Source organism: Balaenoptera ricei, chromosome 3 (genome assembly GCF_028023285.1).
Source record: "Balaenoptera ricei isolate mBalRic1 chromosome 3, mBalRic1.hap2, whole genome shotgun sequence".
In the NCBI taxonomy this organism is placed as follows: domain Eukaryota; kingdom Metazoa; phylum Chordata; class Mammalia; order Artiodactyla; family Balaenopteridae; genus Balaenoptera; species Balaenoptera ricei.
Genome location: NC_082641.1, coordinates 16,975,494 through 17,263,851, shown reverse-complemented (window position 1 = coordinate 17,263,851; position 288,358 = coordinate 16,975,494). Strand labels below are relative to the sequence as shown.

At 35.8% G+C, this 288,358-nt stretch overlaps 2 protein-coding genes, 1 long non-coding RNA gene and 1 pseudogene across 10 annotated transcripts; 1 reads left to right on the top strand and 3 right to left on the bottom strand.

The window, feature by feature from the left end:
- Nucleotides 1-15,513: 15,513 nt before the first annotated feature.
- Nucleotides 15,514-40,294, bottom strand: LOC132362140 (uncharacterized). Its single transcript, XR_009502232.1, has 3 exons — nt 40,199-40,294; nt 37,746-37,826; nt 15,514-15,897 (listed from the first exon to the last, which is right to left on the bottom strand). It is a non-coding gene; the product is annotated as an uncharacterized LOC132362140 (long non-coding RNA).
- Nucleotides 40,295-65,346: 25,052 nt separating this feature from the next.
- On the top strand, nt 65,347-68,251 carry LOC132362492 (FXYD domain-containing ion transport regulator 4-like; annotated as a pseudogene).
- Nucleotides 68,252-114,465: 46,214 nt separating this feature from the next.
- LOC132362139 (serine/threonine-protein kinase MARK2-like) lies at nt 114,466-253,456 on the bottom strand. Of its 8 annotated transcripts, none has more exons than XR_009502227.1 (5): nt 253,288-253,456; nt 210,102-210,172; nt 204,127-204,185; nt 197,992-198,054; nt 183,327-183,416 (listed from the first exon to the last, which is right to left on the bottom strand). XR_009502227.1 is itself a non-coding variant. In XM_059916145.1 (4 exons), exon 4 carries the CDS (start codon nt 117,438-117,440, stop codon nt 116,634-116,636), a length of 807 nt encoding a protein of 268 aa, XP_059772128.1. In that variant the 5' UTR covers nt 117,441-118,836; nt 149,280-149,434; nt 155,237-155,334; nt 253,288-253,456; the 3' UTR covers nt 114,466-116,633. The 8 variants fall into 8 exon arrangements, 3 of the variants coding, with proteins under 3 accessions (XP_059772128.1, XP_059772126.1, XP_059772127.1); XR_009502228.1 differs by lacking the exon at nt 183,327-183,416 and adding an exon at nt 196,582-197,090; XM_059916145.1 differs by lacking the exons at nt 183,327-183,416; nt 197,992-198,054; nt 204,127-204,185; nt 210,102-210,172 and adding exons at nt 114,466-118,836; nt 149,280-149,434; nt 155,237-155,334.
- LOC132363541 (serine/threonine-protein kinase MARK2-like) lies at nt 140,827-144,276 on the bottom strand. Its single transcript, XM_059919222.1, has one exon. It carries the CDS (start codon nt 144,080-144,082, stop codon nt 142,646-142,648), a length of 1,437 nt encoding a protein of 478 aa, XP_059775205.1. The 5' UTR covers nt 144,083-144,276; the 3' UTR covers nt 140,827-142,645.
- Nucleotides 253,457-288,358: the final 34,902 nt, after the last annotated feature.

Below are 288,358 nucleotides of genomic sequence, written 5' to 3'. Positions count from 1 at the left end.
TAATCATTAGGGAAATGCAAATCAAAACCACAATGAAGTATCATCTCACACCAGTCAGAATGGCTGTCATCAAAAAGAACACAAATAACAAATGCTGGTGAGGATGTTGTGCACTGTTGGTGGGGATATAAATTGGTGCGGGTACTGTGGAAAACAGTAAGGAGGTTTCTCAAAACACTAAATGTGAATTTTACCAGATTTTTACTCTTGGGAGTTCTCTAAGATGCCAGAGTCACTACTGATCTCTCCAGCCATCTGAAACAAAGAGGGATAGTTCCATGCTGTGGAAGAATAAAAAGAAAGGTAACTTCATTTAAATTTTTCACCCATCTATAGATAATGCTACATATACAAAGTGAAAACTTACCAAATGTGTGGCATCCGAAAATACAATCATCAAATTCTGGATCACTGCAGAGATTAATGAAAGCCATATCTTTAAAGTCAGTCTGATCAGTCACAAAAAACACAAATGTCAAGTCAGAAAATTTATGTTACGTTCAGCTGATCATATGTTGAACCATGGAAGTCTCAAATAACCACCAAGCGTCACTTCCTCCTTCTCCTACAACAAGAAAATTAGCTCTGGAGCCAGTGTTCTTTTGAGAAATGCAGTTATACAAAGGAAGGAACCAAATGCCAATTCTAGAGTAATCAATCCACACACAAAACAAAACAAAACAAAGCTCACAACACATGTTATATAGACATAGGTTAGGTACAGGTAGGGGGTAATGGATATTTCGTTTTTATTAGAACAATGGTCCTTTCTTTATAAAATCAGTTTGGAGATCTCCAGGCTTACAAATGAAGCTTTCACTCTTCATCTGCAGAAATCAGTGTTGCATGCATTCATTAGTTCCTGTGCTCAATTGCTAGATAACAATTTATTTTTGAAAGGTTTGAAAAATTATATAATCTTCATGTAGTGTGAAATAATGACAATGTAGGGAAACATGATAAAAAGAACAATGACTTAAGATTTAGGCAGTCCAGGGCTTGGTCACTTAACTATCTTTTTGAATGTGATATTTAACTTAGAGTCTTCTGTCCATTTCTTCACCTGTTCAGTGGACGTATGTGTATTTACCCTGAGGGACTATGTTAATATTAACTCTATAACATGTAAGATTTCTGGCACACTCTCCTTCAGCATAGGCATTTAACACATGAGAGCACATATTGCTATTAATGAACTCTCTAGCAAACCAACACATAAAAATGATTTGTCAAAGTTTGAAAACATAAGGGCATTCAGATGCCTAGCTATGAAAATTGATAGCCACTCTTAAGTAATTGTAAATGATTATTTCAAGTGTGATTTTTTTAATTCAGGGGAAAATATAATTTGAGAAATGCAACTTAATTTTTTTTAAATATAGAAAAAGGCTTCTTAGTAAAGATAGGACTATTAAGCAACATTTCAAAGTAAAATTTAAACCCGAGGATGCACCCCAAGTTCTCCAAAGCCACCATTCTCCACCTCCCTGTGTTACTCAATCCCCTCTCTTAATCCTCCCAATTTATTAGCCACTTTATGGATCAAGCACCCTTTAACTTGCTATTTGTTTTCCTTATCCAGCATCCTATTTTGCATTTAATTTAAAAACTAGGTCAGTGAAATGGCTTATTTTGATCTATCTTAAAAGAAAAGAAGAAGAATTTCTCAGGTCATCACTTACCCTAGATAAATAAAAGAAAAAAAGAAGATAATCTTGGATGTTATCTCTAACATTTACATGAACTGAATCTGTGGTGGTGAAGAGAGATATTAGTGCTTCTACTGCTCCTTATTTTTATCTTAAGAACTTGGAGAAATTAGAACTGAATTTGTTGAGATTACCATTGGTGCCCCCCTTGCGCCTGTAGCTCCCGTGGTCACACTTTCTGAACACTACTTCAGGATTCTAGAAAAGGAGGGGGCTCCACCAAGAGTGGTTTGCAGATCCCCCTTCTCGTTCATTTCCCTGCAACATACTGGGTGAAATAAAGCTGTATATTCTATGGTATGTGGATTTATGATGATTTTGTCCAGATTGATTAAGCTAATGTAAATGTTATAAAATTAATAGCAGCTTTAAAGGATTCTTGCAAAGAAACTTTAAAGATATAATAAGGCAAGAAAGAAAAGTAAAAACAGACAACTTTCCTTTTATTACAAGCTTTTAATCAGCTACATTATAATATGTTAAAAAATCTGACAAGGACCAGTCCCATACACACACACACACACACACACACACACACACACACACACACACACATATGTATATTTATGTATATATATATATACACTTCAGTGAAGTTAAATAGGATATTCTGTATGAGCCAGAATAACATTGCTTATGATCAAATTTTCTCAACTTCATTGGACAGATAAGAAAAGCTCATTTCACATAGGTGGAATATAGTAATAATTCATAAAACTTTAATACAAAGAAGATGAATTCCCAAGTAAAACTATATAAATTTACCTCAGCTTAGCCTGTTTGGACAAACAAATGTTACTTCTCTTCATCATTCCCTCCCTCCCTTCCTTCCTCTGTCTCTCTCATGTACATGCACACACAGCTTTTTTTTAAGTATAGAAATATCCAGTATTTGAATTATGTACCTGTGTATATTTCCATTATAATATTCTGTGATATGAAAAAATATTTTGTACAAATTAATTACCCTGTTTAGTTTACATTTAATAGTAAACTGTGGTTCCATTGATCACTATAATAATTATGATGTAAAGGATCCAAACATGGATTCAGCTAAATTCAGACTTGTAGAGGGTCAGCACGCAGCCTGTTACCAGAAGGACAGAAGTGCTTGAGAACATGTTTATTTCTCAGCCAGCATTCTTCCCAGATTTACAAACCGATCAAAATGTCAGTTCAGCTGATGGCAAAGAATAAGACATTTGCAAAAGGAATGCATGAGCAAAACTGCTTTCAGCAAAAATTTTTTTGACATTAGTAAAAATTAAAGTTTTTAGCAACATACCACTTGCAAAGTGATTGAAATGAGGTTGCAAAGGCAGTGACTATCTTGCACAAAGAGGCACAGTGTTAAGTAACTGCAGATAAATGAACTTCAGTGTATTAAAATGAAGAATTTTAAGAATGTTCTCAGTTAAGTTCCTGCATCTTGCGGTTCCATGGCTAGCACGGAAATAAGGCAAATTGTCACTTCCAAGAAGGTAAAACTCAAGAACTTTGATTCATTGGTTGCATATTAATCACTATTCAGTTAGAAGTCATACTCAACAGAATTACTGATATGGCTCTGAGTGATTTAATTTTTATTCCTCAACATGCTTTGTAGAAGAGTTACAGGTGTGCACACATAAATTAGAAATAAGATTCTTTTAAAACTTGAATCATGTCTGTAATGAAAAACACTTCATGAAAAGTTGTAGACTTATCTGAGAACATCTGTTCAGAGATTTTTTTTTCAGTATAAATTTATTGGTCCTGAAATGTTCTGGAAATAGCAAATAAGGTGCACTCTTGCCTTTAGGGAAGGATATAACATTTCAGATTCACCTTATGCTGCCTCAAATTAATATTATTCGACTTTCAAATGAAAAGAAATTCCATGTGGTTCCCTTTGGATAATCCATGTATTATCCTCACTAACATAAATATGGAAGTGCATTGTTGCTCAAGAAATATATTCAGGAGCAGTGAACTAAAATTAAAGACAATGCACATAAACTGTAGTTTTAACCAGTCATTTTTATCTGTATCACTTAAATCATATCAGCAAATATTTATTGAGTTCCTTTGATAGTAGTTGCTGAGCAAACTGAAAAGGAGCATAACACCTGGTTGTTGAAGTCAAATGGCTTCTATCCTTTACTACTTTGCTAGGGCTGCTATAACAAAACACTGCAGACTGGCTGGCTTACGAAACAGAAATTTATTTTCTCACAGTTCTGGAGGATGGAAGTTTTTTTTTTTAATTAATTAATTTGTTATTTATTTATTTAACATCTTTATTGGAGTATAATTTCTTTACAATGCTGTGTTAGTTTCTGCTTTATAACAAAGTGAATCAGCTATACATATACATATATCCCCATATCTCCTCCCTTTTGCGTCTCCCTCCCACCCTCCCTATCCCACCCCTCTAGGTGGTCACAAAGCACCAAGCTGATCTCCCTGTGCTATGCAGCTGCTTCCCACTAGCTATCTATTTTACAATTGGTAGTATATATAAGTCCATGCCACTCTCTCACTTTGTCCCAGCTTACCCTTCCACCTCCCTGTGTCCTCAAGTCCATTCTCTACGTCTGCATCTTTATTCCTGTCCTGCCCCTAGGTTCTTCAGAAACTTTTTTTTTTTTTAGATTCCATAATATGTGTTAGCATACGGTGTTTGTTTTTCTCTTTCTGACTTACTTCACTCTGTATGACAGACTCTAGGTCCATCCACCTGACTACAAATAACTCAATTTCACTTCTTTTTGTGGCTGAGTAGTATTCCATTGTAAATATCTGCCACATCTTCTTTATCCATTCATCTGTCGATGGACATTTAGGTTGGTTCCATGTCCTGGCTATTGTAAATAGTGCTGCAATGAACATTGAGGTATATGTTTCCTTTGAATTATGGTTTTCTCAGGGTATATGCCCAGTAGTGGGATTGCTGGATCATATGGTAGTTCTAGTTTTAGTTTTTTAAGAAACCTCCATACTGTTATCCATAGTGGCTGTATCAATTTACATTCCCACCAACAGTACAAAAGGGTTCCCTTTTCTCCACACCCTCTCCAGCATTTATTGTTCGTAGATTTTTGGATGATGTCCATTCTGACCGGTGTGAGATGATACTTCATTGTGGTTTTGATTTGCATTTCTCTAATGATTAGTGATGTTGAACGTTCTTTCATGTGTTTGTCGGCAATCTATATATCTTTGGAGAAATGTCTATTTAGGTCTTCTGCCCATTTTTGGATTGGGTTGTTTGTTTTTTTGATATTGAGCTGCATGAGCTAATTGTAAATTTTGGAGATTAATCCTTTGTCAGTTGCTTCATTTGCAAATATTTACTCCCATTCTGAGGGTTGTCTTTTCATCTTGTTTAAGGTTTCCTTTGCTGTGCAAAAGCTTTTAAGTTTCATTAGGTCCCATTTGTTTATTTTTGTTTTTATTTCCATTTCTCTAGGAGCTGGGTCAAAAAGGATCTTGCTGTGATTTATGTCATGGAGTGTTCTGCCTATGTTTTCCTCTAAGAGTTTAATAGTGTCTGGTCTTACATTTAGGTCTTTAATCCATTTTGAGTTTATTTTTGCGTATGGTGTTAGGGAGTGTTCTAATTTCATTCTTTTACATGTAGCTGGCCAGTTTTCCCAGCACCACTTATTGAAGAGGCTGTCTTTGCTCCACTGTATATTCTTGCCTCCTCTATCAAAGATAAGGTGACCATATGTGCTTGGATTTATCTCTGGGCTTTCTATCCTGTTCCACTGATCTGTATTTCTGTTTTTGTGCCAGTACCATACTGTCTTCATTACTGTAGCTTTGTAGTATAGTCTGAACTCCGGAGCCTGATTGCTCCAGCTCCGTTTTTCTTTCTCAAGATTGCTTTGGCAATTCAGGGTCTTTTGTGTTTCCATACAAATTGTGAAATTTTTTGTTCTAGTTCTGTGAAAAATGCCAGTGGTAGTTTGATAGGGATTGCATTGAATCTGTAGATTGCTTTAGGTAGTAGAGTCATTTTCACAATGTTGATTCCTCCAATCCAAGAACATGGTATATCTCTCCATCTATTTGTATCATCTTTAATTTCTTTCAACAGTGTCTTATAATTTTCTGCATACAGGTCTTTTGTCTCCTCAGGTAGGTTTATTCCTAGATATTTTATTCTTTTTGTTGCAGTGGTAAATGGGAGTGTTTTCTTAATTTCACTTTCAGATTTTTCATCATTAGTGTATAGGAATGCAAGAGATGTCTGTTCATTAATTTTGTATCCTGCTACTTTACCAAATTCATTGATTAGCTCTAGTAGTTTTCTGGTAGCCTCTTTAGGATTCTCTATGTACAGTATCATGTCATCTGCAAACAGTGACAGTTTTACTTCTTCTCTTCCGACTTGGATTCCTTTTATTTCTTTTACTTTTCTCATTGCTGTGGCTAAAACTTCCAAAACTATGTTGAATAATACTGGTGAGAGTGGACAACCTTGTCCTGTTCCTGATCTTAGAGGAAATGTTTTCAGTTTTTCACCATTGAGAGTGATATTGGCTGTGGGTTTGTAATATATGGCCTTTATTGTGTTGAGGTAAGTTCTCTCTATGCCTACTTTCTGGAGGGTTTTTATCATAAATGGATGTTGAATTTTGTCAAAAGCTTTCTCTGCATCTATTGAGTTGATCATATGGTTTTTCTCCTTCAGTTTGTTAATATGGTGTATCACATTGTTTGATTTCCATATACTGAAGAATCCTTGCATTCCTTGGATAAACCCCTCTTGATCATGGTGTAGGATCCTTTTAATGTGCTGTTGGATCCTGTTTGCTAGTATTTTGTTGAGGATTTTGAATCTATGTTCATCAGTGATATTGGCCTGTAGTTTGCATTTTTTGTGACGTCTTTGTCTGGTTTTGGTATTAGGGTGATGGTGGCCTCGTAGAATGAGTTTGGGTATGTTCTTCCCTCTGCTATATTTTGGAAGAGTTTGAGAAGGATAGGCGTTGGCTCTTCTCTAAATGTTTGATAGAATTCGCTTGTGAAGCCAGCTGGTCCTGGACTTTGGTGTGTTGGAAGATTTTTAATCACAGTTTCAAATTCAGTGCTTGTGATTGGTCTGTTCATATTCTCTATTTCTTCCTGGTTCAGTCTCGGAGGGTTGTGCATTTCTAAGAATCTGTCCATTTCTTCCAGGTTGTCCATTTTATTGGCATATAGTTGTTTGTAGTAATCTCTCATGATCCTTTGTATGTCTGCAGTGTCAGTTGTTACTTCTCCTTTTTCATTTCTAATTCCATTGATTTGAGTCTTCTCCCCTTTTTTCTTGATGAGCCTGGCTAATGGTTTATCAATTTTGTTTATCTTCTGAAAGAACCAGCTTTTAGTTTTATTGATCTTTGCTATGGTTTCCTTCATTTCTTTTTCATTTATTTCTGATCTGATCTTTATGATTTCTTTCCTTCTGCTAACTTTGGGGTTTTTTTGTTCTGCTTTCCTAATTGCTTTAGGTGTAAGGTTAGGTTGTTTATTTGAGGTGTTTCTTGTTTCTTGAGGTAGGACTGTATTGCTATAAACTTACCTCTTAGAACTGCTTTTGTTGCATCCCGTAGGTTTTGGGTTGTCGTGTTTTCATTGTCATTTGTTTCTAGGTATTTTTTGATTTCCTCTTTGATTTCTTCAGTGATCTCTTGGTTATTAACTAGTGTATTGTTTAGCCTCCATGTGTTTGTATTTTTTACAGATTTTTTTCCTGTAATTGATATCTAGTCTCATAACGTTGTGGTCAGAAAAGATACTTGATACGATTTCAATTTTCTTAAATTTACCAAGGTTTCATTTGTGACCCAAGATATGATCTATCCTGGAGAATGTTCCATGAGCAGTTGAGAAGAAAGTGTGTTCTGTTGTTTCTGGGTGGCATGTCCTATAAATATCAATTAAGTCCATCTTGTTTAATGTGTCATTTAAAGCTTGTGTTTCCTTATTTATTTTCATTTTGGATTATCTGTCCTTTGGTGAAAGTGGGGTGTTAAAGTACCCTATCATGTTTATCTTACTGTCGATTTCCCCTTTTATGGGTGTTAGTATTTGCCTTATGTATTGAGGTGCTCCTATGTTGGGTGTGTAAATATTTACAATTGTTGTATCTTCTTCTTGGTTCGATCCCTTGATCATTATGTAGTGTCCTTCTTTGTCTCTTATAATAGTCTTTGTTTTAAAGTCTATTTTGTCTGATAGGAGCATTGCTACTCCAGCTTTCTTTTGATTTCCATTTGCATGGAATATCTTTTTCCATCCCCTCACTTTCAGTCTGTATGTGTCCCTAGGTCTGAAGTGGGTCTCTGGTAGACAGCATATATATGGGTCTTGTTTTTGTATCCATTCAGCCAGTCTGTGTCTTTTGGTTGGAGCATTTAATCCACTTACATTTTAGGTAATTATCGATATGTATGTTCCTATTACCATTTTCTTAATTGTTTTGGGTTTGTTATTGTAGGTCTTTTCCTTCTCTTGTGTTTCCTGCCTAGAGAAGTTCCTTTAGCATGTGTTGTAAAGCTGGTTTGGTGGCACTGAATTCTCTTAGCTTTTGCTTGTCTGTAAAGCTTTTAATTTATCTGTCAAATTTGAATGAGATCCTTGCTGGGTAGAGTAATCTTGGTTGTAGGTTTTTCTGTTTCATCACTTTAAATATGTCCTGACACTCCCTTCTGGCTTGCAGAGTTTCTGCTGAAAGATCAGCTGTTAACCTTGTGGGGATTCCCTTATGTGTTACTTGTTGTTTTTCCCTTGCTGCTTTTAATATTTTTTCTTTGTATTTAATTTTTGATAGTTTGATTAATATGTGTCTTGGCGTGTTTCTCCTTAGATTTATCCTGTATGGGACTCTCTGTGCTTCCTGGACTTGATTAACTATTTCCTTTGCCATATTAGGGAAGTTTTCAACTATAATCTCTTCAAATATTTTCTGAGTCCCTTTCTTTTTCTCTTCATCTTCTGGGGCCCCTATAATTCGAATGTTGGTATGTTTAATGTTGTCCCAGAGTTCTCTGAGACTGTCCTCAAGTCTTTTCATTTTTTTTTTTTTTTCTGTGTTCTGCTCTGCAGTAGTTATTTCCACTATTTATCTTCCAGGTCACTTATCCGTTCTTCTGCCTCAATTATTCTGCTATTGATCCCTTCTAGAGAATTTTTAATTTCATTTATTATGTTGTTCATCACTGTTTGTTTGCTCTTTAGTTCTTCTAGGTCCTTGGGAAACGTTTCTTGTATTTTCTCCATTCTATTTCCAAGATTTTGGATCATGTTTACTATCATTATTCTGAATTCTTTTTCAGGTAAACTGCCTATTTCGTCTTCATTTGTTAGGTCTCGTGGGTTTTTACCTTGCTCCTTCATCTGCTATGTGTTTCTCTGTCTTCTCATTTTTCTTAACTTACTGTGTTTGGGGTCTCCTTTTCCCAGGCTGCAGGTTCGTAGTTCCCATTGTTTTTGGTATCTGCCCCCAGTGGCTAAGGTTGGTTCAGTGGGTTGTGTAGGCTTCCTGGTGGAGGGGACTAGTGCCTGTGTTCTGGTGGATGAGGCTGTATCTTGTCTTTCTGGTGGGCAGGTCCACGTCTGGTGGTGTGCTTTTGGTTGTCTGTGGCCTTGTTATGATTTTAGGCAGCCTCTCTGCTAGTGGGTGGGGTTGTGTTCCTGTCTTGCTAGTTGTTTGGCATGGGGTGTCCTGCACTCCAGCTTGCTGATCGTTGAGTGGAGCTGCGTCTTGGCGTTGAGAGGGAGATCTGTGGGAGATTTTTGCCGTTTGATATTATGTGGAGCTGGGAGGTCTCTTGTGGACCAATGTCCTGAACTTGGCTCTCTCACCTCAGAGGCACAGCCCTGACACCTGGCTGGAGTACCTGCAGCCTGTCATTCACGCGGCTCAGAATGAGAGGGAGAGAAAAAAGAAGGAAAGAAAGAAGAAGATAAAATAAAATAAAGTAAAATAAAGTTATTAAAAGAAAAAATAAAAAAATAATTATTAAAAAATTTTTTTTCAATAAAAAAAATAAAAGAAGGAAGAGACCAACCAATAAACAATCCAACAATGATAACAAGTGCTAAAAACTATACTAAAAAAGAAGAAGAAAAAAAAGGACAGACAGAACTGTAGGACAAATGGTAAAAGCAAAGCTGTACAGACAAAATCACACACAGAAGTATACACGTACACATTCACATAAAGAGAAAAAGGGAAAAAAAAAAAAAATATCGTTGCTCCCAATGTCCACCTCCTCAATTTGGGATGATTCGTTGTCTGTTCAGGTATTCCACAGATGTAGGTACATCAAGTTGTTTGTGGAGCTTTAATCCGCTGCTTCTGAGGCTGCTGGGAGAGATTTCTCTTTCTCTTCTTTGTTTGCACAGCTCCCGGGGTTCAGCTTTGGATTTGGACCCACCTCTGCGTGTAGGTTGCCTGAGGGCATCTGTTCTTCGCTCACACAGGACGGGGTTAAAGGAGCAGCTGATTCGGGGTCTCTGCCTCACTCAGGCCGGGGGGAGGGAGGGGTATGGATGCGGGGCGAGCCTGCGGCGGCAGAGGCCGGCGTGACTTTGCAGCAGCCTGAGACGCGCCACGCGTTCTCCTGGGGAAGTTGTCCCTGGATCACAGGACCCTGGCAGTGGCGGGCTGCACAGGCTTCCGGGAGGGGAGGTGTGGATAGTGACCTGGGCTCGCACACAGGCTTCTTGGTGGCCGCAGCAGCAGCCTTAGCGTCCCATGCCCGTCTATGGGGTCCACGCTGATAGCCGCGGCTCGCGCCCGTCTCTGGAGCTCGTTTAGGCGGCACTCTGAATCCCCTCTCCTCGCGCACCAGGAAACAAAGAGGCAAAAAAAAGTCTCTTGCCTCCTCGGCAGCTCCAGACCTTTTCCCGGACTCCCTCCCGGCTAGCTGTGGCACACTAGCCCCCTTCAGGCTGTGTTCACGCCGCCAACCCCAGTCCTCTCCCTGCGATCCGACCAAAGCCCGAGCCTCAGCTCCCAGCCCCCGCCCGCCCCAGCGGGTGAGCAGACAAGCCTCTCAGGCTGGTGAGTGCTGCTCGGCGTCAAGCCTCTGTGCGGGAATCTCTCCGCTTTGCCCTCCGAACCCCTGTGGCTGCGCTCTCCTCCGTGGCTCCAAAGCTTCCCCCCTCCGCCACCCGCAGTCTCCGCCCACGAAGGGGCTCCTAGTGTGTGGAGACCTTTCCTCCTTCACGGCTCCCTCCCACTGGTGCAGGTCCCGTCCCTATTCTTTTGTCTCTGTTTTTTCTTTTTTCTTTTGCCCTACCCAGGTACGTGGGGGAGTTTCTTGCCTTTTGGGAAGTCTGAGGTCTTCTGCCAGCGTTCAGTAGGTGTTCTTTAGGAGGTGTTCCACAGGTAGATGTATTTCTGATGTATTTGTTGGGAGGAAGGTGATCTCCACGTCTTACTCTTCCGCCATCTTGAAGGTCTCTCCCTGGAGGATGGAAGTTTAAGATCAGGGTTTTGGCGGGTTTGGTTTCTCCTGAGGCCTGTCTTCTTATTGTGCAGATGGATGGCTGCCTTTTCTCTGTGTCCTCATATGGTCATCCCTCAGTCCGTGCATGTTTCTGGTGTCTCTCTTTACCTGTACAAATGTCCTCCTCTTATAAGAACACTAGTCATACTGGATTGGGACTCACCATAAAGACCTCATTTAACTTAGTCACTTCTTTAAAAGACCTTGTCTCCAAAAATGGTCAAATATTGATATACTTGGGGGTCAGGAATTCAACATAGGAATTTCAAGGGGGACATAGTTCATCCCATAACACACCTTAATTGTTCATAGTAAGATTCGACCACATTGAATACAGTTGTTTATACAAAAAATGTTTCTTTCCAGCTTTTCTTAATTAGTATCATTGTCCAAAAATTCAATTTTATTAAAATTAAAAAGAAATGAGCATGGTGTGTCTGTGTATGTCAGTAACTTATACTAAATCCTGTCCACACTTGCCAACACAAGGACCTTGCTCCAGAAATGATCTTCTCTCAGATTCCCTAGATGTTTTTTTAAACAAGATTTTTTTTTTTTTAATTTATTTATTTTTGGCTGTGTTGGGTCTTTGTCTCTGTGCGAGGGCCTTCTCTAGCTGCGGCAAGCGGGGGCCGCTCTTCATCGCGGTGCGCAGGCCTCTCACCGTCGTGGCCTCTCTTGTTGTGGAGCACAGGCTCCAGATGCGCAGGCTCAACAATCGTGGCTCACGGGCCCAGGTGCTCCGCGGCATGTGGGATCCTCCCAGACCAGGGCTCGAACCCGTGTGCCCTGCATTGGCAGGCAGATTCTCAACCATTGTGCCACCAGGGAAGCCCTAAACAAGTTTTTAACTTTTTAGCTCTTACTTTTACAGATCTGAGATATTTATATTTTTGTACATGCAGTACCTTCCTAAAAAGTGCAAGAACCTTATAAGAACATTATCAGCAGGCATTATACTTTAACTATTTATATAACCTCAGCATGAATGCAAGGTTAGTTAAATGAAAGGAACCAACATTTATTGAACAATATTCAGGTTGTCAGATTTGAATTATTTGCCTGCTTTGCACTTCAAATCACTTGCTAATAATAATCATTGGTCAAGGAAGTTAAGTGAAGTTTTGATTGAAAATCAGCTTATTTGTTTTATGTAGAATATTAATATACTCACTGTAAATGTCCATTAAGTAAATTTATTCCATCTATTATAACATATGACTTTAGGAATAATATTAATTGGTTTATTCTGCTTGATTATTCACTGTACCCATTTTTATCTGATGCCATCATGACCTTTTACAGAAAGGAAAGTATATATAAACAAATACATAATTTTAAAAATTTTATGAAGGGAGTGACAGGATTAAGGAGGGGTGCAACATGTATTAAAGAAAAAGAACTAAAGTAAATGTGGAAGATATTTACTAGAACTGAGTTGTTGATGCAAACCTCTTTGTTATATAATTGTAAATATATTTGAATATTTTCTAATAAAAATATTTTTTCAATAATTTTTACCAGAAAACGCCAAAGGAAAGCTAATTGACTAAAAGTCAGTTGGTTTGAAGAAAGCAGAACTCTTAAATTCACAAATAGTAGCAATAAAAATGGCTAAGACTTTCGGGCCGTGTCATTTTTTAAATAAAAATAAATAAAATTTTGTAATAAAAAAAAATTTATGCTTCCTCTCTATATTCATGACTTAAAACTTAGTAGTTTTATAACAAACTGTTATTAATAAGTGAAATATATATTAGAATATAGATGCTAGTTAGTTCAGAAGCATGTAACAATCATCAATGAGTAAACAATAATCCTAATTAGGATTATTAGACATCATTAGGATTAGACATTGTTCCTAGAATTACACTGAAATATACATAATTCTCCTTTCTTACCTCAAGAATACAAAATGTGCTTTAAGTTTCATTCATTTTTGTTAAATTTCTACTCTGTGCAAGATTATCTGCTACGCATTGTACTGTACTCTAGTTGATTAACTTTCTAGAGAAAGAATAATCACACTTAAACAGTTTTTATCATTTAAAGTTTGCTTATTATATAAGCAAATAATTCCTCAGCACCTTTTGGAATGAACAAAGTTGTAAACTCTGTTTTCTGTCTCTACAGAGTTAAGAAGTCCTTATGGGAAACTGAAAAGGAAGCAAGATATTACCTCAACACATACAAATTATTATAAGTATTCCTATAAGCCACAGTGTTATACATTCCATATCAGTTCATGATTTCATAGCAAGCTAATGAGAGACAAACAAACAAGTTAGAGAAAATATAACCTATAATCGGTTCTTAATATAAGGTTTCTCAGCATTGGCTAATTTCTCCATCCTCTCCATGCTGCCTTCTTTGCCTAGGTGCTACGCACAAAACCCTGATGTTTTTCATCACTTTCTATTTCCCAGTGAATGACAACGGTCTAATTCAAAAAGTGAGCCCAAAGTTACTTTTATTAAAATAATTTTTCTTAGTACCTCTCTTCTACCCTGTTGATGATTTTGTTTACATTCCCTCAGAAACGTGTATATTGTTTTCAGGAAACTATCTCACTGTATTTTCCACTTGATTTTTAGCTGTGTTTTATGTGTTCCTTATAAGATTATAAAACCTTTTCCCAACTACTTTCTCAACACTTCAGGGTTTCTTGAAGCCTGTTGCACTTCTGTGCATATAGAAGGTCATTAAGAGATGAATTAATGTGTTAATGAAAAGTTGCCAACAGTGAATTTCTCCACAGCTAATCCTACATTTCATTAATGTTCTACTAAATGAAAGAATTTCAATATAACACAGCCACCATTATGATTATTGCAAACCTCTTAAAATTATCATTCGCTGTTAAATATGTAATTTTATGGTGATATTAATAATGATATCTCATATGTCAAAATTTTTGATACTAATAACTTTGTGTTCTGTTGAGCCCCTCATGTTAAAGGCCTAATGACAAATTAACTGAAACGAACATGCTAGTCGTTAAAGTCACTCGGTGGCTATCAATCTGGATCTTAATATGTTTAATTACGTTAATGTTTAATTACGTTAATGCCAGTCAATTAGTCAAGCAACTTAGCTTCATCTATTTCCTGGCTCTGCTGATTATAGAACTGTAAACGTTTATACATGAGGAAGTGAGAAGTCTGCCAACACCCATCAAAGGAAAACATGGAATTATCATTAGTTTCTAAGACAGAATTCCCATATACTTTGGGGAAATTGCAAACTTTGCTGTTAAGTCAATTAGCTAGTTGTTGTTTCTAAACTATATGTGAAAAGACGTTCCAAGGTGAATATTCTGTAATACACTGTCAGCCAACATTTAAGATGGGTTTCATTAGCTACGTAAGTCTAGTGTAAGGCATTGAATTTGTTTTGATTGAAAAACTGCCAAATGGAAATTGTTGGATCTTATTCAGGAGAATGGAACATATCAGTAGCAGACAAAAATGGCTGTCTAGCTGGAATTTAAATTGTATGTGTCTAATGCAAAGACAAATGGAAATGAAATCTTGGGCAACAGCACTTAGTGGACAGATGACCAACCGACGTGGTAAGCATGCTTCCTTGGCACGAGACTAATAAACTACTTAAACATTCATTCTCAGTAGCCCATAGGAAGAAGTGGTCATGACTTTCGTTTTCTTTTCTTTTTTTTTTTTAATTTGTCACTCTCACTCTCTTTCCCCTTCATCCCCTATCAAACATTGCCGCTGTTAAGATTTAGATTCTAGTTCATACCGAATACTATTGCACATTTGACTAATTCATTCATTCCCCTTTTCAAACAAGTATCTATTCAGTTTACCATTTTGTCTTATTAATATTCAGTCAAAAAGTATATATTGGACACATACGTATGCCACACGATATGTTAGACTCAGAGCTTACCTACCTTTCCACTGCTGTCTCTTTCATCTTTTATGTTGGTATTTTCTTAGTGTGTGTTTTTTTTGTGTGTAATTTTTCACTCCCCACAATTAATATTATTGCTTCACTGGCATGTAGTCATCTTTAAGAAGATTGTTTAGGAGGAAGTATCCATGAAGTATGAGCTAGTGCAGGAGGACAATGTACAGTTAATCCCAAATTGCCAGTGAGAAACTTTACAGTACAGGATAGCCAAAGAATTTTAGTGAAAAGACACCAGAAAACACAATTTAAATAACCGAAATATTTTATTCTTTTCACTTGTCACTTTCAAGTTGCTTAATGTTTATTAATTCCCTGCTTTATTGAGCAGTGTATCATCTTACCATCTCAGCATCAATCCAATGATGTTATGTGGTGGGGCCTAAGAGGTAGTACAATAAACTTGTGTTAATTATACACAGATACATACAAAGAGCTTGTGCTCATGCAGTCAGCTCACAGATATGTCATTTGCCACCAAAATCACCCTAGTCAACTATCATCAAAACAAAGGCCTGAAGTCCTGCTCTCTAAACGTCTTCTTACTGAAGACGGGGTAAGATTTTGACATAAAGAAGAAATCATGATGACTGTGCTTGATATTGGTATGATAACAATGAAAGGATATAAACTAGCAACCTGATCCAGGACGCTAGTACTTCCTCTATGCTGAGTCATTATAACAAAGGTTCTGTTACTCACTTGTCATATGATTCCAGGTGTACCATTCCCTCTGTCAGACTCAGTTTGCTAATGTTTAAGGCAGCCTGTCAAGAAATATTTATGGAAAGAAATACCTTGGTCAAACATTTTGGAAATGGAAAGGATGAGATATATAGGAAAGTAGCTAGAAAATACAGTGGGGTAAGGGAAGAAATTTGTTTTAACATTGGAGAGGTTTGGACATGTATAAAGGAGAATAATTTTAACTGCAAAGTGAATATAATAGCCATTCTACCTACCTTATGGTATTGAAAGAAGTTTTACATTAACATTTGTGAAAGTGCATCCTGAAGGGTGAAGCAGTATAATAAATGCTATGTAAATTTAATCATTATCATCATCATGAATGCCTCCTATATATAATTGTATACTGAATGGCTAGATGTAAAGTATTCTTTAATTAGAAACTGCATAGATTTTTAAAAATTTCTTTCTTTGCTGCAGACATTTTTTTTAGAAGATTAAAATGGTCAGGCCAATTTGCTGTACAATTTTTAGAAGAGATACATAACATCCAAATTAACTCTCCAAATTCTTCTAAATATCTTAAAGGAAAAAAAAAAGAGGACATTTGTGTGCTGAGCTAATGGATGTTTGTAATGATATCTCTATGAGCATTAGGACAGAAAAGTTATAAGGAAGCATTTTATATATCTGTATATACATTCCTAGTATTTTTGAGACCTTTATTTGATCAATGTGGACATTTCTGCCTACTCATAAGATTTGAAACATGCATTTACACTGTAATATTAAAACAGTTACTTGAATATCTGTGCTTATGATGCATTGTTTATCATTCCTACAATTGATTTGATGCAAAACTTTGGCCACTGGTCAAAACTCCAAGCTACAATTTTCCTCATGGGAAAATATAAATGGGTTTAGGAGAGAATTTACCATGGTGAGTCTTAGAAGAGCATTTCTACAGAAAGTGGAACTCCCTTGCATCATAATTATGAAACTAACTGTTCCTCTTAAGATTTTATTTATTTTTTTGTCCTTTCCATTTTATTAGCATTTACAGAGAGACGACTTATTTCTGAGCTTACTTCTTAATGGCAACATGTATATTTTTTGCTGTCTATGATATTCATTTATTTACTAACTCTATCAAACATTTGAGAAAATCTACATGGAATTATTGTGCCCAGTTCAAGAAAGAAAATAAAGAATCCAATAAAGTTTCAACAGCTCTGGGTCTTTTTAGAAGGAGAAATCATTTGTGACTGAAGAGCAGATGTAGAAAAAAATCTAGACCGAGACTTCTTAGAGGAGAAACATCCACGTTAGGTCACTTTTTAAGCTTTTAGAACACCTTAGTTTGCAAGTTATATGAGGATGGAAGGAGAAAATACAAAGATGAATAGAAATACACCATGGGTTTTACTTTCACATAACTTACAGTCATATGGACTATGTCACGTTAATACATGATTATAACATCAATTATCCATTTTTTAACATGCAAAATTAAAAAACGATCAAATTCAATCATGAATATAGATACAAAAATATTTTTAAAATGTAAACAAATGTAAGGCAACAACAAATTGCATGAAAATTATAAGTGTGAAAATTATTTTAAGAAATTTAATATAAATCATCAAAAAATTAGAGATTAAAATAGGCTGACAAAATAATTGATAATTTCTTTAATATATAAAAATTCTTAACCATCAAAAGATGATAATTAGTATCCAATAATCAAAATAAAATAAACTCATCAGCAAACAAAATAAAAAGTTTAAAACAAAACACCTTATAGAAATGAGCACATTTAATAGTGAAATGGTAAATGCATGCTCATTAAATCACAAATGAGACAAGAAGTCCACAATCATCAGTTCTATTCAATGTTGTGTGAGAAATCCTGAGTGGATAGACTGCACGTATGAAGCTTGAGTGTGAGAAAATTAAAAAAAAAACTTATTTGCAAGTGATGTGATTATATTAAATTTAACAAGAAATTTTAGCAAGATTGGCAATTATGAATATAATTTTATTCACCACTCAGAGGGCTGATACCATTTTAAAGTACATCAAATGTAAATGTGAAAAAAAAAAATGTCAATGTGCGTGTGCCTCCTATAGTTTCGACAGTGGACTATATTGTCAACATTTTTTTCCAGTGTTGTAGGTAAAAAAAAAAAAAAAGAAAGAAAAAAAAGCCTTATCTGGTAGCTTTTATTAACATTGCCTTTATTATGAGAAAAGCTAACTCTCTTATATGTAAGGACAGTTTGCATTTATTTCCTCGTAACTATCTGGCCATACATTTGTCCCATTATGGATTGTCAGTATTGTCTCTACTTTTGGAAGCTTTATCTAATTCATGTTGATCCTTTGCTGTAACTTAATATAAAATGAAAGTATTCTTTTCCTTTTTGTCATTTATTACAACTTGATTATGGTATTTTCCTTGCATACTCCCTATATTACAACTACATAGTCTAATCTTTTCTTCTGGATTGTGAGTCATACCTGGAATTCACCATAGTCTGCCCCACCTCCCCTTTAAATTTAGATTGGATTCATTTAGAATTTATACTGACGTAAGGATATATTCGCCATATCTTTGTTCATGTGGCTATCCAATTATCCCATTACAACTTATTAAATAATTTTAGTGCTACTAATTTCAGATACCATTTTTAAATCTCATATTTAATTTCGCCATGCACTTGTGTATACTTTTAGATTTTCTATTTTGTTTTATTGGATTATCTGTCTATTCTAACGACATACTACACGGTTTTAACATCTTCAATTACTAGCCATCACCTTTACATGCCTTTTTTCCCCCTCAAGTTTCTTAGCTATTCTTGCTTGTCTAACCTTCTAGAAGAGAGGAAGTTTTTAGTCAACTTTGTATAGCTCCAATAAATAAATCCTGGTGGTGCTTTTATTAAAATTGCATTCAGTTTATAAATTAACTTAGGGAGAAATGCCACTGTTATAATTTTGAGTCTTCCTATCTGAGAACATGGTGTAACCCAGCAGTTGTTCAAGACAAAACTTTTGTGCAGCAGGTAGAATTAGATAAGTAAATATTATGGGAATTAGAATTTCCATCACTGTGAAGAAGAGATTCAAACAATTAGAATCACTTAGGGAGAATGTGTGACATTTTTTTTTTTTTACATCTTTATTAGAGTATAATTACTTTACAGTGTTGTGCTAGTTTCTGCTGTACAACAAAGTGAATCAGATATATGTATACATATATCCCCATACCCCTTCCCTCTTGAGCCTCTCTCCCATCCTCCCTATCCCACCCCTCTAGGTCATCATAAAGCATCGAGCTGATCTCCCTGTGCTATGCAGCAGCTTCCCACTAGTTACCTATTTTACCTTTGGTAGTGTATACTTGGCAATGCTACTCTTTCACTCCGTCCCACCTTCCCCTTCCCCCTGTGTCCTCAAGTCTGTTCTCTATGTCTGTGTCTTTATTCTTGCCCTGCCGCTAGGTTCATCAGTACCATTTTTTTTAGATTCCATTTATATGAGATAGCATACAGTATTTGTTTTCCTCTTTCTGACTTACTTGACTCTGTATGAGAGACTCTAGGTCCATCCACCTCACTACAAATAACTCAATAGTGTTCCTTTTTATAGCTGAGTAATATTCCATCGTATATATGTGCCACACGTTCTTTATCCATTCATCTGTTGATGAACACCTAGGTTGCTTCCATGTCCTGCCTATTGTAAATAGTGTTACAATGAACATTGTGGTACATGACTATTTTTGAATTATGGTTTTCTCAGGGTATATGCCCAGTAGTGGGATTGCTGGATCATATGGTAGTTCTATTTTTAGTTTTTTAAGAAACCTCCATACTGTTATCCATAGTGGCTGTATCAATTTACATTCCCGCCAACAGTGCAAGAGGGTTCCCTTTTCTCCACACCATCTCCAGCATTTACTGTTTGTAGTTTTTTTTCATGATGGCCATTCTGACCGGTGTGAGGTAATACCTCATTGTGGTTTTGATTTGCATTTCTCTAATGATTAGTGATGTTGAGCATGTGTTTGCTGGCAATCTGTATATCTTCTTTGGAGAAATGTCTATTTAGGTCTTCCGCCCATTTTTTGATTGGGTTGTTTGTTTTTTTATCTTGAGCTACATGAGCTGCTTGTATATTTTGGAGATTAATCCTTCATCAGTTGCTTTGTTTGCAAATATTTTCTCCCATTCTGATGGTTGTCTTTTCGTCTTGTTTATGGTTTCTGTTGCTGTGCAAAAGCTTTTTTTTTTTTTTTTTTTTTTTTTGTGCAAAAGCTTTTAAGTTTCATTAGGTCCCATTTGTTTATTTTTGTTTTTATTTCCATTTCTCTAGGAGGTGGGTCAAAAAGGATCTTGCTGTGATTTATGTCATAGAGTGTTCTGCCTATGTTTTCCTCTAAGAGTTTTAGTGTCTGGCCTTACATTTAGGTCTTTAATCCATTTTGAGTTTATTTTTGTGTATGGTGTTAGGAAGTATTCTAATTTCATTCTTTTACATGTAGCTGTCCAGTTTTCCCAGCATCACTTATTGAAGAGGTTGTCTTTTCTCCATTGTATATCCTTGACTCCTTTGTCAAAGATAAGGTGACCATATGTATGTGGGTTTATCTATGGGCTTTCTATCGTATTCCACTGATCTGTTTCTGTTTTTGTGCCAGTACCATACTGTCTTGATTACTGTAGCTTTGTAGTGTAGCCTGAAGTCAGGGATCCTGATTCCTCCAGCTCCATTTTTCTATCTCAAGATTGCTTTGGCTATTTGGGGTCTTTTATGTTTCCATACAACTTGTGAAATTCTTTGCTCTAGTTCTGTGAAAAATGCCATTGGTAGTTTGATAGGAATTGCATTGCATCTGTAGATTGCTTTGGGTAGTATAGTCATTTTCACAATGTTGATTCCTTCAATCAAAGAATGTGGTATATCTCTCCATCTGATTGTATCATCTTTAATTTCTTTCATTAGTGTCTTATAGCTTTCTGCATACAGGTCTTTTGCCTACTTAGGTAGGTTTATTCCAAGGTATATTATTCTTGTTGCAATGGTAAATGGGAGTGTTTCTTAAATTTCACTTTCAGATTTTTCATCATTAGTGTATAGGAATGCAAGAGATTTCTGTGCATTAACTTTGTATCCTGCTACTTTACCAAATTCATTGATTAGCTCTAGTAGTTTTCTGGTGGCATCTTTAGGATTCTCTATGTATAGTATCATGTCATCTTCAAACAGTGACAGTTTTACTTCTTCATCTCCGATTTGGATTCTTCTATTTCTTTGTCTTCTCTGATTGCTGTGGCTAAAACTTCCAAAACTATGTTGAATAATAGTAGTGAGAGTGGGCACCCTTGTCTTATTCCTGATCTTAGAGGAAATACTTTCAGTTTTTCACCATTGAGAATGATGTTGGCTGTAGGTTTGTCATATATGGCCTTTATTAAGTTGAGGTAGGTTCCCCCTATGCCTACTTTCTGGAGAGTTTTGATCATAAATGGGTTTGGAATTTTGTTGAAAGCTTTTCCTGCATCTATTGAGACTATCATATGGTTTTTATCTTTCAGTTTGTTAATATGGTGTATCACGTTGATTGATTTGCGTATATTGAAGAATCCTTGCATTTCTGGGGTAAACCCCACTTGATCATGGTGTATGATCCTTTAAATGTGCTGTTGGATTCTGTTTGCTAGTATTGTGTTGAGGATTTTTGCATCTATGTTCATCAGTGATATTGGCCTGTAATTTTTTTTGTGATATCTTTGTCTGGTTTTGGAATCAGGGTGATGGTAGCCTCATAGAATGAGTTTGGGAGTGTTCCTCCCTCTGCTATATTTTGGAAGAGTTTGAGAAGGATAGGTGTTAGCTCTTCTCTAAATGTTTGATAGAATTCACCTGTGAAGCCATCTGGTCCTCGACTTCTGTTTGTTGGAAGTTTTTTAATTACAGTTTCAATTTTGGTGCTTGTTGTAAGTCTGTTCATGTTTTCTATTTCTTCCTGGTTCAGTCCTGGGAGGTTGTACTTTTCTAGGAATTTGTCCTTTTCTTCCAGGTTGTCCATTTTATTGGCATGTAGTTGCTCTTAGCTTTTGCTTGTCTGTAAAGGTTTTAATTTCCCCATCAAGTATGAATGAGATCCTTGCTGGGTAGAGTAATCTTGGTTGTAGGTTTTTCCCTTTCATCACTTTAAATATATCCTCCCACTCCCTTCTGGTCTGCAGAGTTTCTGCTGAAAGTTCAGCTGTTAACCTTATGGGGATTCCCCTGTATGTTATTTGTTGCTTTTCCCTTGCTGCTTTTAATCTTTTTTCTTTCTATTTAAATTTTGTTAATTTGATTAATATGTGTCTTGGCGTGTTTCTCCTTGGGTTTAGCCTGTATGGGATTCTCTGTGCTTCCTGGGCTTGACTGACTATTTCCTTTCCCATGCTGGGAAAGTTTTTGACTATAATCTCTTCAGATATTTTCTCAGACTCTTTCTTTTTTTCTTCTTCTTCTGGGACACCTATAATTCAAATGTTGGTGCACTTAATGTTGCTGCAGAGGTCTCTGAGACTGTCCTCAATTCTTTTCATTCTTTTTTCTTTATTCTACTCTGTGGCTGTTATTTCCACCATTCTGTCTTCCAGCTCACTTATCTGTTTTTCTGCCTCAGTTATTCTGCTATGAATCCTTCTAGATTATTTTTAATTTCAGTTATCGTGTTGTTCATTACTGTTTGTTTGCTCTTTAGTTCTTCAAGGTCCTTGTTAAACGTTTCTTGTATTTTCTCCATTCTATTTCTGAGATTTTGGACATCTTTACTATCATTACTCTGAATTCTTCTTCAGGTAGTTTGCTGGTTTCCTCTTCATGTATTTGGTCTGGTGGGTTTTTTATCTTGCTCCTTTGTGTGCAAGATATTTCTCTGTCTTCTCATTTTGTCTAATTTACAGTATTTGAGGTCTCCTTTCCCTAGACTGCAGGGTCTTAGTTCTTCTTGCTTCTGATCTCTGCCTCCAGTGGTGAGGTTGGTCCAGTGGCTTGTGTAGGCTTCCTGATGGGAGGGACTGGTGCCTGCATTCTGTTGGGTAGAGCTGAGTCTTTTCCCTCTGATGAGCAGAGCAGTGCCAGGTGGTGTGTTTTGGGGTGTCTGTGATCTTAGTATGACTTTAGGTAGTCTGTGTGCTGATGGGTGGTTTTGTGTTCCTGTCTTGCTTGTTCTGCTTTTCTTAACAGTGCCTAACTTGCTTGAAAAACCTAGTGGGAAACCACGGACTTGGTGCCCATATGAACCGCTACCTCTTATTTATTAGGGCAGCAGAAAGAGCCAGCCAGAGCTTCTGCCTCCAACCCTTAGATAAGGCAGGAAATCGCTTCACCTCAGCCGACATTTTTTACATAGTTATATTTCTGTTATTCAGGCAGAGATTGTATGATGTGATAACTGAGATGATACTTATGAAAATTCATATACTGTGTTTTAGTTCATAAAAAAATTTCTTTAGGATTATCTTTTTGAATTGTCAAAGTAATATGATCTTACTAACAAAGGATCTGGAGCTTCTAGAAACTAACAGTTTCCCCTAGGATCACAATAGATGAGTTTTATATAAAACTAGCTTTTTTATACAGTCATCCCTCAGTATCCATGGGGGATTGGTTCCAGGACCCCCATGGACACCAAAATCCTATGCTCAAGTTCCTTGGATAAAATGGCTTAGTATTTTCATACCACCTATGTGCATCCTCCCATATAGTCTAAATCATCTCCAAGTTACTTATTTTTTCAATTTATTTTATTGAAGTATAGTTGATTTACAATGTTGTGTTAATTTCTGCTGCACAGCAAAGTGATTCAGTTATATATATACATACATTCTTTTAATGCTATGTAAAGAATTACAGTTTTGCTTTTTGAAATGTTCTGAATTTTTTTTGTTGTTTTAATTTGTGATCAGTGGTTGGTTGAATCTGTGGATGTGGGAACCTGAGACCATGGAGGGCCAGCTGTACCTACAAACCTCACTTCCTTCCCAGAGGATCATGCCAATCAATTCATTTTGAATTTTGAAGTCCCTCGTACCTAAAATATTATTTCCCAAAGTGGTATCATAGATCATTATTTCCTTGTGTGATTAATGTGCCCTTCCATTAAAATAAAGTCAACTGTAGTGAAATATATTTGAGACATGCTGGATTAAGCCAGTTTTATTACCACAGGACTTCCCCAAAGATATATTATACTAATATAATTTAATAGCAAAACTTCCCCAGATAAAGTAAATATAATCGTATTCCTAAAACTTTATAAGGTTTAGATACCAAATTTAGAGAAAGACCCCATGTATCAAGCTAATTAGCATGTGTTGAATTTCTGAGCCTTGGATTCTAAAGTGGTAGAGTGTTTCGGAACAGTTTTATTATCTTCACAGAGATGGAGATATATGTAAGTGGACTACATAACCACTTTTGCAGAGGAGTTTTACAAAATTTTGTGATACCCTCTATTTCTCTCCTATCTCCCCACTATTCACTAAACCTAAGGATGCTCATCATAGTGACATTATTTCATTTAATGCTTTATTCTTTGATAAATCAAAAGCATTTAAACATTAAGACACATGGCAAGAGGAAGTTTCCTAGTACAGTAAGTCCCCTACATACGAATGAGTTCCATTCCAAGAGTGATTTCATAAGTCCAATTTGTAAGTCCAACACAGTTAGCCTAGGTACCCAGCTAACACAGTTGGCTATATAGTACTGTGCTGTAATAGGTTTATAACACTTTTCACACAAATAATACATTAAAAAAAAAATAAAACATTTTAAATCTTATAGTATAGTACCTTGAAAAGTACAGTAGTACAGTACAATAGCTGGTATGCAGGGGCTGGCATTGAGCAACCAGGCAAGAAGAGTTACTGACTGGAGGAGGGAGAGGAGGTGGGAGATGGTAGAGCTGAATGATCATCAGGAAGAGGAGACGGAGGGCAAGCTGTAATTTCACTCACGCCTGACATTGATGGCACAGCTTCTGATTCCTTGCTGGATTCAATTCTATCTACCCTCTTGAAAAAACGATCCAGTGATGTCTGTACTGTACTCTATACAGAACTATACAGTAAAGTACACAAAAGCACAACCACTTGTAGAGGATGCACGCACGTGACAATGTACGCCAGACACGTGAACTGACTTACATGATTGGACATGTGAATGCACGTTAGCTTCTTCGAAAGTTCACAACTTGAAGGTTCGTACGTAGGGAACTTACTGTAAATAATGAGGCTGTATACTATTGTCAGATGTGAGTAACAAAAATACCTACATGTCTAGGTATTGTCTAAAGAGAGAAATAAAATGTTTAGGTTTACTAATTATTTAAAATTATATAGTTGAGGAGAGTTACGTAAACGAGTATGCTCAAATGCCTTTATAAAGAAATAACATTAATGTACTAGGTGAGTAATATGTTTTTCCTTTCCAAAGAATGTTATATCTTTCTCAGTTAGAGACTGAAAGTACAGTAATAAAAACATGTCCTTTAAAAATAAAGATAAACCTAAGATATAGAATTATCTTTGCCTTTCTGCCAACACCAGTTATCTTGTTTAGCCTCTTTTTTTTGCTATTTTCTTTTACTTTGGTGATATCTAAGCTTCCCACAATTTAAATTTTTTCCTCTTTGCAGATCTGCATCTCCAAATCCAGATATTTTCTCATGAAAATCTTTATCTAAAAATACATCTCCATTCCAAAGTGTTTTTAATAAATTTCAGATCCTCATATTAAATTGCTTTTTGTAAATCTCCTTTAAGAGACTTAATATAACATTAATCCCTGCCAAAAAGATAGAGCTTCTGTATGCCAATTACACTTTTAGCACTGAGAATGTACACATTGTTCCTGATATTTTGATTGTCTGTTGCTGTGTAATCAACACCACAAGATGTAGAGGCTTAACTCAGCAAAGGTATGCTTGTTTATGAGTTTCCTATCTGGTTGTAGCTGTTTAGATAGCTCATCTCTGTTCTATGCATTGTCATCTATCTCAACATTGGGTTGGAGGAGCCATTCTCAAGACTTCTCTTTTACTTGGCTGGCAAAACTCTTGCTGGCTCAGCTAAAGCTGTTGTCGTGGTTCACATTTTTCCCTATAAGAGACACTTCACAAAGCGGCCTGGGCTTCCTTACAGCAAGACAGAGGGACTATCAAAGGGAGGAATCAAAAGATAGCAATCTGTTCAGAGCTGGGTCTGTCTTCATACTGTATCACTTCAGTCCTATTCTATTAGTTTAAGCAGTCTCAGGCCCAGCCAGATTCCAGGCAATGGGAAAACAAAAAACAAAGAAAAAAAATCCAAAACAAAACTTAATTGTTGGTGGCAGAAGTAACAAAAATTTTGTGATACCTTTAATCCATCATTCCTGGTATGTGGAAGAGGTAGGGATCTGGCCAATAATTACAAGAAGATTCAAGTAAATAATTATAAATAGTGATAAACAGATCCTTACAAGTTTGCAGGTTTCTGTAAATAAGGAACATTGGTATCTTTGTAAATATTAACTAGGGGGACCCTAACAGTTTTAGAGATATGGGAAGGCATCTCTGAGTAATTATTTTTTAAAGTAAGAAATGAAAATTTGTATTGCATTAGTTATTGATCGCTGTGTAAGAATATTACCACAAACTTAGCAGCTTACAGCAATATACATTTAGTAGCTCACGGCTTTCATAGGTCCAGAGTTTGAGCATGGCTTTCCTAGGTCCTTTTTTTTAGGGTCTCACAAGGTAACCATCCAGTTGTTGGTCAGGATTGGGTTCTCATCTGGTAGATTTGCATCCCCACTCATGGGCTGTTGGCAGGATTCAATTTCTTGTGGTTGTAGGACTGAGGGCTCCAGTTCCTTGCTGTCTGTCAGTTACAAGTTTGTCTTCAGCTTCTACAGGCCACCTGCAGTTCTTAGCCAGGCAGGGTTCCATAGCATAGCTATTTGCATTCTTAGACCAGGAAGGCAAGTGGGCCCTAAGCTCTTATGTAACTTAACCACATAATTATGGACACATGATCACATATATCCCACCACCTTTTTTGTATCCTGTAGCTTAAAGTCAAGTCAGAGTTCTCACACACACTCAGCATGAGAGTTCCCACAAGGGAATGAATACCACGTACAGGGATCATGAGGGTCACTTTAAGAGTATGTCCACAGCAAGTAGGATTTAGGTGAGAATCCCAGTGCCTCAGTAAGCTCTTTAATTTGGTGACCCTATTTGTGCCAAACTAAATTAAAATCATATTTTTTGGACTCCTTTATCACCTTTTCACTCTCCTTGTCTAGTCAGTTGCGATGTCCTGATGATTATTTCTCTAAATCACAGGTTGCAATTCAAAGGCCAACAGGGGACATATGTCAGGCAGGGGACATACGTGAGTGCAGTGGCCTACATGTTAGGTCTCCAGGAACGGTGGGGACATGCCAATGGAAGAGTGTATTCCCAGTGTGGAGAGAGAGTACAATCTATCTGCAGATTCGCTGACTGCCTCCTTTCAGAAGTTGGGGCTTGGTGTTCCAGATAACCTGTTGTTTTTAAAGAGAAGCTGAACTTGTTTAGTTTCATGGGAAATTTTGAAATGTTACTGCAACACTGTACAGAAAATGCATCTCTAAGTCACATCTACGTTACAGTCCACCAGTTTTTGACCTCAAATCAAAAATATCTCTCAGACTTACTCCTTTGTATATCTTTATATGGTACCTTAGTAAAATATATATATGAAAGAAAATTATTAGTTTTAAATAACTTGTGAATATAACATATAAGATGGCGGGCACTACACCAAACGGATGAAAATGTGTTAGTAGTTTTGTATGTGAAAATTTGAAATTATGAAATATTTGTAATTCAGTATACCATTATACTATCTTAGAAAAATAATGCCACAAAACGAATGAGGTTACTTTCTCACCTTTACTGAAATATGTATCATCTTAGTCTGATGTATAGAAAATGTTAAATTGGACAATATAGTGATCTCTAACTCTCTCATGAATATTCTTCATATAAATCTCTCTAGTATTTTTTCAGTCTGTCCTAAAGGGCACTTTCAAAAACAAGTCTAATCATGTCACTTTTCTGTTTAAAATCTTCATATTATATTCTCTACTTTATGTTTCTCTTTATTCTACTATTCTTTACCTACGTGTACCTTTTCCTTAGGCAGTCTGATAGTCCTCCCATATTCTGGATTTATATTTTTACTGGTATCTTTGCTTAAAATCCCCTTTCCTGTCCATTTTTCCTAAGTCTCTGTCTTTCAAATTTAATGTCCCTGTTCATCTTTTCCATTAAAGTTTCTTGCTTTCCCTAAAATCATTTTGATCTCTGCTTCTGGTAGAGCTTCCTTTCACTGTAAAGTATTAGTCTCATAATAGTTGCATCAATCTTTCTTGTATTATGTTGTGTATATATGATATAGTTTCTATATTTCCAGATCATAAGCTGCTTATGAGAGAAAAAAATTGATTTCAATGTAGTATTTTGCAAAACTCTTATTCTAGATAAATACTCAAAATATTTGTATAATTTCATTTATTTATCACAGAGTTTTTTGTTAACTGTGTTATTCAATATTATTTTATACACACACATATGACTTTATGAAATGTGACTTAAACATTATAATATCTATATGAGTTTCATATGACAGGTCTTTAGCTGTCAAAAAAAATCACAGAAATGAACAAGAAATAAAAAGCTGAAATTATTTTGTGGAAATTCCAGGAAATAAATTGAATCTGGTTTTTGCTTCTTGTTATCTGAGTGAACCAGTATATTGACTAAGCACATCTCCTGTATATAAAATGAAATAATCATATTACACATCCAGGAGTATTGCTGTAAGGATTTAAAGTTTATTACATAGTTGGAGCTCAATAAATGTTAGCCTTTATTATTTTGAAAGTCAATGAATAATGGAGTAAACTTTGAAATAAACATGTAAGAGCCTCAATCACTTAGTTTTGGGCTTGGTTTTCACTTATATATAATTTCAAAGTTTTAAAAATTTCATTGTGCCATTGGTGGGGAATATGTGCAAAAAATGATATGAAGAGAAGGTTATTACATGTTTAGAATCCTGAAGTTCCTTGGAGTTCCTTGTGGCTTGTCTATGAGATTACAGATATTATTAAACTGTATTTTCTCATAACACAAATTTGAATTAATATGAAAGTAATAGTTGAGAAAGCTGATAAAAACCTCTCTCTTTGCAGCACTATATTAACTTTAGTTCTCTAAATTGGCTTTCTTCATGTGTGTGTGAACTCCTTTTTCTTTTTTGTCCAAGATCAGGCTAGCATTGACCTTTCTCTCATAAAAGGAGAATTTATTCTCATTAAGTTTAATTGTATAGTTAATGTTTTCTTTGAGGTGCCTATTAAGCTCCTCTCTGACATTTCTAAGATCACTTAAGGTTCTGAACTTGTCAAGGAAAAATGTCAACCCATCAAAATGCCCAATTCCAGTTTATAGATGTACTAGACCCGACTGATTCTCCTGTTTCTTTTAGGTAGTTGTGAAACCTGTTTCACAGATCTGCTTTGGTCATTTCCCAAGATTGTTCCAAGGACCTCCTCACCTTATCATATCCCTTGTCTGTCCTCAGGTCAAACTCAGGACCATATGTATCATTGAAATTCAAACACATCACCATTATTTGTTTTTTAAGCCAGTACTTGAATGAATACATTTACGAAGCAGGTTCATCTACACTTTAAAAAAAAAAAGATGTCCATAGGAGGCAAACACTTCTACCAATCCCCCAGCTGGTTATTCCTTGCCCACTTCATTAATCTGCCCATTGTCACTAACTGCTTGAAGAATCATGGACAACGATTGCAGCTCTGTCATCCTTGACAGCACAGGGTTTCTTTAGGCGTTAAGTAATGGACAAATAAGTCAAACTTTGAGGTGGTTTTGAGTTGCTGCTAATATACCTTGACCTCTACCAGTGTGTTATACTTTCCCTTACTTGTGTTTACAGTTTGAGTGTGTCATGCACATTCACCTAAAGCATCCATCTTCTGGATTTAGAAAACAGTCCACGGACAATGAAACTAGTCATCCTTGGAATAGTGCTAAGAAGGATGACGTGAAATATAGAAAGCAAAACGTCATTGTTTAAACATTCTGTTTTTGCCAGATAAGCGGTCTACTCTAAAACTACATTTAGTAATATCTGGGATAGCCCGACAGGTTCATTTCTGAACAACAGTGTCAAAGAGGCTTTTCCTTTGGGGGATATACCTTCTGTTTTCTTTTTTTACGATACGTTTGTATGACTTTCTAACGGCAAACTATTATTTGTTATTTAACATTATGATTTAATCCAGTCTTTTTGTTGTTTAAAATAATAAGACATGGTATCTGTATGTTTAGAGATGCATTTTTAAAAGAAGTTCAACTTCATAATGGACTAACAAGAAATATTCAACTTGTGTTTGTACTCCTTTGTAAATAGGCACAAGTGCTTCTAGCCTCTTATTTAATCTCTAAGGAGTTATATATATGTATATAAATTGTTAAATTTGTAGGTTTTGGTAACACTTCAGGATAAGTTATAGAAATAACTGATTGTTTAGTGATATAGGTCAAAAGCTTCAGAGCGCTGTTTGTACAGTATCACAGTTTTCCATTGATCTATCAGGCAGTATAAATACATGTGATTATTTGCTTTCAACAGTCTCTCGATTATTTACATTTAAGAATTATACTTGTCTGTAATGCTGGAGAGTATTTTGAGATATTTAATTCTATATTTAAGATATAAAGAAACATATTAGAGGAATGACTCAAGGTCACTTAGCTAGGTATTGGCAGAGTTGACATTTCAGTTTCCTCTATAATGTCATACTCACATTTGAGAAAGAATGACTAAAATTGCCCAAAGCCTTTAGAATTTCTGTGTCCTTGCAGTTGAGTTATTACTCCAGGGCCAATTTGAGTTTAGTGATATTAGATTTGGACTGCAGAATCCTTCTTCTTAAGTTAAAACAAAAAGATTAAAAATATAAACTATATCTTAGCCTAGATCTAACTGATTAAATACCAAATATTCCTTTGTAATGTCAGCATTAATATTTAAATTGTACTCGGTGAAACTCCATAATGATAATTTGGGTTTACGTTTCAGGCACCTGTCTTATGAATGCCACTGGAATTATGTGTCCGCACTTCATCTGTAGCCTCAGCCGTGCCCATATTTTGACACTGCACCGCAGTGTGCTTTCCCACCTCATGGCAGTTGTTGCTGTGCAGTCAGTTTTCCTACCTGTGCTAAAGTAGGTACCTAATGATGCTTTAAACCCATTTACATTGTGCCTTCTGAAGGGGCCGCACATGTTCAAAACACATGTAAACCTCTCCGTTCCTTTGATAATGAATCACAAGTTTCCTCTACAGACCAGCTGCAGGCCATTATATTTTTCCCCAGGTGTTCAAGGTAATTTAGAGGTGAGATGAGTTGCCCAATTCCCCAGCTGCCCCTAGCCCATTCACTCCAATAATTACTGTTTGAGCCCAGGAGTGTTGGTATATTGACATTTAGAATTTGTTTCCTTGAAACGCAGCATTTGTTAGGAGAACGAGCAAGTAGAAGAGCTGGGCCGTTGTTAGCCAACCATTTGCACGTGAGCATCAAAAATCTATTTCTATTTTCTGAAAACTCATACCATAATCTACTTAATGGAGGCTACCACATTTCTAAGATTCCAAAGCAGTTCAATAAGAATAATGATACATGAACTGTATTTTAAAAAAGTTATTTAAATGTATTTTAAAAATATCGTCTGAAATTTAATTGTTTAAGAGTGAATATAACACTGTATAAAATATTTATAGGCATTTTCTAGCCTTTGATATTAAGATGTTTATATTCTGCATAACAAAGTCACAGGAATTATTTTTTAAATTTTTTATAAAAAGTATACGATGACACATGGGCAGAAGGCAGGTATAAGTCTCAAAACATACATATCAATTTATATCTATAAGTGTGTGTGACAACTTGAAAATCTACATATCCTCACAGGAGTGACAGTTGAAATAATTTATGACATTATTTTTGGTGAGCACAAGGGGAATAGGCATGCTCATATATTATTCGAATTAGGCATGGCTCGTATTAAGTATAAATTTATATATTCTGAGATGGCAATTTGTTAATGTACAGAAAATTTAAATTATTCATTTGCTACATGTGTAAGATACCTCATGCATTCATTTACCAAACTGTCTTCGCATTTGGTGGCTATTGACATCTAGAAGCCCACTATAAAACCTGTTGATCAGGCAAAGCTAATTTCTTAGATTTACTCTGTAAGGAAGAATGTCAGACACTGTGACAGAGTCTGAGTACTGCTTCAAATGAGGCATTAAGGCAGTAAAGTTTTTTTTTTTTTTAATTATTTAATTTATTTTTGGCTGCGTTGGGTCTTTGTTGCTGCTCAGGGGCTTTCTCTAGCTGCGGTGAGCGGGGGCTACTCTTCTCTTCGGTGCGCGGGCTTCTCACTGCGGTGGCTTCTCTTGTTGCGGAGCACCGGCTCTAGGCACATGGGCTTCAGTTGTTGTGGCTCACGGGCTCAGTTGCTCCGCGGCATGTGGGATCTTCCCGGCCCAGGCCTCGAACCCGTGTCCCCTGCATTGGCAGGCGGATTCTTAACCACTGCGCCACCAGGGAAGTCCCGGCAGTATAGTTTTATAGTTTTAGGGTCTGCAGAATTCGAAGGTGAATCCTTTAAGTCAGGGGGCAGGTTGGGATTGGGTAGATGTTACAATGTAGTAACTGTATTAGCGGGAACTATGAGATGAGGTCCCTAAAGCAAGTCCTGATGAGCAAACGGTTAGTTTTTATAAATATATTGTTTAGTTTGTTCATAAACTTACCTTTGAGGAGCTGCTATTTCTTGAAGCAAGCAGAATAAGGGGATTATGAGGAGTTTGAAATGCACTTCTAAACCAGAACCTAGAATATGCAATTAAACCCAGAAACTCATGCTGAGTACAAAAGCCCGCAGAACCAGACATTTAAAAACATGTGTAAGTCCCACCAAGCTATGGACATTTTATACATAACAATGAGAAACAGAGAATTTAATTTAAAACTATGTTCAATGACCATTGTTTTTATCATTTTACTTCGAAAGTGTCCAGGTATCCAAATTATTTATTTATTTATTTATTTATTTATTTATTTATTTCCAGATTTTATGTTTTTGGTTTTGTTTTAAACTTTTTAATTTATTATTTATTTATTATTTTTATTTTTGGCTGTGTTGGGTCTTCGTTTCTGTGCGAGGGCTTTCTCCAGTTGCGGCAAGTGGGGGCCACTCTTCATCGCGGTGCGCGGGCCTCTCACTATCGCGGCCTCTCTTGTTGCGGAGCAGAGGCTCCAGACGCTCAGGCTCAGTAGTTGTGGCTCACGGGCCCAGTTGCTCCGCGGCATGTGGGATCTTCCCAGACCAGGGCTCGAACCCGTGTCCCCTGCATTGGCAGGCAGATTCTCAACCACTGCGCCACCAGGGAAGCCCTGGACTATTGTTTCTAATATGCCTTATTTTTATTGTATTTTCCCATTATTTTATTTTCTAAGTTCTGCAAGCTCAATTTTTAAATTGCATCTGTCTCATAATCTTTCTTTTAGACACTTCAGTATATTTTTTCTGCAATCTCCTTCATTAAATGGAAATGATATCAATCGTGATTTGTGCTCACTCTGATGCACTATTAGTGTAAATATTTTCTTTGTTTCCTGGATAATTTTTTCTGCGTTATTACTTCTTCCTGTTTCTATGGGTAGGTGTTATGAGCAGGAGGTCCTCGCAGTTAAACATTGTACAATCAGAGAGAAATGGGGAAAGTGAGCAATTAGTCATCATCCTCAGCTGGATTGAATAGTGTGACTTCATCAATATTATCATTTTATTTTTGTGGCAGACGTTAGGATAATCCTGACCCAGGTATTCCTTTAAGCATTCTTTATTGTTTTCACTCCTTCCTCCTACTCCTCTGGACCATCGACATTTGTTGCCTCAGAAAATGTTTGAAACAGTCAAAAGGAGTTTAAAATTTACCCAATATAACTGAATATCAAATAATCTCCTGAGTATATGAGAGAAGAGGAGGAGAGTGGGAGAGAACCCTGATCTGAAGATTTACCCAAAAGAGATTTCCAAACTGGAACAGACTGAGTTACTAGAGTTTTTGAATGGCCAGATAGGCACACGATGGAGAAAACATGGTGAATCTGATGGTCAAGTTATGTTAAGTTATAGAGAAGTGAAGATCACAGTTGTATATTCATGAAGCTTTTGACCTGTAATGTTTACACCTTTGCCCTGTTTTCACATTTTCTCTTATCTGCACTCAGCAGTTGGGTGGCACCTAACAGAAACTAAATGACATGTGGAAATGCATCCTCCTTCCCTGCCCCTCACTGCATCCCTGTGGGCTCCTTTGGGCAGGATTCAGGGCTATGGATTCATTAACATAGCCAGTCATCCTGCTTCCCCTTCTGCTTCTTGCGTTGGTCATTCCTTGGTGATGATTTGGTTTTCTATAGGAACATTCTCCTTCTCCAGACCCACCCAGCCTCCTGGACTTCATTGCTCTAAGCAAAGAGGTCATGGAAAGGCCGTCTAGAATTTAAACTGTAGTTTAAATGAGGGGAGATCTAAGAGCTTAGGATCCCTCCCCAGGTTTGACAAAGACTAGATGATATTTGACTGGCATGCTTCAATGGTGTGGTTTGGTATTACAAGCAGTTTCCTTTTTCATTGAAATTGATCTCTAGTTTTCAATGTGATTATATTTTCTCAGACAATTTTAAGAAAAAAGAATAAGGGGAAAAAATGTATACTGCCATCTTGAAACTGAATTCTTGTAAAATTATATAAGGTCTCCTTCCCAATTCTTTCATCTTACCTCTTACGACTACCCTTTATAATTTTAAATTTGAGTAACACTGAGTGTTCTCTGTGATAATTGCCACTTCTGCTACTGCTCTGATTCCTCTTCCACTTTCACCCTCTTCCATCATACTTCTAATATCTGTCCTCAGTTTGCAGTATTTCACATTTTGTGTCATGATAGTGTTTTGTTTGTTTTCATTGTATGATCTATTTCATTCACTTCAAGTTGGAAATGATTTAGAATTATTTATCTAGCTCTGAGGAAGCTATTGTATTTGGGAAAAATAATAGTATCTATAACTAGTCTCCAGTCAGGTGTAATATGAGAGACTGAAAATGCACACAGATAATGGCTGGACCAGATATGACAGTAGAACTCTGACCTACAGTGTCTGCAGCACCAGCCAACAAGCCAACCCACAATCTTTGCAGCAATTCACCCAGAAGAGTCAGAACCTGATCAGTGACTGCCAGATTCCCAATTTTTACCCTTGCTTATAACTCAGGACCAACCAGAGAGGGTCAAATCTGCTTCCAGACCAATCATGTAAGATACCTCACTTCTATTTACCCTGCCTCCAGCTTCTCCCTCCCAACCCCTTCCATTCAGAGCATATCAAAGCCTTTTCCTGTCCTCACTGTAAAGCTCTCAATCCCTCCTGCCAGCCAAAAGCACGTGACGGTTGCTGACTCTCTTTCTGTTGCAAGCTCTGAATAAAGAGCCTTTGCTTGTTCTTATGGGGGTAGTCTTTGTTTATTTCCACAAATAGAAAACAGGGAGAATGAAAAACAAAACAAACCTATGTTTTGCACAGTTTCTTGACACTGAAGAACTTCTCCAAGTACATGACACAAATAGTTGTTTTTAATTCTTTATTACCTACTTAAGTGTGTTTCAACTTTCTTTGATCATATGCTGATTTATCTTCTTAGAGGCTGTCAGTATACATCTATCCTTTTCAAACTTTAGTCTTCTAAATAAATTGTACTCAGCAATGAGCACAAAAAGACTCACTGAGGCATGTCTGAGCTATCAAAATATTACTGCAAAACTGTTTAACGATATTTCTAAGAAAAATGAGAGATCAAGATATTTAATGTATTTTATAATTTAATTTAACATTATTTTATATATTCTAATATTGTTCACGTGTGATTATTTGTACAACTACAAGCACTTGAAGCATCTTACATAAATACAACTTATAAATTTTTTCTGTGGTTATACCGTTTACTTATTTACATAGAACTTTGCCAAGAGCAACCTTTCTTGTCAAATTTAAAGACAAAGTTATTCCCACATAAACCTAAAAATGAAACTTCACAAATGATATTTTACATGTATAACATTTACGATGTCATGAAGCAAAAAACTATATTTTTTCATGTACACACTTGATTTCTGTTCTTCTTGTAACCTTTCCACAATTTTTCTAGGAGAAATTCAAGAAATACAAAATATGTGGTAAAATGTGTTAATTTACAATAGTTAGACAATTAAAATTGCTGCTAATTTTGAATGCTAAACTTGTCCGTATTCAGTCAATTTTCAATTATCTTTCCTAAGAAAGGTCAAGGTGACACTGAAAACCAAAGCAGCCTATAATCAGATAATCACTTATAATGCACCTTTGGAGAGTATATTATTGTGTAATATATATCACTACATTTTATTACAGTTTTATTTAGGCGAATATTAAGGCTATTCTTTACTATGACTGATGAGACTAAATCCCCAAAGGGGGGTGCTGTATGTCTCTCAGAATATACAAATGATCTGTTTATCAAAAATATTTGCTAAACATGCTCAGGTTTTTCTACAAAGCAGGAAGAAATCCAACCTGGAATAATATGAAAATAAGACACTATTGTATTATATAAAATAAAATAAATACATGATTAACTAGGCAGAAATTAAGTTAGGAAGAATAGGGAAATTGGACATTATGATAACTGGAGTCCAAAATTTAAGTAAAAAGCCATCCTTAGTTGTTACAAAGATGAATCCCCTTACCTAAAATTTTCCTGTGTGAAAGTTAGAAATACTAAACTTATCACGTGCATATTTCAGTTTCCTGGTGCTCAGGAAATCAATACATGAAAAATGGTGAAAATTTTAAATAATACTCAGTTTACCAAAACCTTTTTAGACTAAAAATAAAGCACAGAGTATACCTAAGTATTATAAGAAAAAATTAGACAGGTTTTATAATGTTAATTCTCTGTAGAACCCAAGCCAGCAGGAAGTATTGAAAAAATTAAAATATTGTGTATACCTTTGGTCTACATTAAAACTGCGTATATACCTAAATTTACAAAGAGTTATGCCATATAAATAAAATAAATATTACTTTGAAGTCCTTTGATAATTTTGTGAAAGGATCTACTTACTTTCCATTAAAATACCTCAAAATGTTAAGGGTACCTCATAACTTAACATTTTATGGTCCCCAAAGTATTCTTATTTTGAGAAGAGCTGAATTATAGAAGAGCTGAAAGGTATTGAGTGCTCAGTATGTACAAGGTGTTGAGCTGTGCCTTTTTCGTGCTCTCATTCCTCACTTACAGGAATTCTATGAAGTTAGAAATGTTAAATGATTTTATGAATATGGAAAAGCACAGCATAGACAGTAAAGCAATTTGCCCAGAATCAGGCAGCTACTGAATTGCAGGTTTAGAATTTGACCTCAAACTCCAGACTGTTAATCACTAAGTAACTTGCAGTCTGCATCTATGCTCTTACTTACCTTCCTCTTGAACTAATATTTAGACTTCTATACAGCTTGTTCATGATAGCCTTACTCCATCTGCTTGGACTTTAAGGTATTTTGTTATCATATCTCCATTTTCTCTTTTTCTTCATTACTTGATTATTTACCTAAAGTGTTCTCAACTCTTTACACTAAAGTTGAATAGTGAAACTGAAATAAATCTGTACCTGGAGTTGGAGAACTAAACCATGGCATTTTCTGGGTCTCTCATTCTGGAAATTCACATATGTAATCTCTTTGGCTGTGACCTATAAGAAAAAGGAAATAGTTAAAATTCATTACCATTGAGGTCCATGAACGTGCTATGATTTCTAGAAGTGATCTACCATAATGATTGCCATTAATTTGTAGTCTTTTGATCATAAAAAATAGCTTGGGAGGATGTTTGCATATTATGAGTCCAAATTATTATCTATCAAAAATATCAATCTATCAGTCTTTAGCAGGAAGTAATTATTGCGTCGCTACTTATTTAAAGTTCTCTCAGATAAGTTTGAGCATACAGAAAAAGACTTTTGCAGTTTGCAGATGGAAACAACATTCTAGTATCCTCCTTAGACATTTTAGAGACGTTGAATCTATTTGTGGAGAAGATAACATGAATGTTAGAATACAAAGAAGACCCATTAAAGCATTAAAGAAAGCCTAAATAGAAGTTAAAATTTTTTATTTCCACAGTAACCATGGTTTGTTTTGTCTTGAATGCTTTGTTTTTAGCTGTAGAGTTCCATATTATTTCAAAAACAAATTACCATGACATTTCCACCCAGAGCTTTAGAACTTCAATTAACTTTCAGAAAAACTGTGATTTTTTTTTTTTGGAATCTAAGGCATAACTACAAGTAAAAATATAAGAATCATAGAAGGATGTGGGAAAGTATTTTTTATCCTGAACTAGGATATAGTTAGTATTATGGACGCATTACAAGCTATTTGTGAATTACATAAGCCAACAAACAGGTCATAGAATATCAGCAATCCAAAACTTTGAGCTCTTACAAAAGACTATTTTTACAAAGAAAGAATTCTTAATGATGCAATTACCTATCTAAAACATTTAAGTAGAAATAATTTCTTTACTTATGCTTGGAAGTTTTGCTACTTTACTGTTAAAACATTCCATACCCAGTACTAGCCATATGATCATGGCCAATTTACTAAAATCTGCTATCTCATCATCTTTAAAAATAAATATAATGTTATCTTTTAGAGTCGTTTGTTTATTTTCCAGAGTAGGTGTAGAATACTATTAGCTAAACTTGGGAGATACGGAGTCAGTATTTAGTAACTCAAATTTTCCTTTCAAGAGGTAATGTTGAGATATAAATGTATGGAAAACAGTTTGCCACTGAAATTAACTATGAAAGTTGAAACTACTTTTAGTTTGTTACATTACTTTGGCATATAGATGCCACTTAATAAATATTTCTATGAGAAATCATGTTTTCAGACAACGTCTTCCTCTCTCAGTGATGTCTTAGATTTACATAAATGTGATTTTTATTTAGAAACTATGAAGAGCTAATTTTATTATTTCCCTTTCACGTAATAGTTTTAACAAAGTACATTCAAACATACACGCGTGCATACACAGCATATTGACTGCCTATATCCTGTCAACAGCAAACATTTAAATTCTAAATCCAGCGTACATGTTGTTTGTTTTGAGTATTTTAGGGAAGAAATAGTTTTGATAGATGGCAAGCCATCAGAAAGGTATCTCATAATGTTTGTGATACCATCCTTTTCTCTAAATTTTGAAAGCTCCCATGATGAAGTAAGATTCAAGGGATCCAAATGCCCTGCATGTCACACCATGCTTAACATAGTGAAAGACTGGCTCACCTTGTCAGAAGAAATGTCTTAAAAGGATACATGAAAATGCTTCAAGTGGTTCATCTCGAGCGAAAGCATTTTTTTTTTTTTTTTTAAATGATGGAGCTAGGTATTTTTTTTTAATTAATTTATTTTATTTTATTTATTTTTGGCTGTGTTGGGTCCTCGCCTCTGTGCGAGGGCTTTCTCCAGTTGCGGCGAGCGGGGGCCACTCTTCATCGCGGTGCGCGGGCCTCTCACTATCGCGGCCTCTCTTGCTGCGGGGCACAGGCTCCAGACGCGCAGGCTCAGCAATTGTGGCTCACGGGCCTTGTCGCTCCGCGGCATGCGGGATCTTCCCAGACCAGGGCTCGAACCCGTGTCCCCTGCATTGGCAGGCAGACTCTCAACCACTGCGCCACCAGGGAAGCCCTCGAGCGAAAGCATTTTTAACAGGATTGTACTATTGTACATGTGTATGTATAGACCTAGTTAAAACACTATTACAAACTTCAATATTTTAAGCAGTACATAGGTATTTAAATACAGATAAAAGTATTTTCAATGTCTATCAAACGTTTAGAATCCCATTAATATATTTTATAGCTCTGGGATATGTCTTTTGAAATTACACTAACATGTTGAAATTTGAAAAGGATAAAAAGATCTTTTCTCTGAAACAAAATATATGACATTTTTGGAAGTGCAAGGTATAAAAGAGAAATGGCATCCATGGAAATGACAGGCAGGACAGCCAATCAGCCCATGAGAGATATGCCATCGCTAAATGCAACTTCAGACTCACTGAACAGCTTGAGTAGACGGCTACAGCATCTCATGTGCAGGCTTGACATTAGAATCTTGAATTGAGGTTGAAGAAATCTATGAAAATTAAACAAGTTTTATTTATCTTTACGCTATCAAAATCTGAAATATTGTCATGTGATTTAAAATATTGCACAATATTTAATAAAATAATACATATATGGATACAATTCATAATTCCATGCTCGTAACTGTCTAATATATAATTGAGACAAATAATGCAAACATTGTCAAGTTTCCTTAGGATGTATATTTCCACACTTTGAAATAAAATAAGCCTTTTGATATCCTGTGGCTACATAGTGATCTTAGACATAGTGAACTTCCAAATGCTAAAATCTAATATTTTATGAACATGGAGAGAGAATAACTAAGTATATATCTGTATCTATATCTCTATATTTATTTCTATATCTATCTATATAGAGATATATACTTTGTTTTCTAAAATAATTACATTTCTTATCACCCATAAAACAAATGTTACTGATCTAGTCCTATGATGCCAATATTTCTCCCCAAGAAATTGTAACTAAATTCTGAAACCTATTAATATGGTTGACAAATATGTATGTGCGTCAGGAATCACAGTGTAGGAAACAGAAAACTCTGAGTTTTTCATTTATTTTAAGAACGGATGAACAAACAGGAAATTCGGTGCCTCCACATCCCTGGAGGGTTAGAGGAGGAAACTCAGGCCTGCTATGGGAATGCAACACTTGGTTTCCGGGCCCTGCTACCACAGTGAGGATCCAGAGGTCTGGAAAACAGCAGTGGTTGCAGCCAGCGGTGCCTCTGCAGCAGCTGCCTGCCGCTCAGAACGCCTGCACAGTCAGAATGTGGGTTCGAGCCCCGTGAAGAGTCCTGTCTGTTGCAGCCGGGCCCTTGGCTGCAGCCACTCCAAGAAAAGCATCCTCTGCCTCCCTGGCGTCCCTGCAGGTTTCCTGTCAATGAAGCTCATGAAGAAAAAACACATTTTGTCTCCAATCCAAGTAACAGAATCTAGCAGTACAGTTCTTAGCTTTCTAGTCTCTGAGATACTAAAGTTAACTAGGAGGGATTGAAAAGGTTGCCAAAATCTAGTAGACAACATCTAGTACAATCCGCCTCTTTACTATTAGAATCAATACACACCCCTTTGATATATATTTAAATGTGAAAACAGAAACAGGAAAAACAACACGCTCCCATCTAATGCAATGAAGTTTCGTGCATGTTAATAAGAACATACTAATCCCTTGTCCAAAAAAAAAAAGATATCAAATCCATCAGTTGCTTTTTTAACTCTAGATAACATTCATTCTCATTCTAATTTGATCACCATACCACTTTAATAATCATAAACCTGAACATTAAATCATAAAGATGTTCACTCTCACAAAAGGCAAACAAGATGGAGTATAATTTATGTAATATAAATGTAAATGTGTAGATGTAATATATAATATTATTTATATTTAATATATATAAGTGAAGCATATACTGTTGTATAGTCTTTGTTTCAGCCATTGTTTACAAGACCAGAGTTAGTCTTTATAACTTATTTATTCACCTTTCCATACCATATTCCTTTTGCTCTTAGATATCATTAAACTTTTCCAGGATATTTGACTTGATGAAATGACCCAGAACTTCAGTCTTGAAGATCAGGGTCCTTACTAGTCTTGTCTGTTTTAGGTTTATCTAGTTTTCCATTCATACTTACAATAAGACCTGAGTCAATCCCATAGGTTCCAGGAACATTCTTCTCTGCACTCACTATGGTACGGCAATGTACTTTCCTCTTGATAATCAGGAACACTCAGCCAAAACAGCAAACCCCTTGGTCTGTAGGTTCAGTGGCAAGAGGATTCTGAATGGCCCAGTGGAGCCTATTGCATCACTTCTTTTGCTTAAAACTCTTTCATGTGTGTTGCCAGTAAAACTTAAAATATAGTAGTATTTTACTACTTACTAGAAAACATTATAGAGCAGTATTTTATTCATATACTTTCTCTGTGTGCCATGAAATTACTACTTCATTTCTTATATTAACAATAGCATCTCTTCCCTACAACATATCCCATTTTTGTTTCCACAACTTATCCTCAAATTAATCTCTGAAAACATAAAGAGATGTATTTAAACGGAAAGCAAAGTAAATTTTTCCATCAATAAGCCTGAAAAGCAGGATAGATTCAGTATCATATCACATTACTTCTATAGATAGACACAGAGAGAAGAATTGAAAGAGGGGGCATACGAATTAAAAAAAAACCAAAAACTTGAGAGGTTGAATTGATTTGAAATGGAAAGTAAGCAGTTGGGTGAACTTTATTTTGTTTATAAAAACGTATATACATAAGAATACGTGCATTTAAATGCACACACTATATACACACATGCACACCATTTACACGTTTATTTTTCACCATCCTTTAAAAGATTTTGGACTTCCATATAATGTATTTTTAAAAACACTGTAAATCATATTCAAGTCACATTTCTTTGCGTTACATTATGAGAAGTAATAAGAAATCATTGATCAGCTTTGTATTTACCACTAAGGTAAATTTAAAATGCATTGTAATAAAGATATTATAAATATATATTATAGGTAGATGCTTGTTTCTTGAAACTTAACATACTAAGCAACACTTAAAATAGAAATTCTAATCTATAATGTTTGAATACCCACTCTACAAATTGTCAGTATTCATGGAAATAGTAAGCAATTTCAGGTAATATGTGTGTGGTGTTAGCATTTGTATATGTGAGTTTGAAAAGAAAATTTAGTAAATAAGATTGCAATAAAATATGAAAATATAAGCATTAGGAACTAACAAAACACGAAAGATCAAATTCATGAAGATGATTAACTTTTTAAATTTATAAATCTCACTTTGACCAACGTAGAAGAAATTTGACCAGTATGATAAATTTTGTCCTTCAAAAATATTAGCCATGTATACCCAAAGTCATGTGCATTGATTCTTGGTGTGATACAGTTGATGCAATAATTTAGAGAATATTAAAAGGAAGAAACAAGTAAGTACATTATCAAGAAACATTTTTAAACTGATATAATCATTCTCTCAAAACTCACAGAACCAGATTTTGAAACTACTAATGCTGTGCATGTACTAACAGTGTGTTTATATGTGAGTTAGGAGAATTCAAAGAAAATAAAACCTTGGTTATCATAGTGGAAATAATATCATATGGTGCCCATCTTTTAAAATGTTCTATATTTTTAAAGATTTTCTGATAATAAACAATGAGTTCCTTCATGTTTACATTTTTTAAAATTTCTTTTTAAAATATAAAGTATTGCTATTCCATTACAGTAATTTTGTCATCAAGATGTCAGACAGTTCTTGGCATTTCCTAATAAGTTATGTGGAGTAATTGGATCAGAGATATAACAAAGACTGGATCTATTTGAAAATCCATAATTACTTTCTGTATGTTGGGATTTCTGAAATTAGAAATTGTGTTTTATAGCACAAAAAATATAAATATTTACCTCTTATCAATTAGATAGGATGCTTTCAGTTATTACTTGATTTTGTTAATTTCATATTGAAACTGTGAATTTTAAGAATAGAATATATTCTAGAAGTAGATATTTTATTAACAAAAAGTGAAAGCGATCCAGTGGTTAGGACTCACACTTTCACTGCTGTGGCCTGTGTTCAATCCCTGGTCAGGGAACTAGTTCCCGCAAGCCACATGGCGCGGCCAAAAAAAAAGAGTCACTTCTTTCAATTAGTAAGGTTTATAATTGAAATGTCCTTCTGTAGAGGAAGGTGGACTCTCTAAGTCCTCAAATTGATAAAACCAAGGACGGCATATTTTAATTAAATAACAAAATAATAAAAATACTTGTTATTAATTTAAATGTATTTGAATATACCTCCTTAATGTTTAATGAGTATTTACTGTGTCAACACTCTTTGGCACCCATTCTCTTTGATCTTGGCCCTATGCCTACGTGATGGTTTAAGCAATCTACTGACCTTCATTTTTGGCTCCATGCAATGTCACTTCTATGTTCCCATCCTTATTGGGGTTTAAATTGTGCCCAGGGTCATATTCAGGAAAGATAACTGGCCTTCTGCCCTTTTTGTTAGAAATGAGTTAATTCTTTGAATGACCAGCAATCATTACACACATGTCATCTTGAATGGAAAGCCCACAGAATAAAAAGTTTTATTAACTCAAGCCACCAGTCAACCTTAAAACACTGGTATAGTAGTAGTGACAGAGAGAAGAGAGTCAGGAAAGAGAAAATGAGAGAGATAGAAATTAACAGCTAGAGTCACAAAGTGCCTGAGGCTTGAAATAAAGGAGAGAATGAAACAGACCAAATACTGCTAACAAGGGGGTAGAAACACTCATTTCCTTCCACCTATCCCTTTTAGTTTCCAGTGGATTGTTTGCCATGTGTCAGAATCACACCTTAGCAACAGTCTCCCATTTGAAATCTGTCCATCATTTGATCCTTCCAAAGGTTTATCTTATTGTTTTTTCCCGGTAGGGGAATTCTGTTCCCTAAGGTTTCTAACTGCACCCTCCCTCCCTCTATAAAGCAATCCACTGGACACTAGCGGAAAAACTACTATAACATCCCTAAACTACTGTAAGTACAATAAAATGAAATATACAGCAGAAGCAAACACAGGGAAAGTTGAACAATCTGTTCGTAAGCTAATATATTTGAAAATCTCTGTGAATAGAATGATATGAATTTCAAAAACAGAGTGATTAAGAAATAGAAAACTTAAACAGAATGGTAATCTTGAAATATAAATTTAAATTGCTAAAGCATTTCTCTGCAGACAGATGCCTGGTAATAGACAGTTTTACATTAAAGTTATTTAATTAAAAAAATCTCAATCAATAGAAGCTTTTAATGTGAGAAAAAGAGAACTTTACAATTTATGTAATATTATTCTAACACCATAAGAAACTTTAAAATGGCAGCACGGAATATTCTAAATGTGTAATATGGTTGCAGAAATCCTTATTACAATAATAGAAAGTCAAATGCTTCTTAAAAGAATATAAAAAGTACATTTAATAGCTATAATCATTGGAATCCATTCTTTGGAAATGAAGAACTCCAAGTCAATTCGTTTAAGCAAAACTGGATCATATAATCCAGAAATACAGTTCTAAACTAAGCTCCAAATGTTGCTGAAATCAATTGTTCAAAAACGTCTTAAAAAATATGACTGGTCTACTTTATATTCTGTTTTCCTTTATGGTGGTTTTTTCAGGCAGTTTTTCCATGTGGTGACAATGATGGCCAACATCAGTCTAAAAATCACCTTCTGTTAAATAAATAAGTCCAGGGAACATAGGTCAGCTCAGTAAAATTTACAGGGTGGGAACTAATTGACCTGACCTGGTAACATGCTGAACTCTCAGCTAATCACTGTGACCAGTAGAATGTGCAAATTTTTAAGGCCAGTCACTAGTAACATCCTTACTGATAGGAACAGGATTTGAGATTTCAAGTCTGTTTAAATTACACGGACTAAAAGTGGGTCAAGAATTTCTCCCGATAGGAAATTTCGAATTCTGTTAGCAGGAAGTAGCTGAGATTACTTACTAGTTGACACTTCTCATGGTATTCTTCTAAAGTATTCTCCTGAGAGACATGTGTTTTGCAGACAGCTGGAATCATTATGACGACTTGCATGACTCCAGACACATCTGAATTTTCTCTTAGTGGTCTACATGATGTTCAGTACTTCAACCATCCTAATGGTTATATAAGCCTCTAATACTCTGGATTAAATATATTTCTGTCTGAAATACCCATTACATGTTCTTTTTTCCCTGTCTGAACCTTGAATAATGTAATAGGCAAAAGCGAAAGATATGCACTAGAACAGGGGAAAACTAGAGGCAATCTTAGGAAAAATAAAGAGGTTTATTCTCATTGTGCTTATATATATTATTATTATATAAATTTACATTATTATCTACCTAGACTATTCAAATTAGAAAATTGTAAACCTTTTAGAACTTACAATTACGACAAATAAACAACACACATACCCTCCAAAATCAATAGCTTTCCTATGTAAAGCAGTTGGAATTATAATACAAAAAAGCTACCAAAATATGTGTTCATGAATATATCTTATACCAATTGGATCATATCACTTCTCTGCCTAAAGCCTGTTATCAATGACTTTCCTTACTCCTGTTATAAACACTGAAACCCTTATCTTGACCGATGAAGGCTGGAATCATCTAGTCTCTATTTCCCCTCCAGAGTCATCTCAATCAGTGATTGTCTAATGCAGGGGTCCCCAACCCCTGGGCTGCAGACTGGTACTGGGCCGCAGCCTGTTAGGAACCGGGCCGCACAGCAGGAGGTGAGCGGCGGGCGAGCAAGTGAAGCTTCGTCTGCCTCTCCCATCGCTCCCCATCTCTCCCATTCCTGCCTCAACCATCCCTCCCCACCCCCCCATTCATGGAAAAATCGTCTTCCATGAAACTGGTCCCTGGTGCCAAAAAGGTTGGGGACCGCTGGTCTAATGCTTGTCCTCCTCCTAGACATCAACTGCCTGTGGTCCAGGAGTGTGTCAGTCCTGCTCTTGTTTCTAGCCATCCACTACCCTGGCGAAGGCCTGGCACATCATAGGAACTCGGTAAATGTTTGGTGCATCTTTGATGACACAGGCATGGATTCTCACACAATGAAAATCTAAAATCTAATACAGGAACTTTTTTTGTATGCAATATAAAATATTGCAAAAATCTTCTGTCTTACTGAATTATTTTACACATTAGAGTATAATCAGAATCTTCATGGATTTTGTTTTAATTTGGCAAAAAAGATAAAATGATACAGAAGTTCTCCTGTAAATATATATATATGTATTATATATTATATAAAGATATATGTATACGAATATTCATAGGAAAATATGATGATGACTTCTCATGCTGGCTATTCAGATGTACTGAGAAGTTATGCCACTTAAGCTAATGTGGTCCTGCTGTAAGAACAAATAGAGAGCAATAAATGGGAATAAAAATCCAAAAAAAATACACTTTAGTATAACTGACTGAGTCTTCATCAGAGAGAATTTTGTTGCAAACAAAAGAATCCATAGTGTTCAGTGAAAAAGAAGAATTTATTGGAATGACGAAAGGGTACCTCTCAGCAAACACTGCATCTCCTCTCAATAACTTACAAATGTCCTGAACATCCACCAGGAGCCATAGCAGCTGCTTTCCCTGATTTACTTTTTCTCCTTGAGGCATAAAATCTGTCACCACTCCTTTTAGGCATTTATTTTATTGTTTTATTTCTCTCTCTGTAGGTCAGCCTCTTCATGTAGAAAATGATTTCTCCAGTCCTATGGTTTCAATGACCAATATTAAATGAATTGACTAAGTCTCCAAAAGCCAGTTCCTAAGTTCCAGGAATAAGAACTGATTGACCAGCAAAGGCCAGGTGCAGGGTACCATGTATACTTCCCTCTCAGAAAGACAAAGAAAACTAAATCTCTAAGAAATAAGTTAGCAAGAATAGGGTATCAGCTTAGAAAAAGTGATTGGAATTCCTAGTGGAGATAAAATTGCCAACAGTGACTAAAATGTATTAACAATTGGAGCTGGAAGAGTTACTTAAACCTACTTAGATCCAAAATATTAGCTCTTGGTCTAACATTTCAAAGGTAAACACATTCCGGTTGGAACAAAGAAATAAATGTAAAAGTCATAAGAATACTAGAAGGAAATATAGTTATTTCAATCTTGTTTTAGCATTAAGAAGATGTTTCTAAGCACAAAAATAAGATACCAAAAAGATCTGGCTAAATAAAAATTAAATTCTCCATTTCACAAATTGGCATGGGTGCCAATGAAAACACAATGATGCTTTCACAAACTTGGAGGACGAAAAGATTCACAAATTATGTGGTAAGCCAAAAGATAATATTCTTAGTATTAAACAGCATTTGCAAATCATTAAAGTTTGAGGCAGATAAAACAAAAAAAGGAATAGCACATTCCAAAAGCAGGAAAGAACATAAATGGCATATAATCTTATGCATGATGTTTCCTCTCACTATTGATCTGAAACAAGTAAGTTTATCTGATATTGAGATGCTATTATCAAAATTATCAAGTACAAACACAATTCCAACCAAAATAAGTAATAATACCTAGCTGTGGGACAAATTATAGAAAATAAGAAATCGTGAACTGGTCTTGAAACTGGCAACTGATGCATTTTAGGTGACACTTTAAGAATTTATTTAGAAAGCCAGAGAGACATGCATTGACTAATAAAGTGAATTTTAATTGTATAAATTTATTCTAAGAACATGATAAGAAATTCATGTGAAGTGAAGAAAGTTATCTTCAAGTACAAGAAAAACCAGTCACAGCATTATTTATAATAGTAAAATAGGGAAAAAAAATGTCAAAAAGAGGGAATTAGTGAAGCTATGGCACATTCAGTTAATGGAATGACATAAGAAAATACCTATATTAACTATAAAAGTGCTGTCATAAAATAATATCTTAAGTATTATCATTATAAATTATACAAAATCAAACAAATTTTGAAAGACATACATTGAAATGTCGACAGTTTGCCTTATTCGGCATGGGTTACTTTTTTCTTTTTAGTATTTTCTTTGTTTTCTAATCAGTAACTTCAATACAGTTGTATTAAATATAATAAGACATTACGAACATAAAGATCCTTTAACATTGGACAGTCTTATGTTTGAATCTCATCCTTACAACTCATTATATATAGAAGCTTGAGAGAATTAACATTTTAATGCTTATTTTCTTTACTATAAGCTTGTAGTATTGATGCCTACTCATAACTCTTGTATGAATTATTGTGTGGCTTAAATGGGTTTATATATGCTGATTACCATGTCTTATAAAATAACAAATGTTTCACACATGATATTACCTATTTAAAAATAGTACATAGATTACTTAAAATAAAAATTCATTTCTAAAAAATGGTACAGATAATAAAAAGTGAAGAGCAGGATGTGAAAAATTGGTTAGGTATACTGCAAGTATATATATGTGTGTATCAAAAAAATCCCACATCATGTAATAAAATGGTACAAATAATATTGCATGTTGATAAGCTCAAATAACAGTTAAGTAACTCAGTCGTTACAGTTAAGTCAAGCATAACACACGGGTCAAAGGTGAGGTTTAAACTTTTCTAATTGCCAAGGACAAACGCTCACCTTCTATTAGTTTTTGGTGATTCTTAGTCAAATATGGTGTATAACTGCCAAACGTAATCATTTCCAGATTGAATCCACAATCATATTCACTTGTATCTCTCCTTTTTTAATTAATAAAATTTATTTTTAGAGCACTTTTGAGCTCACAGCAAAATTGAGTGGAAAGTACAGAGTTCTCATTACTCCCTGTTCCCACCCGTAGAAGCCCTACCCAGAGTCAGACATGTGTTACAATCGATGAACCTAAACAGGCATATCATTATCATCCAAAGTCCATAGTTCACATTAGTCTCTTTTTCTTTCAAATAAGAAACTTTATGACAAAACTCAAAGACAGAATCTCATTAGTATGAACTGTACGTGTAATATAAATAATTAAAAAAAAATTATGTCTGAACACTAATCATCTGACTTCTACAACTCATCCCCTTAAAGTTTATCATTAAAGATGGTTATGCTGATTTTTGTCTTTATTACTGAGGTATCATATAACATATGTCTAGTTTTCTTTTTTAAGGTAAAAAAATCTTAAAATATATAAACTAGAGGGCATCAGGAAAATTATGAAGATATTAGATTAAAGATGACTTGTTCACATTATAGTTGCAGGGGCCAGAATAATGTCTGACACAGACTCCAATTCAATTTAATGAATTTTTATTGAGTATCTACTATGTGCCTAGAACTAGTCTAGGGGCTTGAGAAGGTACAACAATGAACAAAACAGAAAAAACCTCCCTGCTTTCAATGAAATTACATTCTAGAAAGTAAGAGAGTTCATAAATGTAATGTAATATGGGGAAAAGTAGTAAGTGCTGAGGAGAAAAATAAAGCAAGGCAGGTGGGAGTCCTTGCAGAGAGATGCAGTCCTACACAGTTTGGTCAGAAGAGGCCTCACTGTGAATGTGATGTTTGAGTGACAGCTTGAAGGAGATGAGGGATGAAATTTTAGAAATATCTTGGAAACAAAGAAATAAAGTTAGAGAAAACAGTATTATAGACCTAGGATAGGAGATAGAGTTAGATACGTTTGAGAGAAAGAAAATTAAATCTGAGAGGTAATGAAGCTATTAATTCTTTGCAATGATTATAAATAAAGACTTTGTGTTTTACTCTGAGTGACATGGAAAACAACTGAGAGTTGAGAACAGAAAAGTAACTTAATGGTTGGGTATATTAAAATAATTACTGTGATTTATGTTGAATACCCTTGATATGTGGCATGGATGGAAACAGGGAGACCAGCTAAGAAGCTACTGCCATAATTCAAGTTCAGTAGGATGGTGGCTTGGACCATGGTGGTATGACAGCAATGAAAAGGAATGAGGAGTGATTGGATCAAATACACAGAGGGTACTATTTGTGAAGCTGTGTTTACAGGAAGAGAGAACTATCGACTTGTCCAATATACATAAGTTCTGAGAACCAGCCTTACCTTTATCAGTAGAAAACGTTGATGACCTCACTAAAAAATATTTTCAGTGAAGTGGAAAAGGAGAATGGCCACTTAGAGTGGTTTTAAGAAAGCAGAATTGGGGAAAGCAGAATTAGAAAGAGTATAAAAAACTCTTAGAATAATTTTAGCTGCAATGGGGAAAATAGAAATGTAAGGGAGCCAAAAGGAGGGGTGAGTCAAGAGAGATTATATTTTTAGGGTAGAATAAATAACAGCAGGACAGGAGTGATCTAGTAGAGAGAGGAAATTGATGGCATGAGACAGAGAGTACAGGAATACCAGATAGATGTTCCTGAGTAAGCACGCGACCGGTTCCCTACTTAGAATCGTGTAGCACGTGAGGGTACTGAGTTCAGGAGGCGAGGGGAACTGTCATCTAGCTCAGGCTTATTGTCAGCGCTTGTATCTCAACAAAGGGCTAAGTCCACTCAGAGGAGGAGGAGCCCTTTTCTTTGCAAAGAGACCTCATATAGAGATCAAGACCCTGGAGAGAGGCCTTTGCCAACGTTACATAAGTGGAGGTGTTGGCCTTAGACACACTAATAGGAGTGAAGTCAGAGTATGCAGGTATAAATGCTATCAGGAACATAGGTGTGAGGACAGGCGATTGGACCTCGTTCCTCAGCAAATTAGGAAGCAGGTCCATCAACTTCATTTGCGTATGAGGGAGGAGATGATGAATGTTTGAGGAGAGCAGGAAAGATAGAGTATAGAATAGTCATTTAAAAGAGTAGGAGAGAAAAGAATAGAAAGTTGAATTTCCTTAAGGTTTAAGGAGAATGTAAAACGAGATCAGGCAGTATAGTTATGTGTTTTTCTCCAGTTATGGCAGTGCTCAGATTCAGGACTGGATTAGTAAAGAATTATTTAATTAGAGTCAGGGTACAGCCAAGTTGCATGACAAAATTGAAGAAGAATAGTGTAGTCGAGGGTATATGCAGGGAAGTCATTAAAACAACTGACTGTGGAATTTAAGCTTGGTTTTTATGGAAGAGAAAAATATAAGTTTGATGAGGGAAAGTGAAAATAATGTGGGATCAATAAATATACGTCCCGGTGGCATAATGGCTTATTGGAGTGGGGTTGCTTGAGGCAGTGAGTACAAGCAAGAAGTCAGGAAGTCGAGCTGACAGAGTGTGATGCGTGAAATTGAGATTATGGAGGAGTTGCTATTATAGGTAATGCCAAGGACTAGGTCATGACTACGGAACTGAGTGGCCTGGGGAGTATGCAAGACAAGAACTTCACGATAGTTCAGGAAGCTGAGAAGCCACAGTATAGTTAGATTTTCTGTTCACTCTGAGGATTAAAATCATTAAAAATTCTGACAGCCAAAGTAACGGTGAAGTGGGAACTAGAGACATCAAGAATCAGTGAGAGCCCAGGGTATCTGTAGATGATGCAATGATGAGAGGTCCTAAGAGATAATACCTGATAACACGGGATTCAAATCTCTGTGTAAGACTGAGAATAGACTGAAAAGAACAAGGAAGTGCAAATATTGATACAAACCCCATTTGACTTAACAAGCTCAGTGCTAAGAGAAATATAGAGGAAGCAAAAATAAAACATAACCAAAATCCTCTCCCACTTTGGAGCCCTGCAGGGGAAGTTAGTAGTGTCCTCAGGGGAGATCCAGGCATCCACTAGAGCAAAACTGTAAAGGGCACTTTCACTGAAAAGGTTGAAGAAAGAAAGATTTTTGTGGTGATGAAACTTTACTTTTGCAAAAGTATATCTAATAGGAGCAACCTCTGGAGAATTGGGAAGGGCAGTGGCAAAGATAAGAGTCTTCTAATTTTTACTTCAATTAAATATTTTTTTTTGGTAGCATCTTTTTAGTTTTAGTTTTAAAAATATTTTATGTGTTTTCAATGTCAGTACACACAGAAATGAATAGAACAAATGAGTTTTCCCAGAAAAATACAGCAGAACAGCAGTGCCTGTGATCTGTGATAATTGTGAATTGTTCACAGTGTACAATTCAGATTGGGTATCATGTAAGGTAATGATCCTTCAATCCTTCTTATCACTCTACATTCCTATTACTGTCTTTTCCTTTTTGTTTGGTGGTAAAAATCATTAGTTTGCTGCCTGCTGCCATATGGCTGCCACTATCACTGCTATATACTGTGTTGTGAAGAGAATCGAAAAGGATAGTGCTGATCTGCCTTTATCCAAGGAAAATATAGGTAGCTTTTGAAAATAATAATGTCTTCTTTAGGTTGACCAATTTCTAACAGTTGTGAATTCTTTATCCAGCATTCCAATACAAGTTTCATGCATATTGATAATGTATTTTACATTTACCCCTTTGATTTTATCATCCTGACTTGTATCGTTTACCAGTTTTAGTTAGTTTTTCTGTGGGCCCTACTTATCACGACCATTTAACCAACAGTTTTGCTATGAAGGCATAGTAAGTTCAACAGTCTCTGTATTGTGTTACTCATTCACCTCTGACATACGTAATCAGTCTAAGTTTAAAGAACCATTATCTTATAAAATCATGGTTCGACAGAGGTTCTAAATTACATTTATGAAGGTTGTGAGAAAATCCTTTACAGGGGAGAAAACTTGACCGGTCGTTTCTGGGTAATAGAGAAAAAGCTTTTTAGAGAAAGTAGAGACATTTAAAATATGTAGATGTTTGCCAAATGGAAATTATCTAAACGAGTGGGAAATAGCAAAACATGAAATGGAGATACCAAAAAATACAAGATAATTAGCATCTTTCTTTGTTTTTATTTATTTATATATTTTAATTGAAATAATTGTGACATATAACATTTTACAAATTTAAGGTATATAACATGTTACTTTGATGCATTTATATATTATAATATAATTATAATATATATTATAATTATAGCAATACTTAGCACCCTATCATGTTACATAATTATCCTTTCTGTTTAGTGGTTGGAAGAATTAAATTTTAGTTTCTTAGCAAGTTTGGTGATTATAATACAATATTGTTGTCTATGTTCACTGTCCTGTGCATTAGAGAGGGCTTATTTGTTACTTGCTGCAAATTTGTGTCCTCAAAAAATATCCATCCCATTCCCCCAACCCCCATGTCCTGGTGATCACCATCTAACTCTCTGTTTTTATGAGTTTGGCTTTGCTAGATTCCACATATAAGTGGTATCATACAGTACTTGCCTTTGTCTTACCTCTCTTAGTGTAACGTGCTCAGTTTCCATACACATTATAGTAAATGTGTATATAAATGACTTGATTTTTTTTAAATTACTGTTATATTTTTTAAGTAGAGGCAGCCATTTATGCCATTCCTGACATTTAAGAATCATAGCAGATTATAGATGTTGTATAAAACATGTATGCTGAATAAAAGATGAGCCTTGGAATTGGAGATGGAAAATGTTGGTAACCACTGCTACCTTATGCACAGTAGCCAGATTGACTTACATAATCCTTAACTGAAATAATCTTTAGGTAAACTGATCCTATTTTCCATTATTTTTGATGAACAACACTCAATTTTGTATATTTTTGAATCCATAAAACATTTCCAGGCTATCTGTAATTTTGACATTATCCATTTCACATTATCCCTGTCTTTTCCTTGCAGCAAGGCAACATTACCTTTATTCCCCAACCATGATTTCAGAATATTTATTATGATATTTATGGATTATTTTAGGAGAGTTAGCAAAGTAGAACACATTCCTCTTTCTCAAGTTACCATTAGGATTTTAAGTTTGCTAAAATAATAGGCCTGGTTCATTATCTGTCTATGAGGACAAACAGGATGAAAGAGCAGAACAAAGATGCACATTCTCCTAAAAAACTCAAACTCCATGCCTCACACGGGATGTAATCAAGGAAAAGAATTCTATTAAGCTTAGAGTCACTGATGATGCATTGCTCCTTGTAATGAAAGGACAACTTGTAACAATCAGAGTGCCTGTGCATAGCTAGGACTAGAGAAATAGTAAAATGTGGCTGTTACTCATAATCTCTGCTAAGAGCTTAATACAAAGACAGTTTTAGTGATTGGAGGAACAATGAAATTCTGAAATATAATGTAATTACTAATCCTTAGCCTGTATGTATTTATTTAAAAGTATGTAAAAGAGTTGTTGGATATAAACATTATCTGAGGAATAATTTTATGATATCTAAAACATAATTTATATAGCAACAGAGAACTCAGATTCTAATAGCACTGCAAGTGTGCAAAATTTTATTGATTTTTCTGAAAAGAACTTCCCAATTTCATATAACAATAGAAATCGTATAATGTACCTTGTATTCCTGTATTATAGGTCATGGCGTAATAAATCAGTTTACTTTCAGTAACTGCTTGGAAATGATCTCCCTATTCTTGACGTTCGTTAGTCACTGAAAATAAAAATGGCAGAGAAACCAATAATGTCTAATTTGAAGATTTTTAAATGTTTATAGATTTCTAAGCATGATTAGAAAATGGGAAAGCTGCCTTCCCTTCAGGATGATCAATCCAGACATGTATTAGAAACCAGAAAATCAGACCTCTCAAGGGCAGTGATTTAACATCCCTGCAAATGTGATTGAAACCACTGCTTTCTTACATCTTTATTAGCAGGTGTGGAAACACAATTACAGATTTAAAATTAAAAGTGCATAATAAAATAAATTTGCCACCTTAATTAACAATTGATTTTTTAAATTATTGCTTCAAGCTTTAATTCCTCAAGTACATTGTATTCTGCACTTTATATTATATGAGACTTGTAAAGACTGTATTTGAATTTACGTTAATGCAATATTGGAACTAAAATATAATTCAAGGCATTAAAACCTAATACAGTATAATAGTTTCTCAGAGAAAAATAATTATGATCCGAATATCAACATTATGTTTACTCAGATTGCTTAAACATAACAGTAGCCATAATTTGGTATGTTAGTAGAACAGTATTAAAATGTTTATTGAAATAAATTTATTGAAAGAGCCCTTATAATATTTCATTTAGTCATAAGAGTCTATAAAAGTATTTCACACTAATCAATCACATTAATCAGTATTATGATTTTTAAAAATTTCTCTATATTTAATATAGGTGTTAATATAAAATTTTAATAATATAACTTGAAATGTCATTTACTCTTAAAATTTCAATTCAATTTCTTTCTTTGACAACAGAGTTCTATGCTTATACACCATTCTGGAATACAATATTTTTGCATTATTACACATATTTGCAGTCTTCTGTAAAAGAAAGACAAGGGGACATAAGACAATTTTTGTTGTTGATGGAGGTGGTTGTTTGTAAATGTCATTCTTGATGTTGATTATGCAGTTGTTATGATCCACAGCCGTTATTGCTTCCTTCTGAATTCTTCTGTAGTCTCCAGAATGTACTGGTCATCCCTTCTTCATTTTATCCTCAGTCTTCCCTTAATTGATTCCTCCCTTTATACCTATAAGCATCACCACTGGGTTTAACTCATTCCTGTGAAAGATAGTAATTAAATTAAACTCTGTTTGAGTTTTTTGTTTGCTTACTTGTTTTTTTGCTGTGCAATGTTTTTTGCTGTTTAATCTCATGACCTGGAAAGTAGCCATTGCTTTGTCTATCGTGTTCACAAAAGCAGGAGACAAAATCAGGATGCAGTCTGATCATGAACAGGTTTTTTGGGGCAAAAACCAATACTGCAGAAAATATTTGGACGTGTTAAACGAAGGAGTTGTTAACTCTGCTATGTTTTAAACACTGTACATACTCTTGTAGTTTTGCTCTGGAGCATGTGACTCCATGGGAAGATGATCTTGTGGAAATGAAAATGAGGCCATCCTTAAGCTTCAAATAGAGTTTTGGGCAGAAACAATGTAGTCATATTCTTCAAAACAATTTACATGGAACCAGAACACTTAGTTCAAATCTTGGTTACATCCTTTTACTTGTACAAGTCACTTTCTCTCCTGTGTCTCAGTTTCCTCATCAATGCAACATGGATTTGTTGGAGGAGGTAGTTGAGAGGATGTGACCACCAGCTGACTGGCGAGGTGGACCTCGGCAATCACAAGCTACTCACCCATTCCCCTGTCCTTGGATCGTATGCTCTGCCCCCTGGTCCTACCACAGGATCTGTTCCAAGGACAAAGCCTTGAGAGAATAAGGTGTTGTTGAGACCATCTTGATAGCGACTGAGCCCAGGTGAGGTCTCTATAAAGGCTTTAAGATTCTGGTGGACAGGGACAGAGATCTACTCGTCTTGCAGCCGCTCAAGACAAGCCTCTTATGTCAGTTCCCTTGCTTAGTAAACATGCCATGTACAAATCTGGAGTGGTCTGCCTCTTTCGTAGGTCTCTCCTTGCCTTCTGTGTATGGAGGTTAGCTTCAGTTTTCACCTGGGAAAGTCTCGAGGTTGCAACCCAACAGGATTATTATAGTGTATACTGCAGAGCATTATTATGATGATTGATTAATGCAAACAAAACCCTTGAACAGTGACAGGTAACATTCACAAAACCATGACCATTATTTTGATTGTATTGTATTGATTGATTGATTGATTGATTGATGCGTTGGGTCTTCGTTTCCGTGCGAGGGCTTTCTCTAGTTGTGGCAAGTGGGGGCCACTCCTCATCGCGTTGCGCGGGCCTCTCACCATCGCGGCCTCTCCCGTCGCGGAGCACAGGCTCCAGACGCGCAGGCTCAGTAATTGTGGCTCACGGGCCTAGTTGCTCCGCGGCATGTGGGATCCTCCCAGACCAGGGCTCGAACCCGTGTCCTCCGCACTGGCAGGCAGACTCTCAACCACTGCGCCACCAGGGAAGCCCGATTGTTATTATTATATCCACTCCTGGGAAATACTCTAAAAGCCAGAGTTAATTGATTTGCAAATGCTGAATTCTGTTGCTAGAGAAAAGATTTTCCTTGGAATTACAAAAACCAGAATTCAGATCTCAAGAATAAAATTTAGAGGACTGAGCATTGAGGTATACATAGAATAGATAATGCATACTATGGTTAATAGCCTAGCACAATCCTATCTCTCTTTTCCCTGCCTAATGAAGTTTTCAATCATGGATGTCTAAAATATCAAATATAGGTCTTCCTATTTAGAATGAAACCTGACTATAATCAAAATATATTCTTTTTCATATAATCAAAGAGTATAATCTGCCTACAAAGTCATGTGCAACCAAAATGTTGGCTGTCAGTATGCACATGTGCCACGTTCGCGTGGTGCCTTGATCTCTCCACATACTATGTTTTATTCCACATGGTAGTCAATGTATTCAAGATTAATATTTTAGAGAATAACACGCTGGTTCATTCTAAAGGACCAGGGACCTGGGTGATGAGGGAAGACTGAGGTTGTCTCCTTCTCCCTTCTGAGGCACAAGTGAAGTAGAGAATACACCCACAAGATATTTAACTAAAGTCTCAAAATATTTAACTGCTAGAAGGTGACCCCAAACCCCTGATGATGAGAATTCTCAGTTAAAGCTCAATTTAATAACGTCTTAGAACTAGTGCCAAAGTAACTCTCTTATTCTTGTATTTTGCCCATCAGTCACCTCTAAATGGAATATAGCAGGTCTCCATTTCAGAACCCTCATGTCAACTTCCTCAGTCACCAAACTGTTCACACTAACAGTTTCCTGCCTATGGAAATCATGCCCAGAACCTATCCGTACATGAATGCTCAGGGCTTAAAGGCAGGAAGCTTAGGACAGGGCAAGGATGTTCCCCATGTGAAATGCAGGAAAAGAAGATGAGGCCACGTCATGGTGGAGGGATGGATAGCTCTCTCCACTCGTGCAGTGTAGCCCAGTGAATTCCAGGCTCTCACCTGTCAGATTTGCTGCTCTTCCTTCTTCTGGAGAGCAGAGAGTGCTCCCTCCTCTAGAGAAAAAGAGAGGAGACATGTAGATTCTTGTGTGTCATATGATATTACAGATACTTACTATTTTCAAGGAACTATATTTCCTGTTGTGGAAGGTAACAATGAAAATGAAAACAAAGGTATACCCGCTAAAAACCTTTAGTACAGGAAACTCTCCTATGAGTGTGAAAGGCCTATCTTGAGCAAACCTACCTCATGGATCAACTGAATTCCCTTGTTTTCCAGAAGCATTTATCCATCACCTTCAAGTGCAAGACACTCTGCCTGGCCTTGGAAAACATATACATGAATGTGACAAGGTTCCTGTTATCATGTGTTTAGTTTATTTGTTTTGTTTAAGTATCATTGCAGGCATGTGCTCAAATGTATAAACTTACTTTTAGTGAATTGAATTTTCTGAAATCAACAGTAGGAACAATGTAGAGTCCCTCAGATGTTTTACATACACACACACACACGTACATATTTATGTGACTATAGACATCATTTTGAAAGTAAAATCACCACATTTCACTTTTTAAACCTTATGCAAAATTGAGAACAATATTTATATTGATATTTTTGGGAGGAATGTGTTATAATATTAATTAACAATTTTGAGAACAAGCTATTAGTATTTACATTTTTCCTCTCCCAAATATTGCAGAGGAATTCCTTGTAAAAATCAAAATTAAGTATTTCCAAAAATATATTCTCTTTGAAATAGAAATTTAGGTGAATGTAGAAGAATAGTCATACTATTTATTCAGAGTTGAAATAGTCACATTCAGCTTCTGAAATGAATTTGTAAATAAATAATAAAATTCATAAAATAATAATAGAAGCCACCATTTATTAAGCACTTATTAAATACATACTTACATTATTTCATTTCTTATAAAAAACTTAAAAACTACTATAGGGTATGTTAGCATATAAAACACATAACTTTTTCCTTGTAACTTCAATTTTAAGATACTTTTCAACATGACTTTTTAAATTTTCTATTCGTAACAATTTTAAGGTAATTTTCTCAGTTAACTGGGATGGAAAGGTGGGCATTTCTTTTCTTTCTTTCTTCCTTTCTCTATTATATCCAATCAGAAGCTGTATGTTCCTTTTGCAATGTTTCCTCTGTAAACTCCCTTCCCATTTCCCATTGTCACTGTGCTAGGAAAAGCCTACATTTCCTAAAAATTGTTAACCAGCCTGTTGGTTTCCAGTCTTTTGTCCACCGTTGTCTTGCATTCACACTGCCTCTGAATTAATCATCTTCAGGCATTGCTTATAGTAAACTGATGAATTACTGGCTTGCTGTCACATTTCTTAGACTTGGAGACCCCTCAAACTCTTAAAAAAGGGCAAGAAGAGCATTTCAAAGCATCACAAACCATAAACCCAGTGATGTTTAAATGAGTCCACATCCAGCCCATACTCCATCTTTTGAAACAGAATGACATAGTGGTTAAAAGCACAGCTCTGTATCCGCACAAGCTGGCTTCAGGTATAACCTTTGTCATTAACTACCTGTGCAGCACTGGGTGAGTTATTTAATTTCTTTGTGTTCATTTTCTCATCTGTAAAATGGGAATACTATCGGTACCAGCCTTTTGGGATTTGGGGAGCACTGAATGAGTGGAAACATGTGAAGGTCTGAGAACAGTGCTTGGCACATAGAAAGCACTCAATGAATATCATTTGCAATTTGTCTCCTTTGCAAGTTAAAATGTTTGGATATCAGCAGTTTTTTAGGGCTCAACATGAAAATTGTCTATCTTCTTTTTAACATGGCACATTGCCTTTCTTCTACCCTGAAAGTCAAAACTTTAAAGTGTTCTTTTACAAAATAAGAACATGTAACACTATTCCAATAGCTTGACTTTTTGATGTGTTTTGCTTTGAGATCCAACTTTTAAATCAGATGTCATTGTTTCATTTTTCAAGTCTGAAATCTGCTTGTACTTAAAAGTAGACTTGTTCTTACTCTCTTACAACAGTAATATTATTTTAAGTGCTTTAAACATGACAAATGTATTGTGTGCATAATGACAGAACATGTACACGTCATTCTGTAGAACTCATCTAAATGTCAAGACATATCAATTTTGCCAGGGTCAACCTGACATTCATGAAAACTCAGTTGTCTCATGAAGGATTCTCCTCTAATTCATAATAAAAGCTACAGCAGTTCCCTTTACTGCCTTCTCTACTAGAGAAAATCTTAGCAGCTTCATTCTTCATTAGACATTCAGTTTGGTATTGCCGAGGCATTATCTGCAAATACATGTATTATAATGGTAAAATAATATGGTATTTATGCCATTTTGTATGTGTTGAAAGTGTTTCCTTAAATATTGATATATATCTTTCTAGTCTCTTAAATAATTCAAGAAATGATAGACATAAAATTCATTATTAAACCTCCACATATACCATTTTTCCTCTTGAGAGATTTATTGAATTTTAGATTTTTCTGCCAATTTTATTTCTCTGAGATTTTACATTTGTGCTAATATGAACTGTGATAACCTATAACAAAAGATCACAAGCATGCTATACGAGCCTACCCCATTTTAGTAGAAGAGTGTTTGTCACAGTCGACCACGAAGAGCATTTATTCTTGTGAGTTTTAATTTGGTTCTTATATTTGAGATGATCTTTGTTGCTTGGTTGCTTGCTTGCTCTTTGGCCTATGATGTCCTAATGTGATTGGAACTTCTGCCCTAAACAGCAGTCACCCAAAGCCCTCATTATACCTTAAATTCAGCTCCTCTGAGGGTGACTGTATTTATAGATGGTCTGCAGTCACCCCAACATGAATTTTATGTGTATCTTATATTCAGTATTTTACATCAGGCCATTCCTTATATTGCTCCAAATTTTGGGGGCAAATTAGTCCAAACTTGTCCAAGTATCAGAATCAGGTATCAGAAAGAGGAGAACCTAATCATATTTACATGGATGAAGTAGTAAGTAAAGCAAAATGATAGCCGCTGAATGGTTGCTTTTCCTTGGTGATTTCTAGTTTGTACATTTTCCATTTGTCCTTCCAGATCTGCTCTCTACCCCACCTCTCTCCTCTCTGCCCTTGGAGCCTGTTCTATATTGATAACATCAGTAGGAACGCTTGAATTTGTTTCAGATTGGGTTTGGCCAACAGGGAGCTACAAAAGGTCAAAAGGAGGGAGTAGAATGAGATTGATATATTTATTACCTGGGTTCTTTCCCATTAAGGTCAACACAGGCTAGCTGTGTCCCATGACAAAAGGTTACTGCAAACATCTCTATATCCAAATCTCTTTTCTGAGTTCCGGTAACTATTCCCCTTTGTTCTTTGGAGTTAAGATGGTAAAAACTTGTTTATTACTAGTTGCAGGATACTACACTACCCCTTCCCACACTTTTGTAAATACTCCTTTTATTAAACTTTTCTCAAGTTATCCTAATTTGAGTGTGCCATCTGATTGTTGCTAAGTCAGGGCTCTTACTAACATGCCTGTAGTAAATGAACAAGTCACTTTTCGTAGTCTATTGCCAAGACTTATTCAATAGTTTGGTAGAACTATTATTATACTAATTAACCATATATAGGGACTATCATTAGATTTTCATACTTGGAGATTTATTTATTTTTGAGATTATATGTCAGGCCCTAATAAATGCTAAGGCTTTTTACTTATTGGACAAATATTCTGAATATTAGGTGTTTGGAATCCTTTTCCATGACATTTTGAGCTATAATAGAGATGCTCTTTTGCAAATATCACAGTACTACTGGGTTGCTCGAAACATCTAAAACAATCTACAATCCTTCTATATTTTTCAATGTGTATATCAAATTGCAGTCTCATACCTCTCTGAAACTTATCATTTAGGAGGACTTTTGAAAGCAGAAAAGCCTGGAAATAGGAGAAAATTATGGCACTTTTATTTGAAGAAAACATATAGCAGAATGATACATATATTTATGTATTGCTTGGCAAAAATTATATGTCCATATCTTCCCAAAACAATCAAACTTCTTTGGCTATTGAATGGGAACCTGATGGTCTTTTGCTGGTATTTAACGAGAGTAACTTTATATTACAATTGTAGATTGATGTGTCTAAGGTGTGACGTTACTATAGAATCTTTCCAGACACTTAAAATGATCAGGACTGTGTTTTCTTTATCTTGCATCTGAAAGTCTTGTGCAGTTCATGGAGCACAGTAGGGTTCAGTGTGCAGTAACTAACTGAAAATACTCATCTACATGATGCTCACGGACAGTCTGGCAATTTTGATGACGGTATGTCTTTTTATCAAAGTTTAACCAATATAATGTATTTAATTATATAAGATATATAATATGAAAAATGCAGTAGGGACAAGTATCCATTTAAGTTTTCAAAAGATATACATTTGTTGGTTAAAGTGCAATGGAAATATTAAAGCTCAGCTCCAAAGTTGGCCATTGGATAACTCAAATTTCTATCACAGCGACAGAAGAGAGGCAGACTCAGGGTTTGTATGGGCTGCAGCTTGTATAGTTTGGTGGTGGTGTTGGGGTGTGGTTTTATTGTAGGCTGCCAGTAAAAAAAATCAGAAGCCTAGTTACATTTGAATTTCAGATAACAACTTTTTTCATCACAAGTATGTCCCAATATTGTGTAGATTACACTTACACTCAAAATTTATGTGCTATTTACGTGAAATTCAAATGCAACTGAGTATCTTGTATTTTCCTTTGCTAAATCTGGCAACCCTAGCTGCATATTAAATAAAAAGAATGTAAAATTTAAAAGCATGACCTTGTAATAAATTAAGACAACCAAGGGAGCCTGAAGCTTAAGTTTTATTAGGTTTTCAGTAAATTCACCTTTGCATTATAATATAATTTGTACTAGCAACAGGTAAGCTGATTTAATCTAGTTACCTGCAATAAATATGGCTTACAACTTTTTTTCATGTGTGAACATAGCTAAATACATAAATCAAACTTATTTCAATTGCAGAAATCTATTTATATGTTTGTTACTACCTATTGTGTGCCACATATTGAAGCTAATAGTGATCCGAACAGGCATGATCCTCCTCGTTCTTAATTATTCTTGTGGGTCACCAAGAAGTAAACAGGTGTGATGTGTAGGGAATATATAGGAGAAGCAGGTCGTTCATACTTGGAAGGCCTAGGTAAAGCTTTCTGGATCATGTAACTAACCTAAAGTCTGAAACATGGAGAGAAGTTTACCAAGGGTAGGATGTGGTAGGAAAAGGACTCCAGTGAGAAGATACAGTATTAAAATGACCAGGAGGCAAAAGAGGACATGACTATTCAATGACATAGAAGTAAGGTAAAGGGTAAAATTTAAGAGAAAGAAAGTGATGAGGCTGGAGAGAGAAAGATTCTCTAAATTTCCCCTCCAGCTTTTAGGAATGTGACAATAAAAAGAAAGAATAATTAATTTGAGTACCAAAATATCAAAATGTTAAAAAAATATATAATGGACAAATATAAATATCCGCAACTCTCATTATAAAGCTGATGAGGAAAAACATTTCTAGGATGGCAATCCTTCTTTATTAAAATGACAACAGCAACAGCAACAACAAAACCAAAACCAAAAACAAGCAAACAAAAACATAAAGGAGGTTATTTCAGGCTGAAATCAAAGTACCCTAGACAGTAATTCAAATCCAAATGAAGAAATGCAGAGCACCAGCAAAGCCAACTATATGTAAATATAAAATGAAGTATAATATAAATGTATTTTTATTTCTGACTAGTCTTAACCTGAGTAACTTAAACAACTGCATAATAAATATAAAACTATGATGGTGGGCTTTCGATTTACAGAGATGCCATTTGTACGACAATAATAGCACAGAGGAGGAGACAGAGAAGAGAGTTATATCAGAGTAGTTTTATCTACTATTGAAATTAAGTTGGTATTAATTTCAATCCAAATTTTGTTGTTTTAATTTAAGATGTCTACAAGACTTACACTTTAGATTCAAAGACACAAATAGTTTGAAAGTTAAAAGATGGAAAATGCTATACAAGCAAGAACCAAAAGAGAGTTGGAGTGGCTATACTAATATTAGATAAAATAGACAATATTAGGCAAATAGATTAATATTAGACAAAATAGTACTTAAGACCAAGGTTGTTACTAGAAACAAAGGGGCATTTTACAATGATAAAATGATAAATCTGAAAGGAAGACATAGCAATTGTTCATCTAACAACAAAGCCTCAAAATACATAAAGCAAAAATGAAAATAATTGAAGTGGAAATGGACGATTCGATTATAATAGTTAGGATTCCTCTGCCAGTAATTGATGGAACACCTAGGGAGAGGATCAAAAAGAAAATAGACTTGAACAATGCTATATACTTACTAAACCAAGTAGAATGACACCTGTAGAATGCATGTTCTTCTCAAGCATACATGGAACATTGTCCAGGAAAGACCATATGTTAGAACCTAAAATAAGCAATAAATTAAAAAAAAAATGAAATCATACATCAGCATAGTATGTTCTCTAACAAAAATGGAGCTAAGTAAGAAATCAGTTACTGGGAAATTCACAAATTAGCTACCCTTCAATAACCAATGACCAAAGAAGAAATCACAAGGTAATGAAATACATCAAGATGAATAAAGAAGAAACACAATTTATGAGATACAGTTAGAAAGGTTTTTAGAGAGAAATTTACAGATATTAATACCTGCAGGAAGAAGAAGAAAAATCTCAAGTAAACATCCCAATATGCCACCTTAAGTAACCATAAAATGAAGAAATGTTCAAAATGCAGAATCTCAGGGCCTATTCTGGATTTACATAATCTGCATTTGAACAAAATCCCCAGGTGATTCATGTGCAAATTAGAGCCTGAGGAACCTTGGTAGATTGTGGGAAAACAGGTATTATACTATAATGCAAGTAGTAGGGCAAATTTTAAAAGGCAATTTCAGAATATTCACAGAATTATCTAATTCTCATGCAATTTGATGCAGATATTATGGTTCTAAGAATATATCTTCTAGTAATATTATCCATATATCAAACAATATGTTCCAAAACAACACTATGAAATTTTAAAAAACTATTAAATAAAATAAAGTGCCCTAATCTAGGACACTGGTTGAACAAATTATGGTACATCCAAACAATGGAGAATTATGTATTATTTTTGGAAAAATGGATGGCTATTATAAAGTAAAAAACAAAAGATAAAAAGTATCAGCAAGGGAGAAAAGGGAGCCCTTGTACACTGTTGGTGGTAATACAGATTGGTGCCAGCCACTATGGAAAATGGTATGGAGATTTCTAAAATATTAAAAATAGAATCATATGATCAAATCATGCAATCCAGCAATCTAACTTCTGAGTATATATCCAAAGAATTAAAATCAGGATCTTGAAGAGATATCTGCATTCCCATGTTCATAGTAGCATTACCACATACTCAAGACATAAAAGCAACCTAAATCTCCATCGGAGGATGAGTGGCTAAAGAAAATGAGGTATTAATATGCAGTGAAATATTAGTCAACCTTTAAAAAAAGAAAATTCTGCCATTTGTGACAGCATAGGTGAACCTGGAGGACATTACTAACACAGGGAAGAACAAATACTATATGATCCCACTTATATGAAGACTCTAAAATAGTCAAACTTACAGAAACAGAGAGTAGAATGGTGGTTACCAGTGGTCAAAGGTTACAAAGTTTCAGTTATGAAGAGTAATTCCTAGAGATGTGCTATATAGTGCCTATATAGTTAACAATAATGTATACTTAAAATTTTGCTAAGAGGGTAGATCTTATGTTAAATGTTCTTATTTGAAATAAGAAAGAAAGAAAGAAAGGAAGGAAGGAAGAAAGAAAGGTGAGAAGAAACTTTTCAAGGTGATAGATATGTTTATGGCATTGATTTTGGTGATGGTTTCGGGGTGTATGATTATCTCTAAACTCATTAAATTGTTGTATGTTAAATATATACAGCTTTTTGTATGTCACCCATACCTCAATATATGGTCTTAAGAAATGGAAATTTGGAGAGATCTCAAATGTCCTTTTTTATATAAAAAATGGCAAATTACGTTATAGCAGAGACGGGGTTTCTCAACTTTACACAAAAGCATTACCTAGAGAGCTTTTAAATTACAATATCCCAGTTACATCCAAGATTAATTAAGTTGGAATCTTTGAGGATGGGGCCCAGGCGTCGATATATATATTTTAAAATCTACTCTAATGATTGTAACATACAGCCAAGTTTGAGAATCACTGAGATAGATATAGGTATTTGTTTTTGTATGCACCGATTCTCCTTGGAAGAACAGGGATTCCTAACAACGCTTTGAAGGAGCTGCTACCCACTATCCCCACCCCCGCTCAGCTGAAATGTTTTGGATTTTGTACCATGTGACTGTACTTTGTACACACATAGTATGTGTATATGATGTGCATCTCTTTTTCTTTTCCTTTTTGTGATGAGTGGGCGTATATCTCAGGGGAAAATAGGATTAAGTTTATTCTAGGAGTTCTGGGCAGAAAAATCAGAAATTCCCTCTTAGCAAATATTTTTATGCATATAATGTAGAATGTTAAGCAAAATGTTATTGGCAAGTACATGTGACTTACTAGGTGGTTTTTACGCTTTTCTTAAAGTTATTGTGTGTTCTTCAGATGCCTTACAACAAATGTCTATTATGTCCATAAAAAGAAAACTAAATACATTTTAAAAGATTTCTTCTTAGAAAGCAGCATTATTAAGAAGCATCTTGTTTTAAAATGTCTTTTCTTCCTCATCCTGGAGAATAATTATCAGGCAGAGTAAGGTCGTGTTGAATGGTGAAGTCTTGCTAATGCAGATATGAAACACTGTGACTGAAGGTGGTTTCAGGTCTCCGTAGTGCTATCAAATGGGAATATTTGTTTTTTTAGATTTTGTACTGCAAAACATAAGCTATTATCTAAAGCCATTGCATGGTGAGTCTAAGTGGTTCTGTTTGCATTGAGAATAAGAGTTTGGGTTTCTCTGAACAGCTTGGACTTGTCTTGATGCGAGACGTTTGACTGGGCAGCACCAGCTGCCTCCTCAGACCTGCTCCCTGCACTGGGCCCTCAGGTGCGCTTAGGAGAAGGCCCTGTCCTGCAGCTGTGTCGTAGACGGAGTGACCTGGGCTGTCCTCCTCCTGCCGCAGGCTTGCCTGTCTTGGAAGCCAGTGACCTGCTTGATAAAGACAGTCCCTTCTACTAAGACTGGGAAGGCCTGCAGCTGGGCGGGATGATCTGTGCAGTGCTCCTGTGTATCCCTGAAATCTTGCTCGTCCTGAGTGGCAAATGCAAATGCAAACGCAGTCAGAAGCAGGGCCCCTTACCTGAGAAAGCCGGTCCACTCCTCACTCTAGGCTCTGCCAGTACCTGCCGAGCCCAGGACCAGCTTCGTGGAGCTCCTGCACCAGGTCCCATGCGGTCCCCTCCCCTTCGGGGGCCTTACCCGTCATAATGGCCTTTCTCTCCAAGGGTGGGTGGGGTGGGTAGGCCCTTAGGCTCCCTTCTGATCAGGAGGCTTTCCGAAGCTTATTTCTAAATTAAACTTCTCTCCCCCTAACCTAATAAAATCCATGAATATTTAAATCTGGTTAAAATTCACTTCCCCGACTCAGAATTTCTCAAAAAAAAAAAGTGTGATGGATGTTTACAGTCAGTCCACAGTGTTCGTTCAAGACAAAAACAAACCAGTTTAGATGTTTACACAGAGCCAAGGAATTATATTAATTCAATTATAAGTTTGAGATCCTGTTGATCCACTATTCCTCACCTAACAAAATCCATTATTATTTAAATCTGGTTAGAAGTCACTTCCCCTGACTCAGAATTTCTCAGTTAAAATTCATTTCAGAACAAGGGTTTACTAAAGATGTACATATTGCCATAGGTAATCCTATATTTTAAAAATGTATAATTTGGAAAGATTATTTGCTTACAGTTGATGGTCAGATGGTAGAAAAACTTAGGTTTAAATCTTAAGACTTGCCTCTCAGTTTAGCCACAAACTGTTATATGGCTTTAGTAAGATATTTTACCCAGTGGAGCCTAAAATGAGACTCATAATATCTTCCTTTCAGGGTTTTAAGAAATACTGAGAGGATTACATTGAAACCAGAACCCTACCTCCCTAGCCAATCCTATCCCTGCTTTGCTAAAAATAAATAGGGCAATTCTTTTACAATAAAATAAATAACTTTGTATAGAATAACAAATCAGTATGATTTTCTTTTAAACCACTACAAATATGGGGAGGTTAATTCCATTAAATATACTTACTTGGATTAATGTTAGAATATAGTGAGGTGTGTAAAATGGGACACATTAATTTCTTCACACATTTAAAAATATATGGAAAGTCCATTTATTAAAAGTTCAGAATCATGCAAATATTTATATTTTCTACATACATACATACTTTTCCATTTAAATGCCATCTTTTATGCTAAAATTTTACCAGGTTTTGGTGAAGGAAGCTACTGAGCTTCCTAGTTCAAATCAATGGCTTTATTTATAGCTATTGGTGAAATTCGATTTGTCTTTTTAACCAAATATAAGAAAGTTGCCGGCTTAAGAAATATAAGCCAAAAAGTAATTCATCAAAACCAAGGTTACCAGGCATATAATCACAAAAGATTAAATTGTAAACCTTTTAAGAGGTAAGTCATATAGATGAACAGTATCTTTACTTATATGATCACAGAAATTTGTGTGGGGCATGAAACAGATGAGAAAAGAAAGTATCTGTTTAGAAAAGAGAATTCACTTTTAATTATGTATTTGGATGGTCTAAGAAAATATAAATGTTCCTGTCTAAAAAGGCATTTATAATGATAATATTTAAATTTTTAATTTTGTATGTATGTATGTGGATGTGGAAAATTACATACCTTTGAAATCAGAAAACTAAAATAGAAATTGTTTTATCAAATAGTTTCATTTGAATGGATCTAATGATAGAAGCTCCACTACTCCTTCTGAATTCCTGATTCCTGCTTAAGGCACATTCCCCCAGACTCAAGTGAGGATACCAGGCATCTTCTCGGTCTCTACCCCTCTCCTCTCATTCTATCAAGCATTAAGTCTTGCTGATTGTTCTTTAAATATTGTTAAAATCACTCTCAGTGTTGTCCTGTGCAGTGATTCTCTAACTTAGACCCTTATCACCATCTTTTCCTTCTACTGCAATAGCTCCTTAATTTGTCTCCCTGTCTTTGTCTTGCTCTCCTTAAATCCATCATTCTACCGAGGTCAAAGTGGTTGCTCCAAAATGTAAATCTGCCCATGCCGCTTCCTTATAGTCAACTTCAGTGATTTCTCAGCTAAGTCCAAACTCCCTAACGGGGCGTAGGTGGCCATATGTAATCCCCTCCTGTTGCTCAAAAGGCAAAGTCCAATGGCTTTCGTCAATTATTCAGCTATAGTAATCAATATTTATTGAGCTCACTATGTGCCAGTCATCGTTTCTGTTGAAATAGAGGAGTATACGGATTTCTTTTCTGCTTACAGTTTTCTTCAGGCTCTAAGTGTTCACTAGTATTAGGAGAGTCAGTTCACAATGGGCCATCAGTGTCCCTGCATGTTCTTTGTGGGTAGAACAAGAATGCATTACTCTGACTACTCTTTACCTGGGTCATTTATCAGGGCATGCTTGCAGGAAGCAAACATGAAGGATGATGGAAATGCTTCCCCTTGACAAAATATAGTCTTGCTTCTGTTTGCTCTAGTAGCAGTGAATTCCCTAAGCTCAAGTTCCTCTTCAGTAACACAACCCAGTGGATGTACTGTTGTCATGAACTGAATGTGTGTGTCTTCTCAAAGTTCCTATGTTGAAGTCCTAATCTCCAATGTGATGGTATTTGGAGGTGGAGCCTTTGGGAGGTAATTAATTAGGTTACATGAGGTCATGAGAGTAGAACCCCGTGGCAGAATTGGTGCTTTTTTTTTTTTTTTTTTTTTTTTTTTTAAATTTGTGGCTCACGGGCTGTAGAGCGCAGGCTCAGTAGTTGTGGCACACAGGCTTAGTTGCTCCTTGGCATGTGGTATCTTCCCAGACCAGGGCCGGAACCCATGTCCCCTGCATTGGCAGGCGGATTCCCAACCACTGCACCACCAGGGAAGTCCCAGAATTGGTGCCTTTTAAGAAGAGGAAGAGACATCAGAAATTTTTCTCTCTGCACCGAGGAAAGGCATATGAACACACCCTGAGAGGGGGGCTATCTACAAGCCAGGAGGAGAGCCCTCACCAAGAGCCAAGTCTGCAGGCACCTTGATCGTGGACTTCTCAGCCTGCAGAACTGTGAGAAAATAAAAGTCTTGTTTAAGCCACCCAGTCTATGGCATTTTGTTATAGCAGCTCAAACTGATGAAGGCAACAATCCTCTATCATAGGCCCTGCATTACTCCCATGGGCACAAGGGAAAAAGAGCACATATGTACTGGAATCTCTGGCTACAGCTTTTGCTGCCTGCAATGAAGTACACTGTCTCTGATCCAGGAATCTCATGTTTTCTGCCGACATGTGTAAAACACTAGTAGGTAGATTATTAGCTAGTAAGGAACATGAAGTCCCAAGCCCTGCACAGTTCTTGAGAGTTATTTCCTCTTTATTCTTGTGTTCTTCCTATGCTTGGAGTAAAACAGTATACCCCGAGCTTATTTCTGAAACTTATTTGACAATACATAAGTAATTTTTGATATCTGTTTCTGAACCATATTCTATACAACAATCTTTAAAAATATGAATATTGTAGATTACCTGCAGGATACTTAATTACTTCTGTAATCTTTATTTTATATAAATTTTCCCCCAAATGAAAGTAATGTGAATGCAACCCGGTTCTATCTTTATGAGAATGACAATAAGTAAATAAAAAGTAGACTACTAATTTAAAACAAAGTTAAACCTATTGATAAGGCAGCAGCCTGAAATAAGCTTGTTATTGTCAACCGTCCTTACCCGACTGAAGACAAATCAAAAACAGAAACTCTAATAAACAGTAAAATTGCCCATGGACTAGGTACATAAGAGAGCTGCAGTTTTAGAAGCCAAAGGACACATTCCTTTTCTACAGGCCCAGTTAACTGCCTGACACATTTTATCTTATTTATTATTTATCATATTTATTCTGCTTCAGAAGAACATGGTACTTTCTGTGATAGTTGTCTGAATTACTTGCCACATTTAAAAAGTATTACTTTTTTTCTCCCTTAGATAACAGCCGTTATTGGGTGCTGCCATGTATCAGGCTGTTTTCTAAGCATTTTACAAGTATTTTCTCATTAAATCTTTACAATTGCTGTGAAAGTAGGATCTATTATTACCTCTAGTTTTTAAATGAGGAAATTGAGGTTCAAAGAGAATATTAATTTGACCGAGGAGACAGAACCTGGTGACCAAAGAGCTGGGACTTTAACACAGGCAAGCTGAGCAGGATCAGAGCGCCTAACCACACAACTGAGTTTCTCTCTCCCGTATATTGTGGGGAAAAAACCCAAGAAACAGAGGGCTTCCCTGGTGGCGCAGTGGTGGAGAGCCTGCCCGCCAATGCAGGGGACACGGGTTCGAGCCCTGGTCTGGGAAGATCCCACATGCCGCGGAGCAACTGGGCCCGTGAGCCACAACTACTGAGCCTGCGCGTCTGGAGCCTGTGCTCCGCAACAAGAGAGGCCGCGACAGTGAGAGGCCCGCGCACCACGATGAAGAGTGGCCCCCGCTCGCCACAACTAGAGAAACCCTCGCACAGAAACGAAGACCCAACGCAGCCAAAAATAAATAAATAAATAAATAATTCCATTAAAAAAAAAAAACAACAAAACCCAAGAAACAGAAACATAAAGCAAACAAAAAAAAGGGGTTTTTCTAGTTGAAATGCTGATCACAAGTAAGCCTAATATGCACTTTCATTTTCTTCTGCACTAAAACTAACCAAAGCATGAGATAATCTCCTTCTAGCTTCTTTGCTGTATGAAAAATTTTCAACATTTCTTAAATGGGAAATGAAGGTGAAAAATTAAAGCAGATCTTGAATTACTTGGATGGATTTATAGCCTCTAAAGATACCACCAGGCAAACCATCCCAAAGATCATAGAACAGAAGGCTCACAGATCAAATTATGATGCTCAGATCACATCAGTTTCAAACACAGTTGGAAAGAAGAGGTGGGGTAGGTTAAGGTACTTAGGACAGGGTGTGAGTAGAAAGGCAACACTACCTGAGTCTGGGCTACACGATGCTGATGCCTCCTGCTTCACTGTACCGCATCAACCTTCCACACTGGCAGTGTGCTTATGACTGTAAGCAAAGTGAGGGCAACCAGTGACACACACTTGCCTTAATGCTAAGATACAGACACAAGTACACCCAACCACAGCTGGTTTCATCAAATGCGTGGCTGACTTAGGATAACACAGCTAACAGCCCAGCTGTGGTGTCATCATGACTTGATATTTCCAGTCATGTCCTTCATTACACTGTAATTCTTTTCACCAAATCGTCAGTGTATTTCACAGATTACTATTACTATACTAACTTACTATATAAATTTAATAAGTCATATAAATACCACCCAAGTTTCACAAGCTCCTTGCTTAGACATTTTATACAATTAACATACCTGATGCATTTTGACTGTCTCTTGTAAACTACTAGATTAATTTCTATATACGTTTAACTTTTCTTTTGAGTCTTATCCCACCTGTTTGTTGCCTTTTCTCTGTGGAAGAATTGAATATTCCAAAATAATACAGAAAATGCATATTACAACCCTGTCTAACATGCCTCACATTTTTAACAAGAATAATCCCATGATAATATCCATTATTTTTGGAAACATTTATATGTTAATTATATATATTTTTACATGTTTTAAAGAACACCTGCTGTCTCAAACTCTGTGAAATATCTTTCTCCAGGGATTCCAGGTGATTTCTAGCTATCCACACAATTAAGTCTTTGTCTTTGAAAGCACTACAAATTGAATATCATTAATGAAATAGAGCTGATACATTTCTTTCCATAGGTTTCTTAGGGGACTATGTATAGAAATAAGTTGGAAGCATAGTAGCTCTTCTAATCAATTATGTTTTTCTGGTGATATAGATTTTCATAGCTATAATTTATTCTGTGTGTTATAAAATGTTCATCTTCATTGACCCAATTTGCAGTGATATTAACTTACCTTATAATGAGTTCAGTTTGAAATGAATTGAAAATAAAAGGGCAAATATAAACTTGAATTCATATACTTTGAAATATAATAAATTAAAATTTTAATTTTTCCCAGCTTTATTGAGATATAATTGGCATATATAACCTTAAAGTGTACAACATGATGATTTGCTACATGTATATATTGCAAAATGACTACCAAAATAAAGTTAGTTAATATATCCATCAACTCACATAATTAATCCTGTGTGTGTCTATGCATGTGTGTGTATGTGTGTATGTGGTGAGAATTTTAAGAGCTACTCATTTAGCAACTTTCAAGTATATAATACAGTATTGTTAATTATAGTCTCCATCCTGTATACTAGAGCCCTAGATCTTAAAACTGGAAGTTTGTACACTTTAACTAATATCTTTCCATTTACCCACCCTACCTGCAGTCCCTGGAAACTACCATTGTACTCTGTTTCTATGAGTTCAACTTTTTTTAATATTTCACATATAATTAAGATCTTAGAGTATTTGTCTTTCTCTGTCTGACTTATTACAGTTTGCATAATGACTCAAGGCCCATCCATGTTGTCCCAAATGGTAGGCTTTCCTTTTTATGGCTGAATAATATTCCACTGTATATGTGTGTGTGTATATATGCCACATTTTCTTCATCCCTACATTCATCAATAAACACTTAGGTTATTTGCATGTCTTGGCTATTGAAAACAATGCAGCAGTGAGCATGGAGGTGTATGTCTTTTATTTCCTTTGGATAAATACCTAGAAGTGGGAGTTTTTGATCATATGGTAGTTCTATTTTTAATATTTTGAGGAATCTCCATACTGTTTTCTATAGTGGATGCACCAATTTACATTCCCATTCATTCTTTTTATAAAATTTATTTTATTGAGGTATAGTTGATTCACAATGTTATGTTAATTTCTGCTGTAAAACAAAGTTATTCAGTTATATATATATTCTTTTTCATATTCTTTTCCATTATGGTTTATCACAGGATATTGAATATAGTCCCCTGTGCTATACAGTAGGACCTTGTTGTTTATCCATTCTCTATATAATAGTTTGCATCTGCTAATCCCAAACTTCCAATCCATCCCTCCCCCACCCCTTGGCAACCACCGTCTGTTCTCTATGCCTGTGAGTCTGCTTCTGTTTCATAGATAAGTTCATTTGTATCATATTTTAGATTCCACATATAAGTGATATCGTATGGTATTTGTCTTTTTCTTTCTGACTTACTTCACTTAGTATGATAATCTCTAGGTCCATCCATGTTGCTGCAAACGGCATTATTTCATTTTTTTTATGGCTGAGTAGTATTCCATTGTATATATGTATCACATCTTCTTTATCCATTCATCTGTCAATGGACATTTAGGATTTTTCCATGTCTTTGCTATTGTGAATAGAGCTGCTATGAACATAGGGGTGCCTGTATCTTTTTGAATTAGAGTTTTCTCTGGATATATGCCCAGAAGTGGGGTTGCTGGATCATATGGCAACTCTATTTTTAGTTCTTTAAGGAACCCCCATACTGTTTTCCATAGTAGCTGCACCAATTTACATTCCCACCAACAGTGTAGGAGGGTTCCCTTTTCTCCACACCCTCTCCAGCATTTGTTATTTGTAGACTTTTTGAAGATGGCTGTTCTGACCGGTGTGAGATGGTACCTCATTGTAGTTTTGATTTGCATTTCTCTAACAATTAACGTCCATTCCCATTAATTCTTAAGATTGTATGCCTGCAAAACCAGGTCAGGTACTGATAGTTTCTTATTTGTTTTCCCCAGGGCAGTGCTGACTGCCCAAGTTAGTGCTGTTTCTCCTAACCCTACAAGGTGGTTCAGGCTTTATGAATGTGCTCCTTAGCCATCTGTAGGTGCTTTCTCTCCCTGCTGTCAGGGGCCTCCACAGAGTGGGGGTGTGTGTAGGATGCCTGTGGACCAGTGGGGTGGATCCAGCAGGCTTCCTATTGGAGACCAAGACATCATGATTTGATTCACTCGCTTTGACACATTCTGTTCTGAGCCCTGGCTGCCCTTCTCTCAGTCACTCACCTCCCACCAGTTGCGTAGTTCAGGACTCAGAATTCGGGATGAAGCGAGAAAGCAGTGGGTCTCTAAGGCAGCATCCTGCGTGGCTGGGGAAACTGGGGAAACCTACACACTCTCACTTACTCTAGTGGTAAAACTCGCAGGCTGAGATGTTCTCTCCTGGCGCTGGGTGGTGTCACCTTGGGGTGACACAGGTAAATTGAAACTGTTCCACTTACCCTCTTCAATGCATCCAGTTTGGATCTGTTTGCTCCAGTGATGTGCTAGAACTTCTCTGCTGAACTCCCAAACTTCCACAACAGCCCACTCATCCATGGATGATTGTCAAAATTTGTGTCCTTTGTGGGGAATATGGTAGGAAATGCCTATACTGCTATTCTGATGATGTCACTGCCCTAAATTCCAGTCTTTAAGTGTGTATGGACTTATTCAAATATTTGCAAGCTAAAAATGCCTTTTAAAAATATCATTTGAGAAGTTGTTTTAGCATCTCTTTTAACCTTTCTTTAGACCACATTCTTACCAAAACATAAAAAGGACAATGACAAAATCTTCATGACCAATGTATAGAACATTTGCTGATCAATACTTAGAAACTATGAAGAAAAGTTTCCTAAAATGTTTTTATCTATTTGTTATCTCAATTTGAAATTTTACAAGTCTAAAATAATTTTATTGTCTATTATAAATTTTAGTTATTAAGTTTTGTGTCCAATAGCTCAAGAATTCTTTCCCAGATTCTAAAAATCTCTGTTTCCAAGGAAAAAGTTCTACCTGATATTTGCTTCCAAAAAAAAAAAAAAAAAAGGTACTGTATAAAATGAGATGCTGCTAATGATAGAAATTAGATTTTTATTTCAGGGAGGATATATAAGCCAGGCATGAGACATAAGTTAGCAACTAAATTGATAAATCAAGTTAATAAAAGAAGGTATGTTTTATCAAGATTTTAATATGCAAAAGAATTCATGGTATCATAAATTTACTCCAGTCTACACAAGCCCATGAAGTAGTGACCTGAAAATCATCCATAATTTCTCTCAGTAAACATTAGGTATTCTTTTAGTTCCATGTAGCCAGAAACTCTCCTTGGCCTTTCCCACATGCTTGTTATTCATGTGTTCAAGAGAGCTGTCTCAGTGCCAGGTATCAGACCTAAGTGTAGGGCAATAAATAGGAAGGGCTTTACTGGCTGCACCTGTTCATTTTTCATTATTGTGATTGAAGTTTGATTAATTAGAAAAGTAAAAGCTTTTCATAAGTTCTCCCCTGTGACTCTCTCCCTTCTATCCCCTGCAAATTTCTGCTTATACTCTCTAGAAATGGACCACATGCCTTTTCTAGCTATTAAGGAGTCTATAAAAATAAGTAGTGTATTTGTCTTCCCAGCATCAGTGAGGAAGAAGAGGAGCAAATGTTTGGGTATAACCAGAGTCTGATAAGTATCAGGCAGGATCCCAACAGAAATATTCTGTGGTAAACATTTAAAAAAATTTTTTTATGATCTGAGATGCATAACTCTCTGGGTAAAGATGGGTTTCAGTCACAATTCATTCTTCTTTTAAGCAAAATAATTTCCTTGGCTGTAGCTAATAACTTTTTATAAAATTAAAGAAAATTCATATCAGACAAAATAGACTTTAAAATGAAGACTATTACAAGAGACAAGGAAGGACACTACATAATGATCAAGGGATCAATCCAAAAAGAAGATATAAAAATTGTAAATATTTATGCACCCAACAGAGAAGCACCTCAATACATAAGGCAAATGCTTACAGCCATAAAAGGGGAAATCGACAGTAACACAATAATAATAGGGGACTTTAACACCCCAGTTACACCAATGGACAGATCAGCCAAACAGAAAATAAATAAGGAAACACAAGCTTTAAGTGACACATTAGACCAGATGGACTTAATTGATATTTATAGGACATTCTATTGAAAAACAACAGAATACACTTTCTTCTCAAGTGCACACGGAACATTCTCCAGGATAGATCACATCTCAAGCCTCGGTAAGTTTAAAAAATTGAAATCGTATCAAGCATCTTTTCCGACCACAATACTATGAGACTACATGTCAATTATAGGAAAAAACTGTAAAAAATACAAACACATAGAGGCTAAACAATACACTACTAAACAACCAAGAGATCACTGAAGAAGTCAAAAAGGAAATAAAAAAATACCTAGAAACAAATGACAATGAAAACACGATGACCCAAAACCTATGGGTTGCAGCAAAAGCAGTTCTAAGGGGGAGTTTATAGCAATAAAATCCTACCTCAAGAAACAACAAAAATAAACAACCTAACCTTACACATATAGCAATTAGAGAAAGAAGAACAAAAAAAAACCCCCAAAGTTAGCAGAAGGAAAGAAATCATAAAGATCAGATCAGAAATAAATGAAAAAGAAATGAAGAAAATGATAGCAAAGATCAATAAAACTAAAAGCTGGTTCTTTGAGAAGATCAACGAAATAGGTAAACCATTAGCCAGACTCATCAGGAAAAAAAGGGAGAAGACTCAAGTCAACAGAACTAGAAATGAAGAAGGAGAAGTAACAACTGACACCACAGAAATACAAAGGATCATGAGAGACTAATACAAGCAACTATATGCCAATAAATGGACAACCTGGAAGCAATGGACAAATTCTTAGAAAAGCACAACCTTCCGAGACGGAACCAGGAAGCAATTGAAAATATAAACAGACCAATCACAAGCACTGAAATTGAAACTGTGATTAAAAATCTTCCAACAAACAAAAGCCAAGGGCAAGATGGCTTCACAGGTGAATTCTGTCAGACATTTAGAGAAGAGCTAACACCTATCCTTCTCAAACTCTTCCAAAATATAGCAGAGGGAGGAACACTCCCAAACTCATTCTACGAGGCCACCATCACCCTAATACCAAAACCAGACAAAGGTGTCACAAAAAATGGAAACTACAGGCCAATATCACTGATGAACATAGATGCAAAAATCCTCAACAAAATACTAGCAAACAATCCAACAGCACATTAAAAGGATCATGCACCATGATCAAATGGGGTTTATCCCAGGAATGCAAGGATTCTTCAATATATGGAAATCAATCAATGTGATACACCATATTAACAAATTGAAGGATAAAAACGATATGATCATCTCAAAAGATGCAGAAAAAGCTTTTGAAAAATTCAACACCCATTTATGATAAAAACTCTCCAGAAAGTAGGCATAGAGGGAACTTACCTCAACATAATAAAAGCCATCTATGACAAACTCACAGCCAACATCATTCTCAATGGTGAAAAAGTGAAACCGTTTCCTCTAAGATCAGGAACAAGACAAGGTTGCCCACTCTCACCACTATTTTTCAGCATAGTTTTGGAAGTTTTAGCCATAGCAATCAGAGAAGAAAAAGAAATAAAAGGAGTCCAAAGTGGAAAAGAAGTAGTAAAACTGTCACTGTTTGAAGATGACATGATAGTATATATAGAAGATCCTAAAGATGCCACCAGAAATCTACTAGAGCTAATCAATGAATCTGGTAAAGTAGCAGGATACAAGATTAATGCATAGAAATCTCTTGCATTCCTCTACACTAACAAAGAAAAATCAGAAAGAAAAATCAAGGAAATGCTCCCACTTACCATTGCAAAAAAAAGAATAAAATACCTAGGAATAAACCTACCTAAGGAGACAAAAGACCTGTATGCAGAAAATTATAAGACACTGATGAAAGAAATCAAAGGCGATAAAAACAGATGGAAACATATACCATGTTCTTGGATTCAAAGAATCAACATTGTGAAAATGTCTATACTACCCAAAGCAATCTACAGATTCAGTGCAGTCCCTATCAAATTACCAATGGCATTTTTCACAGAACTAGAACAAAAAATTTTACAATTTGTATGGAAACACAAGACCCCGAATAGCTAAAGCAATCTTGAGAAACAAAAATGGAGCTGGAGGAAGCAGGCTCCCTGACTTCAGACTACACTACAAAGCTACAGTAATCAAGACAGTATGGTACTGGCACAAAAATAGAAACATAGATCAATGGAACTATAGGATAGACAGCCCAGAGATGAACCCACACACATATCGTCACCTTATCTTTGACAAAGTAGGCAAGGATATGCAATGGAGAAGACAGCCTCTTCAATAAGTGGAGCTGGGAAAACTGGACAGCTACATGTAAAATAATGAAATTAGATCACTCCCTAACACCATACACAAAAATAAATTAAAAACTTTTTAAAGACCTAAATGTAAGGCCAGATTCTATAAAACTCTTAGAGGAAAACATAGGCAGAACGCGCTATGACATAAATCACAGCAAGATCTTTTTTGACCCACCTCCTAGAGAAATGGAAATAAAATAAAAAATAAACAGATGGGACCTAATGAAACTTAAAAGCTTTTGCAAAGCAAAGGAAACCATAAACAAGATGAAAGACAACCCTCAGAATGGGAGAAAATATTTGCAAACGAAGCAACTGACAAGGATTAATCTCCAAAATATACAAACAGCTCATTCAGCACAATATCAAAAAAAAAACCCAATTCAAAAATGGGTGGAAGACCTAAATAGACATTTCTCCAAAGAAGACATACAGATTGCCAGCAAACACATGAAAAGATGCTCAACATCACTAAACATTAGAGAAATGCAAATCAAAACCACAATGTGGTATCACCTCACACCAGTCAGAATGACCATCATCAAAAAATCTAGAAACAATAAATGCTGGAGATGGTGTGGAGAAAAGGGAACCCTCCTGCACTGTTGGTGGGAATGTAAATTGATACAGCCACTATGGAGAACAGTATGGAGGTTCCTTAAAAAACTAAAAATAGAACTACCATATGACCCAGCAATCCCACTACTGGGCATATACGCTAAGAAAAACATAATTCAAAAAGATACATGTACCACAGTGTTCATTGCAGCACTATTTACAATTGCCAGGACATAGAACCAACCTAAATGTCCATCGACAGATGAATGGACGTGGCACATATATACAATGGAATATTACTCAGCCATAAAAAAGGAACAAATTGAATTTTTTGTTATGAGGTGGATGGACCTAGAGTCTGTCATAGAGAGTGAAGTAAGTCAGAAAGAAAAAAACAAATACTGTATGCTAACGCACACATATGGAACCTAAAAAAACGGTACTGATGGACCTACTGGCAGGACAGGAACAGAGATACAGACTTAGAGGATGGACTTGAGGACATAAGGGGAAGGGGAAGCTGGGACGAAGTGAGAGAGTAGCGTTGACATATATACACTACCAAATGTAGAACGGATGGCTAGTGGGAAGCTGCTGCATCGCACAGGGAGATCAACTCGACGCTTTGTGACAACCTAGGGGGGTGGGATAGGGAGGATGAGTGGGAGGCTCAAGAGGGAGGGTTTATGGGGATACATGTATACTTATAGCTGATTCACTTTGTTGTACAACAGAAAGTAACACAACATTGTAAAGCAATTATATTCCAATAAAGATATTAAAAATTAAAATAAAATTAAAGAAAATTAACTTTCCATATGTTTGCATAAATTAAAGAAAGCATATTTGTCCTTTAAGCATGCTTAAAGGACAGTGCAGTTGTATGTACAAATTTATATTTGGTACATTTTCTTTGATATATAGATATTTTAAAGTAAGATATTTCAAACATAAAGCTTAAAGTAGACTTGAAAAAACCCTCAAACACTCATGTTTACTTTCGAAATAACATGTGAATGAACAGAAGGAATACATTTTTAAATGGTATTGTACAATAGTTTTTGTTCTTTTAGTCATGTTTTTTCAGGGAAATTAAACTTGATAAAAACGAAATAAAATAAAAGGACCTGGAGTACCAACAGTGTTGGTGGAGAGAGTTGTGTTGATAACTTTGTTGAATGAAGAAAGAAGAAGTAAAAGAGGACATTGATGAACAATGAATACTGGACCCTACTCTTTGATCAGTGAGCCAATTCCAGTGAAGAGACCCAACAAAAGAAAATCAAATAGGACCTACTTACAGGGCCATAATCTGCAGTACACCCATCCACCTGTCCCACTCTTCAAAGGCCTATCAGCTCCCTTCACAAGTTTTCATAATTATTTTCTCAGGTCAAGTGAAATGGATTTATTATCAGCTTCCTAGGGCTGCTGGAAGATCTCTTCTCATTTAGTCAACTCATCCTGAACAATTGTAACCATGTCCATTGTGTCTTCTACCATCTCTATGTATAGACTTCAAGGAAATATCACCTTCCTGGAAAGTACAATAGGATCATTATATTGTTCACTTTTGCTTATTATGATGTTTTGTGAGTAGCAGATACAGGAGTATTAAAACTAAAGAAATAAGATGACCTCTAGGCATGCTATAATACTGCTTTCCTTGGGTTGTCCAGCCCTGGGAATTTGTCAGTTTGACTTTGTCTTTATTTCTACAGCTTAGACAATTGAATTTTTATTTTCAGTGAAATAAGAAATTCTTCTAGAGACATGTAGAAAATCTCTTGTTCTTTATCTGTCAGTGGAGCTAAGATTGTAAAGCCTTGAGCTTGTCATTTGTTTTCTTCCTGCTCTCAGTACAGTAAGAAGATATCCTAGCCCATGTGCATCAAGAGTAGGTACTCGGTTCCACAGTGTCTTTAGACATTTGATCACAGGTGACAATTTAATTAATCATGATGCATGGAATGCCAAGATTTACTGATTTCTTATTTCCCATTGATAAGGAGCTCAGCACATTTTTTGAGGTCGAGGATACAACTAACCAATTCATGAATCTTATTTATGAGGTTTTTTCCCTGGGAATATACTTGGTACCAATATAGTATCAAACTCAGGGTCCAGTTAGGAAGAGATAAGTCATTCTAAATATGGCAACAGAAAGAATTTAGTATATAGAATTGGATAAAGAGGTGTTGGAAAATAGAAAGATCAAAAGAGAACACTAAGGTACAACAGAGTTACACCCCTAAGGCTTAAGGCACAAAGGGAAGATCATGGAGCTTTCAGAATATGGAAACTTAGAGAAGATGCCCTAGAGAGTTGAGACTCAGCTCTCTAAGAAGTGGGTGTCATACAGATGCAGCTAATAGCACAGGAGCTTAGAGATGGGGGTTTTCAGAGCTAGGCTCCAGACTTTGAAGAGGAGGCACTGCTTGGCTACTCTTAGTACCTCAGGAGATCACAGGTTGGACCCCAAAGAGTTTGGGTCCAGACCTCTAGGAATGGGCCGTCCCCTAGCGAGTGCTAGAACCTCTGAAGGGAGACAGTGATGTTTGTTACTGGGGAACCAAAGCTGCTGGAAACTGGGGATGACTGCTGCTGCTTGGCGAAAGATCACTGCTGGAGAGAGAATGGAGTGATGCTGACGGGAAGAACAGGCCAACAGGAAGGAACAAACTTTTTCAACTCGCTCTCCCTTGCCTTCCAGCTTTAATCTAGCACTCCATATTGGTGGAGCTTAACTGGCAACCATGTGAAAAAAATGAGAAATAGAGTTTTCAGAATTCCAACCACGTAAAGTAGAGCATAGATGCGTCAATTTAGAGATGAGTGGTATACCTTAAAATAAAGTTAATGCATCTTTTAAAGGATATCTGTATATAAAATTGAAAGAGAGTCAGTTCAAGATCGAGGAAAGTCCTAAGGAATGAGTGAGATTGGGATGGGGGAGAAAGAATCACCATTAAAATATTTATACGTAAGATGGAGACAAAAAAAACAGGGCATCGAAACACACATACAAGGAACGAAGGGATGGAGGAGGAAAGAAGAAATTTTAAAAGGAAAGAAAAAAGTGTAAATAGAAAGAAAATGAAAGAAGAAAAAGAATTAGAAGGAAAAGCATTTCGGGATAACAAAGTTAAAAGCTAGAAGGAACTTCCAAAATATCAACCTATTGGCCTATTTTCAACTAGGAGATTAAGCCATCGCTATAAAACAAGTTGTAGAACTTTTAAAAATCTTCAGTTACAGGCAGGGAATTTCTTCTGTTTTCTTAAGGTGATATACAAAAGGCTGCATTGTAGGCAAATGTTAATTTACCTCCTTCTTGTTAATTTACTGCTGATCACATTTAAACCATCATAAAATATTGGTGACCTTGTTCATAGAAGGGCAAATAACGGTTATTGCACAATTCACCCAGACATTTTAATCCTTCTTTCATGTGCCTTTTTAAATTTTGGAAAAGTCAAGGACAGTTATTTTGTCTGTGGTATTAATCAATATGAAAAGCATTGCTAGGAACTGAAGTGCTCTGGATTAGTGCATTTTGTACATAGTGGGAGACTGCTATTAGTTTGGAATATTGGGGGGAAAATAAGCATTTTTAGTAAACGTTTATCTCGAAGGCTGCATGGGATTCTCCAACTTCTTTTAAAGTACAAAGCCTAAATGAACCTTTTCTTGGTGACTATGGACAAAAACTCCCGCCTTGACCAAACTCTATTTTCAGGTTCCCCTGAGCCCACTTTTCTACTAAGCCTCATTCTTGCCCCGCCTCCCTTGTCTTAGCCCCATGACCTTGTCCAATTCTGGCAAAGAATCCTGCTAAACCAGTTTATGGAGAATCCTCCCACCCTTGATATCCAGCCGCACTCCTCTTCCCCCATCCTTCATACTAACCAAGTTGCTCTTAGTAATTTTCTATCTACCCTCTTACTCTGTTTGTTGGCTGTCAATCACCAGTTGTCCTTGTTGTATTTGTAGGTGAGTTCAATCTCTCTCCCTATTTCAGTAGTCTTGAGCTCCATTAAAATAGTCTTTAATAAAGTCTTCCTTGACATTTTTAACAAATGGAAGGATAATTTTCCTTCTACACTCCAAATCATTATGGAGACCAAATATTATTTAGTGTCCATTTGTATCTGTCACATATACTGTTTCTCTGCAGAGGTAGTTCTAGGGAACTGGCTCTGCATGTTCCTTACAGCCTCCTTCCTTTTAATTTTCTTTTTCTAATCTGTAGTGTTTAAGAAACCAGATAATCAAAGTTGTTAAGTAAAGAAAGAAACTCTAAATGATGTTCTAACGTTTAGTCCTTGTAACAGTGATTTCTGTAACCCAGAAGTCATTTTCTCCATTACTTTTAATTTGAGACTGTTTAAAAGTCAGAAACAGCAGAAATCACTAATGTGAATGAAGAAAATGTTACTATATTAAAAGCAGTGTATAAAAGCACGAGGATTACACCGATTTGATTTACCTTGGAGAGAAACCTTAGATGTTCAACAAAGCTTAATACTTGTGGCTCTGTCTGCAAATGACAATTATACATAAATGAATAATACATCTTTTACAACCAATGCTAGCTTTTTGCTGATGTATTTGTTAACAAACAAATGAAAAGTTCAGGTTTTACTTGACTGCCAGACTGGCTGCATCTCTACTTTGGGATTTTTTTTTTTTTTTTTTCATATCAAATAAAGCAATGGCCAAAAAAGGCTTAAATGGCCATATCTGATTCAGATGAGCCAACCATAGACTTAACTGTTGATGGTGAGGAAGAAAACTCCAGTGGATTCCATGTTACCTCACTGCCAACCTTAGATGATTTTTGAATCTCACCACTTATTTCAGGTATAACTTAGAGGGAATCTTGTTGGAAGGTATAAATGTGTGCAGAAGAAATGAGGTGATATTTCCCCCAACTCTAATGTTTCTTAAACACTCTGATCAGAGAATAAACTTCTATTTATTGATTTATTTATTCACATACATTTATACATGCCTGGCAAGTGCTAGGCACTCTGTAGGAATGAATAAGGTAAATTATAGTACCTCCGTCAACTAGAAAAAAAGATTGAAATGAACACCAGCTCAATTTACTTAGTGAGGTTCCCAATCTTAGTAAATGAAGAGTTGATGAATGTGTTTTATTTGAAAATAATCCTATTTTATTCTTAAGGAATGAAGACCTTCTCAAATGTATATCTCCAATTTGAAAATATGAACTTAATAAAAAATAAAAATATGACACTGCTTCACTTATGCTTAATTAGATTAATACTCTTACAGGAATTGAGTTTGATAGTTGCTATGCAGTTCTACTCCACCAGCTTTATTTATTCATCTGTGCTCAAGCCTGTCAGCACAGTACTTGAAATGAGTTTCTTGGTACTTGTAAATGTCTACCAACTTCCTTTAAGTTGAAGGACCTTACGAGTGCAGGAAGATTTTCATATCTACTATTTCAGATGTGGTCCCTTCAAGAGACATTTAATGCTATTTGGATTCTTTTCTTAAGGCTGTTTGTATCTTGTTTTTTTCTCCCAAAGGATCTTACCCTTGTATCCAAAAATTTCATCCTATCTTAAACCTCCGATCATGTATGCCTTTTCCTTTTTATTAAAATTTTTTTTTGTAACATTTTATGGAGATGGCTTTTTTTTTTTTTGATTTATTTTATTTATTTATTTATTTTTGGCTGTGTTGGGTCTTCGTTGCTGCACGTGGGCTTTCTCTAGTTGCGGCGAGCGGGGGCTACTCTTCGTTGCGGTGTGCGGGCTTCTCATTGCAGTGGCTTCTCATTGTGGAGCACGGGCTCTAGGCGCGTGGGCTTCAGTAGTTGCAGCACGCGGGCTCGGTAGTTGTGGCTCACGGGCTCTAGAGCACAGGATCCGTAGTTGTGGCACACGAGCTTAGTTGCTCCACGGCATGTGGGATCTTCCCAGACCAGGGCTTGAACCCATGTCCCCTGCATTGGCAGGCGGATTCTTAACCACTGCGCCACCGGGGAAGCCCTTATTAAAATTAATTATGTGATTGCTCCCAGGTGCAGATTTTGCTTAAATCTCTAATTCAAACTGAATCCTGAGAATTTGTTTCCTGCATGTTACACAATTTGGAAGCCCTTGTAACAACAAAACAAAGTGCTGTACACAAACGCTGTGGCAAAACAGATCAGTATTTTCTTGGTCTTTTTAATTAAATGATGAAAATATTTAAATCTACTACATGTAGGCTCCTTGCAAAACATAGTATTATTTAATGTTTAACTTAAGATGTATTTAAGTTCCAAAACTTTTAACCCACTTTTCTTTATCTCTTGACCATCACAGATAAGGATATTAGTCTTTTTGAGATTTGTGTCTCATTTCTATTCAAGAAGATAAAAGCAAAACATGTAAAATGATTATGAAGGATTTCAAAAATGCTTGAAGCATTTTGTGTTAGATGTGTGTTTAAGCAATTCATTTAAGGTTCCCTATTGAATAGTTCACACAAGAAAAGCCATGCCACTCACTTACTTAAACAAACATTACATGATTTTCTGACAAAGATTCTTCACACCTTTCAAAATTTGGTTTCTGAACAAATAGATGGTTTTTATTAAGCAGCTAAAGTAATTCATGAGATTCTTAAAATACATTTGACATTATAACAGGACTTGTTCCCGATACTAACATATTCAGTGTTATTACCCACATCACCAATAGACATGGTCAAATGTAATACTGGATAGGAACTCCTCAAGTGTCTATTATACAATTAGAAGTTCTTTCCTTGATTTATAAGGCCTAGCAATAGAGCAAGAATACTATATTATTAGAATTAGAAAGGGTTTTATATAAATTATAATCCAAATCTCTCCTGGTGCAGATAAGAAAATTGATGATTAGAGAGATTAATTGGAGAAAGAAACAAGATTAGAACTAAATTCTCCCCATTCCCAAATATATTTTTCATTTTGTAGAAAGTTAATATCATTTAGTGCTTAGGTTGGGAGTTAAAAATCCCATCCTTCTCGCAATTCAACATATAATTCAAGCATTTACATTTATGGGAGAGAGAGAGGGATACAGAAAGAAAGAGAGAGAGAGAGACGGAGACAGAGACAGAGACAGAGAAAGACTATCTGATTCTAATCTTTTTTGAGAACGCTTCAGGACCTCAAGATCAACAATAGAATTTCCTGATTAAAATGTATCTACCAACTAGAGATAGAGAAATGAATACACAATTACCTAAAACATGAGGGAAACAGACAGATAGTATAAAAGCACAGAATGATATGGAGGAGGTAATATTTAAGAGCTAAGCTGAAAGACGAGACCCATAATTTTAGATGGATTATTCTGAATTCCTGCTATGAGTGGTTTCTAAAGAGCAAGCTAATGTGTGCCTATGCAAATATTGACACCAACCACTGTCCCAAGGAGAACAATCCATAGACGTTTGTCATTCATTCTCAGTTAAATGCCCTTGGAATCGTAAATAAATAAATAAATAAATAAACAAACAATAAGCAAACATGCTTGAAGTGGTCCTAGGACATGTTACAGTGAGGTCAAGTAGAGGCTTTATACAATCTGCGGCCAAGGAATATGTCATGACTAAACATCACTGACGGTTTAAATTGTCATTGTATCCTGTTAAATGTAATTTGCGGATACCAAAAATACAGTTCTACCATTTATGATGGTTGTTCCTCTTAAAGCAGGGGCCTAAAATATTTTTAACTGGCCCTTTTCCCCTTAGTTCCTTAGACACTCTTATTTGCAAAAAATATATATACATTTGGATTAACACTCATTTGGAAGGTAACTTAAAAAAAGAACCCCTAAGTTACCTTTTGGCGGCGTCTGAATATTTGATCCGTTGAATCTGAATATTTGCCCACTCCTCTGCCAGTTCGTCAATTGCTGGCACTTTTACTTGGCATCATCATTATTTCTCCTATGACCTGCATTGTCAGAAGCGCAGCAAGCTGTTGGTTGGAGGCCTCTTTCCGGCAACAGTCAATAACGGCTAGACCAATTAAATCTAGGTAGGCAGCAAGTGCATTTTGCTTAGTTTAGTTGTGCTTGTTTTGTTTTTCTCTTATTCAGCAGTTTATGAGAAATGACATTTTCAGAGGAGGTGACAGTTATTTTTATGACATAACTTGCCTTTCAGCATAATTGAGCCTCCCAGGACCATCTGCCATCAGATTATGCCATTTAATGTGGCACTGGATACAAGAGTAACTTATGTCCACAAATAATTCTCTATTTGAGCTGCAGATTTCCAGTATCTTCCATCTAAGAGAATATAATTTCTATGATTCTTGTATTAGATAAGGTATTAGAGAGCTATGTCCTGTTAATACCGTCTGCTTGCACTTAGTATCAACATATGTCAATATATACACCTCATTTGATTCTATGTTTGAAAGTTTTAATTCTGTAGTACAAAATTATTGGTGCTAAATAGCCAAGCTAGTTTATGGCTAGGTTCCTCTCCTGGGTATCCGTGATATTGGTTTCTCGGATGCCATAACAATGTTTTGCAGTGATGAACCAACCGTGTTACCTGGGCTACTGCATATACTCTTTCACTCAACAAGTACCGTGGAGCCCTATGATGCAGTCACTGTTCTAGGTATTGGCAGCATAGCAATTAACAAGATAGATACAGTTTCTGCATTCATGGAGCTAATATTCAGCTCTGCTAAGATTTTACATCGACTGTTTCTATTCCTCTGGATGTGAAAACCTTATTTATTGCACCTAAGACATTTGTTTTAATCATTTTTATTGATGTTATGCATTTAGAAAGCCCCAGAAAAACATCACTTGATTGAACAGTACTGATGATAATTTAAGTTTGGAAATCTAAATACTTGCAATTCTGGATTTGCTATTAATCTAAATAATCCTTTTATCTTTAGTTTTCTGATTTGCAATTTGTGATTCCCTAAAATCAAAATAGTAATGATAAAAATAGTCCTTGATATTTTGAAACCGAAAAAAGAGAATTCAGTACTCTTAGAGAATTATCTGGACTCTATTATACAGGTTATGAGTTTAGAATCAATAACCATCAATTTGGAATCAATGTGTAACAGTTTAGCTTTTTTTTTCATATGAAAGGTATATTGTGTTCTTTCATATCAAGATGAGATGATTTATTTTGATTGCTTTCTCTGTTTATAACTAATGCCATCTTTGGAACTAAAAACACATGCACACAAATATAGATGCAAACACATATGATCCCTATGCCATTTTACACATACAAGAAAGTAAAGAAAGCACACAGCATGCAGACACACAATGATAGTGACACTTTAATTTAGATACTGGTTCTGGTGCTTCTTAAGTCAATATGAACGTGAAATCAATTAGTTGTGGCTTTGTTGCTATTTCAATGTTAATTTCATCAACTATTTTCCATACAAATGACTGTACCTACTTTTAAAGTTATCAAAAGTTTCTTTTGGCTTTGTAAATTGAGAAAATGGTACATTCTGGTCTATATATTTACACAGAGAAACAAATTTGTAAAAAAAAAAAAAAAAAGAAAGGAAAGAAAGTCTAGCCTTGTCAGACCCCTATTTTTGTCTTTTAGGGATCTCCATTGTTAAGACTCAGAGGCTTGGCATGGGTGATATTTTTTGATATGCCCTGTCTAACCTTCCAGTCTGCTTCCCTCTCCATTTCCTGCAAAATGACACTCTGGAGATGCCTCAGATATACCAAACTCTTTCAGGACTCTGTGTCCTTGCACATTTGTGTTCTTTGCCTAGACTCTCTTTCTCAGGCCTTAATTTCATTTTAGCTGCTGTCCTCTGCATGACTTCCTAAAACCCTGTGACTCTGAAGTTATGTTTTCTCTGCACATGTATGGAAGGATGTTTAGCTAGGCTGATGTCTACTCAATGAAGTTTTAACTAAATAAGACCTCATGAAATCTGTAAACAGAAATACCTGATTTTTCAGAAAACAGTATGCTTGCTTCTCCCAAATTTTGGAGGGCAATACATTGGAAAACATCAGAGTATTATTGAAAATTAGTAGTTCTCAGCCATAGGTTTAGATAGGTTGGGCCAGCCTGTTGTTGACTCCAGCCTGAAGATTTATTCCTCAGTTCTGCCAAGCCAGAGAAAGATCCTGTAGAATGTCTGCCTGGTATTGATTCTCATTAGATCCGTCTTTGCTTTCGTTTTTATGTTTCATCATAGGAAGGAGATATCATATCCATTTTAGGCAGAACTTCTGAAATGTATCTTGTCCCTCACAGGTAAACATTCTAACTAAGTCTCTTAAGACATGACCCCGGATGTGCTGATCGCTCAACCCATACCGCTTACCTTTTACCATATAGTCCCTGTCTTAGCTGTTGTACGTTCTACATACTACAGATGGACTCTCTATTAGATCAGATTCTAACAATTTATTCCACTATCTTTCCCCAAAGTTGAAACTCTCAAGCTCAGATCATGTCACATTAATCTTACACCCCCTAGGATCTAATGCTGTGTCTGATTCAGTACTGAATTCTGACCGAATTCTCTAAACACATTTTTTGAATGAATATCCTACAGTCCTTTTTAATGAATGAATAATTGAATTCGAGAATATGAATATGGATGATTGATTTCTTTTCATATTATGTATTTAGAAATTCATCATTTTTTCTACTAGAATATAATTAATGAGGAATATGAAACAGAGAAACAAAGTCTTATATGTATTTTAGCAATATAAGAGCACTACTGAGTAGATACAACACCTTTGAAAATTTTGACACTATTTACTCTATTCCTTTTTCAATAGACAGTGCCCTAATTTTGGAAATATTTCAAAAGGCATATGCTAATTTTCAAGTATCATGTCCCATGTTATTTTTAATTATATGCAAGGCTGGGGATAACGTGTTGAATCTTGAACATTGCAAATATTCGGAGTAGAGTAAATAAGATATGTAGATGGATTAGTTTTAGGAATCACATTATTTTAAAAGTGTACATTTTACCTCAGATGATACTTTAGCAATACCATCTTAACAGTGTCACAATTGTTGATGCAAAGTTAAATCATACATAAAATGGAGTTGGATCTATCACAGTATTTTCAAATTGTTGGCTTCAATTGATTAAGCCTATAAAATCAATTTAATGACTTTATACTAATACACTTTTGATAAACTAGAAATGACAAGAAGTAAGCTTAAAATAACAGTGCATTGCACATTACATTATGAAATTTTGTTCTGAGTGTGTGCGCTATACATCTAAATTTTACTGTGGTTTCTGAGCAAACGAGTCTGAAGACTCTTGATTCAGAGGGGCTCTAAAATCCTTTCAAAACAGGAGTCCAGAATTTATGAAGAGTATGTCGTTATTAAGTAGTTTGCAAGAATCTTCCAAAACACATACTTTCCCACAGCATGCCTTCGCTTTCCTATCAGGAAGATGAGATTTGTTGATGTGAAGTTGTTGACTACCAACAAATATTACAGGTATTTAGTTTGATGTGATAGTGCTGATAGGTTATATCGACCTATCAATAACTTACCTAAGTCCCGTTTTGATCAAGTATGTATGTATTGCTAAAATTTAGGAGACACATACTAAAAAGAAGATTGAGTGTTGTGGTTCATTAACTGGAAAAAACAGAAACATATGCAACCAAGAGTTTTGATGTTTTATCACCATTAGTTGAATACTATTAATTAATTTTGGGAAAATTGAATATTTTTAACTGAGAAAGGAAACTGAAATGTATTTCACTACTTTCATTTTACAAACCATTTTGTATATTTTGTTTTTCAGTACTTCCACACATACAACCCTTAACACAGAGGAGGTTCTGTAAATCTGATTGAAGGAATCAGGTTGCTCTAGAAAGACAATGCTAGTGGCAGAAACAGAAATAGACTTGGATAAAAAGCACTGCTAAATAGGTAGAAGAGAATCAGACTAGAGCAACAGAAGATATACTGTTAACAGCTTACTACTCACGTCAGTCTCTGATCGGAATTCAGGACAATTATTAAAAAATGAAACTTGAGCTATACTCTTTTCATCTCTTGTATTGACATTACATTGACTCCCACCTTGTTTCAACTCTCCGATTCTTTACTGGTTAATTAGTTTCCTTAACCTCTCCTTGTTGGTGTGTAATATATTTACATAAGTATGGATTTATTATTATCATCTTGCCCAGGTCTAAAAGAGGGTTTAAGGTAGAGTGATGTTGAATTCATGAATGGATCCCACAATTTATACCAGTTTAAAAACAAACTGCAATAACTAGCCCTACTTGAGAAGAATATTAGGTATCAGTCTCCAAAGAAGTTTCTTGTGGATGTGTAGGCACTTGATGAATTATTTCCTATCTAAGTCTCCTACTCATTTCTTCCATTTTCAAAGAGTAGTTCATGTTCCATAGATAGAAAAGAACTCAGGCATGGTTTTTTTTCAGCCTATGAAAATCTGATAATAAAATTTATTCCTTGATCCATGTGAAAAAGGAAAGTACTTAATTCATGTACAAGGACTATATACCAACATGCGCTTTTAGCCTATTTGACTTGTTATTGTGTCAATACCGTGACAATGGAATTAACAGTAATTTTAAATGTCACTGCAGATAAATGTTTATATTCATTTTATAATGTCAAGAAATACCTTTTAAATCTACTTATATTTCAAGTGAGATTTATATTTGCCTTTCACCTTAGCATCTCTTAAAATTTTTATAGTATATTATCTTTAAGCAGATTGACACTGCAGCACAATAAGAACATTTCATTGTGTGAATGTATTTATTATGTACACAGGAATTTTTCAAATATATGTCAGTTTCACCTGCAAGTAATTGATATGTTTTCCTGTAAGACTATAATTTTGTCTATTCTATTAATCCTTTTTCATGGAGTGTGAATAAAACTCATCTTTATTCAAAAAAACAAATTAGTAAAGTTATTTTTATGTACATAAAAGACAACCAAACTAGCTTTGAATTTCATTGCCTTTGGCAAAACATTCATTTATTTTAAGCTTATTCAGTTACAGAACATTGGATTCGAATGACTACATTTTAAAGTTAGTTTAATCTTGATGAAACTGGCAATATCAGTTTCCATTATAACTAGGGGGCCACTCATAGAAAACACAGGGAAGAAACTCTATTATTCCATCTTTTCTGAGGTACAAAGTCACCCTACCCATACATAAAAACATTAATTGCTCTAGCCATAAATTATTTATTTAGCAACTTTCCCTCTTAGAACATGAAACAATTTCTCTATAGTACAAAAGGAATGTTATTATTAATATTTTTCTATATTATGTGATAAATTTTTTAAGAGAAAAAGATTATTTTACTGTATTAAGTCACATATACTAATTAAGAACTAATTCTTTAAGGCTGTGAGCAGGAAGATATGGGATTACAAAAAGGTATCTAATGCAAGACAATCTAGTCTTTATATTACATAAAAATATCTTCATTGTCATGTCACCTTTAGTTCAACTATTTAACCTTGAGTCTTTTCTTTGTATACATGATTTTCTACTAGAATGTTTTGATGTCTTGGTGTAGCACACATATAAACAAGTAACCCTCTTTGTTTATCTAGGAATTTATTAGCAATGGACTAAAGATAGATTTTGTATCAGCAGAAGGTATTTAATTTTCTTCGTCTATTTTTTTTTGCTACTCTGTGTTTAGGTTTATTTCCTGTTTAAATCATTATCATTGTGTTAGAATTCAAAAATTATTATTTTAATTCAAAATTAAGTATTTCTTATGGAGTAATATAGTATTTTAAATTCCTATAAGGGTATAGTCACCTTCCTTAGTGACATATTTTGGAGCTTATGTTGCCCCTCTGTTCCTTGGCATTACATTCTTAGAAACAAACAAAAGAAAAAAATCTGTTTACATTTTAAAGTCACAAAAAAATTAGAAGAAAAAAAATCCAAGCAAGTTTGTGTCAAAAATAAATATATATGTATATATATATCAATATATGTACATATATATTCAGTATATAATAATATTCACACACATATACATATATATTTTTAAATGAATACCTGTATTAAAATATCAGTTTATTTTACTTTGGGCATTTATGTTCAGGATCGAAAAGAATATAATGAAAGATCTACAGTGTGTCGTGTCAGTTTTACCAACCAGTTATGTTTAAAGATAATAGCCACATTTCTTTGAATTGAAACAGTGGAAGGAAGCTGAATAAAGATAGGCTAAGAAGAGGTAAGCTTTTGGGTATACACAGGGGTGTAATAGTGGGAAGTTTTGTTTCAGTTTCAATTTAAGAATTCACGAATCAAATAATACCTCACTTTACAATGCAGAGGAGATGGGAAGCAAGCTGGATTCCCACAACGGAATGGAATAATCAGTGGAAGCAATTAACAAGTGTTTCTGGCAGTTTGAAATGTTACTTCATTTACTGGAAGTGCAAAGACAGAGATCTATTTCTTCCTCTTTCTCTGGCCTACAGTTATTTATGTTTATAAAATAGTATATGATACTACATCAAAGATGGGGAATGATGATTTAAGCACCATAAACAGATATCATCAAATATTTGGGTTAAGAGATTAAAAGCTGTTTGGTCTATTGTAGATCACATGCTTCTACACATAATAGTTCATCTAGAATCTTTGAAAATATAGTGGTATTTAGGTGAAACCTAACTAAAAGGCAGTATTCACAATCATGATAATAATGATGATGATAAAAATAGTTCACAAAAATGATCACTTATATAAATAAGTGATTCCCAGATAAATATGCTATTTGATGTTGTCTTTGACCAATTTTTTTTACCACTCATAAAAATTGTATTTATAGATATTTGTGATACTTTATTACCGTAGAAAGTGTCTTTCTTATTTTTCTTCTCTGGACTCCCACTCTTGATATTTAATTTGCATTTATGGGAGTGGGGTGGCAGGCTGAGCCTGTCTTCTTCTAATGACCCTGTGTAAGGGTACACCATGGAGCGTGGCTATACCCAGGTGTTCTATCAACATTCTCCCAGCTGGAATATCCATGTGGTTGGCCTGTTTGTAAGAGTGGTTCTGACTTGTTAGTCTTTGCAACAATATCAGATGTAGGTTCTTCCTGAGCCATGCTTGAGCTTGCTAGTTCACACAGGGTAACTAGGGGTTTTCAGGCTTGAAGGTAGGGAACCAGTAAAAGTCACATTCCTTTATTAAACTAATTCTGCCCGAATGTCCCTGATGGACATGAGTTTTGGAAGTATTCACTCATTACCTCCTTCACTTATATAGCATGCATTTACTAACTGCTTTTTATGTATCACATACATACTGTTCTTAGCCTTGGGGATACAAAGGAGAGCAGTTGAAAGAAACAGGCACTGATATGTGAACAGATGATAAGTTCAGCCGCTATGAATGTCAATATAATAGGCAAAAATGACATTTTTATTTGAACCGCCAATATACTCTTAGTTGCATACAACAGACTCCATTTTAGTTGGCTTAAGCAAAAAATGACTTTCTTAAAGGGCCTTAGCTTGCTTGGAGAATCCCCGGGAGAGCCAGAGACAACCTGCAGAGGCTCTTCAGCAGGACCAATGGGGGCCCTCCCTCTGGACTGCCTCCTACAGGATCCAACTGCTTCCAGCCCCACACCTGTCCTTCTCAGTAAGGAATGGGTACATAGATGCTCTACAGGGACTTTTACTCTTGCTTCTCCTGAATTATGGAGGCTGCTCTGACATACTGATACCCTTCCTAGTATATTTATTTCATGAAAATTGTCTTTATTCATAGGGTTCTTCTCTGGCTTAAAGTCTCAAGCCAGTGGGTCTGCTTAGGAGTCACTAGGTAATCTGCTTATTCCCAGTAACCAGAGAAGACTTAAGTCACTGCGTATAAAACATATTGATGGTTCTTCCACCACTCCATTGATTAACTTATGACATAAATCAGTGATGATTTATTAAATGTCCTCTATGTTCCAGGTAATCTGCTAGCTACTAGCTTTATTACCAAGTGTACCCTCCACATTACAAAGATACTCATATATCATAAGATGTTGTATTCAATTTGCTGTTGAAGTCCATTCAGTCATGATTTTACTTATTCTTGTTAAGGCCTCCAACAGGGAATTTATTTTCAAGATGTTCTCCTCTTTTTCAAACCTTCTCTATTCACAGATGCTCAGACTCCCACCTTAAGTTGATCTGAATTTTTTCTTCTAAGGTCCTGTAATCTAGTATGTATCTGTCTTTAATAGTTCAATAATTCAATAAGACTGTTCTCTTCAAAGGTTTCAATCCACTGATTTAACCTTATTTATTGACCATTTATTATGTGTCAGGCACTATTCTAGGTACTGAGAATATGAAAGTGCAAAAAAAAAAAAAGGGAAAGAAAAAAATCCTGCTCTCAGAGAGCTTACATCCTCATACTAATGATTATGTAACACAATGATTTAAATTAATCTTCCATGAATTTTTACAGCTTTTCTCATGTTTTTGCTCAACTTTCACATGACTCCTCCTTTCTAAATTGTCTTTTTATTTATTCTGTTGTAATAGCACAGTACTATCTTGGGACCTCCAAGTTGATCTTTCTAAAGTTCAAAATCTTCAGGATTCTATTCTCAGTCATTTTGCCTTTTCCTCCACACTTCTCCCTTGCGTACTTCATCTCAGATAGACTTGCCAAACAAATTTTAGAGGATCAATCATAAATATATATTTATTTCCAGCCTTTCTATATTTATAAATAGTGGCTAGATGTATCTAATTTCATGTTCCATCCGAAACCTAACATATCGAAGCTTGAAGTTATTAGCTCTGTTCCTCAAATAGCTCCTTTATTCTTTAAACTTAGTTAGAATTATGTTCCAACCTTCTTTTCCATTCCTACACCATCGACTCTTCATCCTCTCAGACCATCTAATTCATCATTAAATCCTGATGATGCTTTCTTTACAATGTCTTATATTTGCTACTCCCTTCTAGATCTACAGGGTTTGTGGTCCAGAAGGGGGAAAATTGGAAGAAAATATTAGATAGAAAATAATGTTTGAGCTGGTTTTTGAAATACAAATAAGAATTCAGTGTTTAGATATATTGCTTGGGTAAGCTAGAATGAACAAACATATAGACCTGGATATATAATGTCTCAGCCACTATGGAATTATTTTTCTCAATCATGCTATAGTTGTGTGCTATCCACGTGGATAGGTGACACTTCTCCCTGGGTAATTCAGAGACTCAGGCCCATCCCTCAGGTCTATACTCTCTGAATCTGAGTGACAGAAGAGGACAAACCATTTCCTCAAAAAAAGTCTTGACACAGAAATGGCCCTTATCATCTGTGCTCTCATTTCCTTGACTAGATTCAGGAATGTGTCTACATATAATTGCAAGAAAATCTGGGCAATACAGTCTCAAAAAAAAAAAAGATTTACAATTGTAAATACCAGCTTAGCAGCCTACTCTACGATGGAAATGGAAAGAGGCATTCCAAGGTAGAAAAAAATGTGTTCAAATGAAAGCAGAAATTCTAGCACAGGAGGGAAATAAGAGCATGGTCAGCGTTGTTAGAATGTTTATGGGTGGTTGCTGATCGAGAAAGTTTCGGGAACTGAGAAGGTACCACAGGAGAAGATGTTACTGTACTGAGAGAAGACGGACTCGTGAACCAGGACTTTAATCGTTATGCTGAGGAGTGTGAAATTCATCTCTAAATGTTAGAAGCACACTAAAGATGTTTCAGGGAAGAAGAAGCATCCTTAATTTGTGCTGTAGAAAAACAATTTTGTGGTATCTATAGGATGACCTGGTTTAAGAATAAGACACTAGTTCAAGACACAATTCTTCTCCTTCTAGCTTGGGAATTTTTTGAAGGCAATTTTTTTTTCATTTTATCTTTGTTTCTAACATGGAACCTAGCATAATAACAGTTATGAGCTAAATTATGTACCCCCCCCCCCAAAACTGATATGTTGAAGCCCTAGGCCCCAATACCTCAGAATCTAACTATAGTTGGAGATTAGGCTTTAAAGGAGGTAATTAAGTTAAAATAGGGTTTTTAGTGTGGGCCGTCATCCAATATGGTTGGTGTCCTCATAAGAAGAGGAGACAGGGACACAGACAGCAGCGAGGAAAGACCATGTGAAGAGAAAGGGAGGAGGGGGCCGTCTGCAACTCCAGGAGCGAGGCCTCAGAGGGAAACCTGCAAACACTTTGACCTCTGGCTTCCAGCCTCCAGAACTGTGAGACAATACATTTCTGTTAAGCTACCCAGTCGGTGATATTTGTGATGACAGCCCTAGCAAACTAATACTGTGGCATTCACTTATTAGGAGTTCAACAAATATTAATTAAATTTAACCTAAATCCATTCCGTACTAACTAGCTTTTCCTCTGCTCCACCCCAAGTCCATCATCAACTACCCTAACTCTCCTATCTGATTATCAAATTATCTCTTGGTCTCAATGTCAAATTAGTATTAGGTTCTGAATGAGGTCAAACACTGGGAAATAATTTGTAGTTTAGGAAAATTAAGTGTTAGTAATTAAGGGACTCACACCTTAACTAATTACCTGTATAACCATCCGATTCTTTTTTCAGCATGGTTCCATAAACACTCTAACACTCATGCGTGCACAATGAAATTAGAACGTATTCCCCAAAACTCTGTGGTGTCACAGAAAGATTTTTGAGCCACTGCACCTAGTTTATAGTTAGCCTCTATCACTTAATTGTTACAAGTTTGAGAGCAATTTAGTTAGCCTTTGGAAGCATCTATTTTCTTTTTCAAAATATGGGAAAAATTTCATTACTTCACAGGGTTGGTAATAGGATTAAATAAAACAGGTCATTGGAAGTTTCTAGCACAGTGCCTGTTGTGTGGGAAACTGTCCTGTAGGCACCCTTTTCTCACTAAATTGTACCAAACTGGTTTTAAACATTACTCAATAAGAATTGTTAGAAGGTAGATTTCACTATAAAATAAAAGTGAAGAAGTACCTCGCATACATAGAAAGCCTTAAAACAGGTTTAATTCATTACTATGAACATACCAGGAGAAATAGATATATAAATTTATTGACATTGAAAAAAGTTTTACAACATTTAGTATTTCTCCATATATTATTTATAAATATAGACTTACTATATTTCTTTTAGTTGAAAGCACTGAGTTATTATAAAATAGAAAAATTTTAAATGTACATTAAATTAGTCAGAAACCAAGAGAGAAAAAAATAATTACTCAATGTGACTGCCTTAGTAGAGTTTAATCCCTAGAGGGTCTCCATTTATATTTTGGGTGTTGATTCTATTTGTTAATCTTATATTCACTTCTGGGTCTCCATCTGTTTCGCTTTGGTTTTTAATACCCTGAATGATAAAAAAAAAAATCAAAGGTTCTTCATTCCAGTTATATTAAGAATTAAATAGTGTCTTGCTTCTTCATAGGTATGTGGTATGAATTAAATAGGGTGATAGAGTGATATATTTCCACCTGAGGAGCTCAAAGTATATCAGTGGTAATCAACTACACAAGGTCATAGAATGGGTAAAGGTGAAACTTGACAAGACACGTGAGTAATGTTTCCTCAGCCTCAGAGTCATAGCATGATGCACTCTTGTTTAGAAACCGGTGTTTGGAGATGGCAGCTGTGGGTGAGAATCTAGAATCAAAGACCCCAGAGTTGTATGACCACAGCTTATCCACTTAAGTCATGTGAATGTCAGTTTGTTTACCCATCTGGAAATGGCAATGTTGCACACCTCATGCTGCAAAAACTGTATATGAGTCAATGCGTATAATGTGTTTAATGTTACAGCTGCCACAGAAGAAGTGCCTAATAAACTGAGTCTTCTATAACATGCCAGGGATTAAGTACTATTTTCCTCCATAGAGCACAAGTAATATCTGTTCAATTTTCAGCGAAATTATGTTTTTAAAACACCTGATCTTTTGATTTTACAACTGATTTATTGCATAGATTCTGTGCAGCCTTTGTTTACTAAAACAAACAAAAGTGTTTTTAAAAAGTCTACATTCTCTACGTCTGCAACTTTATTCCTGTCCTGGCTCATTTGCAGATGTAGAGAATGGACTTGTGGACACAGGCAGGGGGAGGGGTGGACTGGGACGAGGTGAGAGAGTGGCATGGACATGTGTGCACTACCAAATGTAAGGCAGATGGCTGGTGGAGGGCGGCCGCGTGGCTCAGGGAGATCAGCTCGGTGCTTTGTGACCACCTGGAGGGGTGGGATAGGGAGGGTGGGAGGGAGACGTGGGATGGAGGAGGTATGGGGATATATATATATATGTATAGCTGATTCACTTTGTTGTAGAGCAGAAACTAACACACCATTGTGGTGCAATTGTGCTCCAATAAAGATGTTAAAAATAAATAAATAAAACAGTGAAGGTGGGGGAAAAAAAAAGTCTTACAGCATTTTAGCCTCCCTAGTTATTTTTGCCCCTCCACATAGGGATTCTAAATACTTGAAGTCATTGATTTTCAATAAAATTGTGTGAGAAATAAATGACACAAATATTGAGTTTTTAATAAGAAACATTCATATCAAAAATATTTGTAAAATAAGGGTTCATTTGGAATGAGATCTATTACTAAATGACTGCTGAATCAGTTGATACTAGTATTGGCATAAACATTTCATACATTAGCTTTTATTTAAAATTATAGTAAAACATTTGTTATACAATGACACTCATCTAGGGCTATCTAATGGTACCATTTCCTTTAATATTTGGATAAATATTACAGTTACTGCAAAAATACCCCATCATGTTAAAGTTTACTCAAAATGCAGTCCCAAATAGCTCAATCTTTCTTCAGCATATCACTCTGGTAGAAAAACATAAAAGCTACATCTCCTTTTGTCTCCCACTTGTAGTTATGAAATTCATAAGACATTTCACAACCAGGGAAGAAAAAGGGCAAACATAACAAAATACCAAAAGTCATTCAGCTTAGACCTGGCTGGTGATAATTATTAATCATTTATCTTAGAAATTTCTGTGGTTGAACTAAATAAGTATACCAAATTAATGATTCAGGAAATAAGTGCTTCTCTTACAACCTATGGAAACAGAATACATAGTGGGTTCATCTCTCTAAAATGAGGGAGTGCTGTTATTTCCTCTGTCTCTACTCACCTCTTTTCTTAAATAGTAATTTAAAGGGTGTGATAATTTATTTGATCCACCTTCTCCTTAAGTTGTGACCCTCTGGATAGGAGAGGTGCTGGGAAGCAAAAGCGTGGCTTTTCTGCCTTTCAGAGAGGCAGGCTTCCACAGGAACTTTGAATCAAAACTGGGGTGGGTCAGAGACTGCAAAGGAGAATATCACAGTCTCCCTTGAGGAGAGAGATCGGATAAGAACACATTCAGAGAAAGGAAGCAGAGCTGTCAGCAAAGCAATGGAAGAGCATTTGTGTTATTTTACGCTCCCTCCAGAACATCAATATTTTATAAGCTTCTCCCTTGAGAAATGATAGAAGATTCTATCTCCACTAAGTAAAAACGTGTGTAGCTCCCTTTGAGGGATTGCCTGTTACCAGCTAGATGGTGGGAAAATTACTAATGCTTGCACTTTTCAAGGAAATTCTCTCTTATTACTTTCCTTGCTTTTCCCCCCCTACATCTGAGAAAAACAATCAAAAGTAAGGCAACAAATGAAGTATCAAATAATATATTTTTTCTGTGGTCCATTATGCTTATAAAAGTTCTGCATCACAAAACATTGGGTAAAAAACAATTTGATAGTTTTCTAATTAGAAAAGTGGCAACTTTCAATGAATGAATTTGCACCTCTAAAGAAATACTAAATATTGTGTTACTGCATACTGACATTTTTATTCCTGAAAGAGTAGGATTGGTTAAATAGCGGCAATAGATTTGTGTCATGACCTTGTATAGCCAATACTAAGCACTTCTGAAGAATTAACAAATATTATTCATATACTTCCTAAAAATAATGGGGCAGTGATAGTAAGTGTGAGAGGAACAACAGTAAAAGAAACAAGAGGAGGGAAATAGAAAAGAGCTAACCGGCAAAGGTCTAGATCTTGGGATTACTAATTAAAACCAAATTGAGTCATATTATCATTTGGCAATCTAATGATGAACAAGGCATTTTACTTTAGATAAACAGGGGAGGGAAGGAAGATAACTTCATATGTTCAAATTTATAAGAAATGTTGTGTGTTGGTTATTTTCTTAAAGTGGAGGTAGCCAAAAACAAACATGTAAGGATTTTACAATGTTATAAAATATTAGACAAAATAAGCCTACTTTTCTTTTAATGGAAATTGTGTTATTTGACCATTTGTGGTGGAACATGGTCAAAATTTTATGATTTTAAAGTTAGATGGGGCCTTCTTGAGAAATTTACAAACAAGGAAAAATATTAAGAATACTAGAACATCTGTTTAATATTCATAAAGGTATTTAAACTGTTATTTTTTATGAAAATCGTCCTTTGAAAATGTGTGTCTGTTGTTATGTAGATGTTCAAAGGTGAGGATTACATTGTATAGAACAACACTGAACAATTTTTTGAAGTTTTGATTCTAGTACATTTTTCTTTAACTTACATGATTTGAGAAAATCAAAAGGAAATGGAAGAGAAAATGCATGGAACTGAGGAATAGTTTTGCCAAGTGATATGCCATGATTTTTTTTAAAAAACAGTTTCTTGCTGAATTATTGTATGAAAGTTAAAGAGAAATTCAAAATCAAAAATCTCAGGCCCACTATAGCCATTTGTTTTAGTGATACTCTTCTCCAATTTTTTCCTTTTATATTTTTCTGTCCACAAAAAGAAATCAATGCCAGGAAAAAGATCATCTGGTAAATTCCTAGAACTGGTTGATCTGATCCGCATGATGAGTGAACATAAGTGCTAAAAGTACCCTTCTTCCTCAAGGTACGTTTCTTCTGTCACAATTAAAATGTGGAATAATTAGTTTTACTACAAAAAAAAAATAACACCATTCATTCAAGACTCTTTGTATTCTGCTGTAAACATTTCAGTTTTATCTCCATAAACTACTTTTCGATAAAAAAATGTTACTCTGCTACACTTGTAACTCACACAACACTGTAAATTAACTATACTCCAATAAAAAAAAACTGCCTGAAATTAAAAATAGTAATAATACTTTAAAAAAATCTGTAGCCATGATTCTTTATGAAATGTAAAAAGTGACCAATATTTTTGTATCATTGTTAATTACATATATATTTTTTGCTCTCTTTGATGTGATTTGGAAACTTCAGACAAGGATATTCATCCCCTCAATGCTTAGTCTAATGTATAAATAGACCTACTATAATCAATCTTTCAGGTAACATAAACATACAGGTCTACTCGTGTATAATTAATTTTCAAAAATAACACTTTCTAAATACAGACATAGAGGAAATATTTACAGGGAATTTTCATTATAAAGAAAAACTCAAATTACAATTTTAAACAGACCACTGAGCAAATCATTTTGAAATACTTGATCAGGTATTTAGAGGTTACTATAACAATAATCAGATCTTCCTCAAATACAGTAGTATATATGTCTCTATATATCTATACATATATATATATATATATATATATAATATTAAAAAACTTTAAAGTAATTTTTCCCACCCCAATGGATAGTGTATATCTCCAACCCAGTTAAATCTTACCCTCTTTCAACAAAAATTAAACAAAAAAATGTTTGTGGTTTCTAACACCTTGTCTTCAACACAAAACAACAACCAAAGAAACAGAAACAAAACAAAAAATAAAAGCAATGTACCTACTAGTTATGTCAGGGTCATTAAAACCCCAGGGAGTCCAAAACCCCAAGGGGCACGTCTGGATGGAAGCTGCCTCCCTTTGCCGGAAGCTCCAAATTACAAAAATATCAGTTGCAAAGATTTTCCTTGACTGCTGGAAGATTTGAGCATTGTAAATTAGACCACAGAGTTCCAATAAACCTTAACTGGAAAAAAACATGTCTAGCACACTCTAGTGAATCTTGGTCTCTATTTTGATGATTCATCTAGTGAGTCATATTCCTGGAAAGATTCTCTAGGGTCCCACAAAGGCTCATGCTTATTGTCCAAGGCTAGAACTCTTATGCACAGTCACATCCAGTCTCTGTTTTGGGGGTCTGCCACTGTGCCTGGGTGGCTGGTGCTGCAAAGACTCAAAACATAACCACAGAGGAATAATCTAGACAAACCAACAGGTCCTGGAGATATTTCTGGATCTCAAATAAAGATGCCCTCTTGCTTCCTCGTGAGTTCCCCTCTGAGGTCTTTGAAGCCTTTAATGTGAGTGGACTTCATTCTGGACAATCTATAAAGAGGTTCTAATCATGTTTTTCGTCCAAAGAGAAGATACCAGGTTCATAATCTGTGATAACATCATCCCCTCCTCTCAAGGAGTATCTGCAACAGGATGCAACACTATCTGTTCTAGCTATTGCCACCACTGTTGTAACTTTTTCTGGGGCAAAAAGATCCCTAATCCCTTTCAGTCAGCATCACTGAGAAGGGGCCAGGCCATGGAAAAGTCTGAAAAAGAATGGTAATCCAAAAGATAGTTTGCATTTTCTCCTAGACACAAAAATACTAGTGACTTCTCTACCAATTGATACAGGAATACTTCTTCCTGTCTTCTAAGTATTCCACTATACTTGAATAAATCAAGCTCCCTGACTCTTAATTAGGGGCCCAGGGAATAACACCCTGTACTTCCCATTCTATAATAATGGTTTTGACATTTTTATTTCTATCTCTTTTCCATAGTCTACAAGCTTTAAGAGGAAGCACACAATGTACCTTGTATTTGCCATAATAATTTCATTGTATAGCACAGTGCCTGACTTGATATAGTATACACAAAAAATACATCTTAGTTAAATGAATGTATCAAAATGTTCCCATCAGTAAGTTAAGCCAACTAGCTAAAAGTTTAGGGTTTTGTCATTCCATACTTCTTCTTTTCCAAAGTGCATGAAGTAGAAATTAGCCCTTTCTAAATATTATTGCATGTCTTTACATAACAGAAAAATAAATAATAAAAAGCGTAGATTGAATTTTTCTTCACGAAACAACAGTTCTCAGTATATGAAACAACAGGATGGAATGTACAACTTGCTTTGGGGACCTCACCTGACTCTCCCTCAGAGCATCTTGAAAAATGCACTGTGAATTATATCTTATCAGGTTAACTGACTACTCATTTTAGCTCTAAGTAAATGGCCAAACATAGCTGACATTTAACAGAGAACACAGAAGTAAAGATTGCAATCTTTTAAGTAAGTTTCAGACTTATCAAACATAGCATTTTTCTTGCACATTGCTGTCAGGAAAACTATGAGTAACACTTTTTTTAAAAAAAATCATTGTTGCCGTCAAAAACTGAAAAACTTTGTAAGTTAATTGGGAATTAAGAATCAGCAGGTGAAAAATATAAAATCAAAATATTCATTTCACACAAAACCTCTGTGTCATGATTAATAACACTATTTTATAATAATCATGATTTCTCACAGTTTGATCTTTATAGGTTACCATAAGAATGCAGTTGATTAGTGTTTGCATGTATCTTTCAAGCTTGGTTATTACCTCTTAATCTCCTTTCTACACAAACAAAGGCATAAGGATATTAAGAAGAAGGAGAAGGAGAAAGAAGAGAACAGAGAGAAGAGGAAGGAGAAAATGAAGACAGAAAAAATATTACATAAAGGAATAGTTACTTTTCTGTATCAAGTTAGTTAGGCCATGGCAACCAGATATTTGGTCAAATATTATTCTAGATGTTTCTGTGAGGGTATTTTTTAGATGAGATTAACATTTAAATCGGTAAACTTTGAGTAAAACAGATTACCCTCTATAATATGGGTGGGCCATAGCTAATTAGCCTCTTAAGGGAATTCTGCCAGCAGACAGCCTTCAGAATCAAACTGTAGCTCTCTCCTTAATTTACTGTCACCTAAGGAAAAGGCCATATGTCTCTTTGCGGAAGAACTGAAGAAATCCTCGTCCTATGTACTGACTGCATTGTTGCAAAAAACCCTTTGTTCTAGCTATCTGGCTCTTCACCAATAAATGAGCTATGGATCTTCAAATAGACACAGTTCCAGAAACTGAGGAGAGAATTATGACTTTTTACCGGAGTGACTACTGTTCTCTTTCTGCTCCGCCATGCGTGCCATTTTCTTGCTGTAGACGTTAACAGCACCCAAGCTGGCTGCCTGTCTCTTTTGCCCTTTGGAACACTATGCTCACTATCTTTACCACCACCTTTAGGTCACATGAACCTTAGCTGCTTTTCTGACATTGGAGGTCACTCCTGTTATTTTGAGATCCATAGATGAACAATTCCAAGTTTGTTACTGCCTCCCTTGTCATCAACTCAGCCTTACGGAAGAGCGCTACCACTTAACCTGTTGTGTTGCCGATGCCGCTCATCAATGCAGTTTGGATGGCCCTGGCGAGTGGTATGTATTCTGGCTCCTCCTGAAAACCTCTCCTCTGGTAGGTTTTCTGGACTCACGTAATTTATTCTATCCAGCTTTCTCTCTTCCTGTAGCCTCTTTATTCTGTCATGGCAACTCAGCTATGTCTGTTGCTCAACATGGGACATTTCTTTCTTCATTCTTCTAGAGTATGGAGATATCTCTATTTTCTGGGGCCCTTGCCTGAGTGTTTAATCCTCATGTCCTGAGAATTCTTGCTTATGCAGTCTTATATTCTGGCCTACTCAGCAAGTACCCCCAAAGTGCAATCCCTGGGTCATTCCTTCAACTCCTGCTAATATAAGCTAATTCTTATATCTCCTCTCTAAGTGTATATGCTCTTTCTTATCAACACATTCCAGTTGGATTAGGTTGCAATTTAATGTTAATTCCCAGCCTGTGACCCACGGGAGAAGAAATGAATCTCTTGAGGAAAGGTGGTCACCTGTTGCCCTTGTGAGAGAGGCTACTACAGTGTTCTCTGTCAGGCATAAACTGTTAGCTTTCACTAGGAAGGACTGGTGAGTCACCTCTGTGAACTCTGAGGATTCCAGGGCTCCAGCACAGACAACTTCTTCAGGATCATCTGTCTAGAGAGTCTATCCAGATGTCCCCATCCCCCAATTCAGCTTGACAGGTGTTATTTTCAGCTCTTCTGAAATGTTTTCTGAAGTCCTTTAATAACACTAAAATAAAGCAGATTTTGCTGAGTGCTTTGAAGATGAAAAAGGGTTACAGAAACTAGTCCACTTAACAGTCATTTGTCATGACATTATCCAGTTGCACAAGTCTCCACCAGACCCTGGAGAAAATATTTTTTCTTCAAGCATAAGATTTTTGGAGTTTACAGAAACTAAATACAAAAATCATGCTGCAAAATGAAATCTTGAAATCCTCCTATTGCTGTTTGGGAATCAGAGATAGAGTGAATATCAGTAAGTCTTAAGACTTATTGTAAGCCAACTGGAAGATCTGACCAACAAAATTGTGCAGTTTTTTCCCCCTTCCTTTAAATACAAGTATATGATTAAGAAGGGTTCCTTTCTCTGTATCTTCTCAGCCTCAAAATTTGACTTTGAGAGAAGAAGAATATTGTGATGAGTAGTTAAAATGGTTGCTTTGAAATCCATTTGCTTTGAATGGTTGCTTTGAAATGGGAGGCAGCTAAATTTACGTTCTATTCTTTGAGCTGTAGCTGGCTTTTTTGAAGTCAGTCCCATGCTTGTCTGGTTCAGGGGTCAGTCAGATATTTGGGTAAAATTGATACACAGAGTTTGGGGCTTCTCCTCCCTAACTCTGTACTTTCTGCCATTTTCACCTTCAGATTCCAGAAGCTATGACTGCCCTGAACTGTGTCTCCTAGTTCTCCACAAGAATGAGGCTGATTTCTATTGAAGCTTTAGCCTCCCTGTCAGATGTAACTCTGGAGTAGTCTCAGGCTAAAAGCAAAACAAATGAGAAACTCACCTTTTACCCTGTGGTCTTCTCTGTTTCTAAGTGTTAACTCCCCTCTAGTATCTGCTTTTTATATATTTATTTTTCCAGAAAATATATCCACCTTTTCTTTATTCAACTTAAATCACTGAACTACATCAAGCCAAAAAGCCCTAATATTTTACATGTTATATGCCAGAAAACATACCTCACTAGAATATTCTATAGTAGTGATTTGTTATATTTAGGCCTAGTTAGATAAAGAAACAGTATCGAGCAGACCTTTTTTAACGAAAAAAGGGAGGAAGAAGCTGCAATTTCCTATTCCTACATTAATAATGTTCATTAGAGTCGGTGTTCTTTGTGGGAAGAGAAGAGAAAACTAAATATAAAACTAGAATTTATGCATTGGCCAAAATAAACAGACCTAGAGGAAAATGTTGTCTAATTAAAAGATCATTGAAAATTATTTGCAGGCTATGATATCTACAATTACTAATCATTCTTATGTATAGTGTTCTATAGAGATTTTTTTTTTAACATAGAGATTTTCTGAGACTTGACCAGTTTCTCAAGTGTCCCTCCAGGATAAAAAATAGTAATAAAAATAAAATTAAACATTTAATCAGTTTTAAAATTTAAAAATCATTTAAAGTGAATAAGGAGCCATAGAGTATTATTTATTAAGACTGTGAGATAGCAACATTTTAGATTTAAGTACACAGAACATAATAATCCTTTGAGAAAACAAACAAAAATTTAATAGAAATGTACCATACATATGTTCAAATTAGGAAGTTTTAATTGACATGTGGTGTGGGTTTTTTTCTTCATGCCTATTATTAGATTTAATATATTTTACAGTTCAAAAGATTAAATCTCTTTGTATTATTATGGTTTGACAGTAAACCTGGATTTTCAAGCACATGGGTGACAGTAATGCAACTGGAAAGTTTCAGAGATAATAATACAGACCCATGTAGAGGGTGTAATTGTCCCAGGGGGGTAAGAGACATAGGTGTACTTGCTTATTCATAGACTGGTGACAGTTTACTATGATGCTAATCCTTACTTGTTTGAATGAATTAAATATATTTAAAATGAATGGTCATGAAGGCTGAAACATTTGACGCTAACATCCTAGCAGCATTTCTTAGTTTCCTGTTGGTACCGAAGTACAAAATGCTAGGAAATATCAGTGACGTTTATTGAAGCGATTTCCTTTTTCTGTACTTGTGGGTTGATACTTCCAATCAAGTGTTGCTGATTAGATTCTGAAAGCATGTAATTGATTTTCAAACTCTTTACATCCTGGTTGCTATGTTTAAACAGCCACATGAGAAACATTTCCTGAGTCTAGGTAGATTACTTTTTGTTTTACATGAGCAATAGCTTAAAAGGTGAGTTGACATTTAAAGAAATAAATATTCAAGCACGAGGTACATTTGAAAGTCATTAAGATTAATAAAGGTTTACAATAACATATTATCCTTAAGTGTTGACACAAATACTATGCTGTATTTATCTGACACTAATCTGTCTAACATACGAAGAATGGAAGCAATGATTTGATTTTGACCCAAATAATGATGTCATCATAACCTTTGCAAGAATGAATTAAAGCATATTCTAACCTTTTCATTATTTCACATTTTCACTACCAGAAAATCATTACTCAAAAGGGAAAGGAATGCTTTTGCAACGGGGTCTTGCTTAGGGTTATATTTCAATTCCTCATAATGAAACATAAAGGACAGGAAAAAGAAGGTGAGGACATTCTATCAAATCACTACTTGCAGTTTTTCATAGGTAATACTCAGTATAGTTTAAGACTTAACCAAGAGAACAACCCATTATGTCTCAGCAGCAAATCTGTCAATATGCTGATGGAGCAGAGGCATAATATATGTTATTTGAATACTGCAACAGGTAACTTTTATTTGTAAAATGCAAGGAAGATTTTACTTTAAGGGAAAAACTTCACAACCTAAGGATTTAATTAAAAAATATCAAGTGAACAAAAATTCTGAAAGCCTGTGAACATTAAACTAGATGAAAATTACAAACTTTTTTTTTTTTTTTTTTTTTATTTATTTATTTATTTATTTATTTATGGCTGTGTTGGGTCTTCGTTTCTGTGCGAGGGCTTTCTCTAGTTGTGGCAGGCGGGGGCCACTCTTCATCGCCGTGCGCAGGCCTCTCACTATCGCGGCCTCTCTTGTTGCGGAGCACAGGCTCCAGACACGCAGGCTCAGTAGTTGTGGCTCACGGGCCCAGTTGCTCTGCGGCATGTGGGATCTTCCCAGACCAGGGCTCGAACCCGTGTCCCCTGCATTGGCAGGCAGATTCTCAACCACTGCGCCACCAGGGAAGCCCACAAACTTTTAATATGAAAAATTAAGTAGATCATCCCTTGATTTGTTGAGCATAATAAAGCTTATTGAAACTAATCAAATGACATTTTTTCTTAGGAAGGTCTTTCTGATATATAGCATTGGAAACTTACTTCATTGTTCATGATCATTAAGGCTTAATTTAATTCTATTTATTTTAATATTCAAACCTTTATTAGCTTCTGACACCGGTCAACCCCACTCCTGGGAGCAGTTCCCTCCTATACTTGTAAGATCATTTAATATGTACTTCGTAAGGAAGTCTGCATTTAGACTCAGGTTTGTTTGCTTGATTAATTTGGTGAACTTAAAGACATTGCTTAGTCAAAATTCAAACAACACATGGATTCTAAATTGCTCCAAGGTAAATTCTCAATTCTATACAATTTGCTGATTTTTAAAGGGGGGAAAAAAAAGATTTTCTAACTTTTCTCCAATTGTTTCCAAGGACAATTGACAATTTAATGCTATCATTTACATGTAGGCCAAAACATGATTTGTTCCTGTCTCCTTTTCATTTAATTCAACTTAAAAAAAAAAAAATGTATTGATGGCCCACAATGAGCCAGGTTTTATTTCACTTTCCAAAGATACTTTAGTGAATCAAACAACGATGACTGCCTTTGTGGAGCTTATATTCTAGAAGCGATGGGGCAGCAGATAATGATAAACATGGACACATAAATGATATTTTACATATTTAAAAGGCCATGAGCCTTATGGAATGAAAGAACAAGGAAAGGGTTTTCAATTGTAGGCGGGGCCTGGGGGTGGATTCTACTTTTACTTAGGCTGGTATGGGTAGACCTCCTTTTGGTGATAGTTGAGCCAAAAATTTGAAGAAGTGAGGGACTTCACCCATGAAGCTATTTGGGGAAAATTGACCCATTCAGAGTCAGAGCAAAATCCTAAATGTGGAACTTGTCTGGTATGTTTGGAGAAAGCTATGAAGCTAGTGTCACCGGAGAAGCAGAAGGTGAACCGGAGCTCCCGCTGCATCTCAGTGATGTGAGATGTCTGAGAACTAAGGGAGGGGTAATCATGTGGGGCTTTTAAGTCATTTTGAAGAGTTTGGTTTATATTCAGAGTGAAACGGGAGCTAATTTAGAAAGACTGAACTTCTGTTTGTTAATGACAATTCTGGCTACCATATAGAGAAGTTGTGGGAGAGGAACTGGGGTCAAATCAGGTCACCTAATGATGAAGCGCTTCCTGTAATTCAGACAGGGAGTGACAGAAAATATAGCCAATCCAAATAAGTACATCTATTTCAGGAAACACCCTGAAGCATCTTTGAATAGGACACTATCTAGTTCACACACCAGTCACATCCGATATTCAAAGGATTTTATAAGGTTATCACTTTAAGTTAAGTTTGGGAACACACATTCACTCCTCTTCTGTGGAGAATGGTTTTTGGCAAGATATTTTTAGTGCCATAACCACATTTCAGTGTGAATTCTTTGGTGTGCAGATTATATAAAATGCTTTGACGTATACTATATCAGTACACAGTAAAATCAAAGAGGAGAACTAAGCAGGGCTTAACTCATAGGCCTAGTGTTGCAAACTTCTTTCCCTTTGTCCCTCTGAAATCTGCTTCTCAGAGTTAGACACAATAGGTTGAGCAACAAGCAAGGATTAGGTATGGTTCACATATGATTCCAGAGTTGGTTTATAATCTTGAATGAGAATTGAAAAGTCAAAACCCCTTTACTACAATTCCTTTTCATGTGACTCTTGGGCATGCCATGTTTAAGAGGTACTGTGTCCCACATCCCTTTAGAAATACTAAGTATTTATCTAACTGCCATTCTCCTAGCTCTTTCTAGTCATGGTTCCAAACTGAGCCATGATTTTGAACCATCATTCAACATTTTAACGAGTATGTATTTATGTATCTAGTAGGTTTGGCCAGCCTGGCATTTTCATATGGATTCCCACATATACAGTTTAGGAAGATTACACACATTAAAATGGTTCTTTCTTCTAAAAGTCCCTGTTATATTTACTATAGAGAAAAAAAATCGGATGATCATTTTAACCCTTGCTAATGTTTTTTACAAGATTACAAAAAGTTTTATCTAATAAATAACATAAAATATGTTTTATAAAATATAGATAAATTTTACAAAATATATACAGAGGTTGTATTAATAATTAATAATTAGTAAATAATTAATAACCAATACAAAACCAATCAGGGGGTTGCTGCTCAGATACACAATTATGAGGATAAAAACAGAACAAAAACAAACATCACTGGAATACAGACCCCCCTCAGCTCCACCACTAACTAATAATAGGGATTGTCCTTAAGGACCTCCTGCCTCCCTCTTGCTGTCAGAATCCATTGTTAGCGACACCCTTTCTCTCTCATCCCTCCACACGTGTACAAAACTCCCAGTACAACTGTATTTAGCTGTGTTCTTTCTCATATATCAGGTAAAAAGTAATATGCAAATAAACATGTAATCAAAGAGGTGAGTTATTTGTCAAATCTTGTGAGTTGCAAGGTCTTCTTAGTATGAAAGCTAAGGAGAAATTCAATGTTTATATTAGAAAAAAAATGAATTTAATTATGAAATGTAATCAGCACTCATATTCTGTGTGCCTGCTCCTTGAAAAAAGTTTTGCTAAGTCATGCCTTCAATTTCAAGACCTTACAGTTCATTGGAATGAGGAACTATGAATAGATATGTGCACATCACTAACTCCAGTATAAGACACTGGGAGAGAAGAGCTGGAAGGTAGCACTATAATGCCCTAGATTGCACTAGACATTAGATCTTTACCCATAGGATACCCATTTCATTTTACTAAATGGCTCTCTATAAACCTAGTGAAATGAATGATTTGCCAGATATTGTAAAGAGGGTAGAACTACAGGATTTTATAGTGTAGGTTCAAACTCTTTGCCTGACTCTCATACTTTATAAGCTAGTCTCTTGCAGCCTTAACACAATGTTAAAAGCAAAGCAGCTACAAATTCCCTACCGTCCTGTGCCCCCGTATCTCCAACCAGGAGTCGCTGAGAGGACAGAGCAAAGCGTCACCCTGCTGAATAGCAATTACTGCTTCTGTAATACCTATAATAACTGGCCCTAGTTTATAAAATTGAAACAAATTGCTTACAAGTAATTATTTTCAAGCAACATAAATAGTTTAAAGCTATTGCATCTGAAAAGTTAATTACCCTGAGTGCAACTCAGCATAATTTTCTTTTATAAAATATTTTATATTAAAAACCAGGCTGTTCACTAATGTCAGACAAAGGATTGTTCCCTTTGTGACAAGTTCACTTTTAATTTGCTTTTATTAATTATTTACTGATCCTATTCATAAAGAAAAACTGGAAATATATTACATAGCCTTTTATTTTTGGACATTGAGATATATTTAGAACTAAAGAGGAAATGAAGGAAGTAAATGTTCTTGTAATTCTTCACTCTCTGGCCGCTTCTATTCCAGAGACAGGAACAGCCCCCAAGACCACACTGTGAATTAGTCTGAGAATATCAACTGGGCTCAGAAACTTCCTCTCCCCCGCCCTCCAGCAAAACACATTTTATAACCAATCTTAACGAGCTGCAGTCTAGTGACTGTCAGTGGTCATACCAACAAAGCTGACAAATTAATTTACCTTAAAGCTTAGTTAAGTGGTAATAGCAGTGCTGTTTTCTCAGAGAATGTTTGCATGTCAGTAGGGACTCCAGGTTACCCCAAAGGAATTGACAATTAATAGTGAAGCTATACAAATGGCACTGATCAGAAATACGTATACAAATGGGACAGTATTAAGGTATATATATTTTTTCTACATATATTTGCTCCTACAATTTCAATTAGATAATGATTTTCTGTTTTCTTTCTCAGTGGACATTTGTTGTAGGAAAGCAGAAAAAAGCAGCTTAAAGCCAAAGACTTTTCCAGTATTTTATAAAATCTGAAATTGAATAAAGGGGTAGGTGTTCCACATTAGAAATAAAGAGGATGATAACTTTGGGAAAGACAAGCCAACAATTGGCTGGTTTTCCCCAAGGATGAAAGCAGGTTGGAAGAACCTGAGGATTGTGAGAGTCATGAGCTGACCTCCACCTGTTTGTGGGGAGGAGGCTGGGGGTGAGCTCGGGCTTATGGAAAAGGATGGAACTGAGCAATGTGGACGCTGGATCCCCACCCAGGAGCATCTGTATTGACCTAGTTCCTGAGCACGGCCCAGAAGCAACAGAGCTAATGGGAATGTGTCCTATAATACCTTGGGGCCATGTAAACATGTAAAGCACTGCGTTGTGCTGGAGTGGAAGTGTGCGCCCCAGTAACTGAGTTTAAATTGTACTTCTCCCATTCCCAGTAACTCTATTTGTGCATCCACACTCCAATCTCTCAGCTTCTGTCTTTCTAGGTGTCTCCTTGAGCACTATACATCACAGCAGATGCAAAGCAGGGTGTGATACATCTTTCTGGAGCATCAAGTTTTTTGTGTTTTTTTTTTAAAGTATTTATTTATTTATTTATGGCTGTGTTGGGTCTTCGTTTCTGTGCGAGGGCTTTCTCTAGTTGTGGCAAGCGGGGGCCACTCTTCATCGCGGTGCGCGGGCCTCTCACTGTCGCGGCCTCTCTTGTTGCGGAGCACAGGCTCCAGATGCACAGGCTCAGTAATTGTGGCTCACGGGCCCAGCTGCTCCGCGGCACATGGGATCTTCCCAGACCAGGGCTCGAACCCGTGTCCCCTGCATTGGCGGGCAGATTCTCAACCACTGCGCCACCAGGGAAGCCCGAGCATCAAGTTTATTAACTAGAATTGGAAGAACCAAGGAGTCCTTGGAACAAGAACTATCCCCCTCCCCCACCAACACGGAAGACAGAAGAGTGGGGGAGGGGAGACGTGACCCAGGAATGACAGTCCAGTCTCTGAAGTTTCACCCAGGTGGGGGTTGAGGGGCAGACCTGCAGCCACGGTGGCCTCGCTTTCGGTCGCCCGGGCTGCTCCGGACCATCCTCTGAGCTGGCCAGGGTCTTGGGTACGATGCTTCTGAAGGCCACGCAGAGAACACCCTCATCTTCCACTGGACCGGGCCCCAGGGAGCGCGGCGGCCTGACCTTCCTGCCTCGGTCATGCATGGGGTTCACATGGGCTCACTTTATTATGACGCCTCTTGCTGGGCAGCTTGCAACAAAGATGTTTCAAAACAAAGTTCCAGATTCTCCTAGCCACCCCTTGCTTTTTTCTGGCTGTGGCCAGAGGGAGTGGATGAGGACACACTCTCAGGCTGCCCAGTGTGGGAGGACCCTCCAGTGTTGGACACATCCGGGGGGCAGCTGGTTCCCTCTGGGGCTCCAATGCTGCTGCTGGTGGAGGGGGATGTCCCAGTGCCACACTGGGGGGCTGGGCTGGGGGTGGCAGTCCTCGCCTCCAGGCTGGGTGGGGGACAGGCAGACTCACCGGTCTTCTGCCCCGCCTGCTAGTCTTCCTGCAGCTGCACGTTTTCTCCCTGGTAGAGCCACCTGCTTTTCAGGGGGGACACCACAGGGCTTGGAGAAGGCTCAAGTTCACTGCCGCTGAGGTCCCTGCGACAGAAGGGCCTCACAGTTACGATGGAGGCCCCTACCTGGGGTTTCTTGGCGCTCACACTGCCTGTTCCAGCATCCTGGATCTGGTCGCAAGTCAAGCCCGGAGTCGTCACCGTTGTCACCTTCAGGTCCTCTTCACAGGGTGGCTGGAGTGGCTCCTTCTGGCCCATGTTTAACCAAGCATGCCTCATGAGGTCAGGTAAGGTGCCTCTGTCACTGGGGTTGAGGGCAATCATTTTTTGTAATAGATCCCTTATCTCCAAAGACAGATAAGGTGGGATGTGGTATTTCCCTTGTAGGACTTGCTTCCGCAGCTCCTGGTAGTCTTTTCCCCAAAAGGGCTGGCACCCAGTTACCATGGCGTAGAGCACTACTCCCAGGCTCCACACGTCCACCGCAGGGCCGTAGCTCTGCCCCAGGAAGATTTCCGGGGCACAGTAAGGGGGTGTGCCGCAGATTGTGTCCATTTGTCCAGAGTCATCACACTTGTTGCTGAAGCCAAAGTCTGTAAGTTTGATATTCATGTTGGAATCAAAGAGGATGTTCTCTGGCTTCAGGTCCCGATGCACGATGCCCCTCTGGTGGCAGTGCTGCAGGGCGGAGAGCAGCTGCCGGAACGGGCCTCGGGCCTCCACCTCTGTCATACGGTCATGGGTCTTCAAATAGTGGCACATGTCCCCCCCACTGAGGTACTCCATCACCAGAATAAATGCCTCCTCTGTGTTAATCGCCCCCAGCAGTTTTACAATATTGGGGTGATTCAGGAGCTTCAGTGTGGGACCTATGTGGTCCCTTAGCGGGGGGGCACAGCTGTCTGAGGCAGGGGCCTTCTCTTTCCCCCTTTCAGCCAAAAAGGAGGAGTTTTCAGACCTCCAGCCAGTTGAGAGCTAAAATTATGAGGAATTCCCATGGAGTACTTACCAGATTGCCGGGTCAGCTGGTATCCTGTGCTGATCCCAGAGGAGAGCCCGTGGAAACTTGGCTGATGAAGAATCACCCAAGGTTTGCCTCACAAGCAGAGGGGGAGGAGAGGTGGGGCGGTGGGGCGGTGGGTGTTTCCTGTTCTCGCCAGCAGCTCACGGTCCCGCGAGTGGCTCACAGGGCCCCCAGCCCACTTCAGGAACTCAGAGATGCATCCTTATCCATTTTGTCAGGCGGTCCTCACTACCTGGATCTTTCCGGGTCTCGCCTCCTGGCTCATGGGCTGCCCAGTTCCTTTACCAAACTGCAAGTGATGAGGGAGAATATACCGTTGACCCAGGTCAGCGAGGAGGGCAAAAAGTCCTGGTGCAGCCGTTGCTGCCTTGTACAGGGGTCAGGCAGGCAGCACTGCTGGCGAGACAGCGGGTCAGACTGCTGCGGCTTTTTCTCGTCCACAGGACCCCGCCGTCCCCGGGCATCTGGCACCAAGGGAAGGACAGCCACAAGCAGCTGGAAGATACGCATGAGTATCAGTCTCCAAGCCCCAGTGACAGCCGGCACAGTGTGATCCCCTCGAGGGGGCCAAGTGCAGATGCCCCTAGGGGCTACACTGTGTGCGCACCACACCCGGGTATCGGGTTCCTGGGCAGAGTTGCTCTGAATTCTGCTGAAGGCTACCGCCGTTGTAACCTATCGGTGAACTCAGAAACCAGAGCCAGTCATCCTCACACAAACCTCCCAAAGCCTCCGCCATCCTCTCGCTGAAGCCAGGGCGAGCCGAAATTGTCAGGCCCCCCAAAAGTGTCCTCCTGGTGTCACCCGTGTCAATAAAACAAAATTGAGTTCAATTCTGGAGAGGTCCGCCCTCACATTCTAAAGTTCACACTCTTCCCAACGGATCCTGAACGGAGCGGCTGGCTGGCGTTCTCGTCAGTTACGCGAGAAGAGGGCGGAGTCTCGCGAGGCAGACGCAGCTGCGTGGCTCAGGCTCCAAATCTCGCGGAGTCTCTGCGCATGGCTTGCCGCTGCCATCTTGGATTGAGAGGCGTGTCCTTCTGCACACGGTCCCGGAGCTGAGGTGTGGGGAGCAGCGGTTTCGCACAAGAAACTCTGGTCTGAGGTGCCAGGTTCGAGGCCTCTGCACGCGTCCCCCTGTGAGTAAGTGAGACTAAACTAAATACAGAGAAAAAGAAGAAAGGTTAGACTATGTTTTATTACCCAGATTCTATTATTTGTTTCCTAGGAATTGTTAATATGCTTTGCAGGTGACACCACCACAATTTTTTTTTTAATATACATAGAGCAACAGAATTATACCTAAGAGATATCTAATGTTTTCTCTGAATAAACTATTTTCTTTCAGAATTCTATCTTAAGGCAGATAAAGGGTTAATGTAAGCTGTAGTAGAGAATTTTCATAAAGGGAGGAATGGAGAATGGAAAACTACTTTGGCTACCTCGAGTTTGTATCCCAAATAATGCAACCAAAAATCACTTAGTGAACCTTTTCACTGACGAACGTGAACTAAAAGACCATTAATAAATGAGACAAACCAGCTATTAAGTTTCTAAATCATTAATTCCCGGTAAAGATGTTTTCAACATTCCTAAAGATAATGTATGTTTCACGGGGACTGTAGTAGACTGAATGATGGATTCTCAAAGATGTCCATGTCAGGCAGACTGAAGACAAGGGGAAAGAAAAGAAAAAGAAAAAAAGGAGAGGTGGTAACAGAACCAGAGGTTGGAGTGGTGCAGGATGAGCCAGGGAAGGCAGGCAGCCTCTGGAAGCTGGAAAAGGCACGGAAATGGGTTACTCCCTAAGCCTCCAGAAGGAATCCAGCTCCTTCCAACATCCTGATTTTTGAATTCTGACCTCCAGAGTTGTAAGAAAATAAATCTGTGTTATTTTAAGCCACTAAGTTCGTGGTTTGTTATAGCAGCAATAGGAAACTAATACAAGGACAGAGATTTTAACTGACTTGCTCTCTGTGGTTTTCCCAGCAGCAAAAACATTACTTGGAATATAATAGGGGGTCCATATATACTTGGTGAATGAATGAATTTATGAGTGAATAGTTGTAATAATTAACTAATTAAATGGTCATGGTAAGGCATGGGGTATAGACTAGTATATGGGCAAAGCTCTGTGTTTCCCAAACCTCTGACAGCAGGAGGCAGGCTATAAAAGCTTCAATCTTATTCTACCACTACGTTTGAGCCCTCAAAATTCAATGTTTTCAATAAGATAAATACGTGTTTCTCACTCCTAATTATCAAGAGCAGGGAAAGTAATCCAAAATAGGCATCTCTGCTCCACAGTCATCCAGTGTTTAGATTCCCTTCTTTCATATTCCAACATTGCCTTGTGAGAGACTTGAATTATCTGAAGTTTGGTTCATTTTCGTATCTTGCAATTGATACAGACTGTTCTCTGACAACTTGGCTAGGGTTATGGAAAAGAACATCAATGCATGGTCTCTCCATGTGGCCTGAACTTCCTTACAGCATAGTGGCTAGATTCCAAAGTTGAATATCCAGAAACAGAAATAAGCCAAATGGAAGCAATTTCTTTTTTTATGAACTGGACTCAGAATTCATATTCCACCACTTTTAACATACTCCATTTGTCAGAATGATCACGAGTCTCCAGTAAAATTGACAAGGTGAAAACATAGAATCCAACAAACATTGGGAATGCCTAATTGTAAGAAGAACATGAGGGATGGGACATATATCTATGTGCCATGTGTAAAAGATGCAATCTAACAGCTTCACCATAAAGGGGAGAAGAGAATTTGAAGAGAAAGCAGCTTTTATTTTTCCCCCAAAGATGTGACATGGAGGCGAGAGCACCAGAATCACAACTGGCTGCTGGACAATCATTGACAGGAAGACCCTGGACTTCACCAAGGAGGATACCCCACGTCCAAGGACAGAGGAGAAGCCACAGTGAGACGGTAGGAGGGGCGCAATCAGAGTAAAATCTAATCCCATAACTGCTGGGTGGGTGACTCACAGACTGGCGAATACTTATACCACAGAAGTCCACCCACTGGAGTGAAGCTTCTGAGCCCCACGTCAGGCTTCCCAACCTGGGTGTCCGGCAACGGGAGGAGGAATTCCTAGAGAATCAGACTTTGAAGCCTAGTGGGAATTGATTGCAGGACTTTGACAGGACTGGGGGAAACAGAGACCCCACTCTTGGAGGGCACACACAAAGTAGTGAGCGCATCAGGACCCAAGGGAAGGAGCAGTGACCCTGGGGGAGACTGAACCAGACCTACCTGCTGGTGTTGGGGGGTCTCCTGCAGAGGCGGGGGGTGGCTCTGTTTCACCATGGGGACAAGGACTCTGGCAGCGGAGGTTCTGGGAAGTGCTCCTTGGCGTGAGCCCTCCCAGAGTCTGCCATTAACCCCACCAAAGAGCCCAAGTAGGCTCCAGTGTTGGGTTGCCTCAGGCAAAACAACCAACAGGGAGGGAACCCAGCCCCACCCATCAACAGTCAAGTGGATTAAAGTTTTACTGAGCTCTGACCGCCACAGCAACAGTCAGCTCTACCCACCACCAGAGCCTCCCATCAAGCCTCTTAGATAGCCTCAACCACCAGAGGGCAGACAGCAGAAGCAAGAAAACTACAATCCTGCAGCCTGTGGACCAAAAACCACAGTTACAGAAAGATAGACAAGATGAAAAGGCAGAGGGCTATGTACCAGATGAAGGAACAAGAAAAAACCCCAGAAAAACAACTAAATGAAGTGGAGATAGGCAACCTTCCAGAAAAAGAATTCCGAATAATGATAGTGAAGATGATCCAGGACCTCGGAATAAGAATGGAGGCAAAGATTGAGAAGATGCAAGAAATGATTAACAAAGACCTAGAAGAATTAAAGAACAAACAAACAGAGATGACCAATACAATAACTGAAATGAAAACTACACTAGAAGGAATATATAGCAGAATAACTGAGGCAGAAGAACGGATAAGTGACCTGGAAGACAGAATGGTGGAATTCACTGCTGCGGAACAGACTAAAGAAAAAAGAATGAAAAGAAATGAAGACAGCCTAAGAGACCTCTGGGACAACATTAAACGCAACAACATTCGCATTATAGGGGTCCCAGAAGGAGAAGAGAGAGAGAAAGGACCAGAGAAAATATTTGAAGAGATTATAGTCGAAAACTTCCCTAACATGGGAAAGGAAATAGCCACCCAAGTCCAGGAAGCACAGAGAGTCCCATACAGGATAAACCCAAGGAGAAACACGCCGAGACACATAGCAATCAAAGTGGCAAAAATTAAAGACAAAAAAAATTATTCCAAGCAGCAAGGGAAAAACGACAAATAACATACAAGGGAACTCCCATAAGGTTAACAGCCGATTTCTCAGCAGAAACTCTGCAAGCCAGAAGGGAGTGGCATGATATACTTAAAGTGATGAAAGGGAAGAACCTACAACCAAGATTACTCTACCCGGCAAGGATCTCATTTAGATTTGATGGAGAAATCAAAAGCTTTACAGACAAGCAAAAGCTAAGAGAATTTAGCACCACCAAACCAGCTCTACAACAAATGCTAAAGGAACTTCTCTAAGTGGGAAACACAAGAGAAGAAAAGGACCTACAAAAACAAACCCAAAACAATTAAGAAAATGGTCATAGGAACATACATATCGATAATTACCTTAAACGTGAATGGATTAAATGCCCCAACCAAAAGACATAGACTGGCTGAATGGATACAAAAACAAGACCCGTATATATGCTGTCTACAAGAGACCCACTTTAGACCTAGGGACACATACAGACTGAAAGTGAGGGGATGGAAAAAGATATTCCATGCAAATGGAAATCAAAAGAAAGCTGGAGTAGCTATACTCATATCAGATCAAATAGACTTTAAAATAAAGAATGTTACAAGAGACAAGGAAGGACACTACATAATGATCAAGGGATCAATCCAAGAAGAAGATATAACAATTATAAATATATATGCACCCAACATAGGGGCACCTCAATACATAAGGCAACTGCTAACAGCTATAAAAGAGGAAATTGACAGTAACACAATCATAGTGGGGGACTTTAACACCTCACTTACACCAATGGACAGATCATCCAAAATGAAAATAAATAAGGAAACAGAAGCTTTAAATGACACAATAGGCCAGATAGATTTAATTGATATTTATAGGACATTCCATCCAAAAACAGCAGATTACACGTTCTTCTCAAGTGCGCACGGAACATTCTCCGGGATAGATCACATCTTGGGTCACAAATCAAGCCTCAGTAAATTTAAGAAAATTGAAATCATATCAAGCATCTTTTCTGACCACAACGCTATGAGATTAGAAATGAATTACAGGGCAAAAAACGTAAAAAAGACAAACACATGGAGGCTTAACAATACGTTACTAAATAACCAAGAGATCACTGAAGAAATCAAAGAGGAAATAAAAAAATACCTAGGGACAAATGACAATGAAAACACGACGACCCAAAACCTATGGGATGCAGCGAAAGCAGTTCTAAGAGGGAAGTTTATAGCTATACAAGCCTACCTAAAGAAACAAGAAAAATCTCAAGTAAACAATCTAACCTTACACCTAAAGAAACTAGAGAAAGAAGAACAAACAAAACCCAAAGTTAGCAGAAGGAAAGAAATCATAAAGATCAGAGCAGAAATAAATGAAATAGAAACAAAGAAAACAATAGCAAAGATCAATAAAACTAAAAGTTGGTTCTTTGAGAAGATAAACAAAATTGATAAGCCATTAGCCAGACTCATCAAGAAAAAGAGGGAGAGGACTCAAATCAATAAAATCAGAAATGAAAAAGGAGAAGTTACAACAGACACCGCAGAAATACAAAGCATCCTAAGAGACTACTACAAGCAACTTTATGCCAATAAAATGGACAACCTGGAAGAAATGGATAAATTTTTAGAAAGGTATAACCTTCCAAGACTGAACAAGGAAGAAACAGAAAATATGAACAGACCAATCACAAGTAATGAAATTGAAACTGTGATTAAAAATCTTCCAACAAACAAAAGTCCAGGACCAGATGGCTTCACAGGTGAATTCTATCAAACATTTAGAGAAGAGCTAACACCTATCCTTCTCAAACTCTTCCAAAAAATTGCAGAGGAAGGAACACTCCCAAACTCATTCTATGAGGCCACCATCACCCTGATACCAAAACCAGACAAAGACACTACAAAAAAAGAAAATTACAGACCAATATCACTGATGAATATAGATGCAAAAATCCTCAACAAAATACTAGCAAACAGAATCCAACAACACATTAAAAGGATCATACACCACGATCAAGTGGGATTTATCCCAGGGATGCAAGGATTCTTCAATATACGCAAATCAATCAATGTGATACACCATATTAACAAATTGAAGAATAAAAACCATATGATCATCTCAATAGATGCAGAAAAAGCTTTTGACAAAATTCAACACCCATTTATAATAAAAACTCTCCAGAAAGTGGGCATAGAGGGAACCTACCTCAACATAATAAAGGCCATATATGACAAACCCACAGCAAACATCATTCTCAATAGTGAAAAACTGAAAGCATTTCCTCTACGATCAGGAACGAGAGAGACAAGGATGTCCACTCTCACCACTATTATTCAACATAGTTCTGGAAGTCCTAGCCACGGCAATCAGAGAAGAAAAAGAAATAAAAGGAATACAAATTGGAAAAGAAGAAGTAAACTGTCACTGTTTGCGGATGACATGATACTATACATAGAGAATCCTGAAACTGCCACCAGAAAACTGCTAGAGCTAATTAATGAATATGGTAAAGTTGCAGGATACAAAATTAATGCACAGAAATCTCTTGCATTCCTATACACTAATGATGAAAAATCTGAAAGAGAAATTATGGAAACACTCCCATTTACCATTGCAACAAAAAGAATAAAATACCTAGGAATAAACCTACCTAGGGAGACAAAAGACCTGTATACAGAAAACTATAAGACACTGATGAAAGAAATTAAAGATGATACCAACAGATGGAGAGATGTACCATGTTCTTGGATTGGAAGAATCAACATTGTGAAAATGAGTATACTACCCAAAGCAATCTACAGATTCAATGCAATCCCTATCAAATTACCAATGGCATTTTTTACGGAGCTAGAACAAATCATCTTAAAATTTGTATGGAGACACAAAAGACTCCGAATAGCCAAAGCAGTCTTGAGGCAAAAAAATGGAGCTGGAGGAATCAGACTCCCTGACTTCAGACTATACTACAAAGCTACAGTAATCAAGACAATATGGTACTGGCACAAAAACAGAAACATAGATCAATGGAACAAGATAGAAAGCCCAGAGATTAACCCACGCACCTATGGTCAACTAATCTATGACAAAGGAGGCAAAGATATACAATGGAGAAAAGACAGTCTCTTCAATAAGTGGTGCTGGGAAAACTGGACAGCTACATGTAAAAGAATGAAATTAGAATACTCCCTAACACCATACACAAAAATAAACTCAAAATGGATTAGAGACCTAAATATAAGACTGGACACTATAAAACTCTTAGAGGAAAACATAGGAAGAACACTCTTTGACATAAATCACAGCAAGCTCTTTTTTGATCCACCTCCTAGAGTAATGGAAATAAAAACCAAAATAAACAAATGGGACCTAATGAAACTTCAAAGCTTTTGCACAGCAAAGGAAACCATAAACAAGACGAAAAGACAACCCTCAGAATGGGAGAAAATATTTGCAAACGAATCAACGGACAAAGGATTAATCTCCAAAATATATAAACAGCTCATTCAGCTCAGTATTAAAGAAACAAACACCCCAATCCAAAAATGGGCAGAAGACCCAAATAGACATTTCTCCAAAGAAGACATACAGACGGCCACGAAGCACATGAAAAGATGCTCAACATCACTAATTATTAGAGAAATGCAAATCAGAACTACAATGAGGTATCACCTCACTCCTGTTAGAATGGGCATCATCAGAAAATCTACAAACAACAAATGCTGGAGAGGGTGTGGAGAAAAGGGAACCCTCTTGCACTGTTGGTGGGAATGTAAATGGATACAGCCACTATGGAGAACAATATGGAGGTTCCTCAAGAAAAGAGCGCATATAACATCTGTATTTGAAGGGTCCTTTGTCACAAAAACCAAGAATAATTCCACAACAATTTGAGTGAACAGATCCAAGGAATAGAAGATAAACAGCCATAAATTCCAACTTAAAAAAATGTCAGTTGTTGACCAAATAAGTCTCATGTTTTGGCATTTCTTAAGTAGTCTGTTCCTTATTCACAATACTGCCTGTCTATGTGTGCGCTATAAGCTAATTATAAGTTAGTCCATAGATGCCAAAGCTTAACGTATACTAGACTAACCAGAGAAAAACAGGATTAGTTGTGATGGAAGAAATTTTCACATATTAGGGTAATTCTGGCTTATACATGATTTGGCTTGAACTTTATGCTAACTAGAACAGTCTGTCTCATGGTCTATCAAACACACATTATACATTTGCTTTAATCATGAAAGAAAATGGTACATTGTCCAGAAGTAAAGAATGTATGTTTTGAAGATAGGGATAAACACTTCCATTCCTGGGATCCCAATATTTACTCCTTCAATGATAAGGCTCCCTTCCCAGGTGCCATGGCTACACTATAAAACTGTGCTGAAAACCATAATTCTCCAAAGTAGTTCCTCAGAGCTATCTGAGTGGCTGTCTCCCAGACTATAGTCCTCAGTTTGGCTCTAATAAAATTCTTCTCTATTCTTATTAGAATTTTTTTATTGATTGTTTTTATCAACATTGCTCGATGTAGTCAGCAGGATGTCAAAAAAACCTACCTGAGGTCATTGGGGTCTACTTTGGACGGGCACCCTGTACTAAGAAGCATGGGTCCCTTGAGCACTACACCACTCCCGCCCCCCAGCTTCACAGCACTCTTCAGGTGCTTTGGTAAATTCTTTCTGATATCAGGACCTCATTATCTTAAGCAGATGGTCCATAATTTTTATTTGAGCTGTTATCTTAAGACTTGGAGTCTTAAGGGTATACCGTTACCTTTCCTAGGTAAAAGAGACCTAAGAGGAAGTTCCTAGGCTGGGACTTAGGAGAATTTCTAGGCAGGAAAAGCCTAAAAGGAACTTTGGAGTAAACTGGGTTGGCTGACCTTTAAAATCTGGCTTAAAATTGGAAAAATTTGTATATTTATGGTCTGAAAAAACTGTTTGATAGCAAAATGAGAGACTAAATCTCTTTAGTTCTAAAGAAAAGGGACACTAGCTCCTTCCAGCCACAAGGCATTCTAAGATAACTAGGAACCTAGCAGAAGTGTCTGAGGCTTGATCCTAGTGATGTGTAGTAGTTCCACAGGGAACCTCATCATGACACTTTAAGTAATTTATGGCCTGTCCTGGGACACACACACACAAGGACTGGCCATCCACTGCTCTGAACCCCCAGGGTGGTTTTAGACTCCTGGCAGGAGAAACTGAGACACAAAAGAGCTGAACTGAGTCAAGGGTGACCCCTTGAGGAGCTAAGCTGGCAAGCAGCATACTTCTGACCCACTACATTGTCCTTAGAAATTGTTCAGACTTTAAAATAAAATGAAACTAAAAGATAATGGGAAATTGTGCTTCTAAATCTGACCAGCTTCTGGGCGGGCAGCCACCCACTGGAACTCCAGGTAGCCTCATGTACAATACGGAGCTGATAATTACAAGTATTTGACAAAATAGGAAGATACAACAAAAGATAACTTAACTCCTTTTTTTTTTTTTTTTTAGGGATACTTGGGGAGCACAACGGAGACAGCTTATGGGCAAGGGTCCCACCCGCCACCCCTGCCGCCACCTCTAACAAAAAGGGCTCTGGCCATCTGCATCATACATGGAAACGTAACATTTTATTTGAGAAAAGTGTCCAGGGGACTGCCCTGGCCGTCCAGTGGTTAAGACTCCACACTTCCACTGCACGGGGCTCGGGTAAGATCCCTGGTCGGGGAACTAAGATCCCACATGCCACACAGCCCCACCCCCCCCACCCCCAAAAAAAGTGTCCTGCATGAATGGATAAACAAAATGTGTTATATCCATACACTGGGATATTATTGGGCCATAAGAAGGAATGAAGAATGAAGTATTGGGGGAAGGCACAAACTAGGAGTTTAGGATTATCAGATACACTCTACTATATATAAAATAGATAAACAAGGACCCATTGTATAGCACAGGGAACTATACTCAATATCCTGGAATAACCTGTAATGGAAAGGAACCTGAAAAAGAATATATATGTATAAATGAATCACTCTGCTGTGCACCTGAAACCAATACAACATTGTAAATCAACTCTACTTCAACTAAAAAAAAAGGAATGACTTACTGATACAGGGTACAATGTACATGAACTTTGAAAAGAGTATGCGAAACAAAAGAAGCCAGACACAATGGCCACATACGATCTCACCTGAATACACGAAATATTCAGAAAAGACAAATCTAAGGAGACAGAAAACAGATTAGTGGTTGCCTGGAGCTAGGCTTAGAAACAGGCAGTTACTGCAGATGGGCACCAGCCATCTTTTGGGGATGTCATCTTAAAAATGGGTCATGGTGGTTGCAGAACTCTGCAAATTTACTAAAACAACAACTACCAACAAATACTGAATAAGTACACTTAAAGCAGGTGAATTTTATGGTATGTAACTTTACCTTAACAAAGCTCTCACGTTAAAAAATATATATATAAAATGGGTGCTGCAGATTAAAGGGTGGGAAGAGTCACTGTTCTCCAAACCCCTCATTTTTATACTCAGGCAGACTGAGACCTTTAAGTGAGAGCGCTACTTACCAGCACAATCAAGACTAAAGGGCCACAGGAAACGAAATTCTCCAGTTCAACTCAAATCTTAAGCCACTCTCAAAGGACACTTGGAAGTGTCCTTCAGAATCTAAAGTAACTTGTAAATATTTAACTTAATCTGCATAGGCAAACAGGCCAAAAGTCTCAGGAGATCTAACCCAAACAAGGGGTACACATCTTAATGAACATATGTAGACGGTGTATAACAGTCTCAGGCAGCACATTCAGGACAGGGCAAGGCAAGATTTTAAGATCCCACAGGTCTGAAAGGCATTCTGGTTCTGAGAGTCAACCAGAGCCTCCCGGACCCAACTTGCCGACGAGCTTCTTACCCCGCATTTTTGAAAAATCAGTGGAGCAGTGCGTACAGACCGAGACGGGGCAGAGAACCGAGGTCCCTTAAGATCTGATACCAGCTCCCTCTGGGAGCAGACCGAGAACTGCGGTCTGTTCGGAGGCGGAGGGCCAGGGCCAGGGCCAGAGCCAGGCATATGGTTTGACTCCGTTAAAGTGTATTTCAGATAAAGAAAACGGTGAAATGGAGCAAGCTACCGAAGCGTGTCAACACGCAAAGAGGGCCACGCGGGGACACCAGCCGGGAGCCGGGCCGGTCTGGGGCGAGCGGAGGGGACCGCGAGGCTCCCACGGGCAGGCATGCAGTGCACCGGAGCGTCAAGCCGCCCGTCCTCCCCGCGCCCCGCACCGTCGCCCTCGCACCGCCCAGTCGGCGCCCCGCGGTTCCCGGGGCGCAACGAGGCCACGCCGCCGCCCGCCGCCCCCGCCAGCGCAGACCCCCGCCCTCGGGGCCTCGAGCACGCCGGGCACGCCGGAGAGCACGGACGGCCGCGCGGGTACGGAGAAGCGGCGGCTCCTGGGAGCCGGCCGCCTGACGTACCTGCGGCGGCCTCACGCTCGGGTCCGCCCGGTCCGGGATAACGGCGCCTCCGCGGCGAACACGCCTGGATCTCCATGGGGGGTGTTTACTCCCAACGCTCGCGATCCTGCGCGATCCGGGCGGGGAGACCAACGGCCTGGAGCGCCGGCCCCGCCGGCCGTGCGTGCCCTGCGTGCGCGCTCTGGACTCCCCAACGCTCGCGATCCGGGCGGGGAGACCAACGGCCTGGAGCACCGGCCCCGCCGACCGTGCGTGCCCTGCGTGCGCGCTCTGGACGCCGGGGGCCCAACTTAACTCTTAATTGGCCGAGATGGGGCTCTTTTGACATTCCTAAACTGTTTTTTTTTTTTTGCATACACAGCTAGGAAAAAAAAAAAGCTGGCTTGATGAAATATCTTTTCAAAATTCTGACCCTAAGGGAACAAAAGTACTCCTAGGAGAAAGCTTCAGGTTATAACTCTTATTATGTCCTTGAAACGTAAACACAGACCACATTGCCTGAGACTACATCCTTTGCTCAATCAGTAGAACCCAAAACTGAAAAAAACAAAGGGGGGTGGGGGGTGGGAAAGAGGCATTTTTAACCTCAAGCAAGTAAATTTAACTTATTCCAACTTTTATTTACAAACTAGTGAGTTTACATTGTAATACCTGATTCACGACTAAGTTTTAAAATGAAGCTATGAGATCTCTGCTTGTGTCTGTTTACATGTCTGTGCGTACATTAGAGACATGATATATCATTACCTTCAAATGATCTTATCAAAATTAGTTTGTAAAAGAGCTCTATTTAATTGACTTAAAATAAGTGCTTAAAAATTAAGTATTTCTAAATGTAATGGAAACCAAACTGAATTTTTTAAAGGATCAGGTGATCTAAGACTATACTTTAATGAATGAAAACAAGTTTACATTTACTGGTTTAATTAAATAGGTCTATCTTCACAGTTAACAACCTGAAGTATAAAACTTTTATTGTACCTAAGTTTACTAAACGTCAAATAAGTTCACATTATCTCTGTTACAGATTTGTCAGCAAGAAAGCCAAAATTGGGTATAATGATTTATTTGTAAATTAAGTAATATAAATGAGATAAAAGCTTTCAGATGAACTCTAAGAATAATTATGTTTTATGGTATGGCTACTTCAATTAGTTTCTCCAAATCTTTTTGATAACTTGAAATTTTAGCTTTGCTATGTTAAGTTAAATGATAGGGATTCATTGAATATCCAGATCATTTTCAAATTAGATGAAATATTGAAACATTAATTGCTAAGTAAGTCAAAGTTTACCTATTTTGTCTTATTAAAGAAAAACTAAAGATGCTTTGGTTTATTGGACACACATCTTGTACCACATTGAGGAAAGTAATTATGTTGTTAGAAAATGTATGTTTCTAGAGGTTATGGAATATACTTATAAATTTACCAATCAGGAAATGCTGGTATGACAGACAGTTCACAATTGCTTGCTTCTTGGTTTTTGCTAGAGATTGGGGTTTCAAGGGTTAAGAATTCTGACTAATGAATGTGATTGGAACTACTAAAGATAATAAGAGAAATATTTCCATGAAAGGAAAGTAGGGTGTGTGTTTTCCATAAAAGATGGTATGAGGAATGGAAATGTATTTTTGGTGAGGGAAAATAAAGTAATTTTGTCCCAAAGCTGGTTATTTCCAAATTCAAAAGAAAATAAGTGACAAACTAATGTGGCTATAGAAAGTTGTAGAAGGTGTGTGGAAAAGGAACCCTGAGAAAAGAGTTCTCGGGACTGACTAATATTGGAATGGATTTAATTAAGTGAATTTTGATATTAAAAGTCAGTTGGTGCAAAGTTTGAATTAGATTTTCTCTCTGTTAGGTGACAGAGTTTTCTTGAGGTATTGATCTGCTTTTGATAACAAATTGTAAAGTTTCTTTACTTTTTAAGCAGTCTGTTGTAACTTTCTGTATTTGCCCTTGAAATCATTTATTGTCACTTTGGTTGAGTGCATAAGTATTGTTTCATACTGACTTATGATCCTACTTAGCCAAGTGTTTTTAAAACCTTTTGATGTCTTTGACAAACTTCCTCAAATCAAATTCTAAATGAAGGTTTTTTGACCTTTAGGTAACTTTGGGATGCTTCAGAAGGCACCTGAAGCATCTCAAAGATAGAAATTAAACTTAATTAAATCCATTCCAATATTAGTAACCAACAAGGACCTACTGTATAGCACAGGGAACTCTGCTCAATATTATGTAACAAACTAAATGGGAAAAGAATTTGAAAAAGGATAGATACATGTATATGTATAACTGAATCACTTTGCTGTACACCTGAAACTATCACAACATTGTTAATCAACTATACTCCAATATAAAATACAAAGTTAAAAAAATAAACTTAGTTAGGCTTATTGGGTATGTTAAATCACATGGGAAACACTGTCAAATGAGTGATGGTAAATCTTCTTAGGTTATATAGTATGGGTAAATGATATAAACATATGTTGTAGAGATTATATGAAATTGCTAAAATTTGGATATATTCTGGTTTAATGTTATTAGTCATAATTTTAGTTATTATTTTACAATTGTTGTATGTCACAAAAATAACCTTAACCCTGCAACTTTGCTTCCAGAACCACAAGAAGAAAATGACCACAGCTGCATTTTAGAAACAGATTATCTTCTTACTCCTAGGAATAATTTGCAAGAAAATTCTATTGATAATGCTGGTCTACTTTGGTTTACAGATGGGTCCTACTTAAAAAATGATTGAGGGCATTACCAAGATGGATATGCAGAAACATCCACAATGGACATAACTGAAAGTTCTTTTTTACCAAAAAACAAAGTCAGCACAAGCAGAATTAATTGCTTTAACTTGAGCTCATCAACTCATCAACGAGCTAAAGGTCAGGTAGCAAATGTTTATGCTGACAGTCATTATGCCTTTGAAGTGGCACATGACTTTGGAATGCTACGGAAACATCAAAGGTGTATTAAAGCTTGATGCTATAATCAGGAAAGCTTATTAAAAAATATTAAAAAATGGAAAACAGGTTGCAGGACTATTAAGTGGTATACAACTACCAAAACAGTTGGCAATTATTAAAATACCAGTGCATTCCAAATCTGACAGTATGGAAGCTAAAGGAAATCAGCTTATTGATGAGGCAGCCAAACAGGTAGCTTTCAATACCCATTCTCTCTAGCCTTGAGAATGGTCAGCGCTCTCTGCTAACCCTGCCAACCCAGTGAAAAATTTCCATCTGCCGGCTCAAGAAATATGCCATTGAAGAAGAGAAATAAATAGGACAACAATAAGGGGGAATTTTGGACCTGTCACACAAATATAATTTGGAAATAATTAAACAAACAAACAAACTATAGTGCCTGTTGGAGCTCAAATGCCATTACCCCAGCATGTACATTCTTTAACTCATTGGACACCTGAGAAAATGGTTTTATGGGGAAAACACTATGTTTGGAAAATTTCTCCCACGATGGCTCATAAAGTATATGCTTGTTTTAGTATCTACCCTAAATATAATCCCAGAAAATCACTTCATGGGTCACAAGGCCACTTTCTCTTCCTAAGGGTCCCTTCGAGGTATAGCAATTGGACTTTGTCTGAATGTCACCGTCTCAAGAATATAAATATATCTTGGTAATGATCTGTATGTTTTCACACTGAGTTGAAGCTTTTCCTTGAAGAAGAGCAATGTCTATAAGGTTAAATTGCTATTTGAAAGGATAATTCTTGTTTGGGGAATTCCTTCCAAGTTATACAGTTACCAGGGAAATTATTTTACTGGACAAATAATTAAATCTATTTGTGACATATGGCCAATAATGCAGCATTTTCACTGCACTTATCACCCCCAATCTTTGGGACTGGTGGAAAGAATTAATGTCACTATCAAAACTCAATTGGCAAAACCTTCAGAAGCATTTAATCTCTCATGGGCAAAAGCTCTTCTGCTAGTGCTTCTCAAACTTAGGTCTATACATTTTGCTAAACATCAGCTGTCTCCTTTTGAAATACTAACAGGACACCCTATGTAATTAGATGAGGGAATATGTGCACAAACCTTACTCAAGGGAGATATATTACATTGTTGTCAGGGTCTTATTGAGGCACTTAAAAGAAATGCAAAGTTGGTAGCTAATTCCTTTCACAGTGAGCTCCCCAGAAACAAAGACCTTGAGGATCATGGATTACAATCTGGAGATTTTGTTAATTAGAAAACACATCAAATCAAAGACTTTTTGTAGCCATGTCAGAAAGGACCTTATTAGGTATTATTAACTAATCCATGCACTGCCAAATTAAAAGCCATAGACTGATGGATTCACATCCCTCATTTCAAAAAGGGTTTTTGCATTGGACTGGTCTGTAGAGAGGAATGCTGACCTCAGACTTAAGTCAGTGCTCAAACAGAGGAGAAAGAACACCCACACCAGGAGGAAAAGATGACAGCAGTGGTAGACAGCTGACCCAAGAATCAGAACCAGGACTGTATGACCCATCCTACTAGTTCAAATGAACTGGTTTCTAAACATCTGTCTCACTATGAAAATTGAAAGTTATTTTTTTTTAAATGAAAGTTATTGTTTTACTTCTAGCTATACTTTTGCCTCAATGCTCATTATGGAAAGAAAATTATCTGGTAAAGTTGTCACAAAGTATAGCTACTGCGGGCAATCTAACCGATTGGTTGGATCTCTCATCAAATTCCTCAGTCAATAAAAATACTGATATAAGCCCTTCATAATTTCTGTCACCGACTTTTCAGATGTTCCTAAAATTACCACTCAACTAGACTAACCTCTGTCTGGCCTTCAGGTTCAAATTCTTCAACATATTAATGGATCCATCCCTTGTCTGATACTATCCTCAGTTCTTAGAGACTGAGCACAGATTACCCCAAGGCTCCTTTGCCCCATCTCTTACTTGATGAACAAATGTCTCAAAGAGAAAAAACATGAGTAAGTTATGCCAGTAACTCCCATATGTTAAATACAGTACAGATGGCTTTTGGAAAGCCTGCAAGAAAAATGATTCATGGGTTAACATTGTGTTAACTAAACTTCCAGTTAATGAGACTATCAATGAGAGCACTCTGGGAGGAATCACTTGTGCTCCCCCAGGTTTTGTCTTAGTATTGGAATTGACCCACCTTCTCAAGGATGTGCACAGAAATATCTTAATAGCTGGCAAATAGAAGGTTTATGTTTATTAGGATATTATGTTATCCCATTGTCTATACATATGGAAATAGAAGAACCTTCTTTCTCTCTTTATTACAGAGCCAATAAATCCATGTTAGCAGGATATCAAGATACTTGGTAGCAAAGTCTTTTGGGAATCTTGGTTCCTAGTGCAAGAGTATATGTAAACAGAGATATGATCAGAACTCTATCAGCTACCATCAAATAGCTGAGGGCTCTCTAAAAATCATTTCAGAACAGACAAAAAGTATAAGATAACAGGGTTGCCTTAGATTTTCCACTGGCTAAACAAGGAAGTATTTGTGCTACTGCTCACACTACTTGTTGCCCTTATATCAATACCTCTGCAGAAGAGATATACCTAGAAAAACATTCCCAAAAGATAAAATGGTTACAAGATGTAAGGCAAACTGACTCTAAGTGATCTGTTCAGTTGGCTCATCTCAGAAATAAGAATTTTTTCCCACTCTGCTTTACAGATGCTTATCATTGTCATAGTAGGTATCACTATTCTTTTCCTAGTTATAAATCTACGCATGACATGTATCACGCTTGCTTTAAATCTACTGCTGAAAGTACAAATACAATGTTTGTTCAACAGTTTGACATCACTGATAATATGTGTAGCCTATAAAATGTTTCCCTGTCAGCATATACCTCTGTGCTTGTTCACTATATCTGATTAGTTTTCCCCCCAAAATGGATAACTAGGAAAAAATACATATATATATATATGTATGAAAAAGCCTGTCACTGAGGGACACGATGCACCCACTGCAGGCAGGTAGTACCACCCTGGCATCGAGGAACAAATATTTTGATCATCAAAGCTTTATATCAAAAGATTTGCAATCAAAACATGGAAATGATGAAAGAAAATTTCACCTATTAAGGTACAGGGAAGTCATTTTGGCTTTAACCATTAAAGGGTGCATTGTCCAGAAGTAAAGAACGTCTATTTTGAAGATAGAGATAAATGCCTCCATTCCTGGGATGCAATTGCCATTATTCCTTCAATGGTAAGACTCCCTTCCCAGGTGTCAAGGCCACACTGATCCACTGTGTACATACTATTCTGTCTTTTTCTTCCCCCTTAAACCTGGAAGGAATGTACCTTCCTTGCTTTTTTTGTTCTGACAAGATATAAAACTATACTGAAAACCATGCTTCTATAGAGAAGTTCCTCACAGCTATCTGAGAGGCTGTCTTCCAGGCTGTAGTCCTCATTTTGGCTGGAATAAAACATTTCTCTATTATTATTATAGATTTTTTATTATTTCTGTCAACAGTGGGAAGGCTGAGAATACAATGTTACAGACGTCAACAGGGTTCAAATGCCAAATGTTAAGTAGCTTTCCCTTCCCTAAGGGAAATGGGAAACTATTAAGAGTTTTCACTGAACAGGTAATAAAGTATGGTTTATATTTTTAAGATTTATATTTAAAAATAAATTTTAAATTTTGACTGCAATATAGATTGGAAGTAGACAGGCAAACAGATTAAGATGTCATTGCAATCATTCAGGTTAAGAGGAATAACTGACCTGGAATTGTGACAATTTGGGTAGAATGTAAATATAGAATCCAAAATTATCTAGGAGGTGGAGTTGACTGGAATTGGTAAGTGAATGGATGTTGGAAGAGATGAAGATGCTTAGGATAGCTGTTGGTGCCATTTAATAAAGTAAAAACCACCATAAAATAAGTTGATTTAATGAAGAAATTTGATGAATTTTATTTTGGACTGTTGAGTTTGACTTGCTTTCATGATAACCATTTGGAGGCGGCCCTAGTAAAAGAAAGATAAAGGAAGGAAAGAAAGAAGGAAGGAAGGCAAGCCAAATTCAGGTGAATATAGTTTATGACCAGTGATCAGTAAGAGATCAAGAGGTGAGATATTATGACTGGATGAATTAGAGCACTACAACAGAAAATATGGTTTAAAAATTGGGATTTAATTATTTATCATTTCAAATTCATCAATCTTGTGGATTGACAAAGGCAACCTTACCAGGATTATAAAAGAGGGTAGCATAAGTGGAGGAGAGAAGTAAGGTTTTTCTTGTAAGCCTAGGTAGGCTAGGTTGTAAATGGTGATATAGAAATTTAAGTAAATAAGAGAATTCCTCTTCAAGCCATGATAAAATAACAAAGAATAGACTTAACTTTTGACTTCAAACAACAGGAGAACTGGGCAAAATCAAACTATTGACTCCAAAACATTGGGAACGTGATGTGAAACTCCTTGGCAGAAAGGAAATAAACATTATTAGCTCTACAATCACCTAAACTTTCTGGCTGGAACAATTTTCAGAAGCAGAAGAATGTGAGCAGACCCACTCACTTTACTGAGTTAAGGAGGAAGAGATTACAGCTCCAGAGGCTGAGACAGTAGGAAATTATGGGGCAGAATTTGAATAAATGCTAGAGCTTGCTCTGAATCCAGTCTGTCTGGTTCCAGGCAGAGCCTGTGCTCTAGTTACTCTGCTCTGCTCTCTTTCTCTAGGTTACACAATATAGACCAATCTATCATTTGTCAGTTATTTCACCCCAGAAGGCCATACTTACTGCTTTCTGGTCTATTGCTCACCTCCCAAATCCAGCCCCTCATTACATCCAAATGTTTACAATTATGCACATCTTAAGCCCATTTTGGGTCAAGAGGTCTAATTTCTTATTAGGTCCACACTTCAATGATATCAAAGATTAACATCTCCAGAAGCATCCAGCTGTACCCTGCCATTAATTTACTAAAAAAGTGCATGCAAGAGAAAGGAAATTTAAGGAAACTAATATATATGATAGACCCCACAGTTCCTGAGCTCTCCTATTGGAGAGCAAACTTTTAATATGAAAAATTAAGTAGATCATCCCTTGATTTGTTGAGCATAATAAAGCTTATTGAAACTAATCAAATGACATTTTTTCTTAGGAAGGTCTTTCTGATATATAGCATTGGAAACTTACTTCATTGTTCATGATCATTAAGGCTTAATTTAATTTAATTCTATTTATTTTAATCTTCAAACCTTTATTAGCTTCTGACACCGGTCAACCCCACTCCTGGGAGCAGTTCCCTCCTATACTTGTAAGATCATTTAATATGTACTTCGTAAGGAAGTCTGCATTTAGACTCAGGTTTGTTTGCTTGATTAATTTGGTGAACTTAAAGACATTGCTTAGTCAAAATTCAAACAACACATGGATTCTAAATTGCTCCAAGGTAAATTCTCAATTCTATACAATTTGCTGATTTTTAAAGGGGGGAAAAAAAAGATTTTCTAACTTTTCTCCAATTGTTTCCAAGGACAATTGACAATTTAATGCTATCATTTACATGTAGGCCAAAACATGATTTGTTCCTGTCTCCTTTTCATTTAATTCAACTTAAAAAAAAAAAAAAGTATTGATGGCCCACAATGAGCCAGGTTTTATTTCACTTTCCAAAGATACTTTAGTGAATCAAACAAAGATGCCTGCCTTTGTGGAGCTTATATTCTAGAAGCGATGGGGCAGCAGATAATGATAAACATGGACACATAAATGATATTTTACATTAAAAGGCCATGAGCCTTATGGAATGAAAGAACAAGGAAAGGGTTTTCAATTGTAGGCGGGGCCTGGGGGTGGATTCTACTTTTACTTAGGCTGGTATGGGTAGACCTCCTTTTGGTGATAGTTGAGCCAAAAATTTGAAGAAGTGAGGGACTTCACCCATGAAGCTATTTGGGGAAAATTGACCCATTCAGAGTCAGAGCAAAATCCTAAATGTGGAACTTGTCTGGTATGTTTGGAGAAAGCTATGAAGCTAGTGTCACCGGAGAAGCAGAAGGTGAACCGGAGCTCCCGCTGCATCTCAGTGATGTGAGATGTCTGAGAACTAAGGGAGGGGTAATCATGTGGGGCTTTTAAGTCATTTTGAAGAGTTTGGTTTATATTCAGAGTGAAACGGGAGCTAATTTAGAAAGACTGAACTTCTGTTTGTTAATGACAATTCTGGCTACCATATAGAGAAGTTGTGGGAGAGGAACTGGGGTCAAATCAGGTCACCTAATGATGAAGCGCTTCCTGTAATTCAGACAGGGAGTGACAGAAAATATAGCCAATCCAAATAAGTACATCTATTTCAGGAAACACCCTGAAGCATCTTTGAATAGGACACTATCTAGTTTACACACCAGTCACATCTGATATTCAAAGGATTTTATAAAGTTATCACTTTTAAGTTAAGTTTGGGAACACACATTCACTCCTCTTCTGTGGAGAATGGCTTTTGGCAAGATATTTTTAGTGCCATAACCACATTTCAGTGTGAATTCTTTGGTGTGCAGATTATATAAAATGCTTTGACGTATACTATATCAGTACACAGTAAAATCAAAGAGGAGAACTAAGCAGGGCTTAATTCATAGGCCTAGTGTTGCAAACTTCTTTCCCTTTGTCCCTCTGAAATCTGCTTCTCAGAGTTAGACACAATAGGTTGAGCAACAAGCAAGGATTAGGTATGGTTCACATATGATTCCAGAGTTGGTTTATAATCTTGAATGAGAATTGAAAAGTCAAAACCCCTTTACTACAATTCCTTTTCATGTGACTCTTGGGCATGCCATGTTTAAGAGGTACTGTGTCCCACATCCCTTTAGAAATACTAAGTATTTATCTAACTGCCATTCTCCTAGCTCTTTCTAGTCATGGCTCCAAACTGAGCCATGATTTTGAACCATCATTCAACATTTTAACGAGTATGTATTTATGTATCTAGTAGGTTTGGCCAGCCTGGCATTTTCATATGGATTCCCACATATACAGTTTAGGAAGATTACACACATTAAAATGGTTCTTTCTTCCAAAAGTCCCTGTTATATTTACTATAGAGAAAAAAAACTGGATGATCATTTTAACCCTTGCTAATGTTTTTTACAAGATTACAAAAAGTTTTATCTAATAAATAACATAAAATATAGATAAATTTTACAAAATATATACAGAGGTTGTATTAATAATTAATAATTAGTAAATAATTAATAACCAATACAAAACCAATCAGGGGGTTGCTGCTCAGATACACAATTATGAGGATAAAAACAGAACCAAAACAAACATCACTGGAATACAGACCCCCCTCAGCTCCACCACTAACTAATAATAGGGATTGTCCTTAAGGACCTCCTGCCTCCCTCTTGCTGTCAGAATCCATTGTTAGCGACACCCTTTCTCTCTCATCCCTCCACACGTGTACAAAACTCCCAGTACAACTGTATTTAGCTGTGTTCTTTCTCATATCAGGTAAAAAGTAATATGCAAATAAACATGTAATCAAAGAGGTGAGTTATTTGTCAAATCTTGTGAGTTGCAAGGTCTTCTTAGTATGAAAGCTAAGGAGAAATTCAATGTTTATATTAGAAAAAAAATGAATTTAATTATGAAATGTAATCAGCACTCATATTCTGTGTGCCTGCTCCTTGAAAAAAGTTTTGCTAAGTCATGCCTTCAATTTCAAGACCTTACAGTTCATTGGAATGAGGAACTATGAATAGATATGTGCACATCACTAACTCCAGTATAAGACACTGGGAGAGAAGAGCTGGAAGGTAGCACTATAATGCCCTAGATTGCACTAGACATTAAATCTTTACCCATAGGATACCCATTTCATTTTACTAAATGGCTCTCTATAAACCTAGTGAAATGAATGATTTGCCAGATATTGTAAAGAGGGTAGAACTACAGGATTTTATAGTGTAGGTTCAAACTCTTTGCCTGACTCTCATAGTTTATAAGCTAGTCTCTTGCAGCCTTAACACAATGATGTTAAAAGCAAAGCAGCTACAAATTCCCTACCGTCCTGTGCCCCCGTATCTCCAACCAGGAGTCGCTGAGAGGACAGAGCAAAGCGTCACCCTGCTGAATAGCAATTACTGCTTCTGTAATACCTATAATAACTGGCCCTAGTTTATAAAATTGAAACAAATTGCTTACAAGTAATTATTCTCAAGCAACATAAATAGTTTAAAGCTATTGCATCTGAAAAGTTAATTACCCTGAGTGCAACTCAGCATAATTTTCTTTTATAAAATATTTTGTATTAAAAACCAGGCTGTTCACTAATGTCAGACAAAGGATTGTTCCCTTTGTGACAAGTTCACTTTTAATTTGCTTTTATTAATTATTTACTGATCCTATTCATAAAGAAAAACTGGAAATATATTACATAGCCTTTTATTTTTGGACATTGAGATATATTTAGAACTAAAGAGGAAATGAAGGAAGTAAATGTTCTTGTAATTCTTCACTCTCTGGCCGCTTCTATTCCAGAGACAGGAACAGCCCCCAAGACCACACTGTGAATTAGTCTGAGAATATCAACTGGGCTCAGAAACTTCCTCTCCCCCGCCCTCCAGCAAAACACATTTTATAACCAATCTTAACGAGCTGCAGTCTAGTGACTGTCAGTGGTCATACCAACAAAGCTGACAAATTAATTTACCTTAAAGCATAGTTAAGTGGTAATAGCAGTGCTGTTTTCTCAGAGAATGTTTGCATGTCAGTAGGGACTCCAGGTTACCCCAAAGGAATTGACAATTAATAGTGAAGCTATACAAATGGCACTGATCAGAAATATGTATACAAATGGGACAGTATCAAGGTATATATATTTTTTCTACATATATTTGCTCCTACAATTTCAATTAGATAATGATTTTCTGTTTTCTTTCTCAGTGGACATTTGTTGTAGGAAAGCAGAAAAAAGCAGCTTAAAGCCAAAGACTTTTCCAGTATTTTATAAAATCTGAAATTGAATAAAGAGGTAGGTGTTCCACATTAGAAATAAAGAGGATGATAACTTTGGGAAAGACAAGCCAACAATTGGCTGGTTTTCCCCAAGGATGAAAGCAGGTTGGAAGAACCTGAGGATTGTGAGAGTCATGAGCTGACCTCCACCTGTTTGTGGGGAGGAGGCTGGGGGTGAGCTCGGGCTTATGGAAAAGGATGGAACTGAGCAATGTGGATGCTGGATCCCCACCCAGGAGCATCTGTATTGACCTAGTTCCTGAGCATGGCCCAGAAGCAACAGAGCTAATGGGAATGTGTCCTATAATACCTTGGGGCCATGTAAACATGTAAAGCACTGCGTTGTGCTGGAGTGGAAGTGTGCGCCCCAGTAACTGAGTTTAAATTGTACTTCTCCCATTCCTAGTAACTCTATTTGTGCATCCACACTCCAATCTCTCAGCTTCTGTCTTTCTAGGTGTCTCCTTGAGCACTATACATCACAGCAGATGCAAAGCAGGGTGTGATACATCTTTCTGGAGCATCAAGTTTTTTTTGTTTTTTTTTTAAAGTATTTATTTATCTATTTATGGCTGTGTTGGGTTTTAGTTTCTGTGCTAGGGCTTTCTCTAGTTGTGGCAAGCGGGGGCCACTCTTCATCGCGGTGCGCGGGCCTCTCACTGTCGCGGCCTCTCTTGTTGCGGAGCACAGGCTCCAGATGCACAGGCTCAGTAATTGTGGCTCACGGGCCCAGCTGCTCCGCGGCACATGGGATCTTCCCAGACCAGGGCTCGAACCCGTGTCCCCTGCATTGGCGGGCAGATTCTCAACCACTGCGCCACCAGGGAAGCCCGAGCATCAAGTTTATTAACTAGAATTGGAAGAACCAAGGAGTCCTTGGAACAAGAACTATCCCCCTCCCCCACCAACACGGAAGACAGAAGAGTGGGGGAGGGGAGACGTGACCCAGGAATGACAGTCCAGTCTCTGAAGTTTCACCCAGGTGGGGGTTGAGGGGCAGACCTGCAGCCACGGTGGCCTCGCTTTCGGTCGCCCGGGCTGCTCCGGACCATCCTCTGAGCTGGCCAGGGTCTTGGATACGATGCTTCTGAAGGCCGCGCAGAGAACACCCTCATCTTCCACTGGACCGGGCCCCAGGGAGCGCGGCGGCCTGACCTTCCTGCCTCGGTCATGCATGGGGTTCACATGGGCTCACTTTATTATGACGCCTCTTGCTGGGCAGCTTGCAACAAAGATGTTTCAAAACAAAGTTCCAGATTCTCCTAGCCACCCCTTGCTTTTTCTGGCTGTGGCCAGAGGGAGTGGATGAGGACACACTCTCAGGCTGCCCAGTGTGGGAGGACCCTCCAGTGTTGGACACACCCGGGGGGCAGCTGGTTCCCTCTGGGGCTCCAATCCTGCTGCTGGTGGAGGGGGATGTCCCAGTGCCACACTGGGGGGCTGGGCTGGGGGTGGCAGTCCTCGCCTCCAGGCTGGGTGGGGGACAGGCAGACTCACCGGTCTTCTGCTCCGCCTGCTGGTCTTCCTGCAGCTGCACGTTTTCTCCCTGGTAGAGCCACCTGCTTTTCAGGGGGGACACCACAGGGCTTTGAGAAGGCTCAAGTTCACTGCCGCTGAGGTCCCCGCGACAGAAGGGCCTCACAGTTACGATGGAGGCCCCTACCTGGGGTTTCTTGGCGCTCACACTGCCTGTTCCAGCATCCTGGATCTGGTCGCAAGTCAAGCCCGGAGTCGTCACCGTTGTCACCTTCAGGTCCTCTTCACAGGGTGGCTGGAGTGGCTCCTTCTGGCCCATGTTTAACCAAGCATGCCCCATGAGGTCAGGTAAGGTGCCTCTGTCACTGGGGTTGAGGGCAATCATTTTTTGTAATAGATCCCTTATCTCCAAAGACAGATAAGGTGGGATGTGGTATTTCCCTTGTAGGACTTGCTTCCGCAGCTCCTGGTAGTCTTTTCCCCAAAAGGGCTGGCACCCAGTTACCATGGCGTAGAGCACTACTCCCAGGCTCCACACGTCCACCGCAGGGCCGTAGCTCTGCCCCAGGAAGATTTCCGGGGCAAAGTAAGGGGGTGTGCCGCAGATTGTGTCCATTTGTCCAGAGTCATCACACTTGTTGCTGAAGCCAAAGTCTGTAAGTTTGATATTCATGTTGGAATCAAAGAGGATGTTCTCTGGCTTCAGGTCCCGATGCACGATGCCCCTCTGGTGGCAGTGCTGCAAGGCGGAGAGCAGCTGCCGGAACGGGCCTCGGGCCTCCGCCTCTGTCATACGGTCATGGATCTTCAAATAGTGGCACATGTCCCCCCCACTGAGGTACTCCATCACCAGAATAAATGCCTCCTCTGTGTTAATCGCCCCCAGCAGTTTCACAATATTGGGGTGATTCAGGAGCTTCATACTGCACACTTCCCGGAAAACTGCCTGGACACTTGCGACGCTCTGACGCCTTTTCTTAATCACCTTGAGAGCCACCTGTGTCCCGGTCAGAATGTGCCGCGCCAACTTCACTTTACTGAAGGTGCCTTCACCAATGGTGCGGAGGATCTCAAAGCCGTCAATATGAGCCTCCTTGTCAGCAGAGTTGGCTGTGAGGCCCTGCATCATGGTGACCTGCTAACTACACTGACTGACAGCACTACCTAGAACGCTAACTACGCTAACTAACAATGCTAACTGTACTAACAGTGCTAAGTGTGCTGTCTCTACTAACAGCGCTAACTACGCTAACTGTACCAACAGTGCTAACTAGCACTAACTACACTAACTATGCTAATCAAGTATTAACTACACCAGCTATGCTAACTATACCAACAGTACTGACTATGCTAACTGTACTAATCTAGCAATACTAACTAAAATTAAGATACAAATGAGAAAAAGAAGAAAGGAAGAAAAGAAAGCAGAAGAAATGGAAAAGAGACACCAAAAAATTGAGAAGAAAAAATTTAAAACTAAAAGAAATGATAAAGAGAGAAAAATGAGAAAAAGGCAAAGAAGAAAGAAAAATGAGAAAGATAAAAAAGAGTAGAGAAAAGAGAAAAATAAATCAACAAAACGGCAGGAACAAGGAAAAAACAAGCTAACTGTAGGTCCAAGGCCGTCAGGTCACCAAAAGCAGCTTCCTGGGCTCTAAGGACCAAAAACCTGGGCCCAGCTGCCCCTTTTACAGGGCTCTGTGAAGTACATCACAGTGGTGCACTCTGAGGTCAGAGCAAGAAATGGACGCATCACAGCTGGGGGTAAACCACAGGGGTTTTCTCACTTCTTGAGTTCAAGGCCCCTTTACACTTAGGAAAAAGGATCCCAAAGAAATTTTTCTTTACGTGTGTTATTAGATATTGGTATTCACTTTGTTATAAATTAAAATCTGTAGGATACTTCAGTGGCCTTTTTATTTCTCGTTTGAAAATCTGTAATAATTTTAAAGACTTCATAATGTCTACACTTGAAATATTCAATTCCTTTTCCTTAAATTCTGGTCTCAAAATAATGTTACAACTTAACTGACTTCACGATACTATACAAAATGTTCTGCTGCATAAGACACGATAAGGTACATTATGAAAGTTCTATGAAGCTGAGAGAAGATTTGCCAGGAAGGTCATGAGCAGATTTCTCATCAGGAGCCTCGGAGGCCAGATGGCATGGCTCAATGTACTTCAAGTGTTGAAGGAAAGAAACCATCAACCAAGAATCCTATATCTAGCAAAACTTTCCTTCGAAAATGAGGGAGAAATCAAGACATTCCCAGTTAATCAAGAGTTCTTAACCACCAGACCCGCCTGCCACAGGGAGTTCTTCAGGTTGGAGTCAAGGACCCTGCACAGTAGCTCAAAGCCTTATGAAGAAATAAAGACCTCTGGCAAAAGTAGATAGACGGGCGATGAGAAAAGCTAATCCTGTTGTAACTTTGGTTTGTAGCTCCACTTTTTGTTTTCTATTTGATTTAAGAGACTAATATATAATAAAACACACCACACACATAGAGATCAAAAAAAAAAATCTATACCTAAAGCTATTACTAGAATTAAAAAATTTCACACATCTTATTAATATATACACTTGATGAAAAAAGCGTTGAAAATTAGCATCAATATTGATATAACTATTTAGGAATTTAGATTACATGTTCCCCTATGTAATTCAATTAATATTTGGGAGAAAATTAGGAGATAAAAATTCTTTGAAATCTTAACATTTCATTATAAAAATAACCTTAATAATTACATAAATGAAGTAGAACTTTGGTGTGTAGATTTCTATCTACATATACATGGAAAATTATGAAATATATACAAACATGTACACACAGAATGGCCTTTACATATTCTATGAAAAATTCGTTCCCACCAACTAATGTATCACGGAAAAAAATTTCCAGAGGAGATATAGATAGATAGATAGATAGATAGATAGATAGATAGATAGATAGACAGACATGGATATATGTATCTATGTTTGCCTCTATAGACCCTTACTAGTAGTTGACATTATGGATGGTTCTACTAATTGACTCTTCTCAAATTTCTCCATGTAAGTTTGAGATAAACATGTAGGACAGCTTTCTTACCATGTGGGTAGTAAATGGGAGCAACAAGGACTATTGAAGGAGAACACAGCACATTGCTGCATTAGTCTACTGAATATACTAAAAGGAGAAATTGAACCATCCCCATGTCAATCCTTGGGGATTAAGCAGAAGAACAAGGTGTTTACGTTACTCAAGTTTCAAACAAGCGAACAAACACCTCAGCACTTCCAGGTAACTACATTTCCACAAAAACTCCTATGAACATGCCAATAAGTCCAGAGCATCAAGAACTATGGCTAAAGAGGCCTTATGAGGCACTCAAAGACCTCACTTAGCCTAGAGTAAGTGGTTATACAGACTAATCCTTCTGTAACCCAAGTGAGGGGTGGAGAAGAAGCACTTCCTCATAGCATACGGCAGTGGTGATGGACAGAGAATATGCAAGGAATGAACTCTTAATACTGGCATCTTGTAGGCACACAGAGTACATAGATCATAGGAACAATGAGAAAAGAAACCTTTAGTTCCTTTAATTGGCTGAATTCATTAGAGGCTAGTATGGTTTAGACAAAAAAAAAAAAAAAAAAAGAGGCTCTTTCTAGCACAAGAATTGGAAGATTGGTGGCCTATTTCAGTAGTTCTTATATAATCCAAACTCAGGTGAACAAGTGTTAGAGACAATATACTTTTATTATTATCAATCTTTGTAGGAGAGGCATAAACCCAGTCTGATTATATTTGAAAAAAAACTACTGTGATAATACTTCCCTTCCATGTGTTGGAGTATAATCTGCCATAATATATTTGGAGAAAATCTGGAATTTATCATATTCACAGTGAAAAAAAGAACAATCTGCCAGGGATTGGGGAGGGGAAGAGGGAAGGATGAACAGCTAGAGCAGACAGGATTTTTAGGGCAGTAAAACTATTCCACATGATGTGGTGGTAATGGTGGGTACATAACATCATGCCTTTGACAAAACCCACAGAACTGTAGATCACAAAGAATGTGAGCTCTTAAAATAACTGACTTTATTTTATAACAATGTATCAATGTAGGTTCAATTTTAACGTGCTTACCACACCAAGGCAAGATGTTAATAATGAGGGCAAGGGAAGGAGTGGGAGGGGGAGTATATGGGAACTCTGAACATGCTGCTCAAGTTTTCTGCAAGCTCAAAACTATTCTAAAAATAAATTCCAATAATTCAAAAAATGTAAAGGGAATAAGAAAGGCATATTAAGTTAATACTAAACTAAAAACTTTGGAGTAGGCATATTAATTTCAACAAAGCTGATTTAAGAATCAGCTTGGGACACCTGGAAACAAAGGGCAGGGTTAGCCCCTACAGCCAGTGCTGCTTTACAAGATTTGGAATAAACACATAACTGAGTCTTTTGCTCCATGTGGGAGTGAAGAAAAGTGTAGGAGGGGCCTTGCCTCCAGCCTTACAGTGAGCTCCCTGAGGGGTTGTTCTCTATCTTGTTTCACACTGAGACTGTTTATTGGTGACATTCTTTCTGGGTCAAAACCATTCCAGTGGGGGTAAGCTGAGACGAAGTGAGAGAGTGTCATTGACATATAGACACTACCAAATGTAAAATAGATAGCTGGTGGGAAGCAGCCGCATAGCACAGGGAGATCAGCTAGGTGCTTTGTGACCACCTAGAGGGGTGGGATGGGGAGGGTGGGAGGGAGGGAGATGCAAGAGGGAAGAGAAATGGGAACATATTGTATATGTATAACTGATTCACTTTGTTATAAAGCAGAAGCTAACACACTATTGTAAGGCAATTATACTTCAATAAAGATGTTTAAAAAAAAAAAAAAAAAGATGTTAAAAAAAAATTTTTTTTTAATTAAAAATACCAAGGAAAAGGTGGGACATTACATATTAATAAAAGTATCAATTCTCCAAAAAGACATAAAACTCCTAAAGTTGTGGAATCTGACATCAAGCTTTCAATATATGTGAAGCAAAAACTGATAGATCAAGTAGGTACAGAATCAGTAAGGATAGACTTGACCTGGACAGTAATAGCAATCAAACTAATATAATTGGCATTTATAGAATACTCCACTCAACAAAAATAAAATATACATTTTTCTCAAGCTCATGTGGATCACAGAGAAGAGTCTCAAGAGGAATTTTAAAAAGCAATTATATAGAAATAAAAATTAAAAAAAAATTGTAGATACAGAGAAAGCAGTGCTGAGAGGAAAATTAAGTGCATATATTCAGAAAGAAGAAAGATCTATAATCAGTAATCTGAGCTCCACCTCAGGAAACTAGAGAATGAAGAACAATTTAATATTAGTGTAAGCAGAAAGTAAAAAGAAATAATACATATGTGAGCATAAGTTATTGAAACTGAAAACTTTAGTAGAGAAAATCAATGAAACCAAAAACTTCTTTGAAAAGACCAGCAAAACTGATAAACCTCCAGCCAGGTTAACAGAAAAAGAAAAGAAAAGAAAAAATAATTACCAATATCAGAAATTAAAGAGACGTCATCCTGACCTGTTTCATGAATGTTAAAAAGGCAGTAAAGAACAACAAGCAGAACTCTATAATTTAGATGAAACAGAATGATTTTTTCACAGACACAAATGCTTAAAAGTTACACAAGGAGAGACAGGTCATCTGATCAGGCCCATATCTATTAAAAAAAAATTGTATCAATAATCAAAAACCTTCCAAAAAAGAAACCTTCAGTTCAGATAGTCACCGGTGAATTTTACCAAATCAAAAGAAACAGTGCCAATTACCACATTCCCTTCCAGAAAACAGAAGCTGAGGAAACTCATTCTATGAGGTCAGCATTACCATAATACCAAAACCAGACACAAGCATTACGTGAAATAAAAATATTTATATATCATGTTAAGAAGTTGAAAACTTTCTCACTAAAATCCAGAAAAAAGGAAAGATATTCTCTTTTACTCTTCCTACTCTCCGTTTTACTGAGATTTTTAGCTAGTACGTTAAAACAAGAAAGAAAAAAAAAGAGAAAGTATTTGGCTTGGAAAGGATTAAATAAAGCTGTCTATACTTGCAGATGACATGATTGTCTCTGCAGAAAAATATAATTTTGGAAAATTATGGAAATAATAAAGGACTATAACAAGGTCACAGGATTCATGGTTTAGTATATATTCTTGTGTATATGCTGTACATACATATATATGTATTTTGTATATATACCGTACATATAAATATAAACACACATACATTTAATAAGTCAATGAAATTTGAAATTAAAACATACCATCTTGGGCTTCCCTGGTGGTGCAGTGGTTGAGAATCTGCCTGCCAATGCAGGGGACACGGGTTCGAGCCCTGGTCTGGGAAGATCCCACGTGCCGCGGAGCAACTGGGCCCGTGAGCCACAACTACTGAGCCTGCGCGTCTGGAGCCTGTGCCCTGCAACAAGAGAGGCCGCGATAGTGAGAGGCCCGCGCACCGCGATGAAGAGTGGCCCCCGCTTGCCGCAACTAGAGAAAGCCCTCGCACAGAAACAAAAACCCACCACAGCCAAAAATAAATAAAATAAATAAATAAAATAAATTTCTAGTTAATATTAAAAACAAAAAAAAACATACCATGTATATTGTACCATAAAGATGAAGTACTTAAATATAAATCTAACAAAATATGTATAGGAACTATATGTGCAAAACTATAAAATGCTGATAAAAGAAACCAAAGATTAAATAAATCAAGAGTTATTCTGTGTATACTGACTGGAAAAATCAATATTATTAAGATGTTTATTCTTCTTAACTGTATCTATATATTCCATGCAATTCCAATCAAAATTCCAGTGAGCTATTTTCTTGATATTGACACACTAATATCAAGTTAATGTGGAAAGGAGAAAGACCTAAAAGAGCCAAAACAATAATAGAAGATTAACAGCATAGCTGTAGTGCTAACAATTCCTGATTTCAAGAATTACTATAAAGCTACAGTAATCAAGAGAGCATGATATTGGCTCAAGAATAGACACATAGATCAATTAAACCATATAAACAGCCCAGAAGGAGATGCACAGAAATGCAGTCAACTGGTATTTCACAAGGGACAAAGACAATCAAGAGAGAAATAGATGAATGGATAAACAAAGTGTGGTACATTCAAACAGTGCAATATTATTCAATGAAGAAAAATAAATGAACTAAAATGCCATGAAAGGATATGGATGAATATTAAATGTATAGGGTAAAATGAAAGAAGCCAGTAGCAGAAGTCTACATACTGAATTATTCCACTTATATGACATCTGGAAATGACAGAACCTATAGGCATGGTAAATCAGTAATGGCCAGTAGATTAAAGAAGGGCTAGAAATGATGATGAAACACAGGGAATATGTTCAGCGTTTCAAAACAATGCTGTATACTTTCATTGCAGATACATGACACTAAGCATTTGTAAAATTCCATAGAGCTTTACAGCTCAAATAGTAAATATTAATATAAACAAATTTAAAAAAATCATTTAAGAGGTCAGGGGAATCCAGGATGGGTGCAGAATGTAACTCGGGGCTGGGTATATGGGAACTGTCTGTATTACCCTTTCAATTTTTCTATAAATCTAAAATCTTTTCTAAAAACAAAAACTTATTTTTAAAAAATTCTGCAAGACACAAATAGAATACATTCAAAGAAAGTCACATCATAGTCAAACATCATAAATGAAAATAATATTTAACCAGAAAATAAAAAGATACATTATATTCTGGCACAACAATAAGAAGAATGAGAGCTAACATCATCAGAAACAAGTGAAGCCAGAGATAATAAAATCATATATTTAATGAAATTATAGGAAAAATGTGTAACCCCCAAATTTTATATCTACTAATAATTTTGTCCCAAAATTAAGGTTAAATAATGAAATTTTCAAATAAACAAGAACAGGCAGAATTTGTTGCTAGCTGAACCAGACTGCAAGGAATACTGTTGATAGCGCTTCAGATAAGACAAAGAAAACCAAACCAAACCAAAACAAACAAACAAAAATGAGCACAAATTTACTGATGTACGTATCTGCAGGAAGAAATGAAGATCACTGGAAAGGGAAATTGTGAATTTAACTATAAAATAATATTTATAAAATATATTAAATAGTTACTAACTCTTTGAAGAAAAAACTACACTGCAGATACATAACACATAATAGAAGGAGAATGAGTGACAACTAAAGTACAAAGGACAAAACAACAATACATGGTATTTTACTTACAATAATGGCTAATGGGCATAATTTAAGTCACTTTGAAAAGTGAAAGATTAAAAAGCTGAATTTAGAAAATAACCAGTAATAACACAAAGCAACATACATTTAAAACATTGACAGAATTAACAGGAGCTACAGAAAAATATACAATGAACCACAGCTATTTCAAATAGGATTTTCTCATAATTAAAAACAAAAAAATCAGTAATGCTATAAAAGCTTTATTTTTTATTGAAGTAAAATTGATGTATACCATTATAAAAGTTTCCGGTGTGCAACACTGTAATTCAATACACAACGGGATCATCATCAAAAGTGTAGTTATCATCCATCACCACAGAGTCGATCCCTTTTACCCATTTTGCCCACCTCTCAACCCCTTCTCCTCTGCTATATCTGTTCTAGATATAAAAGTTTTAAACTATATTATTATCTAACTTACCTAACAGAAATTTATAGAATACTACATCTGGCAGCTAAAATACATAGTCTTTGGGGCTATAAAACAAGTCTCAATAAGTCACAAAGGATCATATGTTCTGTGAACATACATAAATGAATAAGTGTTTTCGCGAAGAATAATGAGATAATCTTATGTGTTTGAGAATTAGCAGTACGTGTCTAAATTAACACTTCTTTAAAAAAATGCAATGGGAATTTAAAATATATTATTGACAGTATGGAAATAGAAATTTCCCTTATCAAAACTTATATGATTGAGGCAAAACAGTCTTTGGATATACTTTATCATTTAAATATGAAAGTTTAAAAAATCAATAAGCTAAGCCTCCATCTCAAGATTCTAAAAAGGAAAAAGGAAAATTTAAAACCCAGAGGAAGAAGAAGGATAAAAAGTAGAATGATGAGAACAAAGATCAAAGATATAAAATAGAGAAAAATAACAAAGCCATAAGCTTTAATCTTTGAAAGTTTAATAAAATTGATAAACTCTGTAGTAGTAGAATAATACCCCCTCCCAAGTTGTAAAAGTGTTATTTCCCAGAACCTGGGAATATGTTCCCTTACATGGCAAAGAGACATTGCAGATGCAGTTAAGTTAGGATCTCCATAGCGTTTCCTGAATTACCCTGGTGAGCCAGTGTAATCACAAAGGTCCTTATTTTGAAAAAGAGTAGACGAGGGAAGCAGAAGTGTCGGAGTCAGAAAAGGAGATGTGACAGTGGAAGCAAAGTGAGAATGATTTCATTTCAGGCTGTAAGTATGGAAGGGGGCCAGTAGCTGAGGATTGGGGAGAGCCTCTAGAAGCTGAGAAAGGCAAGAAAATGGATTCCCAGAATGTGCAGAAGGAATGGGGTCCTGTAAACATTTTAACTGTAGCTTAGTTGGACCTATTTTGAACTGTGATCTCCAGAACTGTAAAATAATAAATTTGTGGTGTTTTAAGTCACTAAGATTGTGTTAATTTGTTACAGCAGCAACAAGAAACTAAGAGAAACCCTTAGCAAGACTGATTAAAAATGTGAAGTACACACAAATTAACGTTAACTGAAAGCAATATAGTGGTGCCAATACACATATTTTCAAATTAAAGGAGAATAAGAGAATAGTGTATTTCCTTCTTGATTTTCAATACTGTATTTAGCAGAAACCAACTTTATTTATTAGCATAAGGACATAGGGGCGACAATGAAAAACAACAATCATAAGGAGAAAAAAGAAAAGAAAACAAAATGTACTATTTAATTAATTGTAAATGGATTAAAAAAATCATCCATTTTTAATTTGCTGTTTGTTAACTTTTTTTTTTTAACAGCTTTATTGGAGTATAATTCCTTTACAGTGTTGTGTTAGTTTCTGCTGTATATCAAAGTGAATCAGCTATACATATACATATAGCCCCAGATGCCCTCCCTCTTGCCTCTCCCTTCCCCCGTCCCTATCCCACCCCTCTAGGTGGTCACAAAGCACGGAGCTGATCTCCCTGTGCTTGAGTATCCTTTTAAAACAGCAAGATGTCCGGATCCTAATATCAATAAAACAAATTAGGACAATAAATGACTCCATTAAAATAAATCTGTTGCCCATAAATTTTCTAGCAATTAATATAAATCAACTTTATTATAAATTGTATAGTACACTCCTGCCAAATTGAGAACTATATATTTTATTTCCATCTGTATTTTGAAGTGTGAATACTAGAAAATTAGCTTTAATAAAAGCTCAATTAATCTAAGTAATAATGCTTAAATATCTCTTGGTGTGAAGGGTCTTGAAACACATGATTTTCCATCCCAACGCCAGTTTTGTCTAATCATCTTATGGGCAAAATTTATGTCATATTTTTGCTTTGAAAAATCTATTTGGAACAAAGAAAACTATAGTTAGGCAACAATTCCTGTATTGTTGAAAATTAGCAACTGTTATCACAACAACAACAATAAAATGTACTTTGACTCCAATGTAATTATGTACTTAATTTTTCTCTTTTTTAATTTTCAAGAACCATTTTTTATTACACCCATATAAGAAAATTTACTTATCGGTGTTATTTATATTTAATTTACAAGAAGACTGAAGCAACAGTTATGTCACTATTATATATTGCTTAAATTTTTTCACTGATTTTATGTTAGAGTTATTTGGAAAGTTTATAGTCCTTAAATTTCGATTAATGTCCTCACATTTTGTTGCATGTGTGCTCAGTTCTCCCAAAAATTATTTGAACTTGACCACTCTGAATATAAAGCTGGCATTCAAGTCAATCAAAAAATTACTTATGTCTCTGGTGAAATGTCTATTTACGTCTTCCGCCCATTTTTTAATTGGATTGTTTGTTTTTTTTGATATTGAGCTGCACGAGCTGTTTGTATATTTAGGAGATTGATCCTTTATCTATTGTTTCACTGGCAAATATTTTCTCCCATTCTGAGGGTTGTCTTTTCATCTTATTTATGGTTTCCTTTGCTGTGCAAAAGCTTTTAAGTTTAATTAGGTCCCAGAAGACATACAGATGGCCAAGAGGCACACAAAAAGATGCTCAACATCACTAATTATTAGAGAAATGCAAGTCAAAACTACAGTGAGGTGATACCTCACACCGGTCAGAATGGCCATTATCAAAAAATCTAGAAACAATAAATGCTGGAAAGGGTGTGGTGAAAAGGGAACCCTCCTGCACTGTTGGTGGGAATGTACGTTGATACAACTATGGAGAACAGTGTGGAGGTTCCTTAAAAAACTAAAACTAGAACTACCATATGACCCAGCAATCCCACTACTGGGCATATACCCTGAGAAAAGCATAATTCAAAAAAGAGACATGTACCACAGTGTTCACTGCAGCACTATTTACAATAACCAGGACACAGAACTAACCTAGATGGATAAAGAAGATGTGGCACCTATATACAATGGAATATTACTCAGTCATAAAAAGAAACGAAACTGAGTTATTTGTAGTGAGGTGGATGGACCTAGAGTCTGTCATACAGAGTGAAGTAAGTCAGAAAAAGAAAAACAAATACGTATGCTAACGCATATATATGGAATAGATTCCATATATGCAATCTAAAAAAAAAAAATGGTACTGATGAACCTAGTGGCAGGGCAGGAATAAAGATGTAGACATAGAGAATGGACTTGAGGATATTGGGTGGGAAGGGAAAGCTGGGGCGAACTGAGAGTAGCATTGACATACATACATTACCAAATGTAAAACAGTTAGCTAGTGGGAAGAAGCAGCACAGCACAGGGAGATCAGCTCGGTGCTTTGCGATGACCTACAGGGGTGGGATAGGAAGGATGGGAGGGAGGCTCAAGAGGGATATGGGGATATATGTATGCATATGGCTGATTCACTTTGTTGTACAGCAGAAACTAACACAGTATTGTGAAGCAATTATACTCCAATAAAGATCTATTTAAAAATTACTTAGGATTTAAGTGAAATTCATTAAGACTAAGTACTTAATGAAAATTAGCAAGGTCTTTTATCTCTCTTTAGAAACAAATATCCATTTTTACCTTTACTTGATATATCTGAAGTAACATATATAGATTTGCCTTTGAATATTACATTTCTTCCATCTGGTCCACTACTATTTTGGAAAGCTTGGTCCTTTCTGAGTGAGAAACATAAGATTTGAAATGATTAAGGTCCATTTATAACATTACTATTTGCTTAAATTTTATATCATTATCTGTCATTATTGAGTAGAATGCATCACCCCTGAAGGAGGCATATGAGTCTAATGGTAAAAATATAAGGATGAGGCATATATTTAGGTCATGGATAACTCAGCAGGTAATGAAGAACGGAGTAGGCATTTAAAATCCCCTACATCTGAAAATCTTGTAAGCCAAAAGATGATTCTTAAACTACAGAAAATGTTATGTGTTTATCTAATTGCTTGATATTGTTTCTTGTTTTCTTTCATAAAGATTCATGGTACTGCTATTGGGGAAATTAAATTTACTTAGACCGCATGAAATCGTAAAATAAAACAGTACTAATTATTACTAATACTAATACTATGAGAAGAAGAAGGAGAAGAAGGAGAGGAAGAGGGGAAAATTCAATTGTAATAATTTCCATTTTTAAGTATTTTATGTCCCAAGCTCTCTGCTATGTGGTATATGTGAATTAACTTATTAAATCATCTCACCAGACTTGTGGGTAAGTACTACACTATATAAGATTCTTTTGCCTGAAAAAAATAGAAAATCCCAATTCAGTAAGAAAAATGTATTACCTCATATAGCAAAGACTCTAAAGGTCAGGCACCCCCAGGGTTGTTTAATTCAGTGGCTGAATGATGTCATCAAGAACCCAGCTTTTTGCGTTATTTTCTGACCTGCCCTCCTCAGCACCTTTGTTCTCAGCCTTCCTCCCTTCATGAGAGTAAAATGGTTATGACTCTGTGTGTAAACATGAGAACGTGTAGTAGAAAATGTGGGTAACTCTTCTTGTGTGAGTTTTCTTTTTTAAAGGGGAAACTTTCCCCAGACTCTTTCCAGCAGACTTCTCCAAATGTAAATGAAGATGAATACAAATTTAACCATGATTAAAATATATTTTTTATCTTTAGGGTAGGATCAAAGTTTCATAATCATCCCTAGATCTATCACTGGCAAAGAGAAAAAGATTTTAATGATCAGCTTAGAGTACGCAGGATTTAACAGTGAGTCCTATGGGAGAGAATTAAAAACATGAACAAAATAACCAAGTAGGGAGATTGAAAGTGAGGTAGGCAACCACTTATGTCTGCTACAGATATTATCTTTACTTTCTATATAATCAAACAAGGGATAAAAGAAATGGTGAGATTAACATTATTGGGACAGGAAGTTGCAGAATATGAATTCAATGACACGTTGAAGGGTTGGAGAGATTTAGTAGCTTGTTCCAATAAGACAATGCACAGTAATGTGTTAGAGGAGGAAAAAATCAAAGAAAGACATTTCTCTGGACTTAAGAAGGTGATGTCTGTGCCAGAATTCATATCATTAAGTTATTTTCTGGACCAGACATTTATTTCAGAGATCTAACTAATATTTTTACTGTCTTTTTTTTTTTTTTTCTGTTTGAGGTAAGAGATTCTAGAGCATATTTGAATGTTGATGTGATGATCCAATACACAGGAAGAGATTAATGAAACAGAGAAAATCAAGTAACGGCAGGAGAAATTTCTTTCATAAGTCACTAGTAGAGGATAACAAGAATAATTACTGAGAGATTTAAAAGAAAGAAAGCCCTTCCAATGTTTGAGAAGAATGAGAAAACATGGATATACTCAGTAAAGTCTGGAAAATTATTCATAGAAGACAATGCAGCCAGGGTTTTAGTTCACATCCTCATTATTATCCTCAATTTTTAATTTTTCATCTTTATTCACCTCTTTATTCTTCACATGTTTCTCCTCATATACTAACTATTAATGTTCAAGTTCCTGATAAAAATTAAAATACTATTCTGGGGAAAATGTTACTAGAAATCTTTATACACTTACACAAACCTTAGAACTCAAGCACATCATAATGAAAACATGAACTAAGACAAATATATAGTGCTTGAATGGCATCAAATTTTATTGTGTTAAACTGTGTAAAACTTTCCTATAAAAAAATGTAAAGGTTTATATTAAGAAGTCAGAGTGCCATTGTACTTTAATCAGGCGCTCATCTAAATGGAAATGAGCAAGACTAATTTTGTAGAATTTAGATGCTGAGCTGAACCAAACTTATTATAAAAGAACTGGTGAACCTATCACAGCAAAGGTAAGTAACTATCTTATAAAGTAAATTCATCTATAATGCAATAAAAAGATGTATTAAATCCAAGGATGAGAGATTTGTTGCTGCCCTTGAACATACATTCAAATAGCTTTAAAAAAATCTGCCTGAAGGCCCCCCCAGGTGTGTGGTTAGACCAGGAGTATAGGGGGGAACTGAAGCCTTAAAGCCCACTTAAAGCCAACAAAAGATCAGAAAGAAAAATTAAGGAAACAATCCTATTTACCATCACATCAAAAGAAATAAAATACCTAAGAACAAACTTACCTAAGGAGACAAAAGAACTGTACTCTGAACACCATAAGATGCTGATTAAAGAAATTAAACATGACACAAACAGTTGGAATGATATACCATGTTCTTGGACTGGAAGAATCAATATTGTTAAAATGATCATATAACCCAAGACAATCCACAGATTCGACGCAATCCCTATCAAATGACCAATGGCATTTTTCACAGAACTAGAACAAAAAAATTTTTAATTTGTATGAAAACACAAAGACCCCTATTAGCCACACCAACTTTAAGAAAGAAAAACCGAGCTGGAGGTAACAGACTTCCTGACTTCAGACCATACTACAAAGTTACAGTCATGAAAACAACATGGTACTGGCACAAAACAGAAATATAGATCAATGGAACAGGAAAGAGAGCCCCGAAGTAGACCCAACCACCTATGGTCAATTAATCTATGACAACAAAGGCAAGAATATGCAGTAGAGAAAAGACAGCCTCTTCAATACGTGGTGCTGGGAAAACTGGACAGCTACATGTAAAAGAATGAAATTGAACATTCTTTAACATCATACGCAAAAATAATCTTAAAATGAGTTAAAGACCTAAATGTAAGAATGGATACTATAAAACTCCTAGAGGAAAACATAGGCAGAAGACACTTTGACATAAACTGTAGCAAAATCTTTTTGGAACCACCTCCTAGAGCAATGAAAATGGAAACAAAAATTAACAAATGGGACTTAAGTTAAACTGAAAATCTTTTGCACAGCAAAGGAAACCATAAACAAAACGAAAAGAGCCTACAGAATGGGAAAAAATATTTGCAAACGATGGAACCCATGAGGGATTAAACTCTAAAATATACAAACAGCTCACACAGCTCAATATAAAAAGAAAAACTCAATGAAAAAAATTGCAGAAGGTCTAAATAGACATTTCTCCCAAGAAGACATAGAGATGGCCAACAGGCACATGAAAGGATGCTCAAATCGCTAATTATTAGAGAAAGGTAAATCAAAACTACAATGAGGAACCACCTCGCACCAGTGAGAATGGCCATAATCAAAAGGTCTACAAACAATACATGCTGGAGAGGGTGTGGAGAAAAGGGAACCCTCTTACACGGTTGGTGGGAATGTAAAATGGTACAGCCACTATGCAGAACAGTATGGAGGTTCCTTAAACAACTAAAAATAGAACTACCATATGATCCAGCAATCCCACTTCTGGGCACATATCTGGAGAAAACCATAATTCAAAAAGATGCATGCACCCCAGTGTTCACTGCAGCACTATTTACAATAGCCAGGACATGGAAGCAGCCTGAATATCTATCGACAGATGAATGGACAAAGAAGATGTCGTATATATATATATATATATATATATATATATATATATATATGTGTATATATATGTATATATATATATATATACATATATATATATATATATATAAATATATAAAACGGAACACTACTGAAAAAGATGAAATAATGCCATTTTCAGCAACATGGATGGAACTAGAGTTAATCATACTAAGTGAAGTTAAGTCAGACAGAGAAAGACAAATACCATATGATATCACTAGAGTGTGGAACTTAAAAAAAGAAAAAAATGATACACATGAACTTATTTACCAAACAGAAACCAACTCACAGATAAAGAAAACAAACTTATGGTTACCAAAGGGGAAAACAAACTTATGGTTACCAAAGGGGAAATGTGGGGGGGAGGAATAAATTATGAAGTTGGGAGTAACATATACATACTACTATATATAAAATAGATAAACAACAAGGACCTATGTATAGTACAAAGAACGATACTCAATATTTTGTAATAAACTGTATTACCAAAAAAATGTTACTCTGCTACACTTGTAACTCACACAACACTGTAAATTAACTATACTCCAATAAAAAAAAACTGCCTGAAATTAAAAATAGTAATAATACTTTAAAAAAACCTGTAGCCATGATTCTTTATGAAATGTAAAAAGTGACCAATATTTTTGTATCATTGTTAATTACATATATATTTTTTGCTCTCTTTGATGTGATTTGGAAACTTCAGACAAGGATATTCATCCCCTCAATGCTTAGTCTAATGTATAAATAGACCTACTATAATCAATCTTTCAGGTAACATAAACATACAGGTCTACTCGTGTATAATTAATTTTCAAAAATAACACTTTCTAAATACAGACATAGAGGAAATATTTACAGGGAATTTTCATTATAAAGAAAAACTCAAATTACAATTTTAAACAGACCACTGAGCAAATCATTTTGAAATACTTGATCAGGTATTTAGAGGTTACTATAACAATAATCAGATCTTCCTCAAATACAGTAGTATATATGTCTCTATATATCTATACATATATATATATATATATATATATATATATATATATAATATTAAAAAACTTTAAAGTAATTTTTCCCACCCCAATGGATAGTGTATATCTCCAACCCAGTTAAATCTTACCCTCTTTCAACAAAAATTAAACAAAAAAATGTTTGTGGTTTCTAACACCTTGTCTTCAAAACAAAACAACAACCAAAAAAACAGAAACAAAACAAAAAATAAAAGCAATGTACCTACTAGTTATGTCAGGGTCATTAAAACCCCAGGGAGTCCAAAACCCCAAGGGGCACGTCTGGATGGAAGCTGCCTCCCTTTGCCGGAAGCTCCAAATTACAAAAATATCAGGTGCAAAGATTTTCCTTGACTGCTGGAAGATTTGAGCATTGTAAATTAGACCACAGAGTTCCAATAAACCTTAACTGGAAAAAAAAATGTCTAGCACACTCTAGTGAATCTTGGTCTCTATTTTGATGATTCATCTAGTGAGTCATATTCCTGGAAAGATTCTCTAGGGTCCCACAAAGGCTCATGCTTATTGTCCAAGGCTAGAACTCTTATGCACAGTCACATCCAGTCTCTGTTTTGGGGGTCTGCCACTGTGCCTGGGTGGCTGGTGCTGCAAAGACTCAAAACATAACCACAGAGGAATAATCTAGACAAACCAACAGGTCCTGGAGATATTTCTGGATCTCAAATAAAGATGCCCTCTTGCTTCCTCGTGAGTTCCCCTCTGAGGTCTTTGGAGCCTTTAATGTGAGTGGACTTCATTCTGGACAATCTATAAAGAGGTTCTAATCATGTTTTTCGTCCAAAGAGAAGATACCAGGTTCATAATCTGTGATAACATCATCCCCTCCTCTCAAGGAGTATCTGCAACAGGATGCAACACTATCTGTTCTAGCTATTGCCACCACTGTTGTAACTTTTTCTGGGGCAAAAAGATCCCTAATCCCTTTCAGTCAGCATCACTGAGAAGGGGCCAGGCCATGGAAAAGTCTGAAAAAGAATGGTAATCCAAAAGATAGTTTGCATTTTCTCCTAGACACAAAAATACTAGTGACTTCTCTACCAATTGATACAGGAATACTTCTTCCTGTCTTCTAAATATTCCACTATACTTGAATAAATCAAGCTCCCTGACTCTTAATTAGGGGCCCAGGGAATAACACCCTGTACTTCCCATTCTATAATAATGGTTTTGACATTTTTATTTCTATCTCTTTTCCATAGTCTACAAGCTTTAAGAGGAAGCACACAATGTACCTTATATTTACCATAATAATTTCATTGTATAGCACAGTGCCTGACCTGATACAGTATACACAAAAAATACTTCTTAGTTAAATGAATGTATCAAAATGTTCCCATCAGTAAGTTAAGCCAACTAGCTAAAAGTTTAGGGTTTTGTCATTCCATACTTCTTCTTTTCCAAAGTGCATGAAGTAGAAATTAGCCCTTTCTAAATATTATTGCATGTCTTTACATAACAGAAAAATAAATAATAAAAAGCGTAGATTGAATTTTTCTTCACGAAACAACAGTTCTCAGTATATGAAACAACAGGATGGAATGTACAACTTGCTTTGGGGACCTCACCTGACTCCCCTCAGATCATCTTGAAAAATGCACTGTGAATTATATCTTATCAGGTTAACTGACTACTCATTTTAGCTCTAAGTAAATGGCCAAACATAGCTGACATTTAACAGAGAACACAGAAGTAAAGATTGCAATCTTTTAAGTAAGTTTCAGACTTATCAAACATAGCATTTTTCTTGCATATTGCTGTCAGGAAAACTATGAGTAACACTTTTTTTTAAAAAAAATCATTGTTGCCGTCAAAAACTGAAAAACTTTGTAAGTTAATTGGGAAGTAAATTAAGAATCAGCAGGTGAAAAATATAAAATCAAAATATTCATTTCACACAAAACCTCTGTGTCATGATTAATAACACTATTTTATAATAATCATGATTTCTCACAGTTTGATCTTTATAGGTTACCATAAGAATGCAGTTGATTAGTGTTTGCATGTATCTTTCTTGGTTATTACCTCTTAATCTCCTTTCTACACAAACAAAGGCATAAGGATATTAAGAAGAAGGAGAAGGAGAAAGAAGAGAACAGAGAGAAGAGGAAGGAGAAAATGAAGACAGAAAAAATATTACATAAAGGAATAGTTACTTTTCTGTATCAAGTTAGTTAGGCCATGGCAACCAGATATTTGGCCAAATATTATTCTAGGTGTTTCTGTGAGGGTATTTTTTAGATGAGATTAACATTTAAATCGGTAAACTTTGAGTAAAACAGATTACCCTCTATAATATGGGTGGGCCATAGCTAATTAGCCTCTTAAGGGAATTCTGCCAGCAGACAGCCTTCAGAATCAAACTGTAGCTCTCTCCTTAATTTACTGTCACCTAAGGAAAAGGCCATACGTCTCTTTGCGGAAGAACTGAAGAAATCCTTGTCCTATGTACTGACTGCATTGTTGCAAAAAACCCTTTGTTCTAGCTATCTGGCTCTTCACCAATAAATGAGCTATGGATCTTCAAATAGACACAGTTCCAGAAACTGAGGAGAGAATTATGACTTTTTACCGGAGTGACTACTGTTCTCTTTCTGCTCCGCCATGCGTGCCATTTTCTTGCTGTAGACGTTAACAGCACCCAAGCTGGCTGCCTGTCTCTTTTGCCCTTTGGAACACTATGCTCACTATCTTTACCACCACCTTTAGGTCACATGAACCTTAGCTGCTTTTCTGACATTGGAGGTCACTCCTGTTATTTTGAGATCCATAGATGAACAATTCCAAGTTTGTTACTGCCTCCCTTGTCATCAACTCAGCCTTACGGAAGAGCGCTACCACTTAACCTGTTGTGTTGCCGATGCCGCTCATCAATGCAGTTTGGATGGCCCTGGCGAATGGTATGTATTCTGGCTCCTCCTGAAAACCTCTCCTCTGGTAGGTTTTCTGGACTCACGTAATTTATTCTATCCAGCTTTCTCTCCTCCTGTAGCCTCTTTATTCTGTCATGGCAACTCAGCTATGTCTGTTGCTCAACATGGGACATTTCTTTCTTCATTCTTCTAGAGTGTGGAGATATCTCTATTTTCTGGGGCCCTTGCCTGAGTGTTTAATCCTCATGTCCTGAGAATTCTTGCTTATGCAGTCTTATATTCTGGCCTACTCAGCAAGTACCCCCAAAGTGCAATCCCTGGGTCATTCCTTCAACTCCTGCTAATATAAGCTAAATCTTATATCTCCTCTATAAGTGTATATGCTCTTTCTTATCAACACATTCCAGTTGGATTAGGTTGCAATTTAATGTTAATTCCCAGCCTGTGACCCACGGGAGAAGAAATGAATCTCTTGAGGAAAGGTGGTCACCTGTTGCCCTTGTGAGAGAGGCTACTACAGTGTTCTCTGTCAGGCATAAACTGTTAGCTTTCACTAGGAAAGACTGGTGAGTCACCTCTGTGAACTCTGAGGATTCCAGGGCTCCAGCACAGACAACTTCTTCAGGATCATCTGTCTAGAGAGTCTATCCAGATGTCCCCATCCCCCAATTCAGCATCCCAGATTTTACCAACAATGGCCCTAGTCGCCTATAATCTCTCTGCTGGACATCAATACAGGTCATCAAAAACCAGTCAACTCCTCATTCCTTAAAGGCAGTATTCTCCCCCAAATCTTTCAAAAGCCTGAATCACTGTAAGTGTAATGGCAGTCCTCTTCACTGGACCATTTTCTCCAGTCACCACAAGTGAAATCATGAGCATTTGGGACTCCATCTTATACTGGAGACAATCCATAGCCCACTTACCACACAAAATGACATTTCCCTAGCTTGCCAGGCAGTAAGTAAGTAACCCAAGAATAATCTACCACCTTTTTCTTGAACCATTTCCTGCTACCTAAGTCAGTTAAGCTCTTCTAAAGGGAATTAAATGTGGTTTTATTGAGGAGATACCTGCAAAAGATAAAGGCGAAGAGGCAGGAGCAGGCAAGGAGAGGCTCCAGGCTTTCATGCAGGGATGAAACCCTTAAAATGAGACAGAGAAATAAGGGGAGTTGGGCAGGATGTGGCTCAGACTGTAGTTTAGATTTGAGGAAGCTTTGGCCAGGTCCATGGGAAATCTCAAACCATGCTTTTTAGAGTCAGGAGTGTCTTGGCTCTGCTGTATCTACCATCCTCAGTCATTGATTGGTGGCCAGTCTGGGAAGCACATCCTAGACATGGGTATGGTAATGCTTCCAGAAGTGTGAACCCACAGCAAGAGATCTGAGAATTTTCATGACCATGATATTGTTGAAACACTAATAAATATCCTTTCGGAGTATTATTTAAAACATATAATTCTGAGGAATATATATAGCTCTTCCCATAGAATTGTGAGCAAGATCTAGAAACAGTAAATAGAATGACATAAAGGAAATAGTGAAATCATCAGCAATGCCACCAAAACCGTAGTTTTGGAGTTTGAAATTTGGTTATTTATAAATGAATATTTTAATTCTAGATTTTCTGCTGAACTTAACAAAATTGTTGAAAAACCACTGTTTGCTATGAAGAATAACTTGTACATTATAATTTTTTATATACATAAATTAGTAAAATTTAATTTCTAAAAATTTTTAAATTTTTCTAGAAATTTTTAGTTTCTAAAATTTAATTTCTAAAATTAAATTTTAGAAATTAGTTTATAATTGTGTTATCACTGACCTGAATTTAGTTAGTCTGAGTCCCACATTTCTGTATAGATACAATGTGTAGCTTTTTGACATATTAGGTTAACAAAGTAATACTAACAATATCATATGGTTATTGTTTCAAATTTGGAAAATATTGAAACAGTTTACTATTAGCTATCCCTCTGTTATTTTTATATATTCTTGCACAATGAAAGCTGATAACTCTACTGATCTACCATGACAGAATCTTGAAGGAAAAAAGACACAAAACATAAGCTACACATTTCAATACTAGGGGATGACAGTTGTCATCTCTCTCCATGGGAAAGCTATGGAATTCAAACATTCCTAGACTTAGGAAACAAAACAAAGTTAAATAGATTTCTTTCATTTCACTCTTATGTGCCAGTCATCTTACGTTAACTAAAAATAATTTAGTCCTATAAGATCTACATTCTGTAAATGTTCAAATCACGCACTTAAATTCTAGGTAACAGAATTTAAATAATTATAGTAGTCTTTAACAAAAGCCTTTTCTATGGAGGATGGAGTAGAGGCTGCGTGACATACATATCCTTTCAATTCAATAAATATAGTTTATAAAAGAAAACAGAGCATTATTGTTCAGCTATAGAACTGCATATATTCCTTTTTTTTCTTTCTTTTTCAGTTTTATTGAGGCATAATTGACAATAGGTACAAATTTCAGTTATAAGATTAAAAAGTTCTGGGGCTCCAAGGTACAGCATGGTAATTATAGTTAATAATACTGTATTGTATACTTCAAATTTGCTGAGAGAAGATCTCAAGCATTCTCATCACAAACAAAGAGTTACTATACCTATTCTTTTAAAAGTAGTACAAACAAATCTATTCTTTGTTTTTGTGTGTGTGTTTTCTCTTATTACAGTCAGTATTTATATTTTATCCAATACTTGCTCGTCTCTTTTGTGAAGTAGGATTATATCTCCTTATCTATTGCAATTTGAAAACATGTTCTTTGAGGTAGGGCCTTGGGCATGTGACTTGCTTTGACCAAAGAGCTTTGAGTAGGCATGCCATGGGACAATTCTGAACTAAAGGTTTAACTTATTGCAAATCTTGCCAGCTTTCATGCTCTTTTCCTCTACAAAAAGAATGATACATCTCAAGTAGGGGATCACTTTAACTTCTATCCTGGAAGGTCAAAACAGTAGAAAATGCTACAACAGGTAGTACACAACCTTGGCATATAATGAGAACAATGTATGGATGTTTCTTGTAAGATATGGGATTTGGGGGGAATTACTCGCTACTGTAGAAAAATTCACTAACATATACTCTTTACCTTTTCATAATTTTTCTGAGGATTTTGCCTATTTTTCTATTTTTTTTGAATTGTGAAGTTGAGATTTTATGATTCACAGCTACTTTGCTTATGTCTGCCACCAAATATTGCATATTTTAATAACCAAATTTCAAATGATTAAAATGAAAAAGAATTGCAAAATTACATTTTTTTTTTTTTTTTTTTTTTTTACCAAATTGAATGCTACATACCATAAGGTAATTCCAAATTTGGAAAGAAATATGTCCTTTCTATTGACAAATTTATAAACTAATCTGAGATTCTAAGGACACACTTTTAGAATACATTACAATACACGCTAGATGAACAAAACATACAAATAAGTACAAACTAACACATTTCTTTGGAAGAGTGTACATTAAAAATTAAGTGCTGCTTTAAAATCCGATTGTATGAGTTCTAAAAAGTTGAAAATATTTCATTAGCTTATGTTTGAATTTTAATGATAAGTGGTGTTTTATTTTACAGGAAAAATTTTTTAAATATCAGAATTTATATTGCTTCAAATAAATATGTAGATCTTTTTATATATGGTAATCACACTAATATTAATCCTAATCACTCCTAATATTATCTAACATATTTTGTTTGCTAGTAGGCAGTTGGCCACATACAAAGATAATTAAATGGGTTTGGTACTATATCTGGCAGAACAGATACTTTGATAAAATATTCTGCTTTTGAACACTAAGTCCTAAATAGTACATAATGTTGCCTTATTGCAAATCTGGTAAGAAATAAAAGGTGAGCTAAAACATGTGGTGTTAATTTTGAAGAAAATGCAAATATCAATATTATAAGTGGCAATGAAGATGAGGTGGGAGAGAAAAACTAGTCTATATTAGAAACCATAAATCAGTGAACAGAGATGAGTAGAACACTTTAGTTATAAAGAAGCAACTTCAAATTCAAACTAGGGCAAAAACAACATCCTTACTTAGTTTTTTCCAAGCTTTCACAAAGTAAATTCAAGCAAATATAAGTTCTCCAGTGAAAGTCAGCAACACAGAGAGAAACAACACAAAAGAAGTGATAGCAGAAAAAGAAATAAAAAATGAAATTATTATTATAGAATTGAGAGTAATAATTATGGATTTTCAGAAAGATAAAATATAATTAAAATATTGCTCAAAGAATAAGATACAATCAAAAATAATCCAGGAGATTTTAAAAATAAGACAATATTTAAGTTGTTTAAATAACTCAGGTGAATGATAGCTGAATAGAGAATAGTTAAACTGGAAGATATATCTGAAAAATTACTGAATGCCAAGTAGATAAAGAAAATAGGGAAGAAAGTTTAGAAATGGAATAAAAGGAAAAGAGGGCAAAGTGAGGTCCAAAATATCTAGTTCAAACTACAGAAGGAGGGAATGTAGAAAATATAGAAGTGAGCAACAGTATGTGAAGTGAAAGTGGCTAAGAAGTGTCTAGAATTGGTGAAAGATATCTATAAAACAGGTTACACACTTGCAGCAAAAGAACATATGAGTGGAAATATATTTTAAAAATTAAACCTATAATTATCACAGAGAACAGATGAAATATATTTTGCAATCCTGAGAGGAAATAACGATTAACCTAGAGTTATGTACCAATGAATCAGTAATCAGTTTTCTCAAGAAAGAAAAAAAAAAGACAAAGGAGAAAGAGAGTCAGGGAGATCAAAAAAGAGAGAGTACAAAAATACAAATATCTCCACAATGCTCGGGAAGTCCTAAAGGACAGAATCCAGAAAGAAGAAGGAAATGAACTCAGAAGGAATTCTGGAGATGTGAGAATAAATAGTAAGCAAAAGAATAGGTAGTATGTAATAAATATTAATAAATATTTATATTGAAATAAAAATAAAATCACCAGTAATAGCACAGATAATAATTTGTGGGGTTAAAAAAAGGGTAGAATTAAAATACTGGATCAGAGTGATCTACAATGCAATGTGGAGATTATTGGATTTATTGAATAATGAAGCTCTGATAAAATGAAAAATAAGGTAATTTTTATTAAATGGAAATAAAATCCTATTTAAAAGTTTGTAGTTGGAAAAAAGAATACGAATTCAAACCCACAAAAATAGCTAAATACACTTTTTTAAAATTAAGGAAGTACAATGAAAAAGTTAGCTAAATATAGAAGAAATAAAAGTGAAGTGTAAAATAGCCACCTTTTTATATGTACAAAGATAAAAATGAAACAGTAGTTGTAAGAAGACAAAATAGGAAAGGAATTGTTGAGTTCTGCCCTTGCTTCCTCTCCATCATTGTTTAAAACCACAGACCTCGCCCCCAACTCAGAACATAGTCCAGGTATACTAGAAGTGAGACAAATATGTGTGGACAAAGTGATAACTAGCAGTCACCCTTATAGTCCAATTATGGTCAACTGCCATTTAGTAAGTTTCACCTCATAAACTGTCTAACTTTGGGGTGCAGGGAGAAATTCTGAATTTAAGTTGTTTTATGAATTGAGATCTAATTAACTGTGATTTCCTCTTCAATTTTATGTATCTTCCACCCAAAGACTCATCTACTTTACTACAGACAGCTTTCTGGGGATGCTATGAACAGTACGATAGCTTTCCTTCCTGTATGTTGTTGACAGAGCAGTGTCTAACACGGTATTCTAGATTATCTATTTCATCAGCTGTAGCAACATTAGAATTAGTCAGCCAATAGTTATAAATTAGCAAATAATTAGCTTTAGAATACATAATTGGAGAGGTAGAGAACACAATAAGTTGTCTATATAGCAAACAGAGTTAAGATATAAGTGAATAAGAACACAAGATTGAGGAAACCACCCAGAATGAAGCACAGAAGAACAAACCAGGAAACTCAAAAGAAGTAAAATTTAAGACAGACAAGAAAATATTTGAAGAAAAGATGGGGATTAATTACATAATTTTTTAAAAGTAGCTGTTAGAATTAAAGGGCCCATAGACCATTAAAAAAAAAAATCTAAGGAACAACCCACACAAAGGAATGTTATAAAGAAAACAAAATAAACAAAACAAAAACAAAAAAGAACACTAAAATTTTCTGTGGAGAATAAATGGATCACTTATGACAAATAAAAATTCTACCAACATTAGCTTTATGGTGAGTATAATTTGATTCAAACCCACAATAATATCGAAAAAGATGAAAATGTAATAACAGATTTAACAAATATGTATAAATATGTACACTGCAAATTACAAAACCATCCTGAGAAAAAATTAACAGGACCCAAATAAATGGAGACATGTACTGTGTTCATAGATTGGAAGACTCAGCATAGTAAGACTTCAATTCTCCCCAAGTGGATCTATAAACTCCTTGCATTTTCTATTTAAACACCACCCACTTTATGTGTGTGTGTGTACATGTGCACGCACGCACACACACACACACACACACACATATATGTGATTCTAAAATTTATTTGACGATGCAAAGGACCTTGAATAGTTAATAACATTTTCATTAGGAAAAACCCAGTAGAAGAACTTATATTATCAAATTGCTATTTAATAAAAATCTCCATTAATCAAGATGGTGATTTTGTTAGGGGTAGGGGGATGGGGTGTATTAGGATGGACATAAAGGTACACAGAGAGGAACAGAGAGGCCAAAACAGATCCACATATATCTGGTCAACTTGTTTTCAACAAATGCTACCATACAATATAATTGGGAATGATTAGTCTTCTAAAAGAATATTGCCTTAACAACTTGATGGGAAAACACTAAACCTCAACCCAATAATCACACCATAAAACAAACAAATAAAACTCAAAATGGATTATAATGTGAATGTAAAAGCTAAAACTTATAAAACCCCTATAAGAAAAGATACAAGAAACTGAGAAAATCCTTGTGCCTCTGGTTTGGACAATGTTTCTTATCACTGAGTCGGTTACTCTTCAAGCCCCACAGTTACTGCATATGTCAACAGGTCATTTGCCAAATGTACTGATCTCAATTAATAATAGTTGAGAATGATAATCATCATGACTCCACAGATGCCAGGGGTTAACTAAGACCAACTTGTTGCCATCAGGACCATGAGTAATGTAGTTCCAAAATTCCATCCTGAGGGTTTGGTTTTAAGAACACTCCTGGAACCAACTGTCTTGGCCTATGCCCCCCAACAAGCAGAAATCACAGTAAAAGTTTATATACTACCATTCTATTAGGAACTATAATTCCAGGGAATAGAGTTAAGGTGAAAAAAAGCCAGTGAGGCAAGGGAAGTAGGAGAGCCAAAAGAAAAGCAAAGAATTAATTTGCTTGTCTCCAATTCTCATTTATCAAGAGTTCACCGCATGGTTAATAACTCACCTATAGTTTTGGTTGTGCAGTTATGGGTGGATCCCAGGGGATCTCGCATCTCAAATCTACAGAGAAGCACCAGTGAGAGAGCCAAATGCGGGGGGGTTATGAACATAAGGCAGAAGCATTTTGTATTTTACCAGTTGAAGCCAGTTCGAGTTCAAGCTGAGACTGCACCAGTGAGAGCTCAAGAACTTAAATTGTAGTGTAAGGAATGACTGATACAGTTAGACAGGAAACATTCTATATCACAGTATTGTTACTTCAGTCACCCACTTTATTTACTCAAAGTCAATCCAGTTATTAAATTTCTTGTGTCATTCTTGGTGATATTTTATGCAAGTGTGATTTTATAATGTACTGTCCACTTTATGTATGTATACATGTCTTAATATGTTTACATATATGTATATATGTATATGTGTACTCTGTGCATGTGTGTACACACATACATATTTTACAATCAACCTAATGTTTTATAAATAAAAATACAAATTTTGTCAATAGGCTTACATTTTTTACAACTAAAGCAAAAAAATTACAAATGCATAAAAGTCCATAATAATATTAATATTTTCTAGCATTCTAAGATGATTGTGCCATTTACATATTTATCCATATTTTTTCATTCTTTATATGTCACCAATGTCCATACCATACTAATATATTTAGTTCATAATCATAATATGCTCTTCAATTTCATAAATAGTTGTGTTTAGTTATAATTGAATTGAATTCAGGCAATAGTTTACATTTCTTATCTATGTGAAACCATACTCTGTATATTTCAAATGTCTACTGAAAGAAAGGCATATCTGGAATCATACAAATTGAATAAAATATTTTGGCGTTTCACATAATTTTAAAATGCAAAACATAGTATATAAATATTTATAACGGAGAACAAACTGTTTTAACAAAATTTGTGAATATAAGGTGAGATCATTAGCAGTTAATGTTCACCGTCTTCCTCAAATGAGACAGACATATACTATACATACATATTTCCTATGTTTTCCGGACATAAGGATATGCTCCCCAAATTAGTATTGTTTTTCTTTCTATTTGGACAACCATCATGAAAATATTTCTCATAGCTTTCTTAAATATAAAGAGATTTCTTCCACCATTTTTCTTTATCCTTTGTTAAAGTTTTAACTTACTAATATATCTGTATTAACAAAAAATAGAAAAACATCAGACATAAATCACCAAGATTTGCTTCTAAAATGTGTGTCCCTTACTTGACATTTAAGATAAATGTCTTCTAGCTTTTGAATATTTTATAGAAGCTGTTACTGAAAAGTCTAATTCTGAACCTAAATATATGGCTTTGATTCAAACTAAGATAATCATTTCCTTTTGAACTATGATGCTATCTGAGAATATTGACCTTAAATCTAATTGATTAAATAACTTCTAAGAGCTTTATCTTGATTCTATAGAAATAAATATTCCAAATAAAATTATAAATGATTAATGTTAGAAAGTGGATTGTGTAAAGAAAGATTATTTATGCCCAATATTTTTATACCAAATATTTAGCTGGCTTTCTTTATTTTTCAGTTTCCTCATATTACGGTAAACCCCCCCCCCCCAAATTTATATTGACATATAGTAAAATAAAGCAATATTTTTTCTTGAACAGTACTTATTTTTTAAAAACTCACTATGTCAAACAGTAAACTAGTTATGCTCTCTAGTTTTTATTACTTCATCTTCATAACAATACTCCAAAATAACTTTTTTTTGTCTTTTTTTTTTAACATCTTTATTGGAGTATAATCGCTTTACAATGGTGTATTAGTTTCTGCTTTATAACAAAGTGAATCAGTTATAAATATACATATGTTCCCATATCTCTTCCCTCTTGCATCTCCCTCCCTCCCACCCTCCCTATCCCACCCCTCTAGGTGGTCACGAAGCACAGAGCTGATCTCCCTGTGCTATGACGTTGCTTCCCACTAGCTATCTATTTTACGTTTGGTAGTGTATATATGTCCATGCCACTCTCTCACTTTGTCACATCTTACCCTTCCCCCTCTCCATATCCTCAAGTCCATTCTCTAGTAGGTCTGTGTCTTTATTCCCGTCTTGCCACTAGGTTCTTCATGACCTTTAATATTATCCATTAAAAAATATTTGAGGATAATTTACCAAATATCTCATTGCCAGAAACTGGAAAAATGACATTCAAAACCACTGTTTTTTTTCCACTAAGTTATACTGGTTACCTCTTAATTACTTTAAATGAGTTAAGTACTACTTTAAATTATTTAAGTTCTTTAAGGAACTTTATACTTTTATGTTCCTGTTTGCATTTCTGCAAGTTCTTCATTACTCCATTCAACAAATGTATGTTAAAGTTTATGAAAATATTGACATTTGAACATTTTTTACCTTAAAAATGACAATTTAATATGATTTTCCTAGTATTTGCTGAGTATTTCCTCTACGGAGGGGATATAGCACTTCATTATTTATGCTCTGTGTACAAATACTACAAAATTTATTGGAGCAAAACAACATTTTTCTCACATTTTCTGAGAGTCAAGGGTCTTAGCATGGCTTAACCAGGTCCTCTACTTCAGAATCTCACACAGGCTACAATCAGAATGTCAACCAGGTAACCATAAGTTTCTTTTCTACATCTGTACATCTGTGACTCTACTTCTGTTGTGTAAATAAGTTCACTTGTACCATTTTTTTAGATTCCACATATAAGCGATATCATATGATATTGTCTTTCTGTGTCTGACTTACTTCACTCAATATGACAATCTCTAGGTCCATCCATGTTTCTGCAAATGTCATTATTTTGTTCTTTTTTATGACTGAGTAATATTCCATTGTATATATGTACCACATCTTCCTTACCCATTCCTCTGTTGATGGACATTTATGTTGCTTCAATGTCCTGGCTATTGTAAATAGTGCTGCAATGAATATTGGGGTGCATGTATCTTTTTGAATTATGGTTTTCTCTGGGTATATGCCCAGGAGTGGGATTGCTGGGTCACATGGTAGTTCTATTTTTAGTTTTTTAAGGAACCTCCATACTGTTCTCCATAGTGGCTGTACCAACTTACATTCCCACCAGCAGTGTACGAGGGTTCCCTTTTCTCCACACCCTCTCCAGCATTTATTGTCTGTAGATTTTTTGATGATGGCCATTCTGACCACTGTGAGGTGATACCTCATAATAGCTTTGATTGCGAGATTGGGACTGACATATACACACTACTATATATAAAAGAGATAACTAATAAGAACCTGCTATATAGCACAGGGAACCCTACTCGATACTCTATAATGGCCTATATGAGAAAAGAATCTAAAAAAGAGTGGATATATGTATATGTATAACTGATTCACTTTGCTGTACACCTGAAACTAACACAACATTGTAAATCAACTATACTCCAATAAAAAATTTTTTTAAATGTCAGCCAGGTCTTTGGTCTCTTTTGATGACTTCACTAGGAAAGGATCCAATTTTAAGCACATTCATGTGATTCAGGATTCAGTCCCTCAATGGTTGTTGAACAAAACTCTCAGTTTCTTATTAGTGATTGGCTAGAGTCCATCCTCAGTTCCTTGCCATATGGGTCCCTCCAGTTTGCTCTACTAGAGCAAGTACCCAAGAAGAACCAGAGAGAGAAAGAAACAGAAAGACAGAGAGAGAGAGCAATGTGGAAATCAACTGTCTTTTGCAACCTAATCTCAGAAGTAACATCCCATAACTCTTGTTACACTCTATTCATTACAAGCAAGTCACTAGGCCCAGTTTGCACTAATGAGAAGGGATTATACAGGACATGGAAACAAAGAGGTGGGTATCAGTGGGAGCCATCTTAGAATTCTGCCTACCAGGAGCCCTGAATTACAGTGTTTGTTTTCATGGAGTTTGCATTTTACTGCTGGAGGAGAGGCATCAAAGAAATATATATATACATACATGCACACACAAAAACACACAAAAACAACAATATACCAAGTGACCATACAGGCAATTTAAGAAATGGAGATCAAAAGCAAAATGGTATTTGACATAGGATATTGAGAAAAAATGTGAAGAAGTGAACCAGACATATTCTAGGAGAATAGCCCAGCAGAGAGAATAGCAAGTACTAAGTGCATGAGATAAATGCAAGTTCGGTATTCAAGGAAAATAAAGAAGCCCCTCCTGGCTGGGGCAGGATAAGGTAGGGAAATATGAAAAGAAATAGCTGGCTGTTCACGTAGGGCTTTTAGTCTGTGGAATGAATGACTTGGCTGCTCCTCTGAGTGAGATATGAACCGTTTAGAGTGTTTGTTGCAGAGGAATAACACAACCTAACCTACAGCTTTTAAGGCCCATTTTGAATTCTGTATGAAGAATAAAGGGTAAAATTGGTAAAACATGGGGAGACAGTATAGGAAATTGTCTTGGTAATCCAGGCAAAGTTATTATGATTACTTGGGTCAAATTGCTAGCTGTGATTATAGTGACAGGTGGAGAGCCTCCGAGTGAATTTAAACATAGATCCAGCAGCCTTTCCTGGCATATTTTCTATTAAGTATGAGAGAGAAAGAGATCAAGGATGACTCCAAATATTTTTGCCTGAACATGAGAAAATGTGGAAATACCATTTAGAAAGTTGGGTAGTTGTGGAAAGATCAAGTTGCTTCAAGCCCAATACATTTGAAATAATCATTAGATATACAAATATAGATGTTGAGGAGACATTTCTATATAAGTCTTAAATGTAAGGGGAAGAAGGTTTGGAGATATAAATTCGTGAATCATCAGAATAGAGATTGTGTTTAAAACCATGGGACTAAATGAGATTAGTTGAAGAGCAAGCAAAGACAAGGAAGAGAAGAGGTCTGAGAACTGCAACCGGGAAGGTCTCAGATATGTAGAGATTGCAATGATGAAAGTTATTCAGTGATGGATTATGTGAATTCATGAAGAGTGGAGGAAACAACAGAGTTGTACAGAAAGTTTCTACTCAAGGGTTCAGAGAGATGAGAACTAAAATTTCATCATTGTTTCTGGCAAAATGAAAGCCACTAGTGACTTTGACAAGAACCTGATCTGAAGAAAGGTGAGGGCGAAAGAGTAGGGATGACTCGTTGTGGATTGGGCCAAATAGAAAATTAGAGAAGAAATGGAGACAGGGAGTGTGTAAACTTTTCAGCTGCAGTAAAGAGTTGCATAGAAATGATGCAGTAAGGATGTGGAATCAAGACAGCAATTTTATAATTAGGGGTTTAGGATTTTGTGGCAGGAAATAGAAACACTACACAATGATTTTAAGACTAAAGAGACATGTAATTAGATATTGAAACAACAACATCAATCTAGTAGAAGACATCAGCTCTTGCCGAGCAGAGCTTCCCCGGGGTGGAGCTCTCCCAGGGCTACAGTAACACTTTGTATTCACCTTGCCTCCTCAGCTCAAGTGACATAACTAATGCTGGGCGCATCAATATCCCTTCTGTGCTCCCTTACCCCTGCCCACACCTCTGTTATTAATCCATTTACAGTTGTTCATTTGAAATATTTGGGGTGAATTTTCTTCCCAGACAGTCCCCTCCCTAAATGCAGGGAATCCTAAGTCCTACATTGGAACTACTGACTTCAAGGTAGCTGGTATTTAACGATTACGAAGCAACCACCACTCTTGCAATCACCACGTAACAGCAATGAAGCTAGTCTCCAGACTAAGCTAATGACATGGTGGACACTTTGCTGTCAAATACCTCCAATTTTTCTATGACTTTGCTTGCCTGACAGTAAAAGAGCTAGAAGACACACTCTTATCCCAGTGCTGCTTCCAAATCTCTCATGATGCAGCAAGGTGGTAGAACCTACCTGATATCCAAAACACTCATTACAAGGGCTCTGGGAAATAAAATGTTTAGTATCTCAGCCTCTCTAGTTTTGGAATTTACACTAGAAGGAGGTAAAGATTGATTCTGAGTGCTACCTCAGTCATTTACCATACGCACTGCAATATTTCATGGAGTTTCTAGGATAATTATTTTATAGAAAGGGAAGAAATGAAGAGTGAAGAGACAACTGCAGGAGAAAAGCCCTTTGGAAGGAATGGGACCAGTGCTCAAGTAAATATTCCATGTATTATGATTACACCCAGTCATAGCTAGGAATACCATCAGATGCAAATTTAATGGGGATGGTAGCTTACATTATGGCCTCTGTGTCTTCAAGTTTTCAAACAAGTCAGGACTACATGAAGTGAAAAAATAAAAGTTGGATGAAAGTTTGAATATATCTATAAATGTTCCTCTTTGTCAATTAAGATATTTAGCTTTAAATTTGATTAAAGTTGCTCTTCTTTGCAGTCATCTTTATCTACTGCATCTTTTTCCAGTTCTCTAAATATTTTGCCATTCTATATTTCCACATGTAACCATTAAAGTGTTTCATAGAAAATAAATTGCAGATCATGTTTGTAAGTTTTAAAAGTTATTTTTTGGTTTTGTTTATATTTGTTTGTTAATTATAGAACCTTCACCTATATTGTTGGGTATGTGGGTTAAGCACATTTATTATTGTGTTAAGTATTATAATGAGGGTGTAGCTGCCATTTTATTTCATGGTTCTCTTTATTATCTTTTTTAAAAAATAGTATTTATTGTCTTATTTTCTGGCTTAGATACATTGATATTTTTAAAATGTAAAATGCATTTAGCTGAAAATTTTTAAAAATCTCTGCTACAGTGGCATAAACAGAGAGGAATTTATGTTCATCATGTAATAGTAAAACTGAAGGGAAGAAAACAGAATAGTTCAGTGATAATAGCAGAACCCAGACACTTGCCATATTTTAATTATGTCGTACTTGTGAGTACATCTCACAAGTCCAACTCTTTGTTGCTCCCTAGTCTTAATACGACTGGCGAAATTTTCCCAATTTGCCTACATTTCAGGTGAAAACAGAACATTTGAATCAGGCAGGGGTTACTCTATTAGCAAAGTAAGGATCTTTCTGGATAAACCTCACCTTTCAACTCAATGGTCAGACATGTTTTCCAGCTACCCCCTCTCCCCCTCCCACCCAGGTAGGTAAGTCTGCATAGGCAAGCATTTTTAGTCATCTATATTCTATAAAATGGTACTTTAAAAAATCAAGAGGAGAGGCTGGGTTTTGAAAAGTTACTCTTTAAATGTCTTAATATTATCAACGTGTGCGTGTGTTTATAAATATTCTTGTTATTTTATTTTACTTTTGTGACTGGAAAATGAATCAATTATTTACTTTTCTCACAACTGCATTCTTGTAAATGCATTTCTTTTATGACTGATTTTCTCCAAGCTTTTCTATTTTCAAGAGGATCTTGTGTGACTTAGAATATCTTTATATTATTTTCAGATTTAAATAATTATTTTGCATGATATAAAATTGAAGATGTTTTCCAGTATTACTTTGAAATTACTAGTCTGTCATCTTATATCCATTTTTGCAGTTGATTAATCTTATTTCAATCTGATTCTATTTACTTTATATGATCTATTTTTTCTTTAGAGGCTTAGTGATTTTTCTCCAATTTTTTTATTATTAATTTTCACTGTAGTGTGGTTCAGTGATGTTTTATTATTACCTACTAGAAATACATTAGCTCTTTCATTTTGAGGGCTAATATCTTTACTAAGTATAGGCAATTTTTAGTCATTTCTTCAATTATTTCTTCTCTGTCATTAATATTTTACAATATATTAATGTTAAATCTAAACTCCAGTCACCTAAGCATTCTGATGCATATTGCCTCTCTTTTTCTCTCCCTTATACTTTCTAGGATAGGTCTTCGGACTATTATTCCACTTCATTCCTTTATTCTGTGTGTCTATTCTGATATTGAACCCACCCATTACCTTCTTTGGTAATTCTTTGACTTCACTTTTTTCGTTTCTTATCCAGTACTTTCTCCTTCATCTTTTGGATGTTCTAATCCTACTTTCTAATTTTTCTAAACTCTGGGAATATATGAAAATTTGTTCGCAATACTAACTTGTCCTGGGTACATGATTCTGCTTCATTTGCTATAGGTTGTTTCATTTGTGATGTTTCTTTTAGGCCAGTTGAGTTCCTTGGTATTTTTAACCATTAGACTCGTATTACTCTGGGGCTATATGCTCTCTCAGTGGGTTATGTATGAGGGCCTAGAGCTCAGGTCCTGGTTAGTATAGCTGCTGACAGAGCAGAGAATACTTTTGTGGGTTTTAGCTTGGTTTAGCTGCTCTTATTTTATAGTCTGGCTCAACCACTTGCTGTTTTTCCTCCCACCCACAAACCAAAGAATAAACTCTCCCTGTGCTCTGTGAGAGGAATTGCTCTTTCCAAAAGTTCTCTTGAGCTGCAGTACCCTAGAGGTAAGGAGAAAATGCATTTGGGCTGAGCAGTGGGCCTGTGTCTCTTATCAGCTCCCACGCCTGCCATGCTTTGTGAGTTGGCTTGGTGTGACGATTCCACTCCATCACATACTGTTGCTGCTGCATTTCTGCTTTGCAGTAGTGATGGGGTAGAAGCACAATGTAGAGAAAATAAAATATGTAACTAAAATATTTCTCTTAATTTCTTATCATTGGGAGCTTTTCCTCTTACACTTTGAGCAACAGATCATGGAGTCTCATAATGGGATCTGACTTTCTTTCCTTCCTTCCTTGTTTCCTTCCTTCACCCCCCACCTCTGTCTCTCTCCCACCCCCTTCTTTCCCTCCCTGTCTCTCTCTTTCTTTCTTCTTTCCTTCCTCCGTCCCTCCTTTCTTTCTTTTTCTTTTTTCTTTTTGGTTAAACTAAGCTCTCATATTAGTTGCTTTTTGGCGCCTATGACATCTTCAAATATTGGACTGTGGAAGAGAAAAAGCAGCAATAAGTTTCCTACCTTTTTAAGAGGTAGAAATCTGACTACCTGATAAAATTTTTATAATTTTTTTTAACTACTAAATGCAAATATCATATGTTAAGAATGTTTTAAACTCAAGGAGACTATATTTAAGTTGTTTTTTCTTTTCAGTGTATTCCAAGTGGGTTTTTTTAATGTATTGAATATATGCATGGTCAATAAACACTAAGACACTAATATTTTCTTAAACTTGAACATCTGTTATAGTTTTCTAATTTACAGTTATTGAATAACTGAAATGAGAATGAATCAACAAATAATTGAATAAAAATATTTTCAATTGATTTCTATCATTCGGTGTGCCCACCCCAAATCCTCACACCTTGTTCTTTGTGCATAATATTTTCATTCTTCCAAGCTTCCCTGTATCATAGATAATCTACTATCTTCCCCAGTCTAAGAACCAGAAAAGTAATATAGGATCTCAGCCATCATCATAACTTTGATGACTGCAATTACAGCTGATGCAACCTTAGTTCAGGTATCTGGTTGTTTATTTAATTGCTAAACACATCAAATGTATTCAGTCAAATCACAACCAGCTGCTCACTAGTCCATTATATGGAAGTCTTTTATATCATTAGGAGAAGTTGCAACTTCCAGTCTCAATACAACAGAGAAGAACAAACCTGACTCCATATTGGATCTATTACTTTAGCTCTAACCTTTGTGCTCTGTTGCCTGTGATTAGTCATGCAGGCTCAGCACCTTGGTCTCTTCAATCAGTCAAAGAATATTGCCTATAGCCTGAAGGATACATAATAGCCCTTTCTCAAGGCTCTGCCTCCCAGGCTTGACCTTTAAAGCCATAAAACGTTTCATTCCTATAGAGATAAAAAGTGGCAGAACAGAAAATAACATTTGTCTTGTTGGAGGTTTACAGAAACATGATGACCAGCTCTACATGGGCAGCTGCAAGAACAAAGGATTATCAGATCCACTCCAGGACCTGGCCGGCACCAAGAAGTCTGCAAGGACCAGCCACACTCCCTCCCCTTTTAGTATAAAAGAAGCCTGAATTCTAACTCTGGTGAGACAGTTCTTTGGGACACTAGTCCACCATCTTCTCGGTCTGCTGGCTTTCCAAATAAAGTCGCTATTCCTTACCTCAACACCTCGTCTCTCAGTTTATTGGCCTGTCATGCCATGAGTAGTATGAGCTTGGACTCAGTAACATAAATGTTCTTTTCATTATGCAACCAGAAATGAGAAAAATAAAAAATCCTATTGACTCAATAGTTGAGTCTTAAGACAAGTTAAATATAAAAACATTTGTCTAGCTTTGTTCTATTACAACATAAAATTATGATTAATTTTAATATTTAATTTGAAACAAAACCCACTATCTACACACTATACATAATTTTTTGTTTTTGGTGGATGAGTTTTTGTAGGCAGAGATGTGAGGTCATCTAAGAGATTTAATATAAATTATACAAAGTTATGCACTTTACATTTTTATCTCACTTTAAGGTTAAAAAATATCAGATAAGTTACTAATTATTTGTTAATATCATCTATATATCATACATATATTAGAAATTTAAGCATTCAATTATTAAACTCCCTTATAAAAAGTATGATGTGTCTCCAGCCACACTTGTGCTAAATGCTAGGAATCCAGGATTTAAAAACACATTATCTATCTTCCAGGTAGTGGCAGAGAAAACAAGTAAATATCAGCTACATTATAATTTATATATACGCATATAATTTATGCATATTTATGTATATATATAGCCAGATATATATGCATATCTATATGTGTGTATAATATATCTCTCTCTCTCTCCAGATATAGGAAAGAAAGATAAGATTTAGAAAATACTTCCAAGAGGATGAAGAGTTTAATTTGGGGTAAATGTAAAGAAATGTCAGAAACTGTGCCATTTACAGATGTTGAGGCATAAGAGGAAATGGCTCTAGAAGAACATTAATTTATTTCATGTAGTAGGAGCTCTTGGTGAAGATATAGTTAAGGAAGGTTTAGAGAGAAAGTAAATTGATGGGAGACAGAGACTTCTAGAGTGAATCGAGGAAAATCAAACTATATCAAAGAGAATATTATTTGCTTTAGAAAAGAATGTTAACAACAGAAAAATTATTGTGACTTAGAAACCCCAGTTTCCAGAATTTTGGAAATGATTTGAATAGTCAAAAGATCCAAGGCAAAGTCAGGAATTTGTCAAATTTTCATTAAGAAGTGATAACTGATAAACCAGTTTGTATTTAGAAGGAGGGTAAAGGAGCAGACTGATAAATATTGATTAAATGAAAAGAAGTTCTTATGTAGATGGAAAATGAGCTAATATTTTGGCATGCTGAAATTGTTGGCTTGCTCAAGAGACATCCAAATTGAGATATATTTAGGCAATTATATGTGGTTTAGAACTCAGGAAAAACTAAAAGGAATTAAATAGAAATATATGTGTACATTTTATCAGCTTATGGGTACTGTTGAAACAAAAATTATGTGGATGAAATCAGCCTGGGAGGACCAAAAAAAAAAAAAAAGTTGAAAAGATAAGGTGACTGATGATTGAGGTCTGAAGAATACTAACATTTATGATGAACATGAGATATTGGTCTGAGATGGGCATATCTATCTTCACTCAATATCTAAACCTGATTTTTTTTTAAAAAACCTGAAATTCATCCAGGTATACAATGAGGAAAGCTAAAGATATCATGTAAATTATGTCTGTGGTGTACAGTGAGAAGAGCTAAGAGAAATGTGTGAATTATGTCTGAAGACTAAATAAAAAGTTTGAAACATTTACCTTAATGTAGGATAAAAAAGGAAAAATAAACATACAAACAATCTGTTACTAAAGTGAACATTACAAGTGAAAGAATACATTATGCCAGAGAATTGCAGGAAGTAAATACTTATTTTTTAAAAAATCTACTGAAGTATGAAATATAAAGATGACAAAAATTATACCTCATCTTCAATATTAAGTGACATTTACTGCAAAAAAGAACAGAGAGCTATCCAGAATAGAGAAACACTAAACTGAGAAATGAATACATTAAAAGCAAATTCAAAATCTAAGAGAAACTCTTTTTTAAATAAAGGAAAATTTCTGTATAGTATTATTATTTTAATAGAGTTTCTTTTTTACCAGTATTATGTTCACAACAAAACTGAGGGGAAAGCACAGGATTCCTAACCACCCCTACCCTCACTCATGTATAGCTTCTCACATTATCAACATTCCCCACCAGATTTATACATTTGTTACAACTGATGACTCTACCTTGGCACATCATTATCACTCAAAGTCCATAGTTTACATTACCTTTCACTCTTGCTGCTGTACATTCTATGGGTTAGGACAAAGGTATAATGATATGTGTCCATCATTATACTATGGTACAGACTATTTTCACTACTCTAAAATCCTCTGTCCTCCACCTATTCATCCTTCCCTTCTCCCCAGGCCCTGGCAATCACTGATCTTTTTACTGTCTCCATAGTTTTGCCTGTCCAGTGTGTCACAGAGTTGGATCATACCGTAGGTAGCCTTTTTAGAGTGGCTTCTTTCACTTAGTAATGTGCATGTAAGATTACTTCATGTATCCTCATGGCTTGATAGCTCATTTCTTTTTAGCGCTGAAATGGAAAAACAGCTTTTAAAATTAAATAGTTTAGGGATTTCCTCAAATGGAGTATTTTAGGAAGACATTCTGGTTAAAATAAGGATGAGGAGGAGACCTGGGTGCCACCTTACTTCTATGTCTAGAATCTCTGAGAAGGCCGTTTAAATCAATGGGCTTAAAAAGAGGGGAAAAAAAGGAAGCAAAACTAAGTAATTGTGTATTAATATATTTTTCAAAATTTCTGAATAACACAAGCTTTAAAAATTAGAGTTGAGGGCTTCCCTGGTGGCGCAGCGGTTGAGAATCTGCCTGCTAATGCAGGGGACACGGGTTCGAGCCCTGGTCTGGGAAGATCCCACATGCCACGGAGCAGCTGGGCCCGTGAGCCACAACTACTGAGCCTGCGCGTCTGGAGCCTGTGCCCTGCAACGGGAGGGGCCGCGATAGTGAAAGGCCCGCGCACCGCGATGAAGAGTGGCCCCCACTTGCCGCAACTAGAGAAAGCCCTCGCACGAACCGAAGACCCAGCACAGCCAAAAATAAATAAATAAATAAAAATAAAAGTAGCTATAAAATTAAAAAAAAAAAAAAAATAGAGTTGAAAGTGTCTGAAAAATAATTTCTTTTATATATTTATTAACTTATTGTCACTAATTCAAACTTTTATTCCACAAATTCACACGTTTTATTGTAGTCTTCCTCACTGCTCAACACTATTTTACGTTCACAATCCCTGGGCATTTAAACTAATTAGAAATTTGGTTTTCAGACTCATATGTGAATGAACATTTAAGTTCTTGACAGATTGGACACACACACACACACACACGCACACACATAGTTAGACATTCTGATGAAAATATTTTCAAAATAATAAACATCTGAATGTCAAAATTTACACACATATTATAAAGAGAAGAAATAATTATTTTTATACATAAGTATGGCTCCAAAATTTTTCACAAAGAAGTCTATGTACTATGGTTGCTAATCTGATTCAATCTTTTCCTCATCATCAGAATTTAAGTTCCATCATATTTACCAATGTGTGTATCTTTGTTGCTGCTGACACAGTAAATGGAGTTGAGGCAGTGATTTACAGGAATTTATTAAGCTGTTCAAGGCTCTTCTTATATTTACTCATGATGGCTTGGTTTCTGCACTGTCAGGTGGATGTATTATAATCTATCATTTTGGATCAGCAGTGTTTCTGGGCTCATTTTGATTTTATGTGGTCTCTACTTTGAATTGCTATAAATTAATTTTTAATTTATTTCCTTAGAAAGACTTATGTGCATTCCTATACTGGTCAAATGCAAATCACTCAAGTATTTGTAATATTTTGACTTGAAACCATGTGAATAACAAATATAATTTAAAACTTGACAGTCAAAGATTTCGGTTCTAGTATTTATGGTACAACTCTAAGTTATAAAATTATTAACACTAATGAATGTAAAATTTTGTGTGGTGTGTAATATTAAATTCATTTATTTCTGTTTAACATCATTACTTTTTATCAATATCATGATGAGTTAAGTATAGGTATTTTTATTTTTCTGGTATCACCAGATAATTTTTTATTTCATATAGATAAATTAGATGGCAAGCTAAAAGTAATTCTTTATGTGCTAAAGCTTATGCTGTAATTGATATTTATGTTCACAATGTTAAAATTTAAAAGAACAGTATTTTTACGCTTAGAGAAATATAGTAAACATACTCCAGTACTTTTTATAACTTTTTATGACTGAAATCATCTAATAAGTACCAGTTTTTGGCTTAAAAAACAAATTAGGTAATTTGATTTTAATTGAGCTGGCATATAAATTTATATAGGTCTTTTCTTAAAAGAAAGGGGTCCACCCTTTCTTATAAGCTGCCAGGGCTGCCCCGTGATTTTGAGTTTGTTTTGTGAATATCGTGTATTATTTGTGGGTGAGTTTAGGTCTGAGAGCCATTCCATGAACCCATTAAAGCTCATGTGTTTTAAGACATTTACAATTTTTTCCTACGAAGATTCTTTTTAGTAAACCACTGAAATCACATTTCTGTTATATTTGATTGCATTATAAAAATATCTAAGGGGTTCCACATCACACGTCATCATGAAAATGCAAATTAAGTCAACAATGAGATAACGTTATACATCTATTAGAATAACCAAAAATCCCAAACACTGACAACACCAAATGCTGGTTAGAATATGGAGCAATAGGAACTCTCATTTATTGCTCATGGGAATGTAAAATTGTACAGCTACTTTGGAAGACAATTCTTACAAAATAAACACACTCTTACCATACAATCCAGCAATAACTCCAAAAGTTAAAAACTTATATCCTTACAAAAATCTGCATATGAATGTTTATAACAGCTTTATTCTTAATTATCAAAATTTGAAAGCAATGAAGGTGCTCTTCAATAGGTGAATAGATAAATAAACTGTGATACATCCACCCATTAGAATATTACTCAGCACTGAAAAAGGCACTATCCAACCATTGGAAGACAGAGGAAATTTAAATGAATATTATTAAGAAAGAAGTCATTCTGAAAAGGTTACATACTGTATGATTCCAACTGTATAACATACTGGCAAAGGCAAAACATTGGAGACAGTAAAAAGTTTAGTGGTTCCCAGGGTGTGAGGGGAGAGAGAGATGAATAAGTGGAGCACAGAGGATTTTCAGAGCGGTGAAAACAGTGTTCATAATGTTATAATGATGAATACATGTCATTAATTACACATTTGTCCAAATCCATAGAATGTACAACACCAAGAGTAAACCCTAATGTAAACTATGGACTTTGGGTGATAGAGATGTATTAATGTAGGTTCATCAACTGTAACAAATGTACCACTCTGGTGAATCTAAACCTGCTCTAAAAAATAAAGTCTTAAAATCTTAAGATTTTTTTATATGTGTGTATATATATTTATATACACATACACACACATATGTAAGTGTGTGTTTTGGAAAAATATTAATTTCAAAGGCAGCAAATAAAATCCCATTCACTAGGATGCCATAATCAGTGCATAATATTACTGCAGTGGATTGAAATTAAGAACAATAATTTAATCTACTACATGTGGTGATACATTATAATCAAAATGAAAACATCCCTTTACTAAAATGTAATTGATTTATGTCTTATAACCATGAAGATATTCATTAGGAGTATATGACAGGTACTCAAAAGCAGTTAGCAAACCTCAACTTTAGAAATATTATTGACTCAAAACTCATAAAAGTTAATTCAAATTGAACCTTTATATCACCATCATGTTACAAATTCTTTCAATGGAAACATTAGAATTTTGTAACAATTATACAATTTTATAGCTAAAACATTATATAAGCAGGAAAATTTTTTAAAAACTATGTCTATGCTGAGAATTAGTTATAGAGTTGTGATAATATGTGATGTTGGAATTTTTGTAGCTAATTTCTGATATTGCATGAGATCCTTGTCCATGGTAATTATATTGCACACAGTTTGTTATACAAGATATTTTGGATCATCAAACCCCCAGGTGTCTGCACCATATGGCATGGCAGAAATGCAAGATTGCCATCTAGTGGCACATCCAAAACAAAACAAAACAGATGCCAAAACATCACTTCTCAAAATTCCAAGAAGCAAATGGTAGGAGTAAACCATATGGACTTCCTCTCATCAAGAGTGATCTAGCTACAACCAAGGAGTTGTGGGGAAAAGATACATGGATAGAGCTCTCAGGGTGTATATAATGAGTGATGATCTTTATGGCTCAAATCTAAGCCCACTAGAGAGTATGCCCTGCAGAGGCTGCACACACCAAGCAGGGTTAAACCAGCAAGCCAGCCTCTCTTCTTGCCTATACCTGTGCGTGCTCTACAAGCCAAAGATAGAGTGTTTCGGGTAAGTGGGCAAGGGGTCTGCGTGGGTTCAAGCACACAGGCTCCGTTTCACTGAGCTTGATCTACCTATTGCCATTGCCTATGTGTGTGTGTGTGTGTGGGTGTGTGTGTGTGTGTGTGTGTGTGTGTATATATATATATATACATATATATATATATATACATATATATATATATACATATATATATATATATATATATATAGTTTACCAACACTAAAATCTGGAGTCCTACAAAATGCCTTAAATACCAGCATGGTATGCTATACAATTTTCTCAGAACAAAAGCAAAATTTTATATTAAAGGAGCAGTAACAATAGACTTCTAACTATAGAGTTAACTTTCAATGCATACCAATAGGGAAACATTTGGCTAGATAGAGGAAGACTCAGATGAAGAGTATCTTAAGGAGTTGAAACATGTGCAGTCTTTTATATAGAATGAGATAGATGCACTGAACTAAAACAAACAATAAATTAGATTGTGTCTCCAACTGCTATTACACATGGTTTTCTAGACCAAAGAGTGTAAGAATGATTAGCTTATCTCACTGTCAAACTCAGTTTTCCATGTCTGGCATTTGTGCTCTCCATTCTTAAGAACTTGGGTCTGTTGGGTTACAAAAACTGTTCATGGAGGGGAGGCAACACCTCATAAGAGGACTGGCAAGTGATTCATTGATCTGGAATATGTGCAGTACTCTGCTACTTTGGGTTCCTCATGATAGTGGATAAGCAAAGGAAAAAAAAATTACTTGCTAAAACAATCAATCCTCATTACCACGAGAAACTAAGGTTACTACCACATAATGAGGGTAAGAAGGACCACTCTGGAATCCAGAGAATTTACTTAGATGTCTTTTTGTGTCTCCCAGTCAAGTAGTAACTGTCCCTGGGCACTATAAAAATCCAGACACTAGCAGGAATTAAAAAGTTCAGACACTTTGGAGATTGAAGACCTCAGTCTCTCCAACAGGTAAGCAAACTAAACCAGTCACAGCGTTGGCAGGAGGTGAGGGATATTTAGAACGGTTTGGCGGAAGAAAGATGATACATATCTGTTACGTAACCTTGAGACCAGCTGAGTCAGCAGGGACTGTGCTTTTGTTTTTCTGTATCCTTAAATTTTACAGGGGATTGTGACTTAGAACCACCTTGAAAGAGACTCTGTGATCTATCCTCTTAGGAAAATTGAGTATATTTTGTACTGACAAAAACTAGTGACACTAAGTTGTACTGTGGAAGCTTGTTATAATGCAGACAAACAATTGGATCTGAGTGGTACAAACAGTACATATTATCAGCCTCTTCAGATTGCCGAGGTCCCTCCAGTAAACCCTCAGCTGCCTACTGTGCCTCAGGTGATTTCACAGCTGATGGACTCTGCTTGCCCACTGGTGCTGAACCCTGCTTCTCAGGTGCAGCCAGATGACCAACCAATGCCCAGAGTCTTTGTTTTCCAAAGGAAACAATAAAGGAGATGGAAACTGACTTCCTGCCTGGTAAGGAGAGGAGCCAAACAATAAGACTTTAAATTGCAGTAAAGCTGTCAGTCCATAAGATGAATCTTGACCATGAGAATTAGGAGAGAGGAAAGAACTCGGTTAATAAATCCCTTCTCTTTTCTACCACCTGTGAACTGATCTGAGGTATAGATTATGAATCAACTTGTTTGATAACATCTTACTTGGCTGAATAGCCTAGAATACCTTGCTCTTCTGTGCAGGGAGAGTCTATCCCAGCATCCAACAGATCTCCTTCTTTCTCTATTTTTCCCCTCTTTTGTCCTCATTCTCAGTGTCTTGGGTTTGTCCTCACCAAATAAGAATGAGCACTTATCTTTACTTCAGGAATTGTTTTCTAAAAATCCCAAAATTGAAAGTCAAAGGTGTTACAATTTTTTTCCATAGAAATTGTACCATTTTGTATTTTCAACAATAATTGGCTCTTTCTTCACAACAGAAGGGCTTTAAAATTACAGATTTTTTCAACCTGTAAAGTGTGAAAATATATCTCACTGTAATTTTGATTTACAGTCTCAGTTTTATAAGAAATCTGAACATACTTTCATTCATTTAAAAGGCAATTGTGTATATTTCTCTGTGAGCTATTGTGCATATATTGAGCCCATATTCTTCTGGGTTGTAGATCTTTTATTAATTTTAAATTTGGATCAGGGTATAAAAATGTTACCACACTGGTAAAATTTGACCTACATTGCATACGGAAAAATTGTATTATAAAAATTGAATTTCAATAATTTAGGCATATTTTGTTGAAGAGACATGCATGCTGTAGGGTATTATAATTTTTTTATTCTCTATTTTTATGCACTGTCTCTCGGAATGGAACACTGTTGGAATCTGTAGACTATTTCACTATTATAAGATTTCTCCCTAGCCCTTGGGGCTTTGTAATTTTTTTTATTTTTAAATTTTCTTTGATTTTGTATAAATTGATACAGCAATTATGTTATTACTTAAAATGATAATAATTTTTTATTTTAGCATTCGTAACATAATCATATTTTGGGGCATAGAAACTTCAAATTTCATTAGTTCTTCAATAAAGCTCAATAAAGTTATCCTTATGCAAATTTTGCTGTATCAAAGCATAGTCACATTTTAGTACCTTGGCCTTTAAAACTGGAGTCTTAAATTTAGGAGTTTATACTGTTTTAAGTGCTATACATAAGGGCAAACCAGTTTTTAATACATGTTTTCCATATGATTTTTATAATTAATACTTCAGCAAAGATGGCATCTGTACAAATGTCTAATTTTATAAACCTCTAGTCTGAAAGTCAGTTATTGTTTCTGAAATATATTTTATAGACTCTACTTTAGTTTGTTGCTTTGAAATTCTCTTGTTTTGTTTCTGGAACAGACAACAGGACCCTAGAAGTGATTTTATTCATTCACCCAATGCCTTCCTCCCTTAATCTAGAGGTATAAGCATTTTGCTGCTCAGGACAGCAGTCGGAGATGGCTTCCTAGCAATTGAACCCTCTGCTGAAGTATTTTAGTATTTTTACAAACAGGACAGCTCCATCCGTGCACACAGGCTAAACATCTGCCCTGCACCGGAGACTTAGGCAGCTGAGGATGGAAAGACAGGGTGGAGTTAAATTGTGAAGGGCTTTGAATGCCAGGGGGTTTGGGATTCCCAAAACAAACATGACTGTCATTTATTTTTAGAGACAAACCTTAGGGAACCCCTCCCTCTATAAATATCTAATAATAAATGAGTAGTTAAATAAACAATAGTATAGCTACATAATGGAATAGTCTATAATTATTAATATCAAGTTTCTGAAGACCAGTTAATGACACAGAACAAGTGGAAAAAAAACGTGTATAGAGTATAATACCAATTTAGTAACTACAAATATGAAGATAAGAATAGAAGAACCAACATCAAACTGTAAACTGTGGTTATTTTTGGATGGTAGTATTATACTTGATTTTTATTTTCATCATTACTTTTCTCTATGTTTTAACTTTTTCTATAATGAGCACATATTACTTTTATAATGAATACATAATAAATTTTATTTTTCAAAAAAAAAAAAGAAAATTTTATGAGTCTGTAATATTTTTTAAAATCTTTCAGATTGCTTTACTTTTTGTAATAATTTTTAAAATACATGATTCTTAATGTAAAATATTTAGTAGACTACCATGCATTAAATCAAAGTTCTGTAAAACATTCTGGTTTTAGATTGGAAATTTATTGGATTTGTTCTCTACACAGTTTACTTATATGATTCTTACAAATTATTTGAAAAAAGATATAACAAAATACTTTTATATTAAAGTTTTATTTTTATTTTTTTCAAAGTTTGCAATGCAGCCACATTATTCTCAGAAAAGGATATATTTAAATTATTTTTTGATCCCTATTTGAAAATGCATTGCAATGGATTCTATAATTTCAATGGCAAAATAAAGGTTTCTGTATGAAAAGAAATAAAAATTTTAAGTAGACAAAATTGATTTATTTACAATTTTGGAAAGGACTTGTTTATATAAGTTTGAACCATCATGTTTAGAAAAATGTGTTTTATTATTTTATTTACAGTTAATAAAGAAAACACAAAATCATAACCAAAATTTGTGACCCAGAGAATCATTTGGATACCCAAGCCCAGCAGGCGATAAATGCTTATGAGGCTTTTTTAGTACAGAGTGATAAATTATTAGAGTGAAATACTATTAACTTCAAGTTCACACATAGCAATTAAATGCCATGAAGCTCTTTCTGGTGCTTTGCCCATGTTAAAAAAGCAATTGCTATTTCTTTACTCAGTCTGAGGTTAGTTCTGATTTTTAATTAGCATGAAAACAAGGACCTTCCTTTAAAACACTCTATTCCCAGGAGTGTGTTCTTCCAATCTCTAATGAAAAAATAAACACCAGGTCTACTAAGCCTCATGCTAGGTTTCACTGGGACTCATTTCATTTTGCTTTTCACAAACTCCTGGACCAAATATGCACTTTCACCTCTACTATGGACGGTTTCCTGTCTGATTTTTACACACTTATGTTAACTGCTTACTATATTTATTCTATCAATCTTGCCTTATTTTTCCAACTTCATTCAAAATGGAAGAGAGGAAGGAGAAGGGAAAAGTGTTACAAATTAAGAAGATAAATCTACCAGTAGATTAACTAGATAATGTTTTTAATGCCTAAGAAAGCGAGTTAAGGTGATACATTTCTCTGATGGGAGAGAGGGGGGAAAAACCCATACGAATAAATAAAACATATGTCATTACAGTTAAAATATTTTCTTATGAAAAACTGTAACCATACAGAGAAGGTGAAATAATGCACCTATATATGTAGCTCCTTGATTCTAGAATGAACATATAATTTTATCATCTATCTATCTGTCCACTAATACTTCTGTTCATTTGTCAATCTATCTCAGTTTTCTGATGCATTTCAAATGAAGTTGCAGACATAATCCATTTCAACCCTAAAGAGTTCAGCATGCACAAAAGTAACTAGAATTCAATATTTCTTTACATGTTTTTTCATCTGTTTTTAGGTAAACTTTATACACAGAGATATGTACAAATCTTGGGTATACTCTTCATGAGAGGTTTGAGAAATGCATATATTATATAATTGAAACTTCTATCATGATAAATCATTACCATTTCCTTGGAAAGTTCCTTCAATCTCTTTCCCAGGCTCCTTGACCCTATTTCCTCAAAGGCAACCACTAATCCAATTTTTTTCACTGCAGATTAGTTTTGCCTATTCCAGAAAGTCAAAAATAGAACCATTTATCTTTTTACATTCTGTGAATTGTTTACAGGTGCTTTGCATTACCCACTTTACAGAATAGAAAAAAATTGGCCAGAATTATTATATTATAAAATATGTTCATAATACTATCTTCCTTAAGTGTTTTGGTTTTATAAAAGTTATTATTGTTGATTTAATTTTTTAAAATTTCCCCCAAATATTCAAGCTTAACTAATGCCCTGGGCTAATTTTAGTAAGTAATATTTTTCTAGGAATTTGTCTAAATTGATGATTTCAAATAAGTTTTCAAATCTGTAAGTTTATAGTAGTTTATAATTTTTCTCTGATATGTTCATTGCTGATGTTAAATGTCATTGTATTCCCTTTACATTTATGAATTGTTTCTGCTTTCAGTATTTTTTTCTATATGTCTATTATTCTGTACAAAATAGGTTAGAGTAGCTTTAACTTCACCATTTTAAAAGTTCTTTTCTTTATTTACTAATTGCTATTTTTAACTTTAAATCTTCCCTTTCAAGTGATTTAGGTTTATTTTTTTTCTAATTTATAAATTTGATGTTGAACTTATTATTGTTACCCTGTCTGATGCAGAATGTAAGGCTATCAATATCCATGAATGTGTTTTGACTTAATTCTAGACATTTTGTTATCTAGAATTACATTATTATTTTCTGTGGGTGTTCAGGTCTTCATTATGATCTAATTGTCTCATGAATTATTAAAATTACTTTTATTAATTTTAAAAGTTGATGTATTCTTAAATTTTTAAAGTTTTCATGTTTGTTTTGTTTTACTTATTGATTTCTCAACTGTTTTGTAGTCAAATAATATGGTCTGATGATAACAGTTACTAGAGAGTTGTTATCAATCCAGAGATTACCATCTTGAGCAATCTGAGTTTGAGATATTGGATACAGGACATGCATTTAGGACCATGAGTGCATCTTCCAAACAGTTTCAAGTGGTTTCCCCCTGAGTAAGATCTGTCCCTTCTTACTTCAATGTTAACTCACTCACTGCTTTAGGGACTTCCCACATAATCCAAGGCTCTGGCCAACTGAAAATACAGTCACTGTGTCCAAATATTAGATTTAAAAATTTTGCTTTATAATTATTATAATAATGATATCATATATCATAATTATATATGATATATCATCATATATGCCAATTTCTTATAAATTGACTCTGGTCTATTTTAGATAAACATATAGACCCTGGTCAATTTATAATCTCAATTATTTTTAAGTTCTGATCTTTAAAAAATAGAATATTGTGTTTCTCAGTTTTAGTTTTTATGTTACTCTATTTTCAGCAGTGTCTGTTTTCCTATGTATTGCCTCTTACATGGGGTCATTTTCTATAATCATTTCCACTTCTCTTCTATATATTTCTTGAACTTTGTTAGCTTATTTTTCACCCTCTTCTGTTGTCAATCAGGAGTCTTTTATATCTGTTTTGAGACCATTCTTACTTTTTTTACAAAAAATTCTTTCAATCAATATTGATATTTTTGACAATTTTCACCTGCTTGGGAGCAACATTTGTAGAGATTAGAAGGTGGGACTAGTTTTCCTTACCTGCAAATTTTCCATGTTCTTTTATATTTTTGTATTCATCCACTACTGCTTGTGTAACTGTTATTTCTGTGGTGAGGTATTGTTTTGTTTTATTTTTGGTAGTGCAGGATTTTAACTTTGATTCCTAGCAGGAGATGCCTTTGGATACATTCTTAAGATGGAGTGGGAGATCTCCAGTAGCTTAAAGTCATCTATTTGGATGTGCTTATCTAAATATACATTGCCCATTTATTCAGTGATCCAACGTAGTGGTTTTGCCAATTGGTAAGCATCACTATTCTGAGTATAAACTCAATTACAAAGAAAGTAAGCACAAGATGCAGTCTTTTTTTTTCCTAGGCTTTCTTTGGGACGTATTCATGTCAAAACCGTCTATGTAATCAGTCCACTATAAACCCCACCTCTCACCAATATATCAGGTGACTTATTGAGTCCACAGGTATTAACGTCACTTCACAAATAATGTCCTATAATTCTATGGCCAGGTCAGATCCTTTTGTTTTAGTGCAAAGCTACCATGGACTGAAATTCCCTTGAGAGAAAGTTAAAAGGAAGATATACATCTAATATTTGTATGGTTCTCTTCAAGAAAATCTAGCCTTGCTTTTTGCAATACCCTATACCCAGTTTCCCTTATTGTTAATATCTTACATTACTATGGTACGTTTATAACAACTAATGAACCAATATTGATGCATCATTATTATTAGAGTCCTTAATTTATTTGTATATCACTAGTTTTTATTTATATCCTTTTTTATTTCTGTTCCAGGATGCCAATGAGTATACCTCATTACATCGCCTTGTCATGTTTCCTTAGGCTCCTCTAGCCTCTGAACTTTATCAGCAGAAATATCTTTTGAGTAGTAATATTGGCTATATATAACAAGTAAATGTCACTCAAGAAGTAAAATCCCCAAAAGGCTTACAGTTTCTTCATCTAAATTGTACTAAAGAATTTCCAGCATTGCCACTTAATTTATTATGTATAGCTATTGAGGCCAGGTCTTAGTCAATTAGCCTAAGAAATAATTAAAACCATTCAAAGCTGCTAGACCTACCACACTGTATCTAGTTGCTTGTACATATTTAAATAAGTTTTTTCATGTATATTCATGTTCTTTACTTTTTAGTGGACCACCCTCAGGATCTGTTAATATGGTATCTAGTACCACACATTTTCCAGATCCCCACTCCCAGTATTTTTATCTAAATACTATAATTCTCTTGGTGGGAAAACTTTGTGCTTTCAGGTTTGTTTGTTAATTCACTTAATGAAGTAGCCAGTATACCCACAAAGCTCTTGCATTTCTACCGTCCTTTAACTGAAAGTAAAAAAGCTTCCTGCAAAAACCTGCTTTCACTGCACTGCATGTTACAACATTCCAGGTGTCTCCAAGTAATAATAAAAATATTTCCTTTGCCAGTGTTTTTTGTGGGATACTGAAGTCCCATACCTAAATATGAATTGAATTTTCAGTGCTGTCACTTTCAATTAACCCAGTTAAACAAGGACAGGTTTCTCCCAGTGACAGCAAACAACTGGCCAAGATTGGTCATGTACCTAGGCCTTAGTTGCCAGCCTGTAGTTTTTTGGTGATCTATTATTGTGTTACCTACTTTTCTAGAACTTAGTGGCTTAATAAAAACCATAATTACATTATTCCTTATAATTCTGTTGTTTGACTGGGGCCCAACTGGGTGTCCTTATGCCCTTCTGTTTGGAGTCTCTTATGTAACTAAGGTCAGATGGTTGCTCCAAGATGGCTTCGTGTATGTATCTTGTGTTGCTGGGGAAGGCTGGTTTTGGGGCTCAGTAAGACACTGAATTCCTGAGTCCCAGTCTCAGTGCAGCTTTGCTGTGTCCAGATGGCCTCTTTCTGGGGCCTTGCCATGTGTTCTCCCAGTAGTGTTTCTTAATTTTTATATAATAACTCAGGGTTTCCAGGAGTGAAAAGTGGAAACTATTATGGCTTCATAAGGCAAACTGTGCAACTGGCACAAGGTTGCCTCTGCCACATTTAAAGTGAATCACAGGGCCTGACTAATTTAATAGGTGAGGGGACTACACTAAGATGTGAGTATTGAGAGGTGTGATGATTCATCAGGACCATGTCTGAGAACTAACTAAGACAAGTGGAGAGAAAGACAGTTTCCCTCCTTAGAGATTTCACCAGACTTACAACATGGAGGACTTGCTAAAAACGTAGTTTCAATTTTGAGAAAGCAAGATGTGGCAACTATCTACCACATGATGGAATCCTACTCCTAAGAAGTGCAGTGGCCTCTTCTGCATGGTGTGGTGACAAAATGATCCTCTGAGTGCAAGAACAGTATTTAAAAAAAAAATAGCTGCTCTCTACTTTTGTTATCCAGGTGATCTTTTCTAACTCCAAGAGTTAACCCGTTTCTTGCTAGTGTCTGTGGCATAATGGAAATTTCCAATTATTAGGGAAAGTATGTTACCAATTCTAGAGCTATTTATACCAAAATGATACTCGAATCTCCAGATTCTTGTCCTGTCACATATTCGTTTTTCTGCTCTGACAGTACAGATATATTTGATAAGGATAGGGTTTCAATATGAATTTGACAAAAATGATAAGAAATACAGGAATTCTTCCTGAACTATCACCTGTTCTTCTGTAAGATGCTTGAAGGAACATGAAATATTGAATTATTATCTAGAAGGTATATATCTCATATCTTTCTGCAGGTGTCAGTGCTAAGCTCTGCAAAAATTTCAGCCAAGACCTTGACATATTCCTTTTTTTTAAATTAATTTTTATTGGAGTAAAGTTGATTTACAATGTTGTGTTAGTTTCTACTGTACAGCAAAGTGAATCAGTTATACATATACATATATCCACTCTTTTTTAAGATTCTTTTTCCATACAGGTCATTACAGAGTATTGAGTAGAGTTCCCTGTGCTATACAGTAGGTTCTTATTAGTTATCTATTTTAAATACAGTAGAGTGTATATGTCAATCCCAATCTCCCAATTTATCCCTCCCCCCTTTTCCCCCTTGGTAACCATAAGTTTGTTTTCTATACCTGTGACTCTATTTCAGTTTTGTAAATAAGTTCATTTGTACCATTTTTTTTTAAATTCCACATGTAAGCAATATCATATGATATTTGTCTTTCTCTGTCCGACTTACTTCACTCAGTGTGACAGTCTCTAGGTCCATCCATGTTGCTGCAAATGGCATTATTTTGTTCTTTTTTATGGTTGAGTAATATTCCATTGTATATATGTCCCACCTCTTCTTTATCCATTCCTCTGTTGATGGACATTAGGTTGCTTCCATGTCCTGGCTATTGTAAATAGTGCTGCAATGAACATTGGGGTGCATGTATCTTTTCGAATTATGGTTTTCTCCAGATATATGCCCAGGGGTGGGACTGATGGATCATATGGTAGCTCTATTTTTAGTTTTCTAAGGAACCTCCATACTGTTCTCCGTAGTGGCTATACCGATTTACATTCCCACCAGCAGTGTAGGAGGGTTCCCTTTTCTCCACACCCTCTCTAGCATTTATTGTTTGCAGACTTTCTGATGATGGCCATTCTGACTGGTGTGAGGTGATACCTCACTGTAGTTTTGATTTGCATTTTTCTAATAATTAGTGATGTTGAGCATCTTTTCATGTGCCTCTTGGCCATCTGTATGTCTTCTTTGGAGAAACATCTATTTAGATCTTCCACCCATTTTTTGATTGTGTTGTTTGTTTTTTTGATATTGAGCTGCATGAGCTGTTTGTATGTTTTGAAGATTAATTCCTTGTCAGTTGCTTCATTTGCAAATATTTTCTCCCATTCTGTGGGCTGTCTTTTTGTTTGTTTATGGTTCCCTTTGTTGTGCAAAGGCTTTTAAGTTTTATTATGTCTTGTTTGTTTTTTTTGTTTGTTTTTATTTTTATTACTCTGGGAGGTAGACCAAAAAAGATCTTGCTACAGTTTATGCCAGAGAGTTTCTGCCTATGTTTTCCTCTAAGAGTTGACATATTCCTAATTTCTAATACTCTCTAATTTTCAGTTGGTCACGAACCCAAAGTGAATAGACTATCAAAGTACGTAATATCTTGTAGAAGAAAAAAAAAGGAAGTAAGCAAGAATACTAATTTACCATATAGATCCAGGAATAGCCTTATATTTTATATCATTGCTTAAGAAGCATAAATTCGAAGGGACAAAAGAAAGCCCTTGACTTTTCAACACAGAGAACTGTACCTTGATAAACATGATCCAATCAGGGTCAGGAATCTCCTCACTTAGGTGGACTTTGCCTCTTTTCTGGGTTGAAGGTGTAATGAAACAGGGAAATAGAAAGTGGATACGGAGACACAGAGATAGACATATTTGTTAGGTTAACGCTTTTTAACACCACAATCAGCTATGCAAAGGCAATTTAGTTTCTTTTTTTAATCCCAAATTCATCTGTTTTTCCTTCTAAGTCTCTACCAACATAGTAACGAGAAATGCAATCAATATAGATTCCACTCAGGTAAACAATCCAAAGCAACAAAAGGGAATTCAGTGAAACAGTCACTGTATTTAAGTAAAATCTATTTTTCATAACTTTGGGAATTAACATGTATAATTACTTGTAGCAAAATTAATGAAAAACTGAAAGGATCATCCATAAATATATAAATTATACTGCTGGATTTCTATGTTTCCTCCATACTCATATTTAATCTGTTATAAAATATACTTTACAGTTTCCATCCTCAACCTGTCTCATGTTTAAACTTCCATCTGAATATGTCTCATACAAATATTCCAACTAAGACATTCATCTATAGAATGAATGACAGTGAACCTGAGAAGGAGTATTATAAAGCTAAAATTAAACCTAGTTACAGATTCAAAATGTCAGCATAATAAACAAAACGAAGGTGTTCTGAGCCAAACCTACTTTATTTCAATATGGGAAATGTGTTTTACAAATGCACAATATTTAACATGCCCAATAAATATAATTGCAAAATGAACATTTGAAAGGTGAAGCCTAACAATTGATGACTAATGCAATTGTCAATGGGAAAAATGGTGATATATTGAGAAAGATATGTACACAATTAATGACAATAATTAAACTGGTAGGTAGTCATTAGCAGCAAAGAGGAGACAGTGGCGAGAAAGACAAGAAGAAATCGATTCACACCCAGCCATCTGGGAACTCTCCCTTGACCACACCCAGAATGGGCGAAACTATGGTTGTGTGGTGGGCAGTTTATCCTGATAAAGAGTGAGCACAGTAACATGAGGGGACATCCCCGGGCTGCGCATGCCCAGACCAGACAGGCGTATAACCTATAGTAAACCCAAACTCATTATATCATAATTATAATAAAATCTACATGTGGTTTTGCCCCCGAGTGGGCGTTTCTTAGCGATTCAAGGGTGAGAGCATGCGCAGCAGTAAACTTGTTACATAGCTCGCGACTGTCAATCAAATAATGATCCCTTGTCACTCAACCCCTCCTCCCTGCAAAATGCTCCTTAAAGGTGCCCTTAAGCCTGTACGGGAATGCTGCTTTCAATTCGCAGAAACAGCCCGCGCGCGCTCTCTCTCTCTGAGAGTGTACCTCTGCTTTGATAAACTTTGCTTTGGGCTTGCTTCACTTCGCTGACATAGCCCGCTCTCTTTCTCTCTCTCCCGCTCTGAGAGTGTACCTCTGCTTCGATAAACTTTGCTTTGTGCTTAAGCTTAACATGGTAGTTTGCAATTCTTTGCTTACTATCTTGGAACCGATTGCTGGTGAGGGTCTTCCGCTGACCTCCTCGGTTGAAGCTGTTTTGTTACAACGCCATGTCCACCCAGACAAAACCAAACAAAATCATAATACCTGTCTATCTGTACTCAAAGAATCAAGAAAATTGAAGCAATCAGAAATTTAATTAGGCTAAAGATTTTTTTTAAAAGGCATTTTAAAAAGAGATGAGGATTTAAAGTATTTTAACCAGTTCTGAGTAGGGTATCAGACAAGCAATGCAGTGCATTTCTCAGTCATTTCCTGATCCTTTTGAAAGCAGATCTTTTGCCCCTTTCCTGTTTGCCCACTTCTGTTCCCCTCTAACCTTAAAATAACCTAATTATAGGAATGAGATCACTGGGCAATTTAACCTAACTCCTGATTTATGCTCTCCTGAATGCACACCATGCCTTGTCTAACCTGTTGATTCTTTTCCTAGATAAAAAGTAAGAATGAAGAATTAAGTAAAGAATAATTAGCTCTCTACCCACAACAGCCCCCTAAGCAATCCTGCAGGCAGATCATGAGGGCAAGATAACATCTGAAGAGAGAGTCAACCAGTCTGCATGCAATGGAGATTGCTGCAGAACCCAACCTCCTGCCTGGATAATTCACTGAGATTCTTCCCCCCATTTTTTCCTTTAAGAATTGTCATGGTTGAGCAGAATCTTTGGAGTTGGTCCCTAGACACAAGTCCAACATCTCCCCAGATTGCTGGATTTCCTAACTAAAGCAGCTTTCCTTTCTATTGAGACTTGCCTCTTGAATTATTGGCTTATGAGTGGTAAGGAGCCAAACCTGAGTTCGGTAACACTTTGAGGCCAGTTTTAATAGTGTGTACTTGAATTCCTTGGTTCCAGTTGTGTTCCTAAATCCCTAGAGAGGCAGTTTTGTGGTTTTCTGGAAGTCATTTCTAGATTTACAACCTAGAGCTGGTGTATCCTACCTGTTGTGGACTGAATTGCATCCTCCCAAAATTTGTATGACAAAGTCCTAACCCCAGGGACCACAGAATGGGACTATGTTTGAAGATAAGGTATTTAAGAGGTAATTAATTTAAAATGAGGCCATTAGGCTGGGCCCCAATGCAATCTAACTATTGTCCTTATAAGAAGAGATTAGTACATAGAGAAATGCACCAGCGCCACACATGCACTGAGTGACGACCATGTGAAGAGGCAGCAAGGGGGCAGACATTTGTAAGCCAGGGAAAGAGGCCTCAGAGGAAACCAACCCTGCCAGAAACTTGATCTTGACTCCAAGACTCCAGAGCTGTGAGAAAATAAAACTGTGTTTTAAGCCATCGGATTTGTGGTATTTTTGTTGTGGCAGCCCTAGCAAACTAACACACTGCCATTTCTAAGATTATTTACCTAAATATTTGTACTTAATTCTTTCTGGTAAAATAGATAGATAGTTTATCTTCCCTGGATTGAACAGTGATAGACATAATGTTTAACAATAAAGTTAAGTAACAGATCCTCAAAACTGGAAATCTGGGATTGCTTATCTGAACTGTTTGGGTTTGAATGCAAAGATGATTCTAGTCTTCTTGGAAATGGAAATCAATAGTGCATGACACACAATGGCAAAACAGTTACATTATCACAAAAGTAGCCTACTAGAAACAAGACTTCAGCAGAGGGAGCAGGTATGTTTGACTAGTATAATTTGAATGAGGAGTTCAAGTGATGCGGGAACCATGGTGGTGTCTTAAAGTACAGAGAGTTGCAAAATAGAAAAGATGACAACCTCGGGGCTTAAAACATCATTTAAAGGAATGAATAAAAGTTAAAGAGGTAAATAACAAAAGAGAATATTTGAATGCCCTATAAGATGAAAAGTTGCTCAGCATCATTTTTCATTTGGAAAATATATTTTAGGAGCATTTTAAAATAAAATAAACACTTTAATTCTAGTAAAAGTAAAGAAAATGATACCAGACTAGCCCTACCACCATAAATATTTTTTTTTAAATGAATAATATACATTAAATAACTGTTTCTGGCTAGTGAATGGCAGGCATCACAAGGCTACAATCCCAGAGAGAAGCAAAATTAAAAAGATGAACCCCGGGCTTCCCTGGTGGCGCAGGGGTTGAGAATCTGCCTGCTAATGCAGGGGACACGGGTTCGAGCCCTGGTCTGGGAAGATCCCACATGCCGCGGAGCAACTAAGCCCGTGAGCCGCAACTACTGAGCCTGCCTGCGTGTCTGGAGCCTGTGCCCCGCAGCAAGAGAGGCCGCGATAGTGAGAGGCCCGCGCACCGCGATGAAGAGTGGCCCCCGCTTGCCACAACTAGAGAAAGCCCTCGAACAGAAACGAAGACCAAACACAGCTATAAATAAACAAATAAATAAATAAATAAATAAATAAAATTTAAAAAAAAAAAAAAAAAAAAAGATGAGCCCCCTGAGAGCCATGGCTCTTGGCCTGTGGCAATTTTACCACTGAGGAGCTGGTTGCTGAAGTCTGTCCAGAGCTGGGAATCCTTACTGATCTAAGCACTTTCTATTCCTTCTTATTCTAAATGGTGCTTTTGTATTAATGTCTTTTTACTGTTTCCAGAGAATCCTTTGTTGTCCTTTCTTAGCACTCCTCACAATCATTAATCCCTAGGTGAAATCGGTCTTCCCTTCTAGTCTAAGTTGGGCATCTTTTAATCATTTTCACTGAGAAAAATTAGTGCACTAACTCTGGCTCAAGAAAAAGTTGCTTAAACAGAAATGGTAAAGCAGTTAAAAAATTTTAACCAATCTTGGCCCCAAAACACAAAAAAGAACCCCAAATGAGTAATTATCCCATAAGTAAATGAACATTAACTGTTTCTCAATTTTTATGAAAGACATATATCATATACTTGGAAAAGATAAAACTATTTGTATACTTCTCAAGGTTTTAATTTGAAAACTATATGCAGAAAATATTTAATGGCAAAAATCAATTGCTATGAAAGGTGATATTTGTTGCCTGATTCATATGAAGTAGCAAATGCTTTTTGTTTTGTTTTGTTTTTTAACTTTATTGGAATATAATTGCTTTACAATGGTGTGTTCGTTTCTGCTTTATAACAAAGTGAATCAGCTATACATATACATATATCTCCATATCTCCTCCCTCTTGTGTCTCCCTCCCACCCTCCCTATCCCACCCCTCTAGGTGGTCACAAAGCACCGAGCTGATCTCCCTGTGCTATGCAGCTGCTTCCCACTGGCTATCTATTTTACATTTGGTAGGGTATATATGTCCATGCCACTCTTTCACTTTGTCCCAGCTTACCCTTCCCCCTCCCCATGTCCTCAAGTCCATGCTCTATGTCTGCGTCTTTATTCCTGTCCTGCCCCTAGGTTCTTTGGAACCATTTATTTTTTTTTTTTTAGATTCCATATATATGTTTTAGCATACATATTTGTTTTTCTCTTTCTGACTTACCTCACTCTGTATGACAGACTCTAGGTCCATCCACCTCACTACAAATAACTCAATTTTGTTTCTTTTTATGGGTCAGTAATATTCCATTGTATATATGTGCCACATCTTCTTTATCCATTCATCTGTTGATGGACACTTAGGTTGCCTCCATGTCCTGGCTATTGTAAATAGAGCTGCAATGAACACTGTGGTGCATGACTCTTTTTGAATTATGGTTTTCTCAGGGTATATGTCCAGTAGTCCCGCTGGGTCGTATGGTAGTTCCACTTTTAGTTTTTAAAGGAACCTCCACACTGCTCTCCATAGTGGCTGTATCAATTTACATTCCTACCAACAGTGCAGGACGGTTCCCTTTTCTCCATACCCTCTCCAGCATTTATTGTTGGAGCAAACGTTTTGAGTTGATTTATTCATGCTATAAATACTTATGTGAAAGCATATCACATCAGCTTTCATCATGATTTTACATTCCAAAAATGATCAAACACCCTTCCACTTCTGAGAGATGTTAATGTTCTAGAAAGCCTGATTAATTTCACCCTGTATATGTAGCTACGACTTAAACATCTTGAACTTGCATAAAGAGTACTAATAGATAAAACCCACAAATGTAAGGCATCTTTAACTATTTCCCATACAGTTGAAATAATCTGCCATAAATTCATGATTTTAAAGAAATAATAAAATGAGTAAGTTGTGCTAGAAAGAATCCCAAGTTTAGTTTGCTGAGCAAACATGCAATGAATTAACTAAGACTCGGTTAATTCTTAAAAGCTAATCTTAAAAAATAAAGTCGGGGGCTTCCCTGGTGGTGCAGTGGTTGAGAGTCTGCCTGCCAATGCAGGGGACGCGGGTTTGAGCCCTGGTCCAGGAAGATCCCACATGCCCTGGAGCAGCTGTGCCAGTGAGCCACAGCTGCTGAGGCTGCACTCTGGAGCCCGCGAGCCACAACTACTGAGCCCACACGCTACAACTACTGAAGCCCAAGTGCCTAGAGCCCATGCTCTGCAACAAGAAGCCACCGCAATGAGAAGCCTGTGCACCGCAATGAGGAGTGGCCCCCACTCGCTGCAACTACAGAAAGCCCTCACACAGCAACGAAGACCCAACGCAGCCAAAAATAAGTAAATAAAATAAATAAATTTATTTTTTTAAAAAAACTTGGTTTGATTACCTCTCTGTGGCAATACTGGTCGTTTCACCTGTCTTCGCTACTTTGCAGCAGAATCCAAGCTAGAAAATTAAAAAGTACAGCACTGAAAATATCCAGATTCTCCCTCAAGTTCTGTGTGTATTTCACATAATTAATGCATTAAGAATATGTATATGCTAAGTGAATATCAATTGCTCAGTGGTAAAGGAGCTTATTTTGTGTCCTTGTATTTAATTCAGTTTAATGAAATTAAATATAACAAACTTTTTTTTTTGGTTAAATTCTCTACTAGGTGCCAGGCTATTAGGTGCAGAGAGAAGGAAAGGAAAATAACACATTACCTTGTCCTTGAGAACTCACTCTCCAGAGAGATTGTTAGACTACTCCTTCCCAAAAAAAAAGCCAATGTGTACTTTGCCATCTACATTTGATTTTATTTCTCAGATATTATGGACTGACTTGTGTCCATCTCCCAAATTCATAGGTTGAAGCTCTAATACCTAGTACATTGATAAGGTCTTTAAAGAAATGATTAAGTTAAAATAAAGCCGCTAGGGTGGACCCTAATCCATTATGACTGGTGTCTTTGTAAGAAGAGGAATTTTGGACACAAAAGAGATACCAGGGATATACACACACACACAGAGAAAGGCAGACATCTTCACGTCAAGGAGAATGGCCCTAGGAGAAACCAACACTGCCATTTCTTGAAATTCTAGCCCCCAGAACTGTGAGAAAATAAATTTCTGTTGTACATGGCACCCAGTCTGTGATATTTTGTTATGGTAGCCCTAGCAAACTAATTTACCAGATTACAACTGATATTTAAAAATGTATACATTTAATATATATTTCAGAATCTACTTTTCACTAGGTTCTCCACAATATAAAAGCAATAAACAAGAAAGTCACCATCTCTGACTTTAACATACACTCAGAGTGGGAATAACTAATACTGCATATGTAATGATAGGTTTGATGAGTGTGAAAAACTTTTGTACAGTTCATTATGAGAACAGACAACAGGGGACCTAAGTAAAGTTTATCATGAGAGTTTTTCCTTATGGAGTTATTTCAAATCTATTCAAAGTTGTGTTTGGGCTAGCTAAGGAAGATGGCAGAGAAGGAGGAACAGAGGAGAAACCACTGAGTCTTTATTAAACTGAAACCACTGAATCTTTATTAAACTGAAACCTTTATTAAAGTGAAACAGTTGATGCAGACAAACAGGAATCAACTGGTGGGAGACAAAACTGATAGAAAGGTAGGAGTCGAAATAAGAAGAGTTGTGTAGGTCATGTTACCTACATGATAGTCAAATGTCAGAAAAATGTTTTTCAATAGAGCAGAATCGATTGATTTTTTTCTATTTGGTTATATTTTGTTTGTTTTCACAGTTTTGTTGAGGTATGGTTTACATATCAAAAAAATCTCCCTGTAAGGTATTCAGTTTGATGAGTTTTGGCAATTTTATAGAGTCATAAAACCACCACCATAATTGAGATATTGAATGTACCAGATACTCCAAAGAATTCCATCCAGGCCCTTTGTGGTTAATTTTCTCTTCTATTCCTGCACAACCATCTATATCATTTGCTTTGTTTTATCACTATAGGGTTTTTTTTCCCCCTAGAATGTCATATAAATGGAATCATGTAATTTATACATAGTCTATTGTATTTAAATGTTTTCCACATAGTCTGTTTTAAGTATGGATCCAAATTTTGTTTGTTTTCTGATTAACCCACTATGGGATATGTATAGTATACATACAATTAGTATGTCAGTTTACCAAATGATGAGTAGTTGATTGTTTCCAAGTTTTGGCTACCATGAATAATGCTGCTATGAATATTAATGTGTAGTTCTTGATTTGGGCATATGTTTTAGTTTCTCTTGGATAGCTATGATTTCTTTTCCCTTGGATAACTATCTAGGTGCATATTTATATCATAATTAGGTAAAATAATTGACACAAGTTTAAAACTGATTTGATGTAAGAGATTATGACAAGGAAGAAGTCAAATGTAGCTCATAATTTTCTGTCTTGAAAGAATGATTTAACATAATATTGGCATTTTCTGAGATGAAAGAAATTTTTGAAATAGAAAATTATGACTATAGTTTGAAATCCTGAATTTGAGATTCTGTGATGCAGCCAAATGGGGATATCAAATAATGGGTTAAACAAAAACTCTACCGGTAACAAAAGTGTTCTTGGCTAGAAAGTACATATATTGTAATAGTACAGAGACAAATAAAATTCACAATACTGAACAAGATCAGTGGCCAGTCAAGTATGGTCCAAGGGCCAAACTACCTATTTTTGTAAATTAAATGCTGCTTTTTAATTGCTACACCATTGGTTTACACATTGTCTATGCTACTTTCACACTACAATACAGAACTAAGTAATTATGACAAAGACCAGATGATCCACAAAGCCATATTCACTCTCTGGTCATATTTACTCTCTGGTCCTTTACTGAGTAAAGTTTGCTGAGTCCCCGACATAATTATCAAGAGAATATAGAGTTATAAGAAAAGACTGTAAGACAGTGTAGACTAGAGGGATAAGAATATTCTGCATTTAAAAATAAGGCGGAGGGCACAGAAATCTAAACAGAAGATCCAGAAAGTATTCAGATTGTAAGGAAAAAAAAATAGGGAAGTGTTCTGCTGTAAAGTCCATGGACACAGAGTTTTCAAGAAGAATGAGAGATCGACTGAAATCAAGAAATATGAGGTGAATAGAGGGGTGGGATAGGGAGAGTGGGAGGGAGAGAGACGCAAGAGGGAAGAGATATGGGGATATATGTATATGTATAACTGATTCACTTTGTTATAAAGCAGAAACTAACACACCATTGTAAAGCAGTTATACTCCAATAAAGATGTTAAAAACAAAGAAATATGAGGATTGAAAAATAAGTATACGGAAGTCATTGATAAACTTACCAGGGCAATTGTGGTAAAACAATATAAGTCCAATGACGGTGGATAGAATTGGGAAATGGGTATTAGAGCAGGGTATTAAATGTATTCAATTCCTTATGGCAGTGGGAAGAAAGATGATTGAGTTGAGGTCTAGAAACTTTTTGCCTATTACCCAGCAGGAGATCAGGGACCATTTGCTGCATTTGCTGTTGTCTAAATGAACCCGAGGATACTGATAATTGCCAACCAGTGCACAATGTACTGCAATACCTGATGGAGAATGTGAGGGGGTTATCAGTAAGCCAAATGTAGATCTTGGTGGGTGAAGTGATGCTGTAGTGGAGGACACTGAGACTATAGTGAAATAACAAAGTGGAAAACAAGAAAGAAAAGTAGACCTTATAGTGTCATCACTCATTCATAAATGCATGATTGGGATAGGAGTGAGGTGCAGAGGGCTTTGACATTTATTACCTATGGTTGGATTTTGGGCAAGTGTCCCCTTTGCCCGGTTTTAATTGGTCATACTACATGAGAATACTTAAAACTTCCCCAAACCTTACTTTATAGTGAATATTAAGTAGTATCACATTTTACAAGGACAAGAAATATCAGCTTTAAATAAGAAATGTTGAAAGAAAGGGCACTAATCCCCACCAAGTTGCAATACATCTGTCTTGAGTGCCCTGTGAAAAATTAAATGGCTCAGAAGAGTAACTATTGATTATTGTGGTTAGAATAAATTCATGCATTTTACCCTACACAGTATCAGACATGATAAAAGTTAATCAGGAAGTCCCACAGTCTAAAGGAATTGATATTCTCACACAAACTTGGTGAATGCTTCCTATTTTATTCTAACTTTGAAAGGAAATGAAGTAAAATTCACTTTTTTATACTACTGTACATCACCGTCCTCCCATTCATGCAGGGTATCTGAATTTGCAAGCATATTGAATCCAGAAACCAAATTTCAATTTCATCCCTATTAAAATAAAATGGATTCATTATAGAAATAATAGGATGATGTATTTCTTTCTTTTTTTTTTATTACTGGAGTAAAATTGCTTTACAATGTTGTGTTAGTTTCTACTACACAATAAAGTGAATCGGCTATATGTATACCTATATCCCTTCCTTCTTGGACTTCCCTCCCCACCCCCCCACATCCAACCCATCTAGGTCATCACAGAGCACCGCGCTGAGTTCCCTGTGCTATACAGCAGGTTCCCACTAGCTATCTACTTTACACATGGTAGTGTATTTATGTCAAACCTAAACTCCCAATTCATCCCACACTCCCCTTCCCGCCCTGTGTCCACATGTCCGTTCTTCTCAGAGAAAAAAGTCAAAGAAGAATTTAAAACTGTGAAAGTATACACATATTACTAGCTGAGGATGGTTAATTAATATGGCGTAATAGAGGATCCAGTACGATGACTAAACTTAGGGAATAACTGGATCTGAGACTTTAGATACTTAATGGTAAGATACTTAATATTGAGAGATTTACCATCACTTAATGATGAGATACTTAATGGTGAGAAACTGGATGGTAATTCCCTAACGTTTTCAACAAATGGTTCTGGAACAATATGTTCCATTGCCAACTCATAGTGTTACATCTGGATCAATGAAACTGACAAAGTACGACAGTCCATAAGAGGCTTGAACACAAGACCTCCTGGGTCTTCTAGAAAAGAACTTATTGGCCTATGGGACATCTTTTCCTGGTTTGGTAACGACTGAGGCTCTTGGCTATGTTCACTTCTCTAGGCAGCCTGTCATCCTGTTTGGAATAATTTCTACTATAATCTTGGTTTGCTGTTGCCTCAGACAGATTAACCAGTTATTCTCACAGCCTCTTAATGTTGCAGTCATTTGAGTACATGATGGGTAGCCTACATTACTCACTCAGGTCCTAAAGGATCAAGAGTTAGAGTTCCTCAACTCTTCAATTCTGGTTCTAGCCCCAAATCCTAGCTCTTTCAGATGTGACCATAGGCAATTATAAGATTTTGCCTGATGGTCTTCACAAGGCCAAGGGAGGAAGATAATTTGCCCTTCCCACACCAGTACATTGCAGTTTCTAGGAGGAGTTGCAGTCAAGAACTCACATCCTTCAGGCCAGCCATGCTCATACACATATCAGCATTCCTAGAGTAAGAATCCCATTCAGAGAACACTTTATACAGTGTCTTGTCTAAGGCACTTTCTCCACTCTGACTCAGTAATTTGTCAATAATGACATTACAAGAAAAAAAAAAAAAAAACCCTCAGAACAATAGTAGTCAGGAACATAGACAAAAATTAAAAGAAAAAAAAATTCTAACAAGGTATTAAAAAATGGAATGCAACAATCCATATACATGTGTAGATAGATAGAGAGAGGGAGCGTATATGTATATAGGTTAGTACATATACATATATTCCTATGCCCTGTTGGCTGAGAAAACCTAGAAGCAGTGACACCCCAGGATCAATGAGCACACTTAGCAGAAGATACCAGTTTCTAGTACCATTCGCCAATAGAAGAAATCAGTCAGTGTCCTTGGAGAAATGGCTGACTCTAGGACTGGGGCAGAAAATAAATGAGTTTGGAGCATCTTTCATTGCCAAAGTAAGGAAGTACTTATAAGCGAAAAAGAAACAATGATGGCAGTATGTCAAAGGGACAGAGAAGCCAACCAAAAGAGTTCCAAATAATTAAAACCAGAAATTTTGAGCCACAAAATAAAATAGTATTGCATTATAAACTTTAATATAAAATATATATACCCAGGTGTCCTAAGTGTTATAAATAAATGATTCAATAAATAAATAAATGGGGTACAATAAAAAATTTTCCATATAGAAAATTGCCAAATAATTTGTGTAAATTCTTCACTCTCAAGGAGGTGAAGCATAACTCCTTAAGTGTAGACTGTGAAAATGACTTTATTCCAAAGAGTAGAGTATGAAAAGTATGGAGGGGGGCAAAAAGATTAATTTAACAGTGGAGAAACCTGACAAACTCCACGTTAACATCAGTGGTAATAAGCCATGTTTATGATACATACCTTTGATATAATGTGATAAACAATGATGATTTACTTCTGTGGTTTTCCTCTGTAAGACCCACAACTGCAGTCTATAATGAGAAAAACATCAACAAGTCCAAATTGAGGACCACTCCACAAAATACCTGACCAGCTTTCTTGAAAACTGTTAAGGTCAAGGAAAACAGTGAAAGTCTTTGTCACCATTATAACCGAGAGGATCCTAGGGAGACAGGACTACAAATTCAATATGGTATCTTGGATGGGCTCTTGGAATTGAAAAAGGTAATTAAGTAAAAACTAAGTCAATCTGAATAAATACTGAATTTTAGTTAATAATATATCAATATTAGTTAATTAATGGTAACACATGGACTATTCTAATGTAAGACATTAATAGGAGAATCTGGGTGTGGAGTATATGGAAACTCTTTGTACTATTCCACATTGCCTTTTTGTAATTCTAAATCTATTCTAAATCTATTCCTTCTTCCTGGAAATATGTACAATGCAAGCTATGCTAAGGCTATCCCTGTGGGTTTTCATTATCACTATCAGGGATACAAAATCTAGGTTAACAGATGGTACACCGGGGTGGAGGTAGGAAGAAACTGTGATTGATTGAAAGGAAGTTTACAGATGGATAAGGAAACCAGAAAAGGAAATTATCACTCCATATCTAACTTAGCTTCCCAAAGCAAGATAATGATTTTCTTGGCCATTTCTGTTTGATGTAGTGCTGACTTATGTTCAAAGTTGGAAGAAGCCCAAGATGTCTTTTCCACTGAAAAGGAGAATGTAACTGAAGCCAAATCCTAAGATTTACCCCAAAACAACTTGAATCGTTTGAAGGAAAGACATCAGCCAGTATTTCTTGTTGAATATCCTGATTAACAGCAGTTGAATTGATCACATCTGTAGCATTTCCTTGGTTGTGTTATCATATAGTTTCTTTTATAACCTTAAAAGAAATACTACCTTAGGACTAGACTGTATGCTTTATGCCTGGCAGAGAGCAGCTGGTGCACCATGTGGCCGTGAACCAGGATGACATTTTTTTTAGACAACTGCATGGGTACAAAGCAAAGGGATTTTTACTGCCTGCTCCTCTATCAGATTCTGCTTTGCTCTTAGACCACGTATGAGTATGGAGGGATCATTATAAAAGTGGCTATTGAAACAGCATTAACGTCCGAAATGATGAATGTTGGTGATGTAACAGTTAAAGATCAGTGATAATTTGTTTCTGAAACTTCAGAAAAGATATTTATGCAAAGTCATTTTTGCATATTGATTGAAATGCACCTTGAAACACATCTCTGAATATGATCAGCTAACAATTGCCCAGATGACATATTTGTTGAGGGTGCATATCATTTACTTGAATTTCACCATTACCACAAGTACTCAGCACTTTGATGACTCAGCTATCACTTGCCCCAATGTAGTAAGATGTTCTTAGGGCTTTGGAAACTGGATTTGGTATGGACTGGACATGGAAAGGATTTTTCTGGAGGCTCACCTTGGGTATGATAAGACTTGTTAACTTAGATAGGAACACAAGAGGGAGCTATTTTCAAGGAAACTGGCCATGTTCAAACAGTGCACCTTAAGAGGAAGAAAAAGTCTGATCAAATTAAAAGACAGTTACCAGGTGAACTGGTGTCTCAGGCTATATGACCAGCTTAAAATTGGCAAGTCATCACTGATAAATGTGGGTAAACATTCAACCATTATCATCATGACCACATGTTGAACTGCTAAATTAGGGCAATGGGAATTTGTGCCTCAGAGTCTCGAAAGTTAAGTTATGCTGTTGCTTTGCATGCTACACTGTTGCCTGTCATGAATTCTTTCTTAGTTCTTAAAACTAAGCCACCTTAAAACAGGGTGATGCCTGTTTTGTGCTGTGAGATGGACTGTAAATCTGAACCCAAACCACTGCAGCAGGTTGAACAGGGTGGAGACTATTGCTCCATTAATGGAAATATATCCATGGTCTGTGGATCCAGTAAGATCATCAAATATGATCACTTAGACCTTAATTCATATTGAAGTCTTCCTTTTTTATTTAAGCAAAACCTTTTGAGAACAGTAATATGTATGCTAAAATGTGTATAAATCATAAACGTATACATGAATTACATGAATGAATTTCATGAATTAAACTTTCTGTGCAACCAGCATCCAAATCAAGAAATGTCATCTTGGGCTTCCCTGGTGGAGCAGTGGTTGAGAGTCTGCCTGCCAATGCAGGGGACACGGGTTCAAGCCCTGGTCTGGAAGGATCCCACATGCCGCGGAGCAACTGGGCCCGTGAGCCACAACTACTGAGCCTGCGCGTCTGGAGCCTGTGCTCCGCAACAGGAGAGGCTGCGACAGTGAGAGGCCCGCGCACCGTGATGAAGAGTGGCCCCCGCTTGCCGCAACTAGAGAAAGCCCTCGCACAGAAACGAAGACCCAACACAGCCAAAAATAAATAAATAAATAAATAAATTTATTAAAAAAGAATCTAGAAAATTACTGACCATTGTGTGTGATTTTTGTAACTTGTAAAGACAAAATAGACAGTTTTAATGGACCCGTAAAACATTTAAAATGATTATATTGAAACACAATACTTATAAAATTCTATCCAACCAATGTGGAGGTTTTTTCATGCTGTATTTTCTGGCCAGTGTTTAATTAAATTCAAGTTCATTATACTTATATTTCTATCACAGGACTGTAAGTTCCCAGAGCCGATCTGTCTGTCATAAGCTTTTGGTCATTCCAAGATTAGTCTGAATTTATGATCCTAGTAATGATCATTTAATAGTAGGGACAAACAACTATAGGTAATTGTAGTGACACAAAGGAATAGATGTGTTTTAACACAGCTGCATAAATTGCAAACTATAGAAAATTCATAATTTTACAAAGTTTCAACTCAGAGTCATTTTTAAAAATGTTAAATATCTAATCTAGAAAATAATCGGGGAATAATGTTAATGACTGAAATGTTATGACCTTTATTTATGTCATATCCCTGAAATATTTTTAAACATGATTTTCTTCTGTAGATGGATGCACGAACACTGTCATTGAAAATATTGAATGAAACTGACAAGTATACAGGAGGGAGCATATTATAAAAATACAACAAAACTACTTTACTGAATAATACTGAGTTGAAACATTGAAACGATTATTGTCTCTGAGAGCTAAAATCCAGATGATTTGCAGTATCCTATAAATGTATGATGTTGTTGGTTCTATTTATATAATGTACCATTTGACTTACTCTCTTTATGATATTTATATCTCCTTATGGCCAGACTTTTATAAAGCAATTTTTATCAAAGCTGTGAAGAGGTCTTTAACTTTTTCTTTTCAATCATAAACTTTTAAAAGGTGGCAGCACATACAGCGTTGAGTTTTATAAAAGAATCCACAGAGAAAACTGTAATTTTCTCCTATTCGATATATTGTGATAAATTCCAAGGAAAGATATATTCATTCATATTTTTAAAAACTGGCTTATTTTCATTTTTAAGCATTTTTAATGTTACATATACACATTGATTTTAGAAATAAAACAATGACCAAAATGGTTTTCCATACTAAGTAGATGTTATTTTACATATAGCTTTCTGTTCTTACTGAGATCTCCTGAAATTCAACACTGATAAAGTAAATTACAATCAAAGAAAAAAATATGTAATTAGCACTGTGCAATTTTTCTAACCTCTCATTTGTTTATATACAGCATAACCCTTTTCTTTTTCTTTTGGACACAAAGGGAGAAAATTCTTCCTTCAACTCCTTTCACCAACATTTCAGGTATAGTCAAAACTTTCATAAAGAGAAGCGTTTTTTCTAACAACTCTTTTTATAAAAGAATAATAACAAGAGACAAGTTTGGCTAGGTACCTATGATAATTTAAATAACCCTTTCTCATCTTGGGTACTTTATTACAATGAATGCCTGCAACTGTGAATCAATTTCCCAATTGGAAGGAAAATTTTAAAAAAAAACCTAACTGAAAAGGACATTAACAACAAAACCAAACAAAACTAAAACAATCTGGGAAAACATGGTGAAGGCTTTCTTCTAATCCATGCTCAGTCAAGAGCATACATCACACTTCTTAGGGAAAAAGGAGGATCCAAGTTATACTATACAATTTTTCTGACTATTCCCACCCTAAAAGGAAAGACAATGGTTATTTCATCCTACAAACAAATTAGGGTTATATAAAGAAATTCAAAATACCAAAACTCTATGTTTGAATATCATCGTTTAAGAGAAGATATGCTGTCGGTTTCAAAATGACAGCTTCATTTTCTTTCACTCAAATAAATGTGAGTCCATATATAGCTCTGTCTTCAGGCATCTTGAAGCTAAACATTTACGCAGTTTTTCTTAAGTTATGGAGAGAGATAATTAAAACCTTTGGAGAATTTAATAAAATATTTTGGAAGGATACAGCTACCAAGATGTTTTTCTAAGCTATAATTTCTGATGCAGCAGTTATGAAGGTCTCTTTTTATAAATCTGAGAGGGTGTTTGTTTTCTTGCTTTTATTTTTTTAAAATAATAAGTGATTAATTATTTAACGTCATTTGGTATTTAAGAAAAATGCTACCCTGTAGGCAAAAATAACAACAGGACTTATATCTAAAAGACCAAGAAAACATAGCCAAATTCTTCCTTCCCAAACAATAACAACAGCAAAATCCCAAGGTTCACCCTAATGGTCCAGCTTTACCATAACTATTCGTGATGCATTTCCTCTACTGAAATGAATATTTCCATCTATTTATTACAGATACTAAATGTTTAAGAAGCTGGGGTCTTTATTCTAGGATTAAGCTATATGATCATAATTTTTTAAAATATATATTTAAAAAGAAATTGACATGCAGTTATTTAAAATTTAAAAACAATAAAACTACAGTATCAGATAGAACATAGCGCCACATCCCCCAAAATATTTTAAATATTCTCATTTTAACATAAGTTCAGTTTATATTATTTTATATAATGCTTTTAAAATATTTTTAGGAAGTAGCACAATTCACTAGAGAAATCAGGTAATGCAACATAATCATCTCAGTGGAAAGTGTAGTTATTTGTATATAAGTTTCCAAATATTTCTTTCCTGGTTGCACCATGTTCCAGTTTTAGTCACAGTTCATTGAAACTGTAGTGAATGCTGCATTTGTTACAAATGAAACAAAACCAACAAATTTTGGATAATTAAAAACAGTGTCAAAGTTTTATTACAAACATGTTGCCGAAAAGATAACTCTAGAAGTCAATTACAAGATTCTTTTTTCATAAGGATGTTTACAAAAGAGAAACTTTAGATAATGACTGTTAGATTAAAAACAAGGGGCAAATATGTTTGAATAAAATAATAATACATATGGTTGACAGTTACTTGGGTTTGTTGGGTACTAGATTCCCAGAAGTCTTCTTCATACCATTAAATTTATCACAAAATTGCTTAGACATTTTATCAGGAATGCAAAATTCTCCCCCAAAGGAAGTTGTGAATACTGTGAAACATACTATTTCTCTGATCTGATTTGGAAAAAATTTTGTTTGTTTCCAACCTGTAAAGAGAGATTTATAAAATGGCAGGAATCATTAAAGAACTATAGACGTCTAAAAGATACATGCAACCCTATGTTCATAGCAGCCCTATTCACAATAGCCAAGACGTGGAAACAATCTAAATGTCCATAGGCAGATGAATGGATAAAGAAGATATGGTACATATATACAATGGAATACTACTCAGCCATAAAAAAGAATGAAATAATGCCATTTGCAGCAACATAGATGCAACTGGAGATTATCATACTAAGTGAAGTAAGTCAGAAAGAGGAAAACAAATACCATATGATTTCACTTATATGTGGAATCTAAAATATGACACAAACGAACCTATCTGTGAAACAGAAACAGAATCACAGACATAGACAATAGACTGGTGGTTGCCAAGGGAGAGGAGAGTGGGGGAGGGATAGAGTGGGAGGTTGGGGTTAGCATATGTAAGCTTTTATATATAGAATGCATAAACAACAAGGTGCTACTGTATAGCACAGAGAACTATATTCAATATCCTGTGATAAGCCATAATGGAAAAGAACATTAAAAAAAAAGAATATATATATATATATATATATATGTATAACTGAATCACTTAGCAGGACAGCAGTAATTAACACAACATTGTAAATCAAGTATCCTTCAAAAAATCAAAAAAAAAAAAGAACTATAGACATCTAAACTCAGATTAAAATTCCTTCTATGTGAACACAGCCCTACTGCTGCATGAGGGACCCTGGAATAGAATGAATTCTGGTACTTACTCCAGTTGCTGCAAATACAAAATCTTCTACAGTAGGAAAAGTGTATTTCAGTGTTACAACTCTGTTCAAATGTCTCTGATAAACCATGAATAAGAAATTATCTTCGCATTTTTAATAATTATACCTCTAGGTATACTGTAATCAAATTGTACAAGCAGCTTTTGATGATTTGGGAATATGATATATACGCCCATCTTTAAAAATTCCAATTTCAAGTTTAAAAGAATAAGGCTCACACTTGAAAGGGCTACAATAAATGTTTCTATTTATGTATTTTTTGTGTGCCAAAATATTAATATTTTGATTTAGATATATTTTGTTGGCCTTCCAATCCAGAGTTATAGTATCCCACTTATTACATTTTGAGGTCAGTTTCCTTTTCTAACGTGGCACAAGAAAATTGGGAAAGGGGAACAATATTTTCCATTCCATTATGATGATTACTGAGATTTCATCGTTGACATGTGAGTGATATGTTGAAAGACAAGTGGGTTCAACCTCGTCAATGCTGGATTTTTTTTTTCCCTTGGCCATGACAGATAGTTCAGCCTATCAAGACATTCAAACTCTCAAACTGGTTGCAAACTTCTACCCTTGATTTTCCATCAAACCCTCCCTATCTTCAACTAACTTCAATATTTCTCTCTTGAATTATTCCAGCTCTATCTCCTTCAAACCCTTGAACCTCTTTCCCTTGATTAGCCTAAACACGCATGGTTCCTCTTCAGGATATCACTGAAATACAAACACCTCATATTCCCCATTCCAACTCTGCCCTGGGCGATGGTCCATATCTCACAACTCAGAGGCTCCACTAGAATTTTGAGATGGGAAATGAATAATGCATCTCTCACTCTTCAACATTTACCAGAGCAAGAACAAAACATATTAATATTTTAAAGATTCACCTAAACAAAAATTTTGTTTAGCACATATATGCTTTCACTCTATTTTTGAAACACTGGTGACAATCCTAGTTTCTAGTAAATCACAGATTAGAATATGGATTTCTGTACATATGCAAATAGAAGCTTGTCATACTAACATAAAAGAGCAATCACATTCCTTTGAAATTTCTCTATCTATACACATTGTACACATGTACTTGTAAGCTGGGCACAAAAAGAATAGGAGTAGCTGCAATCATATATTTGTTTTATTATTTTCACCCTCAACACTGACCTAATGTATTTTTAATTTTTTTCCTTATGTACACAGAATTCTAATCTGAAGATGATCTTTTGAATGATAGAATTTGGATTATGGTATAAAATAATAGTGTTATTAAAGTTGACAGTGTTTTATGACTTCCCTTAACTCATCATTTTCTGAGCATCCTTAATAAAACAAAAACAAAAACTGGTATATTTATGCCACTGAATTACATAATGCAGGTCATTTCTAATGTTATTTAATAGTGACATTTCTAAAACAAAACAAAGCAAAACCACTTAATTTTATTTTCCAATTTGTACCATTTGAAGTTCTATTTTAAGCTATTAGAATAAATCATAGCTAGAATACACACAACTCTATTTTTATTAGTTCAACCATCTTTCTAACAATCTTTCCAACATTGTAGACTCCACACCTGTATTTCCATGATGATACTGGAAAATACAGATTTCCCACAGACCTCAAAACCTTAATGTTTTTCCCTCCCAAACCTTTTCCTCTTCCACTGTTTCTTTTCTATGTAAATCATATCCACCCTACTCAGTAGAGTTATAAACCTACCTTGCCTGTATTAGCAAACCAATTTCCTTTGTAAACCATTCAATTTAATTGGATCCCCACTCTGTAGCCAGAGAGATCTTTCTAAAATAAAAACCTGATATTATTACTTCTCTGGTTATCTCTTTATACTTTGCAAAGTCTAGCCCAAGGCTTGTAAGAATTGCTTGTAATAATTATGGTAGAGTCTATGATACTGTATTAAATAGACCCCCAAAACAAAAAAACAAACAGTAGTTGAAAAGATAGAAGTATATATCACTAGGTTCTGGTCTAGTCCTTTTTAAGGGAACTTGGTCCCTTTCATTATTCTGTCCAAATATTTCTCAAAGTTTTCCGTTATCTGTATGATTCAAGCAAGTTTCAGAGAGATGTTCCTATTCCAGACTGTGAAAAGTGAAGAAAAGGAATTCTAGGGCCAGCAAGTTTCGGTTTAAGGACAATCTGAAATTGTCCATCTCTCCTTTCACATTCCATTGACCCAAACTTAGTCTGCAACTGATAGTAAATGAAATGAAAACAATGAAATAGAGTGTGTAAATGGAAAGTCTAGCTAACAGCTGGGAAATTCTCTATAAGGAAGAAGCAGAAAATGGATATTCGAGGATTGTTAGCAGTCTTTACCACACCATCAAATTCAGCTCATCCCTGTTTCTCTCATATTCTGTGTTTCAGCCATTGTGATTCATATGAATTTGCCCTAATTATCTTCACCTTTTTCATTCCTCATGTTGGTCCTCAGAACAATCCTGTTTCCAACTATCAGTTTCTGTTACTTGTAACCAGGGAACACTTTCTAAACCATAGTGTCTCAGAAGGAAAAGCTATGGTCTTTTTTGATTTATGATTTGCTTATATTTGTTTATTTCTTTATTCAAAAGCCCTTTCTTTTTAAATATTTTCCCTTTCAATAATTGAAGTATTTTTAGTTATTGATAATTTTACAAATTATTATCAGAATTAATACATGTGAATGACTTTTATTTTTTCTCAAAGCTAATGAGAATTTTGGTCTATGTTATTCAGTCTCCTATAAGGGCTGGAACATTTTACTTATATCCCTAGATAACCTCTGTTCCAGTTATTCTGGTATTTTTTTCTGGAATGAGCAATTCTAAGATTGGATCTCCATTTTCTGTCTTTCGTAAGTATGTCAGCACTTATCCTATTATCTCTATCCTTTCCATTTGATATTGTCAGAATTTTCCTTTCAATTTTATCTTTCATTATCCAGTTTATGAAGTTTCTAGTAAGATTTAAAGAATTTTTCTCAAAAATATGCCTTCTTATTTCTCTAATAAAATATTTCCAAAGTTCTGCTCTTATTTTGATAATTCAAAGTCACATTCTTCTCTTTTGTTCAGCAGGATTTTCTCCTATAGGCCTCAAACCACAATTTCCTCCTCTTTACTTGTATTCAATTGAGGTTTTTTTTCTGTGCCATCCCAGTCTTTGCCAATAGATAGGAATCTCTTTCTATTAAACTGCTGCTCAACTTACCTTCTTAAATATACAGGGGGATTAGCAGAATGAAGTCCATAAATTATAGCTCAATACTCAGTGTCCAGCAAACATGGACAATTATAGCTTTCCTTTGCATCTATCTCATCCCTTACAATCCAGTTGCTGGCAACAAAAAGTGGATTATCTAAAACATTAAAATCCTTAATCTTTACTTCTACACAATTCCTTTTTGCTCTCTAGACTTTAACACAATCATTTTTGAGAGGAATATTCTTTCCTGTGTTCAGCATGCCAAGGCTGGTATCTGCTCTCCACTATCTTCCAAGCTACTCCTCCAGACACAGGTATGCGCATACATTCATACACATACACACACACATGAGTACACACAGACACTCTCTCTCATACACAAACACATGCACTTACACATGAACTTTCCCTGAGTGTCACAATTTCTCCTAGGACATTTGAGAAAACATTCACAAATGACAACAAGTATTATTGAGTGCAAAACATGTGCTAGGTACCGTTCAAGGTGATTTGAGTAGAGCAAAGAAGATAATAGTCAAAGATCTTTTATCTAATGAATCTCACATTCTAGAGGTCAGATATAAACAATAAACAGCAAAGAAAAGTATAAAGTATGTGAGAAGATAATACACTTTACAGAAACTATAGACTAAGGCATAAGAATTCTGAGGCTTTGTAAATTTGAAGAGGCTGGTCTGTATATCTTGAGAAAGATGGAGCACAAACTGGAAGGATTAGAGAGGTGTACACGCAGATATGGGGTAGGGAACTCTCCAGATGGAGGGGAAGACCAGTGCAAAGATACTCTGTACATGAGAAATAGCAAGTAGGTCAGTAAGGCTGAAGTGAACAGAGGCAGAGAATAGAAGAGAATAGAAGAGATGATGTCAGAAAGAGAATAGGAGGTTATATTTACTAGAGCCTTCTAGGTACCATAAAGACATTGACTTGATTTTGGGTTCAGCTCTTTGTGCACTGGAGACACATGATCTGACTTATGAATTGGAGTTAACAGTTAGGTGACCTCAGAATGAAGAGAAGTATTTACTTTACTTTTATAAAGAAAAAGGAAATTTGATATGTGTATACGTTTAAGGAATTTTAAGGAAATAGTAAAGATGAGACTAATAAGAAAACTATTTCTTGCACCATATATTTTGTAGCCTATTTCAAATTCTGAATTGATTGTACTTTTTCATAGTTCACATAAGCCAAAAAGTTTTTTAAAAATTAGGCTTGTTTTAAAATGACTACTATTATAGGAAATTTTTCTTAGATTTATGAATTCTAAAATACAAAATATGACAGTATATAGCTTCCTTACTTTCAGGCTTGTACTAGTATAGTATTTAAATATATTGCTATTAAGTATGACAGTAACTACTTTTACTTATACTTAAGAGTAGATATCTTGTGTTCTGTGAAATAAAAATGTTTCAAATTAAAAAAAAAATACAAGGTACTGTCAAGGATTGATTTCGTTAGTAGAGAAACAACATGCAGCTCCTCCAATGTTGCATTTTCTAAAACAAAACACAGTGATGTCATTTCTATTATATTAAAATTCCGAGAAAAAAGGTTTTTATTGATAATCTATTTCATGCAAACTTTATTCAAGTTGCAAAATTATCAGATACAATAATAGATATATTATATGTAATGACTTTTAATATAATTGTCAGAAACCTCAGTATGGAAACCTAATACTATATCTAATCCCCTGTTATCCATAGCAGTGAAAAAATTACTAACCAACTAAAAATATCTTGATTTCTCTTATCTCAGAATAATCTTTTTATTCATAAACAGCATGTTATATTAAAAAAAAAAAAAGCAAGCAGCTTTTTAAAATAAAATCCCTGTAAAGGTGATGGAGACATTGAAATTACAATTTTTCGGAAAAGGAAAATACTAGGAAATCAAGAAACATTATTATGCCAAATAGAATGAGAAAGCTCAAGTTCACGCCCACGGATTTTAGTGCACCTATAATGACATGACAATGAATTAAGAGAGTTGAAAAAAATACTTCAGTCAAATTTGAATGTTATTTACAGAGGTAAATTGTTTAGTTATGCATTTTTAGCTAAAAATAGATTCTATCCCTGAACTAGAGCTGGCAATACTTGAAAAATAGAGTAGAAGAGAGAAAAAAATTGTAAAGCATATAAAAATATTACAGGTAATCACTACTTTCAAAGAAGGAATGTTTCATTAATATCAGACATCATTCTTTTTCCTTTTTCTAAAACTAGTATTTCAAGACTGTCAGTAATCTTTCAAAAGCCACTTAACAATCTGTCAAATAACAATGATAGTATACATTTTATTTGACAGACCAAAATTTATTTGTAGGTTTTTAAAAAATCCCAACTATTTACCTTTATATTCTACACACAAGTGTATTTGGATAAATATGATCTAGAAATACAGTTATTCAAAAAGTTTAAATAATTATACTGTTTATGTGTGTAGAGTTTTGGCATAAACTATGATTCAAAATATGTAAATATCTTAACAATGAAAATTTCATAAGGGATCTACCTCACTTATGCATTTTTCCTTATTACATTCTTTGAGGAAGTATTAGCTCTCTTTTTTATATTTCATCTACTTTGATTCTCCACACATTGTAGTTCTTTAACATAAATGCATACATTACAGTTGGTAAACTGTTTAAATTATTGCTTTCCCTATCATAAGGTTAATTGGTTTTTGCAAAAACTTAATTGTTTAATCAATGACATATTATTTTAAGTGTTCTCAGTGATATTAGTTGATGGTTTTAAAATTTCCAGTTTCCTCATTTACTTAATAATTTCCTGAACATAAATACTTACACAATAATTCTTAGTTAAAAATATAATTAGAAAAAGATTATTTCAAAGTACATGAGCCAAAAGCATATAGTCATCATCTGAATCATTAATCTGTGGAAAGTGGGCTGGGGTAGGAAATAGGTGAGGGAGATTGAGGTACAAACTTTCAGTTACCCAATAAATGAGTCATAGTTATGAAATGTACAGTGTGGGAAATACAGTCAAGAATAATGTAATAGCTTTGTATGGTGACAGACGACAACTAGACTTATTGTGGGAATCAGAGTTTAATCAAGGTAATTCCTTTCCCCCTCAGCGTGTGTGCCTGGGAGCTTCATTAAAAGCTCTTCCCCGCTTACATTGTTGTTTTCCAGTTGGTACTGTCTGCCTCCCATTCTTTGCCTTTCCAGATGGGAGCCATAATTGTGTGTACCCAGTGCCTGCTCCATCACTACATTCTAGGTGTTTGTCCTGGAAAGGGAAGATAATTTGCGGTTTACATTTGTAGTTCTGCAGACTAAAGGAAGCCACATCTGGATCTGATGGCACGCAGAGACAGGGACTCTGAACAATAATCACTGACCAGATGGGACTTTATGTTGTCTTTCTCAGGAAGGAGTGAGAGTGTTCCATGTGCGAAAGCAGAATAAAATAATCTGGTAACTAAAATGTTCTGTCAAAGATGATAAGATGTATTCAAATTACTATCTTCTTGGACACACAACAATCTGACCTTCCAAATCTTTCTTGCAGTTAGGTCAGAGACCATATGATTAAATTCTGACTAGTGGAATATAGGCATATGTAATATAAAACACTTCTAGATTTGGCCCATTGTACAACATTACCCTTCCTTTTTGCCCTTAAGCAGGGACTTTGGATTCTGTGTGTTCCAGATCTGTATCTGCACGATGGAATGGCCTGATTCCCAAGTCACCAATGAGGAAGGGCCAGCCTGCACCAGACTGTGATATGAGTAGGAAATAAAACTTTGCTGGGCTAATCCACCGATATTTTGAAGCTTATTTGTTATAATAATACAGCCTACTCTATCCTCTCTAATAAAATTATATAAAATATTGATAAAAATACTAAACAAACAAAAGGACAGCAAATCCTCATGAGAAGATGGTAATAAAAGAAAACTGCTCAAAAAGCTCCATGTAATTGTCTTCTGCTGTCATTAGAACCAAAACCAGGTTTTTTTGGGGTTTTTTTTCTATCTGTGTTTGTTTTGATGAGTGAGAAGAGAAGAGCAGTTTCTGGTTACATGTTAGCAATGGGAGGATATAAATATCAAATAGCCTCTAGCATTGGCAGAGGCTCAGGAGTGCATCCTGAATTGAAGGATTATTCAGTGCCCTTTTATACAAAAGAATAAATCCTTGCAAAGTACTTTCAATTCAATAACTGAAAAAATGTAGAGAGCAAATCCAACAATTGCTATTACCAACAGCCCAGCTGAGCCCTACTTTCTAATGCCACCAGAAAACAGAAAAAGAGATACCAGTAATTCTCCTGCAAAATGAAGGATGAATGGGAAGAGACACAGTGAACCACCATGAGTGGGATGTGAGATGAGAAAGACACGAAGGAAATGCAGAACACATGGCCAAAGATGATACAATAGGAAGGATATATCAAAGTAGCAATCCAAGAAAAAAAAAAAAGGAAAAAAAAAGAAAAACAGAGTAAAATAAGACAATAGCAATAATACTGAATATACATCTTAAAGAAATAATTTTAATGAGATACACTCATTTAGATAGAAAAATTCTTATATTTAGATATCCCATATGTACATGCAGAAGAAAGTAAATGAATGGGAAAAAAAGGCCAGAAAAATGTGCGTATAAGAAAGGAGATTATTAATTTTATATCACATTAATTTAAGGAGGAAACATTTGCCCATAAAAACTTAAACTTTCAAATGTTATATAATAGAGTCTATAATGCAGATATAACTGACAAGAAATGTTACATACTAAATAACTTTAATAACAGCAAAACACATAAAGCAAATTAAAATGTGTAAGTAAAAGGCAAAAGACACACAAAAAAAGACTCAATAAATTATCTGTATCTATATCAGAACACTAAAATAAAATAATAGAAGGAGAAAAAAATGAACTAAATAATAAATGTAATGTCTCTAAGCAAATATAAACATTTTAAATTGTGCCATAATTGATATATATATTTTTTCACTGGTATATAGAATTTTAAAAATTGTGGAATGAAGCTAAAAGAGTAATTAAAAAAAAAGACTTACAACCCTAAAAGCATATATATAAATATAAAATAATATAGGTATATAATATATGTTACATATTCACATATATAATATATATTACACACACACACATATACAGGTATGTGTGTGTGTATACTCCATAAGACGTGATTAGGGGAAATTTTACCAATATTCTGCTGTCATGTCACATATATTTCATGCATCTGATGGAGTCACATGACACTCTAACAATAATTTTTAGCATTTTATTTGTTCACACATAATTTTGCCTCTGAAATTCTTTCAGTGACTAATTTCCTCGTGAAATACATCCTTTATACTTTCCTTTAATGAACTACTGTTAATACTAAATTCTCTGCTTTATTTTACTTGGAAATATTTTATAATATTTTATGATATTAAATATTAAATCATAAATTTTTTTCCTAGGTATGCATTTTCTCACAATTATTTTAAAATATTTTACTAGTTTCTGGTTTCCATTTTTTTCTTTTAAAACATAATCGGTTAGTCTCATGATTCCTCCTTTTTAGATGCTCATTCTCTTCTTTGTGGCTGATGTTAAAAGATATTAATTTAATGATATTAAATTTCTAGTGTTTTTCATTTACTTTATGAGTTATAGCTTTGTTTTCCACTTGGAATACATCATGAGTCCTTAACGTATGGATTCATGTCTTTGTTCAACTTTGGAAATTTATCACAATTTTTCAAATTTTGCTTCTCCTCCATTATTTCTGCAGTCTCCATCTAGTTAGGCAGATTAGGTCTTTCTATCATTTATAGCTCTTAAATCTCTTACATATTTTCTGTGTCTCTCTGCTGATCTTTAGCTAAATCAAGAGCTTGAGTTTTAGATTTCCTACTCAATGCTGATGGAAATGTTTACATAGGCTTTTGAAACAATGTCTAAGAGCTGTCCCATGCAAAAGAAAAGAAATCTCTCTTCTGCTCATGGCTGAACGCTGCTGTAGGGTCTTTATATCTCTGGCAATTTTGGTTTTACCCATGTTGAACCTCAAAGAGATCGTTCAATCAGGAGTTTCAGAGGTTTACAGTAGGACACAGTGAGCACATACAGAAAAAGCCAGTGCAAAGAAAAAATGCAGAGACAGTTCTGTATACATAATTGAAAATATAGTTACTCTAAATAAATGAAGTTTCAGAATTAGTAAGAATAAAATTGTACCATAGAGTTTCTACAGGGAACAATTCAAAAATGAAATCATTCTGGGTTGTAGAAGGTAAAAGGGTAAAGTAAAATTAGAACAGGCAATTTCAATCCAAGTGAAATCATGTCATAAATTACTAAGAACACAATAAGTAATTTGACAATTCCAGAGTTACTTTAATAATAATTTCAAATAATGATATAATTGTCTTGAATCTTATGTGCCAAATAAAAAAGCATCTGATTTTATAGAGAAGAATTGTTGACAATTGTGAAAACAAATTTTTATATACGAAATAAATATTGACTCATTTGCCTTGATAAATTAAGCAGACAAAAGTAAGTATGGATATAAAATAGGAGTGCCATACTGTCAGTACACATTATACTTGAGATCAATCCATGAAGACAAACATATACATTTGGTGCATTTATTTCATTATTTTATATTATTTTTTTAATCACCACATTTTACATATTATATTTTCATTGATGAATACATAGGCTAATTTATAAAATAACTAATATGCTTTTCATTTTTCCAAAACAATTTTTTTGCATAATTCATGATTCCCTCATATTTATAACGTGACCACTATTATATGAAAAATTCATGCATATGATTATTTTATCCTCTGATTATAATACTACTGCACAGATTGGTTTTCTGCTCTTTAATTATTCTTGAATTCTTGCAACAAACCTCATTTAGTAATGATGCATTATTCTTTTTTTTTTTTTTTTTAAACTTGAAAGAAGGCAGCACTTCATTTTTTTTTTTTTTTAAAGATTGATTGATTGACTGATTGATTGCTATGTTGGGTCTTCGTTTCTGTGCTACGGCTTTCTCTAGTTGCGGCAAGCGGGGGCCACTCTTTATCACGGTGCGTGGGCCTCTCACTATCGCGGCCTCTCTTGTTGCGGAGCACAGGCTCCAGACGCGCAGGCTCAGTAGTTGTGGCTCACGGGCCTAGTTGCTCCAGGGCATGTGGGATCCTCCCAGACCAGGGCGCGAACCCGTGTTCCCTGCATTAGCAGGCAGATTCCCAGCCACTGCGCCACCAGGGAAGCCCTGCATTATTCTTTTAATGCACAGTTTAATTATTTTTACACTTCTTAAAAAAGGATTTTGAAACTATTTACGTTCAAAAGAAAAATTAAAGACCCTAAGTTTGTCTTCTGATTTCTCTCTCTCCCTGTCATTTAAATTTTCCTCCATGGATATATAGTGTTTTTCAATAGGCTTTGTTGCTTTTCTTTTTTCCTTTTTGTCTTATACTCTCCAACACCATCCAAGTGTGAGGGTTCTTTAACCCCTAAATTCTTTATTTCATCCTCCTGTGGTGCTAAACTTTTTGTCTAATATAATGCTCACATTATGTGCTCTCTATAGTGACTGTCCTGAAAGTTGATATGGGCTCAAGGTGGGGATATTTGAATGGTCTGAGCTTCCTGGATTCTCCTATATCCATAGCTCTCATACCACTTTCAGTTTCCCAGTGGCCTTTTCTGATCCTGATGCATGCCTTCTCTAAAGTTCAGACAGCAGTGGATCAGGCAACCGTGTTTTGCATCAGGCATGTCTAGGGCTTGGCAATTAGGCACGTCAAGGCCTGTCTTTGGTTTAGTTCCCTTATTCATTATTATATCAGTGTTTTTTGCAAGTGTCAGTATTTTAACTTCAGACAGAAAGATAAAATCTTCAAAATATTAGCAAAAATTGGAATAGCAACAAATATACTTAAATCTTCAATGAAAGGAGAAATCAGTCATGATCAGTAGCCACAAACTATGAAGAAATGTAGTAAAAATTGTGTTGAAGCAAAGCATGAACCCATGTTCCTACAAATTTATTTCAGTGCAGAGTTCCTGGAAATAGAATATGTTTCATGAGGGGTAGTCAAGAAATCTTCCTTCATATGGCCAGATGTGTCTCTACTGAGGGATTTTGTAAAGAGTGGCAGAACCAGATTAAAAAAAAAGGCAAACAAAATTTTTTTTTTGGCAAAATAGAAGACAGGATACAGAGATTATGGCCTACACTCCTGTCACTAGCCGGTTTAATTAGCTGAACAAATGTTACTGTGCAATAAGTTCATAAAAACATTCTAAAATATACATCTGCTGCAGGAAAGAAGGTTTCTTTACCCAGAACAATACCTAGAGTATATAGGCTGGTTTAGATATAGAGGTGGTGTGTTGGTGAGGAAATTTTCATCCGTGACCTAATCCCCAGAGTGATCACTGGAAAATGGTCATCATAGAACCTAAGTAAATTAATTGCACGAAAATAGTAAGTAAGAAAAATGGATAACATAGGTGAAAAAGTTCAAATAAAGATAATTATACCATGAACTATATGAAAATTGACACACAGTCTGCAAGCAATCAAAGAAATAAAATAACATTTGAGCTTATTAACCATGGGATACAAGATGATCTTAAAAATTGGCATTTCAAATTTTGAAGTGGCAAATGGAGGAAAGAAATAGAAATTACAGGAACAAAAGCTCCAATTAAAAGCAGCACGTTGTCATGGGGAAGGAGAAAAATTATGAGTAAAATGAAATTTTAGAAAGATGAACTTGATTAAGACATATTAAAGAAAAAGTCACTAAGAAGACAGAATATGAATCTCAGATATACAGGATATGAGACTTGGAGGAAGAGATTAAAATAAATGTCCGGAATACCAATAGTGTAGAACTGGTTCTTAATTGTCTTCGTTAGACCCAAGGAATGTGTGGAATATTCTATTAATGGCTGTCCTTATAATGTAAGATTTTTTAACTGATTTTCCCAAGGCATTAGGAAATATCATACATGATATCCTGTAAAATGGAGCTTTTAATACATTTGATTCAAATATTAAGTTCACTCTATCTCTCCTCTTCTGCAGGCTAAACTTACTTGTTCCTTCAATTACTTTTAATGAGACATGAATTTCAGGCTCCTTCTTCAGAACAGGTAACAGATGTTTCATGAATTTGCTCTAGGTATTATTGTTACAATTGGGTGAACAAAACAGAACATAAATATTTCAGGGCTAGTTTTATAAGGCCACAGAATAGAGAGGTTTATCCTCTCTTTAACTCTTAATATTATACAACTATCAATGTCATATCTCATACCTAAGTCATGGAAAATTTAAATCTTCCAACTCTTTTGATACCTGTGGCTGCTAAGGCATGTCTTATGAATCCTAAGCTTTTGAATTTTTTTAAAAATTAAGGAGAAAACTCTGTTTGTACTTGTTTGATTTGCCCCCCAAAATAACTACAAACTATTTTTGAGGTTTTGCTATTTTACAGTCTCCATTTATATTGTGCTTTAACATGTTTTATCACTTTTGGTTTTAGTGACTCTTCAATATTCATTTGGTTATTTGGTTAATGAGGGAATGAATGAAAAATTTTAGACTGAGCGCTCTTTACAACTCATTAGAATTAATATTCCAAATAAAAACAAAATATAAAACTAACATTCATAAAATTAATCTTATTTTTTCATATTATGAGTCATATGCTGTTTTAAAGTTGTCTTGTTTAAAGATAACTTTGTTCTCCCTCATTGTATTCTAGATCATTTCCAGAATATGTTTTAATCTAAATTTATCATTAAACTTAAAAAAGAAAACGATTATAAAATTATTTATCCCAACTCTGTTCCTTCTGCTATCATGGCCAGTGTCAAGGTAATAAAAACACCATTCATATTCATTGTATTTACTGATACTCTGGCTCCATTTTTATCTCATTCCTATAAATTCACTACTTTTTTCTTCTTTCTCTTCCTTACCTGCATATATTCTGAATATAAATTCTGCATAAATATATATCTATTTTTTTGTCAAGTACTAAGTACATAAATATAAAATTGAAAGTTTTATTATACTAATTTATTTTTATGTATTGAGCTATGGCTAGGTGCCAGAAGAGGGACATATTGATAAACAGGACATAATTTCTGTTACATGAACTCACAATATAGTGGGAAAGAGAAAGTAATAATAAACTTGCACTATAAACTATGTTATTATTAAAATGTCCACTGCGCACTATAATAGCCTAGAGACTAAAAAATCCATGAAGAATTTTCAGACGTGGCATTCTTTGTCCTGCTGGTGAAGATGAATAAGTCTTTTTCAAATAGGTAATAAAAAAAATAAGTGAAGTATCATATACAAAGTCAGAGCAAAATAAATAAGGTTAAGGTAGAAAGAAATAGTTAAAATTTCAGTATAGCTGGAGGTTAGAGTGTTTGTTGCCAATTTGTGTGATGCTTCCAATGTCATATATAATGGATGGTAAAACCACCTATAGGATAAAGTTTGTTTCTTTATTCCAACATACATTTTTAGAACCACGATTTATGGTGAACTAGAATTAGACCTTTTCGGAAAGAAGCTGTTTAGAAGGAGCATTACACAAAAGAGTTCTGTTCTTTGATGACTTGATTTATGTATACATTGTGAAATAACAACCAAAACCAAGGTAATTAATATATCCATCACTTCACACAGGTACCTTTTTCTTTTTTGGTTTCTTTTTCTTTTTTGGTGGTGAGAACACTTAAAATCTACCCTCATGGCAGATTTCAAGTATACAATACAGCATTGGCAATCATTATATTGTTGTACGTTAGATCTCTGGAATTCATTCATCTTACATAGGTGAAACTTTCTACCCGCTTTCTTGATCAACATTCTATTCCCACCTCTACCCAGCCCCTGGCTACTACCACCCTACTCTTTGCTTCTATGAGTTTGGCTATTCTAGATTTCACGTAAAAGGGAGATGTATCAATAGTATTTGTCTTCCTGCATCTGGCTTCTTTCATTTAGCATAATATCCTCCTGTTTCATCTACTTTGTTGTAAATGGCAGGAAACAACGTAACTGTTTGTCAACAGATGAATGGATGAAGAAATGCAGTATATATACACAAAAAAATAACATTCTCAGCATTTTGAATCTATACTAGGGGTTGCGAGGTGATTGCAACAGTTCTAAGCAGTATGGGTTCACACAAAAAATATTCAATAGCAGGATAAAGAAATCTTTAACTGTTTTGTTAATAAAGAAAATACTGTCTAGAATAATTCAGATAGATTTTCATTTTTGGCACTATGAATATGCTGTTAATTTGATGTGCAATCACTGATTTTTTCCAGTGATTATACTATATTTCTAGGTTGGGATCCATAGGAGAAAAAAAAAAAAAACATCAGGAGTCAAGCAAAGGAAGATGAAATTAATTTTAATGTTGATAAAGGTGATAGAGTATGACAATATTGAGCTTCCTATGACCACACCCCAAAATTGAACAAAAATCACTCAGTCATTGTTATCACTCACAAACCCCACAGCAGGTTACCCTCCCTGAGGAAGAGACTGTAATAGCTTTTAAAAGTAGTAGCAGAAAGAACCTCTCTAGCAATCAACCAGGTTTTGCAAAAGAGAGAAGGAGGAATTCCTACATTCTCAGTTTATCCTTACAAACTCATCTTTTAGAGCAGTGATGCCATTCTGGTACAAGGTCCACCTGTATTTATTTAGTGGAGCCCCCTTGACATGAAAATATGAAGCCAGGAGAAAGGAAGATTTCCTACAACAATGTTTAAAGAATGAATTGTATTTATGTGTGTCTTTCAAACATTTAGGTAGTGCTGACAGATTTTTTTTCACTAAGATCATCGATATATATATATGTATATATAATATATATGCACATATATATATCTATATCTTAAATTCATTGCCCCAAATAAAGCATTATATTATAGATAATACAGAAATTTTTGATGTAAACAAATGCAAGTCACTACTCATATAATTCCATCTTGCTCAAAATATATTCTACTCCATGGGCTATATTTATATAACATAAACACTCAATGAGTACATTCTTTGTAATACCTATGTATTGTGTATTTATACACACACATAAAATGAAGAGAATCTCTGATAAGTGTGTAAGTTTGATGAGTTTTCAACAGACTGACAACTTCCTTTTGCTTTGTGAAATAGGACATAAAGTCATCTACTAAAAACAGACAAAAAGAATGGACCATAAGTTTGGATACACTAAGTTTTTACATTTCATTTACTTTTTATTCTGATAATCAATTATTTCTATAAACCTGAAGTCCTCATAAGTAACTTACAATTGTACATACATAAAAAGTATTTTAATTTTTCAAAATAAATATTTGAATCTTTTATTATAATATACCCAGTTGAATACATTAAGATTTCTCCTCTAATTATCAAATTCTAATAATATGTCACATGGAAGTCAACGTATCTTGGAAAGTTTCAGTCTGATGCACATAATTAAATCTAAGGCACAACATATACCTATTTGTAGCTAATCGCCTTTTTAGAAACATATATTCCTTTCTTTCTGTGTCAGAAAATGAAAGCCAATACTTTTTACTATAGCTGTATGAGTCTGCCAATTTTACATTTGTCAAAATAAAAAAAAATTCGGCAAACGATGCTAAATTTCCAAACCTTTAATGGGATTAAAATTTACATATAGATTTCATGGCTTGGATAATGTCGGGTTTTTTTCTTTGTTTTTCACTGATTTAAAATCTCCTTCCCTGGAAAGCAACATTTCCATTAAAAGGAAAAGTACAAGAAAATACATACTCTTGGATGCACTGCAGTAATTGGTTAAACTAGGTCTTTGGTCAGAACAACTTTAACTTTTTATTTTAATTTAAATCATAGTATAATATAAACCCTTAACAATGTAAAGAATACTTATACTCAACTTAAGTCTATACAACCCATCTCAAAATTTAAATATATACATTTCTGGTTTAAAAATTTATCCACTTATCTATATTATATATGTTTTATGTTTCTGCATAACTTTTAAACCATTCTTGCCAAAATTGAAAACATTATTTTTAGATTAAAAACAAGCATCTTACCCAAATATAGTTATTGATTATCATCAAATATATTACTCACAGGAGTAAACTACGTTCTTTTTTTTTTTTTTTTAAACTACCTTCTCGATAATGATAAGAATATAACCAATCATTACTCTGCTGAGAATGCTCACAATCTATTTGTAGATGTGTGACAAAGGCAATGGAGTAAATAAGGTGACATATGTCAAATATATGTTTTATACAGAAATTCAGAAAATAAAATACTTCCCACTAGATCATAAATCCTTGAGGATGAAGCTATATTTGTCTTCATTTTATCTTCAGGTCCTAGCTTAATATCAAGCATACTTAGGCATGTCATAAACACATGATAAAATTAACAAAATAATGGTGAGACTATAAGGCAAAGACTGACCTTAATCTATGCATGAATGGAAGGTTAGAGTATAAATAGAACAGCAGGCTTTTTACAGTCATAATTTTGTTTTGAAACACATTCAGAAAATAGTTTCCAGGAACAAATGATAACTATAAATAGAGACTGTGTTTACTATGGTGGTCATCATATTTATACTTAAATTTTAGATTTAGCCATATTTTCAGTATAGGAGAATAAATTTTATAACTATCCCATTAAAAAATGCCTGTTTTAAAACAAATCAATTATTTGCACACATAGATTGGAAAAGATATGATATTATTTAGTAATAATCTTCATGCACAGTTCAGGAAAGAAATAGGTTGCTGTTTTACTTTTATTTCTTTATATAGAGATAAATATTGTAAACACCAGTAAAAATGTGTATTTTCTCCCAGAAAGCAGATATATCCCAGATGAGAAAGCAAAATGGTAGGGATAAATGGAGCACAAGTAACTGTGCAAAAGCCAATCAATTTTTAACATTAGAAAATTACACATTAAACTTCATATTAAAGATGCTTACATTTGATGTAAAGTAAGTAAATGATATCAAACTGGCTTTAAAATGTTGTGCTGGAGCAGAATGGACACTGAATTGGGTGAATTATTCTACTAACTACTGGTATGAACTTTGGAAACTCTTACAAATTTTCCATGCCTCAAGATTCTAAGTTGTGAAAGAAAGAAGTGGAGATTAGACTATATTAAGACTTAGACTTTATGAACCCGATTCATTCAATTCATAAACTGTTCTTCACTATTAAGAACAGGGCTTTTGGAAGCTGCATTAAGTCTTTCTAGCTAATTAGTTTAATTTACATGTAAGCCATAACTTTATATGCAGGGATATTTGGCTTCACTGAATTCCAACTATTTTCCCTTATGCTAAACTAGTTAGTTTCCACTCATTTTTTGGCCTTCTTCCTCAAATGAGCTAAACTCATCACAAGAGTCACAGCAGATAAGATGAGCCACTTGTATTGAAATCATTTGATGAGCACTAACCAAGAAGTCATTCTGTAATCTATTATTTACATTTTCATTGCATTGATTACTATTTTCCAAATGTTCTAGAAAAGAATGGAAATAAATTATTCCAGATATTTACCTTAAGCTTTACATTTGATCCTCAATTTCAAATCATGATTAGCCTTGATAAACCCCAAATTTACTTCATTATCACCTTATCTTAATTTTTGCAGAATTTAATGACATTGTGAAACCTCCAGTCTGTCTAGAAGACTAACAATTTCTTCAAATTTATTTAAAAAACTAACTTCGGCAATTTTGTTTTGTGTTTTTCATCTGATATCCAATTCCTTACTGTTGTTGTTTTTGCTTTAATACGTATCTCCTTCTTTGTGCTTGCTTGTTTTTAATCTGTTCACTTATTTTTAGTTTCTAAAAACGGAAATATAAAGTTTAAGAATTCTTCTTTTCAAGTAAGAAAATTTAGAACTATACACTTCTCCATTAGCACAGCTTTGGCTGCATTACATTAATTTCTTTTGATATGGTATGTTTTCATTAGCATGTACTTCAAATTTTTGCAAAATACCTCATAATTTCTTCTTAGAACATTGGTAGTTGACTTGCCAAGCCAGGGTGGGCAGTGAAATGCAGCAGCTCAGCTTCCATAGAGGGAAGACTTCCTCAAGAATGAAGGGCAAAAACCCACCTATGCCCATTGCCCTTGTCAGGAAAAGTAAGGAACTCAGTTGGAACTTAAAGGAGAAAAAACAAAGCCTTAAAAGCCTGGGTTCAGGGTCCTAGATGGGCAAGCAGGAGACTACCCAGCAATTTACTGGGGAAATCCTGGAAATGATGAGAGATATGAAGATTTTGTAAAGTTCTCTACATATCTCTGACTGGAAATCACAAGCATACACCAGGGAGAAATAAGACTGAACAGAGGAAAGCTAAATTTGAGGCACACTTTAAATCCTCCTGGCTTTGTTCTACACAAGCTACAGTCAGATCCACTGGCAGTGATGGAAGACTTATGTGCTTTCAGTATTCACACACGACTTTTACCCAATCATTGGCTGACCAGAAACACAGGCAACTCCTAGGATGCAAAGCTAAAAAATTAAATAAGAAAAATAAACATCAAAAAATGGAGCAGAAACAACAGCAGCCTCAAATAGTAAGAGAGACTTCTTATAGAATACGTTAGGACAAATTATAAACATATAAATAAATAAGTGAATAAAACCTAATCAGAGGGACTTCCCTGGCAGTTCAGTGGTTAGGACTCCACGCTTCCACTGCAGGGGGCATGGGTTGGATCCCTGGCTGGGGAGCTAAGATCCTGCATGCTGTGTGGTGTGGCCAAAAAAAAAAAAAAAAAAGAACTAATTCAGAATTCAGAGTTGCTATAATATGCTACCTAAAATATCCTAAAAAGAGAGAAGAAAGACAAAAGAGCTTAAAACAATATTTGATAAAACAATGTTTGATAAAAAATATTAATCATAAGTTCCATGATGCTGATGAACCCCAAATAAACTTAATACAGATGCCCATACATAATACTTAACTACTAAAATTAAAGCATAGAAAGTGTTGAAAACAACAAGAGAAAACTCTTATTGGATACGGAAACAAAAATACTATAAATATGTGACTTCCCATAAGAAACTATGGAGGCCAGAGGACAGTGGAGTGAATGATGCATTCATAGAACAGGAAAAACACAAACAAAATTTGTCAACAAAGAATTCTATATGCAGCAAAATATCCATTAAAACAAAAATCAGTGTGAATAAAGACATGCCCAGAAAAGGAAAGACCGAGAAAATTTGTTACTAGCATATCTAACTTATAAGAAATGCTATAGGAAATCCTTCAAATGGAAAGAAAATACCTACAAAAAATAACTCAAAATTACATGAAGAGTCCAGAAATGATAAATATGTGGGTTAGTATGAAAGATGCATACATATACCTTTCTATGTCTTTTTTAAAGTTTCTTTAAAAATTACTTGTATAAATCATTAGTTGTAACACTTTAATTGTTCAGTTTATAGCATGTATAGATATAAAATATATGACTAAATATATGACAAGAATAACACGAAAAAGTAGGGAGGAAAAGGAAATACATTTTAGTAAATTACATTTCAATTCTTAAAGGAAACACACACAAACACACCTACCTCAAACTATCATTAAAAACTGTCAGTACATGGAAATATGCTTCACTCTCTGAAATGTCAATATACTATTACACATTGGAAACATAATAATTTATATAATCTTTTCTTATATTGATCAGATCTATTTCTAATATTTTTATTTTACAATAATACCACATTGGACATGCTTTATATATGTATTTGCAGTCTATTAAAAAGATTTCTAACAAGAAATACATGTTTGATATAAATTTGACATAGACAATGTGTAAACATTTTAATTTTGAGAGGAATTTAAATTGCCCCCGTTCGTAACACTAAGAGAGAAATTATTTTTCCTGTTCCTTTCTAACATAGAGCATTATGAAATTATTATTTACTATACCTGTGAACATAAGAAAATATATTTTGCGAACAATTTTTTTTATGTTCAATTGCCTGAATTTTAGGTTCAAGTCGAACTAGTTTTCATTTTCATTAATTTTTGGTACTTCTTTATCAGGAACTTCCTTTATACATCTGTTATTCTTTTGACTCTTCACTAATATTAAATTATTGGTCACATAGATTTTCTCACCTCTTTTCTTTGTCTATCACCTTAGTTATTGGTGTCTCTCATTATGGGACAGCGTTAACTTTTTCTGTAGTTCAATGTGTCAATATATTTCTTGTGGATTGGTCAGGACAAAAGGCAGCAGAAACATCTGTGAATTGATGTTGCTGAAAGCACAGAGCTGAGCACTGTTAAAATGAGGACAGTGGCTGGCACAAACTGGAGAAATGTACAGGAAACAATTTTAATGGAACAACAGTATCCAGGGTCAGAACAGGGCAGCTACAATACATACTCCCAGTCAGGTACAAGCCATCCTGTGAGAGGAGAGGAGCTCTGGTTTGTGAGAACAATGTATAGCCCTCAAAATTTCCTGAGATTAAAGAAAGAAGGGTAGGCAAGAACAAAAATCTGCCTTTCTACGTTGGGGATTATTGAGGTGGAAGGTAATGAAAATATTATGTCAGCTATTAAGAAGATATCTATAATATACTACCTTTTAAAATACTTTTTCTCTGTACTGATACAACACAGAATATAGACAAATTTCTCTGTATTCTAAGATACATTTGAAGACAGTATAAATGTAAAATTTCATACTCGCTTATTTTTAATTATCAATAAATTGTAAAGCTTGTCTCATGTCATTAGCATATTAATTTTTAAAATTAAAGTGTATTTTTTGATAAGTTTATGAAACTCCATTATATTATTAGGACTGTATCTGTTTTATCTTTGGTATTTCATTTAGAGCAAACTTTGTTGTTGTTATTGTTTTTTGGCTGTGCTGCTCAGTTTGGGGAATCTTAGTTCCCTGACCAGGGATTGAACCCATGCCCCCTACAGTGGAAGCATGAATCCCTAACTGCTGGACCACCAGGGAATCCCCAAGCTTTGTTGCTTTCTATTCACTGATGACATTTTCAAGATTCCAATTTCTTAATCTTTAACTGAAGCCTGTAACCTTTTTTTTTTAATTTAATATAAATATATTTTGGAGTTTAAATCTTAAAAAAAAGGACTATTATAAATAAAATTAACTTACTTTTAAATATGTGAAAATAAACCTATACATAAATTCTGCAGGGTGTTGTCTAGACAATATTTAGATAAACTTAAGAAGTAACATATTCACGGAGAACACTGGAATCACAACTAACAGCTGAACAACCATCAATAAAAAAATGCTGGAACCTACCAAAAAAGACACCCTACATCCAAAGACAAAGGAGAAGCCACAACGAGATGGTAGGAGGGGCACAATCACAATAAAATCAAATCCCATACCCACCAAGTGGGCGACCCACAAACTGGAAAACAATTATACCACAGAAGCTCTCCCACTGGAGTGAAAGTTCTGAGCCCCATGTCAGGCTTCCCAGCCTAGGGGTCCAGCAATGGGAGGAAGAGTCCCCAGAGAATCCGGCTTTGAAGTTGAGAGAGATTTGATTGCAGGACTTCCACAAGACTGGGGGAAACAGAAACTCTACTCTTGGAGGCCACACACAAAATCTGTGTGCACCAGGACCCAGGAGAAAAAAGCAGTGACCCCATAAGAGACAGGACCAGACCTACCTGCTAACACTGGAGGTTCCCCTGCAGAGGCAGAGGATGGCTGTACCTCACTGTGGGGACAAAGACATTGGCAGCAGCAGTTCTGGGAAGTACTCACTGATGTGAGCCCTCCCAAACGCTGCCATTAGCACCACCAAACAGCCTGTAGCCTCCTCAGGCCAAACAACCAACAGGGAGGGAACAGAGCCCCACCCATCAGCAGACAAGCGGATTAAACTTTTATTGAGCATGGCCCTGCCCAAGATCCAGCTCTACCCACTACAAGTCCCTCCCATCAAGAAGATTGCACAAGACTCTTAGATAGCCTCATCCACCAGAGGGAAGACAGCAGAAGCAAAAAGAACTAGAATATTGCATCCTGTAGAATGAAAACCACAATCACAGAAAGTTAGATGAAATGAAACAGCAGATGATTATGTCTTAGGTGAAAGAACAAGATAAAACCCCAGAAAACAACTAAATGAAGTAGAGACAGGCAACCTTCTGGAAAAAGAATTAAGAATAATGAGAGTGAAGATGATCCAGAATCTCAGAAAAAGAGTGGAAGCAAGGATTAAGAAGATGCAAGAAATGTTCAACAAAGACCTAGAAGAATTAAAGAACAAAACAAACAGACTTGAACAATACAATAACTGAAATGAAAAACGCACTAGAAGGAATCAATAGCAGAATAACTGAGGCAGAAGAACCCATAAGTGACATGGAAGACAGAATGGTGGAAATCACTACCACAGAACAGAATAAAGAAAAAATAATGAAAAGAAATGAAGACAGTTTGAGAGACCTCTGGGACAACATTACATGCACAAACATTCGCATTACAGGGTACCAGAAGGACGAGACAGAGAAAGGACCTGAGAAAATACTTGAAGAGATAACAGCTGAAAACTTCCCTAACATGGGAAAGGAAATAGTCACCCAAGTCCAGGAAGAGTCCCAGGCAGGATAAATGCAAGGAGGAACATGCCAAGACACATAGTAACCAAATTGGCAAAAATTAAAGACAAAGAAAAAATATTAAAAGCAACAAGGGAAAAACAACAAATAACATACAAGGGAACTCCCATAAGGTTTTCAGCTGATTTATCAGCAGAAACTCTGCAGGCCAGAAGGGAGCAGCAGGATATACTTAAAGTGATGAAAGGGAAGAAACTACAACCAAGAATACTCTACCCAGCAAGGCTCTCATTCAGATTTGATGGAGAAATCAAAAGCGTTACAGACAAGCAAAAGCTAAAAGAATTAAGCATCACCAGACCAGCTTTGCAACAAATGCTAAAGGAACTCCTCTAGGCGGGAAAGAGATCAGCAACTTAAAACAAGCTTGTACATTCATAGACTGCTATATCAAAATCTCATAAAAACAGCAAACCCAAACTACAATAGATACACACACAAAAAAGCAAAAGCAACGCAAACTTAACACTAAAGGTGGTCATCAAGTCACAAGAGAACAAAACAGGAAGGAAGAAAAAAGACCTACAAAAACAAACCCAAAACAATGAAGAAAATGGCAACAGGAACATATATATTGATAATTACCTTCAATGTAAATGGATTAAACGTGCCAACCAAAAGACAGCCTGGCTGCATGGGTACAAACACAAGACCCGTATATACGCTGTCTGCAAGAGACCCACTTCACACCTAGGGACACATACCGACTGAAGGCGAGGGGGTGGAGACTGTACCCCATACAAAGTGAAATCAGAAGAAAGCTAGAGCAGCAACACTCATATCAGACAAAATAGACCTTTAAAATAAAAACTGTTATAAGAGACAAAGAAGGATACTACATAATGATCGAGGGAAGATATAACAACTGTAAATATATATGCACCCAACATAGGAGCACCTCAATACATAAGGCAAATACAAACAGCCATGAATGGAGAAATCAACAGTAACACAATAATAGGGGGGACGTTAACACCCCACTTCTATCAATGGACAGATCATCCAGACAGAAAACCAATAAGGAAACACAGGCCTTAAATGACACATGAGGCCAGGTGGACTTAATTATAGTAAATACTACAATTAGACTTGAAATGTGGTTCACCTCATCATGTTTTCAAGAATTCAGAATTATAACATTATTTCTGTGACTTTAGTGAGCATCTTATTATGAATTAGGGGAAAAAGTATAATCTCTCTCTGGAGTGCATTTTGGCTATGTTTGCCTGCACATTAGAATTTTATAAGATGTGCAGTCCTTCTACTTCCTTTTATTTAAAAAATGAGTCCACATTTTTTTTTGAGAGATGGTATCAGGTGAGAAGATCCTATTTCAGTACTCCAACACTTTTCAACCACTCAGTTTCCTGACATTTTTCCCTTCCTGGGTAGCATCAAAAGGCAGTATTGTGGATGTTCTGAGATCTCTATCTCTGTATCTTCTCCAGTTTCAGATCAGGCTGTTGAATGTATTGTGGATATTGAGAAACGTTTGTTTCTTTCCACTGTGACCTTTCTGATATTTCCCTTGAGAGGCAGTTAACAAAACATTAACCAGAATTTTCAGGCTTAGTGTTGCTTTGTAAATTAAGAAACATGCAGGGCTCCCAATGTGTTTCAGGATGCTATGTATTACTGGAAGCAAATACAATCATTCTCTTCTCACTGGCTTCAGAAACCTTGACATCTCTGTCTTTGTATCTTGGTTTAAAAAATATGTTGAAAATCATATTTAAGACCTCACCATTTAGGACTTCCCTGGTGGCGCAGTGGTTAAGAATCCACCTGCCAATGCAGGGGACACGGGTCTGAGCCCTGGTCCAGGAAGATCCCACATGCCGTGGAACAACTAAGCCCGTGGTCCACAACCACTGAGCCCGCGTGCCACAACTACTGAAGTCTGCACGCCTAGAGCCTGTGCTCCACAACAAGAGAAGCCACCGCAATGAGAAGCCCACGCACCGCAAAGAGTAGCCCCCACTCACCACAACTAGAGAAAGCCCACGCGAAGCAACAAAGACCCAACGCAGCCAAAAATAAATAAATAAATAAAGATTCTGTGTTTTTTTTTTTTTTTAAAAGATCTCGTCATTTATCAAGAAAGCATGGATGATGGCCTTTATACTTAATACAATAACCCCAAATACGGAATTAACACGTGCATTGTTATTTAACCCTGAAAATATTCTTTCTCACAACTGTTAATAATCTTTAGGGTACCATCATCAAGAAAGAAAGTTACTATAGAGAAATATCCCATGCCAATACTCTATAACATAATAACACTTTTGAGCCAAAATCTTGTAGAGATGTTTTAAGTAATATGAAGAAAATATTTGCAAAGCACATCAAGTTGTTTGGAAGTTCAATGTCAGAACAAACTATATTAAGAAGTAAAACACAATTGGGGGTAGATTATAGAGGGTATACTTTATTATTTATCTACAATGATCTGCTGCATGTATATTGACAATTCCACTAAGTCTCACATTTCCTGTCTGTAAAAATTAAGGGATTTCATAATTTTCTAATGTTCCTGTGAAAATGTTAAGAAAATATATGGCTTATTTAGAGATTATGTTTTAATGTCATGAAAAGAATTTGTGTTATATTTAAATTAGAAAACTTCCCTTGGAGTTATTCAAGTTAAAATTATATCTATGGATAAAAACAGATTGGTGCCTACTGGATTTTTTAAAGGAAGAATAATCTTGTGAAAAAGTTTAAAAATCAAATTTTAATTTGTGGGTCTGTGTTTGTATCTTCTTTTTGATTAAATTTTATATTTTCTCTGCAAAACACTGTATCTTTCACCCTATATCATCTTTTCTGAAACATGTACATACAATTATATAAATTGCATTATTCCAAAAAATGATTTTAAAGCTTTAGCAACGTAATGATTTTACTAAAGATACTTTTCCTTGAGCAGTTTTTGTCTACAGAAGTAGGCACTGGAATATATGGCACTCTTACATAGTAAATCCCATAATGAAGATACACAAAGGGCAGCGGAAAAGCAGCATGCGGTGCAGCTATATTTTCCTGGTGGGACAGAGAATTGTATACACAATGTTAATTTTTCAACTTGAAGTATGTAAAGTTTTATACAAAGATAAGGGTGCAAATTTATTTTAAGAATAAAGAGCGGGCTGCCCTGGTGGCGCAGTGGTTGAGAACCTGCCTGCTAATGCAGGGGACACGGGTTCGAGCCCTGGTCTGGGAAGATCCCACATGCCACGGAGCAGCTGGGCCCGTGAGCCACAACTACTGAGCCTGCGTGTCTGGAGCCTGTGCCCCGCAACGGGAGGGGCCGCGATAGTGAGAGGCCCGTGCACCGCGATGAAGAGCGGTCCCCGCACTGCGATGAAGAGTAGCCCCCGCTTGCCGCAACTAGAGAAAGCCCTCGCACGAACCGAAGACCCAACACAGCCAAAAATAAATAAATAAAGTAGCTATAAAAAAAATTAAAAAAAAAAAGAGAGAAACATTATTAAAAAAAAAAAGAATAAAGAGCACACCTTGTAAATCATGGAGCTGTAAAAGCACGATTACTTCAGGTCATAGCACTATATTCTGTGTGACTTGAGTGGAAAATAAAGCAGAAAAGGCAATATGGAGCTGGGAGCTTTGAATACCTTGATAAAGAGATTTAAAATGGAAAATCTTTACTTATTTATAACAAGAATGAGTAAGAGTGAAATCATTAGATAAGGACTGGTCTTTAGAGAAATAAGTATGGGGCAATGTAAGCAAAAAAAATTTATATTATTTGTGTTACACCAGTCTAATGGATAAGTTGAATATATATAATCTGAGTTAGATATTATCTTAAAACTAACATAAGTATGAGATTTCTAAAAGTCTTTGTATCAAATCATCCTATCCCAGGGCTATAAGCTATTCTACATTACCCTATGCACCCTGCATACCACACATTAACACACACACACACACACACACGCACATCACAATCATCACTGCCATCCACAAAAGAATCATCAAATGTAATTATCAGAGATGAAAATATAGATAAATTCTGGAAGTAAGATATTTTATCTACCCCATAAGAAAGAGTATAACTTTCATATTCTAAATATTTGCAGTTGTGCTCAATTTGAAAAATAGGTGAAAGTAGGAAATTCTCAGTGAAATAAGATGACTAGAAAAGTAAGAAAGATATGATAAGAGATGCAGGTGTGCAGGTTACAGAACAGTCCACCAGATTCTAATAAGATAACAGTAGGGGCAAAAATCAATAATCATTGTTCTGTATTTACATGCCACTTTAGACCTGAAGTTATTAATATATATTTGCTAGGTTATTTGATCCTCACAACTGTTCTGAGGCAGGGAAAAACAGACTTGAAATGAAACCAGAACTCCTGTAAATAGATGCATTATGCACCAAACTATAAAATTACATACATTCATATGCTTTACCTACTCTATTTTTTTTTTCTTTTTTGCTTCTTTAAAATTTGATAATAATGGGCTTTCCTGGTGGCGCAGTGGTTAAGAGTCAGTCTGCCAGCGCAGGGGACACGGATTCGAGCCCTGGTCTGGGAAGATCCCACATGCTGCGGAGCAACTAAGCCCGTGAGCCACAACTACTGAGCCTGCGCTCTAGAGCCCGTGAGCCACAACTACTGAGCCCGCAAGCCACAACTACTGAAGCCCTCGCGCCTGGAGCCTGTGCTCTGCAACAAGAGAAGTCACCGCAATGAGAGGCCCGCACACCTCAGAGAGGAGTAGCCCCCCTCGCCGCAACTAGAGAAAGCCTGCACGCAGCAACGAAGACCCAATGCAGCCAAAAATAAATAAATAAAATAAATTTATTTTTAAAAATTTGATAATACAGCCCATCTTTTAATATGAAGCATTTTGTTCAGATAAGCATTTGATTTCATTAATGAAATAGGCACAAGTAATTATAAAATAGATATTCACACCATTAGATTAGATCTGGATAATTTATATAATATCTTAAGTTTATTAAGAAGTGTTAATATAATTCAGATAGGAAATAGCATCTTACATATTGTATGAGTTTCCTATGACCGCTGTAACAAATTAGTATAAACTTGGTGGCTTAAACAATAAACATTTATTCTTTCACAGTTTAGGAGGCCAAAAGTTTGACATCAGTATCACTGGGCTAAATGTTGGCAGGGCCACGATCCCTCTGAAGACTCAGGGTCGAATCTGCCCCTTGCCTTTTCCAGCTGATACTGCCAACATTCCTTGGTCTGTACCAGATCACTCCAATCTTTGCCTCCATAGTCACACTGCCTTCCTGCCATGTGTCTCATCTCTGTCTCCTTCTTATATGGATATGTGTGATTAAATTTAGGGATCACCCATGTAATCTGGATACTCTCCTCATCTCAACATGTACATTTTAATGAGGTCTGCAAAAGCCTTGCAAAAGCTTTTCATTTTTCCCAAATAAAGTAACAAGTACCTTGTGAGTATTTGCTCAAGGGATTAGATCTTGATATCTTTGGTGGGCATAATTCAGCCTACTACAGTCTTCTCTCTGGCCTCCAATGATTCATGTCTATCTATAACAGATGCAAAATATATTCACCCATGCCAAGATCCCCAAAATTCTCAACACAGTAAAGCATCAACACAAGTCCAAAATGTCGCCTAAATACTAGTTCCAAAATTGCAAATCTCATCATCTAAATCAGTTAAATTAAGATTGTATTAGACCCTGGGTATGATCCATCCTGAGACAAAATTTTCCTCCATCTCTATACCTGTGAAACTAGAAAGTTATCTGCTGCAAAATACAACTGTGAAACTAGAAAGTTATCTGCTGCCAAAATACAACTGAGGGATAGACACAGTATAATATTTATAGACATTCCCATTCCAAAAGGGAGAAAATGGAAGAAAGGATTCACAAATTCCAAGCAATTTCATAATCAAGAAGGGCAGATTCTCAGTAAGTTTTAAGACCTGGGAACAACCCTCTGTACCTTGACTCCAACATCTGCAACACAGCTCCATCTTCTGTTGCTGTGATTTTGGTTTACATCTCTTCTTCTGAGCCCATTGCTATGACCTCTGGGCCCAAGTCTCTGCCTTCAGAATCATCTTTCCTTTTACTTCAGAGGGAACATATGTGTGCTTCTCAGTAGCTTTATCACCCAATTGCCTGCCTGTAGAGTTTTTGTAGTTCAAAGGCCTTTCTTCATTTTATCCTGTGTTATCCATTCCAGTCCAATCTGGTAGTGTTTATGGTGGTACAACATTCTCAAAAACCTTTTCAGGTTGCCCAGGTATATCACAGGGATTCACACCTTTAGCCACAGCATCCTCCACAGATCTTTGGTTTGATAATCCCATCTTTATTCAAGGCTTCTTCTGGTTGAGTGACTTCATGAGCCATTTATGTAATCTCTTCAGCACTAGTAGCAGGTTATCCAGACATGCCATGGGCCTTCTCTCCAAAGTATACTTTCCTAACAGTTACTATCCTAATTTTATCATATTTTGCCATCTGATAGGCTGTTTCCCAAATCATCAAGTGATGGTTCCCTTTTGCTTAAGCTTTTTTTTTTCTTAATTTATATTTGTCTGCTTGCATTTTGATATTATCAGGTTAACACCTTCAATGCTTTGCTTGGAATTAACCTCAGATAAATATCCAAGTTCCTTGCTTACAAGTTTTGCTTCTTCAAACAGCTGTAGAACACAATTCAGCTATTTCTGTCACTATATAGCAAGATTCGCCTTTCCCTCGGTTTCCAGTGGTATGTTCCTTATTTCCTTCTGAGCCCTTTCCTTTAACCCACATTTCTACCAACAGTCTGTTTATGTGCATCTAGATGTTTTCTACAATGTGGCAAAAAATTCTTCCAACCTCTATACATTATTTGATTCCAAAGCCCCTTCCATATTTTCAGGCATTTATTACACAATATCCTATATCCCTGTACCTAAATCTATAGTAATTTTCTAAGGGTCGTTAAACAAATCACTACAAACTTGGTGACTTAAAAGAACATACATTTTATTGTCTCATTGTTCTGGAGGCCAGAAGTCCAGCATCAGTGTTACTAGATCAAAATCAAAGTGTTGGCAGGGCTTCACTCCCTCCAAAGCTCTAGGGGAAAATCTGTTGCTTGCCTCCTCCAGCTTCTAGTGTCTGCCAGCATTCCTTGGCTTGTGTTACATTACTCTAGTCTCTGACTTCATCTTCACAGTACCTTGTGTATTTCAAATCTCCTTCTGCCTCCCTCTTGTAAAGATATATGTGATTGCATTTGGGATCCATGACTTAAGATCCTTAACTTAAACACATGTGTAAAAAAGACCATTTTTTTTCCCCTAAATAAGTTGACATTTACAGGTTCCAGGCATTAGGATCTGATACCTTTGAAGAGTGTTTTTTAGTCTACTATACATACTTTACATAACACTGCTTTTCAAAAAGCAGTTTCATTTTATTTAATTTCATGAAAATTTTGCTATTATTACCCTGCAGATTTCAGAAGTTTTCCCTTCCTAATAACGCATAATCTTATCCTAATTATTGAAATAACTAAAGAATAATCAAATTTTTCAGAATTCTGAAAATCATTTAAGGGATGTTAGAGCATATACTATTTTATTGTTTTATTTTCCTATTGATACATAACATATAGGCTTTCTCTAGAAAAATGGTGCTTTCTCAGTGGGCTGTTAGTCTTATTTACATTTTATTCTCAGGCATTCAGTAAATGGTTTATCATGTGATTATCATTAAAGACTTAGATTATTGCATTATAAAATGGAACATTCCTTTTATATTTTAAAACACATAAGAGTTCATTACCTTCTGACAACAGCCACAGCTAGAACATTAATGCATATATTTAATATTCTCTGTTAAGCAGCAGGTTATTTCAAGACAACCTGCTGATTTGAAGTAATGGGATGATACAAAAGTATAGCAATTATAGGTGTACTATCTGCAGAAATTGCCAGTCCCTGTATTTCAGCTCATTATCTACAAGCTTCTTCAAAGGACCAAATGAGTCTCCATCACTTGCTCCTGGGGAGTGAAGCTGTTGCGATTTGATTTTGGAATGATATCTCCAGAAGTATAAAATACTTGTATTTTGAAATGGAGATACTTACTCTCTCACAGATCTGCCTGGTGACACTCTCTGCTTATCTTAAGTGTACATTCAGTATGAATCACTTAGGAAATCTGAACCAGCAGAAAGCAAGATCCTTTCTGCTCACTTGTTAGTTAAATGCAAATACAGAGCATAATTAGGGTCTTGTTTCTGGGATATAAGAGTATGCGTATTTGAATAAAGAAGTGTCATAACACAAAATAGCGTCAGACATAATAAAGTAGACTTTGGAACCACATTGTTTGAGGTGAACTCTACCTATGCCGCCAACTAGCCGTGTGACATTGATCAAGTTATTTTTCTCCTCTTCAGTAAAATAGGAAAAGCGCCTGTGGTCAATTGTATTATTCTTTCAAATTATTTTCTGCTTTCACAAGAAGCTCATACAACACCTCCTGGTGTCATAGTGCTTTCAGACCCCCTCCACGTGGGAGGAATACACACCACTACACCACTGACATCAGAATTAATCATGTGACTTGCCTTTGGCCAATCAAATGTGAATGGGTGGAATGCACCACTCCACAGCAGAAGCTTTATGAATCATGAAGTTCTGCCTTCACCTACCCCACTCTTGCACTAGGACAGCATGTTTCAGATGGAAGTTGATGTTTAAACCTGAATCTTAGAGTTAAGAAGTTGTGATAAATAGAGCTGCAGCCAACCCACAGACAGTACATACATGAGCAAAATATCAATCGCCCTTTTGTAAGCTACTAAGATATTGATGGTAATGGAGAATTGCACATAACCTAGCAAATCTGTATAACAGTAGTATCTACTTCATGTTCTTATTTGAGTAAGGCTCAGAGAAAGCAGTCAATAATAAGCCAGGTACACAGAAGTACAGAAATATGTTTTGTTATTATTATTACTGTTATATTTTAGAAATCCAAGGAGTGACAGTGTAAGAAATGATCACACATTAGATTTTAAAGGTGTAAGAAATAAATTCTGTTTCACTGGTTGTAATATACTCTCCTAAGTCTAGGAATGACGGGTATGATTTTCCAAATTCTATTGGGGAATAACAATAGAAACTGACTTTTGGAGGTGTGAGTTTTCAAATACTCATGAGATTTATTCATTCAAAAGAATCAGATAATCTCCCAAATCTTTCATATTTCAGACAACACTGCCACTGCCTCTTCCTCCCCAACAACAAAACCAGTGAATGCATTATTTCCAGGGCTGTGTTCATTCTTTGTACTCTCAAATATGTTTAACAAGATTTCATTTGGAATAGGATAAAAGTAGCTTTCAATAATGATTCTTTAATAGTAAAAATTAACTTTAAAATGATTTGCTGCACTATTCATGTAACAAGCAGGAACACAAGGGTATAAAAAAATTGTTTGAGAAAGTCACAATAATGCCCTGTTCTGCCACGAAATTCTGGTCCTATCCCATGAACTCTCATCTATTTGAAATTGAAGTGGCCACACGTCTTCTGAACTTCAAGAGACTCTAATTTAAGTACAAGTGATAATTCCTGTGCCACTGTGTTTTTATTCATTGTTCTATAATTTAGTATGTATCACTCTAAGTAGATCATTAGATCCTTATGAGCAGGAATTGATCCTCTACTTCTATGTATCTACCATTGGCCCTAGATGACTGGTCAAATTAAGTCATTTGTTTAATTTCACCCTATCCATTAACAGATTACAGTCAACCCTCTGTATCTGCAAGTTCTAGATCTGCAGATTCAACCAACTGCAGATCAAAACTATTCAAAAAAAATCCAGAAAATTCCAAAAAGCAAAACTTAAAGTTGCCTCCCACAGAAACTATTTACATATCACTCACATTATATTCGGTGTTATAAGTAATCTAGAGATGATTTAAAGTATACAGGAGGATGTGCATAAGTTATATGAAAACACTACACCATTTTGTAGAAGGAACTTGGGCATCCGAGGAGTTTGGCATCCTAGGGGGGTCCTGGAACCAATCCCTTGTGAGAAACTACTGTCCTGTATACGGAATGTTAACGTAGAGCAACTAAGAAGAAAAGTATTTTATTTCCTCATTCTTACGGCTTGCTTGGTTCCACCCATTTCCAAAATCCATCAGCCCAACTCCTTTGGTGGTCTCCTTATGAAGGAGGAATTTCTAGATTCTCAAATGTAGAAACTTGCTTTTGGTAGCATTGTCCTTCTACAATGTTCATTCTAGAACTCAATAATAAGTCAAATAAATATTTCATTTGCAAAGGAGCACTTATTTAAATGTTTATAATCAATGTAAAAGTAACTTCAGAGATATAATTGATCTGGTAATGTCAAATGCCAGCTGAAATTTCTGTCTTGCCCTGATTGCCATTTAGAAATTAGGAGTACAAATCAACTGAACTTTTCCAGGGTCAATTGTGCTTTTAAAAGATTTTTATTTATTATTAATATGTGTTGAGTACCAGTGATACATGAAACATTACAGGAGAGCTAAATTTATGTATAATGACTATTTGATTATGAAACTACATAAAAGAGACTGACTATAATGTTGCTGTTCCTCATATCTATAAAATAATTATTTTGCTCCAAACAGTACATTAGGTGCATGCATTTCCTCAGTTAACCAATGCAATGACTCAATATAGTAAGTATAATTATAAATCCAGAATTATGAAGGGGTTAAAGAGCCTTAAGTGTCTTTATCAACGCCACAGAGCTAGGACTTGGCAGTCAACAGAAGATAGGTTTATATCATTGAAAACGAGTTTATATCACTGCAAATTCTGAGTTTTAAGTGTTACAATATTTGCCTTCTTTTACTTCATCCGTATAATATTGAGTAGAAAACAGGCTTTCACTTTTGTTTTGGTTTTAGGATGAAAGTAATGCATGTTCATTAAAGAAATATGTGAAAAGTGTGGAATAGCATAAATGAACTGACGAAAGAAAATATATAATGCCAGCAGCTTATTTTCCTTAGTCTTTTTTCAGTGCTTTATGTTGGCGTTCAGATCAATACGCACGTGCGCGCGCACACACACACACACACACACACACACACACACAATCTGTAACACTGTATGTCAAAGCTTTCACTTAATATTATGGCATAAGCAGTTTTTAAATCATTGACTATCCTCATAAAATACCGGTAATTTGATGCATAAGAACTTCATCATGTAATTATACACAATAAATATCGTGTTATTGGTACATTTAAGTGTGTTTTCTATCTTGAAAAAAGGAAGATTCACTGACATTACAAGTGTGTGGGATTTAGGCGTCTGCTCATTTTTTCAGAATGCTGTGAATACTAGGTCAAAAGGAATGAACACTTTTAAATCTCTAGACAGCTCTTGAAAAATTTGCATTTTTAAAGATACATGGAATACCATTTATAAGTAAAAGATACAAAGAGATACAAAGGAGTTCAGGGTAACTTTTACTAGAGAAATGTTAGAGCTAATACAGAGGAAGAAATCTTCAGTGGGATCTTTGAGGATAAGAATTTCTATATAAAAATAATTCTATAAATACTTATTAAGTACCTCTCATAAGCAAGCCATTGCATTATGCAGTTATTGGTCTTTTTACTCAGTCATCTGCCTTTTGTCAATCATGTTATCCTTCTGTGAGAAGATTTTCATTTGTTAGATGGTTTGTTTTTTGCTATTTTGAAATTGCTATTCATGTGGTCATTAATTCAATATATATTCCAGTGTGAATTACATGGCAGGTATCATTCTAGATGCTGGAACATAGTGAACAAAACAAAACTAACAAAAAATATCTGGCCTGCGTGTTGCTTATATTCCACTGATAATGGAACCCTTGACCAGATGGGAAGGAGCAAACATTTGTGTTAGTGAAGTTATAAGTTCTTGGGTTTATATACCTTCTCCTAATATTTTCTTCAAGTGATTTAAAATAGTAAATAAAATGTACAGTGCCCATGGTAACCTTATCAGGTAAAAGGATGAGAAAGGAGATCCAAGAAACAGTGCGTCATGGGACAAAGGTATAAATGGCACATGGTTTTCAGGTAACAATAAACTATAGGGTTTGAGAAAATGTAATCATACACTACACACTGATACTGGATATGGTAGCTTGGTACAGACTCTAAAATTTTATAAGGGAAGGGAATTATTAGATTTTTGTTCTAGAAAGGTAATTTTGGTGACTAGGGGGAGAAAAGTTATGAGTAAGCAAGGGGTAAGACCATAGGTGTCAGACTAGGAAGACATTATTCAACTGCCACTAAAGTCAAAGTGTAACTTGATGGTTCTGAATTAAGACCATGGCTGTGGAAATGGAGAATGAAGAGGTAATCAGAAGAAAATCAATATTTGGTAAAAGAAGCACTTGAAAACGTGTTTCAAGATATTTTGAGATATTGCTGTACTTCTGTGTCAGAGGTTTTCTCAGTTCTTGGCAGTCCCTCACCCTCCTGTGAGGGACTAGTACATCCTTCTGTGCCAAGTGCCAAGGGCATGGTATGGTACTGGAGCCAGAGGAACTTTATTTGAAATATTGTCCTGTCATTTACTAAATTTGTGACTGTTTGACTCTATTGCACAGTTTACTGAGCCTTTGCTTCAGAATCGAAAAGTAGAGAAATAATTATGCCATACTCACAAGTACTTTAGGTATATTAAAACATATTATACGTACGAAATAATTTATAATGTATAAATTGCTATATACAATTCTACTGAGTATAGAAGAAAATAAATTTATACATAGGCCAACTTTTTATTTATTCCTATTAATAAATTATCCTGATACTTATCCTCTGTCTATAAATGTATTCAGAATTATTTAAAACATTTTTGGGGTCTGTTTTGTGGATTTTATGGTGTAAGTGTCTCAACTCCAATATGGCAAATGTGAGGAAGTAAATAAATTCATTTTTTAAGGATTATTGCATTTTTCTGCCCCCCGGCTGACCTATGACATAATTATAGTTTAGATAACTAAAACCAGTGCCTATGTTTTGTGTCTACTTCTCTGTTTCTAATTAAACATTTTGTCTATCTAAGTGTCACTGTGGAAGGCAATAAATTAATTCCTTCAGATATGTTTCCAACTGATATTGAATAATATGGCATTCCATTTTATTTGCTTTTAATGTTGTCACTTTCATAGTGAATACAAGAAGTGATGACAGGGTGTCAGGGAAGGCATTTTTGGACAATGGGTTGCTTCCTTCTAATCCACATAAGTGGAAAGAAGAAAATGCCACACAGTTGCAGGGTTTCAATTATTGGTGAAGATTTCTGCATAATTCAGTTGCCTACATAAATTTTCCCTAACGTTTCCAAGATAAAATAATAAATATTGTGTATGTTTATCGCTTTATGGTCAAAATAGAGTTATTTCAAAACAATAGAGTTTAAACAAAAAAGCCGTTGAATCTGGACATGCGGGGACACCAGCCGGGAGCCGGGCCGGTCTGGGGCGAGCGGAGGGGACCGCGAGGCTCCCACGGGCAGGCATGCAGTGCACCGGAGCGTCAAGCCGCCCGTCCTCCCCGCGCCCCGCACCGTCGCCCTCGCACCGCCCAGTCGGCGCCCCGCGGTTCCCGGGGCGCAACGAGGCCACGCCGCCGCCCCCGCCAGCGCAGACCCCCGCCCTCGGGGCCTCGAGCACGCCGGGCACGCCGGAGAGCACGGACGGCCCCGCGGGTACGGAGAAGCGGCGGCTCCTGGGAGCCGGCCGCCTGACGTACCTGCGGCGGCCTCACGCTCGGGTCCGCCCGGTCCGGGATAACGGCGCCTCCGCGGCGAACACGCCTGGATCTCCATGGGGGGGTGTTTACTCCCAACGCTCGCGATCCGGGCGGGGAGACCAACGGCCTGGAGCGCCGGCCCCGCCGGCCGTGCGTGCCCTGCGTGCGCGCTCTGGACTCCCAACGCTCGCGATCCGGGCGGGGAGACCAACGGCCTGGAGCGCCAGCCCCGCCGGCCGTGCGTGCCCTGCGTGCGCGCTCTGGACGCCGGGGGGCCCAACTTAACTCTTTTTTTTTTTTTTTTTTTTAAATTGCCACAGGCCAAGAGCCATGGCTCTCAGGGGGCTCATCTTTTTTTTTTTTTTTTTTTTTTAAATTTTATTTATTTATTTATTTATTTGTTTATTTATGGCTGTGTTTGGTCTTCGTTTCTGTGCGAGGGCTTTCTCTAGTTGTGGCAAGCGGGGGCCACTCTTCATCGCGGTGCGCGGGCCTCTCACTATCGCGGCCTCTCTTGCTGCGGGGCACAGGCTCCAGACGCGCAGGCTCAGTAGTTGTGGCTCACGGGCTTAGTTGCTCCGCGGCATGTGGGATCTTCCCAGACCAGGGCTCGAACCCGTGTCCCCTGCATTAGCAGGCAGATTCTCAACCCCTGCGCCACCAGGGAAGCCCCCAACTTAACTCTTAATTGGCCAAGATGGGGCTCTTTTGACATTCCTAAACTGTTTTTTTTTTTTTTTTTTTTGCATACACAGCTAGGAAAAAAAAAAAAAGCTGGCTTGATGAAATATCTTTTCAAAATTCTGACCCTAAGGGAACAAAAGTACTCCTAGGAGAAAGCTTCAGGTTATAACTCTTATTATGTCCTTGAAACGTAAACACAGACCACATTGCCTGAGACTACATCCTTTGCTCAATCAGTAGAACCCAAAACTGAAAAAAACAAAGGGGGGTGGGGGGTGGGGGGTGGGAAAGAGGCATTTTTAACCTCAAGCAAGTAAATTTAACTTATTCCAACTTTTATTTACAAACTAGTGAGTTTACATTGTAATACCTGATTCACGACTAAGTTTTAAAATGAAGCTATGAGATCTCTGCTTGTGTCTGTTTACATGTCTGTGCGTACATTAGAGACATGATATATCATTACCTTCAAATGATCTTATCAAAATTAGTTTGTAAAAGAGCTCTATTTAATTGACTTAAAATAAGTGCTTAAAAATTAAGTATTTCTAAATGTAATGGAAACCAAACTGAATTTTTTAAAGGATCAGGTGATCTAAGATTATTCTTTAATGAATGAAAACAAGTTTACATTTACTGGTTTAATTAAATAGGTCTATCTTCACAGTTAACAAGCTGAAGTATAAAACTTTTATTGTACCTAAGTTTACTAAACGTCAAATAAGTTCACATTATCTCTGTTACAGATTTGTCAGCAAGAAAGCCAAAATTGGGTATAATGATTTATTTGTAAATTAAGTAATATAAATGAGATAAAAGCTTTCAGATGAACTCTAAGAATAATTATGTTTTATGGTATGGCTACTTCAATTAGTTTCTCCAAATCTTTTTGATAACTTGAAATTTTAGCTTTGCTATGTTAAGTTAAATGATAGGGATTCATTGAATATCCAGATCATTTTCAAATTAGATGAAATATTGAAACATTAATTGCTAAGTAAGTCAAAGTTTACCTATTTTGTCTTATTAAAGAAAAACTAAAGATGCTTTGGTTTATTGGACACACATCTTGTACCACATTGAGGAAAGTAATTATGTTGTTAGAAAATGTATGTTTCTAGAGGTTATGGAATATACTTATAAATTTACCAATCAGGAAATGCTGGTATGACAGACAGTTCACAATTGCTTGCTTCTTGGTTTTTGCTAGAGATTGGGGTTTCAAGGGTTAAGAATTCTGACTAATGAATGTGATTGGAACTACTAAAGATAATAAGAGAAATATTTCCATGAAAGGAAAGTAGGGTGTGTGTTTTCCATAAAAGATGGTATGAGGAATGGAAATGTATTTTTGGTGAGGGAAAATAAAGTAATTTTGTCCCAAAGCTGGTTATTTCCAAATTCAAAAGAAAATAAGTGACAAACTAATGTGGCTATAGAAAGTTGTAGAAGGTTTGTGGAAAAGGAACCCTGAGAAAAGAGTTCTCGGGACTGACTAATATTGGAATGGATTTAATTAAGTGAATTTTGATATTAAAAGTCAGTTGGTGCAAAGTTTGAATTAGATTTTCTCTCTGTTAGGTGACAGAGTTTTCTTGAGGTATTGATCTGCTTTTGATAACAAATTGTAAAGTTTCTTTACTTTTTAAGCAGTCTGTTGTAACTTTCTGTATTTGCCCTTGAAATCATTTATTGTCACTTTGGTTGAGTGCATAAGTATTGTTTCATACTGACTTACGATCCTACTTAGCCAAGTGTTTTTAAAACCTTTTGATGTCTTTGACAAACTTCCTCAAATCAAATTCTAAATGAAGGTTTTTTGACCTTTAGGTAACTTTGGGATGCTTCAGAAGGCACCTGAAGCATCTCAAAGATAGAAATTAAACTTAATTAAATCCATTCCAATATTAGTAACCAACAAGGACCTACTGTATAGCACAGGGAACTCTGCTCAATATTATGTAACAAACTAAATGGGAAAAGAATTTGAAAAAGGATAGATACATGTATATGTATAACTGAATCACTTTGCTGTACACCTGAAACTATCACAACATTGTTAATCAACTATACTCCAATATAAAATACAACGTTAAAAAAATAAACTTAGTTAGGCTTATTGGGTATGTTAAATCACATGGGAAACACTGTCAAATGAGTGATGGTAAATCTTCTTAGGTTATATAGTGTGGGTAAATGATATAAACATATGTTGTAGAGATTATATGAAATTGCTAAAATTTGGATATATACTGGTTTAATGTTATTAGTCATAATTTTAGTTATTATTTTACAATTGTTGTATGTCACAAAAATAACCTTAACCCTGCAACTTTGCTTCCAGAACCACAAGAAGAAAATGACCACAGCTGCATTTTAGAAACAGATTATCTTCTTACTCCTAGGAATAATTTACAAGAAAATTCTATTGATAATGCTGGTCTACTTTGGTTTACAGATGGGTCCTACTTAAAAAATGATTGAGGGCATTACCAAGATGGATATGCAGAAACATCCACAATGGACATAACTGAAAGTTCTTTTTTACCAAAAAACAAAGTCAGCACAAGCAGAATTAATTGCTTTAACTTGAGCTCATCAACTCATCAACGAGCTAAAGGTCAGGTAGCAAATGTTTATGCTGACAGTCATTATGCCTTTGAAGTGGCACATGACTTTGGAATGCTACGGAAACATCAAGGGTTTATTAAAGCTTGATGCTATAATCAGGAAAGCTTATTAAAAAATATTAAAAAATGGAAAACAGGTTGCAGGACTATTAAGTGGTATACAACTACCAAAACAGTTGGCAATTATTAAAATACCAGTGCATTCCAAATCTGACAGTATGGAAGCTAAAGGAAATCAGCTTATTGATGAGGCAGCCAAACAGGTAGCTTTAAATACCCATTCTGTCTAGCCTTGAGAATGGTCAGCGCTCTCTGTTAACCCTGCCAACCCAGTGAAAGATTTCCATCTGCCCGCTCAAGAAATATGCCATTGAAGAAGAGAAATAGGGCAACAATAAGGGGGAATTTTGGACCTGTCACACAAATATAATTTGGAAATAATTAAACAAACAAACTATAGTGCCTGTTGGAGCTCAAATGCCATTAACCCAGCATGTACATTCTTTAACTCATTGGACACCTGAGAAAATGGTTTTATGGGGAAAACACTATGTTTGGAAAATTTCTCCCATGATGGCTCATCAAGTATATGCTTGTTTTAGTATCTACCCTAAATATAATCCCAGAAAATCACTTCATGGGTCACAAGGCCACTTTCTCTTCCTAAGGGTCCCTTCGAGGTATAGCAATTGGACTTTGTCTGAATGTCACCGTCTCAAGAATATAAATATATCTTGGTAATGATCTGTATGTTTTCACACTGACTTGAAGCTTTTCCTTGAAGAAGAGCAATGGCTATAAGGTTAAATTGCTATTTGAAAGGATAATTCTTGTTTGGGGAATTCCTTCCAAGTTACACAGTTACCAGGGAAATTATTTTACTGGACAAATAATTAAATCTATTTGTGACATATGGCCAATAATGCAGCATTTTCACTGCACTTATCACCCCCAATCTTTGGGACTGGTGGAAAGAATTAATGTCACTATCAAAACTCAATTGGCAAAACCTTCAGAAGCATTTAATCTCTCATGAGCAAAAGCTCTTCTGCTAGTGCTTCTCAAACGTAGGTCTATACATTTTGCTAAACATCAGCTGTCTCCTTTTGAAATACTAACAGGACACCCTATGTAATTAGATGAGGGAATATGTGAACCAACCTTACTCAAGGGAGATATATTACATTGTTCTCAGGGTCTTATTGAGGCACTAAAAAGAAATGCAAAGTTGGTAGCTAATTCCTTTCACAGTGAGCTCCCCAGAAACAAAGACCTTGAGGATCATGGATTACAATCTGGAGATTTTGTTAATTAGAAAACACATCAAATCAAAGACTTTTTGTAGCCATGTCAGAAAGGACCTTATTAGGTATTATTAACTAATCCATGCACTGCCAAATTAAAAGCCATAGACTGATGGATTCACATCCCTCATTTCAAAAAGGGTTTTTGCATTGGACTGGTCTGTAGAGAGGAATGCTGACCTCAGACTTAAATCAGTGCTCAAACAGAGGAGAAAGAACACCCACACCAGGAGGAGAAGATGACAGCAGTGGTAGACAGCTGACCCAAGAATCAGAACCAGGACTGTATGACCCATCCTACTAGTTCAAATGAACTGGTTTCTAAACATCTGTCTCACTATGAAAATTGAAAGTTATTTTTTTTTAAATGAAAGTTATTGTTTTACTTCTAGCTATACTTTTGCCTCAATGCTCATTATGGAAAGAAAATTATCTGGTAAAGTTGTCACAAAGTATAGCTACTGGGGGCAATCTAACCGATTGGTTGGATCTCTCATCAAATTCCTCAGTCAATAAAAATACTGATATAAGCCCTTCATAATTCCTGTCACCGACTTTTCAGATGTTCCTAAAATTACCACTCAACTAGACTAACCTCTGTCTGGCCTTCAGGTTCAAATTCTTCAACATATTAATGGATCCATCCCTTGTCTGATACTATCCTCAGTTCTTAGAGACTGAGCACAGATTACCCCAAGGCTCCTTTGCCCCATCTCTTACTTGATGAACAAATGTCTTAAAGAGAAAAAACATGAGTAAGTTATGCCAGTAACTCCCATATGTTAAATACAGTACAGATGGCTTTTGGAAAGCCTGCAAGAAAAATGATTCATGGGTTAACATTGTGTTAACTAAACTTCCAGTTAATGAGACTATCAATGAGAGCACTCTGGGAGGAATCACTTGTGCTCCCCCAGGTTTTGTCTTAGTATTGGAATTGACCCACCTTCTCAAGGATGTGCACAGAAATATCTTAATAGCTGGCAAATAGAAGGTTTATGTTTATTAGGATATTATGTTATCCCATTGTCTATACATATGGAAATAGAAGAACCTTCTTTCTCTCTTTATTACAGAGGCAATAAATCCATGTTAGCAGGATATCAAGATACTTGGTAGCAAAGTCTTTTGGGAATCTTGGTTCCTAGTGCAAGAGTATATGTAAACAGAAATATGATCAGAAATCTATCAGCTACCATCAAATAGCTGAGGGCTCTCTAAAAATCATTTCAGAACAGACAAAAAGTATAAGATAACAGGGTTGCCTTAGATTTTCCACTGGCTAAACAAGGAAGTATTTGTGCTACTGCTCACACTACTTGTTGCCCTTATATCAATACCTCTGCAGAAGAGATATACCTAGAAAAACATTCCCAAAAGATAAAATGGTTACAAGATGTAAGGCAAACTGACTCTAAGTGATCTGTTCAGTTGGCTCATCTCAGAAATAAGAATTTTTTCCCACTCTGCTTTACAGATGCTTATCATTGTCATAGTAGGTATCACTATTCTTTTCCTAGTTATAAATCTACGCATGACATGTATCACTGCTTGCTTTAAATCTACTGCTAAAAGTACAAATACAATGTTTGTTCAACAGTTTGACATCACTGATAATATGTGTAGCCTATAAAATGTTTCCCTGTCAGCATATACCTCTGTGCTTGTTCACTATATCTGATTAGTTTTCCCCCCAAAATGGATAACTAGGAAAAAATACATATATATATATGTATGAAAAAGCCTGTCACTGAGGGACACGATGCACCCACTGCAGGCAGGTAGTACCACCCTGGCATCGAGGAACAAATATTTTGATCATCAAAGCTTTGTATCAAAAGATTTGCAATCAAAACATGGAAATGATGAAAGAAAATTTCACCTATTAAGGTACAGGGAAGTCATTTTGGCTTTAACCATTAAAGGGTGCATTGTCCAGAAGTAAAGAACGTCTATTTTGAAGATAGAGATAAATGCCTCCATTCCTGGGATGCAATTGCCATTATTCCTTCAATGGTAAGACTCCCTTCCCAGGTGTCAAGGCCACACTGATCCACTGTGTACATACTATTCTGTCTTTTTTTTCCCCCTTAAACCTGGAAGGAATGTACCTTCCTTGCTTTTTTTGTTCTGACAAGATATAAAACTATACTGAAAACCATGCTTCTATAGAGAAGTTCCTCACAGCTATCTGAGAGGCTGTCTTCCAGGCTGTAGTCCTCATTTTGGCTGGAATAAAACATTTCTCTATTATTATTATAGATTTTTTATTATTTCTGTCAACAGCGGGAAGGCTGAGAATACAATGTTACAGATGTCAACAGGGTTCAAATGCCAAATGTTAAGTAGCTTTCCCTTCCCTAAGGGAAATGGGAAACTATTAAGAGTTTTCACTGAACAGGTAATAAAGTATGGTTTATATTTTTAAGATTTATATTTAAAAATAAATTTTAAATTTTGACTGCAATATAGATTGGAAGTAGACAGGCAAACAGATTAAGATGTCATTGCAATCATTCAGGTTAAGAGGAATAACTGACCTGGAATTGTGACAATTTGGGTAGAATGTAAATATAGAATCCAAAATTATCTAGGAGGTGGAGTTGACTGGAATTGGTAAGTGAATGGATGTTGGAAGAGATGAAGATGCTTAGAATAGCTGTTGGTGCCATTTAATAAAGTAAAAACCACCATAAAATAAGTTGATTTAATGAAGAAATTTGATGAATTTTATTTTGGACTGTTGAGTTTGACTTGCTTTCATGATAGCCATTTGGAGGCGGCCCTAGTAAAAGAAAGATAAAGGAAGGAAAGAAAGAAGGAAGGAAGGCAAGCCAAATTCAGGTGAATATAGTTTATGACCAGTGATCAGTAAGAGATCAAGAGGTGAGATATTATGACTGGATGAATTCGAGCACTACAACAGAAAATATGGTTTAAAAATTGGGATTTAATTATTTATCATTTCAAATTCATCAATCTTGTGGATTGACAAAGGCAACCTTACCAGGATTATAAAAGAGGGTAGCATAAGTGGAGGAGAGAAGTAAGGTTTTTCTTGTAAGCCTAGGTAGGCTAGGTTGTAAATGGTGATATAGAAATTTAAGTAAATAAGAGAATTCCTCTTCAAGCCATGATAAAATAACAAAGAATAGACTTAACTTTTGACTTCAAACAACAGGAGAACTGGGCAAAATCAAACTATTGACTCCAAAACATTGGGAACGTGATGTGATACTCCTTGGCAGAAAGGAAATAAACATTATTAGCTCTACAATCACCTAAACTTTCTGGCTGGAACAATTTTCAGAAGCAGAAGAATGTGAGCAGACCCCACTCACTTTACTGAGTTAAGGAGGAAGAGATTACAGCTCCAGAGGCTGAGACAGTAGGAAATTATGGGGCAGAATTTGAATAAATGCTAGAGCTTGCTCTGAATCCAGTCTGTCTGGTTCCAGGCAGAGCCTGTGCTCTAGTTACTCTGCTCTGCTCTCTTTCTCTAGGTTACACAATATAGACCAATCTATCATTTGTCAGTTATTTCACCCCAGAAGGCCATACTTACTGCTTTCTGGTCTATTGCTCACCTCCCAAATCCAGCCCCTCATTACATCCAAATGTTTACAATTATGCACATCTTAAGCCCATTTTGGGTCAAGAGGTCTAATTTCTTATTAGGTCCACACTTCAATGATATCAAAGATTAACATCTCCAGAAGCATCCAGCTGTACCCTGCCATTAATTTACTAAAAAAGTGCATGCAAGAGAAAGGAAATTTAAGGAAACTAATATATATGATAGACCCCACAGTTCCTGAGCTCTCCTATTGGAGAGTTATTTGTGTACATCTTGGAAATGCTGCCAATAATAAGCAATTTTAGAAGGTAAGGAAGAATACGGAAACTTAGTAGTTATTGAGGAAGGGTTAAAATCAATTTAGAATTTTAATTCCATGAGTTTCATTATATATTTTATAAACTTAGGGTGTGAGATGTGTAGGAAAAACATATATTCAATGGTGTAAAGAGAAAACAATGCATTAATACAGGAACTGTGAATAACTTATTTCTAATATTTTTTATTAAAGTAGACAGGACAGAGAATTTTTATTTCATAGATAATTTCCTCGTATTTTAGAGAACTTAAAATTGAATTAGAACGGTTGACACTGTGCGAGACTCACCTTGAAGACTATTCAAAGCTTCACTTGTTACGTAATGAAAGGACAACTTCATATGATTTGAGCAGAGCTAGTCATTTAAATCCTTCCCTACTGTTCAACTTGGCTAGTCTCCATTGATATTAACCATTGACATTAATGTGTGATGGACAAAACTGAACCACAGACAGAACTAAAGACTGAGCCTGTCAAAGGATGCTCCTGAAAACTGGACATTTATGTCAGAAATGTGCTGAGAATTTTGTTCAATTGTACCACAAATGTTACTTTTACCTTATAAGGGGAGTAAAGCACAAAGTCAGAGTCTCCAGAAAAGTGAGACAGAGCTGGGTAAGGATAGAAAACTCTCACAATCAAGGGAAGGGAGCTTTTCCTCTCCAGTGAAATCCTTACTCAGGCTGGATGAAGTCACACACAGGTGATAGTTCCAATAAGGAGCTATGGGAATCTGAGGAGTATATGCCTTGCCATGTCCTTATTTATGTAATGTTCTCAGTAAATTTACTTATCATTTTGTACAGAAGAAAATGTGCTTGTTATCTTTTGGGTACCACTTCGTTGCCTCATTTTGAAAAATACTAATTGTTTCAGTAAGGCAGGCAGCATAAGCATTTATGTTCTGCTATCAAAAATTGAATTTAATATTTGTTTAATTCATTTTTATGCCTTAAATGCACATGTTCATGTTTTCTACATGTGAATATTGTGTGGCAGAAAAAGATCTGCAAACTGAATGGCTCTGGGAGATTATGAAATTTTAATGCTCTAAAATTAAGATTGGGTACATTTAGTTAAGATTGGGTGCATTTAGTTAAGTACTTTCATGAAATTACTTTTTAAAAATTAAGGTAAGTGAGATTGTTATTAACATATAAAAATAACAAAGGGGTCATAATTTTAACAAATGCTCTGTTAAATTGTGAAAACTATGCTATTATATCAGTCAACATAGCTAGTTAAATAACATGAAATATACTACATCACTAAAATTTTTTTAAACTATTTTAAGAATGATAGAATGACTTTGTAAATTTTAAATAGGAAATACAGGTGTACTTAAACGCTTATTTAATAGCCTTTTGGTAAATTTTAAAAGCCTGTCATATGAAAAGAGTATCACATAAAAACTAAAAGCATATACATTGTAATTGGACTCATTTCTGTGAATACTAGTGACAAAATCAAGCAGCTTTGTTAATTTTAGCAAACGACTTTAGTCAATAAAATGGCAATAATATTAACATATATTCAGAACATTGTCATAAAGAGAAGATAAATCAATACAAGTAAGATGTTTAACATGGAGACTAAAATAATAACATAGTTATTAAGACTAGTAAAACTAAAACTAAAAACTAATTATACAACTACCATAATTATTAGTATCATTTTTGTAAAAATCGCTAACATGTTTGTAGTTTACTGTATGCCAGTCATTGTTTTTGTGGTTTTCATATATTAATTCATTGTGTTACTATTACCTTTACTTTTCTTATCATAATATTCTGAAATTTATGGTATATTAGCAGTTTTGAAAGTTACCATAAATACAAGAAGGAAATTCTTAAAATCCCAGAGAAATAGCAGAGTCAGTAAATAATTTTCCTAATTTTGTGAAAATAACATTTACAAAACTATGTTAAACTCTATCCTATTTTTAAAGATAATGCATCATATCATTCTAAAAAGAAGTTAATCTAAATAACATTCATATTTTAGTCTATTAAATTCATTTTCCCAGTTATCTTAAGTTTTACAGCACTTTAAAAAATAAAATTTTATGAAAGATGCTGAATGTTTAGTCTCCAAAGCTATAAAATTTAGCTTCACTACCAACTTATGTGACATGTGCCATTTAGTCTTTTATTTTTATACATATTATATTTCCCCAGATGTTTTGCAATTTGCCTCTTTTCTTGAAATCAACATCATGTTTTTCTATAATAAAGATGTTTATTATCATTTTAGAAAACTTGAAATAAAGTCATAATAATGAACATTAAAATTACCCAATATATCAATCCACAACCCAGGGTTAACACTGTCAATGTGGTAGCATTATTCCTTCCAATCTTTTTTTCTATGCATCTTTACCTATATTTATATGTTTTTATGTATTATATTTGCTCTACATTACAGTAATAGGACTTTTTCACGTAGAATATTTGCTACAGATGAATTAAGAAATCCTATCCATATTTCCCAGATATCAATATAGTATGGCAGAAAAAAACCCTGCAAACTGAATGACAATGGGAAAAATGATATAGCTTGTCTATCTTTACTTTTAAATCATACTACTAATAAAATTAAGTTGATAATATCTACCATGTAAAGGTGAAGGGCTCAGTTTCTGAAGGCAGACTGCCTGGGTTTGAATCCTGGGTCTCCCATTTACCAATGTGTGACTTTGGACAAGTTACTCATAAGCCTCATTTCAAATGGGTAGAAGCATTTCAAAAATTTGTCAGATTGATGCGACAGTAAGTGAAATGATGTACGTGAAAATGGTTGGCATATTTCCTGGCATAGAGTTAAGTGTTCCATAAATGTTTTCTACTATTTTTATTACTATCATTTACAATCTAAACAGAATCAGGCTTTTTTTTTTTCTTTCTCTTTACATCACACAGAGGCAGACTTCATGTAACACTGACACTTGGTCTAATTTACATTAACCAACTCATGCAATTCCTTACTGACCAGACCAAGGGAGTGCCTTACCTACTGTACTATGCAGACTTCTATTGGGAAGCTTTACAATGCCTGCTGCTCTACTGGGAAGCTTTACAATGCCTGCTGCCCTGCTGCACCCCTCTTTTTAGAACTCTACAGAATAGCTCCAGATGGTCCCTGTATATTTTCGACAACCTTGGTCAACGTTACAGGTTTGGGAGCCTCCTTGCCTGTTTTAGATCAACTTTCAATCCATTCTGAGCCTCTATTAGTAGGCCTGTCTTCCTCCTTTCCTAGTAGATCTTCAGACTCAATGATGTTTCAAGTAACCCAGCTTAGTTCTCCTCCCTGCACCTGAAAGAGGCTAAAATGTACTCCAAACATGGATATACAAAATGCCTTTCATCTATTCACCATTGTCAGTGTATTAGTGAAAGTCCAATTTTTCATTAATATAATAAATCTGACATAAACACGGTCAATAAAAGTCTATTTCAAAACAGATTCCTTGAAGTGAAATAAATGTAAACCTCTTGCTATATACGGTAAAATTGAGTTAAAAAAAAATCTGTTGTGATACTGTATAGCCACACATCAGCAGCACATGATAAAATCTCAGTGTTCTCTCAGAGACAAGGAAAGAACTGCTTTTTTTTCATATGTCATTATGATGGGAAACATCACATCTCATTGTGCCTCACTTTAGCTTATTTTTTCTCTTCACAGAAGTAAAAATACATACACTTATATTTAAAATAATGATGAGAAAAATAATCACCTATTTATTAGTCTTACTATGAAGAATTAATATCAGCATTTGGGTGTATAACTTTCTGGAATTATTTGCACATATAGTTTTTGTTTGTTTTCCTTTTTCATAATATTGCTATGGTATTACAAACATTATTAAATGACATGAATTTTATTTCTATTAACAATTTGATTCTTTTTCCATGTCAGTGTTCTTTAATTGGATTAAAGGTAACAAAAATATAGCATTTCATGCATTTCATTCATTTTTATAATAAATTTTTATTGTCCTTGTTAAGCATTTAGGGGGTTTTCAACTTACTGTTTAGACGTCACCATGATGGTCATTCTTAAAGCAATTTTGTTTATGCTCCAATGTACCCTAAGAAAAAAATTTTAAATACAATTGAAAAATTTAATAGACATTCATATTTATAAGGAAATACAAATTGCTCTCAGAAAAAACAAATAATTGCACCAATTTAATCTCCCAACACAATCTGAGCATTCAATTTTCATGTCTACTACAACAGCAGCATAATGACTCATTTTTATAGGTTCTAGTTTTGGGTTAAATTAAGTGCTTTATGCTGGTTGGGTATTTTTCCATTTAATTAGTGGGGTAGAACTTTAAAAAAATTTAATAACAATCTAATCTCTTCAGTTTATTCTCTGTTGCTACAATTTGTTGGCTGTTGTTCTTCTACTTTCGTTCATTCCACCCTCTGTTGGGATAACAGACTTTTAATTGATTTGCTTACAGTCTTTAGATATTAAAAACATTAATCTGGACTTCCCTGGTGGCACAGTGGTTAAGAATCCGCCTGCCAATGCAGGCGACAAGGGTTCGAGCCCTGGTCCGGGAAGATTCCCCATGCCATGGAGCAAATAAGCCCGTGCACCACAACTACTGAGCCTGTGCTCTAAAGCCCACGAGCCACAACTAATGAGCCCACGTGCCACAACTACTGAAGCTTCGCAGGCCTAGAGCCTGTGCTCCGCAAAAAGAGAAGCCACCGTGATGAGAAGCCCACACACCACAACGAAGAGTAGCCCCCACTCGCCACAACTAGAGAAAGCCCGGGCACAGCAACAGAGACCTAATGCAGCCAAAAATAAATTTTTAAAAAATTAATCTTTCTTCTATTACTTTGTTACATATATTCACAACTTATAATTTTCTATTTAATTGTTTTTGTAATTGACACATACTTTTAAAAAACTGAGGTAGCCAAATCTAGTTTTAAATATGTATATGCATGGATGGATAAAAATATATAATTATATATTTACATATATGCATATACACACATAATTATATGTAATTTATAAAGATATATATTTATGACATTGTCTGTATTTTAATTACATCTTTTCTAACCCCCAAATACCCAGCATCAAATATTTGTTTATTGTTAACACTTTAGATTCACCACCCTTTTTTACCATTTCTGATATCACAATAGGATCTATGCCTACTTTCTGAAAGCTATCACTTAAAAAAAATACAACAACTTCCCTGAAAGTCTGTTAATGTTAAGTTCTCTGCTCTTGTTTATTTAATAATATTTTTATTTTTCCCTCAGGTTTGATCTATGGTTAGTTGTGTGTACAGTTCTAAGCTGAGAATTATTTTCTTCCAGCATTCTTTCTAGGAAGTTGTCTAGCTTCAATTTTTGTTGTTGAAAATTCTGTTGTCATTTAATTGCTATTTCTTAGGAAATCTGAATGAATGTTACATTTTCAAATCTCTTCTTTATACTTCATTCTTCATAACTTTACCTGAATGTGTTTAGATTTATTCAACAAATGTTTATTGAGTGTCTGCTAAGTGCCAGTCACTCACTCGTCTAGGACTGTAGGATGCAACAGTTTTGGAATCATGCTGCCTCAATCTGGGGAAAGACATCATGTCCTTCATCAATTCTGGAAAAATCTCAGTTGGTATCCCTTAAGTAGGATTCCCTCTTTCACACTCCATGGCTTCCTAGCCTTTTGCTAGATATGTGTTAGACATTCTCATTCTGCATACACATCTCTCAAACTCTCTTTCAGATTCTCCCTTGCCTTGCCTCTCTGTGGTAATCCTTAAGTACGCCTTTTTGCTGCTATGAATTTTCTCTCAGGCTGAACCTGAAATATTCTTTTATAACGTTAACTTTAGACATCTCTTCTTTTTTTTAATACCATTATTTAGAGCTATAAATTTCCATCAGAGAACTGCTTTAGTTATATCATGTAAATTTTGCTATAACTTTTTCATTTTCATTCATCTTTAAATATTTTCAAATTTCCATTTTAATTTCTTATTTGATCCACTGGCATTTAAGAGTATGTTGTTTAATTTCCATATATTTATAAGTTTCCTCCTGATAAAGACTTCTAATTTTGTAGAGGTTGGGGAATATACTTCGTATGATTTCAATGCTTCTGATTTTATTGAGGCTTTTTTTATGGCCTCACATACGATTTATCATGGAGAATGTTCCCTGTGCACTTGAAAAGAATATGTACTCTGCTTTTGCTGAGTGGAGTGTTCTGTAGATGTCTGTTTGGTTTAGTTGGTTTATTAGTGTTGTTATAGCCTCCTGTTTCCCTGTTAATCTGCCTAGTTGTTCCATCCTTATTAAAAGAGGAATATTAAAAACTCAAAACTATAATTGTTGAATTATCTATTTTTCCTTCGATTCTGTCAGTTTCATCCTAATGCATTTTGGGACTTTGTTGAATAACACATATATTTAATTTTTGTGTATATTCCTGATCAATTGACTCGACATTGTATACTGTCACTCTTTATCTCTAGTAACATTTTTTTGTTTTAAAGTTTATTTTTTCTGATACTAATAAAGCCACTTGAGCTCTCATGATTGCTCTTCACATATCTTTTTCTAGTATTTTGTTTTCAATATGTTTTTATATATGAATCTAAAGTGTCTCCCTCTAAACAGCATATAGTTGGATCTCGATTTTCTTTATAAAATCTCACAATCTTTGACTTTCAATTGTTTTATACAATCCATTCACATTTAATGTTATTATTGATATGGTTGGATTTATAGCTACCATTTTTATTTTTGTTTCTATATGGCTCATGTCTTTTTGTAGCTCTGTTCCTTTTATACTGTGTCCCTTTTTCTTAAACATATTCTAGTACAGTATTTAGTGATGTGTAATTCTATTGTTTAGTTTTTTTTAGTGGTTGTTCTATGGCTTAAAAATGGCTATTAACATCATCAAAATCTGCTTCACATTTGTACTGACTTGAATGCAGTGAAATAGGGAAACTCCGTTTCTATACAGCTCCACTCCCTCCCGCCTCTTGTGTGCTAATACTCTCATAAGTATCAGATCTATATATGTCACAAACCCACCAACATATTGTTATAATTAACACTCATATAATCTTATGCCTTTTACAGAAGCTAAGAGGAAAGCTAAATATATATATGTGTGTGTGTGTGTGTGTGTGTGTATGTAGAAAGACAGAGAGAATTTATAGTTGTTTATTAACCTTCTTCTTATCCATTTCTGTTTCTCTTCATTCTTCATGTGGACTCCAGTTACTGTCTAATTTCTTCAATACAGTTTTCTTATTTTGGTAATAATTGCATTTATTTTTATTTTTGGTAAATCTGTTTTTTTTTTTCTTCCAATTCTCCAAACACACCTTTATAAATAATGGACAGTATAAATGTTTGGAAGAGCAAATGGCAGAATTGGAGCCATTAAGCCATTTTTAGCGACACAGCTGTTTTGGGGGGTGGTTACAGAAAACACTGAAATTATCTACAATATTTTTAAGTCAATTCTCTCCTCATATCTTCCATGAAATACATTTTTTTTGCTAAATGAGGAAAAGTGCTGTGAAGGGTGTGGGGTGGGGGTAGTGAGGGCTGCTCTGACCATTCCAGGTCACAAAGAAACAGACCTGCAGTCTCTGGCAGAGCACGCATTTATTTCCAGAGTCAGCTTCAAGTAACAACATCCCTGCTTGATGTTGTTGTTGTTTATTTGGTTGTTTATTTATTTTTTTAGTGACTTGGTTAAACTGTCTCTGTGAAGTCTAATTCCCTTGCTTTGTGCTGCCTTTGATGTCCCAGTTCAGATAATTTATTTTTCCTGTTGTCATCTTTTAAACTGGCTACTTAGGGTGTCACCACTGGGTTGGCGTATGCCTCTTATTGGTCACAGGTTGTGCTTAAGCCCCTTTAGCCAGTTAGATTTTTCCTCTTTGTTGGTTATTTGTGTGACTTAGAAGCTGCTACAGGGAGTTTATATTTTTGCTTCATATTCAGACAATGACAGTTGCTTGGAGGTTTGCTCTTTGATCACTCCTGAGAAGGTGAATCCTTGAACATGTACAGTCCTACGGACTGTCAAGGATGTGTGCAATTTGATTTTTTTCTGGCTTCGTAATTGTTGCCCCTGAGTAAGAGAAGTTCATGCTTCAGCCAGTTTTCATTAGACGTTGTGCTTAAGGTCCTTGTGCCTGCGAGGCTTCTTCCCTGCATCGACGGATCTGTGTGTCGGCTGGGAAATGCTTTTGAACTAACTCATGCCCTACTCTGTTTGCTGCTCAGCGGGTTAGCCAATGCTGTGTGGCTTTCCCCAGCCCTCAGGGATCAGAGGCTCCTTGGATCCCAGTATTATTTTTCTTGGCCAACTTGGTTCTCTCTGATGAATTTCTAGCTGCTTTGTTTTTTCACTTGTTGCCACTGGCATCATGAACCTATCAGGATCCTCATACTTGTTCTCCACCAGGCCCTCGTTTCTTTTTGACAATGTCTTTGGGCATAACGTTCTTCATGCTCTGTTCCAAACAAAATCCCCTCTGGCGGAGCAGTGGATATCTTTGTACTCCTAACTGTTGTACTCCTAGCTTGCCTCTTCCCCTGGAAAGAAACTGCACCAAAACAAAGGAGCTGGGAGTGTGGGCAGCAGCTCACTTCTCCTGAGAGACACCCGTGCTTAATGAGCAGGCACTCTCGGAGTGGGGGAGGGTAGACCATCATCTCCTTAGCTTGCCCTTCTCAGCGTCAAATCTCCTCCCTGTAAGTGAGCTGAGGTAGGATCCATGGTCACCAGGATTCTTGGCCTTTGGTGCTTGGAAATGGAGCTTCTTCTCTGCTAATATGGGCTGAGTGGGAAAGGGAGCCTCCATCTTTTAGCCCAGTCCACCCAGGATAGATTTTCTGTAACAAGGGGCTGGAGTGGAGGGGTGGCATTCGATGGGGTTAAGAAGTGCGAGCAGTCTGTCACTCCAAGGGTAAAACTCTAGTCTTAGACTGGAAACTAGAGGAAGAGAGTCCCCTTCTTCTTGGCCATTGCCACCCAGACTCTCCTCCAGTAGAGAACCTGGAGGAGAGGCTGGATGACATGGGGAAGTAGAGAGGAAGCAGGTTGCAACTGACTGGCTGTACTTACCAAGATGTAGCAGATTTTTTTAAATGAATGTTTCTCCATATGCTACATGCCCTTATGTCAATTTCCTGAAAGTTAAATCATTGTAATAAAAATATATTTTTTAACTAGCTAAATAGTTGTTTTGCTGGGGAGAAAGTCTACCAGGCTTCTTACTCTATCGTTCCAGAAATCCTGCCTCAGTATCTGTCTTTTAATGTAAATATTCCACCTTGACGACACCACATCCTTGCTGGAGAATATATTTCTCGACAAGCCTATGTGAGTGATTTTAAATTCTGAAACATCAAAAATAAGATACTCACACTTTCTTGGAATCTCCTTTTTTATTAGGTCTGCGTTCCAGTTTACCTTTGAAATGACTTCTCAAGGTTCCCATCTTTATGTGGGATTCTCAACACTAATTTGCCCCAGTTGGTATGAACTCAGTACCTACTTTCCCATGCTGTACAGCAACAAATACCATATTCGTTGATTTCTGGGAGATCACTCTATTCCAAATAAAGCATCAAAGCTTCAGACAACTTTCATTTTCAGTCTCCTCTTTTCCATTACTTTCCTGAAATTCCAAGTATTGATTTAAAAAGGATGTTTATTGTAATACGTCCATCATTTTATGTTTTGTTGTCTGAGGATTTTCTTATTATCCAATGCTTTATTCAAATTATATAATCCTCCATTAATCAGCATAACAAAGCAGTTATATAGTTAAAATATATAGTGTGTGGTAAGTCATTATATGATTATATTATACTCGAAAATGTGAAAAAATATATTTACCCAGTTATTCTCTTTTCAATAATTAATGATTAAGTCAGTGATTAGTTTTTGGTATTTTATTTTAGTAAAGTAGTAAAACTAAAAAATCTGTAATATTTACTTAATTCATAAGTGTATTAGAGTAATTATAAGTCTCCATTTTATATTTTAAACAGCATAAACATACATTTTACGGTTTATAAGTTTCATGAAAAAAAAAATACAATTTTAATTTTCTTTTACCAAAATTCTTTTACCCATATATCAGAGTCGCAAAAAACTCAATTTCTCCATGTATAAGTACATACGCAATTCTGGTTTTAAATTAAGTTTACCTTTTAGTACACCCTCAATGAGGTGTACACCCTCAAGTTTACCTTTTAATACACCCGCCCATACATACCCACTTCCTCTTCATTTCCTCTTCCTATTAGAAAAGATCCGTATTCCGGGGCCTTAGGCATTATTTTATGGTATTCAGAAAAGGTCAGCTGGGCCCTGGTTGGCTCTCTACTGTCTTCACTGTTGATGTCTGTGATGTTGTACTGGGATAGAGAGACTGGGAGGGGCTGAGATGGGCAGTCTGTTCTCCAGCTGCTTCAGGCTCACTGCTGACGCTTTCACGCTGAGACTCAGCCCACACCTTTATGTGGCTTGGGCTCTCAATACCAGCGAATTAGCTATGTCTTCAACCACTTTACACTGTTATCACCCCCTCGGAAAGCAAAACAGACACCTGTCCATTCTCAGTCCCTTCCAAACTGCAGTCTAGTGTGCAGGAACATATGGATTCGCCCCCAGGGCCCACAGGAGAAAGAAAGAAACTCAACAGGGGTGTAAAAAGCAGTTATTTCAAGTCCTTTCTCAGCCTCAGCTTAGACCTTCTTAACACACCATTCCACTCAAGGCTGGCTTCATGGGTGTACCACCTGTGCAGTTGCCCGGGGTCCCAGGCTCAGAAGAGCCTCTCACTTGGTCTAGTGTTCTGTTGTCTCCATCTTGAAATCCTTTATGATTTTTGAATAAGGAGCCTTACATTTTTATTTTGAACTGGGCCTCACAAATTATGTAGCTGGTGCTGAGTCTACTTGCAGCTGGACTATGTCGTTGAAAGTCCTCAGGAAAGCCATCTTCTTCTAGAGAGCAAGATAAAAAGTAATGACTACCCTCATGTTTTTAGTCCCCTAATTTTTTCCCAGGAGTTCTTTTACCATGAATGTGGAAAATGTTCCAATCTGGTTCGAAATTATCTTTTATATCTTCAGCCTCTTCTATTCTCCTCTGTAAATGCTTTCAGGCCTCCCAGTTCTTGAAAGGATTTGTTTAATCTCTGTCACTGGGGAACTGTTCTTAACATTTGGTGGCATTTACAACTTCTGGCTGTAATCATCCTGTTTGCACCCCTGCCCCAATGCCCACTCACCCACACACACATACACATTCAAACACGCTTGAATACACACAGTGAAATCCACTGACTCACAAAAAAACTTTTAAAAAAACCTAGAAAAGTGTTAGTTTTATCACTATTATGTTCTCTTTTTAAAAAATTGAAATAATATGTCTTCTTTTGATCTCCTACATTAAATGCCATCAGAATTGTTAAATTGAGAATATGCTTTTTAAAAAAAATCAATTCAAGCTCTGAGAACTTGATTGATGAGTAAAGTCTCCTAGTGTTACTCTCCTAGGGGAGAAATCTTAATCTACCTTATAATGCTAGAATGTCACTGATCTTCTATATTGAAAGCTGCCACATCTTTCTAAAGCATAGAATGATCCCAATGATTTGACAATATTTTCCCTTTTTGTCAGACCCTGTACTGTTTTGAAGATGAGATGTCAGGGAGACTGTGCTGCAGAAATTTCTCCATGCCTGCTCCTCTAACCCTACACAGGCCACTCTCTAGTTTATACTGTGCTTGGGGAGATCTCCCTTATATCAGTACCTGTTTTAATTTTCTATTGCTGCTGTAAGAAATTATTATAAAATGTATGGCTTAAAACAACACAAATTTATTACCATACAGGTCTGGAGGTCAGATGTCCAAAATGTGTCTTATTTGGCTAAAACCAAGGTGTCCTCAAATCTGCATTCATTTTTAGAGGCTCTAGGAGAGAATCCATTTTCTTACCTTTTCCAGCTTCTAGAGGCTGCCCAGAATCTATGAATCATGCTCCCCTCCCATCTTGAAAGCCAGCAATGGCTGGTCAAGTCTCTCTCTCATTGCATTACTTTGATACTGATTCTCCTACTTCCCTGGTCCATCTTTTGAGAACTCTTGTGATCACATTGTATTCAATCAGATAATCCAAGGTAATCCTCCTATTTTAAGGCCAGTTGGTTTACAACCTTAATTTCATTTTCAGCTTTAATCCCCTCATGCCATGTAACGTAACATATTCACAGGTTCTAGGAATTGAGGTGGAATCCTTTGAGGAGGGCATTACTCTGCCTACCATAGTACTTTCATTTTTCACATAATTTCCTGAAGCTAAACATTAGGATTGAATTAAAATTGGGGAATGGATAAGTCCTAGTTTTCATACCACCTAGGTGAGGGTCCTATTAAAAAATCAGTACCTTTTTTTTTTTTTCTTATTGGCCGTGCCCTGCGGCATGTGGGATCTTAGTTCCCCAACCAGGGATTGAACCCATGCCCCCTGCAATGGAAGCGTGGAGTATTAACCACTGGACCACCAGGGAAGTCCCCAAAAATCAGTACTTTTACGATAAAGGGTGGGCAGCCAAGTGGTACAACATATCACCTTTAGATATTTACGTTAACACTCATGTATGTTTCAGAACTACAGTATTCAGGAATTCAAATTTTTCTAGTCTTGATTAATATTTCAAGAATAATATTTCAAGAATTGATATTTTTATACTAGAGAATGTCAATTTTAGTTGATGATACTTTGCTTTAATTATAGTCATCTATAGTCGGATGAAATTTTTATAAATTACCTTTTTCAGAGTGGAAAGCCAAATGTAAATATTAGAAAAGAAAATGTGAAAAAAAGGTGACATAGAAAGTTAACACTGGATGCATTTAGATGGGAAAATGGTGGTGAGTCATATATATAACACATTCTTTTTTCTCAAATATTTATATCCTTAGATTATGTGACACAGAAAGAAAAATGAATGATCATGTTGTTTCTACTTCTTGCCTCAGGAAATCTCATTAAATCCCCATATATACCCAATTTTTACTAAAGGCAATAATTCTACAAATCTTTGAAACAATCTCAGGCAAAATTAATTAAAATCAAGAACTCCTTCCCTATCTCCTTAAGTGATTATTTGTGTTCTAATAAATGTCTGATAAATGCTTTAGGCAGGCTTTAGAGATAACTGTTTGTGTGTGTGTGTGTGTATTTCAGATAGGCATATTCAGGAGATGATTTGAAAATTTTTTGTCATTTTAAATTTTAATATTGACATGTCCAAAGGAATAAATGTCAGGCAACTGCTCTAATTTCATAATCTTGCTTGCTTTTTTTTTTTAACAAATAGATTTGCACTTGTAAAGATTTGCATAGGTAGAAGGAGGAAGATGATAATGTGCCTAAAATATATTTTATATATATGTATATGTATGTATGTCATGGTAAATGCTGTTGTTAACTACTATATTAGTCAGTAGGTCAGCTGGTGTAGCTCTTCTTCTGCCTCCATTTTGACAAGCGTTGCTCTGCTTTATGTATCTTTTCCCTTTCCAATGAGCTGGGGCTAGTCAGGGTGGGCATGCTTTTCTAAGGGCAATGATAGAAGATGGAGTGGGCACAGTAAACTTCACAAGCGCATTTCAAGTCTCTACTTGAATCAGTTGCTAACATTTTATTGGTCAAAGCAAGTCACATGGCTGGCCCCCAAATCAAGAGAGAGCAAGTTCACTACTTCTGAATTACTAAAGGAACTGCAAAGTTTCATGGCAAAGAACATGCATAGAGAAAAGAATAAAAAATTGCAGCCAATAATTTATTATAACCCAAGTTCATTTTTTCTCTTTACTACCACAGATAAAGAATTTGGTGATGATTGAATTATTACTATATAGTCAAAAACAAAATGTTTCATTGAGAGATACTTCTATTGATGACAGCTGCCGGTCAGATTCAGTATTCCTTAAAAAGACACATCTGGTTTTCAAAATAATTTTTGTGGGAGGATAATAATAACTATGGAAAATCATTGAGCAATTTCTGTACATCAAGTAATTTATTAAGTGCTTCAGATTGGTTGTGAAATTTAACCTCTTTAATGACCTTAGGTATTCTCCATAAGATATAGATTCTGAGGCTTATATATTTACTTGCCCAGTGATACCCAGTTATTATATATTAGTGCTGAAATATAAATCCATGTCTTCATTGATGGCTGAATATTTACAATAATATTTTAAAATATTTTACCTAAAATATTTCCACAATATATTATTTCTGCTTTGTGAGTTATATACTTTTTATTCTGTTCTGTTGTTCTCTCTCTTATTTGTGTAGAGAAGAAGGGAAGGAAAAGTAGAATATAATGGAAGATCTTATGATAATTCCCCTCCCAAATACACCTGGCCATCAGTCCAGTGAGGAATAGATATAGATTATTGCTTGAAAAATTAACTCTGGAAATATGCAGGCGTGCCTTTTGTTTAATGTGAGAGCTACTTGATACATCTCCATGTGTAATGTAATCATTCAAAAGGTTTTTTTTTAAAACGTCTTGCACTTTAGGTATAGTACACAGGTCAAATATATTTCAAGAAAAACTATTATTTTGCTTTTTTTTGTTTTGTTTTATCCATTTTTCATTTTTCCATATCAGATATTCACATTTATAATAATATTAATTTTGTAATTCAATATTTTTATTAAAATAGATGATATTTATTTATTGTTTAATATGTGCCAGGCACTCTTCTAAGAGCATTGCATGTTAGCTTTTGTGTGCTTCACAGCAAATGTATGTGTTATAATGGCAAAACTTAAGCGCGTGGGAATTAAGTAATTTTTTGGAGTTTCCCCACTGGAAAGTGACATAGCATGGTTTCAGATGCAGATAGTTGAATTCTACAGTTCAAGATATTAACTGTTGCACAATATAACCCTTTTAGAACATAATAAAACTTTGCAAAAATGACAGGGTTCTCAACTCCATCATCTTCTACTAGTTGCCAGATGAAAGCATGGGATATTATATACATTCCTGATATTTTTTTCAGATTATTTAGTTAAATTATATCAAATATGTCAAAAGTTTTAAGTGGTAGAAATTCCTGACATATATTTAGTGAGTACTTTTGAGCTATTTAATTGGTAACAGTGAGTGTTAAAACGACATTTCTGAAATGTGAAGAAATCTGTATTATTTTTAAAAGGTGCTTTAAAACCCTAAGTAGGAGATGAGTTTGGATGGCCACTTACATGCGTCCAGTGTTAATTGCTATTCTTGCTGAGATTTCAGACATGCTCAGATACTATATAAAACTCCTATCAAGTATGACATAGATTACCTCCCAGAAGCTGAGGGCAAAGGCCAGATCTCTCTTTGAGAAAGGCCAAATTTTTTACTACACGCATAGGAAAGACTGAAATAATTTCCATTTGTCCATGTTGCCATACTTTCTCCTTTCCCAGTCTGGGTAGTTATCTTATACTATGCACCTTATTACACTACATATTTTATTCTGTATAATATTTTAAAAATTGAAGTAATGAAAGTTTTGGTCATTTTTACCTGTAATGAAAATATTTGAATTTTTGCAAGGATTAAAGTGTATCCTTACTGTTGTCTCTATTTTGTTTTTGTGGTAACCATAAGATTACCCTGATGAAAATAATAAGCAATTTTAAGTAATTTAATCTTACAAAAACACATTTCAACATTCCAAGCAGAAATTTACCATAAAGCAAAATACTGAAATGTCTGCTTCTATAACTCACATTTTTTTCTCTTTTAAATTAAGAAAACCAAAATTTCCCAAATACACAATCGTATGTACATGTATATGTATATATCTGTATGTATGCATATATATATACTTATAAAAGTATAAGTACATACACATAAATGCGTATACATACATGCATAATGCATACATATACATATTTCATACATATATATGAAACGTAATATGTAAGGTCTTTTAGTTTTTTGCATCTCAGCTCAGAAATTGGGACCATGCAAATAGTTTAAAACCTGGTTCTTTTTCCTCTTCAACTTTTTATTCTCAGAAAAAAATCTGTTTTAAATACCCAAAAATCTGTTTTAAATACCTGATCTATATCCTTGGCATATTTTCTGTGATTATGTTGTTGTACGGCCAATTTCCAGGACAGTAGAATAGACATGTTTGGTTTTTTTTTCTTTTAAGTGCTAAAATTTAAAATTACTGGTTTAAAACAGTAATCACATTTTGGCTTTGTCAAATTAGTGAGCAGCTTCAAATTGATAAATGCCACAACTTTTGAGTTTTTTCATACTGAAAACATGTCTCTTTCTGCCTACAACTTTACTCCTGAAGCATTCATGTTTGAAAGAAAAGCTTCAGAAAATCAGGAGTGTGTGTGTGATGTGTGTGTATACAGGTGTGTGTGTGTGTTTGTGTGCGCGCATTTACATTTCTTTCCAAAGGGTAGGCTTATGTCTCAATTAATTGTTTTAAATTTTGTGCTTGAAATATAGGAATGCAGTTTTTGCAAACAGATACCTAGCTCTAAATCTCTGAAAAGCCCATGTGTCTTTTATTTTTAAAAAACCCAAATCAGTTTATAATACCTTTGATCATACCACACTGCTAAAGGTCAAAGCACTTTTACAGAAATATGGACACTTTAATGTCAAGTCAGAAAGAGGCACTCTCCCACAGTAAAAAAGAGTTACTAACAGGTAAAATAACTCCCGCACAGGCCTTGAAATGTTATCCTTATGATCATCCATCCTTTAATTAATGAGTTTATTTTTTGAAGACTTCTGTACAGAGATGGCCAGATCCCTGGACAGTTGGTGAAATTTTTAGATCCCTTTTCATCTATCATCACATCCTAAAACACTGTTGAATAAGGATTTTTCTTTTATCTTAAGCAGTCTTCATTTTTAAGATAAAATGAGGACTCCCTCAATTAATTTTTGCTCTAAGAAATCTGTTAGGGAACAACATGAGAAATTCTTTTCAGTGAAGTTGATTGATTTCACTAAACTGTCATAGTCCTGTTAATTTTAAGTGTGGGTCAGCTCTACCTGTAAGCCCCCATGAGGTGCTGCGCTCCATTACAAGGCAAGGAGGGGGAGGACTCAAAACTTTTCAGTCTCACAGGCTGTTCTTTCTTGCTCCAGGAGGTGATGGAGAGGGAGAAGAATGGGCTAGCAGGCAAGCACGACAAGAGTTCTCTACCTGTAAGTCATTCTGGAACCCGAGGAGATGCAACTCAACCCTCTTCATCAGCAAAATGAGATGGATAGGAGTTGACTATTGGAGAAATGGTAAGTATATCTCTCACTGAATGTTGTACCTATAACCTCCAGAGCTCCAGCCTGCTCTCAAGAATATGACCCTGTGCTCTGTGCCCACAAGTTGATGGAATTTTATGATCTTTCTCCATTGACTTCCCCTATATTTTTCAACAATTTATATTAGGTACCTCCCAAAAGCACAGGTAGCTTCTATTTTTTGTTGTTCTTTGAAAATAATTAACAAATTATACATTTTAGGGAACCGAGAGATTAAAAAAAAAATTGAAATGCTTATTCTGTATTCAAAATACTTGTATTATGTAATTTTAACACACTGACTTTAGTCTTTTTTGGGAAGGTGAGACATTTTTTATGTAACCATGTGAAATTTCGGATACCTACCTAAGGGGGGGGGGCAGGTGACGCCTGGTTTTGTCTACTACCTGCAGTATGCTGCAGAAGTACTACAGTCTACACGTTTCTAACCGTTCCTGGATCAGAAATCATGGGCAGTAATGACATCTTTTTATAGCTTTTGAAATGGCTTCTGCCTTAATAATAACTTGAAACATTAAACAGATAAGTTTTATAAATATCTCACAAGAGAGTTCTAAGCATTACATATTCCATACAAGAATAAGTAAAATATATCTTTTTGAGAAAGGTGAGCAATGATATTTGTGTGACTTTCTTGAGACCAATAATTAACTCTCAATTTATTTACTTTTATTGTACGCTTTATATGCAAAAAGAGGACAGAATTATGTGGTGATTATGGAATCTTAAGGGACTTCAGGCCTATACATGGGAATAGTCTAAGCTTAATTTCTCTTTTATTTTTCTTAAAATGTTTTACAGGGAATTAAGAATACATTGATAAGGAAAACATAAAAATGTTCTTTGGTGCATGCTAATAATGATATAAAGTCATCTCACTTGCCTGGGAGAAATGTTTTATTCAGACAGAAAGTAAACGTTTATCTAAAATATATCATGTTTAGAAATGGATTGGATATAGAAGTAGCAAATTTACATTTCTATAAGTGGTCCATATGAAGTCCCAATACTTACCTCTATGGTGCGTTGCTGGGTTAACAAGAAACACACTCAGTCAAAAGTAGTGTTCATTGAGAACTTTATTATCAACTATGCAACTTGCCTTATTGTGATGAATCTTGCATGAGAATCTTACTGGCAATAGACATGTAATGATCATCTGGTCCAAATAGTCAATTACTGCACTAGATGGAAGAGGTTTTGTTTTTTCAACCCAGAAAGTTATAAACATATAAAATGCATCTACTGAGATTTAAATGAACCTGTATTCTGAATAAAAGCTATACAGCTGGCCAAAATAATTAGATGTAATAAAATAAAAAGGCTATACTGAGCCTTCTGATGTTAATCTCTAGCTTTCTTTAGTTAAAGAACCGGTATTAATCAGAGTGCCTAAGGAAATGACATTAGTCCAATAAATATTTTTTTTGGCATCCAATTTTCGTATATTCAATGAGGTCTTATTTTCATACAAAATATTTTTCCCTGGACTTTTGTACTAAACTTTATTTTACACACACTTGTTCCAAGCGCATTCTTAAATATCTGTTCCTTAGCTTCTATTTCTATAAAAATCTTCATTTCCCTCTAGAATGGTCTCTGGAAGTATGTGAAGTTTGGGTTCTCTGTTTTCTTCCTTATTGCTATTTTTCTTTATTTGTCTTCTTTCTAATCACTACACAATATTTCTTGTTTTCTAGCATGGAAGAAATTCAGTATTCTTTTGTGAATAGAGAGGGGGTTTTGGGGGGCTTTAGATACTTTCTATAAAAAGAGTTAGTCTTCCTACTGAATAAGCTAACAAATGACCCCTCCATTATGCAGACCACTATCTTTCTATTATCGCAGTATTAAATTGAAATCACTCTATGGTAACACGCAAGTACCAATATATATTAAGAAACTAATACTGTAAGCTTGAGCCAGAGAATACCCTGCCTTGGGCCCTGGGCTTTAGAGGGCTTCACCATGGCTGTTGCTCTGGCCATCTTCCTCCCCATAGGAAAAGGAACTTAACAAGGCTAAGGGGATGGGGCTAATTGGAGCTGATGACATCCACTTTACCCCCACCTTTTAGATCATGCTGTGGTACATTGAGACTTAGAATTCTGTCCCCAGAGGGCTCTGAGGCTGCTTCCAGGACCCACGTTCCTCTCCTTCAGCTCTGTCTTTTGTGTGAGCTACATGTACAATGTACAAAACTAGAGACCATAGTGGCCAATAAGAAGCTTTCTGCCGGAGGAATGGTGGTAGACTGAGCTTGGACAGGTCAGCTGAACTCCTGCCCACAAGGCCTCTTATGGGACAAGGTCTGGGGGCCAGCTTGCCTCATGCCCTCACAATCTGGGGTTGAACTTTGAAGATCCAAGAATTGTAGTTCAAATCTGGCTTTTATTAAGACAGCATATTTGTCAAAGTGGGAGAACAAAGCATATTTTATTTAACAGTTTAACTTGATTTATAACTTTTAAATATTGAAACATATATTATATGGGTCTTGATTATTATTCTTGCCCTGGGCCCTAAGAATGCTCAAGCCTTATTTATTTTATTAGATATAAGAAAGCAATCACATATATTCAAAAATACAAATATAAACCTCAACCTAGTCTCTACTTTGAAAATATAATAACATATTCCATTTAACATCCTATTTAGGGTGGAGCCCTTGTGACATCCCTGGTGATTCAGTTACAATTGCCTATTCAACAAGGCTCATTTTCCCTCAGGAAAAAAAAAAAAAAAGTGTTTTGTTTACATAACAAAGCTTTATTTCTCAAAACTCCTACATTGTAAAAGTGTGGGACAGATATGTCTTACCCATATTTTTTAATCTAGGTCATATTAATAAGACCAATTTTTGGTCATAAGTAAATCTTAAAGTTTTAGTTGATTCTCACTTACAGCAATTTAGTTGTTAACCTAATACATGCTTCACATAAACACACACACACACACACACACGCACACACACACACAGTTATTTTAAATAGAAACTATAAGAAGTAAGCAGGACACATCAGGGGAATTGTAATCTGTGCTAATACCCATTTGAGTATTACTACTCATTTGAGTATTACTACTTGTGTAGGTGAACACAGTTAAAAATGTGCAAACCTTTTAAGTGTTTCTTCTGTCTAAACAGTTTGAACCTGTTTATGGATAATCAAGCTGGCGGTGTTCTGTACATGGACTTCTGTATACTTCTACCAAAGTATATCAACGTTGGCAGTTCAAATGATCTTACACATTTTTTTGTCAAGTCAGGACCTTGTTTTTTTCATTATGTTGAAGGTCTATGGTGGATTTTATGAAGGAATTGATGGATACTTAGGTTTGGGGAAGCAAAGTCTGTAGAAAAAGCTTAAGGGTGTCTCTGACACCTTCTTTTCCCCTGGCTGTGGATCGTAACTGTTACATTCAGATGTAATCTGGAACACCCAAGTTCCTTCCTTCATAACCTGCCACCAGAGACTGAAAATCATCATGAGACACATTAATGAAGCCCAGTTACGGTCTGATAATACTGTCATTATCACATAATTAGATTGGACATTGGCCATCTCAGAGCCAATTTAAAAGAAGAAAAAAAATACTACATCTCAAGGAAATATATGAGAATAAAACACTGTGAGTAGTGCCTGAATAACGATAAAGTTTCAGAGAGAATGAGACATCTTATCACTGGCCTATTAGCAGTTTAAAATGGCAGTAATCAAATCAACCACTTCTCTCCTCCTCCCCCTATCTTTTACATATGAGTTACTGGTTAAATCTTCTACCGTCTCAAACTGGAGCAGTTATCTCAGTAATGACATATTTAGTAATGGGAGAAAAATCATAATAGCTGTGGGTAATTGTTAGGAAGAATCAACACAACTCTGAACTTTATAGGTCACGATATCTCTGTAGCTTGTGGGTATAACTGCAGTCTGAAATAGATAACCATGTCTCCCTTAGCATCTTCCTTTTTCCTATTTTTTTCTTGTGTGTAAGTTTACAAAGGTCAGATGCCAGTATGATCTAGAATAAGAGCTTTTGTGGCTGACTTTGAAAGGTTACTTTAGAGAAAATCTCATGAAGCAGCAGTACCCCAAAGTGCTGCGGGGAATGTGGCTAAAATCTTATTACTTCTTAATAGAGCTTCTAACACATTTGAAATGTAGAGTATTGGGTTCATGCATGCGTCTGGGGGCTTTTGTCTCGATTTATTAAATAAAAATGAAGAGGCATCTCAAGGTCACATTTACACTTCTGAGGTAATGTCCACAGGATATCAAAACAATGTGAAAATCAATTCTACCATAATAGAAAAATTTGAAACACCTATTTAATGATTTACTAAAAGAATAATTGTAATGCAAAATATTTGTAATAGTGAAGGAAATGTCACAGGCCTCATTTCTCTATTGACTATGATACCATGCCATGCCTTCCAAAATCCAGAAAACTTTTATTGGCAATTTGTCCCACAAAACTATATTTTCAGGAAAACAGTGAAGTTCAGAGTCCTGCCAGAATTAAGTATTTTTGATATATTTTTCATTAATGTAGTCAACAATATAAGCTGAATGAAAAACTGGTGACTAATATAAATATCTGCATAAACCAATCCCAGATATTTTAGCTGTGAATGACTATAATTATAACTGAAGCAATATAAATATGCCTTGTTTGAATGTGACCTAGTAACATTTGATATTTCACTTTTAATGAAGAAATATATTTTTAGTAAAGCATGGACTAGTTCTATTTCTGGGACATGCTCATATTTTACATAGTGCTAGAAATTTGCTACAATTGATGTGTTTATTTTTGTTTTGTTATTTTTTGTTTGAGGTGGGAGAAGATTCTGGTCTTGGAGATGGATAGGAGCTGGACTGGGTAACCAATGGTATGTTTACTTTTAGGGCATGATGATAAAAATAAAATACATTTCTAAAATTAGGTGTTCTGTGTTCATAGTGTCAGAGAGACAAAGACAGAAAGAGACAGAGAGACACACAGAGAGACACGCAGAGAGAAAGATCTGGTAGACATACATATGTAAATGTGATCAGCTAGTAGATTTCATACAGGAAATAAAATTATACATGCTAGATTCTTTCCTCTTTTCTCTTACCCTTATCTTCATTGGGGAAACATTAAAAGTACATATAAAAAGAGGTGTTATTGTTTTTGATTATTGCAGTAAAAACACTTATAAAAGAGCTATTATTATAGGGTGTAGTTCGGGAGTTATTGGTCAGGTATTGGTATGTCTGAAAATCTCACGTTTCTGTGTATATCTATTTACTGCAGTATCCAAATTACAACAAATGTGAGTCCTAATAATCAATTAGCAGTTTTTTAAACTAAATTCTCTTCTGCAAGGCATTTCTGAGAATCCCTGCATGATATTTGCACAGTCATAATGTCTATCCAGGTGTTTGTTTGTTTCCTCTCCCAGAAAGTCTTATTTGATTGCTGCTTTAACACATTGGGGGTCAATACATATTTCCATAGAGTCACAGATTGTGTTGCGTTTCCCCATACCAACTTTTCACCAAAATTGGACATAAGTCACTTCTGCCACTGATCAGAACTTAGCCTTTACTTGGCTGCAATTTTTAACAAAACTTTTCTAGAGGCTTAAGATAGAAGTGAAGTGCAATACAGAAAGTGGCTTCCCCACGGTAAAAAAGTGATTACTCTCAGGGCCCAAAGGTCCAAGACAAATATCAGGATCCCTGGAAGTTTTCATATGTTCAAGGTCTGCTCAGTTACAATCCATCCATTTCTTTTTGGTTTGAACTGAACTCTGAGTCCTCCATTCACCAGATTCTTAATTTCTGTGTCCTGATTCCCAAAGCTTAAACAATAAGGGGGAAAACTAACACAACACTGTAAATCAACTATACTTCAATAAAAAAAATAATGAGGGAGATCCTTTTATTATTCTATAAGGACCTTCTTTGTCGTTAGTGACAGATTTTGACTTAAAGTCTATTTTGTCTGATATAAACATAGCTACCCCTGTTTTCTTTTTTATCATTTGCGTGGGATATCTTTATTTTCATCCCTTCAGTTTCAGTTATCTATGTCCTCATATCTAAAATGAAGATCTTGTGTATTACCGTGCTTGTGGTAATGGTTTCACAAGGGTATGCATAATTCCAGACTTATCAAATTGTATATATTAAGTATGTTCACTTTTTCTTTTATACCAATTATATCTCAGTAAACTCTTTAAAGAATAATGGGGGAGCATATGCTCTTCCTCAAATTCAAAGCTTCTTCATTACTCTAAATGTGGGTGACAGCACAAATATCCATTTATTTCAGTGTCACACCCCCTCTCCTATCTGCCAGGGGTTATCAGACCTCTGTGTCTGGGAGACAATAGCATAGCACTGAACATAGGCTGAAATAATTAATCCTAAATAACACTATATGTGGGCCACCAGACATCTCGTCTAACTCCATATTAAAGCAATGAAACTCTGTTCTAACTCCTTGAAAGGCAATCCTCTTAAAAATAAAAGTACACAAGAGCACATGTGTTGAGACATACGCTGGCTTTATAGCTTTTGTTTTCACATATGCATGTGCATAGGTGTCCACCAATACTCGCAGACAGAAATAGGTGACTTGTTTTACATTTCTATAAATACAGTACCATTCTGCTGATTTTCCATAAAATAAATGAAGGCTCCAAGTTGAATTGATACTTTATTTGGTAGCATAATAAACAATGTGTTATGGGCTGATTTGTATCCTCATAAAATTCATATGGTGAATCCCTGACTCCCAGTGCCTCAGAGTGTGACAATATTTGAAGTCTTTAAAGAGGTAAATAAGTTAAATGGGGTCATTAAAGTAGGCCTTAGTCTAATATATCTGGTGTTGTTATAAAAAGAGATTAGGACACAGAGAGAGACAGCAGACGTGTGTGCGCACAGAGACAACCATGTGAAGACAAAGCAAGGAAAAGACGGCCATCGGCAAGCCAAGGAGAGAGGCCTAGGAGAAACCAACCCTGCCAACACCTTAATCTCAGACTCCTGGACTCCATATTGTAAGGATAAAGAAATTCTGTTGTTTAAGCCACCTCGTCCGTGGTATTTTGTTATGGAAAGCCTAGCAAATTGATGCACGTTTAATAGATTTTGAATTGCAAGCCTGTTGTGAAATAACAAGAATAATAATACTAGTGTTAGCACTATTCTGTTTCCAGCTAGTACCTTATTACCCTATGTCCAGATAATGATATATGAGGATGTATAAAATTATTTATCTCTATATAGACTGTACTATAATAGGTTTATAATACTTTTCACACACATTATAAATAAAAAGCAAACACAAAAAATAAAGAAAACATTTTTAATCCTACAGTACAGTACCTTGAAAAGTACAGTAGTACAGTACAACAGCTGGCATACAGGGGCTGGCATCGAGTGAACAGGCAAGAAGAGTTACTGACTGGAGGAGAAGAGGTGGGAGATGGTAGAGCTGAATGATCATCAGGAAGAGGAGACGGAGGGCAAGCTGCAATTTCACTCACACTTGACATTGATGGCACAGTTTCTGGTTCCTTGCTGGATTCAATTCTATCTACCCTCTTGAAAAACAATCCAGTGACGTCTGGGTAGTAGCTCTTTATTTCTTGTCATACCAGTACGAGCTACATCACCACTGCTTTTAAGCTTGCCTCTGGACATCCTGGGCTTGAAATAAAAATCTACTGTACTCTATATCGTACTATAAAGTACACAAAAGCATAACCACTTATAGAGGATGCACACACATGACAGTGTATGCCCAGACATGTGAACTAACTTACGTGATTAGACATGCAAATGTATGTTCGCATATTTGAAAGTTCACAACTGGGAGGTTCATATGTAGGGGACTTACTGTATATAAAAAAATTACCATATAATCTCATAATACCATAGGATAGAATTACAGTGAGATTCAAGGATATTTTCTGTATTATATTTTCAGGCAGCTCATGGTCAGTACTTCAGCATTCTTATAACAGTGTCTGGCATATTTCTTCTTTCCCTAAATGAAAGGAAACACATTGACTTGTATCAGTTGATGTAAAATTTTACCTGCTAAAAGCAATACATGGGAATATGTGTTTAAAATCACATATTCATACTAAAATTGATCTTTCAAATACCATACACACTTTTTTTTGTCATAATAAATTTCTTCTTACCTTTGTCAAATAACATTTAGTTTAGAGAATGAATCTACACTCCTACTTATCTCCACCTCAACCATTCCTCTAACTTTCTAGGACTTCTCCCTGGAAACTTTTTGTTTGTTTGTTTTGTTTTAATTGCATGGCAGGAATTTTATCATGTAGTGAGGTGAAGCAGAAAGACACTGAAATGGACATTGTAGTTGCTTGAGCACAAATGCTTACCAAAGATTAAACAGCTTAAAATTATGGCTTAGATATTTCTCAAGCATTTTCTGATGTATTTATTTCATCTGAAGAAGACATTGAAAATGAATAGAACTGTCACATGTATGATTACAATATATTTTCATTTTTTGACACCATTCAGGATCTCTTGAACTTATTTATCTCTTTTTATTATATAGGAATATTTTAAACATACTGAAAAATACATTCTTAGAATAATATCACAAACACCTATTGCCATAGTTTAACAAATGCTAAAATTTTATCAGCCTTACTTCATTTCTTTATTTTTAGCTATGAATCATGATGAATGGAGTGAAAGTCCCTTTGTACTCCTCTACTGTTCCTCTCACACTCCGAGATAAGCACTATCTCAAAGTCAGTACAATTTCTAAATGTCCAATGTTTTAAAATATTATTTATGTATGAAAGTTTTCTGTGTTTCAAAAATTGCGTGTCTAGCATCATACTACCAGTGTTGTTCTTGGGAAAAATGTTTCTGCTTGAGGAAAGGATGTAAGAGATGTTAATGAGTTTCAGAGTAAACCTCAGTGTCTTTCTCTACTTGTAGTCATCTTTGTGATACAACAAGGAGATTGTCTGGAGTTGACCCTAGGGATTTCCTCCTGCATTGTTAGCAAATAAACCAGATGAGAGTATGAAGACAGCGAGAGAAGGGAGGAGACTTCGCCTATCTAAGAGGAGCTGTTTCCAAATTCAAATTTCCGGGG

What these genes read in the sequence shown, in the direction of transcription:
- LOC132362139 (XM_059916145.1), bottom strand. Translation starts at nt 117,440, where the DNA reads ATGGAGTACCTCAGTGGGGGGGACATGTGCCACTATTTGAAGACCCAT.
- LOC132363541 (XM_059919222.1), bottom strand. Translation starts at nt 144,082, where the DNA reads ATGATGCAGGGCCTCACAGCCAACTCTGCTGACAAGGAGGCTCATATT.